At 45.2% G+C, this 281,564-nt stretch overlaps 3 protein-coding genes across 18 annotated transcripts; 2 read left to right on the top strand and 1 right to left on the bottom strand.

Annotated features, from left to right (window-relative positions):
• Nucleotides 1–17,726: 17,726 nt before the first annotated feature.
• Nucleotides 17,727–66,821, top strand: SCAF4 (SR-related CTD associated factor 4). 6 transcript variants are annotated; one of them, XM_035545788.2, is made up of 21 exons: nt 17,727–17,861; nt 29,899–29,982; nt 30,566–30,610; nt 31,968–32,129; nt 34,151–34,286; nt 36,737–36,876; nt 37,445–37,621; nt 37,942–38,042; nt 38,544–38,591; nt 39,741–39,849; nt 40,185–40,352; nt 41,532–41,617; nt 42,241–42,431; nt 44,577–44,677; nt 45,716–45,829; nt 46,534–46,690; nt 48,209–48,363; nt 54,279–54,441; nt 54,575–54,655; nt 54,755–54,943; nt 62,697–66,821. In XM_035545788.2, exons 1-21 carry the CDS (start codon nt 17,832–17,834, stop codon nt 63,536–63,538), a joined length of 3,279 nt encoding a protein of 1,092 aa, XP_035401681.2. In that variant the 5' UTR covers nt 17,727–17,831; the 3' UTR covers nt 63,539–66,821. The 6 variants fall into 6 exon arrangements, with proteins under 6 accessions (XP_035401681.2, XP_035401684.2, XP_035401682.2 ...); XM_035545791.2 differs by lacking the exon at nt 31,968–32,129 and having other exon boundaries at nt 17,730–17,861; XM_035545789.2 differs by lacking the exon at nt 38,544–38,591 and having other exon boundaries at nt 17,731–17,861.
• A 128-nt stretch (nt 66,822–66,949) lies between these two features.
• SOD1 (superoxide dismutase 1) lies at nt 66,950–71,635 on the bottom strand. The gene is made up of 5 exons (XM_035545793.2): nt 71,471–71,635; nt 70,725–70,818; nt 70,154–70,223; nt 68,291–68,405; nt 66,950–67,514 (listed from the first exon to the last, which is right to left on the bottom strand). Exons 1-5 carry the CDS (start codon nt 71,543–71,545, stop codon nt 67,404–67,406), a joined length of 465 nt encoding a protein of 154 aa, XP_035401686.1. The 5' UTR covers nt 71,546–71,635; the 3' UTR covers nt 66,950–67,403.
• A 19,744-nt stretch (nt 71,636–91,379) lies between these two features.
• Nucleotides 91,380–281,328, top strand: TIAM1 (TIAM Rac1 associated GEF 1). Of its 11 annotated transcripts, none has more exons than XM_035545784.2 (29): nt 91,380–91,502; nt 138,024–138,083; nt 178,936–179,114; nt 180,313–180,468; nt 184,180–185,159; nt 199,727–200,174; nt 202,339–202,511; nt 206,484–206,708; nt 208,129–208,314; nt 210,753–210,899; nt 212,824–212,898; nt 213,925–214,095; nt 219,933–220,037; nt 223,795–223,876; nt 228,519–228,605; nt 232,010–232,234; nt 242,852–242,955; nt 251,117–251,221; nt 251,651–251,719; nt 252,051–252,176; nt 254,282–254,390; nt 256,517–256,696; nt 256,825–256,943; nt 258,760–258,868; nt 261,176–261,234; nt 262,200–262,302; nt 263,041–263,128; nt 263,989–264,161; nt 266,091–268,520. In XM_035545784.2, exons 5-29 carry the CDS (start codon nt 184,191–184,193, stop codon nt 266,573–266,575), a joined length of 4,722 nt encoding a protein of 1,573 aa, XP_035401677.1. In that variant the 5' UTR covers nt 91,380–91,502; nt 138,024–138,083; nt 178,936–179,114; nt 180,313–180,468; nt 184,180–184,190; the 3' UTR covers nt 266,576–268,520. The 11 variants fall into 11 exon arrangements, with proteins under 11 accessions (XP_035401677.1, XP_035401671.1, XP_035401669.1 ...); XM_035545778.2 differs by having other exon boundaries at nt 242,849–242,955; nt 251,042–251,221; XM_035545776.2 differs by lacking the exon at nt 180,313–180,468 and having other exon boundaries at nt 242,849–242,955; nt 251,042–251,221.
• The last annotated feature ends 236 nt before the right edge of the window (nt 281,329–281,564 follow it).

The following is a 281,564-nucleotide window of genomic DNA, read 5'->3' as shown; positions in this document are numbered from 1 at the left end:
AGCAAAAGGCCACAATGAGCAGAGGTGAATGGAGGTGAACTTGGAGGAACACGTCTGATTTCAAGTGGAAACACGGTTATACAGCATCAGGGGCTCTACAAGAGCTTTTACGTTGGAACTACGGTACTTGTGGCCTAAAGTACTTTCTAACACGTTTTGACACCTTCTGATTCCCCCTGGTTTTATATCTATGACAAAAGCCTGAAGGAGTTAATCAGTACCTGTTCACCACCCTCCATTTAGTCTACAGGTATTTCAGTCAACAGGTAACCCAGCTGGATGCCAGGCTTGCAGTGCTTAAAAGAAGGACCAACCAGAGTGAACACAAAAAAAGAGAAGAAATACATTTCTTTCTTTGTTACCTTGAAATTCTTTAAGTTTTAATAAGGGCTTTGTGTCACACAGCTTCTTCTGTTCGATGATTCAGGGTTGGTTCAATCCTGAGCATATAATGTGTGCCAGTCTGTCGTTACGGAAGTGTCTGTGAGGTGATTCCTTTGCAGGACCAAGGAAGAAGAGCCGAGGAGAGATCACGCTCTTGGTCACGCATGGAGAACCCTAGTGGCACAGGCAGCAAAAGGGGGTCCTTTCAGTGAATCTGTTCACTGTAAAATGCCTGTAAGGTTAAATTATTTTGTTTAATTTCCCTGCAGTTGTTAGCTTCCAGATAGTCTGCACGCATGCAGATTGTTTAAAAAACAGACACGTAGCGCGCTGGCCACTGTTCTTCTCGCACAGACTCCCACGGGACACGTTAACCATAAGCCTCGCTGCCAGACCCTCCGGCACAGATCTGAGCAAACAGATGGGCCTTACATCGTGCCCTGAAAGTCAGTGGACTTTGGCTCTGCTAGGCCGCTGGGAGAAGTAAATTCCTGAGCTGAGCATGTTTCACAAGGAAAGCAGAGCTTACACTCTCCAGATGTGCAGATTCAGGGTGTGCCGGCGAGAGTGCTCTGGCTGCTCTCAGCTGTCAAGATAGCGCTCGGAAGAGGAGAGGAGGAAATTCCTCGGGCAGCCCCAGTCCCAGCCACACAGCTTCACTGGTCCAAAGGGGTCGTTGCAAATCCACAGCCACAGAATCAGTGCAGGAAGCAATGATTGGAAACAAACATAGCACGCAGACAGTGTTTATTTAATGCGGGACGGTGCTCTTGATAGCGTAGTTCATGCATGATATTCTGGTGCAATTCTTTTCTAAATGATCCAAAGTTTTCCTGCACTACATATATATTCTTTGTTAGCCTTGTTCTTTTGCTCTTCCTTAGGAAAGCCTGGGGACTCTGTACAAAGCCCTCCTTCCAAGGCTCGCTTGCATCCCACTTGCATTTCAGCCCACAGCTGAATCTCCACTGTGCCTTCTGCACACTCAAAAGGGATGTTTGCTCTGTTTATTTTCAGCTTGTTGCTTCTCCCTTACATGATTTGCGGTCCAGAAGTGCTAGCAACAGCCTACTTCATTGTTTCTGCACAAAGATCCTGAACCTACAGACTCTAAGCAGCCTCCCAGCACTGTCAGCTCACCTCCTCGGCCATCTCACTTGCAGAGCCTGCACTAAGCTGGGCATCTAAAAACCATTACTCAGGCCTCCAAAAGTCATGAAACTGTCCTGAACGTAAGTGCTAGCTCTTTACATTCTCCCCTCTTGGTTTGTGGCTTTTTATGTCAGTGTTGTGTAGGACATTTAGTCTAGCTCTGAACATATGTGCTCCTTCAACCATTTGTTTACATTGGTAGTCCATATTCATATGAACACTCCTGTTTAACAAAATCATACTAGTCCTTATCAGGAAGTTTTACAAATTAGGTCCTAAATATGTGTGGGATGATCAAATCCATTTTGACTATAAAAAGTTATTCACTTTTTTTTTTCTTTGCAGAGAATTTCCAGTAAGCATGTCCTTGCAAGTAATTCAATGGAAAAATTGAAGCCAATAAAGCCCTCACATTTTTACAGGTAGACTTTCTAGAGATATTGAGAAGGGAAAAAAAAATAGCTATGGGTTTGTGCATTTATGTGACTGCAGCACCACTCAAAGATGTGTTTGAATATGCCAGGATATCAGGTTGACTATTACAAAACTCAGTAGATTATTCATTTCTGCACCTGTTTCTATAGCAAACACTTTCTCTCTTGAATCAGCACTCGGTTATCCACCTGGCTGATGAACACTATGTATCATGAAAGATTTGGCACGGAAGAGGAATTGCACATGAAAGATTTGGCTTTGGTATCATTCAGACCCTGCCACTCCCTGTTTGCTCTTAACTTGAATGACCAAAAGAGAGAATGTGACTCAGGCCCTGGGTGGATATTTCTGCCTATCAAAAATAACATCTTAGTCTATATAAAGTGTGGCCCATAAATGCATACACAAAGGAAAAAGAAGGAGGAGGAAAGAAAGAAGTTGTTAAATTATCAGAATATCCTGCACTCATGTAACCCCATCTGGAAAACCACATCTGGTTCTGTTCTCCGCAACTCAAGAAGTGGGCAGACCGAAGAAAATTCTGAAAAGAATGATTAAAGACCTAAATAATACGCTTCACAGTGGAAGAACTCAGTCCTTCTAGCCTAGCAGAAGGAGATGATGACTGTTTGTAGTCTCTATTGCTCAGAAGTATGAGTGCACACTCACAAAGCTATAATGAGATCCAGCGGTTAAGAGCTGAATCTAGACAAATTCAAGCTATAAAACAAGGCACACATTTTTAACAGTAAGGGTAATTAACCATCGCAGCAACCCAGTGAGGTGCTATGGCAAATTCTCCTTCTTTGGAATTTTTTAAATCAAAATCAGATGTTTTTTTTTCTTTCTTTTTTTTTTTTTTTAAAAAAAAACTTTCTATTTCAAGCAGGAAGAAGCCTGATGCTGTGTCTCAAACACAAAGGAGGGCTAGAGCATCACAGTAGCCCATCTGGCGTTACGAACCACAATTTGGAATTATTCTTTTGTAATGAACAAGATTCTCTGGGAAGAAGCAGGAGGAAGATTTGCCATTGGAATTAGAAGTTATGTTGTTGGAAGACTGACAGTGAAAAGGTGAAGCAAAGCACTCTTTATAGGCAGAGACACTATCTTTCATTCAATCCACTGATACAGTTTGATCAGCTTTCACTAGCTTGCCTGGAGTTTCTTCCAGCTATATGCATTCACCTAATAAAATATTTTATCTCCTGACAAACCCAGCTTCACTTACCATGGAAAATGATTGAAGGTCTAGTCACAAGATTGTCAGTATGAAATTCAAAGGGAGAGAGAAGCAGATTTACAATGAAGATGAGAAGCAGCTGTAAGACATGGAAAGGACAAAATGGATAAATCTGTGTTTATGCAAAGAATCCAGGGGCATATTTATATACCTACTGATTAGGTACACAGTCAAAAGCCAGAAATTCTTGGTTTCTTCATTGCAACGGTGCTGAGCTCCTGAGCATGCATGGAATTTGGCACAAAAGTTTAGAAAAGGGATAATGGCTAAATTGCTTCATCTTCCTTTCAGTCAGGGATATCCACCTCATTTATGGCAAATGAGCTCTAACCTTTGAAGACCTTGTGCCCCTCTTCTTTCCCTCACGTGCATTTTAGACAGGGAGCTTGGCAAATCATCTGGAACATCTGCTCCCCCTTTCGGTCAAGGAATTGAAATCCCACATATCCTTAGACGCAGTGGTTTCAAACCATCTGGGCATGGCAAAGTGTTAGCTGCATGCACAGCAACGGGATAAATAATTTACAGAAAGACAACTACGTATGGCTACGTATAATATAAAGCACATCCTACTTTTTCGAGGCAGCCCTTTCCCACACCTGCATTATATCGTGCGAAACTCCCAACCCTTCAGAACCAGGAGTATCACAGCTTAAAATTACTGCTGTAGTAAGAGCCATCAGTAACAAGCTTGATTTTGCAGGAATGTTCGATTGCAGGACCAGGGTACCTTGAGCTGCCTTCTGGCCCCTAAAGAGACCTGAGATGGAGCAGGAAAACTGAGTGTTGAGCACCCAGAGTGCTCTAAGCTTGTTTCTGATGCCAATAATCCTGCAAGTCCCTCATAGAAGCAGTTTTACTGTGTCAGACAGTCAAGTGAGCATGAAAACCCAATCGACTGACAGACAGTGAAGATTATGTACCGGGAGGATTATAATGAAATACCTAGTTATTAAGTGCACTGCAGCATTCTGAATCGCTTACAGTTATGGTATAAAATACATGCTCCTTATGTGGAGAGCCTGACTGCTAAAATACAGTAATATAGGATAAAAAAATAAGACAGCTGAAAAGAAATAGGTCTTCTTCTTGAAACAGAGTAAGCAGTTTTATGTGGATCAAAGATGTGCACAAATATGTTAAAAGCATAATATTTAAAATGAGTCCATTGTTATAAAAGTTTATTTCTAGAAGCTACCCTACTGATAGGACAGGATGATATATATATATATATACACACATATATATATTTATATGTACATATATATAAGGATCAGTACTTGAGGGAGTTAAAGGTTTGGGCTCTCAATAGCCAATCAGTTAAGCAACAAGGAGGGATATAAACAAGTTATCCTCTGACTAGAGCAAAGCCTGATTTCACAAAAAATACTCAAAATAAACAAAAATGCATACAAAAAGCATAATGACATGAGCTTCAGATTCTTGGTATTCTAAATAAAATGCTAGCAAATGTCATGCTCATTCAAAGCTTAACGCACGCTTCTTCACCATACATGCAAAATGTATCTCATTTCCAGTTGGTTGGTTTCCAAATAGCATTAATAGCAAAAATACAGAATGGTTTTAAGAATCTTTCCAAATGTCAGAAATAATTACTTCTGAAGTATGCCTCAATCACTACATTCAAGTAAAATATCTAAATAAAAATCTTATTTAGAGCCACATGTATTCAACATTAACATGTTTCCAGATCTGTAAGCTCGTGGCAAGATATTTTTCCTGGAATCCACTACAAAGTTATATTTTTACAACATACCTCATATTTGTAGATAAAGATTAATCACAGGAAAACAGAATAAAGTAACTAATATATCAGAAAACGTTTGCAACGTACATGTCTCACCACACAAAAAGCCCCAGCCATATAATCATTAGGAGAATGATGCACATTTATACATGCGTGCAGGACAAGGATCACACTGACGAAAGCAGTGTAGTTATAGTTATGTTATCAGAAGAGTCTTTGCAAATATACTAAAATTAAAAGACAGAAGTTATCAATCTATTCTGGTTTAACTTTAGGATAACATTTTACATATTACACTTCTATTTATATACCCACTTACATGGTAGGTCAACAGGAAGTATTACAGTGATCTTGTGTAAATAACTCACTTCAGATAACGTACTGCGAATCTCCTTATAGAAACTCCTTAGTTGCACTATAGAGTACAAAGGACACATCTATAAGTACAAGGATGTCAGGAGTGGCCACCTGAAAACAAAGGAGCTACAAGCCAGTGCTCGCTCGAACATACAGGCTAAATGCTTTGAAGGCCTGAGGCAATGCCGGGAATGGCGTGCCGTGGGCCTACAGGGCAGCCAGTATGTCCTGTTCGTGTCAGTACTCAATTTTTACACGCTCCCTACCAAATTACACACCATAACTCATTTCAAGCAGGATCAGAGGCAAGACCCAGGCAAGGAGGAGGAGGCTGGTTGTGGATGGTCACATCACCAGCTTTGGGTGGCATTAATTTCTGCGTGTTGATATCATCCAAAGAAAGGGTCATGCAAATTGCTATTAGTGTTTCATCGCCTAGCAACAGCAGAGCAGAGAAACCAAACTATTGCCAGACTATAGTTACAGCAAGCTCTCACAAGGCAAAATATTGCAAATATATAATGAGTCTGCAGAGTAACAGGACAAAATAGAGTAATACTGCTCTTTTTAACAGGAAATTCAAAACAAAAATTCTGAAAAACCCAAATGTCTTAATTTCCCTGAGATGCAGGAAGGCTTGGGGCTCAGAAATGTTGACCCTCCAGCAGTTTTCCACAGGTCACCCTGGAGTCTTGTCTTCTCTGTTCTTGCTACCTATGCTAACTGCATTAAAGCTGAGAGGGGCCTGCTTCTCTGCTTTACAGTCAGCCCCACTGCTTGCATGGTAGATGCATATCCCTACAAATAGAAACTGCAGGAGAGATGGATGGCTCAAGGAGGAACAAGCTTCATTTCCCAGATCACAATTATTGAATAAACCAGGCCAGTTCCGTACACATCAACCACCCAGGAATATCACTAGACTACCCAGGGCCCACACTGGTCAGCAGCTAGCAGACACCACTTCTCATCAGGACCTATCTGATGGTGCCGGGATGCTACTCACGTATCGGTAGGTCATTCTCAGAAGAGTCTGAATGGCTTGGAGGACAAAATCCTACCTTAAAAAATATTTGAACCTACCCAGGTGGGCGGCACTGGGACATCTGACAAGGGTCCTTCTCCCAGATGTCTGTCTTGCTTCCCACAAGAAACAGTGTGTCTCATGGCCATCTGGTTCCTGTGGACTTTTGTGGGATGCAGTCTTCTAAATACTTTTGTAGCTTCAGGAAACACTTTTGCATTTACTTCTTTTTAAAGAGAGCTTTGAGCCTTCCTTCAAAAGTAGAATTCGCCATCTCTGTAAATAACAAGTGCAGCTGAAGGATATACTGCCTGAAAATTTAATATGCCACCACTCAGGCCTGGGATGGCTACCTCTACGTATCTCCACAAAGTAACCAAAGATTGCTTTACATTCACAGAAGGATTTCAAGAGTAGTCTTGAACTAATCTAGGAGCTTCAGCAACCAACCAAACACCTCTCTAACTAGAACCTTCTGGTTGTCTCAGCAAAGTACATCAGCTGTGTTTCCATCCCAGCCATGGTGGCAGAACACTAGTTGTGCTATACGCACACTGTCAGGAAGTTATACTGACACAAACAATACAGCTTTTCTGCAGAAAAATAAAGGGCTCCCATCTGCAGACCCGACTGATTAGCACCCTGTATGATAACTTCACATGCTCACAATGGGATTTGTGTGTTTAAGTTAAAACAGCCTACATATGTTTTGTGGGAGGCTATGCAATTAGCTGAAAAAATCACCTCACCGGTGGATTGTTATTTTGATAGACTTAATTTCAGTTAATGGGTTCAGCAGCTGTTTTTAGACTCTACCCAGTGAAATGTAAATACATCTCCTAACATATTAAGGAGAGTCAAACACACAGCAGTATGTACTGCAGTTTCCTATTTCCTTGTTTCGCAGTGGAACACGTATAGACCTTTACATCTCTTCATAAATGCCAACCCCTCTGAGACTGTCCAAGTGAGTAATGAATTCACCCTAGAGGAACCATCAATTACATCTTACAGAAGGGTGCAAGGGCCAAGGGGCTGAGCAGTAGCACAAGGACTCTGCAGCATAGCTACAAAAAAGATGCCAGAACTGCCACAGTATCCTACCTCCCCATCTCCGTTACATACAATGCAGACTGCTATATCAGCCATTTCTTTGTAGGACTTGATTTTTTCAGAGTAGCAAGGCAGACCACATACCCATCATATAACTTGTGTGTTCTCCTTTTAAGTAGGGGAAAGAGTCACACGTGCAGAGTAACATTTATTTTGGCAAGGTCTGTTTTGATAATTATGTATATTTGAAATGACTGTATTTCTGTTTTGCCAAAAAGCAGTGAGTTTTGCAAATGAAGTAACAGTTGAGCTGAACAGTTCATGGTTACAGAAGGCAGTGCATAGCACATGCATTTAGTAACAGGTACACTCACACTACCAAGTACTGTTTGAAGCCTTTGACCTAATGGAGCAAAACAGCAAAAGAAGGCTTACAACTCACTACCTAGCACCTACACACATCCAGTCAAAGTACTGAGACCTGATTTCCACAAAAAAATAAATGAAAGCATGAAGTCTGGAAAACAATTGTGCCTCATTCCAACTAAGACCCTGCTTGGGACCATCAGCAAGCCAGCCCACCCACAGTGCTTCTCACAGCCCTTCCTCCTTTGCTCAGCTCATGATCTTTCATCTCCTGCCAGTGGTCAAATATTTGACATTGGCATACAGACGACAGCAGACATTTTCCAACTGCTTTCCTGTCTGTTGATTGCAGTCTTCATACTTCCTAAGGCCCAAGACCCCTTTCCAATGGCTCATGTGCTTAGTGCTTGGATGTGGCTCTTTGAAGCTCATGCTGGGGTTCCACACTGCTTAATTCGGTCTTGAATCGCAAAACTACCATCAGTGCCAGGGGATAAACCATCTTCTGCAATTATCTTTTGCATGTAACATCGGGAATAAACTCGCTGTTAGTGGCCATGGTGCAGTACATATGTAAAATATAGGTAGACAGCTCAGGAGAACCCGTGTTATGAATCTTCTTACATTACATTATATACATTAAATGTTTTCAAGTTGTTAGCGAGTATTTTTCTGACCTAACCTGGATGCATGGGCTGGGGAAGCTTGAAGACAAGTTGGCATTCTCTGTTACTATGCTTACTGCTTTTACACAGAACAAAGCAAAGGGCCTGGAAGTAAATTCTAAAAATAAATCAGCAAAAAAAATGGTAGGGGGAAGAAGGCTGTGGGTAATGGCAGGTGAAACAGACAGAATGTCATGAAGGGCCTGTAAGTATGGCTATTGGTGTGAATTGAAAACATCAGTGAGCCCCTGGAAGACACTGATAAAAGGTTTATTCAAAGAGCTGTGACCCAGCCTCCCCATATCACTACCCTGTAAGACTGCCATAGGCACCAGACCAGGGAATCTACCACACCAAGCAGAGCAGGCCAGATGAACCACTCTGACTCCTGTGCTGATTTAGATGGGCCCCGTGATCCTCACAAAAATACACTGTCAGCCTTGGGAAGCTGCCTAGATAGGTTACAGCCACTTTATATCTTCCCCCTGCTCTGGCCCTTCTCCTACATGCAAATTCAGTGCTCCAACCCTTCAAACTTGGCTACATAGAAGAGCTGCATTGTTTTAACCAGTGTAGTTTAGAGTAATACCCATGATGTTTGATGAAGTTACGCAGGGATAAATAGGTTCATACTGGAATGGCTCATCACAAACAGGTGTGAGAAATCAGTTATAATGGAAAACAGGGCAACTCAGTATCTGCTAATGATATAAATGCCTTAATTTGGGGAGGATGAGCAAGCATAAATACAAAAAATGTTAAAGGGGAAAATCATTCCTTATACCGGGCATTAACATGCTGCACAAAAACTCAGCTAGAAGAGAAGAAAGTGCTAGAAACCATTTTTGGACTGTTTTAAACTCTCTTTAAACAACAGCAAAAAAGCAAATTTTTTGTTTGATGATCGCTTTCTGAATTCAGGGGCAAATCAGATCCTTATTACTGAATAAAGAAATAAGAAGTTTCCATGTGGAGCAACAAGTTCCTGGACTTTGTTCTTGAATCTGCGCTCCTCATGCGCTACAAGATTAAAGTGTTCTTTTATCCTGTGAGTTATCGTTTCCCTAAGATATTTACTGAAAAGAGTGAGCAACAATACTTGTCAACATATTCACCATTCAGGTAGTTCCCAGAGTTATGACCACACACACAGATATACCCTTTAGGCCTTGATCCTTCATTCAGGTCTGCATGTAAACATTTATACTTGGATAAATGTCAACAGCAACTCATATACAAGGTCAGAGATAAGTCCACTCTAACAGTATCAAAATCTGTAAATATGTATATATATATATATATATATATATAAAGATTCATGCTAACTGCATGAAACAAAACAAAATTTAAGTGAAATTTGTTTTAGACTCCTTCACCCCTTCTTCGTGGTATACAAATGCCATCTTCTGGTCACAACGGGGAATGCAAGAGAAGTGGTAAAAAAAAGTTTTGTTTGTTTGTTTTTCTGTCTTGTTTGTCTTTTGTAACGACTTGGAGTAAAGCCTGTAAAGAAAAAGAATTATTTGCTCTACAGTTAGTAGTGGAGAAAGAATAAGCGCACATAGATTTATTGTGAAGAAATTCTATCTAGAAGTTCTTCCTAAAGGTCAGAGCTGTCACATCTGCAAGCATCCTTCCAATGCTCGCAGAGCAGGGAAGGATAAACGCAAAGCTTTGCTTTTACAAAGATCTTAATCAAATGTTATTTGCCTCAGTTGGATGCAGCTGCACCAGTGGCCCAGAAAGTCCTTCTTACCCTGTGTTCCCAACATCAACATGCTGAAGCCTGAAATGCTCGATGTAACAAAAAAAGGATTGTGTCACTGGTATTTCTCGGAAGTATCAAGGAATCAAGTATCAAGTTCACATCCCATTTAGGGCACTTCAGTAGAATTTCAGAGAACCTGGCAGCACTGTGTTGTTAGACTATGGCAACAACACCAAATCCTACTGAAAGTAGGTATTTGAATCAAGCACGTCTCAGCAATGTATCCATGCATCTCCCATTTATACAGAGAGGACTACCTGATGCCACATTTTAGAAACTTAGCCAAGAGTCATTGTCGCTTGCACAGGATTTTTTCTCCCCTCTCAAGTATAATCAGATAAGAAGTGTTTACTAGTATATTGTACAATCTGTTTAGAAGTGATAAAATTGAATGTTACTTATCAAGCATGGCATTGCTAGTCAGTCGAGGGAAGTGATTGTCCCGCTCTACTCTACGCTGGTGCGGCCTCACCTCAAGCACTGTGTGCAGTTCTGGGCACCACAGTACAAGAAGGACATTAAACTGTTGGAGGGTGTCCAGAGGAGGGCGACGAAGATGGTGAAGCGCCTAGAGGGGAAGACGTACGAGGAGCAGCTGAGGTCACTGGGCCTGTTCAGCCTGGAGAAGAGGGGGCTGAGGGGGGACCTCATCGCAGTCTACAGCTTCCTCACGAGGGGGAGTAGAGAGGCAGGTGACCTATTCTCCTTAATCACCAGTGATAGGACCCGAGGCAATGGTGTCAAGCTGAGGCAGGGGAGGTTTAGGCTGGACATCAGGAAGAGGTTCTTCACCGAGAGGGTGGTCGCGTGCTGGAACAGGCTCCCCAGGGAAGTAGTCACTGCACCAAGCCTGTCTGAATTTAAGAAGTGTTTGGACTGTGCACTTAGTCACATGGTCTAAAATTTTGTGTAGACCTGTGTGGTGCCAGGATTTGGACTTGATGATCCTTATGGGTCCCTTCCAACTCGGGATATTCTATGATTCTATGATACATATGCCTCCTTATCTACTTCATGATTACATTCCCATGGTAAACACACTTACTGCTAGACACTTGTCTGCCTTAAAATCCCATCTTCTGAAGTAGCAACTACGTGATGATCTTGGGCTTTGGTAAAATAAATAAAACCAAATTTTCTCAGCAGTATATAACAAAGAAACACCAAAAAAAAAAAAAAGGCAAAATTCCAAAAGATAGAAAGCAAATAATTTTTTAAAAGTCTATTGTTCTTGGTGATTTTTAAGTCTCCCTCATCATACCAAGAAGAAAGGACTGGATGTGGATGTGTTTTTTTGAATGCCTGATATAGATAATATAAAATGAGGTACTTTAACACAGGTTCAACAGAATACAACGCTACACACAAAAATCAGTTCAAAATCCACCACCACTTTTACCCTAGACAATATGGAGATGGAAAAAGAGAAGCTAAGAAGGAACAAAGGGTGCCATTTATTACTGTTTCCGTGTAGGATGTTTGGCACACACTCTTTTGAGACCTGAAGTAAGTATAATGGGGTTTATCATAATCATGAGGGACAAAGCCTCCAACACTTCCGATCCACAGATGCCAGTAGGAGGTTATGCACAGAGTAAAGGAACTGAGTCCCACAACAACATATCACTGAATCCTATAAAGTCCCACTGAAACCTGTGGAAGATGCATCTCAGTGAAATAACGAAGTACAGAACTTAAATAAGGACATCAAGGTTTGATCCAATGTAAAAGTTTTTTTGCTACATACGCATCAGTGCTAGAGAAGCGTATATGCCTAGGTTTTCCTCACACGAAACACAGCAAGCTGAAAGTTGATTTCATAAAGGCAGCATTTTCTGCGTCTGTTAACTGTGTAATGTGATTTTTCTTCTCCTAAATAAACAAGCAAACACACAAAACAAGAAACATAATTCCTATCCAGATAGACAAGAACAGTTTTTTGCTGCTTCTCAACTCACTTGTTGGAGGAGTGGGGAGGAAAAAACCTTCTGAAGTCAAATTTTATTGAATCCAAAATACTTTGTTGTACAACATGTAACAGGGAGGGGCATAAAGAAAGAGGACCACAAAGATGCCAGAGAAATAGGCAGAGGTTGTACTAGTGGTGAACGCTTTCACATTTATAAAATTGTTATTGCTATTGGCTTACACACATTCCTAGAAATTAACTCAAACTAAGAATGTTGATTCTTAAAAAAAAAAAAAAAGGTGGTTTGTGATTCCTAATAAAAGACTTGCTTTCTATTGTACAAGTTTTTGAAAACATTGAATAACTTAATGTGACAACATGAACACATTTGTTACAAACATTTGTTCTTATAAACCCCACATTGTGTCAGACAACCCGTTAAATAATCGCCACATATAGTACATATTCCTGTCTGTTCATTTGCCCTGTACCTTAAATTCCGTATGTTCACATCATGTCTTAAACCATAGCTAAACACTGCAATCTTTGTTTAATGGTTATTAGCTCTCACCAGTCTCTGTTCTCATGTGTCTGTTCTCATGTGTCTACTGGCAAAAGCAAGAAAAGTCTAGATTCCACAGAAAATGCAAATGACAGTTTGTCTTCTACCAGGTTAATGTTCTATCCTATAGACTTTCATGTGCAAAACCTCTATTTACTTAACAAGGAGTTGCACAGAGATCTTGCCAAATGTGCTCCTTATTACTACCTTGGTGTATGGCTTGGAATCTCTGTAAATACTGGGGTAAGATTCAAGATTCCCTGGAGGTGGGGAATTAATGGGCTGTCCCATTTCCACATGGTTATCAAAGGTATGTTGTTAAAGGCGGAGGCTTCCTCTTATCTGCAAAATATTAAAATAAATGGTTACACTAAGCATCGGATACAGACAAGCCACACCCTCAGCAGTTAGATATCCATCAACAGCACTTTTAGATGTTGTCTCATCAATACTTAGAAAACAACTATTAATTATTTTTATACGAAAGTCCACACTAGTAAAATTATGGCAGAGCATAAAAACCTAGATGATCACAACAGACAAAATTACTGAATTTCCACTGTTCTAAACTGGTTCCACAAATAGTACAAAAGTAAGCACTGACCAGAAAGAAGTATTTGCACCAGGCTCAAACCTTGGTCTTCATTAAGAATACAAGAGAAAGTCCCATAGCTAGACTATCTTAAGTGCAATCATCATAGATCCAGCTGTCTACACTACAGGGCTGTCTGCAGAAACACTTTTTTATTGAAAACTAGCTCCACCCAAAGCTTATGCACACAGATCCACCCCACTGAGCAGGCAGGTAAAATGCTGTCTGTGCTATGAAGTTCCCCCAAAGGCACTCAAGCCCAATTCCACTACAGTCTGCCTGTCAGTAATACTTAAGTCTACAAACAGTAAAAAAATGGAAGATCAGCATTGATAAAAGGTTTGACTCCATCATGGAATCACAGTGCCAGCCCTACAAGTCTAATCCTTAGAGAGTACAGATAAATGGCGAGGGAGAGACATACTCTTCCGTCAAAGACCTATCGATTTCAGGGATATATTTTTAGTGTTGCTTGTATTTGGTGCCAACATTTAGAGAATAAGGAAATCCTTCCCCATGATGTGAGGTAGATCCACCCAGAGTGCAAATATCTATAGATCACAGTAAGCTTACGCAGTATTAGTTTAATAAAGACTACAAAACCACAGCAGTATACTGAAGCTATCAAGAAAACCAGTTTTGTCTTTCTATAGAATACAGGACTTCAGGAAATAATAGTCAAAAGCAGCTGCCCCATAAACTAAGTTACACCAACAAATCATGGACATGGACATGGATCATGGACAAAACGCTAAGCAAGCAGTAACTAATCCTTATTGAATGAGTCAGAGAAACACTGATAATCAGACACAGATAAACAAAGAACAGGGAATATGACTGTTTTTTTTTTTTAATGGATGATTTCTGTCAATATTTTTGTCAATAAAGATGCAAAATGCTTATAATAATTTAGCAGAAGGAGCAAAGTTAGGCTTCTGAACGGCTTGAAAGGTCAAGACGACATCAGTACAAGAAAAAAAAAAAGACATCATTATGTAAAACTTCCTAAATGCTCAACTAAGTGAAATTCAGTTACACTTGTACTTAATTTTATGTAGAATGACAAGGACTATAGTGAATTCAAAAACATTTCAGATCAACAGACTTGAATAAAACTACCATCTGATGAAATTTATGCACAAAAGACAAAAAGAATCATTATTACATCAAGTAACCATAATTTGTTCTCAAGCACAATTTCCACACAGTGGAGTGCATACCTATTGCCCTTCAGTCAAAAACCAAAAAGTAAGCAAGCTGAACATAACCGAACTCATGCACCATGACAAATCAAAACTGCTAAAGATAAGATATATGGAATAACAAGGAACAATGATTAAAAATATGTATTATATAAACGATTGTTAGAAATGCTTTATGAGGCAAATTGGATTGCATGATCCTTGAGGCAAAGGCCATCCTTGATATTGTACAAATATACAAAATAATACTAGGCATCGTGCACTGTATATTTGTACAATGCCTAATGTTGTTACAAAACCAGTTTTAAATAATACACCTGCTGTGAGCTCAAGTATCTCCAAGTGTAGAACTGACAAAAGCACAAACAAAGAAAATGTTTTTTATTAAGAAATTACACAATTGCCTCCTTTGTCTCAACAGGTAGTCATAATACAAGCAATGGCAAGTTTTAATTTAAAATTGCTGAGCATATTATCTTGATGAAGCAGATATGCTTTGAACAGCAAAACCATAGCCCAATAAAACCCGACTTAAGGCTAAATCCTGATTCATTAACCTGCTTCACCCTTCCTCAGCCCCAAATCCTAACATTCAGCCCCCAGGGAATCAGAATTTCATTTTCAATGAACAGAAGTTGCCAGGGATAACTCTGCAAGTTCTAAGGATTTCTCTGTACTGAAAGCAGAACCAGGACCTTATTATAGCAAAGATGAACCACAACAGGTTTTAGCTAGGTAGTGGAATGAGCATGGAGCTCAGCACAGCAAAGCAAGCACTAACAGCCAGCCCCATCCAACAGCAAGGCACTGCACCTACCAGTGCTTTTACTAGAGAATTTTGAAACACATTGGGGTATGCCTAGACTATTTCCCCCCACAGATTATAAAATGTAATTACACAAACACAGTACATACAAAAGCAGGTGCTTTTGTGCTTTTTAAGGAAGATTCGTAGAATTATTAAGGTTGGAGAAGACCTCCAAGATCATCTGGTCCAATTCATAATAAAAACGGCCAAATACATACATAGCAATGAGGAAACCAGAATGCATTTAACACTCAGTTTTAGAGGAGTCACTTCTACAACCTGTAGTGATACCTTGTTGCAGGCACATACACAATATTAGAAACCTGAAAGGTTTGAATATGCAAAAGAACTACCAAATTTGATATGAATTTCCAGTACCACTCACAGCCTTTCCTGTCCTGGGAAGACTGTTCTTTCTGTACTCTGCATAAGTTACTGATGTTGCGTTAGGAGAGATACCTTTGCATTACCAAGTATATACAGACGGAATCTAATGCCAGGTACTCAGCGATGGCTGACATTACAGGAACAGCCGTCACCAATTAACATCCAGGTTTCAAATCTGAAAATTATTTGCCAGTTCAGGAAGTTGCATCTCATTAACTCACTATCTATCCCTAGGCCAAGAACCCCAAAGAAGTGATTCTTACTTCTCAAAGAGCTTTTCAACTGCTGTAAGAACTGGAGAGCAACAACGAACTTTTTCAGTCACTCATCACATACTCCAGTTCTACCATTGTTTGTATTTTTCAGGTGGCAGGAGGACCTACCTTGATTTTTGTGAATTTTTGAACAGTGACATGAGCAAGAATAGTAGTAAAAGCTACTTATGAGGCAACGTGCCATGTTGAAACTAGCAAAAAAAGTCTCACACAGCAAAGACACTGACAGTGGAAGGACAGTATTACCTTCCTTTTTTATTCTTCTCCATCTTCTCAGAAAGGACTATGAAAGCTAGGGCTTTCGATATTTTTGATTTCAACCTATGGAAATTAGTGGCATACGAAAGAGCTTTCCGTTTGCTACTAGAGCCTATTTTAAAAATTCCTCTGAATAACAGCTGTATTCAAACTGTGCTTTAGAGGTTTCATACTCTGAGAACAAGAGGTCTCATTCCTGTCAGTTTTCTTAACTTGAATTTTATAATACTTGTTTTTAAAGAGGACTAATTCCAGAACAGCCATATATTGATGGAGGAGGAAAAAGACTCCTAAAAGCAATTTGCATTTTATTAAAAACTCAATTAAATACCAGGCAGAGTCCAATTGCGGAACATTAAATAAAGCTAAATATACTTTCTGTGAGATTTCTGTGACACCCTGCATCCCCACCTTTCCAATTTACTCCCTAGATGACGTATCAGACCGAACAGTTGAATTTACTCCCTAGCTGATGCATCAGACTAAAGAATTAAATAATATTTACACTCTCTAGCTGATGTATCAGAGTGAACTGATAGAACATAGCGTATCACGTGGAACTATACGAATTTCAAATCGCTAACAGTAGTAATGCATTTCTATAGGGAAGTGGTTGAGTCACCATCCCTGGAGGTCTTTAAAAGACGTTTAGATGTAGAGCTTAGTGATATGGTTTAGTGGAGGACTTGTGTTAGGTCAGAGGTTGGACTGGGTGATCTTGGAGGTCTCTTCCAACCTAGATGATTCTGTGATGTTCTGTGAGTTAACAGTGCGCTTAATAAGGGTGCTCTTTAATAGGTGCTGTAGCCATGTGTTGTCCTTGAAACCACATCTGGTAGGATGTATGGTTTTCTCATGAACATTAGCTCCACAGTTGGTGTGAATGTAATCATTGATTAACCCATGCTTTTATTGGTGCAAAACACTTGAGTTTGGGACAGAACTGAGAGGCTGCTCAATGTGTGGGATGACCGGTGTAGCTTCTCCCACCACACAAAACACACCAACAAGCGGCGGTTCCTCAGTTCTTCTAGACAACCTAGAAGACACAATTACGGGAATTTTTTTTTTTTAAAAGGGCAATTTTTTTTCAAGGGTAAGCACGGAAAGAGCCACTTCCCCCCCCCCCCCCCCGCGATGCGGCCCCCCCCCGCTCCCCCGCTCCCCCGCTCCCCCGCGTCCGTCGCTCCCCCGCGTCCGTCGCTCCCCGCCATTTCCCCTCCCCGGGGGCGGGGCGAGGCGCTGACATGGCGGCGCCCGGGGAGCTCCCCCGGCCGCGGGTCACGTGACGCCGCCTCGGCGCGCGCGCTCCCGTCGGTTCCGTCCCCTCCCCTCCCCTCCCCTCCCCTGCCGGCAGGGCCGTGTCGCCATCCCGGCGTGCCGCGCGCGGCGTGGGGGCTCCGCCATCCCGCTGGGAGCCGACGGGCAGCGGACGGGGCCCTGCCCGCCGCACCGGGAGGCGGGAAGGAGGCGGACGGGGAGGGGAGGGGGCAGGAGGAGGAGGAGGAGGAGGAGGAGGGGGGGGGCCGCCCAACGGCCATGCCCGCGCGCAGCCCCTGAGCGGCGCCCGGCCGCCCCTCCCCCGCGCGGACGCCCGCCCGCCCGCAGCAGCCAGCCGCCAACATGGAGGCCGTGAACGCCTTCAACCAGGAGGTGGGAGCCGGGGGGCGGCGGGGGCATGGCGGAGGGGAGGAGGAGGAGGAAGGAGGGAAGGGGGGCACGGCCGCCATCGTTGTCCCCTTCCCCCCCCCTCCGCCTTCCCCTCAGCGCTCGGTTTCCGGCTCTGGGCCGCGCGGGCCCGGCCCGCGGCCTGCGCTGGGGAAGGGCCCGGTAACGCCCGGGCTGCGGCCTGCGGGGGGTGAGGGGAGGTCGGGGCGGAGGTGGAGGCCGGCAGGGTGGGACAGGGAGAGGGGGAAAGCGCCGGGGGGCTCCGCGCCCGCCGCCTGGGCGAGGGGCTGGGGGGCTGCCCCGGCGTGGGGGCAGGCTGGAAAGGCGCTCGGAGCCCTCTTCCCTCACAAACAGAAGGCCCCCGTCGGCCTCCGGTGGCTTTTTGTGATTCTTACTCAGCCAGTCAGGGTTTGGAACGAAATGGACAACGGCTGGCTTTCCGTGTTGTGGAAGGAAACGCTTCAGCCCCTATTTTATAAACTTTTCGGCCTAAACCAATTCCCAGCTAGACCTCGCTTTGCAGATTTGACTCTTGCAGGTCAGGTATGGGCTACAGAACGTGCCTATCTTCCTCGCAAATAACCAGTTCAAACTAAGCCAGGACCTATCCCGGAGCGTTTAGTGCATTTTGAAGGTTGCCGTGCGTGTTTGGTGAACGGAATCGAGAAAAATGGCAGGCTACCCTCATGTGATGAAGTCATGCTGTGTAAAGTTCACTCCCTGCAACTGACTGCTTATCATACACACTCGACCAAAAATCCACTCTTTGTTAAAAAAAAAAAAAACATATATATAACAGTACAAAGTAAAAAATAGATAGCACGTGTGTCCTGTTAACAATTTCTTTCATTTGTGCATGTTACGTGTTGAACCAGTCATACAAAAAAGCATACAAAAAACCTTCCCAAAAACATTGGAGCAGAATGGCACACGTGCTGCATTTTCAGTTTTCATGCAGAGCGCAGAAATATTCTTAGCTGACTAAATATAAACAAATTCTAGCAGATGATTGCTTTTACCTCATTCATTTCAAAATGTTGCTACCTGATAAAACTTAATTGTACAGGTAGTGCTTCGTGTTTCTCATGCGATAAAAACCACTCTTTTTTTGCTGATCTGGGGTTGAAAGCATGTGCGACTTGGAGTTGACATCAGTGTGCCTTGGTATTCTGTGACTAACCACAGTTTTAGAAATAGGAATGTTTTAATTAATGCATCCTCCTTTCAGATGAAGCAAAAGCATAATTATTTTGTTTGATACAATCAGAAATTTATTGTGTAATTTATTGTGTAAGCTGAAAGGTATTGAAACGCTGGATTTTATTTCAATGTCAGTTATGGAGAAGAAAACTACTTGGAAAAACTCCTCTTCTGCAATCATTGGCACGTAGGAGTAGTTCCATAGGACTGCTTGTGCATAAAGTTAGAGTGTTAATAAATTTAATGTTTTTTGTAATTACTGTGCTGTTCTTAGAAGGTGTGTTTATGGTGTTAGCTAAGAACACAAAGTTCTTCAGCTGTCCTTTTGGCTTTACAGAATGTATGCTGCCTGAAACTGCATGCAAAACAATGCAGATTGAAATAAAGTTTGAAACAGCTCAAGCTTTTTTTGAGGAGGGAAAGATTTACGTTAAATACTGCTCCCTTTCTGGGTTTTCTCACTGAAAGCGGAGAAAGGGCAGTTTTACAAAAGTTGTCAACATTTTCACAGGGTGGTGGGGATAGGGCAGGCTGGCGAGTGCTTGAGGACTCATTTTGTCCATAAGACTATCTTAAAATGCATAAATGACGTAAGGACTGCAGAGGTATTAGTCTTTGCTAGTCGAATAGTTATTTTATTGAGAGTAAAACAGCTTCAACAACAAAGATCAGGGCTGTCCCCAAATACCCTGTAGGTCAAGGATTCCTCAACATACTGTCTGACAGTTGTACAATACCATTGTAGAAAGGGACTTGTGGTTTTATAATGGCAACTTCAACTGTAACAGCCGTGCGTTTGGTTCTGGACTTGCCATGTATGCTAGAGGGGAGGCGTTTCCAGCTTTGCTGTCCCTTCTGGTGTGGAGGTGGCAGCTGCCAGCTCTCAGCCAGTCTGTGTGCCAGCGGAGACGTGAGCTACTGCTTCAGGTGGTCATATGATCTTTTGGGATTTTGGGGGCAAGTTTGGTGATTACAGTGATTTCTGAAATGGTGAGAGGTCCAAGCTCAAGTCATGTAAATTAGGCATCCTCTGGGCTATTGTATTGGTATCTTCTTCTCAAAAAAGAGAAAAGCACCAGCAACATTCTTATTAGTGCAAGCTGTACTGTTTGTTTTGCCTGAAGTTCTGTACGAATCGTTCATAGTTTTGGCTGACTCCGGTTTCGCTCAGAAGTTCAGGTTTTGGCCTATGAGTTACAGGCTTCTGACTGTATACGATCATGTTGCAGTGAAGTAACAAGTTTCTGCCTGTTAGCTAATTGTGATAAGTATGTGATCTTAGCTGCCCATCTGAATTGTGAGGTGAAACTTAAATACTGAGCTTTGAGCTTGCATGTTGCGCTTAGCAATTGTGGCAAGCTACAAAAGAACACTCCGAGTCCATTAGTTTGGCTCTGGTGATGGGTGGTAACTTACAGGGGTTGCGCAATTTGATCATGTTTGATTGTGTTGCCCATTCCTTCAAGTCCTGTTCTTTGTACCTCTGTTTTGAATGCAAGTTTACCTGTCGGTGTGCTCTAAAATTCTCATTTTTCTAATGAGCGGGCACATTTTTTGTATTCAGTGAACGTGTTTACGGCTTTACTTTTATCCAGCTGCGCTCTGAGCAGATATTACCAACTGAATAGGTAGGATTTGACGGTTATGTAGTATAGTGTATTTTCCCTGAGGAAATTAGTTCAAATTGTGTCTTGGAAGAAAGAGTTAGAATTCGTGTATTGTTTGATGTATATGGTTTGTTACATTCACAGTGCAGCATAAGTAAATCACAAAAGGTAATTTGATAATGGTACAAAACTTAGATACATCTTTAAGAAAGCAAGTGAATGTTTTCCTAAAACAACAAAAACACATCTGCCACAGTTTGTAAAAGTTTTAATCCTTGTCATGTTTGAATTTAGGGGATATATGTTTCCTTTTCATTACCCTGAAAAAATTGGGGGATAACTTAAAGTTTATAAAAGTTTGAGACCAGAAGTAGAGACTTCTTTACGGTCTTGGTGGAAGTGGGATAAAGTCAAGTCTGCTATTTTGTAATCTTATATTTGTATTGAGTAATGCAGTACATTCATTTAATCATATGTCTCAGGTTGGTAGCAGGTAATCTGTACCACTACAACAGTTGATATCCCCCTAGACCGCAAATGGAATAGATATTTTGTGGGCAGCTTATTTTAAGTTCCAGTTGCAGCTTTCTTCTTTACCATTTATCTTTAGTCAGTGAACCAGTCAGTTGTATTTTTGTTCCGTACAGCTATCTTTCGCTAGTGGTAGACAACCTTTTGTGTATTCTGTTACAATCCCCTTCCCCCCAGTTGTCTTCTTCTTCATTTTGCCCTTGCCAGCAAGCTCCATCTCCCTCTATGGAGAGGGTGGCATTCAAAGGTTTTAACTTTGGTGAGTGAGATGTGGGTAACCTATATTCTCTGTTGCTCCCTGTTCATCCCCTCCCCACCCCAATACCTGTAAACAGAGGTTAGCAGGACGTCCTTTGCAGTGGTTCTTCAGCAATTTACTGAAATTCACGAATCCTGGTTAGATTCCCTCTGATGTATGGCAAAGCAGGAAGAACACAGCTGTCAATATGTGTGGTTGGAGGAAAAACAAAGGTCACAGCCTTCTGTGCATTTTGTGTCGTCCCCCCCCCCCCCCCCCCGTCTCTTTCAGAAAATGGTGAAAGCTGCTACCTGTTGCAGCTGACTAAAATATATCCTATATTCCAGAAGGTGCTACAGAGTGTATTTTTAAGTGAGCGTTGTCTCCCACGTGTCCTGGGAGAGTTACTCAAGCAACCCTTCAAATGATGTTTGGATGGTGTAGAGGACAAGAAGGATAAGAGAGTGCTTCTAGAGTTTTAGGCAGAATTTAGTCCTTCTTTAGTGGGTGACGGAGACTGAAATCATTGCAGAAGTAGTGTGCAGCTCTTTGGGGACAGAAGTTGCTTTGTTGCTTTTATGACTGCATCCCATTAGTTGAAGTATCATCGTCATTCTGGTAGTGAAAGATCTGTGTCTGTTTCTTCTGGACTAAACCGTTTCCAAGAATATGGAAAACTGTGATGTTCTATTGGAAATTCTTGGAAAGAGAAGAAATGAGATGAAAAGTTTTTCAGGAGACATGCCGGACTAGTGAACATAGCACTGACCCGAAGAGGCAGATAAGTTTCAAAAACGTTTGTGTAGAAAATAAAGTTCTTGTCTGTGTGCTTTTCTGCTGTCATCTCCATTTGACTGTGCTTTTTTTTTTTTGTTTATTTTGGTCAAGATTTTTCTCCCCAGTGATTCTGAATTTGTGAATAGTCTTTCTAGGCCGTAGAAATAGCTTAGTGGATCGAGTATTCTTTTGCTGGGGTTCATATCTGATCAAATTTAAATCTCACTTTATTTTCCAAAGAATATAGGCTGGCTGCCGTGAATGTTATGGTGATCTGTGATCTTCTGTGACACCTAATACTTGGTATGCTTCACAGCTGATGGTTAAGAATTTAAAACTTACATTGATCCTCTGAGACATAGCGTAGGAACAGGAGTTTGGTAGACATTGTTATCTTCCTTTTTTAGCAGCTCAAGGAAGAACTGGGTGAGACCTTAGGAGGAAAGGAAGCAATGAGTTTTATAGGGGAAGGAAAATGTGTTTAACTGGTTTTCTTTGGACCCATGTGTATTTTTTTTAAACATCTGACCTCTTAAAGATCTGGTCATGAATGATTTTGTTAACAAAGCACCATTACTGTTATTGTGCTGTCTGTGCTTGGTAGTCATGTCTTCTACCATCCGTTTTTCTCTAAGTACGTGAACAAATAACTATACTATATCTGTATAAGTGACTTGCCATTTGTCTGTCTTGTGTGGTTTCTAAATGCATAAATATATTTCAAAAAATAACAAGTGAATATACAGAGTAATAATATGCAGAGTATGACTGTATCATATGTGTGTGTGAAGCCCGCTTAAAGAAATGTTCTTGGACACGTGAGTCGTGCTAAAATTGTTGAGGGCGTGTTAGACTCCTCTGTTAAAATTGGAGAAGGAAGTTCGAGTGAGAATATTTTAACAATGACCCGAGTGCTTGATATCCACTAAACACTGCATTTTTTCGGTAGGTTATGTCTCCTGCTCCTTTTCTGTGGGTTTTATTTAGTGAGTATATAAAACTGAGCCGTACCTCCATATTTGTAGATAGATCTCTTTATAGTAAAGAGACTTAAGCAGGAGAGCAAAGCCAGAGAAGTCAGCATTACTTAAAAGGTATTTACCTTCCTAATATGTTAGCTGGTGCTTAAAACAGATAAACAGACTTAAGATCAGGCATCAAGCTCAAAACACAACAAAGATTGTAAGCCTGATTTTTTTTTTTTTTCCTTCTGTGCCAATGGGGTAAGTCTCACAGGATGTCACTGTTTCACTTCTTTCCTAGTAGTTTCAGTTTTGGGAAATGTATGAGCTGTTTCTTTTCTCTGGCTATTTGTATTAGGATAGAGTAGGATAGAATGATTCAGTCAGAGGGGACCTACGACAACAGTCTAGTCCAACTGCCTGCCTGCTCCAGGGCTAGCCAAAAGTTAAAGCACGTTACTGAGGGCATTGCCCAAATGCCTCTTGAACACTGACAGGCATGAGGGCATCAGCCACCCCTCTAGGCAGCCTGTGCCAGTGTTTGACCACCCTCACAGTAAAGAAATGTTTTCTCATGTCCAGCCTGAGCTATCCCTGGAGCAGCTTTGTGCTGTTCCTGCGTGCCCTGTCATCGGTGACCAGGAGCAGAGGCCGGCACCTCCCTCTCCACTTTCACTCCTCAGGGAGTCGCAGAGCAGTGAGGTCGCCGCTCAGCCTCCTCTTCTCCAGGCTGGACAACCCCAGTCTCCTCAGCCCCTCCTCACAGGACATGACTGCCAGCCCTTCTACCGGCTTCGTTGCCCTCCTCTGGATGCTTTCAAGGACCTTAACATCCTTTTTATATTGTGGAGCCCAGAATGGCACAGAGTATTCAAGGTAAGGCTGCACCAACACTAAATATAGCGGGAGAATCGCCCCTTTTGACCGGCTGGCTGTGCTGTGTGTAACCCACCCCAAAATGCAATTTGCCCTCCTGGCTGCCAGGGCTCACTGTTGGCTCACACTGAGCCAGCTGTCGACCAGCACCCCCAGGTCCTTTTCTGCTGAGCCTCTCCCCAGCCACTCCTCTCCCAGGCTGTGCCTGTGGCCAGTGCTTCTCCGTCCCAGGTGCAGCTCCTGGCATTTGCCTTTGTCAAGCTTGATGCCGTTGCTGATTGTCCAGTGCTCCAGTCTGTCTAGGTCCTTCTGCAAGGCCTCTCATCCCTCTGGGCGTCTGTTAATCTCTTCTGGCACGCACACATCACAGCCTGATTTTGCCTTTTTTGTAATGAACTCAGTAATAAAGTGAAGCCGATAGTATTCCTGCATTTCATCTTTCTCTTCTTGATAAGATATGCTGTGCCAGACGTGCTGTCTTCTTAGGGTTCTAAGGTAGGGCTGTGGGCAAACTTCCAAGTAGAGCATCTCTCTTATGTTTAAAAAAAACATAGTTTCTCATGCTTCTGTGTAAAATAAACCCTCAAAAAGCATTGATGGTAGAATAGCAGAAATGTATAATTTGGTTTTTGGAAAACTAAAAACTATTTTGAGCAACCTGATCAAATGGGAGGTGTCCCTGCCCACAGCAGAGGGCTTGGAATCAGATGGGTTGGAAGGGACCTTAAAGACCAAACCATCCTGTGATTCTGTAGGTCATCATCCTGTTCCTTCTCCCATTACCTACTTCTACTGCACCTCACCCTACACCTTCGATATGAACCAGAGCAGGTTCTGCAGTTTAAGTTGGAAGGCCCTGTTAGTTTGCTCAGTTCTGCCACGTGTTCTCCAGTACTTCTACATTTTACATTGATCTGGGGGGATGTTTACTAGCTTGCCCTTTAAATAGCATGCAGAACAGGTCATCACCTTTTTACTATCTGCTAAGCTTTAAGGAGTGGCTCTTTTTTTGGTATTTAGTTGCATTTATTATTCCGAAAACTAGGAGGTGATTTTCCTCCCTTTGAGATTCTTGGCTTTAGAGGTATTTTGTCCTATATATCCATACTGTTATGAAAAGTGTGCAGAAATATTCTTGAATGAGTATTTTGTATTGTGGTTTGAGTTTAGTAGGTTCTTTATTACTTCCTTTATTTTTGTAGTACATGGGTTGATACAGAGCAACAAAGAAAAGATCCCTTTAAAAACATGGTTCTTTAAAAAACATGCTGCCACAGCACACAGACTGTCAGTTACAGAGAGGGAGGTTCCAGAAATGTTCACAAATTCTTGAATTGAATTGTATCCTAAGCCAGAGCTTGTGTAAAACAGCCGTGCATTTTTTCATACTACTTTCAAGAGGTAGGATGGTTTTAACTGAAACAGTGAGGTTTTTTAATGATCTTTGATGATGATCTTGATAGCATTTTGTGGCTAAGTCTTTCTGTTAGTTATTCTACCTTGTTTTTCCCTTGTGTGTGAAAAGATCCACACGGATGGCAGGATACAATTCGTCTTAAACTACTGAAATTACCAAAAGTAAACAAAAGTGCAAGTCTTGAATAGTCCTTGGGTTCATTAAAAGAAGGTTTCACTTCATTTCTTCTCCCTTGCTACCTCTTGCCCTGTTGTGCCCCCATCCTTGGCAATGGGATACCCATTTGACTTGATTGCCAGGTGAGCTGTTTGAGGGGCAGTAGCCTCTGCTTGTTCCTTTAAACAGCAGTGTCACTATACAGGGAAGGAAGGCAGGGAGCAACTACGAGCTGTTTCTTTTCCCCAAACATGCGGTTATGGTTGGTAGGAATGCAGTGGCGAGAGCAGCAAGTCATTTCCGAGCAGGTCACAGGCTCTACTATTGGAGGCAGCGTGCTGGAAGTGCTCTTAAAGCTAAGCTTTTGCACCTAGGTTGCTTCTTGAATTGATCATAGTGCGCTTTGAGGAATTAGATATTGCAGTACTCTTGGAAGAAGACTCCTCTGAAAATAGACTTTTTTTTTTTTTTTTGGCATACATTGGTTCTGGGAATGTGTATGAAAAAGGATTTAAGTGTAGCTGAATGGGCATAATACTGAACAATTTCCCTTTCTAACAGTGAAAATTCATAAGGAACTAGTAAGGCTGTTAAATTTTAGGTTTACCCTTCTTTACAACACCGTTTTGACACATGTAACTGTTACAGTGAGAATTAAGTAAAAACCAGGTTTAAAATACTCATTTGGTATTCTAAAATCTTAAGAAAATCCAAAAGGCAAGGAAGTTTTGGTGTGCCATTCAAAAAGCTAGCTGTGTGTGTGAAGAGAGAGCAGAGTATATATACAAATGTGTGTGTATGTATGTGTGTTTACGTATAAGAATATTTTCATCTTAATCTGATAGATGTTTCAGCTGTAGTTCATCCTGGGCTGTACTCTCTGGAAATATCCGCATGTACTGACCTCATTGCTTTTACTGTGTTTTTGTTGCTGTTGCCCAGAGTGCTGTCTGTAACAGCAAATGAACAATTTACAGTCATCTGCTCAGTCCTGTTCTTCCAAAGCTTCTGTTTATTCCTGCCTTATTAGCCTCAGTTCCAGCCTCTCGTGTTCTTTAATTAGTGCCTTCTTGAAGCTACCATGTTGTTTATTGCATCCTCCCTGGCTACTTCACTGCATCTAGCTGGTTCCCTTCTTCCTGCCCTCTAGCAGTTTTGTGCTCCTTGCATTTTTTCCCCCAGTTGTAACATCATTCTTGGGATACCTTTTCAGACACCATTTTTTTTCTTTTTTCCCCTTTTTTTCCGCAACTTGTTTATTGTCATCTGTCCTGCTATGAGCTCTCCCAGTTTCCTGGTTCTCTCCTGTGGTGTTCCTGAAGAAGGAGCGCTGAAGTGCTGCTTTCACACTGGCTTCTTTGTTCTTGGAACACGGGGCTGGCTCCTTTTTCTGCAGGGCTGGTCGCTTCTTGGTGCGTAAGGGAAAGGATATGGAGTGCCGGGTGTTGAAATGTTGGCTCCTTTTTCTCCTGCTCCACCTCATTTTTCAAGCCTTCTGGTGGTCCGTTTGTGGGTGTTGGGTACTTTGTTAATTTTGTTTTTCATTGCATCTTGAAACAGATTTTCCATAGTTTTAATGTAAGCATTGGCTCTGTTCATCACGAGCCTTTGCACTTATTCAATAGAAAAATATAATTCAGAATTGAAATTAAAACTCAGACACCTCTCTCCTTCTGTCTTTTATCAGACAGATTGCATTTGGCCATACTGTGATTTGTCAGCAAGCAGAGATGTTAGCTGAAGTGTGTCTTACAGCTTGACTGGTTTTAAAATGAAATATTCTGGCACTGGAGCTTGCCTTTTATGGAGATTTGTAACGAAAAGCCATGGTTTTGACTTGTTGTTGGTGTTGGAAAGGATATCTGGCTACCACTCTCTTGAAGGACAATTTTTCTTCATTCCTATCTCTTGGAATAGGAATATAATTAAAAGTTTACGTGCATATATTCTTGCTTACTCTTTATGTTTTATTGGTGTAAAGCTTTCTTTTTGAACTGATGAATTAATAAGTTGTCAATCTACTTGCCTTCAAATAATTGGCTGTAATTTTTTTTGCCTTCTGCATAAACATACCTACTTTTTTTTTCCTTAACTGAGACAACAGGTAAATCTGCCTAAGTTGGTCACTTCAAAAATATCTTGAACCTTTAAATTCGTAGAAAAACAAGAGCGATTTATAAATGACTTCTTGCTTTCCATTACACTGTCAAATGAAGATATTTTTATTCTGTACTTTGTTCTGTGGCAGGCAATTTATTACATTTTTGACTAGTATTCAAGGGTTTTAGTTTTTCTTTATTTCATTGTGATAAACAAAATCACGTAATGCAAAACATTTTTCTATGATTTGTGGGGAAAAATTCAAGGTAGAAATGATTGTGTAGGAAATGTTGAAGATCTGTTCCTTGCATTACAAAAAACATGACAATATGAGGATTCTTTCTGCCTTTAGTAAGCCACAGCTTAGATAACGAATCAAGTTCGTGGGAAGAATAGAAAATAATATTTAACGGGGTGAGAGCACCTAACTATGAGGTGTGATTCAGAAGGAGGAGTTAAAAAGTAGTACTGGAACATCCTGGCTTCTATTTCTGCCTGGAAGATGGAAAGAAGATTGGAGAAAACTGTTCTTACACGCCGACGTGGATTGTGCTTCCAGGTCTGCAGACGAGCAGAGTAGAAACAGTCACAGTACGCCATAAAACCATAGTGTAGCATATGGTGTAGTTTCAGCAATCGGCTATTTTTACGATGGGAAATTACAACAGCAGCTTATGGAGTACATGCAGTTCACTGTAGATCCAGAGTAGGTAGGCTAGGCTGGAAATGGAGAAAGGTGCACAGGATTTTGGTGTCATGTGTGTGCAGTGCATGCTTCTGGGTGCCTGACTGTAGGACTGGTATTGAAAAACAGCCCTTCCAAAATCTCCTGTTTCCCTGTTCTCTTAAAAAGCTCTACACGCAGCAAATTAGAGTAGGAGAGTTATGCCACTGAGATGGTGCTGGGGACCTGGGGAGAACACGGTGTTCTCTTTCCTCAGCTCTCTGTGGTACCAGCTGTGACAGTTCTACATCCAGGTTTTAGTTTCTTTCAGTTTCTGAAATGCAAATTTAGTTTTTGCTTCCAGAGTCATGGTTAACACTGGAAGACCAAGTGGTGTTTTTTTTCTCAATGCCAAGATTGAAAACTTTGTGAAACTGTTTTGTAATAAAATTTCCTCATGTGAGATGCAAGTCACACTGATGCCATTTGTGAATGTGAAGTTTGTTTTTTTAGCTTGGAGTCACACTCGGATTTAAAGAGATGGATATCCTACCTGTATCCTATCTGTTTTGAGTATAGAATGTGCTTTCAGTGAATGTAGACTTGAAAAAAAAATAACAACCTGGATTCTGCATTACTAGATTTAAATTCCTTTTTGCACTTAACATTCTTAACAGAACACCACTTGGGGTTCTTAAATTCTGGTAAGATTACAACTTTTTGATATAGTGTACCTGGGCTATGCTTAAAGAAACTAGGATATGATTATTCTGTAAGTCTGGTTCACAGAGTGCCACAAATTACCATCTGTATTAAGACTAGTCGCTTCTGAAAGCTTTGTCCTTGAGGATCTAACTTTTCCACTGGGCAGCATTAGTATGGAGAACAGCGCAGAGGATTCTACGAAACAGTTGGTGCAGTTAACTTTAATAATAATATGGGATGTTCATAGCAAACCAAGTATCTCAGTTAAAGACATTTGCAATGTCTATATATATATAACAGGGTAATTTGAAAACTTAGCAATGATTTGATGCCTTGATGGACAAAAGTTGGCATACTTCTATGCAAATTATTTTAAGATTATAGGATTATGTCAGTCTAGCTATCTGTAAGGATATCCTAACATTTCTATTTTTTAAGGAGATGTTCAGGCTAATTTAAATCAAGATGCAGTTAATTGATTTATATTGCTTCTGTAAAATGGTTCCTATACTATAAGCAGATACCTGGTTTTGGACGTAAGTGGGACTTTGACAGTAGCCTTATCTTGCAAATTGATGAATGTGGGCTACTTCACAAGGAAAACAGCTTTGAACATTGCCTAGAAAGATCTGCTTGGTAGTCTCTTTGTTTCAAAGGCCAGCCAACATTGCAGTGATGTGTAACTTGGAACATCTGTAATCAGTTGTCTGAAATGTTGTCTTTTTGGATAACAGCTTAAACTTCATAATACATTTTTAATATTTGTTTGTGTTTTCTTTTTCTCTTCAGCTCTTTTCATTGATGGAGATGAAACCTCCTATTTCCCGAGCAAAAATGATTCTCATCACAAAAGCTGCCATTAAAGCTATTAAGGTAAGGTACAATAGCCTAAAAATAAAACAATAACAGTAGCAATGTGTTATTATTTTACTTCTAAGCAAACGCATCTCCAGACTTCCCAGTCTTAGCTTCATGGATGTTTTATTCTAGCTGGCATTAAGAAACAAGTGGGTGGTGAACATCATCATCTGGTTTTAGATTAGTAGCATAATGCCAGCTTCATTTTTTTGAATCGTTGCTTTTTAATGCCACCCTTTCTAATGTTATGATTTCTGTGTAATAAAACTTTAAATGTTGCACCATGCAACTGAGTCGTAACATATTAAAACGTATTGAACTTGCTTGTAAAGTAAATCCAGAAAGTTCTCAGTAATACTGGAGAAGCAGTATGTCTTTTGTGTACACGTTGAAACACTTCTGTAGAAAGGATGGCTCTGTGATTTTTTTTTCTCCATTAGCTAAAGAGCTTGATTAATTCTAACATGCTTCTTTCTCAAATGTGACTTCAATATTTTTGTAGTCCTTCCTAAATGATAGTAAGCACAGAGTTAAAATACTTCTAAAACTGTGTCACTGTCAAGTAGTTGATAAATTAATTTATGTATTTATTTTCCAGCTCTACAAACACGTTGTCCAGATTGTAGAGAAGTTTATCAAAAAGGTAATAAAAAAACCTGTCTGCATCTGTTACTACATATTATTAATAATGCTGGTAAATAGCCAAAAAGGGTACTGTTATTCAGGGATTGACAGAAACAATCAGTTTTTTTAGGGTTTTATATATTTTGATATCTCTTTGAGTATATAATCTCCTCATTTGAATTTTCCATATACATTAGGAAGAGGAAGAAAAAAAGTATTGTAAAACTTCTCCAATCAGCAAGTAGGGAGGAAACTACCGATATGGAACTTGAAACTGATTTTCACTGGTGAAGATGATACATATTTTAGGAAATACAATTTTTATACTTGCGTAGGCATGTAAAACAACAGGCTAGAATGTAATGATTCACTAAAAGGAAACTTGCATACTGCCTAACATAAGTTCCTCTGAGTGAACAGGAAAAATACCTTTTCATTTGTGGAAGAGAAGAACTTGAAGTTCTTCTGCAAGATGCATTAAATACCAGAACATAGAGTTGATGGAAGAAGTCCAGTGCATTTGAGTGTAGGGTAGCTTGACAACACAATTGTGACAGTCTGTACAGGAAAGTAGTAGATCTGTTGTTTCAAGCTAAAGGTACTTTAAAAGCAGTGATAGGGAAGGTGAAGGCTGCGTCAAGTTAGGCAGCTGTATTTTACTCTGTCCCAAATGTAAAAGCATTTTTTTTCTTCCTTCTCGATTTCTATCAACAAAAGTAAAGCACTAAAAGGATTCTACCCAAGCACGATACACAAGTCTCTTCTGTATACACGCCCAACTGTAGCTTGTGTTTCTATAAAAATGTTCGTGTCCCCTTTCTCCAACTTAATGAAAATACTACATTGTATAGAAAGTTATTGTTATATAAATTAAAAGGTTTTTTTAGATTAAAATTCTTAAACCTTTTCTTACTTGTCATTTTAGCTCATTAATGATGCACAATACCAACTTCTTTCAATACTGTAAAATAGAGTCTATATCTTTTTGTGGAAATTTGTATATGAACCTGGTATTACAGTTCACTTTTTGTTGTCTTGAATAACTATTACTATTGAATCTATTTAAATACTTATTTTTTAAATACTCATTTTTTTTTTAATATGAAAACCTGCAAAAGAAGAACAGTGTTTTTTGGTGGTGCTGCCATAAACATTAGATCTGTGGTCAGTTTGAAATTCATCATTCTGTTTGTTTTTATACCATCCATGATCTACATAGGCTGAAGCCTCTAGTTTTAGAAACAAATGGTAATGGTGTTGATGTGTTTCTTTTCCCTACCTTAATATACTAAGAGTAGACTCCTTGTAGGGAACTGAGGTGAATGCATGCTGTCTTCTGAGTATCACTGCCTAAAGGACAATTTTTTTGTTTTCAGTGCAAACCAGAATATAAAGTCCCTGGATTGTATGTTATTGACTCTATTGTTCGTCAGTCTCGTCACCAGTTTGGAACGGACAAGGATGTCTTTGGGCCAAGATTCTCTAAAAATATTACTGCCACATTCCAGTATTTGTATCTCTGTCCATCTGAAGACAAGGTACAACTATGATTTCTCAAGTGTTGTTGTGAATTGATAAGCGTTCTTGTGACATTTCCGTTTACACGCAAGCTAATTTGGTGATTCTCTATGTCCTTGTAGTGACTATTTATTATATAAGATGGTAAAACATGACAAGAAAGATTGTCAATTTAACAGTTAAATGGAAGTTCTAAGTTATACCAAAAAATAAATATTTTGCCTACATTCATCACTTTTGCTCTGTGTATGCAGACACATGAACAGTGTGTGAGTGTTTGTGACTATGCCAAAACTTTTCTTCTTGAGGCTTCTTCAGGAAAACTTAGTGTGGAAGGTGGTGTCTCCCACAGAAAGGTGTTGCAGAAGTGCCAGAGTTGTAGCAAGTGAAGGTTCTGCCCCTAGACTTTTTCTAAGAAAATGACTATCTCTATTTCTTCAGTCTTGACAGATCCCGCATTTGAGAATTTAATTGCTTTTCTCCATTGTGAAGACTTATTTAAGGCCTCAGTTTTCTTAGTTTATCCTTAATTTCTTGATGGTCCCAGTTGCTACCAACAGAAGATGGCTGTTATGCGCTCTGTTGGAACACATTCAAAAGGCTTCTGAGATAAGTGCATTTTAGGAGTTGCCAGTTGGTTTGCAGAAAATTGCCTACTCACTGCAACACTAAGAGCAAAATACTTTTTTTCTAAGTGACTTTTTTTTCTAACTTCCTAAGTAAGCTTTTGAAATGTTTTGATACTGTGTTGTATTCTAGGATGGAAACTGAAGACCTTTAGACTGAGTCTGATACTCTGAAACTTAATGCATGAATATCTAGAACCTAAACAAAAAATGACCTGTAGATGCAGAATAACCGTGGCTGATATCAGAACAGAATGATATTTGTATTTTTAACAGCCTTTCTGTAAGATTAGTGTGGGATTGAAATAAGTGTGGGATTTTCAAGTCTTTCAGAGAGATAGAATAGTTGAGGCCAAAAATGCTGCTGTTTCAAAGTTTAACTGTTCTTCAGTCCAAAATCTTGTATAAAAATAGCCATTCCAAGTTTCCGTCTTAATTGATACTATTGTAGAAATATTTTGTTAAATTCTTCAATCATTTAGCTTATGACAGTACCAGTGGATTTGCATGGGTGTATGTAACTGAAACACAGTAAGGCATTTGACTGTTGAAACAAGAACAGAATCAACTCATTCTTGGAAGCTGCATTAGAACTGAGAAGTACTTAAAATGTATATGTGTAAGTCAGATGACTAAGTATATAAAAAGGGTGGGTATGCCAAGATTAAATATAACATTTATTCTGATTTCTGTTTGTATGTTATACCTGAAGCAGCACATCTAGTCAGGTTTTATTGTTTAATGCTAGGCTAAGGAAGGAAAGACTACTTTCCAGCTTGTTCCTTAAGGTTTATTAAGATAAAAAAAGAGCAAGCTTAAAGTAACAGCTGTCAGTCAGAGGTTCTAATTTAATCTTCCTTCAGTGATCAGTTAGAGAATTTTCCACCCGCTTTCCTGATCTTTTGAATACTGATAGAGATGAGTTTTCTGGTGCCAACATAGAATTGGTTGGGTTAGTAGAAAAAGTTTCAAACAGTCTTTGCTAACTTTGAAACTTCTAGTATTTTATGGTCTAATTGCCCCTCTCTCCCTTGGGCTTTTCCAGCTCATCTTCATTTTCTTTCTCATAACATTTGTTGTTTGTTTCACTCCTTTATGACTGTGAAGAAATGGTGGTGGGGCTGATGTGACTTCTTCTACTGTTTATCAAACCTGGATTTTGTGACGGGACAGAACAGCTTTAGAAAAATGGCACAAGGGGATAATAAGTTGGCAGGTTGTATCTTTGCCATATGCAAGGTCTTGCTGACCTGTGTGACAACATAGAGGGTTATTTAAAAGGTATGCCCAATTCTGTTGAACTACTATACTGATCAACCCTTTCTTCTCAACATTAAAAAAAAAAAAAGATGAATTTGGACTTTGTGAATTAGGAAAGCTGTATTTAGCATTGATGTCTGCTTTTGTTTCGACAGAGTAAAATAGTCCGTGTCCTGAACCTTTGGCAGAAAAATGGTGTTTTTAAAATTGAGATCATTCAACCCCTTCTGGATATGGCAGCAGGAACTAGTACTGCTGCTCCAATGACAGAAAATGCTGCTAATAATGAAGGTATGAATGACATTATGGCTTTTTCTACTTGTTTTAGAAAGGCGAATGGTATTAGAAACTCTTGCTTGCACGTTCAAGTGCTACTAGTAGTTTCAACAGGAACGTGTTAATAAATTCAACTTTGCTGTCACAACTATGTGGGCCAGCTGTAGCCCATACTGATACTGTACTTCAGAAGTTATCAGAACGTGAATGATCATTTTTCAAAATAGCTCAAATGAATACTGTGTGAGTGCATATGGATGCACATGTTTTCCATAAAGATGACTTAATGTTCACTCTTAAAATAATCTTTTCTTTAGTCTGAAATATTTTTATGTTGCTTCTTAGTTTTATAATTCTCATGTCCATTTTTTTAATGTTAGAATCTGGATCCATAAAGCATGATGCTCAGTGTAAGAGCTTACACTGAATCATCTTAATGTCTGAAAGCAACAGCTATTAATATCTTTCAGTTTGAGACCCCAAAACATTTTATGCTGGTGTTTCAAATCCAAATTCCTGAACGGTAAATTTAAGACTGATGATAGGCTTTTACACGGACTACTGGTAGAAAACCACTGACCTAAAGAGTAAAGTAATGACTGCCCTCCCACAATATTTTCACTGACCTATTTTATGCCACATAAAAAGCTGGTAGTGAGGTTATTGAATTGTGGAAGAGCAAATGCATACCACAAATCCCTCTTTCTCTGGAGGGTCATCTTTTGGAGTTTCTGTATTTCAGTCTTAGTTTTTGTGACCTCAATATTTGCTGCACTTGTATATGTTGGAATAGGACTGGCAAAAATGTAATAATGTGAATGAGGTGTGGTGACAGACAACAAAATAATGATGCATAGTAGCATAAATAGAATCTTCTCCGGTGGTGTTCAGGAAAATGTATCTATTGATGTATTTTTTAAACATGGTGAGGTAGGGGGGAAATATCTTAGCAACTCAACTCAGATGCAGACTGCTCGCTATGTGGTTTCATTCGGTTATAACAGACAAGTGCACTATTGTTCCGTCTCTGTCTCACTGCTGTTAGCTAACGGATTGGGTGCCTTTTATGTAGATGTTCATCCTGATTTCAGTCAGATTATTCACATACACCAGAGGGGATAATTTGGCCCTGAAATAAACATGCTAATGATTAATAATAAATATATTAATGCATTATATGAAATAGAATCTCTTTCACTTATAATGCTGCAAAATCTGTTTAGCCAAAAAGAGATTTTTTTTCTCCATTGAGCAAGTAAATATCCCTCTGAATATATACAGGAAGTAATTTGGGAGTTAAAGTATATTTTAAATCAATCATGGATCTTTTTTGCAGAATTTTTATGTAACATCTGACTGCTGGGAAAATGTTATTCAACATTTGACTCTGCTTGCTGCTTATCAACACTGCAGTAGTTTAAACTGCAAACAGATGAATGGGTTTAAAGAAGTTGATATTGTGAAGCAAACATTAGCTTAATTTCTCAAAAAAATATATATATTTTTAAACTTTATTCCATTGTACAATTTTATACTATTTCATTAAAATATTTTCACTGAAGAATAGACCTCACAACATGGAGAAATTGCTGGTATTGCTGCTAATTTATGTTGTACTAGCAAAATGTTTGTTAAAAAAACAAAAAACATTGTTACTTAAAGCAAAGAGAATGGAAAAGCTGCATGTGTAGACAAAGCTAATAGCATGCCTTAAAAGGTGGTCTCTTTAGTGGAGTTCAGTGGAAATGAAACTTTTTCTGGAAGAGTTAGTATATGGTGATTTATACAATGGGAGGATTTATCTAGCAGATGCAGGCTTGGCTTATGTCTCTGCAGAAGTGGCATGTGAACAAACCTTGCCAAAGGAAAGAGTTGCTTGGGAAATAATTTTTAGAAACCTTTAATTATTACCAGACTTCCCAGCAAAAGTTCTGCTACTGCTAGAAAATAGTTATCAATATTTCAAAGGAATATGATTAGAAAACTCAATTTTTCTTGAAGTGAATCATTAAATGATTTATTTAAAATACTCCTGGAAAAGGAGTCCAGATTTTTAAACTTTGAAAATGGAACCAATATTTTAAGTGTATTGATTTGTATTGCTTAATGCTGTCTTTAGTAGTTTTGCTCTTAACTTTCCTACAATTGTAAAAATGTAAGCATCGAGCTGTCATCTAAAATACCATGCTGGACTAGCTTTCAGATAGGCTTTTTTTTTTCTTTATTTTCTTTATAAGTGTATTTTTGTAGTGTATCCAACGCAGAGATGTGAGCAGTGAATAGAGCAGTTGAAGGCAAAATGAATATAACATGTAATTGGGGTAGTTCAGATAGGAGCACGGACTTGATTTTTTTGGTTTAAATAAGCTACTGTGGATAGACGGGTGTTTCAAGGAGGTAGATGTATACACTGAGTACAATTTTTGAGTAATGAAGCTTTTTGTTCATTCCTATGGAAATCTTAGGTTCACCGCCCCCTCCAGCAAAGGTTACTTCGGAGCCCCCTCAAGTCACTGCTAATTCAGTACCGACAATGCCACAGTTGCCCAGTTCTGATGCCTTTGCAGCTGTAGCTCAGTTGTTTCAAACAACGCAAGGACAGCAGGTAACGTCTTTATATGTAAGATGAAGGGTGGGGAAATGATGGAAGAAACATTCTTGATTTGAAGCAAAATGAAAAACAAAACAAAACAAAAAAACACTCCCTGAGTCTTAAATGGAAAACTTGTAAGAGCTGAAGTCAGTATTTGAATCTTCCATGGCCTTTCTATCCAGAGATGATTGTATTCAGGAAAAGTCAGTTATGTATTAGTAAAGAATTAGTTCTGAATTGGTACAGTTACAAAGTTTCAAGACTAGGCTGAATACCTAGAATGAAAATTGAATTTTATTGTTTGGTACACTCAATTAAACAGCTTCAGTGTTGGAAGGCCTAAATACTAAAGTCTTGTGATGTGCTGAATTTTGCCACTGATGTAATTTAAAAATGACTTCTGGTCTCGCTGAAAGTTCTCCACCTTCATAGTTCAGTCAGGTTATTGGTTGTATGCATCCTATGCTGTTGGTGTTCATTCTATGCTATAGGCTAATTTGATACAAAATTTATATCCTACAGCTCTAATAGTAATATATACAATCACGTTTATTTAATACTCTATGCTTTTTTTTTGTAGCTTCAGCAAATTCTTCAGACTTTTCAGCAGCCTCAAAAACCCCAGTCACCGGTCATAGATAACACTGTGATGGCTCAGGTTCAAGCTATTACTGCTCAGTTGAAAACTACAGCATCTCAACCACCAGAACAAAAAGCTGCTTTCGCACCACCTGAGCAAAAAACATCCTTTGACAAAGTAAGTTTTCCTTTGTTCCTTGTGTTTAACATCTTCAATTCAACAGGAAGCTTAGTGGATAGTTTAGTGGATAACTGAATGTCTTCCAGATGCTGGGGGGAAACGGTGCAAATTTTTTTGTCTTCAATGTGGAGGTTGCCTTCCTGTTTTTATAGACTTAGCATTTTCTGAAGCTTATTAAAACTGATTTTGAACAGCTTAGTTCATTTCAATATTTTTCCTGCTTCTAACCTTTTCTTTAATTCTAGAGCTGTTAGAATTTTGGTTTCCAGTAGTATAAAATATGGCAAAAATAGTAAGCTCACTGTAATTCCTTTTAGAAGCTGCTAGATCGGTTTGACTACGATGATGAGCCAGAAGCAGTGGAAGATTCAAAGAAAGAAGATTCAGCTCCTTCTCCTTCAGTTTCTCAGCCAGCTTTGTAAGTATTTTTTTTGTCAGAATAAAAGTTAAACCATGTTTGTTATTAAAAAAAAAAAATCTTTTAGGTTACAAAGCTTATTAAAATTTCAAGTTACTTCGGTGGTTAACTGTTACAGTCCAAAGTTAAAATGCTGTTAACTTGTGTTTTTTTTTAAACCTCGGTGATGTAGTGTGGGTTTGGCATGTTGCATTATTGGTTGAGGAGTGTATTTAGTGGAAAAGCTCAGTTTTGCTTTCAAGATGAGTTCTGTATCTTTATTGCACTGCTGAGCGTGTCAGGGCATTGTTAGTAAGCAGCTGGATTGCTTTGCTGGCTGGGGAAAAGATGCTTTAATAAACAAAGTTTGATTCATTAGCTATTAAAAGAAAATTGACTTTGCAGCTTTAAAATCTCGAAGATTAAATACCCATGCAAACTAACTCGGACTCCTCTTTCCCTTTTGCTATGCATTTTGATAAAGTCTTAAATTACATGATCACATACTAGTTTTTTCCACAGGACCTCTCTCTCATTCAGTGCACAGGCTGGATGGTGCTCAATACCTGGGTTAGTCAATGTTTCTTTTTTCCCTGCTTCAGTATGTGGCCCCATGTCTTATTTTCTGCTTATGCCATCCAAACCCTGCTCTGAAAAACAAAATCACTAACTTTGTCATCAGCTTTCTTGGTGTGTTTTATCACTTTAATGTTCCACAAGTATTAATTAGTTAATTAAAATGCCTTGTAAGTAAATTGGTAGTATTTTCCCTGTAATATAGATGGGAACTCTGAAGTACAGAAAGATGTGGTAGGTCAAATATATCCACTGCTTGTATATGCCCAACTAGTGATCAATGGACTAGGCTTTTCAGCTTGTTTATATTCTGTTTGTAGCACTTCTAAGCCTCTGTCCTTATTGTCTTATACTTGCGTAAGATGCTTCTGAAAATTGGACTCCAGAAGTCTCACTTTGGGCAAACAAAATCAGAGGTATCCTCTGAAAATCAGAGGTATTTTCAAATCCGTATGAAAAACTGATTTGTCCAGAATCATGTAAGAATTGTATGGTGCTTGTGTTTTAAAATAGTACAAAGTTTCATTTCACATCACCATTAGATTTCTTTATCTTCCTGAAATCCTGTTTGTTTTCTTACACAAACTGCATCCTTTAAACAGGCTCTATTAACTGCACGGACCTCATTAATTCCCTGAGCACTGTCCATTCTGTGTGTTGAATCAGGAAGTGAATGGTATCACTGTGATCCTTGTGTGATATACATATCCCTTTCTTCTCTGCCCTAAATTTCTCTCAAATGAAAAGGTTTTTTTCCCAGTGAAAGTATGGTCACTGTCTTTTGTCCCACAAGATGAACTGGAGAAGAGGATAGTTAGCCAAAGGTAGACAACCTTCATGAAAAATTTCCATAAACTTACGGCTTTAGCAAGATAATATAAGAAAGGAAGGGGAAGAAAGAGAATTAAATTTTTTTTTGTAGCACTTCTTTATATGTTAAAGGACTGCTCTTAAAATGGAGAAAATATAAGGAAGACATTCTTTTTGTTTTCACTTTCTAGAGAGGAAATGGGATCATAATATATTTTTTCTGTCTAAATTTAAAACAAGAATGTGTAAATGTGCGTACAAGTATGTCAAATAAAGGCAAAAATAAGTCTGTATGTCTGCTGACTTGTCTCACCAAAATATTACTGTTTTTAGTGGATTTCCAGGAGAAGGTATACAACAGCCAGTATTTCCTCAACTCCCAAATATGGATCCTTTTCAGCAGCGAATGATGGGAATGCAACAGGATCCAATGCGCCACCAGGTAACTTCAGGGTTTTTTAGTTTCTCCCTTATCTGTTATGTCTTCTGTGTTTTGTACTTTTCTTTGATGGAGAAGCAAGGAAGTGATGTTTGTTAGTGAAAAGTGAATATGGCTTAGTCCTTCAGCTTTCCCAGTAAAGAGAATTTTGTTGTCTATTCTAGTTAAGCTTTGAAGAATGTGTTTTTTATTCTATACGCATAACCGCCTGACCTACTTCATTTTTCTCAGACTTCTGGGTTTTTATTGTGATTCTGAAGCAGAGAGACAAATTTACTTCTGGAAAACCTAATATATTTTTCCTAACTGAAGGGTTTTGTGTGTTTTGTTCTTGAAAGGTCCCACTTCCTCCTAATGGGCAAATGCCAGGTTTTGGTCTTCTGCCTACCCCACAGTTTCCACCAATGGCTCAGCCTGTGATTCCGCCAGCAGCACCTGTGCAGCAAACTTTTCAGTCTCCTTTCCCAGTACAGAGTGAATCACACATGCAAAAACCACATCAGCAGGTGAGGACCCTTTGAAATAAATACGTTTTTAATTTACAGTGCTCTCTAATACTTGTCTTTATCAAATGTACATAATTTGTTCAGGAGAGGAAATTTCATGATAACTACCTCAAGTGGTGGCTGTGAGGTTTGTTCATCTGAGTGAATGTTGGATAGCCACAGTGCTACGTGATGAGTTAGGTATTTCAGGAATCTAGCAAAAACAGCATATGTATACTGTATGCTTCTTTCAGTATCAGACTCTGGATTGCATTTTTTGTCCACTGAGTTCTTGCTTCCCCTCATCATCCCTTTCCTGTCTGCATCATGCTTAAGGAATATTTTGTTCCGAGAAGTTCTAACAAGGCAATCCCATTCTGGGGAGAAACAGCTTGAAAAAGCTAATTTTAAAGGGTTTGGTGGACTCTGAAATACAGAAAATGAACTCGGAAGTCTGTAAAAGTTCTAAAAATTCAAAGTGTATGTATGTATATGCCTCCGTCCGTCAGAGGATATTGTTGGTATGGTGCCTGCTAAGAAGAAATCAAAGAACAAGTCTCCATATAAGCCTGTATTAAAAAAAAAAAGGTTTCTAAATTTCTTACAGGAATTGAATATATTTACCTCATTTATTCCAAGGAAAATTCTAAAATGAGAAAAAGAAATGATACCAAGCTGTCGTTATGTGGTGACCTGTGATGTCACAGGTTCTATAAATAATTTCTGCTTTCCACTTGTAGTAAAGAGAGAATTCTCAAGATATCTTCCTAATTAGTTTGCTAGTCTTGAAGTGTGTTGAATCAGTAAATTCTAACAAATTGTCTGTTCAGATGTTTCCTGCCAGGGCCTATGAGTTTGGTCACAGAGCAGGATCTGCTGACTGACTTTAATGATATTCTTTGGACATCTGTATGGTGCTGAAATAAAGGAAAATGTGGAGAAACGATTTACAAGTTGAAGATGAGAATTTTGTCCAGATTATTCTTGTGTTTTTCAGTGGTTGTATTAAATTAATTTACTACCAGGCTATCTTCCTGTTGGTGGCTTTGGTAGTGGTGAGGTTTCTGAGGAGAATGGCATTATATTTTAATTTTATATATGTATTTAATATAGTTTTAGTGCTGTTAACATAATTCAGTATAGGCACAAAACAAGATAAAATGCTTGCACCTGTAACACCAGTCAAACTTAATATTTTAGGACATGGAAGTGGAACAGCCACCTATTCAAGAAGGAAAACGACATGTTTCTGACAGCAGAAAGTCAAGATCTAGATCTGCATCAAGGTAAATTAGTGAGATCTCTTTTAGTTTAGTGAGGGTATATGTTATATTGAGTATTGGATTTTAACATAAGGAACTTAGGTGTATCATGTCCAAAGATTTGAAAGGGCATTCTGAGTACTGGGGAGAGCTAGGCTGATTGGAGCTCAGAGAATCTGGTTCTGTGCTGCCAAATCTACTGTGGGGGTGATAATTTCTAACTGTGAGACAGCAGAGAATAGTTTAGAGGTGAGCTAATTCCTCAGACTGTTGCAGGAGTTCATTTTCAGTGCCTTAGGACAGTCTTGTTACTTGTATTTTGTGTTGACTTTGTGGGACCCTCACTCAGCATACTTACTTGCTTTGGGGACCACTTCTCAGAAGTGCCTAGTTCTGCTGTGCAGGTTGGATTCTATTACTGAATGCCAAAACACAAGTTTAGCAAGAAAGTCTCATTTTGATTTAATCTCGGGATTACTTACACAAAATTACTGTTCCATATATGATTCTGTGTATGGACAACACTAGTGAAACTTGGTATTCAAAGCTGTCAAGGGCTTTAGTTGAATTCCTTCCCCTTCTGTAAGGAGTAAAATAATAATAATAAATTAAACAAACAAAAACAGTAAATTGTTGGTTTAAACTAGGTCACCTAAAAGGAGGCGTTCAAGATCGGGCTCACGCTCTCGAAGGTCACGTCATCGTCGATCTCGATCACGGTCCAGAGATAGACGCCGACACTCTCCTAAGTCTCGGTCACAAGAGAGACGTGAACGTGAGAGGGAGAGAGAACGTAGATCAAAAGGCCTTCCACAGATCAAATCAGAAACTGTTAGTGGTAAGTTCGCTTTTTCTGTTTATCATTGATAAATTGCTGTAACTGTGAAAATTCTTGTAGTACCATTTTTCATATGCTCAGCATCTTTGTGATTCATACATCAATTTTTTTGTGTGCATGTTTCCAGTGTTTTCTGTAATGAATTTTAGAGTTCTGTAAAGTTGAAGGCGTTATATTGTAATTACTGTGCCTAATTAAAAGGAAATACTAGCAAGACAAAGTTAGGTATTTTAGAAAAACTGTAAATGTTGAAAAGATACATTACTTAGACTTTTTTTTTTAATGTTGACTAGTCCACTTACCTTTAGTATATGATGTGTGATGAGAATCTCCCAGAAGACAACTCTAAATCTGATGTGTGTTAATTTTTTTTTTTACTTATCAAACTACCATCTTCCCAAAGAACACACCAGAGATAGCCCAGTATATTGTGACAGGGAAAAAAAAATATCAGGTTGTGTAATTTTTAACCATTGTCTGTTCTTGCTCTGGTTCCATTTTTCATAGTACTAGAAATCAGAGTTTAAATAAGCATCACTTCATTGATGGTATATAATTGTAACGTCAAAGAGCAAGAAAGCTAAAATCTGAAAAAAATTTAGCTATGTCTTAGGTACTCTCCCTTCTCTCCCTGGACTGAAGACACTGCGTAGCTTTGTACCATTTGGAATACTTTCTCTGATCTGACCCCTTCTTTCCCTCTCCATCCCTTTTTCTTGCGGTTTGTGCTATTTGATATGATCTCCAAAACTCAGCCAAACAAAATGGAAGTAAAGTGTACTGTGAATTATTTTCTGAACTATTTTAAAGCTGTCAAGAATCAAATCCATCACATTTCTGTTCTTCCTTACACTAATAATAGACAATTGGGCCTTTGGGGATATCTCTAAGTCAGAAGTATTTTAGCTGTAAGGTAGGAAAAGAAAAAGATGAAACACTATGTTTTTCTTTTCTTTCCTTCAAGCCATACAATGTAAAGCAAATTGAGCACAAGAAGCTGAGTGCATGGTTGTGATATTTTCTAATGATTCAGTGTTGCGTATCTCTCCAACCTGAAGGAGATCTTTGACCTTGAAAACATATAGGCTAATGTCACGACTTCTTAAAGAATGTTGGCTTTGCCTGTGTTTGTAGACAATGTAGTAGCTGTCTTCTAAATATTCTTGGGGGCATCAAATCATATCAAATCAATCTTTTTGTATAAAAGGGACAAAAGATACAGAGTTCTAACTAGCCAAAACCTTGTGGTTGGCAATAACAGTAGTTTAAAGAGACTGCAAAGAATTAAAATTTAATTTAAAATATTTAATGGCAGTGGTGTAAGATAGCTTTTACCAACATCTCTCTCAGATTGTCATATAATACCTTTTATGTTAGCGATTTTGTATCAGGTAGTGGGGAAAAATAGGGGAATACTGAATGTTGTGATGGTACTCTTGAGGCAATGTGATACCATGTGCTCATCTGCTTTTTTATTGCCTTCAAGAATGGAGTGAAATAATCGTATTGATTACTTTCTCCCAAAAGAAAAAGTTTGTTTCAGTAATTTTTCACTTAACCATTGAGAGAAATGGCACTGACTAGGTTGCTAAAGATGATAAAAGTTCTGCTACTCACTGTAGTTTGTCACTGCGTTCTGGAGGAAAACTCCACTAGTAGCATGCAGGTCACCATAAACAATCTAATTCTCTTCTTGCTAGTAAGTACCACCCATATTGTGATGCTGGCCCATAGTTTGGATTTCATACTTAGCAGAGTTACCTTGTTGTGAAATATCCATTGCATGCGTAAGGGTATTTCATGGAGCAATCTTGAGAGCAAAGCATACTTTCCTTTTTTGTAATTATTTGCAGAGCTGATGATCATCAGAACTTGTAAGTCATTTTCATAGTAGTTAACTGGACAGCTTCTCAGCATGTGCAGTTCAGGGATTCTGATGCAGTCGCTGTGGTTCACTTTTAACTCAGCTCTGGGCAGGAAAAGAAAGAGGCCTTTGTCAAATACTCCTAAAGATACGTTTTTTGTTGTTGTTCTGTTTCATTTGGCTTTTTCATTTTGTTGTAACTGGCTATTTTAACATGACTATTTTGGCTTATGAAGTGTGTATTTACAAGTGCTCTTACAGGCTGTGTTAACTCTTTGTAGTTTGTAGCACTACGCTTTGGGTAGGACAACTTGACAAAAGGACTACGCAACAGGATGTTGGAAGTCTTTTGGAGGAGTTTGGCCCAATTGAGTCAATAAATGTAAGTATAAACGGTGCAGTGCAAGCTTTGCTTTCAAAAATGGTTTTCAGACTGTTCTAAGCTACCTTTATTTTTGATACATACAGAAGATTCAAGAGCTGTCATTTCCTTTATGATTGTGTTTTCTAATGTGTAGACTCAATTTGTGTGGCGACTTTGAGGGACGAAAAAGAAAAAAGGGCAGTTGCTTTAGTTGCTTGCTCTTTATATAGTGATGCCTCTGGGATGGGATAATTTTCTTAATTACCGCAACTTCATGCAACTTGTGCTTTCTCTAGAGGAAATTGAATGAGAAAGGGTCATTGAAGAGAGAGGTTCCTGTACCTACTGAGTTCCTTGTCTGCTCGATTTTGTGGTTGATCATAGGAATTAATAGGACTTCAAGCTGGTGTTCTTTCTTTTGCTAGTTTCTCTTCTGTCGTTTTAGACATAAGCATAGAAAACCATTATTATATTGCTGTATTAAGGATATTTTATATGTAAATAAAAGCTATGTTCCATTGGCTATGATATTTTATTGAAACAAACTAAAAGATGTGACTAATTTTCTTGCTATTCCCAAATTTTGTTAAAACATCATTGAAGCCTTTTCTCAAATCCATTGCAAAGAATAAGAATTTATTACAAAACTGCAGGTGAAACTGAATGAAGGTGCAGATAGCAATTTGTGCTATTTGGAATAAAGTTGGGGGTATTCTTGTTTCTTCCAACAGATTAACTGATTCCAATGCCGTAGCGCTTCCATATACATGACTATTTAAAATTTTTAAGGATTAAATATGCAGCAGGAACCCATATTTTAACATTTAATAGAGTTAAAAACTTCCTGCATAAGAAGTTGCTTCTAATTTATTAGAATTTTTTATTTTCAGAAGATGCTGGCTATTTTAGCCTCTTAAACTAACATTCTCTTTCATATTTAATAGTCGTCTTTGAAACACTTGCTGGTGTTCTAGCTTACTGTAATGTAACACTTGTGTGTTGCTCATTGCTCTGTTACTGTTAGCAAAAACTCTTTTTTCCTTAAAATACAAACAGATGATACCGCCTAGAGGATGTGCCTATATTGTAATGGTCCACAGACAAGATGCTTATCGTGCCCTACAAAAGTTGAGCCGAGGCAACTTCAAAGTCAATCAGAAATCTATAAAGGTATTTCTTGGAAAATGTCAGGCTGTTCTAAAATTGCTGTAATTACTGGAATCATTTTTCTTATAATCTAGACTTTCTGATATTTCAGATTTTTATGTAGTCTGCATATGATATTCCATAAATGTATGTGAATGAACCCCTTTTTTGATTAAGTATTCTTCTTGTTCTGTCATGTGATTAAAGGAACTTGTATCAGTTTCTGTGAAAGACTGTCAGTGATTGTGTATCTGAACAACAAAAATGGTGTCCTTTTAGTCATTCCAGTGGACCCATAACTATGTTTTTTTGTTGTTGCTGCTTATTTGTCTTACCATCTATAATTAAACACAGTTATAATCCTACAAATAGTGCTAATAATTAAGGAAGAATGCATTCATTAGTGAAATTTTACCTTTTGCAGAACACCATATTAGAGAGTGGCACTGTCTTCTGAAGGGGAATAAAATTTATTACAGTGATGGGGGAACATTTAAAGAAACTGCCTGTATAAATTTTTACAAATTCTGTGCGAGAGACAAGCCAAGACATAAGAGCTAGTTGTGCCTTTAAAAAAAACTTATTTTCAAAGTGTTTTTTCCTGCTGTTTCAATTAGAGTATTCTGTTTGCTTTGTAGCCGTTTTTGGTAATGCTATTTTGTGATAACAGATTATTAAAACCATTAAAATCAAAACATTACTAACCGCATCTATTTTTTTTTCCCAAGATTGCATGGGCTTTGAATAAGGGAATAAAGCCAGATTACAAGCAGTATTGGGATGTAGAATTAGGTGTTACTTACATACCATGGGACAAAGTGAAACCTGAAGATCTTGAAAGTTTCTGTGAAGGAGGAATGTTGGACAATGAAACTCTTAGTCCAGGTAAGGTATTGCTACATCTTTAAATGCTTTTTAAAAATTGTCCTTTTTACTGATACACTGAATTTGATGTGGCTAACTTTTCTGAGTCTGAGGTGCTTGTGAAATTGTTGAAATGGCTACATAGAGCAGGATGTGTGACCAGTAGATTAGAGAGACTTTGTCAGTTAATGACAGTCCTCAACAGGCAGGTGTTGTGCAGCTGGATTATTGGCCTGGGCTAAAATTGCACTTGTATACCAGACAAACTGAGCTGCACTGGGGTTTGCCATTGATAGTAATCAATGTTGCAAGTGCTCACTAGTCTCAGAGCCAGCCTGGTGATCCACTGGTTTGTGTGAGGTATCTCTAGCAGAGGAGCCTGCCTTTGGAGTATTTGTATAGCAGCTGATGATAGCAACTTAATAATTTCCATTAAAAGTGCCTTTTATTTTTCTACTTAGATCAGTTTCAGTTCCATTAGCAAGTTTTGTATTTTTCTTAACCTAACTAGAATTCTTGTTGTTTTGTGTGTAAAGCAGTGAAAATAACAGGCTTCTATTTTGTATTAAGAATGTATTAAGAAAATTACACCTGTTAAAAATCAGCAGCTTCAAATTAATATAGAATTGCTAGCATGCTGGCTGTTGTGATTTCTAAAAGTAATACTAAATGAATGTACTTTATTACTAAATGAATGCAGTACTTAAGAAAATGAAGTTGCTTAAGGTTCCTTGAACTGGTGCTCTAGACTACTGTGTTGGCTTTAACAGTGCAACCATTGTGTGGTGTTCTGTCTCGCTCCCAAAACACCATTTCAGGATTGTGTCATTCTGTCTAACTTGCCCTAATTGGGTGGTTATTACTCTAAATAGTAACATGTCTTCATCATAATACACATAAATAAGAGTGTGTTTTTAAATCTAAGTCTGTCTAACTAATGCCTCTTGTCTGATCCTTTCTTTCTCTTTAGCTGTCTTTTCTCAAGAAGTTCTGACAAACAATAGGGGCCAACTTCTTCTCTAAAATGAGCTTAAAGCTGTTTCATATTTTCCTTTTCCTATTTTGTTGCAGTCGTTCATTGTTGTATTCTCCTTTTCCTTTGTTCAAGACTTGAAAATGCATTTTTTTCAGAAATGAATTCTCAAATCATTAAAAAAAAAAAACAGCTTCATTCTTGCCATAGAATAACGGAATCTGTTGAAAGCTTGTCCCAAAACAGCCTCACTGTTTTTGCTATAGATAACGTCAAAATCTCAGACATGTATAAATGCTCTGAGTGCAAAGAGTTGTTAAATGACTAATGAAAAGAATAAACTTACTTGCCATTTGTCAGTGATTTGTTGTAACTGTGTTCGAAGACATTGGATTTTTTTCTCAGAAATACATGTAAATGTTTCTTGGCTCTGTGTGCTTCTCATTATCTTAAAAAAAATGCTTTGTTTAGCTCATTCTTGTAAACATCACAAAGTATATGGCTTTTACATGGCTTGACTACTTGTCCACTTCTTCTGCACTGATTCATATATAACTTATTTGTAGAGTGGAAGGGGATTCCCAAGAAGTCTGAAAATGAAGTAGCTCAAAATGGAGGTGCAGAAGCTACACATAATGAACCGGTGTCACCTATACCTAAAGCTTTACCTGTTCCAATTCCCGTTCCCATGCCTGCACCAATTACAGTACCTCCTCCACAGGTGAGAGTTGCTTCCAATTTGCTCTGGATATCTGAACAAAAACTTAATTTAGATAATTATTTACTATGGCAATACATAAATTAAATAGAAGGGAGAAAATACGGTGAATAACTAGTTGATCTTGTGTGCATGTTTGTTGTGTTGTTGTCCCCGCTTAAAAGTGCTCTTGTTAGCAGACTGGCTGTGCTGACATCTTATGTAGATAACTTTCCTGCACCATAAATCCAGTATGCACCTGAAATCTACTACTTGACCTTCTTTACCTAGAGGAGCAACACAGTTGAATAGACTCTTCCTTTTTCTGCTAAGTTGCAGTGGCAATGGAAGACTTGAAAAACTTAAGATGATCCAAACCCTAATTTTTTTTGTGCCCAGCAGGAGTAGAGTATCTGGTTTGGTTTCGTTGAAAAAGGATGTAGTTTGCATGTACCAGGACGGCCCTGGGAAATGAATCAGCATGTAGTTAGCAGGAATGATGGACAATTTTCTCCGAAACCTCACTGCTGCTTTAATGTTAATGTGGCAGACCCACATACGCTTCTTACGTTGTTGGTAATATTTATTGTAGGACTGCACTTTAAATACCTGAATTTCAATCTGAATGTTTCAGTCTGAATAAATTATTACAGTAAATTATTTTTATCAATGAGATTAATTGCACCCTCTCATTTTTTATGAATGCGTTAATTATTTTTCTGTGTTTTCCTAATTAGTTTTCCTTACTACTGGTTTAAATAAGCTATAGACCTTCTAAAATAGCATAGCGCTTTCATCTTGGTTCATATTGTGTATACTCTCTTTGAACAACCTTTGGGATTTGCATTTGAAAAATTTCATATTCTGCCTTTGTTGTTATAATGGTTCTTTAGTCAAAATTGATGTTGTATGTTTGTTTGTTAAAACAACGCTGACTGAAATTTTACCATTAGTTTAAGTAGTATGTGACAAAAATTACTCCCTTTAGTGTTTTACAGTCTATTTCTTTTAGCTTTATTTGTAGGTAAAAGTCTTACTAGTTTTATAATAGTTTCTTTCTTGTCACTGTTAAGATAGTAGTATACCTTCTTCCAAGTGGGAAGAAATTTGAATAAATCTATTTTAAATATTGAGAAAAATTATGAATCGCAATATGACAGACACTCAGTAAAGACCAAAAACTCACATTATTTGAAGACACTATTTAACAGTTACTTGATTTGAGAACATAGTAAGTTGAATTCAGTGTTGTTTTGGCACAGAATTCATGAAATGCTCTAAGGCATTTTAAGGAAATGAACATTTGAGTCAAATGTCAAATTTCAGAGAGCTTTAATAGCCATTAGATGTAATTAGCTTTAATTAGAATTAACTGTACCAAATATTAGCAATTTTATCTTCCTTTAAATTCGTGCTGGAAAAGAAAACGAAAGAAAAAATCAACCAGTTTCAGAATATATGAGTGTGGTGATAGTTTGTCTCAGCCTTGCCAACTTCAGTGTTGTTTTTTTTTTTACCATGGCAAAGATACTTGCACCTGTACAAGTTCAGGCCAGGATCAGAGAACTGGTCTTTATCTCTGGTTTATTGTATTTGGCCTTTATCTCTGGTTTTGCTATGAACTTCTTTTTAGGCTGTGTTATACTTGATCAATTCATTTGTCTTCTCTGGGGTGTCATAAAACTAAAAGAGTTTATTAATTTGTAAATAGTTCTTAAAACTTGCAAATTAAGTTCAGCTGTGATGATATTAATGGTACTAGTGGTAAAAGTAATGTGTTCAGGACTGTAAGATGTGGGGAGGCTGTTACAAGAGCTGGGTAGCTGCTGATTCTGTCCAGCCTGGAAATGGGCACCAGTTCAGTGATACCAGGGTACGCGATCTGTCCATCTGCTTCCTTTTCAGCCAGGGAAAACACCCTGTCCACCCCGGTTCCTCTTACCAGATAAGCAGGTTTGGTACATGTGATATGTCAGAACAGGTTTGATGCATTGAATTTTTTTGGGCTGGGATGATCAAGCATAAGGCTGCCTGACAGATACACCCAAACAATTCTGACTGCATCATTCCCATACCTTACTCTCTGTTTTCTCACTTCTTTACCCTCTTTTTGTTATGGTTGTTCCTCTCTTTATTCCAGTCTCCTCACAAGTACAGAACTCTAGCTTAATCAGTTTTTCCACGTTGATCCCAGTTATGCTGCGTCCATAACCAGTTCTGCTATTTATGATACCTTTACCTAAGTAACGTTGTCCTTATGCTGTTCCTGGATATGGTTACTTAGGTGCTATTGGCTTTGCAAGGTCCTTTTCCTATAAGATGCTTCTTTCTGATTGGGAAGTGGGAAGTGTCGTGGTTCACAGAGCACACCGCTAACCACCTGACAAATCCAGCCGTCCCTTATGGCACTGTCTGTAAGCTCTGTGATCTGCCTGCAGCCCTGATGATGTCCCAATGAAACATTAGGATCAGAAGGATCTGCATTATTACTTTCTCTGGCAGAGCCCAAACAGGCCTCCATTGTATGGGCTGCACACACAGGAGCCCTGCTCTGCTCGACGTTGCCTGTGCAGGGTGCAGCTGCCTGTAGCCTGGCCTCCCGTCATAGCCAGTACCACAGGGACCCATTAATCTACCCAGTAGTAAGGTGTTTCAAATGGATAATGTCCCTTTACAAGTGATAGCCCTCATAGGTAAGTCTGGTTCTTTGGCCTGATAGCACGCACAGCATGTTTTCAGCTGCACGGCCCTGGGTTGTTGGCAAGATAGGTGGAATATTGTTGTGTTGTGCCGCTGGAGTGAGCCCTTTTCTTGCCTATAGATTCAGACCTCTCAGCCATTGCTGAATCTGGTCCCACTCTGCAGGTCTTGAGTGATCCACCTCAGTGGTCCACTCTGAGGGTAGGTCTGTGTTTAAGTTGTATTGCAGTGTCCAAGATCAAGTTAGGTCAATCTCTTGGTTGCTGAGAGTCGGTTTCGGTTAATGGCACTTGTGATGTCGGTTGTGTTACATGTTCACTGACAAGCTTATGGGCAACTTGATGTTCCATTTTCCTAGCAAAGCTTGGTGGTGCCATACCAAAACTGCCGTTCTTTCGCAACAAAACATGCTTGAGGCTTTGCTTGGGTTACAAATTCAAAAAAAGTTCAGGGATTTGCTGTGGCTACCTTCCCTCTGTTTACCAGTCCAACCCCAAGTCTGTTTTTTGTTTGTTTGTTTGATGGGACTTCAGCCAGAAACCACGATCTGAGATGTGTGTACCTACTGAATTTCCTGATACATTACCAAACCTCTCATGCTCCTTCACTTAACTGGATATAGTAGTCGTGCATTGATCCAGTATCCATCCTATACTCTTCATATTGAAACCAGCAGGCTCCTTTCCAGCCTTTCCACTGGAGACTCCAGGTGCTCTTAAATATGTATTTACTTGTCTTGGAGCATGGATCTAGACTGTGCTACTTTAGGTCACTGGGCCAACGATACTCCTTCAGTTCTCAATCTGAGAATCACAGAATCATTCAGGTTGGAAAAGACCTCTGAGAACATCTAGTCCAACCTTTCAACTAGCACTGACAAGTCCACCACTAAACCATGCCACTGAGTTCTATGTCTACACATTCCTTGAAGACCTCTAGAGATGGTGACTCAACCACATCCCTGGGCAGCCTATTCCAATGCCACACAACCCTTTCAGGGAAGAAATTTCTCCTATATCCAACTTAAACCACCCCTGGTGTAACTTGAGGTCATTTCCCCTCATCACTTGGTGCCTGGGAGAAGAGCCCGATCTCCACCTTGCTACAACCTCCTTTAAGGTGATTGTAAAGTACAATAAGGTCTCCCCTGAGCCTTCTTTATGCAGTCAGTAGTAGTTCTGTCTGGACACAGGCCAAACCCTAAGACATGTTCATTGAGATGTAGCTGGTGGTTTTCATTACACAGTTACAGAGAAGTCAATTACTCCAGTTTCAGTGTTGCTAATAAAATACCAGTTTCTCCCCAGTGTTTGTCTCCCCATTAATAAAGGGTCTTCTCAGCAGTGTTTCTGTTACTTCATTTTTTCCAGTCCACTAGCTATTGTTGTGAAACTGTTCACCACTTTTGGTTTTGTTATCTGTTAGTATTTATTGGCCATTGGTTCCGTCTCTTTATAAAACAGAGAAACTTTATATTTTAAATTAGATGTTGTGACATTTATGCATGGATTTTTACTGCCCACATTTTTTTTCTTTTTGCTTAAAGGAAAGGTTTTACCTTGTTACTTACAATCATATGTTAGAGGGTTACATTTTGGGGAAAAAAGATAAGTATGCCTTGGTAATTAGGTATGAACATCGTCTAATATGTATCTGAGTCACCCTCCTTTGTTACTTCTATTCTTGTTAGATCACAATATTTTACTATTCATCATCCCTTCTGAAGCCACTGCATACACGTGCTTCATACACCATTTCTCAGCTTTTCACTACTCCAGGACTGCCAACACTTTAGAAGTTCCCCCAGTTTTAGACCTCTTACTTACTTGATACCCCTGCTCAATTGCACGCACTATGTACACACTTGTTTCACGGAACGTTTGTGCAGTCAACAGTTCTGTCTTTATGTCTAACTTCCTTCAAGTTGTTTTTCTTTGCAGGAGTGTCTGCAAACAAAAGGACCTACCGAGACTGTTAGGTTACTGTTTTCAGAGCGCTTTTTCTAAAGCTTTAGCTGGGATTTAATGGAAACAGCTCTAGGATTACTCAAAGTTAATGTTCACCTAGGAAATCTCAGCCACACACGATATTCCTGGATTATGCTCAACTCTTCAAAGTTGGCCTTGCGAGGTCCTAGTCCTCAGAAGATCCCCAGTGCTCCTGTCTGGTTATCTGTGAGGTTTGGCGGCTGTTCGCATAACACTCCCTAAACCACCCGCAGAATCCAACCAACTGTCTCTCATGGTGCCACCTGTAACTTCAGTCAGCTTCTCACATTGTTACCTGACCAGCGGTTTCTCCTGTCACACCCAGTAGTGTCTCAGATCCTGTTAATTTAGTTTAATTTCAGGCCAGGGTTTAATCAGCATGTTGTTATAAACCAAAGATAAATAATGAATTTAAAATTAAAAGATGCAGTTCTATATTAAAGCCTAATAATCAAAGAATTTGAGCCTATTTCTTGTAATTGATTTTGAAATACTAATGGTACAAGCTGTAACATGCCTCAGCTCACTAGCCATTGATAAAGAAGCTGAAACAGAAATCTGAAGTGATATCAGGTGCCTGGCAGCTTTAAACATCTGCAGGTTTAAGGAGAACATTTTGCTTAGTTCATTTCTTTCAGTTCTGAGAATAAGATAGGAAAGACTTTTCCTTCTTTACTGCAGAAATAACAACACAAAAAAAAAAAAGATAGGTCTTGGTGAAGTAGTTCTGAAGGTTTGATGGTCGTGCAGATGAGTCAGTTATGGTCACTTGACTACACAGCTCTCCTTCACTTTAGTAAACAAATTTTAAATGCAAAACATTTTGATTAAGCTTTTTTGTTTTGATTGCTTTGAAACAAACCACTCTAACATACAAACTCAGGTAGAAGAAAAAAGCTTTAAATTGCTTCAGATCGGTAGCTTAGTAGGGCATCATACTGAATGCTAAAATGAATTCCAGCTACTGTGTAAGGTGTATATTTAGATGAATTATCATCATACGTTAATAACAGTTTACCACAAAGAATCATTTTTTCTTCAAGAACAGAGGCAAACGAGATCAATGTTGATACTGTAAGTTGCAAGAATCCTTTGACTGCTAATTAGATCACCTTGTTGTGAAGCGATTTAAGGTAGTTCAAATTGTTTTGTTTTAATGAACTGAACACAGAGGAAAGTAGTCCACATCTGAACAGCAAATAATCCATTCAGCCTTGAGGTAACATGCTTTTTCTCTTCTTTTTTCCTTAGGTTCCACCACATCCATCAGGTCCTCCTGTGGTTGGTGCGCTCCAACCTCCTGCTTTCACAGCGCCTTTAGGAATCCCGCCTCCTGGATTTGCTCCTGGCGTGCCACCGCCACCACCACCTCCATTTTTACGACCTGGTTTTAACCCAATGCATTTACCTCCAGGTACCTATATATGTTTACCTAGTAATAAAGTTCTTTGTTTAACCGCGTAGCAAGTAACAGTATCTGCCATATAAACAACACAACGACATTTTGTTAAAGTGGTGCTCACTGTTAATGTGTACTTTTTTTATAGGCTTCCTTCCTCCTGGACCACCACCACCTATAACTCCCCCAGTATCTGTTCCTCACACTCCAGCAGTAAACATCCCAAACTGTAAGTGTTTAAACCTTGAACAAGCAGCAGTAGAAGGAAGGTATCATGCAAGCAGAGAAGCTGATGTATTTTTTAATATGCCAATGCCTTGTTCCTTAGCTACAGCAGCTGGAGTCAATGAAGACACTACAAAAGATGCATCTGTAGGAAATCCCATCCCAACAGTGGTTTCTGGATCCAGAGGAAATGCTGAAACTAGTGATAGTTCCAAAATATATGGGACTGTTCCGCCTCCCGTAGCACCTACTAATGTACCTGCTCCTGTCACCCAAGCTATTCCGCTTCTTGGTAAGTTCATTTTTGTATATATTCTTCACATTTTGATTTTGCTACTGACTTAGTTTGTGGGAAAGTAAAGCACATTTTTCTATTTTAAAAAATTTTCTGTCCTTCTTTTTGGCCTTTAAATAATTTTTAGAGGCTTGATTTTGCATGGAAGAAGCAGTAAAACTTCTATTATTCAAGATTTGTTTTCTGAAGAAACAAAAAAGCCATAACATTTAAGTTACAAATTCAGGACAGAATGACATGCCGTCTGCTTTAATAAATTGAGGCTTATACCATATAGAAAAGTAATTTACAACAAAACATCTGTATGGCATATGAACTGTGTTTTACACTCAACTATTACATGTATAGAGGTTTCTGTAAATATATCTTACAGAGGAACAGTATTTATTTTAGTGTATTTTTTAATCTATGAAAATACAGTATACTTTTTTTATGTATTGAATAAATTATCTTAATAAAATGGTTTTTAAAAAAGCTATTACTTAGTCCTGCGGTATTACAGGTTCTGAAACCTTTTTACCTATATGCTGCCTTACCAATGCGTCCTTTCATGCGTCAGTGTCAAGAATACACTCAAAAGACGTTTCCTACTGAGGTTTATATTTATGGTATTTCACACCTCTGAAAGAGAGCCCGACAAGCAAATGGAAAACACACTTTTAAGTGTGTTTCTGTCCAGAAATTTTTCATTGTATACTGCAAAACAAAGAAGGATTTGTCTCCCCGAGAGCTGAGCTACGCTATTGGATGTGATGACTCCATTTTTCAGTTCTTGACTAGTGATTTTTGTTTGCTTAATGTTAGAAAAACAAAATCCCTTTTAAAGGGATTTTTTTTAAAACCGAGGTGCCTCTGCTCTGTGAAAATCAGTCTTAAAATCCATCAAAGCAGACATCCAAGACCAGCACCTAATTGTTTTAGAGGATCTTGGATATTTAACAAGTAGAGAAAAGTTTAAAAATAAATAAAAATAATCCTGCAGGGATACCACAGGTTGAGAGAATTTAGTAGCGATAAGGATTATTGGACTATATATCTAAGACATTCTTGTCCTAATGACTGAATGACGTTTTTAGTATTTGTAATACAGTATAAACCAGATTTCTTGGAATTTCATAGTACCTTGTCTTGTATGGCTTAACTTCTTATTCCAAGCTTTTGAAACTTATTAAGTTACTCTGCGGTTTGCTACATGCATTGTTATACACAGAAGAAAAAGATTTTATAAAATGAAGATGGGAGTGAAGTAAATGAAATACTCATGTCAGTTATTCAGACAGTAGCTTTCTTGCAAATTTAAGGAAGCTGAATTTGATAAATCTGAGAATGGAGAATCTGCCTTTGCTTTTATTATTTTGTTTACCAAGTACTTAAAGAGGATAGAGCTGCCCATGGGGTCAGAGTATCTGCTCTCAATGTTCAGTCTCATCAACAAGCAGATAGGAGAATTTTTTCTTTTTATGGGATTGCAAGTCTGTCTTAATGTGTGAGCTGACAATGTAGACTTGAACAGCTAAGAGATCTGTGTGTTTACTCATCAACATAAAATGCATTTACTTAAGTGTCTTATTTCAAGAAGGTACTAAATCAAGGAGTTGGGTAAAATCTTTCCATCCTGACATCTCAGAGTTAAGGGGAACTTTTCACCACGAGGTGTGTGATACAAGAAAACTGGAAAAAACAGATCATAATATTTTATATGATTAAAAGTAAAAGATTATTATCAGTCTTTTTTCTTGCAAGGCTTTCCAGTAAGTTAACACAAATGAAACACTTTTGATGCACTCAACAATTGAGCTTAACTCTGCATGCGAGAGTCCAGATGTGATCTCTCCTTAAACGGGAAGAAAAACATGACAGAGGTGATGTTTACCACCGTACATGCTGATCTAGATTGCAGAGCAGTGTCCCTTGAAGTCTTAACCTCCCCACCACCTGCATTCAGGAGCTGGCCAGGCTGCATCGTCATTCCTTCCTTCTCATTCTGTGTGTCGGGTCTCACTCCTGGGGCAATCAAAGTGTGGGAGGTGGAGTGTGCCAGGGTTTCACCATGGGTGCGGATGGGAGATGCAGTCTACGTCTGCATCCCAGTCCTGGAGCCCAGAAGGACTTGCAGGCCTGATGGTTTAAATGTAGCCTTAGTGCACAGTCTTGTACAGGTCAGAGGTGAATGAACTGGACAAATAAGTGAATAGCTGCGGCATCACCCTCAGTTAGCCATGGGGAAGTATAGGCGAGGGAAATGAAATGCTTCAGCTGAAACAAACTTGTGTTTACAAGTATATGGTTTAGCTATTTGAATATATGACTGATCGTGTGAGTAGTTTCTCACAAAGTCCTCTTAAACTGCTCCTTAATGTGCCCATGATGGGGCTGTGCAAGCTGAGATAACAAGGTGGAAGAAAGATTTGTGTGACAGCATCATGAAGTATGGCATGAGGACTCTGCTTGGGGAAGTAGGGATGAAGGGGCTTGAGTAGTTTAACAAGAAGAATGAAGAAATGTTCTTCGGATATTTGGGCAGGATAGAAGAACTTACTGCAGCAAGCTGAATGCAAGGAATGAAGATTGCTTTGAAGAGACTCTCAAAAAGCCAAATTTAATAACCTTGCTTGAGAATACCTTATGTAATCTGTACAAACGGAGGAGCTCTTTTCTAATTTTTGTAATTTTGAAATTAAGCTTATCTATCTGTTCAGTTTTTATATGGAAGATATGTTACAAAGTAATTCTAAATTGATTATTGTAAGTTTTCATATGCTTTCTTAGTAATGTAAGTTACATTGTTCCACCTCCACTAATTTCATTCGTTCCTCCAATGTAATTCTTTCATCACTTCCAACAAAGGCGTGTTTGTGCTTCAGAGAAGTGATCTTTTGTGGACATTACGTCTGTTTTTTTGTGCTTATTTCTAAAAACCACCTTCAGGTTGTTTTGTTTTAGTTGTATCCTTGGTCATATTCACTGTTGTTACAGCTTCTTGTTCTTAATTTGAACAAGATTATCCAGATTGTAACCGGTTTTGTGAGTGTGTGCTCATGTCATTTTTAAATCTTCTGCTGAGCAGATATTTTAGACTCCTTTTATGTGTACATACTGCAGAAAGTGACAGGCTTTTAAATCATTTTTGATTCGTCAGCTTGTTCTTAGTGTTGAGCAAATGCTGTAATTTGGACCAGTAATAAATCGCTGTTGCAGATGCTGTGTTTCAAATATTCAGATTCTGTGATCTATTATCTTGATTACACACACCACATTGCAGTTTGTAGGTTCTGGTCTAATGCTCTTTATACCAAAATTTCTACAATGATAATTACATATTATCAAAGAATAATATACCATAGTTCTCAATGAGCTTGGTATTCATTTCCTGTTAACGCATGCTGAACTACTTGTCTTTGCTCCCTTGCTGGATTGCTCTTCAGTAGCCATGGTCTTTTTGTAATATCTATTAAATTATAAAAGACAGTGTACAATTTTCTGAGCTCATCTGAGTATTAAACTATTACAAACTGTGTATGGGGAAAAAAAGAAGTAGGAGCTTTTTGTTAATACAGGATATGAACCATGACAAACCTAACACATTTCCAACTTACGATAGCTCGTTTGAAAAGCATAACAAACACTGCACATTTGCTAATTACATATATGTGAATGTTGCTTTCATAATACTGAATGGGAATTCAGAGGTAAGGGAACATGAATTCTCAAGCACCATTCATGGAATTCAGTTTTGCCTTGATAAATCCCTTGACCTGGATCAATTTATGTTGTATAAAGAAGGAATTTTAGAAATCAAATACCAGCAATCAACACTATCCACATGCAAGTTTGACTCTTGCCTCCTTGTTGAAGCATCTTACATGAATAGGAGCAAGTTCCTACTGGCTTCAGTGGTGGGCGTTGACGACGGTGAAAACTGTTGGTACTTACGGCAAGTTATTTAAGCTGTGAGTTGGTATTTAGACTCTTAAAGTTTAGGCTTCCTTACATTCTTGACGTGTTCTGAAGGATTCCTTATGAAACACCAGAAAAAGACAAGACTTAAAACGATGTATTTAATGTTCCTGATAGTATTTAACGTTCTAGTTTAAACATGCAGAATTCCCTACTGGAGAATCCAGTGTGACATGTTGAATGCTGCAGAATGAGAGCATCAATGTCGTTGTGTAAACCTTTCATTTTGTTGTTTTGCTAGATCCCTAGGCTTTTGACTTTGTGTTCTCATATGTACTTCTGTCCCATTTGCAGAAGGAGGTATATTTCAAGTAGGGTTTGTATGTTAGATACAGAAAACACCTCCACTTGCTTTCTTTTAACAACACAACTGAGAAGTAATTGAACAATTATGAGACGCAGTCGTCACTTACTGAGCCGAGTTCAGTTCAAAAACAAAAAAAAAAATCAGGTGCTGCACTTCTGTCTTAACACTGATGATTATCACAAAGGCACCATGGGCTTTGTCCAGCCAGAAGAGAAGATGATCAGAAACGGGATTACAGTGACACGGAAATCTGGCTTTTTACATAGTTTATCAGAACAGTTAAAAGCAGCTACTGGGACCTCTATGGATAGAAGACACTTCTTCAGGACAGCCGTAGCATTTCGGGCTATGCTTTATGAGTAAAGTGAAAGCACGAAACTTGATGCTGTGTGATTGTTCTTACATCTCTGGAAACACTCAGGTGGTTGATGATGGGGTCATTCTAGTGTGAGTTCTTCATGTTAAACTCTTGTCAAGTTCTGAGGATCTTCTGTTATGCATCAATGGTAAAAGTCACAAGTAACAAGAAGTTGTGAAAGCAGTCTGTGTTTTTACACGTTTAAACAGAATTAACATATTAGGTGTAAGGTCCGAGGATTTTATGTCACCAGCAGTAGAAGCCAGGTCTTGTAATAAAAAGCCATGGCTTAGCCAGCTTGTGGAGAATAAGCAGCTGGTGAGAGGTCTGGCTGAAGATCCATATCCATAAGCAAGATGACAAGGTTAACTACAAAAAGGCTTAAATTATGAACAAATTAATAAAATACAGGCTGGGGCAGATAAATTTAATCGCTCATTTGCACAGGTATGAGATGGTCATTAAATCACTTAATTGCTTCTCTAAGAGCTGTGCTATTTCTTTTTAGTTTGACAAACTATTTAAATTTTGCATACTGTTTTTCTCTATATAGAGCAACAAAGAGCTTTAAATATTCCCAGGTGCTGCACATGATCTGTACCGCTCATTTTACTGACCATTTTCAGTAAATTTGGATGTATTTCTGGAAAGCTCTTTTGGAATAAATTTTTAATCAGTGCCTAATTTGTTAGCACGTTAAGGAAACAAGTAGTATTTTCTACGTTGTACTCCAGTCTGAAAATTTGAGAGGGCTTACTCAAAACAAAAAGCGTTCAGCTACCTTAATGATGCAATCCAGATTGAAAGAGAATGACTTTCCAGATACCATTGTGCTGCTTCCGTGCATAATTTTATGTAGAAGTACAGCTGAGAAATTAAATGACTGATAACTTGTTTAATTAAAAAAACTTTTATCACTTGTCTCACATTCGTGCTGTCATAAACCTCACCTACTCTGCTGCTGTAGAGTGAAAACATATGCTTGTCCCCTTCAGCTCATTAGGTCTCAGTTATTCCTTTCTGCCTTATTTTTTAAATTCTCTGGATGAATTTACATAAAAATATCCCCAAACCTCAAAATGCAGCAAAATAAAGTTCCTGGGCGTCACTGGCCGTATGTCTGTCTTGCCAGCTCTGTAGTAGTAAGTCATGGGAGAAGTTTAAGCAAGGTGACTTACAGCCTGATTATGAACACGAGGAGGGAGGGCTGCTCATTTTATAAACAAAAAGGAACCCCCCAGAAAAAAACAAGCTGTTGCTGATGGATCATTTCTTTCAAAGAGTGAGACACATCAAGCCGTGTCTTAAAGTGACTGCTTGGAGGGGAAGGTAAGGTGATACCGTGGACTGGAGGAATATTCACGTCTTTGCTACCTGAGTTTACTGATCACAAAACGTAATTTCCTTTGAGTATGAAGAACACTGAGATAAAAAGGTTTCTGTTAAGAGATGTTCTTAGGGTAAGAAGCAGTGTGGTGACCAGGCAATAGCTCTTCAGAAGGCTCACGCATAGCTGGGATAGAAATGCTAAATAAATTACTTGCAGGAAGAGGGAAGCTGGGATGGCTGGTTGGAACGTGGGGTATCTGCAAAATGGCACGGCCACTCCATTTCACGGAAAGGTTGGACGTGGTGCTTAGGGCCATGGTTTGGTGGGTGACATTGGTAGTGGGGGGATGGTCGGACCAGATGGTCTTGGAGGTCTCTTCCAACCCTAATGATTCTATGATTTCACTCCAAGTGCAGTTTTTGGTGTGACGCTGCCAGGTATTTAATTTCAATATTAACTTACATACCTATTTAACATCGCAGTTTTACCCAAGGGCAGGATTTAAAAACCTTCACGTAACCTGCATCCTTAACTTCATTTTTATTAAGACACGCAAATAAAACAGTGTAGTCTCAACACATTTTAAAAAGGAAAGCAAGATGGAGCAGGAGAGATTTTTGCTCAGTCTGGCAACTGTTACTGACCTCTTTAATTTTGGAGTTTGCTTTAAATATGTATATGTGTATATACATGTATGGTATATATAGCTATGGTTTCTTAGATACACGAAGCTTATTTTCAGGTAAAATGCTAATGAGCAGAAGGGCCCAGGGCTGGTAGATCTGGCGTAAAAACCACAGAGGACATGAGACAACTGTGTTACTTATTTAAACAAAGTTTTGGAGCCACACGAGAGGAGCTGGCATACACAGAGGTGTGAAGTACTCATCTGGAGCTCAGTACTCCTCCGTTTTCAATCGCAGCTCCTCGTGCTGATGTCAGCAGGCTTTGGGCTGAGCTTTCTGAAAGTGGGATGTTTTGGGAGGTCCTGGGTTTCCTCTTCTGAAGACCATGCTAAAGCCAAGACTCCAGTACTCCACGAGTAAGAGTGGAAAATAGTTGGCATTGGATATGTACTACAAAAGATACAAAACTGTATTTAAATTAATAATAATCCAGAAATTACCTCTTGCATTTCCATTTAGTTTTACATTGCAAGTTATATTTTACGAAAACTAAACTTAGTTTGTTTTATGCATTTTCTCTGGAACGGTAAATTGAACTGTGCAATTTCCTGCTCCTTCCGCAGCCCTGACCTGGCCTTAGCTCTGCTTTCATCACTCGCTGTTACCTGCTGCCTCTTCCGCTCCTCGGAAATCTTGTTGATGACACAGTTCACATTTCAAACAGCTTAGATACATACGACTTAGATCGTGTTTGTAACAGAGGAGAAAAGTTTCAAAGATAGCAAAAGCAGATGATGTGCCTGTAATTAGGAAGCGTAACCTGTTGGGAAGGTGTTTGGCCGGCAGTCAACACGAGACGCTGGGCTGGCGGTGAGGAGGAGCTCTGACCTGCAAAGCAGCGATGGCTTCTTCACAAAGGGAGGCCTTAAGGATAAGTGAATAGTTACTATCCATTCCAACAGTAATTATTCATAGCACAAAAGAAATTTCTGTTTAAGACGGCGTGCTCTTTACGGTATGCAAACCAGCACAAGACGCTTTGCCCGCTGCCCTCCCCACACACAATTCTTGTGTTCCTCACTTCTTGAGAATTTCCGAATGTTTTTGAACGGATGAAAGCGCTTTTTTCCCCTGCTCTTCTTCTAACTCGTGCGTCTGTTCCTCTGTTTCAGGCACCCAAGGCGTCGCGCCACCCCCGCCCGCCCCTGTTGTTGGGTTGCAGACTCCATCCACCGGCCTCCTGGGCGCGCGGCCCGGTTTGATACCACTCCAGCGACCGCCAGGGATGCCCCCGCCGCCCCTGCAGCGCTTCCCCCTGATGCCGCCGCGCCACATGCCTCCCCACATGATGCACAGAGGGCCCCCTCCGGGGCCGGGGGGCTTCGGGATGCCTCCTCCTCACGGGATGAAAACCCCCTTCCCGCCGCCGGGCCACTTTGTGAGGCCCGGGGGGATGCCGGGCAGCGGAGGGCCGGGCGGACCTGAGGATAATCGAGACGGGAGGCAGTTCAGGAACGACAGGCAGACGTTCACTCCCAACAGAGACCAGGAGAGGTTCGGAAGGAGATCTTTTGGGAATCGGGTAGAGAACGATCGCGAGCGCTACGGCAACCGCAATGATGACAGAGATCACGAGCGACTCGGTAATCGGGAAAGGAGAGAGTGGGGAAGAAGAAGCCCCGAGCGCGACAGGCATAGAGACTTGGAGGACAGAAATAGGCGGTCCAGTGGACATCGAGACAGAGAGAGAGATTCTAGAGATAGGGAGTCTCGTAGAGACAAGGAAGAGAACCGAGGCAAGGAGAAAGCCGAGATGACAGACAGGGCAGATGGCGACAAAAACCATGAATCTCATGGTGGCAAAATGGAGGACGCAGACATTGTTTCAGAACTTCCTAAAGGAGAGTCTGAACCTTCAGGTGTAAAACCTGACGAAGCGTTAACATCTGAGGCTACCTCATCTGTGGAACAAGCTGAAAAGGATATGGGCTCAGTTGCCGAGGCTCCTCGTTAGAGACTGGAATTTGTCAGTGACATTTGTGGGAGTGTAGAGCTTTAGAGTTGTACAGTCTGCTGTATTATATTTGCTTCTGCTTATATCACAGCCCCTCAGTAGTCGGTGGGGAATTGTAAGCAATTTGATTGCTTCCCTTCTATTTAAAATAGCCACAACATAACACAAAAATACTGAAGATATGATTAAAATATTACCCATTTTTGCTGTAACTTTTTTAAAGTTTTGACTTTAAAAAGTTTACAAATCAGAAGTAGAAGTGCTTTCTATTTTTTTTTAATTTAAGAAAAGGTAATGGTGAAAGCTCCTCAAAACAATAGGGATGTGTTTTTAATAAACTCTATTTTCGTAACAAACTTTAACGTGTGCTATTCTTCCTACACTGCACTGAAGTGGAAAAGGATTGTTCAACATCTTAAAGTTTGAACTGTTGATGCTGTACTGGAGTCTAAATTAGACTTTTGTTTATATTTGTTTAAAGAAATACATCTGTTTGTGTAGCTATTCACAGAAGCAATTTTTAATTGTAATAGTCATCTTGATTTTTAGATTGCTACATTTTAATGCTCTACTTGACCATACTAGGTGAAACTTAGTTTTAAAATGTTAATTGAAGAGGTAACTGTTTAGTGTTTGCAATGCAATCATTTTTTTTATTTTTTTTTATTTTCCTTTTTCCCCCCCTTCAGCTGGTTTTATGGTAAATGTTGCCCTAATTAGCCTTTTTTTAAAAAAAAGTGGACACCTTCAGACATACTTAGTCTACTCTGCTTGTAATGTTATGAAATTATTGTGTGTGCTGGGCTAGGGAGCGCACCAGTTCAGCATCTTTTGTACTGTTTATTCATTGATGCTTTTTGGAAAGTGGGGTGAGAGAAATCAAAGAAAGACACCAAAACACGATATGAAATGCTAACCTATTTTTTTTAAGCGGGGCTGGGAAAAGGTCGGGGATTCGCTCAAGGATTTTAAAATGCTGCCTGTTCGTTCACACAACTCTGGGCTGCTACTGTTGTCTGTGTTAATGATGTCTACCTCCTGTAACCCTGCAAGAGGTAGGTTTAAAATTTTTACTCACCTAGTGTTGTACCTATTGGACTGATGGAAAAAAAGAACGCTTATTCTTGTGTTTGTGTAAGTTTTTACCATCTTCTCGCCATATTACTTAAATAATTTTGTCAGATTTTAAGAGGGCGAATCCTAGTTCTTCGTGGTTGGCCCTTCAGGTGCAAACAGTTTTGAAAGACCGCTACATTATTCTGGGGAGAGCCAGAGCCCTGACAAGCCCACGCTGAATCGCACTCTCCGATCAGCCCCCGCACTGAACCGCGAGGCTCGCGTCGCACCAGGCGTTCAGCTGAAGCTTGTTACGCTCTAGAGGTGTAGTGGAAAAAATTGTATGAATCCTGTGCATATTTAATATTTTTTTTTCTCCTTGATATAGGTGTGTTCTACTTTTAAAGTTGGGTTATTTTTCCCTAAGTGAAGGGCAGCTGCTTTCTTACATCAGTACTTTTTCATAGCTGCTCTGCGGCAGAGGGATTTTTGTTTTTTTTTTTTTCTGGGGGAGGGAGAGGGGAGGGAAAGCAAATGTGGCGTTATGGATTGGGGAGAGGACATATATTTTTATGTTCTTGCAATAGCAGAATAAAGAGAGAAAAAAAAACTGTTTACATACTTGTAGTGAACTCAACTTCCATGTGTTGAAACTTGTGTCCTTAATGTTTGTTTCATGCTGGGCCAGTGGAACTTTTTTCATACACAGCCAGACATTTATGTTTAAGACACTTAGTAAGAACTACCATAATTCTGTAAGGAGGTAGTTTTTTTAAAACAAATACACTTTATTAAAAGATTTTAAGACAAGAATGACAGAGATGGAAGGCTTATCTGTTACAATTCACACAAATGCCACCTCACATTCTCTCCCTTTTTAGGAAGTTGAGAACAGCACCTAGGATGAACCGTAAATGTCCTTTGCAGAATGATTTATTACTGCCTTCGGAAACAGCAGTTGTACAATGAACCAGCTGGGAGGCATCACCTGTATAACTATATCCTACTCCTGTATCAACTGCCCAATTTCTGGCTTTTGGATGAGTCAGCTCAGTGTAAGCATCCTTTCCCAGTAAGAGCATTATGGTGTTAGCATTATAGTGTTAGCAGTTAATACCTTGATTACTGAGCCTATGCCTGCCGGTTACAGGTGTGTTTGTGTTAACCACGTATTGCACCTCCATCCTTCAGTACAGCGCTGACTTCAGCCGTTTAAGCCCACCACGGCAGGCAGCTGAGCACGAAGCTCCCAAAGAAGGGCAGGGAGAGGAGGAGCCGTGGAGCTGCCACGGCTCTCGTTGCACTACAGCTCACCAGGTACCTGTGCTGGGCAGGCGACGTAGCCATCCTCTGAGCTTCTCAAACACAAAGAGGTGCTGGTGGCATTTGCGCACACTCAGAGCGTTCTGGACTCTCTGATGCTTACGCAGCAAGCTGAAAGGTGCATTTACCAGCTTCCTTCTGCTGCAGCTTAAGGGGAGTGCAGGCTAACCCCCGGGAAGAAGTGCAGGTGGGTAGGGGCTGCACTCACAGCCATTTACCACCTGTAACCAATGCAAGATTGAAGTGTTTTTTTTACAGTATTCTTGCTATACGAAAAGCCATTCCAAACCATGCTAACACTGGAATTCGGGCGTCTCTAGAAGCACAACCAACTACTTCCATGAATCTCACTTATGTACAAGATAAAGGAATGTTGATGCAAGTCTTCATTAAAACTAATATTTTTCTATTAAAAGACTTGTCAATCTGTGTCTGAGAGGTGCATACAAGGAAACCTAAAGCTGGCACTACTACACAGTGGTTACACCACTGTGTAGCTTCAGGAATTTGAATACAGAACTTCTGGCTATTCATACCAGAAATACTTCTGGTATTTCTTTTCAGTCAAGACCCATTCCATATTAGATGCTTCCATGGAGGTTGGAGGAGATGCCTTCACCAATGCAGCCAGACTTTTTCCACTGAGGGGAAGCTCTGGCACCTGCCCACAACACTCCAACCCACACACCCTGAGGTCCACACAATGACATCTTTGTGTCAGACCATTTGATGCTTACAGCTCCCCCAGCACTTAAGATATTTGCACGAAGTTGGGTACATAATATGCAATATGCTCTGGGTATCAGGTTACTACTACAGGGTGTGGAGTACTTTTAAAAGAACACACAAGTTCTTTGCTACTCATGTACCAGTTGAGCTGGTCAACAGTTCCAGGGTTGCTACCTCAAAGCATTTTCCTGGATGCTGTTGGTGCCTAGCAAGTACCTACTGATGTTAGTAAGTCCAAGCCTTCCTTCCATGTTTCCAAATCGGCTGGTAGCTTTTTTTTTTAAATAGACTGCAAGACCAAGGTATATTTGCCAGCAAGTTTATTATGCAACTTTGAAACGTACAACATGGCAAACTGTGCCTACTGCTCTTTGGTGAGTAGTCCTGGCAGAGCTCCTGAGGCTCCTCATCTTCCAAACCCCACCGTACACTAGAAGCTTTGTGTTCAGCGTGTGACACTACCACCCATCTCCCATTACACAGAACGGGAGTTGTTGCAGTGAGGATCGTACTTGGAATGGTTACAGCAGGTGCTTTAGCAGGAGACTACAGAGCTTTTCCATCAACATCACTTTAATTGCAATGTACATGATACAAAATTAAGTCAGTCTTTACCAGTTTAACTGATACTCAAGAATGCAGAGTAGTAGTGAGATTAACTGAAATCTTTTGCTTGAACGAGGAAGAGCAAGTACAGCGACCACAATGAAAAACAGCCCATTTCTCACTGCCATCTTAAGCATTTCAGGCACAACACTTAACACTTCGCTATTCCAATGACACCACAAGCTAAACGAGGTCCGGCATTTCCAGTTAGCGTGCTCTCGTTATCTCCCCCTTTACCCAGGTCATCGCTTTTTGCGTGGACCTAGAAGAGAATGGAAGATGCTGGTTAGTTACGCAGTAACATGAATCAAGGTATTTCACCGCACACACAAGCGGTGACAAGCAGCACTGCCAGCTACCAGCAAGGCATTACACAACAGCGAGCACCTGCCCAGTTTGTAACCCTGGATGCCAAACTGGTACTCATGCTGAAAATTTTAAGACCAGACTTGCCCAGAACAATTCATCACCTTCAGCTGAGTTTGTCTGAACTGGAAGTCACCAAAACCCCAGGACTCAAGAAGTTATTACTAATCCAGTGACAAACTTGGACTCGCAACCCAAGTTCACCCTCGCAGCACAAGGCTGACCACTGCTGTGAAGGCGCAGAGCCCAGCGCTGTTACACCCCCCATCTCCTGTGCCTGGTCATCAGACCAAGTCTGTTTGGTGCAGGAGAGGCGCACAAAGCCCCAAGGGGAAGTGACCACTGACGGGCTTTTCAGTGGCAGCATTCGGGCCTCATTGCCAGTTCCTTCCTCAGCTCAGTTTGCTTTAATCGTGCACAACCAGAAGCAAACTGAAACAGAGAAAAATATCCTCAAGAAGGCCAGAAGAAAATTAATATCTCACGGTTACGAAGTGAGAATACATAAAGTATTTTCAGGCAAGGCTCCAAAGAACCCCCCATATTCAAAGTCTTGCACTACAAGTCATACAACACACCAGGAACTGGCCTCCAGCATCAAGAAGTCTCCACTCACTGGCAGTGCTGCCCTGGAGCTCTTTAGAGCACCCAAGTAGGCAGCAAGACACCTACCACCATGGTGCGTCCAATGATGCAGTGTGGTCCAGTCAGAGAGATGACGGAATCTTCTATTTCGACTTCTGCTACTCCTCCTTTAGCAGTCACATTGCCGAGGTCGCCCACGTGCCTACACAGAGACAGAGGAACTCACAGAAACCCTGGTTAAATCGAAAGCCCTAACGGATGGTCGGGGCTATACAATACCCAGGGTTACTACACTCCAGGACTCCACCACCTTATCTTTCGCAGCACACGTTTTCATTTACCACCAGTGAACCTTGATTACTTCCACTACTTTAACTCCTTCAGTTCAAAAGATTTTGACCCACTTTGGGGGAAGAAGTGCTGTTGTTGCCTGGCCAGCTAAGCCAGTAACACAACTTTTACAGCTCACAACCCCTCTGCGCTGATGGAAGGTGACTGCCTGCTCAGAAGGGAGCTCTCAGTTCAGTCTCTAAACCTTTCCTGCACATACAAGGCTGGGTATAAACACTGCTCCTATACGCAACTTCTACTGTATAGCACAACTCAGCTATTCTGCAAGCAGCCGCAGGCTTTAAGCTTAAATAGGATTAGTAAAAGCAGTTTGTCAAGCACTAGGTCAAAGGGGATGCAATAAGTGCTGGCTGAGCTCTAACCAGCACTAGGAATGATTCTGAGACAAACTCAAGTTTGCCTGGTGTTTTTCCATACGGACAGCATTACACTCTTCTACACAGTTCCGATCAGAGCTGGTTCGCTGTATCTTGCTTTAAAAACTAATCCTCGGTCAGCTCAGTTTTCACAGACCTGCTGGTCATTCCAGTGTCTCGTTCCCTGCACATCCACCCCAAATAAAGCATTCACTTGAAGCTGGTGTTCTGCAAGACACTGTGGATCCAGAGCCTCCAACACCAGCTTGTTTCTGACAAACTCTCCGTGCACAGGGCGACCAGCTCAGCTGCATGCTGACTACCGGCTTCTTGGAGAGCAGGGTGCAAATTCCACATTTTTAACACAGCCCTATAAAATGAGGAAATGCTCACATAAGTGAGCAGTTTTCCCTTTAGGGATTTGTTTGATGTAAGCTTTCAGGAAATTTTACTACCACCCGCCCCAACTGCAGACTGACAGTCACGACCTGGTTCTTTTACCTTTGCAGAGAAATCCCCAGCCTAGAGCTGCCTGAGCAGACAGTTACACTAAAAGCAGGGTCTGACAAAACAGGCCCAGCAGAAGCCACAGTGTTCATGCAGCTGTGACCTTTAGCACTGGAGCATTGGCCTGCCTGTGAAGCCCGTAAGCGCATCATCTCATCCTGCTCTCAGCCAGGCAGCTGGCTAGCAGCCAGCCTGCTTGAACTGCTTGCTCCACTATGGATTGATCAATCAGAAGCTGCAAGTACAGCTTGGATGCAAGCGCCTGAAAGCCTGACCAACACCGCAAGTTGGCCACAGCACTTGTCCAGAACTGATGACCCCCCTATACCACACGAAGAGCCTGTGTGCAGCTCAACAGGTGACGGTTTAGGGCCTCTGTTGTCAACAGCCAGCCCCAAAACAGAAGCAGAGCACCACTGACTACATAAGGTATTAACACATGAACTCTCTCCCCTTTTCACTCATATCCTAAGGAACACTCACCAAGAGCCCTTAGTTCTTCTTCTCCCCAGGCCACAATATAACCAAGAATGCACTAGAAACTACATTTCACACACACTGGGAGCTAAGGTCTCTAAAACACTGCCCTACAGTTACTGAACATTGTTAACTGACCTCAGAAGTCCTGCTGGAAGTACTAGTTTTCTCCTAGTACTACCCCAGCATTATTCATGAAGTTGCCTTCCTAGCAAGGAAATGCAGCTAACCTGTAAGAGGTCAGGCCCCTTAAACTCACCTCTCTGCATCAGTTGGTCCACCGTGCTTCTTGCCCTCAGGATTGAAGTGAGCACCTGCACTGGTACATCCTGAAACAAAACGCAGCCAAAGTAGACTTGTTGCAATAACCAGCTTAAATCTGCTGCTCATACAGTGTACCAGGGTAGTACTCCTGTAGCCCAAGGAAGTAAAATCATTAATGAAACAGCTACTCTCCAGCTAGGTCCACCGATCCTTTGGATATAAGGAACTATTACAATGTCAAACATTACTCCAAGTTCACTAAATTAAAATTATTCATTCCAGAGTGTTCTGGGCTTAGATGCAAGTGTTCTCATTTCTTAAGACTAGAATGTCAAAGTATTCAGGTTAATGCTTGATATAGTACATCCTGAACACTAGCCTAAACATGTTTAATGTATTTAATAAGAATCAATTCCTTAGGAAACACCATATTTCTTAAATCAGATTTGCAGTCATGAAACTTAAGCACACTTAATACTAGTTGCTGCTGTAACACTAAAAGAAGCTCTTTAAAGCTGAGCAATCACAGTACAGCTGTAACTCAGAAGCCTGGATGCACATCTTACCATTTGTGTTGTCTCCAAATTCATGGACATGGAACCCATGATCTCCATCAGACAAGCCGCTGATTCTTCCAGTAACTTTTACTGGTCCATTACCCTGTAAGAGAAAGAGTTTATAACTGCTGAAACAACCACAGCAGAAGGCTTCACGTCAGGTGAGGCTTCCTAGACAACCTAAAGCAGTAAAAATGCCGCTGTAAGTTCAGCTACCAACATAAGCAATTACCTTGCTAAACTGAGTCCATAAGCCAGCAAAGGTAGATTTTCTATGAAATGCTGTATTTAGCCACCTAGAACATTCTTATTAGCTATCACCAAGCAAGAGGAACCACAGAACAGCTGAGGTTGGAAGGGACTGCTGGAGGTCACCTGCTCCAGCCCTTGCCCAAGTAAGGCCACCTACAGCTGGCTGCCCACTGCCATGTCCAGGCAGCTTTCGAAGACCCCGAAAGATGAAGGTAATAGATTTATCAGCAGATTACTTCTGAGGCTGCTCATGTCTGTTTACAAGCACGAGCAACTCAAACGCCACTCCTCCTCCACAGACTGGCCCATAGGCAGCCTCACCTTGCTCGGCGGGTCAGTGCCTCGTGCACTAACGGTCACAACGGTCACACCCCGACACACCCCCAAACCCCCAGCGGTGAGGTGAGGAGGGGAGGGCCGGGCCTTGCCGCCCGCCCCTCACCATGACTCAGCACCGCAGCCGCAGCCCAGCAGGGTCGCTCCCGCCCGCCGCCAGCCATAACCTGCTGCTGGAAGTGGATGACGCCCTCCACGGGGCCGTCCCCCTTCATCACGCACACGGCCTTCAGCATCGCCATGTTCCTTCCCGCAGCGGGCGGAGAGCTGCGCCACCTCCCCAACCCCTCAGCGAACGAACGCGGACTGAGGGGACGGCCCCTCCCGCCGACCATATATAGAGTGGGCCGCCGGCACCGCGGCCAATCAGAGTGCGCCCTCCGTTCTCCTCGCGCAGTCATAAGGCTGAGAACCGATCAATCAAGAGGCGGAGGGAGGGAGTTATTGCGCGGGAGCCAATCGGCGGCGCCAGCCCGTGGGCCAATGGGCGGGTGAGCTGCCCCAGACCGCGCGGCTGTAGCTGCGCATTGTGTAATGGCGGCGCCTCGGGCGGGCGGTTGGTGGGGGGCGTGCCTCCGTGAGGTGTTTTCTGCACTTTGTTTATTTTTTTTAACTATATCCTCACCCCCAGAGGCTATCTTGCAACATCACCGCAACTTGAGTTATATCACATCATGAACTCCTGTTTAAAGCATGAATACTGCCCTGAAGTTCCCTCTGAATAGCTCTGTATTTCAAAATAGCCCTCCTGTCCAAAAGATGTTTGGTTCCCTGTACAGAAAACTCAAAAATACAGTCTGAAGCTGGTGCTGCTCAGCTGCTGGCTTTCCTTGGTGTGCTGTAGGCTTTTTAGAGATGCCTTTGCATGTAGAGGATACCCGCAGTGTAACAGGCAGGGTATCCAGTAGACAGCTCTGCTTCAGGTTGAGTCTCTTGGTGTAGCCTTGGATCAGTGCTGGAGAGAGGTGACAAAAAACATTTTTTTTAAAAAGAATTATCATTAAAATATACATTAATCACAGAATCTTCACAAACTTCACTCACACCAACAAAAAGAATTCCCCACATCATTATATCATCATAGACCTGACAAAGGTAGACAACCTACAAGCATCCTGCCCTTTGTCCCTCCACCACACTACTGCACAAATTCTCCACAGTTATTACACTCTGGCAATGTCCAGTCCTTGTTTTGCCCATTACCTCTCCCGATTATCTCAAATTCCTCAAACCCCACATTGGGCACCAGAAAGGACTGTGGTGGTTTAATGCCAATGAACAGCTCAGCAGGCAGAGAAAATATGAAAAAAGGCTTATGGGCTGAGATAAGGATGGGGAGATTGCTCACCAGTTACAGTCACAGGCAAAACAGTATAGGGAGATTAATGTAATTCTTTGCCTACCAAGAACAGACTAGAGCAGTGAGAACTAAAGCAAACTAAAAACACCTTCCCCCCATCCACCCTATTCTACGTCCCCTCTGAGCAGCTCAGGAGAACAGGGAATGGGGGCTGCGGTCAGTCCCTGACGCTTCGTCTCCTCATGGGATGCCGTCCTTCCCGAACTGAGCCTGCGGGGGCTGCCCACAGGCAGCAGCTCTTCAAGAACTGCTCCCACACGGCTCCGTACCACGGGGTCCATCCCCCAGGAGCAAACTGCTCCAGCACAGGTCCCCCACGGGCGGCAGCTCCCCCCAGACCCCCTGCTCCTGCGTGGGCTCCTCTCCACGGGCTGCAGCTCCAGCCCGGGGCCTGCTCCTTGCAGGGGCTCTCCATGGGCCGCAGCCTCCTCCAGGCCACGTCCACCTGCTCCAGCGGGGGCTCCTCCACGGGGGGGCTGCAGCGTGGAGATCTGCTCCGTGTGGGACCCATGGGCTGCAGGGGGACAGCCTGCTCCACCAGGGGCCTCTCCACAGGCCGCAGGGGAACTTCTGCTGCATGCCTGGAGCACCTCCTGCCCTCCTGCTGCACTGACCTTGGGGGCTGCAGGGCTGCTTCTCACTCCTGGCTCTCCCAGCTGCTGTTGCACAGCAGTTTTTTCCCTTTCTTAAATCTGCTGTCACAGAGGTGCAACTAGCATTAGTGAGTTGATGGGCTCAGCTCTGGCCAGTGGCGTGTCCCTTTTGGAGCCCCCCAGCTGCCAAGCCCTTGCCATGTAGATGCAATACTGATGCACCTTAGACTCTAAGGGAAAGTTAACATCAGACTTGAGGAGCATGCACCTTTGCACTTTTTTTCAGAGATCTGCAACCGTTTGAGTGTTTTAGGAATAAAAGATTGCATGTAATGAATTCCCTTGGCAAACCCACGTTGCTTGTTTTCCTGCTGCGTTGCTGATGGAGACATTAAATCAGAAACACAAAAATGTTTTTAAAGTTCCTGTTACTTTAGGAAGTCTGTGTATATGACTGAGAGGTAAAGCACTTATAGCCCAGGTGGTCTTAAGACACCTGGCTGAGAATGCCCTATGGCCAGGAAAGAAGTACAGGGTTTGTTTCACACATTAGGCTTAGCCATGAGTCCTAGAAGCTTAAGAAGTCCTGATGTTCACTATCGTTTGAATGGTGTGTATCACCACTTGAAAAAAAAAAAAAGGCAGAGGAAACAAGAAACACAGAGAGTTTTTGTCTGAGAGAAGAGCATTTGTTTAATCCTGGAAAGAATCCTGGACTGCTTCCTATCTGGGAGGCATCTTGGCACTGCGAGTAGTTCAGCTCCCTGGAGTTTGTTTCTGATGCGCCTGGAGAGCAAAGGCTCTGTAAACTACTGGTGAGCAAACAAATTTGTGTGCATGGCACAACCTGCAGCATCCTGAATGCTGGCTAGATCAAAAGGAAAAATTCCAGTGCCTGCAGGGCAAATTTCATTTGATTTTTTTAATGGTTTGTAAACATGAAAGGATAGTAGTGACTCATTTTCCTTTCATTCACCTCTGGCTTCTTGTATCACTATCTTTTTTGTCAATGTCCTTTCATAAAGATGGACATCTTGAGTGCTGTGCCATAATACTTTTTCTTACTTTTAGGCCAGTCTCCAAATCCACCTATGTTTATATCAGCCAGGTTTATTCCTTCCTTCCTGGAGGTAAATTTTCAAGATCTGCCCTTTTTTATGCCTCTGCATGAAAGTAGCGCAAACAGAGGGCTAAGAACCAGATGTTGCCAGGCCTTGCCAGGCCTCTTAATATGTCAAGTGAATGAGTTCTAAAAAGTTATTTCAGAGATCACATTAGGCAGCAGCAATGGGCAGTTTACCTGTGAAAAAAAGCCTGAACCCTGAGATGCCTGCTGCCTAAGTTAGACGGAAAGCAGCCAACAAAGATGACGTGCTGAGAGACAGCATGGTGAACAGATCAGCAGTGGAAGGCTAAAGGAGAGAGGTAAATTTCAAGGACTTATGTACAAGAGTTTCTACGGCACTTGGAGAAAGAGATCAGTAATCTTATATAGTTCATGGCCTCACCCTTTGGAGTGTTTTCTGTTCCTCTTTTCTTTCACAAGTGCAATAGAAATGCAAAAGTATTGGTTTACAAGTGTATTGTTTCACAAGAGTCTTATAGAAGAAGCTAGGGAAAGGTTTTTGATTTGCTTTCTCCTACATACTTCCTTTTAACCCATTTACCTTCTGAAGTCTCACCAATAGGGAACAGTTTTGTGAAAAACCCACCACAAAGAAGTGGAAACAGGGTGTTTGTTAGCAATTCCTTATTTTAGTGTTTGGAATATCAAACTCAAAGGAGACAGAAAAGAAGAAGTGCAATATGTGATTGCTAACTTTGGTAGTATGAACTGAGGTAAAACAAGTTCTAGCCAACATGAAAAACAGCATGTTGTCTTTTACAACTCTGCCACCTTTGTTTGACATCCCCTTTTGCCCCATAACCTTGTTCTGCTTGTCCTGGCTTGGAAGAAGCCTAGACTTTGGGCCTGGCTGCATCTTTATGGATAAAATGGTGATAAAGGGGGCTGACCTGGAGCCCAGAAGGGTGAAACAAATACAGGGGGACAGACTTAGGGCTGGGCGGACACACGGTTTTCCCTATTCACCCTGTTCTGCAGTTGCTTGCAAAATGCATCTGTTTTAACAAGGGAGTGAAGCACTTTTTAGTGTGGATCAAAAGGTTTGCTTGCAGTGCATAATGGTAGACATACAGGTATCTCTGAAGAGCTAGGTTTCAAGAGAGGAGAGCCTTGGTTGTCTCCTAATGTTCTTGTTTAAAGGACAAATGAATTATCATGTAATGTAGGTTAATAGAAGTCTAATCTACATAGAAGCTCATCAACTTCTGGGCAAAATGTGCGTAGAAACAAAAAATCCCAAACCCTTATGTACTGTAAAAATATGGCGTATCTTGAGCATAAAGCCCCTCCAGCAGATTAACGTGCAATCAGATCAAGATTTTATATGAATTAAAAAATTAGAGACATTTTGAGGGTTGTGATTCCCACAGCAGCCATAATTCTGACACCTTGTTCAAATACATAGTATTTTTACTTGTGATGAGTCTTATGGGAAGATGAAGGATGAAACTAATATTATATTGGTAGATATCATTCCAGATCACCTGAGCTTGTGTGCATAGGTGCTCCCCCATCAAGATCATTGGTCATGAATCTACATTAATGCTGTTTTTATGTTTATTCTCTTTTATTAAGAAAAACAAACAGAAACAACATGAATTTTGATTAATATTCCTTTATAACCCTGAATGTGTGTTTTTGAAGAGGAGACTGCTGGTCTCACCCCAGCACGCAGGAAAGCAGACAGCTGTCTCTTCTCTGCAACCTCAGGCTCAAATGGTGGAGAATCCCCATGGGGTGGGTCCTGGTGCAGGTCTTTGGCTATTCTTAACTCATGCTTCCAGCTCAGCAGCTGAGTAGCCCCTGTCACCCAAAAGTGATGAGCATTGGCTTCTCAGTGCTGTAAAGGACAGGTTGCACAGTGTTTTCATGTGGAGCTTCTCTGTGGAAAGGTGGAAACTGCATTTCCAGTTGGTGTGACCTTGTGCTGTGGCACCAGCGAGGACTTGCAGCGTTTGGGAGTCACCTAATGCACACAGAACACAATATACACATGCTTGTTCAGGCTTACTGAGTAAGGAGAGTGCTGCTGTTCCCTACCTCAGCCCCCTGCACATCCCTTAAGGTGCTCCCCTGCATCTCAAAGAGCACTGGACACCTCTGCTGAGGAACCACGCCAGACCCCGAGCCTTTGCGTTGTCCTGGGGAAAACACCGTGTGTCATTGATGTCTTCCCATTTGATTACATATGGGTAATGACACTTGCCTGCCTCTAAGGGACGCTGGGAGAGGTAATTAACTCAATTAATGTTTGTAGAGCATTTTGAAGTTGACAAGTGCCCTGGAAATTATTAAATGCTATTTCACTAGAAACTTTGTGATGGTGGCTCCCTAGCGAAAAGCCTGCCGTACAATTAAGTGATTGTAGCGCTGATAACCAAAGCATTCATGTAATTAAAGTAGCACCAGCCTGGGAAGCCTTTAAATGGAATGTACAAGATTAAAAATATCATTCACTTTTAACAGCTGAACTGAGCTGATCTGCTGTACTCCCTGACTCTCCATTGCTTTATGAGCAGAGTAACCCTGAAACGTGAGACTCGGAGGAGAGGTTGTGTAAGTGTCGATGAAGACCTTTGTACCCAGCACAGGGCTTGCAGCCACAAGTTTGCAATCGCTGGTGCTATTCAAGATCTGACTGATGATTTTTTATTATTATTATTATTATTTTTTCTTTTCAACATTCACCAAGGGCTGGACGTCAAATATTTTGTGCAGTCGGCTTCCTAACATGCCACTGCTCTGCTGTAACACTTGAAGGTTTTAATTTATATTAGTAAGGCTTTGCTAGTGTTTACCTCCGTTGACCTGAAGTACCAGAAGTGGCCTACAAGCAGATCTGTAGAGCATGGTGTTTGCTCAGAAGGCACTGCACAGCTTTGCCCAATAAAACTGGGTGAAAATGGGGCTCTGGGCTTGTGCCGAGCTCGGCCGGTCCCACAGCAGCCCCCTGCTGACCCTACCCCAGGTGGCTTCTGCCCCATGGCCCTGCTGATGGAGGGCACGGGGCAACTGAGCACTGGGGTTGGCCCGTGCCCTCAGTGACCAGCAGCCATGGGAAGCGTCTGCCCCATGCGCAGCCTGCCATGGTGAGGGCACCTCCCCTCACGGCATGGCCGCCCCCACAGCCTCTGGGCACCCCTGGGGCAGAAGGCTGAGGGCAAGCAAGATGGCGGGCTGCCGCTCAGGTCACCACAGCTAGAATCAGGCCCACAGGGGCTGGTGTGCTGCTCTCAAGGGAACACAGGGCCGTCGGCATGGCCAGCGTGGGGCAGACCAAAGTCCTGCGAGTCTTTCACCCCATTTCTGGCAAATAGCCGTGCCTCCAGGCTTCGCCAGCCCAGCTCCCCGGCCTGATGCCAGGCTCAGCCGTGCCAACCGCAGCAGCCACGGGGATGGAGCCACTCGAGCTCTGGCATCGTGGCCAGCGCTTATCAGGCCTGTGCGTGGTGATGAGGAGAACGGGCACACGTGTGTTGTTGGGCAGTGCTCAGCGCTGGGAGGCTTCTGCCGAGGGACAGAACCAGCCACACCTCATGTTACTGGAGATTAAAGACTTGGTCATGAGTGAGTGAAAATACTACCTTTAAAACTGGTCAAAGACAGAATATTGTCCAGAAAACTCATCTGAAAAAAAGCATATATATGTATATTAATTAGAGACTTTCAAAATGTTTATGCATTCAGGAATGTTATTTTGTCCACTGGAAGAGTCCTGGCACCTAATCAAATGCAACTAAAAGAGGTAGCAGGAAAATATACTTGAAATATCAGGTAGGATAAAAATCAATGAAGTTCAGGGAATGCCTATATCTTTTCATATGTTTTATGTATATATATAGTATAAAAAATGAGCTAATAAGGATTTTAATTACATCATAGAAAAACAAAATCCCAATTTTATACTTTTAGCTAGGATTTTCTCTGTGAATCCTTGTAGTTGTAACTAAATTTTTAATGTCACTTGGTATGCAAGTTGCTTTTTGATTCCAACCCACATAAGCATATGCTAAAGTAGCTTCCCAGGCAGTTTCACGTGGATATACTTTTCAGCTCTTCCTGTCACAAACTGTTTGCACTCTCTCCTCAGTATTTACCACATTTCCATTTTCATAACACAGCAGGTGTCAGTATACCAAAGAATGAGGTGGTTTTTGTTGTTGTTGTTGCTTTTTTTTTTTTTTTTTTTGCTTAACTCAGCTGTGTGGGATAATCCTGGAGATGCAGCCATTTGATTCAGTACAAAAACACAGTGAAAATGCTAATTAATATACAATTAGAAACTACCTAAATGTTTCAGTGGCATAAACTACTATGTTTCTCCAGTAAGAAATCAAGCCTGCCAAAAGTATTTGAATACATCTAGGCAGGTCTCCAAAATAATGAAGATGTGCTTTGATTTGGATCTTTAAAAGCATGATTTATTGTCCCAGGACATGAGGTGATCAAATAAGAAACAGGACTCAGGGAGCATGGGTTCGTACAGCAGTCAGTGAAATGGGGCTCCTGGGTGCTATTTTAATACAAACAACTAATAAGTGGGAATACAGCTACAACATGCATTAGCCAGGTATTACAATACAACTGCCACACTGCTGCATAATTAATATTTATGTGACCACCTTTGCATCCATTAGGGATTTTTTTTCATAGGTCAGCAAACATCTCCAGCCTGCCAAAAGCGCAAAGTACACCACAGGAAAAAGCATGCAGACTTTGCACCCAGCGTGCACACACGGGGCTCATCGTCTCTCTGGGTTAGTATGATCCAGAACGCTTTCATAAAGCGTGCCCAGAGCAGATACGCAAATTCCCATCCGGGACTCAGGCATTATGACTGTTAGTTTTGGTGAACAGAAGAAAAAGTCCCCTTTCTGTTCACTTGTAAGCTGCTAGAGACTTTTAAAAGCCAGCCCGCGTGTCTGTCCCAGGGCCAAGCTTCGTAGCTGTTCTGGAATAGGCTACAGCATCCGCTGAAACGTGTGCCTGCATTGAGCCACGTCCAGCCCTGTCAGCAGGCTCCCCAGCTTGTCGGCGCCGGGGACTCGTAGCGAGCGCGTGGGCCCGGCAGGACGGGCGCTGTACGTTTCCAGAGCTGGAGTCATTTCAGCCTCCTAACGGTCCCTGGCATGTGGCCCACTTCACTCGGCTCCGAAACGCTCAGATACGCCGGTCTGCAGGCAACGCGGAGGAAGAGAAGGCCGCTGCAGCCAGCTGCCGGAGATTAGCACCGCTTCCTAACTGCATGCATAGTTACTGCCTAATCCAGGCCCGTCAGTAAGGTCCAGGCTAATGTGCACACTTTTAATAGCAGGGATTTCCTAGCCTGGATCGTCCTGGCTAAGGAGTAACGCCACGTGCAATTGTGGCAGGAGGTCTGGAGGGTGAAACTTTGCTCGTCAGACTGAACGAGCTGCTCCATGTGGGCAGGAGCAATGCAGCCAGACGTGGCTCCAGACCCCGATCCTCACTACAGATATTTCCTGCAGCTTCAGCCGGAGCCCGTCTGGTGAACACCCAGGCCAGCCAGCTTCCACCAAGTAGTCCTCGTTCTTCTGTTACGGTGTGTGAGTGCCTGCCGTGGTACTGGCTCTAGGCACTTCTGGTGGGAACGCTGTCCTGTAATGATCCACAGCAGGCCAGTCTCTTCAGGACATGGAACGCCATTTCCACAGCACTGGCTCTGGATGTGCACTTTTAATTGTCTTCCATTTCAGAAAGAGGTAGGAGTTACCCTCTGGCAGCTCTGCTTTCTGGCAGAGCCTGACTGACACCCACTGACCAGAGCCAGCAAGTACCTCGAAGCCACCACCAGCCACCAGGAGCCCAAAGCCACGTGCTGCCTGCTTTCATCAACACTCGTCTTCATCCTGCTTTCTGCAGCTGGAGCGACCACCCCCACCGTGGTGGCTCTGCTCCATCATGCTGTGGGAAGGTGAGTTGGAGGCATTTTGTGCACAGCCACGTCAGCTGCACCAGCTACATGCACAATGCCCAGGTGTTTCAGATCAACGTTGCATTCATGATCTTCATCGTGACGATGTGCTGGTGAACACATCAGGCATGCAGGCGTTTCAGGTGATTTATTCTACTTGTGCCTGGCTCTGGGTAGCTGAGACCTGCTGGTGGTGCCTCTGTTATTTTTATTTTTTTTCAGAATACATTCTCCAGATCCTATACATATGGGGATGGTGGAGAAGCCTTTCAGGTCCTGTTGTAAGCTACCACCACAGCCAACGAGAGCTCCCATGTCAGAAGGGTCGCCTCTGAGTACTTTGGTAAGTCACAACCCATATCTTCCCAGATACCATCACAGTATTGGTTTGACTGTGGGTCCCTCAGCTTCTCTCCCTTTCAAGCCACCGCCCTGCTTCTTTGCAGAGCTTTCTTTCAGCTCAGCAACCTCTGCGTGCCAAACTCTGTGCCTGGGATAGCAGGCAGCAACTGAACTGTCCAGGTCAGCCCAGGCAAGGGCTCCTCACCCCTGTCATGCACAAAAATAATGAAATATTTCCCATTTCTGAAAGCATTTCTTTTACTTTTTCAGGGTAAGCATTGGCTCTGATAGGACCAAGGGGAAAAAACACAGCGTGAATGATTGTAACACAGTGTGTGGGGTGTGGAACTGAGCATTGGTGTCTGTTCCGGTGAATTCAGGGCTGCTTAGCGACGGAAGGTGTGTTAGTGTGTGCTGACCGCTGGATGGCATTATTGGTCCAGGTTTCCTGTGACAGACTACCTTCCACAGTTACCATCCACTCCTCCTTTGCTAAAATGCTTGAAAATGTGTAATAAAAAAATAATAATAAAAATAAAATAAACAGGGACATTGGTTACTTTATACAGACACACAACTCCCCCTGCCTTCTCCTGTAAATATTACCATCTTCATCCTTTAGGAAACCCGGAAGCAAGAGGAGAAATTTCAGCTGTGCCTCAAAAACCATCATACTCCTAACAAGCTTTCCTAAAATGCCACTCACCTTCTGCGGCCCAGCTCAGCCCATTTTTAGGCACTCGATTTTCAGCAGCCTTGCATTCAGGCAGGCCCTGCAAAGCTGAGCCAGAGCTGTGCATGTTGCCGGTGTCAGCCCCGGTAAGCGCTTGGCTCTGCAGAGAAAGTCCTTGGTGGGGAACCCCTGCACCTACCTGCCAGGCACTCAAACCTAAGGACGGTGAGACACTGAACCCCAGCTGAGCCAGGCAAGGTTTGAACATAGGTCGGTCCATTTCCGTTAAAACAAAGACCTATAAGAACATTTCAGAAAGACATTCTTTGCTCCATTAAACAAGAACTGTCGTGGTAGAGTCCCTATTGCCCGCACCCCAAGATATCCCTTTACCCAACCAACATGCTTCTCACCTAATCCTCTTTTATATGGATTCCAGCCTGAGACCATCCGGCAAAAGCAGGACCTGGATAAGACCTAGCTGCTTGTTGCGTATGTTTGATAACTTTAAGGTATGTGTGTGAGAGGTCTGAGGAAGCAAACGGAAGAAATGATGTAGGCTCCTCCACTGAACACAAATACATTTGCCCTTTTCTAAGTAAGTTTGTAATTTGGAAATCTTCATGTATCTTTGGCTGTGTGACAACATAAACTGTGAAAAAAAGTCTCCCTTCTTATCTCACAATGTCTGGAGAGGATGGCTGATAGTTTTCTGGAAGAGAGAATTTGTCTCACAAGGGCTGAAAACAACATATTTGAAAAGAGATCAGAAAGCCTTCAAGTTAGTACAAAGGGTTGCTCTAATTCCTGCGGGAACTCAGGGAAGAACTTTATACGGCATCTTATGTCAGACTAATAAAAACAAGGGGGATAAGACTTGCTTGTGGGGAAGAAAACATCCATTACAGAGCATGGAACCAGCCTGTCGTGTTCTCATGGTCTGCCTGGGGAAAAAGAGGATTTAAAACTGAATGGCATGGAGACACTTAGTGAGTTTTGCAATAATCGTGTAATGCCAATGCCTTCAGTACAAACGTCAGGATGCGATGCCTGGCCCTTTGGCGACACGGGGAACATACCAGTCCCGAAAACCAGAATCCGCCTGCATGCACGAGGCAGCAATATCAATGTAGACAACACCTGGCTCCTCCAGCAGCGTTTTGCAATCACACAGGCCACTAAACAATTCGCCATCCTTCAGAAATGAGAGCCAAGACGCTGACAACACAGGGAGCTAATCCCATAACAGGATTTCACAATGAGAGGGTGCAGGGGTAGCACCGCTGCCCACCTCACACCGCAGGGGCTGGATCCCACAAGGAGCCGCCAAGCTTTTGGCCTCCCCCTGTCCCCTCGCTCTGCCAAAGCGTGCAAGAGCAGTGCTTACGGCTTGCTGTAAGCCCTCTGCTTGGCACAGAGCCATTTTGTGTCCTCCACCTCCAGCACACCAGCTATGGGTTGTCCGTGTAGGTGGAAAACAAAGGCCCACCATGGCCAAACCGTTTGCTGGAACTGGAGGGTTGGGTGACTTACTACCCGCATTAGCCGGCAGGGTTGAGTTATGGGAGGACAGCACAAGCACTTGTGTAATAGAAATAATGGGACTAATAAACACAAATTGATAGGCACAAGCGTTCAGCAACACTTAACGCCCTCTGCTGCTCTGTGGGGTGGGATCTAACATCCGCCACAGCAGGCGAGGGCGGGACGGATGGGTATGCTCCCAGCCCAGCCAGTTCTGCACTGCCGAGCTGCCCAAGACTGCACTGGGAAATGGTCTTACATCAAAGCAACCCAGAGGCTTAGGGGCCAAAGAAAAAATCAAAAAAAGCCAGAATTCACAGAAATCAAGTGGTTGTTTAAAGCTGCCCCATCGTGATGTCATCCTGAAGGATGCATCTCCAGAGAGGAACAGAGTCTGATCCTGTGCTGCTCATGGACAGCATATACTTCTGTCTAGATAACTTTGCTACCTTTGTCAAACCAGTAAGCAAAAGTGTCACCTGCTTTTTGCCTTCTGAGTCCTACAGGACTGTCCTGGCCTGTGAGAGTCTTTGCGGGACAGCACTTTCCCACCTAGCTTCTCAGGAAGACGGTAGGTGTGCTAAGCACTTGCTAAGCACAGAAGGACCAGGGAGTAAGTTCATAAACCATGATCCTTTCTCTCCTCCTACCAGCACATGTTCAAAGCTGAGTTAGCAATAGAGATCCAACCCAGCGCTTTCCCACAGTGGCCAAGAGCCTCTTAATTTAGGTGGGACACATATGCAAGGAGTTGTCTCTTCTGTCACCTCCTCCTTCACCTGCCAGTGCATCTTAACCGTACCCCAAATCCCTTTCACAACCATGTCCTTCCAAAGGGACTGTAGGTGCGAACGCCTGGGCCAGCTGCTCAAAGCGTGTGGCAGCTGATCTGCCAAACCACTTGTTAAGCTCTGTCTTAAATTGCAGTAGGTAAAGCCAGGTGCTTGGTTGACCTTGGGAAATACCATGAAAAAAAAACAAAGGGTGATGATACCTGGGATACCTTTGGCACCATGGATATCGGGAGTAAAATGGGCACAGGTTTGCACTGTCTGCTTAAGTCGTTTTTCTTTGAGGAAAGGCAGTGCCCCCAGCAGTGGCTACCTACAGAAGCAATGATGATAAGCACGGCTTAAAAAATTAGATAAACTGATGGAAAGCTCTTTGAGCCACCACCCTGCCCCATCTCCTTTCCCACTCCACCTACATGCATGTGGGAGAGGAGGGTCCGTAGCACCTCTGAGCACTGCTTTTCCTCTCCGTACTGTCATCTCCAAAGGAGCAGGGTGCTGGGAATGCTTCCACTGCTCTCCTCCCTGGGGCAAGGATGGCCTGGGCAGGCCAGCTCTAACCCACTCTTAAGTAAAAGTTTGCTTCTCTCTGGCATTAATATTTTAAATGAATTATCTAATGCTTTCAAAGAGTCTGCAGGCACAATCACCTTTTCATAAAGAGCAGGTAATCAGAAAAGCTTTAATATTTGAGGAAGAGAAGCTCCGGGCTAATGATTTAGACAGGAAAGGCGGGTGGGATTCTCTCCCCATCCTTCCATAAGCAGCCGTGTCTTTCTCAAAGTCTCGAGGTCCTGACACATTACAGGGTGAAGTATGAGTAATTCTCCATAAATATGCTTTTGCTGTAAATTTGCCTGAGAAAGGCATATTGATTCGACGTCACCGGGGACGGAAGAGCAGGCTTGAAGGCTGGGGCGAGGCTTGCTGCAGCCTGCTCACCCCCGTCCCCGCGTTGTTCTGCAGGCTACAGGCACGTTTCCCCAGGTAGCCCTTTCAGGAGATGGGCTGGCAAGCAGTTCCGATGGCCTACGTGTTTGCAGGTGACACCAAGTTGGGTGGGAGCGTTGAGCTGCTGGAGGGAAGGAAAGCTGTGCAGAGGGCTCTGGGTAGGCTGGATCAACAGGCTGCATCCAGTGGTACGGCACTGGGCAGGGGCAGGTGCTGGGTCCTGGCTCACAACAACCCCACGCAGCGGTAGGGGCTCAGGGCGGAGTGACTGGGAAGCTGACCAAGGGAGTGGTGGAGTCCCGACCCCAGGAGGTATTTAAGAGACATGTGGATGTGGTGCTTAGGGACATGGTTTAGTGGTGGACTTGGCAGTGTTAAGGGATGGTTGGACTTGGTGATCTTAAGGGTCTTTTCCAGGCTAAATGATTCAGTGGTTGCGTCCTGCCCGTCTCCTTGTGCCGGGGAGCAAGAGCAAGGTGCCTTAGTCCTCCGCTGCTAGGGCTGCGAGGGGAAACGCAGCCCTGTAGCACAAGCCCAGGCTCACCAAAGTTGTAAATGGCCCATGCTGTCCCTCCTCAGAGGGGCAAGTTTCACACGGGGTAAACTGTGGGATCAGCAGGTTTTGAGTCACCTGAAGCAAGTACTCCTTGAGTTCCTCCTGTGACTCCAGCTGCTGTAGGAGAAATAACTCACCCAGAGGAGAAGAAGGAGTGGTGGAGAGAAGAAAGAGAGGCATGGAGGTTATGAGATGCTACAGTAAAGGAAGAGAGAAACGAGAGCTGTAAGAGAAACGGGGGGATGATGTTTCTTTGCTGCCACCAGCAGATGATGCTGCAGAGCAAGCTATCAGAAGCATGAAGGCTGCGTCTATGAACCCACGTACCTGCGAGCTGAGTAATGCCCCTCCGAAGGTAAAAAGACTTAAAAAATCCATTCTTATTAATCATACAGGCACTTCTTACACATCATCCCTGCAGAATATCAGCGCCTCTCTTGCATTACTCACCCACCAGCACAGCGGGGACGGGGTGCAGCACCCACCTGTAGGCACCAGGCTGATGTTTGCTCCGCTCGGTGCACCCCTGCCTTTGGGGGAAGGAAGGAGGGCATGCGGCCTCTGGCCACCAGAATTAACTCACACAAAAAAACCTGTAGAGACAGAAAGCCAGACTGAAAGCAGGGATACTTTTCTTAAAACAGACACTCAGAGGACCATTCAAAACATCTTCAAAAGGTGAAGCTGGAAGTATAGAACCTAACTGGCTAAAAAGACAACCCAACTATAAAGAATATGCTAACTTTTAAGATATATTACTGCTGTTCCCCTCCTACTGACACCTCAGGCTCCCACAAGCAGTATTTGCCTGCCTCTCCTACCACCTCTACTGCGCGCACTTCACAAGTGCTGACTAAGCTTGTTCTCAGATGGTCCAGCTGATTAACATAATTCAATTAGACCCAGAACAACTGATCTCAATCTGCTCTTCACAGGAAGATTGCTGCTTCTCTTTCAGAAAGGAGGAAGGGCTTGTGCGCCTGAAAGCTGCTGTTTTCAACAGTATCAAGTGAAAATTCCCAACAACCACCCAATACCAAACGAAATGTCCTTTTCCTACAAATACCTGATTTACAGGCTTAGGCTATGCTGCCCCTGTCCCATCCACTGCCCACCTTCATGCCACCCTTGTGATTCCTTTCACGGAGGCAGAAGCCAGCTGTGTGGGGCTGGGTCCAAATCCTGCCGGTTTCGTGAGATGGTCGCAAGGGCAAACGTCCCCTCTGGGATTTAGTCGAGGACAATAAATGGTTTTCTGTCTGTGACCTAAATCAGGGCTGAGGTCAGTTCTCCAGAAGTAAGAGGCTAATGTAATAACACAGGTTTTGCTTAGGTTTACATGTGTGGGTTAAGATAATCCAACAAGAAACAAACATTTTCAGTGATGGTCCTTTTTTTTTCCCCTCATATACGCTTTTCAGTAATGCATTCTTTATCCATAAATTAGCAATGACATTGAAAGAAATCCTTTAATACCATAAAATGACAACAAAACTGGGACTGGGAGCCAGGGCTATTACCTTCCCCATACGTGTACTTACGACATGAGCAATCATACCCCCGGGAAAACTCCGACCTTACCATTAAGCAAAGTACTCTGTGATTTTACATATCGCTTCGCTTGCAACCGGCCGTGAGCACAGATAACAGCATTTTTTCAAAGAGAGGCTAAGGTGGACAATAATTCATGAAAAGCACCTCTGCTTTTACATAATCCTAGAGGTGCTACTATTAGCCTTGCTGCAGACTGAAAATTATTCCTGTAAGCACTGGCTGAAAAAGCAGGGAAGGTGTTATTATAATGCTTGACATACACGAAAGCCTGGATGAGCTTCTTCAAGGGACTATAAGAAGTCCCTTGAAGGGGCCAGCCTGAGTTACTCTTACTTAAAAGCCAGAAAAAACCCTCCATTATTACATTGTCTTTGATGTTTTCAAAGAAAAAGAGAAGGCAACAACCTCTGGGTTGTGATGAATGTTTTTTTTTTTAAAGCTAAAGGCAAAACGAACAGGAAAATAAATAAAAGGACGTTCACCAGTATAGAGCAAGTCCCAATTCAATACGATTTTGACAGCTGGGTTAGGACTTTGGTGGTAAGTGGTCCTTCTGCTAACTGTGTGCAGTAAATAAAATGTCAGCCAACGTGCCTGCAACAGCACATCCTTGAAAGGGTACAGGGAACAAGCTACAACTATTTTTCAGAGAACAATTTCCCTAATATTTTAAACTCCCTTTCCATTTTTTCAACTCAAAATGGCCTCTGCTATCCCTGCCTCTCAGGTACATGAGTATAGTCCTCAGGAATAAGTCTGCGTTTGTGTTTAGAAGAAATACCAAAACAGGCATTACAAAGGGGAAAATGCTTTATTTGCAGATTATTAATTTTACAAATGGACAATGAATGTCTAATATAGAGATGGAATTTTGCTTTCAGTTTTCCTCATCCACACAAAATTTTTGGTGAACAAATATTATTTAATGTTTTCAATCATGGAATTACCATTCTTGCAATACATTATGCTCTGCTGATTGTGAATTGCCAAGTTTTTTGTTTGTTTGGTTGTTTTTTTGTTTGTTTGTTTTCCTGAGTGAGCTACTCCTGGGTGCCCCATGTTCCAGCTGTGCCAAAAACAACTGTTTTTTGCAACTCAGTTCATAAACTCAGACACAATCATCATAGGTGGATGCTTTACTTATGGTAAATTACCTGAAAACAAGGTTTCCTGATGTTGGGCAAATGGCATTTAGCAAGGGGAGTTTTCTGTTCAGTCCCTCACTCTGCTTCCTTTTAAAAAAATTTGGAGGAAACCAAGCTTTCTATGCACACGATTATGGCGAGCCAAAAATAACAACCTTTAAATTAGCAGGGAGTAGGTGGAGGGGTACAACTAGCACACCAGCTTGCCATAACAGTCTGGATGTTTAAATGAAGAGATAGGACTTGACATGCAGAATAACTAGAGCTGTCAGATGACTAATGGGTTTCACTCATTATAGACCCAGGCCCTGGAAAAGTTGCTAATGAAGTGGGATTACTTAAAAACATGCCTCTATTAGCTGGCGTGAGCCCCAGCTCCGCAGGCAGGTCTGCTGAGGAGCCGCTGTCCACCCACACGCACCTGACCGAGGGGTTTTTGGCCTCTGGACCCATCTTTCTGCCCAGTGCTGACAGAAGCATTGGCAGAGCAGGGTGGTGCATGGGGCTGGGAGCTGAGCTCCCTCCTCTGCTAGGAAATATCCTGCCCTTGCTTCACCCTTAGGTCTTCTTCATCATTCTTCTTCATGTATTGCAGAGGGCACACGGGAGAGAGTGGTTATTGGGTGTGAGAGGAGCCTGGAGGCTGCAGGGTGCCCTTCAGGAGCCATAGGCTGAGAAATGGAGGAGGCAGGATGCAGTAGGAGCTGCTGAATGATCGCTTGGTTTATGGCCTTGTGTTTGTCTCAAAGCATGCTGGCAGCTGAGGGATTTCTGCTTTGGACACCTACAAAAGCCAACCATGAGCAGTTTTGCCCCAGTACCAGGGCAAGTGCCTGCACAACCTCCCTGATGTTGAAATTAGCCTTGTTTTGAGCAGGAGATTGGACTAGAGGCTGCTGGTCCCTTTCAGCTTCACTCTCCTGTGAGTTACAGTCCCACTTATGCCACCTGTGCCCCACGCAGTAAGAAATTTCTGCACTGCGCTGCCTACCTCAGCCCTCCAGAAAATGCCTCCACTCACCTCTGCTTTTCTCCCCTCCCCTGACTCATTTTGAGGAAGCTCTCTCTGAATTGCTTTGTTTACCGTGTGGGGTGGCAGCTTTGTATTCTCATCTGTAACGCATGGACAGTTCAGCATGCTGAGCTTAATTTAGTCCTTCTGGCTCTTCTTTGCTGCATCACATGAGGGGGGAGCGTTTGGCTCCTTGTCCTGATTTTGCTCTGTAAGGATGGCTCATTGTCAAAGCGCTCTGCTGCTGGATGGTGTTGGTCAAGCCTAGGAAGTGATGCAGCTTTCCTCAACCACTGCTTGGGCAAAGAGGCCTCTATGCATGGGGGATCTTCTGCTTGGTAGTTCCACTTTGGCTGATGTTTGAAACGATGTTCCTCCCCCACTCTCTCTATTTTTTTTCTTTTTTTTTGTTTTTTCTTTTTTTCCTTTCCCTTTCTCCAGAAGTTTTCCAAAATGGCAAATCAGACTGGAGTTACAAATCAAGTTAACCATGCAACTACAACCCAACTGTGAGACCTTAAAGAATCACAACTCGGCAGGACAGCAGGTCACCAGCAGCTTTAGTTGGCAGGTGATGACTTGCTCCTCTACAAACCAGCATTGCCTGGCTCCACTCAGCCAAGCCAGCAGCTCACATCTAAAGCAGCCCAAGATACCAACGGCCTTCTTTGAGGCATGGGCACATTGCTGACCAATGCTCAACTTGGTGTCCACCAGCACCCCCTGGTCCTTTTCTGCCAAGCTGCTCTCCAGCATGTTCTCGTGGTGCCTAGGGTTGTTCCTCCCCAGCTGCAGGACCTTGAACTTCCCCTTGTTGAACACCATGAGGTTCCTGCCAGCCCCTTACACCAGCCTGTCAAGGTCACTGTGGGTGGCAGCGTGACCCTCTGGTGTATCAGCCCCTCCTCCCTGTTTTGTGTCATCAGCAAACTTGTTGAGGGCACAATCTGCCCCATCATCCTGATCATTAATGAAGATGTTGGACAAGACTGGAACCAGTATTGACCCCTGCGGTATACTATTAGTTGCTGACCTCCAACTAGATTTTGTACCACTGACCACCATCCTCTGGGCTTGGCTGTTCAGCCAGTCTACATTACTCGTCCAGCCCATACTTCATTAGTTGAGTCTATGAGGACCTTAAGGGGGGCAGTGTCAAAGGCCTTACTGAAGTCTGGGTAGACAATATCCACTGCTCTCCCCTCATCTACCAAACCAGGCTTTTCATCCCAGAAGGTTCTCAGGTAGGTCTGGGATGACTTCCCCTTGTGGTCCTAGGTGTGATAGAAAGGCTGTGGTGGCTGGGGCTAGTCTAGCATGGCTCTCGGCTACCTGTGGATTTTGATGTGCAACCTATAGTCTGATGAGGTACTCTTGTTCATAAGTGGACACCTTGAAGATCTGCTTTTAAGTTATGCTATTGTCTGTGAGGTATAAAACCAACCGTGTGCCTGGGATGGCTGCTGCATGTTTGGGTTCTTACAATTGTTCTGAATGGCCGAGTGACTAGCTGAAGTCTCCTAATCCAGGGCTGTAGCACACTACCAAATTTTAGTAAGACTTTGTGCTCAATCATTGGGGGATTTCTTCTAAAAATCAGTGCTGGGGAAGGGCCTGCATTTAATCTTGCTGGTTAAGTGGCTTGACTACAGTGCCCAGTGTGGTAATGCCATTTAATTCCTAACATTAATCAACGTCTTGACAAAGAAAACTGATAGTTTGCGTTTGGATTTTGCAAGCAACATTACAATTAGGGAGATTTTGATTATTCTTTTTAAAGGGAGGGTCAATATTTGGATGTGAAAGCAAATACTTTATTTGACAGAGATGCGAGCGTTGGTGAGGACTGACTTGGATTTCCCCATTGCCACGTTCAAAGCGGGGAGGCGCTTCCACCTCGAAATGCTTTATTACAGGCGTGCTTGGCAAGGTTCGTGGCACATTTCAACACGTGTTTGTTCATGAGGGCACTTAGGACATACTCAGGGGCCTGAGGGCTGAGGCGTGAGGCGCTGACAGGGGCGGCCGCCGCGAGGGCTCCCCTCAGGGCGGGCCGGGCGCGAGCCCCGCAGCGCGGGAAGCTCGAGGCGGCCTCGCACCCCCCGCCCTCAGCCAATCCCACCGCGCGCGCGAACTTCGCCCCCCCCTCCCCTCCGCTCCCCGCGCGCGCCGCGTGTGCCGTTGTGCCACACCATCCCCAGTCCGAACGCCGCGCTGCTGGCCGCCTCCTCCTCCCATTGGCCCGCCGGGCCGCGATTGATCGCCGCCGCGGCCAATGGGAGACCCGTCTCCATGGCGCCCGTCGGCACCGCCCCCCTCGCGGCGCTGGCGGCCGCAACATGGCAGCGGCGCCTCCCGGCGGCGGCTCCGCGCTCTGAGCGCTCCGGGGCCGGGCCGAGGCGGGGCAGCGGCGGCGGCCGTGAGGGGCCCCACGGGCCTGGGAGCCGCCGCCAGCACCGCGACGGCCCCGCCGCTGCCGGCCGTGGCTGTGAGGGGAGCCCGGCGGCGGCGGCCGCCCCGCTTTTGTCCGCCGGGAGCGGGGCCTGGGGGGGGCGTGAGGCGACCCCGGCCCCCTCAGTCCGTCCGTCCGTCCGTCAGCGCCTCTCCGTCTGTCCGGCCGTGCGCAGCTGCCGCCAGGTGAGCCCCGCGGGTGGGTGGGAGAGCCCTGGGGGCTGCTGCCCTTCCAGGCTGCGCAGCGGCACCAGGGAGGTGCGGTGGGGGCTTGGGTCCGCTGTCCTGGTGATGGGAGGGCAGCGGGGACAGCCGGTGTCCCAGGGCAGTGCTGCCCCCAGGGAGGAAAAGCCATTTTCCTAACGGGCAGCTATATGACCTGAAGCGTTTTCATAGAGGCTCTCCCAAATGAGGGCTCCCTGTTATCGGTGTTGTTGCCTTGATGACCAATCAACGCTTTCCAGTACACTACAGGCAATATTTTGGAGGCCTTAAGCAAGTGGGGTGCTCAGCATCAGTTTAGCGGTCAATGACTTTGAGATCTCTCCCTCCTTAAGCTCACGTAGAGCTCACTCTAATTTGCCATAAAAGAAACAAATACTGCCATCTCAAATGGCCCTTCTGGCTTCTCTAGCTGTTCTAGGCTGCAGTAGGTTTCTGTGAGTCCAGCTCGGTGTCTCTCCGGTGGTTCACCTGGCCTTGCTTGGGAGGCGGCGGTGGCTTTCTGTCAGAGGTACGCACGCAGGGTGGTCATTCGGTGGCCAGGAGCATCGGAAGGGACTCGATCAAACGACCAATTAACGCACAGTTTAAAGGACCTCTGCGTGCCACAGGGGGGAACCTGTTTGGTGCTGGAGCTCTCCCTTTCTCCAAGTTCTCGTGCCGTAGTGAGGTGTGTGGTATAAATAGAAATGCTAGGGGTTTTAGCCGCTGAATTCAAAGTTACGGTTTCCACAGCAACCGGCACTCAGGCCATTTACTACGTATGTAATATTTTCCTTTTTTTTTTTTTTTCCTTTTAATCTGGCTTCTTGTGCTGTGTCAAATCCTCCTCCACGAGCATCCAGTGCTCGTTCCTCCTACTCCTCTTCTGAGCATCTCCCTCCACTCCCTTTCACCAATTGCCCTCTTGCTCCGCTGCCAGCTCCAGCCTTCCTCCCGTCTCCTCCAGAACCAGCCGCTGGCGGAGCCGTGCACCGTGTCCCACTCGTCCACCGTGTTCGCTCATCCTCCGAGCCCTCCGTTTGCTTCCAGCTTCCACAAACGCAGGAAGAAGCAGCCGCGCTTTGAACCCCTGGCATATCCTGGAAGCAACCATGTGTGTTTCCATCTCTCCCTTATCTGAAGGGCTGTTGTTGTGACAGTAGGTCCGCACGGCTTTTGAGGCGTGAAGGAAATGCAGCCGGAGAGCTGCGCTGAGGGCTACGGGACGTATTGCCACCTAGGGAGGACCAGGATGCAGCGCTCATGGCTAAAAGTCCCTGTCACGTGAGCGTGAGGAGCTGCTAACGTGTATAGCCAGCAGGTTGATGTATATACGTGGTGGTGTCCGAGCTGCAGTTTCCAGAGCAACTGGAGGTTTGCGTCTACGAAGGCTGTTAACTAAAACATGGAACATCACATCCAATTTTCCTTTCTTAAATCCTGTGGTTTTTAGCTACTGCTAGCAAAGCAGCTGGGCTTACCTATCTGAGAATACGTGTAAAAACCTTCTATGACCAAGCAGATCTTCTTCAGATGTGTGCTTCTGGGATGAGAACAAGAATGGGAAATTTCAGCCCCCAAAGTAATTATCCTTAGGGTTACAGCATAAGGCTTAAAAAAGGGGGGGTAGGGGGAGAGAATGGAAGTGCTTTTTTTTAATCTCATCTGTATTTATAAAAAGCACTAATGGCAAAAGTGCAGTTGGGCAGGAATGAGTAAAAAGGCTGATGCAGGCTGAAACCAAGCGTCAAGTGAAGGGTTACTGTGGCTGGAGAGTCGATCCTAAGAAGAAGGGGACTCGGGATCCCCTGGAGGTGGGAGCAGTTGGGCAGACCGTGGTGCTGGAGACTGTTTAATATACGCATTATCTCTTTGGCTGCTGCTCCGTGTGAAACTGGATCCCTCGTGCAGTTTCACAGATGGTTTTGCTCTGAGCAGTCATGCCAAGGACCTTCAGCGTCAAAACAGGTCACTTTCCCATTGTAACTCGGTTCGAGCCGATGTTACTTTCGAAAAAGTTGATGCATCTGCGTTGTGGGTTTTCTCCTTGCCCTGCGGAGAACGTTGTCAGTAACAGGCATGTCGTTCCCTTATAAACTGCTCGACTGGACAGCCAGATTGGTGTGGGCAACGATGCCGTAAAATGGTTTGTAGGCTACCTGGGAATCTGAGGCAGGAGGCCTTAAGCGTTGGCTTGAGTAAAAAGGAATTGCAAAGAGAACGTCCCAGGGGTCTTCCTTGCTATTTTTGTTAGTAGCCTTCCAGCTCAATATTTTTCTTGATGTGTTTTATATATATACATATAATGTTCCATTGATGTTGCCGCCTGTAATAGCATTGTCAGCAGCCTGTGGTTTTTGCTTAACAAAATGGAGGAATGATTCTTCTCCTGCGAGGAGGTTTTTAAATGAAACTTAAACCCAAACCTTTGTGATCTTTGGTACGCTGCCCAGATTATAGAAGCAACGTGATTGAAGCAGCGGCTGGTAATGGCTTGAAGTAAATTGAAATACCTTGAACTTCTTACCGGGTCTCCTTTACAGAGGTGGGGAGCTCGTTTTCGATGTAATCAGCCCAATCTTTGCGATACTGTGCAGGCTGAGGAAGGGCTTTAGATCGTTTGCCTAGGCGCGGGCTGTTGTCAGTGGCTGCTGCCCCCCACCTCCACGGCTGGCAGCGCTGCCTGCCGGGTGGTAAAGCAGAGAGAGACAGTAACACAGCAGGAGAAGGGCTCGGTTTTCATGGGAATAACCACCTATTTCTTTCCTTGGGTGCTCAGAGACTGCCTGTGTGTGCCGTGCTATCAACTTAATTGGCTGTGTCTTTGTAAATAAAGGTACTGGTGCTGGGGTTCAGCGTTGTGTGGTAAATGCATCCGTCTTGGCGTCAGGGCATCCGGTTTTACCTTTCACCAGCCTGCAATATAAGTACACTTTTTTCTGAACTCCTCCATTAACGTCAGTGGGTAAAGCCAAGTCTGAGCAAGCGAGCATCCGCGAGCTGGAACGAGATGCCCAATCCATTAACCTCAGCCTTGTTTTAGGAACCTCTTCCCTTAGAGGAGTGGGCAGGGAGCGAGGGGCGGAGGGAAGGCGGCGTGCTCGTGAGGATGGACCTGGTGCGTCACCGCAGCTGCTTGGTCTGCCTGGGGACCAGCAGCTTTAGCTCCTGAGCAGTGTCTTCTGTGGTAGGTACTGCAGGGAGCCATCTCACCAGGCTGTGGGGTCGCTCCCACCCTGTGTATCTTCCGCCTGGGAGGTCTCCTGGCAGCTGTGGCCTGGAGAGGAGAGACAGGAGGAGAAAGGCAAGATCAAAGAGGAAAGGCAAAGGGGTTATGTCTGCTGGCAGGTGATGAGGAGAGATGGTCTGGTCCAGAGCGCTGGATGTCACACATACTCACGTGAGCGTAGGTCGTGAAGAATGCAGCAAACTTCTGTATTTTGAATTTTGCAGACCAGGCTGCAATAAAATGCATATTTGGTACTCATTATGTCTTTAAGCAAAAGGGGTGTTTCTTGATTTGTTTTTTAAAACCTTTGGCCATAGTTACCGTCTGCATCGGAGAACTCCGTACTGCTTCATATTATTCAGCATGTCTTCATGTTTAATTGTTTTTCCCTTTCATATGTTCTGTTCCGAAGGTTAGTACAGTTTTCCTCTTCGTGGATAAATAATTTAAACACCTGAACTGATTACGTGCATGCATCCGAGCCCAGAGCAGTCACGACTCTTTTTTGCTTCAGAACGACTGGCTTTTCTGAAGAAGATTCAAAGCGGCTGAAAATAGCTTCATCAGAGAAACATCGAGCAGCACTTTAAAATTATTACTCTCATGCCACGGATGCTGGCAGCGCGCATCTGCCATCCTGTTTGCGCCATTTCGCCGAGCGATCACTGCCTCATTGACAGCTCGCTTGCTCTGGCCAAGCGTGCCCCTTCCTGAAGGGCAGGGCCCTCCTTCCCTTCGCAGAACGGGGGCAAAGACCTGGCTGCAAAGAGGTCTGGGCTGTGCAGTCAGGTTGCCGGTGGCAGGGCTCGTGGAAAGCCCTCACGCTGGTGGGGGCAGATTTGCCCTTCAATGGGGAACGGGGGGCTGCGGCAGCGTTTCCTGCTGTCAGGGGAAAGGCCTTTCTCTTCTCTCTTTGTTCTAAAGTGTATTTTCAGAGAGGAACTGCTCTCCCGCTCTCCCCAGGTAAAACCACACGGGCTCCACAGCCTCCTTGGGAGATCTGCAACCCGAACCAACTACCGAAGGAAAGAAGTCTTTTTCCTGTCTCATCCTGCATCCTCTTCAGTCAGTGCTTTGCTGTTTAATCTCAGCCTGGCTGACGATAGCACTCTTGGATGACTGGAGTTTCCTCTCCTTTTGTTGCTTTTTAAAAAAAAAAAGTATTCTTAGGAACTACCTTTGTAGAGCAACTGCATATCTCTAGGCTAAAGCTAAACCACAGCTGGAAAACATCTCTGATCTCTCACTCAAAACTTCTTATATCTGAAGATTTAAAACCTCATGCCAGAGAGCCGTGGCCTGATAGTTTGTCCACGGCTTCCTGCTTTATCAGCATTACTCTGCAAGAACACGAATACCTTGATCCCCTTTATCTCGTCCCTCTTTACACACAGAGAGAAAACTTGTGATGTTGTTACAGAAATTCTACCTTCATGTTTTGACTTTTTTTCCCCCCCAGCGTTCTTGTACAGTAGCCTGTGTGGCCCCTCTGGATTTGCAATCACATTATCCCCCTGCCTGGCTGTCTGCCCTCCCTGGTAAGTGACGCACCGCCAAGCACCAGGCTTTCAGCAGGTGGGAGCAGTTTCTGCTTGGACCCAGTTGCTGCGTGTCTGTCAGGCCCATCCATTATTGTAGCAGCAACATTTTCCTTGTTTTGGATGATCTCCTGCCTTAGTCCATCACACTTGGTTCCCTTTTTTCTTCTAGAAAGTCGGGTGATCTGCATCTTGCCGCTTGGGTTGCGCCAGCTCCTGCCATCTCTTTGCTTTCTGCTTATCAGCAGCATGTCTCAAAGCCTGCAGAGTACTGCTTACTAGCTGCACACCAAGTTCCTGGAGAGTTTTGGTGCTCTTTGATGTTTTTATTAGTAAGACCTTAATTCGTGCCCTACCTGTGTTTTTTTCCGTGTTGGCATAACTCTCATGATGCCTCCGTTTAGGTGCTTGTTCCTTCATCGTGGACCTGCCCTAGTGTTTGGGTGGGCGTCTCGGTGGCACAATGCCAGAGGCGCTTTCAAAATTGCTACGTGTGTGACAGGTAATCTGGAGAACCTTAGCCAAAAAAACAAACAAGCAAACCCACAGATAGGGCTGTTTTGGTTTATTTTCCCCTTAATACGATGCACCTTTACCGTCATGCTTTTAAGAGGGGACTGGTTTTTGTTCCGGAGGATTTGATGTCTGCTGTGCAACAAGGTGGAGTGCTGTTACGGTGACAGAGCCGCATGACAGCGATACTTGACTTGTTCCAACCCAAGAACAAAATAAAGGTTAAGCATCTTCCCTGCAGAGGCTTGGGTTCCCCGCAGTATTAGCCAAGACCAAGTGAGAGGGAGGGGAGAAAAGGCAGCAAAGCGGTGCAGGAAGTGCACAAAGTGGACGACTAGAGAGGCGTTTTGAGGTGAGGCTGTTGGGTTCGCACCGTGTAACTAACTCAGCTTGAGACGTCCTTGGCTGCAGAAGGCTTGAGCTTAGCTGCAGCTCCACGATAAAGCCAAAGAGCCCTCAAAGAGCCCCGGAGGCTGAGGGGCGCTGGCACCCCCTTGCCCCTGGCCACGGGGTGCTCAGAGGTGCACGGACCCGTGGAGGCAGCGTGGGTCCCAGCTGTGCTTTGCAGAGCTGCTTTGGCAGCACTTTCTACACGGCTCTGACCGGGAAGAAAGGCCGTCTGCATTAAGTCACTTCTTTTGTGAAGCTATTTGTCTTGTTTGTCTTGCAGACAGTAATGGACCTGTGTTTAGAAAAGAGGAAAAAGAATTAAGTCCTGTTAGCAGGGGAGGGGGATGTTGAGGTATAATGTGGTTATGTGGAGTGTAGGGAGAAAAACCTCTGAAGATTCATCACGTGGTGGTGAGAAAACCTGTTGCACTCCTACAGCGGGGGATGACAAATGTGGCTCCTGTTTACTCTGTGCTATCTGTATGGCACGTGTTAAAAATGTGCGTGATAAATGTACGTGCTGCATCTATGAGAAAGGTGAACCTAAATCCTGCTAGGCTCGCTTGTTACTGGCAAAATACGTTTCCTCGCTCGGTCAGCGTTGTCTCCTGGGAAAGTCGGACCAGTCGTATTAATTTAATGGCAAGACTGCTAATGAAGTCAATGGGTTGGGGATTTCACCCCGTGATTCAGAGAAAACTTTGTTTATTCTGTTGCTAGCGGCTGTGCGGTTATAAAAACGTGATTGCTTTGTGCTCTCGCTCTGCAAAAGGGTAATGAATAAGGAAACTTGAGCTGACACAGTTACTTGCCAAAATAATTAAGTGCAGAGCTAAATGAATATAAAAAGACCAGGCAAGTATCTGGAAAAAAATTCTTTTTTTGTTTTTTTGAGGCTTGCTGAGGTGTGAAGCTTCCTCTGTGAAAGTAAGGTGAGCAATTAGTGTTAATTGATTTGGTGCTTAATATCAGTTGGGAAGAACTTGTCGAGGATTAATGTGGGGAAATATATGCAATTTCAGGAGAAATTGATTGTATTTCATCTTTTCTGCGTGTAGCTTTCCCTCCAAGTGCTAATGAAAGTTCAATAACTAATGAACAAAACGTTTCATTAAGCACGCAGTAAGCCTGGAACGGTCACCTAGTGCCTCTTTGGGGTACCCTCTCCTTGGTGGCCCCCTCCTTTGGGGCATGCACTCTTCATTTCTGTTTGTTTGTTTGAAAGGGTATCGGCGAAGATAAGGCTTCTGTGTCCACTCCTGTGTCTCCCTTTGGAGAACATTTGGCGTGGCGAGGCTGTGCTTTGTGTTTTGCCTTTGGTAGCAATTCCTGCTGCCTGCAGTTGTGGCTTCCAGTTGGGAACAAAGCTGTGTTGTGTGTCTAGTGAGTAATAATTGTTGACAGTCGATAATGCTGGGGACCTCTCGTTGTGGGATCGGAGTTACACCAACTGCTTCTGAACTCGTCAGTTATACGTTTGTAATTTTAGCTTCAGGGCTTGCCGTGCTGGAATATTCTCTTTTTCCTCTGGTAATAAACCTAAAAAATACAAATACTGGTGTTAAAGGTCTTTCCCAAATGTGCCAAGCGAGGCGCAGAGCTGAAGTGTTGGCAGCACTTCCTGAAGTCCCATCCTTACCCGTGCCAGCTCTCCGACCTTCCTGGTACCACCTCGTTATTGCATCCCGTGATGCCTTGCTATTCCCCTTCTGCTGCTGGTGGTGGCTTTTGGGGACCAGCGTGGCCAGGATCTAGCCCGGGTGGATCTTTGGTCAGGTGCCCTCTGGCTGCTGCTGTCTGCCTCCAGTGGGACCACAGCTGCAGGACGAGGAGGGTTGAGGTCTAATCGCCAGCAAAGGTTTGCTTGCTGCTGCCCTGAGCTTTGTTGTTTCAGCTCGTTGCTCAACTGGTGGCGTTTTCTTGAAATGCCTGCAACTGCTGGGTAGTAGCTTGTGTTTGGTGTGCGTGCATTGTGAGGGTTGCTGGGGAGAAGCTTTATGTTATTTTATTTTTGCATTACGATGCCTTGAAATTCATTAGAATTCATTAGGGGTTTCTGGTGCCTTGCCATACGAGCAGAAAGGCGCAAGCCTCATGCCAAATACCGTGGCATAAGGGATGTCGTGTCCTTGTGAGCGTGTCACAGGGCGTATGAGACAGCATCCTCCACTACAGCCGTACCCAAGTGCTGATTTCTCCTTTCTTGCTAAATTTCTGATGGTCTGCGCCAGATTTTGTGATGACTGCGTGCATTTCTCTGCAGATAATGTGAGCTGGAAATTTGGCAGCAGCATCGTTACGGATCATACATCCGGCGTGTAGGTTACGTGCGGGGCTTGCCACGGGCCGAGAGAGGCCTGAGGCAGGAGAGAAGCAGATTGTACTTCAGAAGGGGCTTCAGCCGTCTTCCTCGCCCCTACAAGCAGTCGCCCTTCGAAGGGGAAGCGTGGGACAAGTCCCCAGCCGAGGATTTGTAGGTGCTCCGAGCTTGTGGGAAGAAGCTGAGTGTGTGTGTGTGGGGGGAAAAAACACTTGGTAAATGTTTATGAAGTGTTATGGCCTCAGGTGAAGATAAACTGCCTGCTGGTTTACTGGGGAAACTCAATCTCTCTTCTGTTTTTGTTTGCTGCCGGGAGGCAGTAACGCTGCCTCGCGTGTAAGTGTGCCTGGCCCGCGGCAGCTGTGGAAAAGCGGAGGGACTGAAGGACAACAGTCCAGCGAGGGGATGCAGGAAAGCTGCCACCAGAGCCCTCTGGTGAAAAGGGCCCCTGAGCCAGTGCAGTTACCAACACGTGGTGTGTGTGGTAGGTGAGTTTCTTGGAAGTTGTAGCTGTGTAATACACAAATAAGGTCTTCTGAAATGATGAGAGCATCCCCGGCCGTACCTTGGTTTCCATCTTCGTTAAATTAGAAAACGAGCCCTGGTTTTAACAAAGCAGCCCTTGTTAACACAAGGCCATGAATGTGGGTGCCCTTGAAATAAACCAGGAAAAAGCCATGCCTGTTGGGGTATCGCTTTGAAGCTGTACGAGAAGGGATTGTACCTGGTACAGGCAGTCCTCCAGCATTTCCTCCGGGGTTTCTTTTCAAGGGGCCCAGGCTGCAGGTGGCTGTGCTGGCTCCGGGGACGAGGCAGCAGAAGGTGCGATGCACCCTTCAGCCAAACCACGTGGGCAACGTTGCTGCAGTGCTGGCCCTTGCTCATGGTTTGCTTCTGGGTTTGTACCTGTTTTTCTTGCCTGTTTGTCTTCAAAAGTAAAAATACTTGAAAAAAACCCAACTCTGGTCTGGTAAACAGCACTCTAAGTAAGACTCCCTCTTCTCGGTCTGGGAAAAGAGAGCAGTTTGGGGGCTTGTGCATTTGCTTGCCTCGATGGCAGACTGAAAGCCAGCGACTGGCTTAGCTTGGGGATCGTGCATGTTGTCCCCTTCCCTCACCTTTTCTTCCTGTTGGGGCATGGGCTCTGGCCTGAACTCCTGCCTCTCTCATTGATGGGGGGTGAAAGTCTGAGGGAATAGCAAGGAGGCCTCTGCAGAGTGTGAGGAAATGAGGGGAAGCGCTTGTATGTTAGGCCAACAGAGCGTAGATCTACTTGCTGCTTAGGTTTTTTTGTTTTTTTTTTTTTTTAAACTGACTGCCCAGAGATGCTTCCCCCTTCTTTCCCTTTCTGGAAAGGAAGAAAAAAAGAACTGCTCAGAAGAGCCCCCCCAGGGTATGACAGGTAAGCTGTCTGCATTTTTGTGGTGGGGAGAGGTCTTTCCCCAGCCCCACATACCTCTCTGTCTGTTCCCCATCTGATGCGTGGTGCCTCCTGCCGTTATTAGAAAGAACTGAGCTGACAGTCCCAAGAAACCTGTAGCAGGGGGACAGGACTGTGGCTGGGGGCCCAAAATGCTGGAGGGCTTCTCCCATCCCCCCTGGTTCTGCATGAGGCAGGCACGGATCGCTGCTGGAAGGAAAAGCAAGTCCTCAGCAAGTGCTCTTCCTCCTGCCCCGTGCACAAACCCCCTGCGAGGTGAGCTTGTGCCTTCCCTTATTCACTGCTGAGCTGCTGCTGCCGTTCTGGCCCTGGCCCCTCTGGTTCGTTGCTTAATCTGGACTGTTAGACGTGAAGTACGGGCTCGTCTGCGTGATACCTGCTCTCTCCGTGGCTAGGATTGTCCCGTTCAAATGGAGCAGCCCTACAAGTTTAATCACATCTTTGTCAGCACTTTGCCTGTTGCCTCGTTTTGTCCTGAAGTGGGAGCAGGAGAGGCAGCTGAAGAGGTGACTGCACCTTGTTCTTAAAAACAAAGCGCTCAGCTTGGCGCAGCTCTAGAAGCAATTTTTTTCTGCACGGGACCCAAATCTTCTTGAAATGTGGGAGGGAGGGGAAGGGAAAGGGTACTTGGGGGTGCCGTGTTCCCCACCTTGTGCTGGAGGGGTGGGAGGATGTCCTGGGGCATGGGTCTTGCCCGGCTTGTCTGCTCCATCCCGGAGTGGAGGGGAGAAAAAGAGGGTGACACTGGAGCAGTGAGCCAGCAGCAGAAGAGACCGTTTCTCTAGGATGATTTGTGCCCTGCTGGCGTGCTGTGAGGGCCGGCAGCGTTAGCAACAGCCCAGTTTTGCTGCTGGTAGAGAGAGCCCTCAGGCTCCCTGCCAGCTGAAATCCTGAGCAAGGTCCCTGGAGGAGGTGGGGGCACCCCGACGGGAATCGTCGTGTGGCGGGATAGGGACCGGCAGCGCAGGAAATGCCTCGGAGAGCTGCCTGCTGCAGATGCTCAAGGTCTCCCGAGTCAGTGAATGACGAAGCCACGGTCCTCAGGGCAGTAATGCATCCCTCCTCCTGATGGGCAGGAGAGAGGGGAGCTCTCGCGGTGCCTCGGCACGTGCAAAAGGGAGCGAGCAGCAGAAGACTGCAAGTATCTCGGGCTGGGGATCCTGCTCAGGGTGGCTCAGGGCTGTGGTCCGACAAAAGGGGCAGCTCCTCGGCCTTGGGCTCGATGCTCTGGTGTCTGCAGCGTCAGAGGACGCACCAGCGCTGGCCCTAGTAAACGCTGCTCCCTTAGATCTGCCCGGATCCTTGCTGATAGAGGGTGTGCAGCTTCTTGCCTTGTGCCACCTCTGCTCCAGCACCCATATTCGCACACGGGCTGCCACAGGAGGGAGGCACCTGCTTATCCCACTGTCCTCTGGGCCCTCAGAAACCTTGGCTTTTGGGGCTAGAAAGCCTCCTGCTGGGTGTCAGCTCCTCTCTCAACCAGGGAGGGCTCGTTCAGAGTGTTATTTTATTGTTTTTTTTCAGCATCCAGCTGCAAACATGGGGCGTCTGGTGGTGCTGTTGCTGGGTGGGCATCTTCTGGAGGCATCTGTGTTATGCAACCCTATTTATACATGGAGATGATTTTCAGCTGCAGGGATGCTGTCTGCATCTACGGCAGCTGCTGAAAGCACGTCCTGGGGGGACGTGCAAGGGGGGAAGAATGGTGGAAATGTAGATGCAGCATAATGTCTGCAACAGGCAGAAGTCTCCCATTAGGGCTGGGGGCTGTCTTGCTAAAAGCGTGCACGCCCTCTCTCAAGCAGAAGCTGCAAATTATGTTTTGTTCTTTTCAAGGGTTTCTAAGGAAGCAGTAAGAGTCATCAAGCATTTTGAATGTTACCTGGGGATGTCGCCCTGTCCGAAATCAGAATCTGTTTTTTTTTTTCCAGCATTAGCATGTTTGTAATCTGATCCGTGATGCTAAGCATCTCTTTGTGTCACTACATTGTTTTTTTGGTCTCTGCTGTCAGTAGCACTTTGGTGTCGAAACTGCTCCCATTTGAAAGCTGAGCCAAAAATTGCTTTGAGCTGAAACTGCAGGAAGAGAGGACTGGGTTTGCAGTCCGTAGGAGTTAGTGAGAGAAGACTGATGCCTTAATTGTACCAGTTTGGCAAGCGCAAAGCAACAGGAGAAGACTAGGATCGGTAAGACTGAGCTGCGTGGAGGGGATGGGGCAGCAGCTTGTGGCACGGGCAGAAGCCACGTGGATTTGCCGTCTTGTGTTGCTCCTGCAGCGCTCCATTGACTCTCCTGGAGGCCCGGGTGCTGGAGGCTGGTTATATCCCGAGCTGCAGAGGGTCAGCGTACCCCAACGTGGGCACGTGTGTGTTTAGGAGATGCGGAGAACATCTGCGCTTGATTTGTTGTTTGTTTGTTTGCTTTCCCGTAGGCCTACTTGGTCTTTGCGAAAAGGATGAACGTAATCACCAGCGCTTTAGCGTTAGCTTTGAGTGCGTCATTAGCCAGGTTTTCAGGTATGAAGAAGACCTTTGTTTCTGTAGTGGTTCTGGAAATAAGTCAGCTGCTGGGGAGACGAGAAGGTAGCAGGCACCTTCACCCAGCTTGGGTTGGCAACTCGGGCTTTCTCCTCGTGGTGGACAGAAAGAACAAGCTGTTCCAGGGTGATGATCGATCTTCCGTTTTACAGAAAATAGGAAAAAACAATCAAGTTTTCCCCTTCTAATATATATGTGCACTTAGTCTCCCGTTTGTACTACCTAGTTATTTACTGAAACGCAGCCTTACCCTGAGTAATACCTGAGGGTTGTACCACCATGCTTCTACGTGCCACTTTTCCATTTCCCACTCTTCCTCCTCTTGCCATGGTCACAGACCCGCAGTGCGCGCGGGAAGCCGTGGGAGGCTCCGGAGCACGCACGCCGAGCCTGGCAAAGCCTGCTGCCTGTTCCCACTCGTGCGAGGTGCCCACTAGTGCCTCCTCAATAACCGGGGTACGCAGGAGTGTTTATCCCATCAAAGTGCCTGATGCAAATGTGCCATCTTCTCCTGACACATCCTTCCTTCCTTCCTTCCCCCGAGTACTTTGAAGGAGCTCGAGGCGGTGGGTGGAATTACATGCGAAACAACCTTTATCTTCCTGAGAGAAGGTGTCTGAACCTGTTTGTACTTCAGGGGCAGATCCTATGCCTTCTTTTATCCCCGCGAAAGACCAGCTTTTCTGCTTTTTGTTTGCAGGATGCTCTGGGCTTGGTGGTGTCCCAAGCCATGCAAAGCAGGAAGACGCCAGAAATAAATGAAGGGAGAGGGAAGTGTGTGGGCTGTTGGTTTACGTATTTTTTTTTCCTTCCCTCCAGTTGACTCTGGTGAGTAAATAAATCTCTGATCTGTAGCAGAATCTGGCCACTAACTGCTTGCCTGATGAATTTGGATCTACATGAGATTTGAGGGTAACGTGTCGGGGAAGCTCACTCGCTTCTCACCCTCCCATCCCGTGGGCCGGGGGGAGCACCTGGGGGTGCCCCAGGAGCACGGGTGCTCTGGCAAGGCTGTGGGGTGCCCTGACCTGCTGCCTGCCCGTTGCACCGGTTGACACCGCGGAAAGGACACGCTGACACGTCCAGGGCAGGTTTTCTAGGGGTGGGAGGGATGTTTTTTCTGTAAGTAACTGCTAAGCTGTTTGCAGCCTCGTTTTAGCAGGAGGCGCTCTCTTCCCTCCTGATTGTACCCCGTCTGCTAATTGATTTTCTTCCTGCCTGGGTTTCTTGGTGCATGTTCCTTTCCCTCCCAACCTTTAGATCCCCGTTTAAGAAAATGGATACTTTTTCCCATCCTCTCTTGCCAAGTGCTGAAAGCTGAATGCCGCTGGAATTGCCTCTCTTTCTCGAGGCACTGAAGGTGACCGCGTTTCTAAAAGAATTAGGAGGTGCCAGGATCTGCTCTGTCTCCCGGAGCAAGCAGAGCATATTTCTCACACGCACTACCACGTATTTCAGGCCTGGGACGATAGTTGCTGCTGTTTGGACTGGGCGGCCTGCTGAGATGGAAGCTTTGGCTGAGTCCATAGACCCTAATGCTTCAGTGGGGACCCGCTCATCCTGGCCGATACCAGCTCCAAGCTGAAGCCACGTTGTGCAGCGCCCTGAAACGAGCCCTGGCTTTGCGTGAGTGGGCAGGACAGCTGATATCACCAGAGCTCCACCAGCTTGCCCGCAGAACTTAATCTGCCCTTAAATCTCCTCTTTCAAGTGGGATGGATGTAACGGTGTCACTCATCCATGGATGCTTTCCTTCCAAGTTCCTTCCTTAATGCCCGGTGGATTGCTTCCACCCTTCTGAGCTTTTGAAGAGATTGAATCAATTTCTCTTCTTTTGTTAACCTCTGCCAATGTTTCCTGTATTTGAAATGCTGTTTCTCCTAGCTGAGATTAAAATGTTGAATTTCCCGTTGCCATTTAGCTTGAAAACACCCTGCGTTCCAGGGGCTGCAGACGTGCAGCGTTGCCAGAGGAGGCTTGGTGCCCGAGCACCTGTAGGCTCTGTCGTAGAGAAAGCGTTTAAATGCAAAGGGGGGTATTTTTGTGCAACTTCTTAAAGAGTAAGGTTAAAGAAATCTTTAGCAGAATTGAGATGCTGGTAGCCAGCCATCCACCTATGTGAGTAAAGCAGCAGTGATGTCAAAGGAATAATCAGATCCTGGGTTTCTCCCTTTAAGGTCCTCAAGGGTTTGTTTTAGCATTTGGGGCTGGTTTAATCTCTCTTTCTCGTTATCAGAGGCCTGCTGCCGCTTACAGCTCTGTTTGTACTCTGGTTGTAATACCTGCTTCCACTCCAGAAGCCTAAAGTAAACCTGCTGCTGCTTTGGTCAAGTAGCCTCTTCAGTTGTTTTTCGGGAGTTGAATGTAAGCTGGCATACCCTCGGTGGGTGTTTGCATTAACGAGGGCACAGGGCGTTTCAGAGTTTCAAGCAAACTAGCCCCTGTGTCATACTTAACACGCAGAAATATAGGAAAAATAAAAATAAAAACCCCGAGGTATCTAAACATGAGGTTGTGCGGATCACAGGATGCTGCTGCCCCAAGCTTCAGTCTCGTCGCTGGTGGGCCTGGGGAATGACCCTGCCGGGGGCTGCGAGATCACCAGGTGCTGTGTGCCCAGGGGCCTTGTCCAGAGAAGGACGTGAGTTTGTCCTGCCATGTGTTGGCGATGCAACTGGTGGTCACTTCGGTTCTGAAAAGCTGGTTTTGGAAGGAGAGCGTGTTAAAACAGCTAATTAAGTATAAACTTAGGCTTGTCTGTGTGAGGCTAGCCAGCCTAGCTGTAATAGGATTGTTCTGGCTCATTTTAATTGTGCTGATATAACTTCTATGCATGCTTTAATGCGAGGCAGCGTTTAGGAGTGGACTTCTCTCTGAAACCTGCCGTCAGACCAAGCTGCTGCGACATCTGAACGCGTCCTTGGTGCCTGGTGGCCTCGAGACCCGCCGGCAGCAGTGAGCGGTCCGGGTAGGAGCGAACGTCGCTGCTGCTCGCTCTTACAGCCCTCGCTGCTTGTGCCGTGGATCTGAATGTCTCTACGCTGCAGATGGCCCGCGTCAGGAGTAACAATAAAAGTCTTTTAACAAATATTTATGTCGGGAGCTACTCATGCGTACAGTATTTATGTATTTATTTCACTCAGCATTAGGAGCAGAAGAGTTGAACACTCAGATGAGTAGGGGAAACCCTGAACGAAGACTGCTGGTGTGCATTCATCACAGTGGTCTTAAGTAAATGGTATGCGATTGTGGAACCAGTTTATTTTGTTTTCTCCCTGGGACCTCTCCTTCATTCCGGATGTTTCCTTTTAGCAAAGAATTAATAGATCTTACATAGCATCTGAAGAATATTTTTAAGCAGCAGGTTGCTCTTTTCTTTTTTCTTATTGAATTAGTTTGTGCAGAAATAGCAGGGTGCATCTTTGGTGCGTTTTCTTGTTGTTGCTCTGTTTTGCATCTCTCTTGCAGCTTCATGGAATTACTATTTCCCTACCCTCCTAGGGAGCACAAATTCCTTACAGGAGCGATCCAGGTGCTAGGAGAACCCTGACTGCGCTCAGCGTTCATGGTGAGACCTGAACCTCTCCACGCTGCTGAACCTTTGTAGGGCTAGGGAGGAGGTGGTCCTGACTTTCAAATTCCTATGCTATGAGGCAGGAGATCAGCACTTGTTCCTAAATCACGACAGAAAAAAAAAAAAGGCAGAAAAGGCTTCTAGTGTTGTTGCTGGAGAAGCCTCCTGGTTCTGTAACCGGCATCGCCGTGTGATGGACCAGTGTCTCCAACTGAGCTGCAGCTGGAGCGGCCAAAACCTGCCCTTGCTTCTCTTTGCCACGCTTCCTCTTTGGCTGTAACCTCAGCATTAAAAACCCACAGACGACTCCCAGCCACCCCTGTCCCCGGTATCCCCTTCCCCTCTCCGTGCTTCAGGCAGTTTTCCCTGAGGGGCCTGGGGCAGCGGCTTGCTGGATGCTCCGCTCTGCCCCTCGCCTCCCCGCGCGATAACCCTGTCAGCGCTGGAGTCTGAAAGTCTCGCTCGGCGACTTAATCGGTCACCGGGGGAGCACCTGCCTTTCTCTCCTGCTCCTGCTCGGCAGCAGCCCAAAATGTGAGTTTGCACAGGGGTGGGCACAGGGGCTGAGGGGGGGAGGCGGCTGTGCAATGAAGACTGACGCCGGCAGAAGGTGAGTTGTGGGTGTCGGGTCACCAGGAGAAGGTGAGGGCATCCCCAAGTGGAAGGGCGAAGGTGTGGGCTATGGCTCTAGCTGGGGAAAGAGAGGCCAATATATCTGCTGTTCTCTTTCTTCTGTTTGGTTGGTTTTGTTTTTTTTTCTTCCCTTTGGGGTTTACAGCAAGCTTTTGATAAAATGGAGTCACGAACTGGAGGAGGAAAAAAAAAATCAAACCCGCCATCCTCTACCTCTGAACCCTTTACTGTGAAAATATTTGACTTTAATGGCTTGGTTTAAGCCTTGGTTTCTGAATTCCTTTTAAATCACATGTATTGCTGGAACTGGTTTGCAATATTTATAGAGTTTTGCCACTGAATTCGCTGCGTGAGGGAGGGAATTCCTCTCTTTTTGCACTGTGGATGAATTACTGTGAGATTGCTTCTCCTTTTTATGGAAGACGGCTTGCTTCAAAAGGCTAAAAATATAAATTCTCTATCTTATACTTGACGGGAGTGGGTAATACTGCTAAAAAATTAATGGAATGAAATAGCCTGGATGGCGATTTCTCTTCTGATGTGAAGTTTCACGTTCTTTTTTTCCTTCTTAATTGCCTGGTGAGCTTTCTTCTTAGCTATCCATATATCTGTCTAATTTTTCTGTTTTGTTTATGCCCAGTTCCCATGGATTGTGGTGCTCGGAGTTGGGTTAGCGACGTGCTAACCGACGTCCAGTGCTGGCGTCGCTTTCAGCGATCGGACTCGTCCAGTTGCTGACGCATTTAACGCAGCTCTGCGCGTTGGATGCTTGTGCTGATAACCTCAGGCAGTTTGGGGTGCTTCAGCTATGCAGAAACGGAGCTGAAATAAAAAGGGCTTTCTTTTTGTTTTTCCCAGGCAGCAGTGAGGACGGGGCAGAGAGAGATTTTGCTCTGCAACAGCGTTTTATCGCTCTGCAACAGTGTTTATTTCCCATGGGCAAAAGGAAGCCATAGGTACCTTTCACATTGCAAAAAAACATTAATTACTTAACACATTCTTCTCCTTGGCTGAACCCTGTTTTAAAAGCCCGGGTATGGCATTTTTCCGTAGCTTGGATTTGTTTGCGTATGAGATCAGTATTAGATAATTAAAACAAACACGTTTTCCAGCAAAATGCTTTCCCTTAAATAAGTGCTGTCTATAGCAGGGTAAAAATATGTAATTAGTGTCTTTCTTGGGTTCTTTTTCTTCTTTGAAGCGTTTTTGTACGCTGTACCTAATTGGGAATTTCCAATATTATTCTGTGTAATTGTTTTGTGGTCGACGTCTGCTCTGTTTGGGAAGGCTCATTAGAGAGAGAAGTGCTTGATCCCCAGATGAAGAGTGATATTTATGAGGTGTGATGCGCTCTTGATTCGGTCAGGGTGGTTTGCAGAACGTGTTTTTGCTTCTTTGGGTCCTGTTGCTGACAAAAGTGATACTGATGAGGAAATTGCGTTTTTCCTGCCTCCCATACCTGAGCACTTCATGCATGCACTAGAAGTGGTAGGTTGTTTGGGTTTGGGCTTTCTGGTTTTAAAGGCCGCTGGTTCTGCCTTGGTCCCCTTCCTTCTGCAGGACCCGATCCGAAGCTGGGTGCAGGTATTTGGATGGCAGCACTGCTGCTGCATCCAGACCGAGCAGAGAGCTCGGTGGGTCACTGAGCAAATGGGAGCCCACGTGGTTGGGATTACCAGGTTTTAAACAAAACAACAAATGCTCAAACACAGTCTGGGCGGTCTGCATGTCACTTGCTTCCTGCATGTCTCGAAGGCTTGTGCTGCGCCGTGGCAGGTTGCAGGACTGCAAGGCTCGTCCAGGAGCAGCTGCGCTGGTCACCAGTCCCATTGTCAGGTCTGTAGGTTTATGCACCGGGAATGGAAGGTGGGGAGGTGTTTTGCGGGAGTGGGGCCATATTTAGCCTTAGTGGCTGTGACTCTTGGGGTTTTCAAGGATAGAAATGTGTACAGACAAGACCAGCACTGCCGTTGTTGGAGGGGCTTCGTGCTTTTCTCAGTGTCGCAATGGCATTGATACGAGGTACACCTGATGAGGTATGCCCTCAGCTGTTCCCTCTTTTCATGTTTGCCTCCTCATTTTATAGTGTCTCGATGCTGGCACCAATCTGAGCCACCTCAGGAATAAAATCATGTAGCTGAATCCAACTGGAAACAGGGAGCTTCGTTCAGTTTCGCTGTGGTCACCAGGCTCGCTGGAGCCGCATCATATTAGAGATGCAGAGATAAGCTCCTTTGGTTATAGCACTGAAATACCAGCCTGCCGGCCTGCTGAGCTTTGGGCATCTGCTTAACTCTTATACTCAAAATGTATAAATATAGACCCCGCGTAACTATATAAAGCCAAGCGTGTGCCTTGCCCTCTGCAGGACCTAAGCTCTCAGAGGCAGTGGGGAATAGCTTGAAATGAAGTGGAGGAAGTAACTGTGTTCTCATTGTACCTCGTGGGTATGTTACAAAGAAACAAACCACGGGTTTTAAAAACTGACTCTTCCAAAATAGTTGCGTTTTTGGCGCTCAGTTGTGTACCTCTGCCATGTGTGTGTGTCTGTAGGCACTTTGGAAGCGCTAGCCTCTGAACTGTACTTACGGAGCAGCTCCCCATCTGGGGCTGACCCGGGATCCTGCAGAGCTGAAGACACCAATTAAACAGCCTGCGAGACGTGGATCCTTAATTGGGGTTTCTCATCCCCTGTGCGTCAGCGGCAGAAGGGGACGTACCAGTTGGTTGGAGCCGCAAAGACAGCGGGTTCGCGGAGATGGGCGCACGAGGGAGAGAGACCAGACGGAGCAGTTCTTCCTGTTCCTGCTATCCACGTTCCCGATCTTCTCAGAGCCTGCTCTTTCAGCAGCAAACAACCTGTGCTGTTACTTTGCCCGGTGGTTTTGCCTTGGCAAGTGAGGAGCTGAGCCCGAGGAGCTCCTGTGGGGTACCGGGGAGCCTCGCCCTCTTCCCTCTGTGTCAGGGAAAGCCGTGCCTCCTGTTGGCACGGGCACCGTCCCAGCCCTGCTGCCTTCAGCCAGGTGTGAGGGTGCTCGGGGGCAAGAAGGCAGCCCTGAATCTCCCCTGTAGTCCGTGCATCGCTAGGTCTGGCTGTGCAGAATCAGAGGTCTCGTGTATTAACCTTTTCTCCATCGCTTAATTTCAACACGGCCATTACCCTTTCTGCAATCTGCCTGCCTGGCCGGGTACGCTAATGTCTTGGGACACGTCTGTTTGCCAGTCTCTCTGTGTTACTGTTTACTGCCTCTCTCCCCAGCGCAGTGTCAGCCTAAATATCCCTTTGCAATCAGGCAAAGCAGTTGCTCAGGATAAGGGAGGAAGATCCTTCTACTCTTCTTCCAGATTTTAATGCTAACTGCGTCAGTGGGCTGTCAGGGATGGGGAGAGGTTGCCTCTGAAACTGTCATCGTCCCCATCGCTGGTTCAGATGCTGCTTTGCCATCGAAACAAAAAGCAGAAGAGCTTTCCAGAGTTTTTTCCCTTCAGTTAATGAGAAGATGTTCATGGCTGCAGGTTGTGTTGCAGTACCCACAGCGGGGCTGTGCTGGAAACGCAAGGCTGAGTTCGGTGGTTGATTCGGTGGCGTTGATCTGTAGCTTGCTCATCCCTTCTCCCTCCCTGACTTGCAGCCCCTCGAGTGAATTACGCCTTGTGTTCAGCGCGGGACCATCTGTTTCCCTGTATGTTCTCTCTCTTGCTGCATCCTGATTCAAATGGAAAGGTGAGTCTCTGTACACGTGACGAGAAGCGGCTCTCCTGTGCTTCAACCAACCTCTTCTCCAGCAGAGGAGCCAAGTGAGAGAGAAACGCTGGGTTTTTAGCTGTCCTACAAATGTGCCTGTAATGCAAGGGTCACAGGGGTTACTGAGAACAGAGGTACAGAGCTGAGCTCTGGGATTAATTTGGCACCTTAGATGCAAAGCTTTCTTGGGACCGGACCTGAGCAGCTTGTCAAAGACGCTGAAATTTGTACTGTGACCTAAAGGTGCTGCTAGATAACCCCCACCCCCACATCTCCTCCTGATTCACGCAGAGCAGAGAGCTGTTGCCATTGCCTCGTTTTTTCTGCACTGTCTCATTTTACACCGTAAATGATAATTTAATTTCCACATTTACAGACCTTAATTAATTATGGATAAAAATCATTTGTATGAATCTTATAGCTGAAGATGATGGATTAACGGCTCCCTGCAAACGTGAGGCTGCTTGACCAGGAGGGATTCAGCACGAGAGTAGCCATGCCAGCTCTCCAGCTCTGTGCCACGGGGTAGGAAGAGAGGAGGATGGGGATGACGAGGGTTTCTGTCCCCTGGCATCCTGGGAAAGCAGCACTGGGAGTTTAAACTTACCTGGCTGCGTATGGGGCGTGAGATGGAGAGGATGAGGAAAGTGCTGTTGACTGTATGGTGAGGTGTTCAGGGAGCTGGTGCGCTGGAAAGCACTGCAGGTAGGGATGACTTTGCCCAATGGTGGCTTCCTTACCCCAAATCCCCGAGCTGCGTGGTGCAGGGACATCCCAGGCTGCAGAAGCAGGGTCCAGGACATGCGGTGGGGTGGGAGGAGGAGCTGTCACCTTAGGAAGACTTTGCCTGGCCTGAGGCATCTGGAGTTCGAAGCGTTTCTGTCCCATGGGGAATGTTCTCTGCAGCGGTTGTTTTTATTGCATTTGATGAAGCAAGACTGGTTCCAAATTAATGTTGTTCCTTGAGACTTAGAGGCTCGGTCTTCTCATCCCGGTATCTTCAAAACTCCAGCGATCTCGGCAGACATCTCCGACCTAGGCGTGAGGTCGGTTGCTGGCTGCCTGCGGGCATCGATCACTGAACAACTGCAACACCTATTGGGTGCTACTGGAGTAACTCTCTTCCTCCAAGGAGCATTTTGCATTTCGGAGCTCTTTACAGCTCCCTTTTCTCTTTTGTTGATGTTCTGCAGAGACTGGGGGCCCTAAAATTCCTTCTGCCACCCGCCTGCTGGCTCACGAGCAGCAGCGCCCGCGTGGTGCCCGTCCTGCTCTCGTGGCCCACTCTCAGGCCGGGTGGAGAGCCGAGTGCAGGTCTTGTACTCGAGACACTTTGAGGACCAAGAGGGGATTGTTTTCTTTTCCAAGAAGCTATGCTTGCAGAAGTGAGCAGAGAGCCATCCAGCTCCTAGCAGTTTTATTTGGCACCTTCTCCTACTCAGTCGTCTCTAGCTCACTCTGCAGAGCTGGTGGGAATGTTATTTTTTCAATCCTAGCCACCTTCTTGGAGCCACCAGTTTTGTGTTCCTGGCTTGTCACCTCCCCGTGCGCCGTGGGTATTTTATCTCCAGCTAGCGATCCCGCCGGGCCGCGCCGTGCCCCTGGATGCGGAGCGGCGCTAGCGCGGCGTTGCGCAAGGTCTGCCTGTCTGGAGGGCAGATTGCCATAACCTAGCTTCGGTATTTTTTCATGAAACAATACTCAGCTTCAGGGGTCAGCTGGAGGTGATGGTTTCGTGTTGCTTGGAGTGACTGATGAGGCAGTGACAAAGCTGTAAGCCGCGTAGCTTGGGTTAGTATCACCCGGCGCGATAAACAGCTCGCTCGGGCCCAAGAGTAGCAGCAAAGGCAAGCTGGGTTCAGGTTTTAAGTCCTTTATAACAAACCATCAAAAACAGCCTAAACGCAAGTGTTCAAATTGCTCTTGGGGCCCCGGTTTTGTATGATTTCTTCATGCTTGATCGTTTCTTTCCCCAGCTAGCAATCCTACTACAGCAGTTCTTCCACGAGGTTATAAGGCAGAGCCCGAGTGAACCAAGTGCCGAGTCTTTGCAGAGGTGAGCATGGCAGCCGATGCTTTGTGGTGCGCAGGAGGGTCACAGGACTTGCCCTGGCCCTCCTCTGCAAAATACAGCTCACGTTGCTCTTTGAACCATCTCCTTTACTCCTAAAACACTGGCAGCGTGGCCCCGTCTGCTTTTGGTGAAAGCAAAAATTTGCCAAGGTAAGAGGGAGGCACAAGCTGGAGGCCTCTGCTGCTTTTGTGTGCCTTTACACCAGTACTTGCTGGGTTAGGTTGGTCTTAATTTTTTATTTTTTATTTTTAATAAGGCATATCTGCATGAATGTATAGAAAGGATATAGTTACGAAAACAAGATGTGTTCAGCTACTCGAGCATCCACTCTGGCACAGAGCCACAGCCTCCCTTACCGAATTGATCGGGTGCCTTGTGAACCTAATCATAGAGGTCCAATTTACACCGGTAGGTTGTATGTTAAAAAAGGGGGGGGGAGAGGGCAGAAAAAGCAGAACTCTGGCGGTTTCCTGTCTGCGTGTTCCTCCCTAATCCTGTAACTTTTCCAGTTCCTTGACAATTAACGTGGCTGTTCAGTCGTGCTTCTATTTAAATCTGTAGTGTTTTTATGACCGATTGCTACAGGACGAACCCCAAGTTTCTGTAATAATAATACACCGCAGCGGTTGCTAATGAGATGGTGAAAATACCAAAACGAGGAGGACATAATTCTCTGAGATGACAGAGCACAGTAAATGTTGCTCTTTATTTGAGGTGTTTTTCAAAAAAAAAAAAAAGCAAATAGGGAGAAAAATAGACCTGAATTTTGTGCAAGAGCTGGATGGGGTGCAACATTCGCCATCCTCTCCGTGCTGCCCCTTTCCCACCCAGGCTGTCTTGCCAGAAGGACACAGTCCCAGGGCTGTGAGGTCCCCATGAGCTCTGGGAAGAGTGGCAGCCCCTTGGACACGAAAACGCATTACAGGGAGCAGCTGAAATAATTCATCTGGCCCCGTTTCAGTGCCAGGCAGCGAGTGCATGCCAGCTGGGAGCACGTGTCCGCCCCAATGGGGACAGCGAAGGGATGCGGGGGTCCTGCGTGCACCGACCAGGGAGGTGAGAAGGATTGGGGCTGCAGCCCCAAGCGTGCAGGAAACCGGACTTTTGAGTATTTCTGACCTCTGCTTGCTTGCTTGTTTCCAGGCTGGGTTTGAACTGCATTGTGGTGGCTGGTAGCCAGGTAAAGTGGCGGTGCTTGGGCCGGGCGGGAGCGGGAGGCGATGAATTCTGCCACTCAGGGGCTGCAGCCCTACACGGGCTCCCTGAACGGCTGTCGGTACGTAGCCAGGCCACGTTTTTGGGCAAGGTGTTAGGGAGAGCTGTGGCTGAGCCTCGCTTGCTTCCTACGTGCACACCTCCGTCTCAGCTCTGCCTGCGGTAGCCTCACTACTCACTTTGTTGACTTTTGGCCATTTCTAAACTAGCTTCAAAAAGTATCTGGAGCAAAAATGGGTTGCTTAGCAACTCACTCCAGCCTGGGACTGCCGGAGAATGGGTCAGTGATTAACAATTATGTACAATCAAGGTTAAAAATGCAGGGCAGTCTGCAACGCTGCTGCTCTGACGACTGGGATATTTCAGCGTTACGATGCTGGCATTGATGGCAGCGGTAAGCAAATGTGTACTAGTTGTCCTTCTGCCCTCACCAACGGGATGACTCGAGACTTCAGTTGTATGAAATTGGGCTGAAGTCTCTTTTCTTTACCAGCGTATTACAAAGAAGGATTAAACGGCCATCGGCTCAGTAATGTAGGCATGATTTGTATTGCACGTGTAGTTCTTCCCAAGGCTCGGGGCCTTCCCCTGGCCATACAAATTCCCACATGGGTGGAAAGGGATCTGTATGAGAGTGGAAAACGTGGAGCCCAGCCATGGAGCAGAAGTGCGGGGAGGGAAGGTGGCTTTCTGCTTCTGGTCACCGCACTGAATGCTCATGTACCCTTCCTCCAGCCGAGGAAGCAACAAATGGCACACGAGCTTGATGAATATGTTTTGCTGAGCCTTATTTTGGCAACGTGAGCCTTTTCCTAAGTCCTCGGTGGTGCTTTGCTTTCTGGAGGAAGGAATCCTCGGCAGCTTTTTCTTCTTTCACACAGTAAGAAAGGAGGTGGCTCGGCTGTGGTTTCATTTACCCCAATAAATGTCCCAGTGCTTATCAGTTCTGCAGGTACGTGTAGTGAGAATATCAATCACTGAAGCAGCACTCCATCTCTTAGATGTTTTTATAACTCTGGCAATGAAATCAAGCTTGTTTTGCCAAGTCATTTACTTTCATTGTCTAATCAGTTTCTAAGGGTTCTTGCTTATTTGCTTTTTGTTTAATTAACCCTTCTTCTCAGCCTTGTCCCACCCCAGTTGTTATGCCAGGCTTGAGGAATAAAGATCAACTGATAGTGCTTCTTCATCTTGTCCCAGGAAGGGCTGAATCCCGGGAACCTTTACCGAGGGTGATTTCTATTCCTGAGGATTAATCTTCAATCGCTGCCTGAAGCTGAAGAAGTCATGGGCAAGTGGGAGGCCTTTTCCTTCATTCCCTTGACCCTTTTTCCTGTTTTCTCCGAACAGGCTTATTTACTGCCAACTTAAATATCTATATATTTATTCTTAAAAGCCCCTTTTCAGACTAACATTACTCATCAGCTAACTCACCTGCCATCTCTGGTCAAGGAGAAAAATCACCTTAATGTCCCTTTCCACAAGAGTAAGCGGTTGTCTTAATGAATGCTTTCCTGTCCCTTTTAATCGTTAAACACACTTTACCATCATCGGCTCTTTATGGCTTCTCTCTGCCAAGCACAGGGCAAAGTGGTGAAATCCGTACTTGAGATTTTAGCAGACGCTTTTAGGCGGCATTAAGGATCATTAATATGCAGAGCAAAGCCGCACAACAGTCCTCAGTTTGCGAGGGTAGGAAATGGTGTCTGTCATCTCTTGCCGGGGCTGCAGGATAACCAGTAGGTCAGCAGAAAGCAGCTGCTGGGAATGGAGCTGGGCAAGGATTCCTCCTCCTAACCCCGGCTCTCTCCGCAGCGGTGTTGGTCACCGTGCCCCGCTTCGGGGGCTGGTTCTGTTTGGACGTGCTCGCTGAAAGCAGCAGGCTGTTCGTGGGCAAAAGGGAGGGTGGGGAACGTAAGGCAGGGTGAGTTCTGGTAGGCTTGCAGATGAAAGCCGGCTCGACGCATTCCTGCGTTGAAGCTTTATAATCTCATCGTTCCTGCGCCTGCACAGCAGGGGCTGAACCCGCGTGCAGTTATTTACATACAGGGAGCATTAAGCAGCCACCTCTTTAAACCAGATGTGAACATGAAATCTGACAACCGCTGCTGAGTATCGGGCATCTGCGAACGAGGAGAGGAAAAATACAGCAGAAAGAGATGTAATGAAAAACTGTTGCTGCAAGAAGTAGCCGTGACATCGGCGTATTATTTCCCTGTACTGGAGTGAAAACGTGGCCCTGTAAATCTGCGTCCTCTTTCTTGCCTCTTGAATTAACACTAATGCTGGGACTCCTGCGACTGCGTTGCCTGGGCTGTGATGCTGCCGGCCATGTCACCATGGGCATCTTGGGTTCGGCGTCATTCCTGTGGATACCCAGCAGCTCCCCTGGCTATCTGGGTGTTTTAGCTTTGAGATTGGTGAGAGAGCTGAGGCCCATCAGCGGTTTTTCCTTCATTTTTCTGGAGAAAAACATGTAGAGGGGCATCCTTTTTGGAGAAATCTATGCGATCTCTGTCATCTGAAGTGAATGCATGCAGAGATTTCCCTCAAATACTGTTTATTTCTGGTTTCTTTACCTTGGTTGCTTAGTTTCTTGCAAATATGCTGCCTACCCTCTTGTCCTTAATGGCACACATGCATATTTTGATCCAGGCAGATCTAGGTACAGTGGTCTCAGCACGCAGGTCAGACGCAGAGGTGGTGGGTGCAACTGAGAGGGTCCTGCTAGATGGTCAGCTGAAGCCCTGGGTTGCTGGACTCCTATGTGGTGCTGGTGATGGCAAGCCTGAGAAGAGTAGCTTTTGATGATTTTTAGGGTAAGAGGAGACGCTAATTTCTGTGATTTGGGGGGATAAGAAAGTGAGTTGCTATCACAGAACTAAAATGCTGTTTCCTTTCTGCGGCCGTTAGCAAATACTGTCTTTTGCATCTCTCTCTCATCTTTGTAACTCCAGGATTTCTGTGCTCTGAAGGGAGGCAGAGGAAAATGTGGCTGTTGGTAGGCTTAAGAATTGTCTCGTTCTTAAATCCCCACTATTTTTAAGTAGGATTTTAGAAATCGACTGTATTTTAATTTGGTTTGTCAAAGTACAATTACTGCAAATGAGGTAAGAAACGAATTTAAATACAGCAAGTGTAGTGGAGGATCCAATTTTCAGAAATCAGTAGAAATATAATTGGAGTCATTAAGTGCTGACTTCAGTAATTAAGAGTCAGCTTTTGACGTTTCAGGCTTTCGTTGCTAATTGCCCATGGAGAGGATTGGGAAAATACTTTGTTCCCTGCAAAATCAGTGGCTCTCCGGCCTGGGCTTCAGGCGCTGGGTGCCTGCGTTGGGCAGCCTGTCTTGCTATCAGGGTTTGATCTTGGATCGCAGGTCTGATAAAATAATTGCGTCTCTCTCTGGTCTTAAAATGCTCTGAAAGTTTTTCATAAGAGGGATCAGTGGTGGGAGAAGTGCATCCTCGTCATTTCTTGTTCGTGAAACTCTTAAGAAGTCAGATGTTACACATTTTTAACTCCAGCAGTTCAGCCAAGATGCTCAGCACTCTTTTGTTATGATAATGGAAAATCCATAAAAAGCTGAACGTGCTTTTTATGATGATAGTTATCATCATCTAAAGCCAGCCTTATGCTTACTGTCCTATTAAAAATGCTAATTTTCCAGAACAGTGGCACACATAAAGCTTTTTTCTTTCATTCTGCTTTTATTTTTTCCCAGAAACCCGGATAATGCCATAGCTTGGGCCTCCAGCATGGGAAACCGATGTGATAGTTTTCACGCTCTTTCACACCCACAAACAAATCCATCGGTGCCTGAGATCTCTTGCTCCGTCTTTTCGTTTGTAATCGCCTTACGGCCCAGCCGAGGCCAGAACTCAGCTAGGAGGTTGCTTAAAACACGTTCTTAAAACTTGTGTCGCGCTCATACCCTCGCTGTCTGTGGCAGGGCAGGCAGCGAAGGCGCTGCCTCGTCCTCCCCACACTCTGCTCACCGCTGCAGGATTAGGAGAGTAATGAGGATACGCTTTGCTCTGTACATAATTCCTTCCCCCTGTTTTTTTATTCTCCCCCATTTCCTTTTGTTTTAGTTCTTTAGGCGGCCTGTGCTGCTGCCTAATTGGATTACCAACTCACTTGCTGACTGCGGGCCGTACAGAATTGGGAGCGGTCCCCGAGGCTTTGCAGTTTGGGGAGCTGACGGGGGCTGGCAGCCTGCTGAGCTGCTGCGTTCCCGCTGGGACCTCAGCAGAAAATGGCATTTCCGTCAGAACCATCTAATGGCCGCCTAAAGGAGCTGATCCGTGCTCTGGTTTCACCTGGCTTTTGAGCTCGGGGAGGGGAGGGGGAAATGCTTTGTGTGGAAGCGTGCCGTGTGGTGACCGGTCTCCAGCCGGTGCTGGCCATGCTCTGGAGAACGCATCCAAACGTGGAGCCGTGAGTGCAGTTCAGGTGTTTGCACGCGGGAGATGAACAGCCCTTAAAAAGTGTGCTCTGTGTCTTAAGCAAAACACCTCTTTGCAGTTTCCATGGTAAGCCCTCCTTCATAATTGAGTAACAGTCGTAAATGGTTACATAAAACACAAGCCGCATGCCACATCGGAGCTGAAGGCTGCACGCGTCAGCTCTGTTTGCTTGTCCTGCAGGGGAGTGCGCCGGCATCTCGCGGCTCGCAGCGTCGGCCGTGCACATCCTGCTGCCGGAGCCCCAGTCCCCGGGGAGCCTCCTCGTGCTCGTCCCAGAGCCCCTGCAAGACTCCTCTCCCGGTCCCTCTGATAAGGAGAAGGCAGCGAGAGGAACGAAAGGTGTTAGTGGGACTACATGGAGGGAAACTCAGAGCCTCTGCTTTCAAGGTACCTCTGTGCAAGTAGTACTGTCAAACTCTCCGGAGCTGCTGTGTTCACCTAGAAGTTGTTAGAGCTGTGGGAAGTGAGAGAACTTGCCAGGGTGAGTACAAATGCTGTGTCAGACCTTGTTTTTAAAAGTTATTATTTTTTTTAAAGTTGCTGATGTATTTTCAAGGAAAAAAATAACTAACTCTAATTCTGGGAGAGCAACTTCTGTGCTGTGCCGGCTCTTAGACTTCGCCGGTTTAAGTGTGTACTGTTTTTTTTTATTTCTTGTTTCTGTGCCTCCTTAGATATTCAGATCTGAGTCTTGCTTGCTTAAAATCTGTCACACAGCCCCAGCAGCTGTATAAAAACCCTGACTTGGAAAACCCCAGGTGTGATAAAGCCTCAAGGCTTTGAAGCTTGAAGCCCAGCAGCGCTGCATTCCTGCCGGTGGAGCTCCCTGCGGGGAGGGGGTCTCACCCCCTGGGCGAGAGGATGCTCCTCTCTCGTCCCCAGTGCGTGCACCTCCGAGACCCTTATCGCCACCCGTGGGTGTGCTGAAGTGTGCGCGTGCCCTGTGTCCCTGCCTTCACGTGCCCTTTGTGTTGAGCTGGGAGCATAGCCGGGGGCGTCGTGCTGCCTTGGAAAGGCTGCATGCGACAGGTGACTTGCGGGCCCTGCTTCGCTTTTTTCTCCGCTCCCTTCACAGCTCTGATCGGCAGGCAGCGGTCGCGGCTGCTCCCCCAGCCCCGTGCAGCAGTGAGCCCGCGCCGATTGCTGCGCATATGGCGTGTGAAATCACCCGGCACGGCAGCACCATGAGCTCGAGTGGCACGGCAGGCCCAACTCTGAGGTTCCTCCTCTCCTCCAGAGGGAGGGGGCGTGAGGTTTTGGTTCTTTTGCTCCTTTGAGTCGTATGGAGGGGCGAGGCAGGGGTGCAGGGGAGGTGACAACAGAGCTGTCACCTTTGCTTTGCTTTCTCCTCTCCGTGCGGTTCGTCCCCGTCACCAAAGGCCGGACCAGAAGCTCAAGCATTGCGCTCGGATGAAGGATTTTGGGGTTTTACTCAAGGCTGTCACCAGCCTCCCTTTGGGCAAGCAGGAGCCTTGCTGCGCCCGTGCTCTGGTAAGGTGAAGGCTGCTCTTGGTGGCCACCTGGCCCAGGAATGGGGTGCAAGCAAGAGGTTTGCAGCCTTGGGGAACTCCTGGGCCCCCACCCCTCCTCTGCAGGGAGAGGAGGGATGAGCGGCGTTGGCTCCATCCACAGCTCCATCCACCCGTGCCCCTCTCGCTGCTCTCTCGGCCCAGCAGTGGCTGTTGGGGTGGTGGTGGAGCACCAGGGCTGTTTGGGGGCTCTCGGGGGCATGGCTGTGTTGGCTCCTGGCCTGCAAGCGTGGAGGCCTCGCTTGTTTCTGATGCAAGCCGAAGCCCTGCCAAGAAGGCTGCTGTGTGCCTTCCTGTCCTCGGAGGATGCTCCTGGCCCCAGATGTGTCGGGGGGCCTTTCTTCTTTCTTCCCTCTTTCTTTTCTGCTTTTCCCTAGGGTCTTTGTTAACCGCGAAGCCGTTAATGTGGAATGAAGGCATGGAAACTTCATATTGTAGCAATTAATCAGCCCTCCCTAATATTTTCCAGTTGTAGATTGCCAGTGCTAACAGGTACGTGCTGTTGCAGCCGAGCAGCTGATCCTGCCAGCAGCCGATGGCGTGTGGTTGGTTACCGCGTCACGGGGAGCCGGAGCGCGCCCCTGCCCAAGCGGAGCACTGTGATTAGTTTAACAGAGAGTTTCCAGTTAGTAGCTAAACGTATTTTTACTAGATTTACCTTTCCCTCCCATACTTAAGCTAAAACTAGAAGAGAAAAGGTGTGACGTCGTCACGGGACAGCCAGGGTGAGTTTCTAGGCTTTGGCTCAGTCCCTGCAGCGCGTGACAGCTGCTCCGTGAAGTCCTGCTTGATTTCGGTAGGCGCAGGATTATTTAGGCTGTGGGCAATATGCACACAGATCTCCTTGTCAGTAATTTATATTTAGAAAAAAAAAAGGTGAACAGTTGTCCCTTTGACAACGATTTGTTGCAGAGACGTGAGATTTCCAGCCCTCTGGCATCACCACGAACCCAAGGAGGGGGGTTTGAGTGCCAGGTGTTGGTCCAGGCTGTCCCCCCCAGCGTGACTCGTCCAGCGTGGTGTGCACAGAGGGGTGCCGTTCCCTTCTGCCCCGTATGTGCTGGATGTAGCTGGCTGGGGTGTTTGATTAAAATGTTTCGTGGAGGGAGATAAAGGAGAAGCTAAGCGCGTTTCCTACCCTAGATTTAAAGAGTCACTTAAGGGAGCGCACTCGGATGAATAAGGGCAGGGGCGAATTGCAGGCGGCACTTACTGCGCTCATCTGGGGATTTCAGCCCTGTAGTTTGTGGCGTGAAAGCTGTGCTTTTCTTGACGAAACGGCAATAAAAGCCGACAAGCCTAAAGACCCAGATTAATTTAGAAACTCTGCAGCGGGGGAGGTGGGCTGGAAGCAGCAGTGCGGTGACTCAGCCTGACCTCTCCGTAAACTCCTCCAAAAACAGGGGAGCTGCCCGAGCCGTGGTCGGACCGCGGGGTCCCCCGGGACGTGGTGGGTCTGTGCCGGGCTGCGGCGGCGCTCCTCAAGTAGCGGTGCCAGGATCCATCCCGAAAGCGCCGAGCAGCGCGCGGGTGCCGTTTTGCAACGCGTAGCAACGCTTTTGTGCAACCTGGAGAAGTTGGCTGGCGCTTGTACGCGCTCTGTGACGCGGATCGGTGGCTATTATAAAGGATTTAATTATCCCAATGACCCACGGGAACAGCAGGAACAGGCCTGTTCACGTCGAGCCACCGTAGCGTGCGTGGTTATTTCGTTTCCCTGTGTCCTCCTCCCTCCTCTCCAGCAGAAAGCTACAAAGTGAAAGACGATCCCTGTATTCCTCGTTCCCAGGCTGGTGTATGTGATGGTTCCTGTGATCTTTGTTTATATAGATCTAAGGTAGATTAAAGCTCCCTTTACAATTACAGTGCCTGTCGGGAGGCTGGGTAAGCCTGTGTGCATCTCCCCGAAAACGCTTCAGACCTCCTGGTACCTTCCAGCCTTCCCCAACCTTACATTTGTGCAGCTGTTGGCTTTGTATAGCCACGAAGGCCCCTGCTCGAGGAGAATTTTAACCATTTACACGGTCTGTTAAAGCTGCAGGCAGATTCCCTCCGAACATTCATCAACCCGTACTCCCTTCAGTGGCAAATCCTCTTTTGAGAAGGTGTTTGGTTTCTTAGCAGCATTTGTGCATACCTTTTTTTCTTTATGATCTTTAGGCGTCAGTGGCATTCATGCTCCATTTTTCAAAACAGAGTTACTCAGAAGCACTCTCCTCTGTAGCATTACATAAAATGAGCAAGACTGTTTCTTACCTTGCTGCACGTGTGTGCCCACATGCATGGTGTGGACCTTACAGGGTTTGAGTAGCATTTCTGGAGCACTGCGGAAACTCAGGAGCGCCTCGCTTCTGTGCTTTGCCTCCACGTACTGCAGGTGACCCTGCTGGAGTTTGCACTGCAGAATACGCTGTGGATATGTGGAATTAGCAGCTGTATGTGCCTATATAGGAAGATCCCTCCTATAAAGCAGTCCCATTTGAGGGGGTCATTGGGAGGTGGCTGGAAGAGCACAAAATCTCGTGTGTGTTGCTGCGTTTGATAAGGATTTGAAGACAGCTGCAGTTTGAGCCCTGAATAGATGGGCTAGTTCCTTATCTTTTCTTACCATGGCTTTCCATCCAGTGAGAGTTAATTTGCCATTTCCTGAGCGAAGGAACAAAAGGTTGACTGCTGTTACAGCCCCGGGCAGCATGGAAGCTCTGTGAGTTCAGTCGAAACGGGGAGGACTTGCTGTCTGGTTTGGTGTGCTGTCCCGACCCGTTCCTTGGAGCCCCGCTTGGAAAGCTTGAGCTGGGGCCGTGTCACCATAGAGGCAGGGACAACCCTTGCGGGGAGCCCCTACGTGACGCACGTATGTGTATGTGAGGGATCTGCAGCCCGCAGGTGAGTGAGTCAGCCCTAACTTTATCTGAAAGCTGCTTTCATGAAGGCAGGGGGTAGAGGATGCACAGAAGGACGAACCGGTGTCTTGGACGTTGCCTGGCCGGTGGTTACTCCAGCGAAGAGGGTTGTGACCCATGCTGACCAGAGGCTCGTGAAGCGTGTCACAGGACTGCAGTGTGGGTTTCTGCCCCGCTGAATGTCAGTGACCCGTGTCAGAGGGTTTTGGTCTCGGTCCTTCTGCGCCCAGCATCACTCCCAGAAGCAGGGCACAGAGTACAGATGTTGGAGTCTGGTGCCTTGATGGGTGTCATTTAGCTCGCGGTCTCTGCGACGCTTACATCTCTCATCAGTTGGAACCTTTTTATTTCAGAAATCAAAATGGAGGAGGAGAACGTGCTAATTTAGTTTTAATGCCAGGTTTTACCGGGAGATATCTGTTACCAGTGAAGTGCACTTAAGTTCTGAATAAATCTTGGGAGGCACATTTCATTTGACTGTATGGCCTAAGTAAGATTATTATATAAGCCTCTTCTCAACAGTATAAAGCCTAATTAAATATTCTCTCTTCTCAGTTGTAAGGGAGATGATATTTTAATTACAGTAGCTTTCTTCTGACACGCAAAGCACTCTTCTATCAAGAAGAGTATGGCAGCTTCCTAAATTTGATATGCATGCTTTCCTATAATCTCGGTTGAGTTCAGCGCAAAGCCGACCAGCAGATATGGCACTAAAATATAAATTATACAACCTTTTCCTGTTTGTGTCATCCAAAGCTGGTGTGTTTTAACATTAGCGTGCAAGTTTCCATTCTTCATTGTTAGTGAAGAAAATGGAAAATATTTTATGACCCCCTCCTCCCTTTGTCCTTGCTTTACCATCTTTGCCATCTGTTAACCTTCAAAAGATTATTTCTAGAGCTAAAAGCTTAGAATTTGGATAGAAAAACTGTTGTGGGCTTTTATAACATGCGTAAGACTATCCAGATGTGTAACAGGTCGATGTGAACTGAGGCTCTGGTAATTTTGAAAATGAGAAGATGACCACGATACAGCTCCTAGAAAACTGATCAATGGGTTATTTGTGGTTTTCTAAACATCTGGAATTATTTCCAGATTTTGCAGGAGATTTAGTGTGCAATTGAGGGCAAATTGCTTCATTTCTGTCTGCCTCATTTACTCCCCTGTGTAAAGACAAATAAAACCGATGGGAGATAGTTGTACGAACAAATGTTTATTGTTCAGTAGTGGTATGGCCTGCATAAGGTACCGCTTAGGTGTAGTTAATCCTGCCTTGGGGCAGCAGGATGCCTTGTACAACCTTCTGAGATTTCTTTCAAGCCTGTGATCTGGGCTCTGTTGGCTCAAAACAACCAGGCGTGTTTCATGGAGGAGCTCAGCTGAGCCTTGATGGGAGCCCTAACCGTGTTTCTGTGTAGTGCGGCATTTCACTTGGCTTCTCACGTTACCCCCGGTTAGTCATGCCTCATCTTAATTTTTCCTCCCCTCCTGAATTGCAAACCAGATTCTGCTTGGCGGATGGTGCGCATCATTACAAGAATTTGCCCTAGCAACCAGATAGATTTCCAAAAATAACTTGCCCATCGTTGCAGAGCATCTCTGAACCTCAGGACGTTAGGCTGCGGTCTCTCCGAGTGGTTGAAGGCTGTCGTTTTGTTTCCAACGGTTGGAGAAAAATAAACCATACCGTGAGTAGACTTGACTTTGTGTGCAGAGTAATGCTATTTGAGACACGAGAAAAATTCCTGCAATGTTTACATGCTGAAGAAAAATGCCTTTGAAGCCAAAATATTTCTTCTGTGTATCCATGTGTATGATTTTATTTACAGCTCGTTATCTGAATAGGCATCTGCTCGCTGAGCACCTGGTCTTGAAAGAGGTCTAGTGCCCATGTCGGCCATGCCATGTTTGAAGTTATCTGCCTAAGGGTCTGCTCGTGGACCTCTAGTCCCAGGTACGTGGAGGAGTGGGACAGCCGGTTAAGGAGGTCATTCCTTTCTCGCTATGTGGGTGTATAAGTTTCTGCTGCTATTTCTGTTTGTTTGTTGTTTTGCTAGTCCGGGAAATATTTAAGCTACTTCTGGAGCATGACCATTTTCTTTTCCCTGTCTCTCCAATTTACAAATGGTCCAGATCCAGTGTTTGGGATATCGCTGCGTCTCCCTGGCACTGCAGGAGGATGAGGGTTTATAGAGATGTGTTCAGTTGCTGCCTTCTGTTGTGGCGATGCCGATTGCTGTGGTTAGTTTGTCATTTGCTTTTGGAGGGCGTTCTGCAGTCTGATATCTTGTTGTATTCCCCTTCCCTGCTTATCGGCTTCAGTTCTCCATTTTCTTTCCTCTAGCAATCTCCTTACTATCCGTTACACTTCATGTATTTTTTAAGTCCCACTCCTTCAGCTGTTTTTCCTTTTAATCTTAATGCAAACTCAAAATGAGGAATTCTAAACAACTTGGCAACAGCCCTGTGTTTTTTTGCATAACTTTTAATTGCAGTTGTATTGAAAACATAAATTCTCTCTTGTAAAACGTGATTATACCAAAAACGTTCTCACCGTGCTTGGATTTAAAACTGGGTTTGCGTCAGAGAGAGAGCGAAGGGATGAGCATTGCCTTGGCTGTGGTCAGGGTATTGCTGGGAGGTGGGAGCCCTGGTTCATGTTCCTGCTCTGCCTGCCCACCCGGTGGACCTGGTCCTCTCAGGTGGATAACTATTGGGTTGATGGGGCTCTTGGGATTTCTCTTCTCCTTTGAAAAGAAAGTTGCATCCCTCATCTGAAAGACTTCCCATTTAAAAAAAATTTTGTAACTCTCGTTTTCTGGTATCAGTTTTGACAGTCACCTCCTTCTGCTGACGGATAGTTTGCCTGTAGATGTGGAGGGGCACAGCGATTCAAACCTGCAGGTGCAGCTCAATCTGTTAGCCAAAAAAATCAATTAATTTGAGTTTTACAGGAGAACCCGTTGCAATGCTCACTTCAGAGAGAAGAAAAAGCAATCCTAGAATCATTTACGTTGGAAAAGCCCTCTAAGATCATGTAGTCCAACCTTTAACTAGAACTGCCAAGTCCACCACTAAACCATGTCACTAAGCTCTATAGCTGCATGTTTTTTGAAGACCTCCAGGGATGGTGACTCAGCCACTTCCCTGGGCAGCTTGTTCCAATGCCTCACAACCCTTTCAGTGAAGAAGATTTTCCAAATCACCAACCTAAACTTCTCCTGGCACAATTTAAGGCCATTTCGTCTTATCTTACCACTTGGTGCCTGGGAGAAGAGACCGATCCCCACCTCGCTACAGGCTCCTTTAAAGTAACTGTATAGCACGATAAGGTCTCCTCTGAGCCTTTTTTTCTCCAGACTAAACAACCCCAGTTCCCTCAGCTGCTCCCCACAGGACTTGTGTTCCAGACCCTTCACCAGCTTCGTAGCCCTTCCCTGGACATGCTCCAGGGCCTCAATGTCCTTCTTGTAGTGAGGGGCCCAAAACTGAGCACAGCACTCGAGGTGTGACCTCACCAGAGCCGAGTACAGCAGGACATTCACTTCCATAGTCCTGCTGGCCTCGCTATATCTGATACAAGCCAGGATGAATCACGAAATATACTGTGCCAAAATGCTGGGCATGAGGCTCTGTCTGCGCTCACAGATCACATTTAGTCTGCAAATTGCCCCCGTCACTGTCTCTGGGGAGCAGCAATGTTTTGGATGGGGAGGGTTTCTCCTGCTTGGGCCTGCTTCTCTGCTCAGGGAAATGGTTCACAAAGTAACGGGGCTGCTCAAACAGCTTAGCCCTCATCTTGAATGAGATGAACAGGTGTGTTCAATGAAGAAATGAAATATAGGCAAGATGTGCTGGATACCAGCTTCTGTTTAGTGTCATATGAGCCAGTATTGTACTAAATCCATTTTTGACAATGCTGATACCTTTACTCAATGGTAGACTTTGCCAAGGAGGCAGCTTGTTCTCTGGGCACTTTGCTGAGAGGCCTCCTTGGCTTTATCTGATACGAATTGTGAATGTGAATTCCGTGGTGTGAAGGGAGATCAGTGAGGAGCTACATTAAAGGCTTGGGCCAAAGCCCGATGAAGTCAGTGGAAAATTCTTAAGCTGTTGTTGGTGGGCTCTGTATTGTGTCCAGAAAGGTTTAATTTGATTTATGTTGACTACTGTAAATAGCTTCTAGATGATACAAAGAATATTGAGTCTTCTGCTCATTTTTCTCTTAAATGCAAGAGGTCTGGGTCAGAGCAGTGTTTGCTGGTAGGAACTGAGCTGGGGAGACAGATGTGTAGTACTTGAGGACTTGGCTTCTGATTTGATCAAGCTGTACCACACAAGCTTTTCTGACTCTTGTCTTTGCAAAAGTGAAGTGTTCCTTAAATACCAGACGCTTGTTTGTCTAGGTTTATTCCTTCATAATTCAGCTGTGACCTCTTTAAAAAAACATAAAATAAAATTCAGAAGTGAATGAAAACAGTGGTAGGTAATTCAGTATAAATATGTGATGACATGCAAGATGTAGGTTCTCAGGGGCCAGAAGTTACGTAGATTGTTAGTATAGAAAATAGAGAACTGCAAAATTCAAGGGGGTTGCCAGACATTGATTTGCTCGTGTGGATGTGGGAGAGAAGGGACAGTCAGATATAATATTTACTCTGAATTGCAGAGAGAGGGCCTTTCATTATCTACATTCTCTAGAGTATTCTATATTCTCCAGCATATTCCTGCCATATGTGTTTAGTTTCCAGAAGTTTATATACATTATCTGCTTTTCGTTCCAAACAATATAACATTTATTACTAGTTTCATGAGTTGTTGTTTCAGGGGGGAAAAAATCTGTACAAGGCTGCCTGTAACTTTGATTTCTGCTCTGGCACCATACCACACGCAATATATACCATCTGCGCTAGAGAGGATGATAAAAAATCTGCCTATCAACCAAGTCACTGAGGAGTTGTCTCAGAGTCATTCACAGCGATGCGGATCGTTTTGAGGAGGGTTACTAATGCTGTGCTGTTGGTGGGTGAGACGGCTTTTATCTGCTAACCCTTCCCCACGCCGTAGCAAGGGATCCCTGGAAAAAGCTCGTGTTTTCAAACCGGATGTGCGCGTCCCTGCTTGCACCTTGCTAATGCCATCGGCAGCCCTGGTGCTGCTCCAGGGTCCCATCCCTCATCTCCTCTGCTGGAAAGATCCCGGTGCTCCCTGCTGCTCCACAGGTGGTGCTGGGGCCAGGATTCGGCCCTGGGGAGTTTACAGAGCCAAGGCCAGGCTGTCCCGTGGAGCTGCGCCATCCCCGTCCTCCGGGATGGGTCCTGGGCGAGGAAGGTGGCGAAGCAGGCAGGGAGAGCAGCGGCACCCGAGCCATTAGACTGCAGGAACGGGGGCAAGGAGAAGAAGAACGGGCACCCATGACCCACGTGCACACAATGCGAAACTGTCCGAAAGGTGCTGGGTAAAGCTGGGGCCTGGGGAGGCAGAGATGGGCATCTTCTTCACTGGAGAGTTTCTAGGGTCCCTTCGCAGCTCCTTTTCCGAGACCTTTTCCGAGACAGGGGAGAGCACGCCAAGAACACAACGGCGAGGAAGTGTTCTGGGACATGGCAGAAGGAAGCTTCTTGATAATAATTTATTCTGCGTACAGTCTGTGTGCTTGCAGCCTTACGAACGATGGATAAAAAGGCCGGACATAATTATAAATAAATCGAAGATCGCTGCAGTGCTGTAACATTGTTTTCTGTGCTTACCTTCTCTTTTTTGAATTACTCATGCTTGATTGTTACAGTTGATTGCAATTGTGAGAGCTAATTTTAGTGCATAAATTTTGTGAGGGAAGCCTGCCAACTGTGTAATGGAAGACAACAACTACCCAGAATTCGATAAAGGGTTTATTTCTCTTGCTTCCTCCAACCAAATGTTAGCAACTGTTTCATGGGCTCAGACATACACATATATGCACACACACATATATGTACATGCACACACGCATTATATGTATGGACAGTGTTTGCATTTCTTCTCAGAGAAGAAAATTCAGCCAACCCCCTGTGAAAACAGAGCAGCAGTTGAGAGGACTGCGATGAGTTTTTAAGAATGAGCTGAATTTAATGCTGATCAGAAAGTGGTCGTTGCCTTAGGTATAGTACAAATACCAAAACCAATTGAGTTCGGTGTTAAACTTTGCATGATGGAAAAGAGGGCAAACAGTGTTCTAACCTTGAGAAAAAAATCCAATATGTTTAGTTTATGAAGTTAAAGATAACCATATGGGTATATAGATCTGGGCCCTTAGAAAATGTCACGGCAGTTTTCCTAGCAGCCTAGTCCAATTTCCATGAAGTTCAATGTCAGGACTTGCAGGAGAGTAGATGTAGTTGCCACAAGATAAGCATCAGAAGTTTATTCCTAAGCGAATTTTTAAGTCAGAAATGAATTTTCTTCCTGTATCCTGTTTGCATATATCGTGGATTCAAGGTGTAGTAATTCTTGGGGCTGTTTTCCAGGGCCTTTTCTCTTCTTCCACATGCATTTGGCCTAAAAGGAGGAAGAAATGTTAAGGGGTCAAGAGGGTGTGAAAAGTGGGTTGGTGGGGTTTTTTGGGCACGATTTTTCTGTGGGTTGAAAAACGTTACTTTAAAAAAAAAAAAGGCAAGCTCATCTAAGAGATTAATTTTGGTTACTTAAAGTAAGCTCATTTGTAAGGTAAGGTGCCAAACCTAACGGGAACTCATCATCTTTCTCCAACAGGTTTTTGGTGTCTCCTCTCGCTCATTTTTCATACTGTCATTCCAGTTGTGATTGTTTGAAAACAATTTATATTTTCAAGCTCACATTGTACAAACATTTATCTTGGTCATCCTCCTGGAGTTATCCACAGATGTTAAGCTTTGGCAAAGCCAGGGCCAAGAATGACAGGTGGAGGATCCATGTTCTTGAATCAACTCTCTTTTTGTCTTGGTTTTCGGGATTTTTAGTTCAACTCTGTGCCATATGGGGTTTACTTAAGGAGGTAGCTTGTCCCTGTAAAAGCGTCTTTAAAAGGGATAGAACAGTTTAAATATGTTCAAGAGAATTAATTAAAATGTCTTTCAATTGAAGGGGAACGAGAGTGGTGGTTTTTTTCCCTTCAAAATAAAGCTCCAGCCCTGTGAAACATTTTGCATCAATTACAAAAGGAACTTGAGTACATTTTTCTAAAACGAGGAATGAGCAAACTGCATCTGCTAGGTGTGGGAGTGACATTTCAAAATCCCACTGACGGTTGCATTATCAAACTAAACATCATCGCGCCCATCCTGGTGCTAACTGAATGACTCCCCGCTTTCTAGAGGTGAAATTGTCCCTTTGGAAAACGCCGGCGGAGAGCCTGAAATAGGACAGAGCCCGCAATTCTCTGCCACAGGAAATTTTGATTTCTGCAGGAAACTTCAGAGCTCCTCGTCCTTACCAGCCTCTCAGCCGCTGTGAAGAAGGGCTCCTGGATCTAGTTTAGGCAGCGTATTTGCATAACTCAACCCTCCTTGCCTCACCAAAACAGACTGAAGAAAGGGAGAAGTAAGAAATATTTTCTGAATTACAGGGAATTTCACTGTTGGTTTATACTTAAAGGTTTTTCAGGTGATAAAATAATAATAGTCGACAATGTTCCTCGGTCTTAAGCAGTCATAATTACCTGCTTATTTACATCACGCTTTTCATTGGTAGATCACTTGGTGTGTTGCAAAGGAAGACCTTTGAAGTCATATCTGTTTTAACGGGAGTAAATTGTGATTTCTTTGAGAGGTGAAACGTCATAGCAAAGGTCACGCTGTGAAGCTGCAGCAGAGCCGGGAAGAAGAAGGTTTCTGCTGTTTGCTGTCAAATGAACAATGCTATTTCCAATTTTAGCCTTCTATTATTTTGCTTCCAGAAAGACTGCAGGATCATAGAGTAGTGTGGGTTAGAAGAGCTCTCTGATCCCACCTTCCTCTCAGAAAGCATTTATATATACGGTTTGTGTGTGTGTAAACATTGATCTGGTGCAGGAGCATCGTGCATATTGCCGCCTTGTTTCATATGGTTGCCCACGTTGTGAAAAGATTTATTTGTCGCGTTGGTCTGGCAGTGACGTACTCAGTCCTGGGTGAACTGGGACCTCGCTGCCTTATCACAAAGAGCAATGACATGAACGGGAAGAAGGTGTCCTTGAGAAAGTGATGGACAGGGTGAGTCTGAAGGAAGAGAAAGTCTGGGTGGGCACATAGAAAATAATTTTGGCAACATAATAGGCAATGGCTGGAGCCATGGACAGGACCAGGAGACAAAAGAGCAGTAATGAAAGAGAACTGGTAATGCCAGAGAAGATGATCTGAAGGGAAAACTAGAAATGCAAGCAGAGAAGAGGCTGCTGTCTTTGATACATTTGACACACAGACCCGCAGAAGCTCGAGGGCAGAACAGCAGCGATCACCTGCACCGGCGGCTCCTTGTCCGGGAGTCCTTGGGAATCCGCGAGCTCGTTTGCGAGGAGATCTGCAAAAGGTAGCCGTGAAAGCAAGCTCATGTTGCTACAAGCGTAGGCGTGCTTGTGTAGCCAGGAGGCGTTTCTGCCAGGGCTGCTCTAGCACTGGAGAAGTGCTTGTGGAGCAGGAATTGGAGGCGAAGCCCCCGGTCTCATCTGGTCTGCACGGCAGCAGTCACCGTGGCACGCTACACCGTGTTGTGCTTCCTCCAGGGGCCTGGCTTCAGTTCAAGTCATGGCAAATCTCCTCAGGTGCTGGGGGAAGCAAAGCCGGTGCCTTCGGGAGAGGCCGTGCCTGGCTCCTCCTCAGAAAAAAAATCATGTCCTCTGAATTCAGGCGTAAGCTGTGTTTTAAGGAAAAACAGCGGGCATACACGCAACGGCTGTTACTCAGCCCTCCTCTCCAAGGTCCTACTAATTATTAGTGTGTTTTTCCCCTCCTGAGGCTCTCGTGTTCCTAAACTTCACAGTGTTTAAACCCCACAGTGCATTTGCTAGCTGAGGATAACCGGCGAGGAGGGTGCTGGTTGGTGTGGCAGGAGCAGCGCTGCTCAGAGAAGACAGGCGGTGCTTGTGGGCTGGTGGACATGTGCCAGGTCATGGGAGGAGGGAGAGGACGAGGGTGATGAAGGGATGTCGGAAACAGCAGGGTTGGGGGGCAAGGAAAGGCCCCCGGGGGTCGGGCTGCGGCGGGGTGAAGGGGGCAGGGGAACAGCAAGAGAAGCTGACACAAGGGCGGGTGGAAAATGCAGCTCAGCAGTGTGGGCTGGGGTTATCCGTAGGCACCCTGCAACCATTTCTTTTATTATTTCTGGTAGGGCAACGCTGGTAGCGAAACAGGGCTTGGTTAGTTGGAATGCCTCGCTGCGGGGGGACACGCTGCGTTCACAGGGCAAGGTGAGATATTCCCCACGGGTGTGCTGAAGCCAAACCTGCAATCTGCGTTAGAGGCTTATGGGGAAAAACACAAGAAGAAACTGTTTTGGACAGTGTTGGTGGTGCTGAGGGATCGTGGCTCGGGCTCATTGCAGCACGCTCCCTGTTTGGACTTGCTTTTCAGAAAAAAAATAAATTACTTGCTGGAAAGTTTGTGCGTGTGTGTGTGTGTGTGTGTGCTCCAATCCTGGGCTGCTGCTGAAGGGGACACTATTATCCTACATTTTCTTTTGATGGGCCCTGCGTTCCTGCTGCCTCTCTGATGTCAGCACCAGTGCTCCGTGCCACATGTCTGAAGAGGAAGCTGGCATCATCGGGTGTGTTTTCAGGCACCAATGTGACCAGCATGTGGCTGCAGCTCTCCTGGGTTTAGTGTCATGGTCAGTATTCAGTGCAGAATAAAACACTTTACAAAGCCCACTTGTCTCAGTCCATCCTTTCTTCTCTGTGCGTGTGCCTCAGGAAGGACTTTTTCACTGAGCAGGTGACCAGGCGATGGCACAGGTTGCTCAGAGAGGTGGTGGAGTCTCCCTCCTTGGGGATCTTCAAAACCCAGCTGGACGTGGTCCTGGGCATCCTGCTGTAGGTGTCCCTGCTTGGGCAGGGGCTGGACCAGGGGACCTCCAGAGGTCCCTGCCAGCCTCAGCCAGGCTGCGATTCTGTGGTAGTGCTCCTCAAGTACAGCTGCTTCAAGGCAAGTCCAAAGCATCCGCAGGTGTAACTTCTACAGTAATAGCGGAAATAGTGGAAGAGGGCAGATTTCTAGAGAGAGCTGCTTGCTCCATGGGCTGTCCCTGGGCTGCAGCGTCAGAAGTGCTGAGGGCTGCGCGTTGAGAAAGCGGGGCTGATGTTCTCACGGAGGTAGAGCCGCCTCGCCGGCAAATGCTGCATAGCCAGGGTTTAGACTTGCCAATAGTGACTAAACTATGAGTTGTCAAGAATGTGTTGGAGGCGTAACATGAGGAAAAAATGGGATGAGGTAAGAGACAGCTCTTGCGCAATAGCACAGGAGGGGTACCACAGCAGAAGAGGGAGGATTTTCCTAGCAGGTGAATGGCAAGGCAGCATTAAAGCAGGGTTTTGGTGTTAGACGTAGGAGATGATCCAAGAAATGTGAACTCGTATGGTGGAGGATAAGCCTGTAGGAACAGTGCGCTTGGAATAAATGAAACAGAAACGTTTTCTCTCAATTTCTTATGGAACAGGTGGATGTTTCGTTGAGGTATGGAGAGAGCTATGTGGTGACTCAGCTTGCTGACAAAAGCAATGAGTTTGCGTAAATAGTGTCAGCCACAGCAAAGCCACGGTCAGCTGGTGATGTCCCTAAGTTAAGAAGGTCCGTGTGGGGTGGGGGGATCAGAGTAAGAGGCAGGAGAGGCAGGGCAGGATGATTCCCCCTGCCAGCAGCGTGCTGGGCTGCTGTGCTTGTACCCTAGCACCCCACCTCCAAGTTTTGGGGCAAGCCACTGAAACATAGGAGTGCTTTTTTCCATCTCAGTACATTTCTCAGCACATTTCTTCCTTCATCCTCATTTTCACAGAATCACTAAGGTTGGAAAAGACCTCCAAGATCTTCTGGTCCAACCATCCCCCTACCACCAATGTCACCCACTAAGCCATGTCCCTAAGCACCACGTCCAACCTTTCCTTGAACATCCCCAGGGACGGTGACGCCACCACCTCCCTGGGCAAACCCATTCCAGTGCCTGACTGCCTTTTCTGAGAAGAAATGTCTCCTCATTTCCAGCCTGAACCTCCCCTGGCGCAACCTGAGGCCATTCCCTCGAGTCCTATCGCTAGTTACCTGTGAGAAGAGGCCGACCCCCAGCTCCCCACAATTTTCCTTCAGGTAGCTGTAGAGAGCAATAAGGTCTCCCCTGAGCCTCCTCTTCTCCAGACCAAACAACCCCAGCTCCCTCAGCCGCTCCTCACAGGACTTGTGCTCCAGGCCCCTCACCAGGTTGGTAGCCCTGTTTTTGTCCCTTTGCTGTCTCTGTGCTTGGAAGCTCCCGTTCTGGCTGCTGTGCTCTAGGCCAGCTCTTTGCCCTTTGGCTCATTGGGCTCCTGCTGCCACCGCTTGTGGAGTGCCCCCGGTCCTTAGAGGTGTGACAGGGTCCTCCTGCCCTGCCACCTTGGAATGGGGGTCAAGGGGCCCCTTGGTTGCACGAGTTGTCTTTTTGATAGCATCGCTTAGAGAAGGGATGCTAGGGAAATAGCATAACCAGCTCTTTCCACGGCATGCCATAGGGGTGGCTATTAAAAACCGAGCTAGGGAGCTTGACAGTGTAGTGCAGGCTACGTGACGGTTGCTTTTCTTTCGAGATTTGCAGCAAGATAGGAGAAGCATTTGGATGTGACCTGTCTATAGCCCGAGATAATTTCTGCACTGGCAAACACGCAAAGAGATAAAGCAATGGGGAGCTCAGGGCTAAATCTCCTCTGTACAAATGCTAGGAGCATATGTAATAGGATTGTTGAATTGGAGTTACATGTCTGCAAGGATAAGTATGGTATGGTGATACTGCACTGTCACGGCCATTCTTAAATCAGAACAAGGGCTGGGGATTTACAGGGGTTGTTGGAGATCCGTAGGTTTCACTGCAGACTTCTAGAATAGCAAAAGAAAAGAAAAGGCTTTTGTAGATGAGACAAAATGGGTCCCTGAGAAGGCTGGAGCCCTGACTGGGGGGAATCCCGGCTGGAGAAGACAGGAATGCCCTGACCTTAATGTAGTGAGGTACCACAGGTTATTTGTACACGAAATACACAGGTAAGAAAACTGCTTATAGATCTTCTGGCAGAGCTGTGGTTAATTTACACGCCAAAACACGTCATGTCTCAGTTTTTGAGAAGCCCGGGGTCTGCTTGGTCTGGTTCGTGGCCCACCTGTCTGCTGCTTGTGCTCCTCAGCCCCTAAGGAAGGAAGCACCGAGGGACGAGGTGGCGGGGCAGGTGTCTGGGCAGCGAGACCAGGCCGAGGAGCGAGCAGAGGAGTTGTGGCGGCTCTGGAGGAAGAGGGGAAGTGTTTATGCTGGAAGTATTTCTTTTTTGAAAACCTGGCTCTGCTGAGAGAGCAGACCTCGGGGCGGCTGTAAGGGAGCTCCCCAGCAGAGCGCAGAGCCCTGCCCCGGGCCCACCCCACGGATTCCTCTGCCCTCACCTCTCCTTCTCCTCCTCCCCCCCACCGAAATGTCGACCAGCGTGGTTGCAGAAGGGTGGTGAAGGAGCTGGCACCGGCCACCAGGCGATTCCAGCCTCTGCTCCGGCCTCGACGCCTTCGGCTGCGGGCAGCCCCGTGACCGCCCGCCCACTTTATTTTCAGCTCGGTCCAGGGGATCGCTGCGTCTTCTTGCTTTTTGTGGTTGTGGTTGCTAAGCCTGACCGCAGGCTGATCGCTCCCTGGTGTTCTTGGCTTTTATTTTTGTTTACTTTATTGGTTGAAAATTGTCTTTTCGTGTGCATTTTTTTTCCATTTTTCACTCCGTGCCGGCGCTGGTGTGAACGAACAAGAGGACGCCGCGCTTCAGCCGCAGCTTACCGGCGCCTTCCCTTAACCGCAGCGTGGCGAGGGGAAGCTCGTTTCTTCCAGCGGCGGGGCCACGCAGCTCAAACTTGGGCCTGGGCCCCAAATCTGCCTCCGGGGGGCAAGCTGGCCTACCGCCAGGAGGCCGGTGGGGGCCGCGTGTCTTCTTGGGGTGGCTTTGGCTGCCTCCTCAGCAGGTCTGAGCCCATAGGGATCAGCTCTGGCCTGAGCAGGTTCCCCTTTGAGAGCAGTGGCACGAGGGGTTTGCTCTCAGCAGCTCCCTCTGCTCCTTTTTGCCGCGTAGCTGTTTGGCCACAGCCAGGCTGTTGTTAACCAGCGAGAGGCCGCTCACGTTGAGTTAGGAACACGTGAAGCAGCAGCGGGGCTTTAATTAGGCGGCTATTCAGCAAGCAGGTGCTTCCTTTCTGGGTTTAAGTTACCAAATTCATCAGGGCATTGCGACTTGGTGCATTTTAAATTCCCTGCTCCTGAAGAACAAAGTCATTTTCTCAGCTCTGGAGGCTGACATCTGCTTGCAGAGATTAACCGTGTTCCTATAGCAGCGGGCACACATTTCCTTGGTGGAGGGGGATGCAGTGGAGAGAGCATTAAACCCTGGTGCAGGTTGGCTCACTCGGATGGAAATTGCTCTGCAGGTGGGGAGGGAGGTGTATTTATTTGAGGGATGCCTGGTGGTGTTACAGCACCTAGGGGGTTGGGTTCGAAAGGAGCGATCACAGCCGGCCTCAGCCGGGTGATAGCTCGGGACGCCATCAGTCAGCTCACACCTCCACTCACAAACAGCACACGGTGATGACAACTGCTGGGGATGGGCGACCCCTTACTGCTTTGGCTGGACAAGTGTTATAAAGCCTTATTTTTAAGATGCGTTTTCGTTTGCTACTTGAAACCTATGTCAGTGCTTCCCGCTTATTGCTTTTTGAGAGCCCGTCTAAACTACGTTTGGCCCCCTAGTTTAATTTTGCTGACAATGTGCCATCTAGAGCCAAGCTTTTTATAAAACTCGAGATCGATGGAAATGGTGCAATTAATTAAACCGGAGTCCGGTGGAAAGAGCTGCTTTTAAATAAGTAAACGTTCCCTGCAGGATTTGCAACCGCAGCCGTGAGCGCCCGGAGTGAACTGACTGGGAACAAAAGTGGAACCGACTTAATTGGGTTTCGTGGCTCCGGCAAAACACAAACAGCAGCAAACAGTGAGAAGCAATTTAGACTTGAATTATTTCCCCCCCCCCCCCGCATTAATAGGTCGCGATGATGTTAGTCATAAAAATCTGGCTAGCTCTTTGGCTGCCAAACTTTGGCAGAGGCCTGTTGCAGGTAATGAGGGTCAGGCGGATTAACGCCAGCTGTGCAGCTGGCTGGCTGGCTCTTTGAAGCTGACCTCTTAATCTATCTTTTCCATTCCAGGAGCTACACGGGACGACAAATGGTTCCCAACCTTCCTCCTTACTTCTGTGACGCCCCCATGTGAGTAACAACCCTAGTGGTTTTTGTTGTTATTTTTTTTAATAGTCTTAGTTGTGCATCCATTTGCAGCTGCTACTCCCCCCCACACTGTGCTTGTGTTCCCTTTCCTTTCTCAGTCCCAGGGCGATGCCCCATAGCCTGCAGAAGAGAGCAGAAGGAATTAAAATGTGAAGACTTCTTTGTAATATGTAATGTAATGCATAGTGAAATGTTTATGTGAAAAATCGTGCCAGCAGCTGCATCTTTTATCAAAGAATGTATATTTGGAAATGTTTATGGGAACATGACAGCACTAAATCTGGGTAGCTGGTCACTAATCTTTGCAAAGATACAAAGCTGATTAAAAAATAATAATAAAACTCCCCTGAGGCAGCCTGTAAGTTGCAATATATATGTAAGACCCAGGCTGTTAAAGGTTCCTATCCTGCCCGTATTCACTTCCACACTTCCTCCATGTGGTCACTCCAAATTGCTGCCAGCTGGCCTATTTGTCATGTGTGTTTGTTTGTACTGCTTCTAATTTTTGACCTTTCAAAGAGACAGACAAAATCTGTGGCTTATGCAAATCTTTGAGTTTACAGCCAGCCCAGCCTACTAGCGGGAAGGAAAAATACAGTGAGTTTAAGCCACAGAAGGGAACAGATTCAGTTCTCAAGTGCATCTTTATTGACCATGGACCCTAGCGTGTGCCTAAATGGGTTGGAGCCTTGTCTGTTGTGTCTGAGGTTTTCTTACCTCTGAATCGCCTTCTACCCTTATTGCAGAGAGCACAAGGGGTTCCTTCTGGTGTATTTTCAGCTTGACAAACGTGCCCTGTTTTGCTTGTTCCAGGGTAAGTTTTTTCAAGTAAGTCGTTTTGTAGCGTGGCACATTTATAAAGACAAAACCAGAACAAACGGGGGAAAAAAAGATGTAAAAAATGTCAGCATTGTAGAGAAAGAAGAATGAAACTAGGAGACTGATGTATCATGAAACCGAATGTCCCAGTGTGTGGATGCATAGCAGGACTGTCGGTCTGTTAACAGAAAACAATGGTGAAATCGGGTGGTATTTCCAGTTTCCTTGGAGTGAAAAGTGCGTACAGTTTATGGTGGATAATGAAATGTTTTTTATGTGGAATATGTTAATTCTGCCAGTGCAGAAATCCCACGGGGGCCAACATCGCTTCGGGAGACTTTGGCTTCACGCGACACCTCAAGGACAATCAGGAATTTGCTACGGGCTGTAGGGGGAGGTCTGCCGCCTCTGCTGACCCTCCATCTGCTCTCCTGGGGCTCGTTCGGCTGCCCCGTGAGTCAGTCTGACTGCCAAAAGGTTGAGGACGAGCCTGGTGAAATTAAAGCCGAACAATGTGGATTTTTTGCTGAGTTCTCAGGCAGAGCTGTCTTACCTTGTCAGAGGCCTGGAGCTGGCACCCAGGTTGGTGAGGGAGAGCGCTGCAGGGCTGACGTAGGGTGCATGGGATGGGGAAGGGTTGATTCAAATGGCATGAAACTACAGCCACAGCTGTAGTAGCACCTGAGTACACCAATTTTGACTGAAGCCCAGCCTGGTGACACTGCGTTTAATAAAGGTGCAGCAGAGATCTTGCTGCCCTTTACTTAAGGGAAGCTCTGTGGTACGAATATGGCTAGTGCACATGCTTATTTTAATTAACGAAGTTTGTTGGATGTGATGAGTTGAAAGGTGCTGGCATGGATATGGCCACCTACATTTCCTTGGGCCTGTTTCTTTACTATCTCCCAGGGCCTCTGACTGCCCGTCTGCACCAGAGAACTAGTCAGCAGCAATCTCAGCAGCTTTCTGTGCCTGTTCAAGTAACAGTAAGTCACCATTCGCTCCTAGGTACCAAAATCTGTAAGTGTGGTGATCAGCTTTCCGCAAGCACTGGAGCTTTGGAGGCTTTGACATAGAAGGAAGAAGTTCTTTTGCAGCCTGGTGCTTCCCACCATGATCTGAAATCGTCTCTTCTTGCCAGTGCATTGGGACAATTTATGCCAGTGCTGGGAAGGCAGCCACTTTCCACCTCCCTTGTACTCTGCTGAAAGCTGACTGAAGTTTAAGAAATATTTTGCAAAGTTCCCTGCTCGTTGGTCTCTGCCCCTCTGAGCGTGCTGCAGAGATCTGCGTTAGGCTTGAGCACAGCCTTGCACCTGAGGGTAACCAGAGCTTCCATTATGGTGTTTGCTGGCTACAGAGACAGATTGAGACCCTTTAGCTTAAAATCTGTTGGGGAGGAGTTAACCCGTCAAAATTTCCTGAAAAGATGTAGAAGCCTGGTGGATTTACTAGTTTTGGTGCTCTGCATTGTCTGTCAGTGTTATTTTTGATGTGGCAAGAAGGTATCTTGGAACCTGTTGAGCTCTCTCATGGCCTCGGGAAACCATGGCATTAGGATTCTTCACTCCAAAGTCCAGCGATCGATTGACATCCCTGATTAACACGTGCCTACCAGCTATGGGGTTGTGCTTTTTTGCTATGGATGTGAGAGCTTCTTCAGTTGTGTCCTGAAGGATGGTGCCCCAGGAGACACCTGCCCTATGTGGAGAGCGGGGCAGAAGTGAAGAAGAGAACTGTTCCTGGAGTGGCTCTGGGTCACTTGCGCTGTGAGATCACCTCATGGGAAGGCTGCAGGAGACCTTTGGCCTTCCATGGCTTTTATTCTGCTTTTGCAGGGGTCTCTCCAGAGCTTCCATTCATCCGTGGTTGACGCAGGAGGCTCCCCTTGGCTGCAGCCGATGGATGTGCTGTGAGGCCCACCTGTGTCACCCAATTCACTTGGCCTGACCTCGGTTCACCTCCAGATAAGCTCAGCCGAATTTTGCTGGGCCGCAAAATGTGGAATGTGATCACTGAAGTCGGAAGGGTTCCCTTATCTGCTGAGTGCGGCTGTAGTGGGAGAAGTAGGCCCGGGCTATAAAAGTAATTTCTTCAAGTGCAGCATTCCTGATATACTTAAGCTTACGATATCTGATCATTGTTTTTGTGCAAGTAATGCAACTGATTAAATCAAGCTACCTTACTGCTCTGCAATGGATTTCTCTGTCCTCCCTGCCATTGCTTCATCTATTGCCAGTGTAATGCATACCCGCTGCTATTTATACCATGCAGCTATTCCACGTGGAATTATGTGGATATTAATCACGTTTTTATGGGAGGGGGAATAGGAATAGAACAGGGGGGAAATACCTTTGGTCACACAGACTTTTGCAGAGGGGCATCTGTCCTGAATCATTGGCATCTCCTAGAGCTCCTTACGCCTGGTGCACTTAGAGCAGGCAGCACTGCAGTCGGGCTTCCGACCACTGTATTTAGTCACAAACCAGGCTTTAATGTTCAAGTAACAGGCAAATACTGAAAAAAACTCGTAACAAATAAAAAGAACAGGCAGGACTTTAAAAGGGAAAAAAAGTTCAGATGTGGAAAATTAATCAGCAGTTCTGAGATGATCATGATTGTCAGAGGACAAGGTTTGAGACAGTGTAAGAGAGCAGGTCTCTGCCCTTGAGCTTGCTTAAGTAGTTAATCTGTAGCTGAACTCATAGTCTTAGAGGATATTATGTATCCCTGAGCACTTAAAAACATATATTTGCGCAAGTAGAAAGTAGCTGGCAAGTGGCAGTGGGGTTGGTGGCTGCAGGCTCAGGTCAGCTCTTAGGTGCAGGTCTTCCAAAGGTGAGTGTCTAACATCACATGTATGTATCGTCTCTGCGAGTTGCCACTGATTTGGGATAGCTCAGTGGGCTTGCAGGAGCAAGGACATTGTTTGAGAACCACAGTTGATACACTTCGCCTGCTTTGTCTGTAACATGCTGTGGCCTTCTTCCAAACACTTTTCGGAACAAGATTTGGAGACACTTAATTTTCTGTTAAATTTACTCGTATCAAGAGAAAGTGAAAAACTTCAGACCATGGTTCAGAGAAGACACTTCCAGTTGCTTCATGCTTTCCTCCTTTTTCTTCTGCATCTCTTTTCCTTGTCTGCTAACCACAAAAAAAGAGCCAACACTTAAACAGCGTTTCCTGGTCATGCTTCTCAGTTTCTTGTTTTCTTAACAGGGGGAGTCTGAACAATTTCCTGTAATTCTGAAGCATTTCAAAGCAAAATGCAGCAGTGGCATTTCCAAATGCTACCCTATCTCAGCATGCCTCTGCTGTGCGTTGCTCTTGGCCTCCATGCTATGTGCAGAAGTCCTCCAGACTTGTTCTGTTGTGTGTCTGTCGCTGTCATCGGCATGGTTTGACTGGATCAAATCCTTCCACAAGCTGCGAGGAAGCTTCATGGCAGCATAGCAGGGTGGACCCAACACTAATGAAAGGCTGATCTCCTCTTGACATGGAGTTTTGCCCCCTCTGCCAGACGTGGTCCTGAGCATTCGATTTATAATTGTTTGGCAGCGTTGGGGTTGGCGAGTCACAGAGTCACTCAGGTGGGAAGGGATGTGGGGGGTCTCCGGTCCAGCCCCCTGCCCAAAGCAGGGCCAGCTGTGGGATCAGACCGGGGTGCTCGGGGCTTTCTCCAGGTGGATCTTGGAAACCTCTGAGCCTGGAGCCTGCACAACCTCTGTGGGCAACATGATCCAGCTTCACTTTTCGCCTCAAGCATCTTCATGGCGAGGATCTGCATATACTCAGAGAAAGCTGGCGGTGATTCAGTTTATGACCACTGTAACACCGTGTACCCGAACGTAGCACGGGCACCATTAATATGGGTACAGCACTCGGCAGCAGCCGTGGACAGAGACAAGGTATGCCTTGAAGGTAAAGGTTTACTTATTTTGAGGAGTTCAGCAATGGCAAGCAAATAGGTGTTAATATATGAGATACTGTGTCATTGCAATGAACAAGGTGAGTATAAAAAGGAAAAGTATAAATATAGCAAATACTTTCTGATAAAATTGTGTTTGTCTTTCAGTTAAATGGCTTGATACGGGCCTGTAAAAGGGGAAGAAGACCCCTCAAGTAGCTAGAACAAGTTAGCTGGCAAAGCAGAGAAAGTGAAGGCACTCAGACATAAAGCAGGCAGATCTCCTCAAACCTCGGAGGTGTCTTGGGGGAGGCAGGTCCTGTTGTGCTGGCCAGCTTTCGTATTTATAACCTTGAGTCATCCTCTGCAAGCCAGCGGTGCTAACCCTCTAGGCAGAGGCTGAAGACAAGATCTCTGCTCGCTTTGGAGGGCTTTGGATCAGGCTGGATGTGAGGGCTGCTAGCACCGGGCTCCCTGAGAGAAAGGGATTAGCCAAACTGTAATTCCTGTGTGGTGCCCTGGTATGGTAAGGCTCAGACCAGGCTGGGGCTTCTTTACGTTGCAAGGACATTGACGGGGGGGTTGTTTACCATCTGCTATAAGGATTTGAAGAAAAAAAAATAAAGAAGAATCAAATCGGAGCTTGTTTTCTAAAAATGAGAGCACGCACAGTCAAGCAGCATCTTTTATTTTTATGCAGCTTGTCTGAAATAGCTGCAGTTCTGCCTACTTTCTTAACGTGCATCCGGCAGAAAGCAAAGGCAGCTGCTTCCATTTCTGTGCCATTTGTGCCGTTTTCTGTACGGAGGGTCTCGGGAGTGCTTCGCAGGGAGGAGCAGGCGATGAGAAGCCGTGCCTTTGGCCTGCATCTGCAGCACGGGCAAAGCCGGGGCCGTGGGGCAGGGCCGGGAGCTGTCAGAGCTGGCCCCCTTGCCAGAGCCCGCTTTGGGCTGCGTGGGCAGCTGTGGAAGGGCATCCTCAATTTCAGAGTCCTGTGGGGAGTTCGGAGGAGCAAAGTGCCCTCGGTCACCTCTGGGTCTTGTGCCAGCGGAGTTAGCGGAAGCGTGCAGCCAACGCACTCGGTTGGCCTCCTGGCTGCGTCTGGAAAGGGGATCTAGGAAAGGGGAAGTCTCGCAGAGCCGTTTCCTTCGGGCCCGTTGCGGGTGGCATGACTTCCACCCCACCCCTCCGTCCCTGCCCCCCCGTCCCAACACGCGACGGCCCTCGGGGGCTCCTGTGCGGGGTGAGGCGGCGTTGGAGGGAGTTTGTCCCTGCGGCTGGGGCAGGGAGGACGGGGGAAGGATGCAGCAGCTCTGGGGAGCAGTAGGGTGAGCTCTCCCCAAAGGCAGCGGCATCGGTTATAACCCTGCCTCCGCTCACGGACTGTGGCCGTGAGCAAACCACTTGCTCTCCGCTTGGCCGCGTGGAAGACGGGGATAATGCTTGCCTCACAGGGGTATTGTGAAAGTTAATTTGCTAATTATTTATAAAGCACATTGGAGTGCTACTTCAGTTCTACACAGTGTTATGATAACATCTAATTAGTAATTCCTTACGATGCTTCATTTTCTTTCTGCTATAAATATTGGCCTAATGCAGGGACAACTCTGCCTGTGCTAGTCATCCTGGTGACTCAGATGGAACAAGCAAGCTGGGCTGAATAAACAGGATTTGGTTGGTAAATGGTTTCTCCCTTTTTTATTTTGTTCCCCTTGTATGCCATCGTACCCGTAACAATGACATTGTTGGGGTTAGGCCTTTGCAGCGCAATGTCCCGGTGCCTGCAGGACAGGTGGGGGTCGGCCCCGCACCTTCCATCTCACCAGGGCACGGAGGCGTGCAGCCAGTGATGCCTTGTGGTGCTTGTTTTTCTCTCTGTGCAGTTCAGATGCAGGCGTATGGCTCGTGCCGTGCGGCAAAGCCAGTGTGCTGAAGCACCTGGGCGCTAGGGAATTGGCAACAGGCAGAAGAAAGCGGACATCTGCCTGAATGACTCCGAACCTTCCTGTTGGGTGACTTGCTGCAAGATCTGTTCCCATCAGCAGGTTGCTCTTTGGGGACAGGTCATGTCTTTATAGAAATGTCAGCCTTCGGCAACCTGCTTGCGTCTCCTGGGCTTTCTTGTCCTTCCCTGGCCTCTTGGCTCTGTCCCTTTTCTTGCGTTCGCCTCCCGGGAGCCTAGATGAAAGCCAGGCAGGGTTTTGGGGTGCAGAGAGAGTGGCGGGGGCTAATTTGCTGGGAAGCTGGCGATGGGGCTGTGCTCTGCGAGGGGAGCGCAGGGTGGGATGAAGCTGTGGCAGCACGTGGCTGGGCATGAGGCAGGAGAAGGGTGGGAGAAGGGGAGGGAGGAGCTTTCCCCTCTAGCTGGCAGCAGGCTGGCTGGCGGCTGGGTCGGCTCATCTGTCCTGGGAATGCGGAGCTGCCCCTCCTGTGGACCCCAGGAAGGTGTCCAGAGACCTCGGGCTGAAAACTGCTGCAGTGGGGAGATCTCTGCTATTGCTTTCAGTGGGGTCCGGACCACGATGTGGGATGCCAATGTGCAATTTTTTTCTCTCTTTCCCTCTGAGCTTGTCTTTCTGTCTTCCCTTATGTGTGTTTGCATCCCATACTGCGCTGTTTTATTTCACGTTGTAGTAGCATCTTGTCTTTACTTTGGTCTGGGCTGTTACGAAATCTCATATGGCAGTGTGCTGATTTTTTTCTTCTGAAAATCAGTAAAGATCAGAGACCTTTGCTGTATGTCATGCGTTGCTGGGTTTCCCTGTCTCTGAGTGGATTAGGGCTCTTTTGAAGGTATGAGTATCCCGTATGTTTAGTACTTCAGTGTTGTGAATCCAAAAGCTCGTGATTCCTATTTTTAGTGTTGAAGAATTTTGACAACTAATGTAAACCTACGATATCCATCACCTGACAGCATCACCACCAGCGTACAGCTTGTCACTCACTGTGAGCTGATTTTTTCCAGCAAATTAAAACCATTGGCAGCGACGTGGTAGAAGCGTGTCAGAATGTAGCAAGAAAATGACAGCAGCCACTGCATAGTTTCTTTCAGAGAAATGAGAGGAGGTGTTTGGATTACACTTCGTGAATAAAATGTTCCTCCTTGATCCCTCTCGTCAAAAAAGGAAGCGGTCCCCATTTCGGTAAGCTCTTGTGGGTTGGTGTGCCACGTGGCAGTGCCCAGCCCTGAGCAAGCACTGCTGCATGGCTCGTGCACCCTGTGAGCCCCACTGGTGCGGGGGGCTGCAGGAGCTCATAGCAGCCTCAGGGTACGTGTGTGCACACACCCTCGTGTGTATGTCCAGAACAACTTCACAACTGTGGATGTTTTCGAGGCTGAATGACCAGGAGCAGGACTCTTTTATAGATGTTAATCCTGTATATATAGAGGTATGTGTATTGTCTGCATGCAGCTGGATGATGCTGGTAAAGATTGGAGCTACATTTCATCGCAGAATGGATTGGATTGTAAGAGACCTTAAAGATCATCTAATTTGAACCCCCTGCCATGGGCAGGGACACCTCCCACCAGAGCAGGTTGCCCAAAGCCCCATCCAGCCTGGCCTTGAGCACCTCCAGGGATGGGGCATCCACAGCTTCTCTGGGCAGCCTGGGCCAGGGCCTCACCACCCCCTGAGTAAGTAACTTCTTCCTTAAAGCTAACCTAAGTCTACCCTCTTTTGGTTTAAAACCATTAACCTTGTCCTATCACTGCACTCCCTAACAAAGAGTCCCTCCCCAGTGTTCCTGCAGGCCCCTTTAGGTACTGGCAGGCCGCTGTAAGGTCTCCCTGGAGCCTTCTCTTCTGAACAACCCCAACTCCCTCAGCCTGTCTTCACAGGAGGGGTGCTCCAGCCCCTTGATCATCCTCATGGCCCTCCTCTGGACTCGTTCTAACAGGTCCATGTTCTTCTCGTGCTGGGGCCCCAGAGCTGAAGGCAGGGCTCCAGGTGGGGTCTTACGAGAGCAGAGCAGAGGGGGAGAATCACCTCCCTCGCCCTGCTGGCCACTCTGCTTTTGATGCAGCCCAGGGTACAGTTGGCTTTCTGGGCTGCAAGCACACATTGCTGGCTCATGTCGAGCTTCTCATCAACCAACACCCCCAGGGCCTTTTCCTCAGAGATGCTCTCAATCCATTCTCTGCTCAGCCTGTATTTCTTCTTGGGAGTGCCCTGACCCAGGTGCAAGACCTTGCACTTGGCCTCTTTTTTGAGATTTTGAGGTTTGTGAGGTTTGCATGGGCCCACCTCTCAAGCCTGCCCAGGTCCCTCTGGCTGGCATCCCTTCCCTTCAGTGTGTCAACTGCAAGGTCCTTCCTTTAACAAAGAAGTTAAACACCACCAGTCCCAATACCGACCCCTGAGGAACACCGGTCGTCACTGATCTACACTTGGACATTGAGTATTGACCGCAGCTCTTTGAGTGTGACCATCCAGCCAATTCCTTACCCATCCATCGAATCTGTATCTTTCCATTTTAGAGACAAAGATATCGTGCAGCATACCTTTGCATGTGAAGTGACGTGCTGAGTGTTGACAAGTGATTTCTCCGAGCACAGTCTTTAAGAGTCAGTGAGGACTGTAAGCAGCGAGTGGCACAATGAAATACAAATCTTAAATTTTCACTTTTAGTTGCTCCAGCAGTGGTAGTGCGCGCCTGTTGCTGTTGGTTGCAGTTTTGCAGGCAAGTGTGCTGGCTAATTGCCAGCACCCACTCCCTGTAGCTCGTTAGAAACCTTTCAGCTACCCTTGCCATGTAACAACTGGGATCAGCTTTCCCGTGGGGGGGTATATATGCTGACCTCTCCAAAAGAAAAGGAAAAAAAACAAACAAAAAGCTGTAGTTCATTAGCTTACTTTCGTAGAGGCTGAAGGGGAACTGTTTGTGGCTGAACAATACCTGCCTTTCATGACTCCCTTCCTAATCCCAAATAGAAACATGAGGCTGAGAAACTTGTTCTGATAAAGGGGAGTATGGATGCATTCAATCTAGTATAATGTTTCATGGTGTTAAAATTCTTTAATTGGCAGCATTAAATATCACTTTGAAGGGGTGGAAGTGATTCTGGTGGTAGTATCATGGTTTTCCATCAGTGCCTTCTTGTGAGTTTCTGCATCACAGACATCCAGTTCCAAAGCTGAGGCTTAAAAAAATAATGAGGTCTCTGTTGACTTTCCTTCTAACTTTATTATTGAATAAAAGATGGCTCAAGCCAAACTGTGACCTCACCTGTTCAATGGCAACCTTTTGCTTTAGCAGTAGTCTTGGTCACAGCTCCTTCTGGATGCGTGAGGCCGCACAGGTACAAGTGTGGGTGTTACTTCCAGGACAGGGGGTTTACCAGGGTGAAAGTCTCAGTGCATAGTTTGGCCAAAATCATGTGTTATCCACGGGGATATGCAAGAGCCAGCTTGAACTCTGAAGCCAGGGTTGTGTTTATAGGGCTGTAGTTTACAGTGTTTTGTGAAAAAGGAATATAATATCACAGTAAAGCAAGTCGGAGTGCCTCGCTTGTGTTACCAGATTGGTCTGTGGCTATGGGACGTTTGGAGTACCACCGAAACTGGAACTGACCATCAGTGTCTTGGTGTTCATGTTGGGCCTGTTGTCATTCCTGGCCAGATGATAATTGCCTGCTGGGCCCTGGGTTGTGTCCTGGAACATGCTTGACCAGAAGATTGCCAAAAGCAGGTGATAATCATGGCAGCCAGGACCAGAATGCTGTCCTCTGTGGTTTCTCCCATTAGAAACTCCAGCATTGCCATTAAGGACTTGAAAAAAAAAGACCTGCAAGGCTCCAGTTGTCTGCAGGATGGAGACAGGGCTCTTCTGTAGACAGCGTGATTCTCCAAGGCCATCTGTTTGCGCAGGTGGAAAGTACGGCAGATACAATCATGAATTTTTGAAGCACCTTGGCTTTGTAAAGTAACCCGTAGTTAAAGAGATAAGGTCTGCGTAGCCCTGATGCTCTTCATATCTCAACTTACTGCTGTGCTCAGAGTGAGTCACCGTGCTGAAGTTACTCCCAACCACTTCTCTGCGCGAAGTGATAATCCATTGTTAAAATGATATTAACTCATGTGTGCTAATTAACAGGTGTGCCAGGGTGTGAGAAGCCAGGGATGTTAATTAGGGCTGATGAAGACACCTTTACGCATGATTCGGCCTTGGCTTGTGTCTGACGGGAGCCCATCTGTCCTCCTTCCACACCTGAGGAGGTGCTGTCCTTTGGTGACTTCCTCCAGCTGGCGTGGACCTTGCCGTGGTGGGGAGATCTTTCTCCTCCAGGCTCAGCAGAGAGGTGTCCTCCTCCCAGCTAGGTGTCTAGGAGAACCTGAGGACTCCCCATAAGAATTTTTTTTGATGATGATGGAATAAAAAGTGTTTTTTTCCATTCATGTCATCTTCATTTGGCTAAGGAAGGGAGGATGAGTGTAGGCATCCCTCATGCAGCTGCATGTCCTCTTCCACATAGCTGGTGGCCACTTCTTCCCTCTCATTCTGCTGGAGGTGACAGCCCCTCCGGTCGCCTTGCATGGCCGTCTCCAGCCCAAAATCTGCTCACTTGCCTCGAAACAGGTTTTGGTAGGTTCTTGCTAATCACAGGAGAGCACCACGGTTTATACAAGCTGGCGTGCGTGTCTGGGAGGGAGCCCACATCAAACGGCGTGTATCAAAACGCCTCAGCGTAGCGGGGCTGGCAGCGGGGCCGCGCCTGGAACCGACAGGCCGCCACGGGGTGTTCGTAGGCAGGTGGCTGCTCCCCGTCCTGCCCTCCGCCCCTGCCACCTCACGGGCCAGCCTCTTGTTCCTCAGCCCGGTGTTGGAGGAGGGTCATCCCTCCTTTTTATGCCGGGTGGTGTTGGGGAGGTGAAGGTGCTGCTCTTCGGTCCTTCTGCTGCACCGATTTAAAACTGACTGATGGGTCGTGTTGTGCCCTCGCTTGCCTCAGGCTTTCTGAACTTCCTGCTAGAGGGGGAGGCAGATACATCCAGACAGTGTCTTGGTGGGAGCCCCTGGCCAGCCAAGGCCTCGCTCTGGTTAACCAGGAACCGGCAGGAGAAGGTGTCACAAACTGCTGTGGCAAAGTGCAGACCCATTTCAGGCTTGCGGCAAAAGGGTGTGCCTCGCTCAGACCTCCTAAGCTGAAAAACACTTCAGACAATCGCTTTCAATCTGTCGTCGTAAGCATATATGCTTCTTCTCCAGGACCCACGAGTAATTGCTTTGTATCTAAGGCAGCCTGTGTGTATGCATGCGTGTGTGAACGCACACACCGGTTCCGCCTAGTCGCGAAGCCATTTTGGTGCTGTGGTGACTAAGCGCAGATGGCATGGGAGCTGCGAGCGCGGGTTTGCCTTTTGGGCTGCTCGAATGCGTTGAGGAGGGTGAGTGTGCCCCGGTGAACCTGGAGGCAGGTGGGAGCAGCCCCTGTCGCCTCCTGAATCACTCCCGACTTGCCAAACCTGCTCGCTCGCTCGCTCGATCGGCGTTTGCCGCTTGCCCTCGCTGAACGCTCCCGGAGGAGTCAGCCCGTTCCCCGGGTCTTCCTGCGGTTTCCTTCTCCTGGCTGGCGCACAGATGTTTGGCTTCGCTCACTCCGTGCTCAAATGAGCTGGAAGGCTGAGGATTGGCCTTCCCATTACTTTCTTTTCCGAACATGTGTCCAGTCCCATCCCTCCGTCAGCCCCTGCCTGTTGCCGAGGTGGAGGGCCCTGCTGTGTAGCGGGAATGCCTGCAGCCACGGGGGGACCTGGTGGTTTCGAAGCGTGGGCAGACGCATCGGAAAGATCTGACGCTGCAAGTATTTAGATGAGGAGTTAAACAAAACCTGCTGCTAGAAGTGGACTAAAACTGGCTGTTGCACGAGCAAACTCGGCTTGCGTGCCTATTTCTGATAATGGGGTGTGTAAGAATGATCGCGCCGAATCAACTCACTTGTCCAACCACCTTGTCCCTGCTGGCCCAGAAAAGTCTTCTCTCTCCCATCTTGTCCTCCAGCATCCATAGCACCCAAGCATGAGGAGCCCCAGAGCTTTGCTCCAGCTGTGTATTCATTGCACTTTCACAGGTGTGCATGTAGACCTGTGGAAGAGCTGGGGTCCTGCATGCATCTTGTGTCATCTTTCTTCTTTTCATAATGACTTTGTCCTTTTCCCAAGTTGCGGTTATGGCTGGGTTGCAGAGGACAGAACTGCAAAAAGATGGTTATCACTTAACGCTCTGTATTTTTGAAGTATCAGGCAGAGCTAAAAATGTTAATTTGTTGTTTAGTTCGGTGATTTCTGTTTGGAAAAAAACAATTACTGTGTTGTCTACCTCATTCCAAGAATAGTTTGATACCTGTTTTTCTTCTCCCTTATAATTGGGTGCAGAGTCAAAATAGGGGAAGTTGGTGGATAAACACAGCTGTTTAAGGGCTTGTATTTGTGTTTCTTATTTATAACAACCATCACAAAATCCTGGTTTTGAGGGCTGTGCTGCTCAAGTCAGAATTCAGAGACAGGCAGAAGCAGTGAATTAAGAAAGACCTGATCCATGTGCAGTTTTTAAATCTCTTTAGGTCCTGATTCAGCAAGCACTTTTGCACCGGCGGACAGCTTAACGTGAGACAGTTTGGTATGCCTGTGCTCTTAGGGGGTCACAGTCCGGATAAATACCCGGGGGGAGATCTTTCAGGACCCAAGAGCATCGAGGACAATGACAAAAGGTGCAGAGGAGGTCAGAAGTTTTTATTTTGTGTCTCACTGGAGAGTTGTTCCCTGAAAACGCGATTAAAGCCTGAGTGCAGCGCAGTTTAGCGAGGTGACGAAGGGGACCACATGGCTGTTTCCCATGTAGCTGACGTGCGAGGCTGGGTATTTTAATTACGGGCTGCCCTTGCCCAGCATCAGAGTTAAAGTCACCCCGGAGGGGTGTCCTGGGGAAGGCAGATTTTGGGACCGGCGGGCTGAGTGGCAGCAGGTCCCAGCAGCCGGAGCCAGCGCTTGCCGGGGGAGCGCCGGGAAGGATTAACCAGGAGAGGGAGGGAGGGAGGGAGGGAAGGAGGGAGGGAAGGGAAGAGGAGGGAGGGGTGGCAAAACCCCAAACCTTCGAACACACCCAATTGACCCATCTCATCTTCACATGAAACTTAGCGCGTTACACCCACTGCAAACCAGAAGGGGAATGAAACGCTGACGCTTCCTCCTTTCTGTTACCGGCAGCGAGGGCTTGTGAAATACGGCAGGCAAAAATGTTTGTGCTCCTGATGATGAACGGTAAGCCGCTTTGCAAACAGCCTTAACTTCTGCTTGCGTTTTGTGTGACGGGCTAGGGGAAGGAGAGCAGTTAAGCTCAGGCTGTAAAACGTGCTTGTGGGATGCCCTGTTGTTGCGGTGTCCAAAATGCAGCATGTCTGGGAACCTCCGTGAGGCTTTCCTCTCCCAGCTTGCGTCTTTTCCCAGCGTGGCTGGAGGTGTTTCTGTTTCTAAGTCACGTTTAATAAGTTCGTCAAGGCTTGTTTCCTTTGCGGGGTTTGTGCAGCTCGCAGGTACAAAAGCACTCCGCTTTTGTTGCAGACACGGAGAGCAAAAACTGATTGAATGGGAGCCGGGTGTGTAGTCGCTAAATTCCCTCAGAGAGAAAATGTAGGATCGTGTTACTTATTAAAGATGCTTACCTTCTCCAGCTGTCTGGCTTTATTTTCCGTAATTACAGGTTGCCGTGCTCTTTAATTGTTTGAAATGAGCCCTGCGAAAGGTTTCAACTTGAATTGAGCTCTGTGAGGTGTTTCTGTGAGGCACTGAAAGCTGAAACATTTGGAAGGGCGATGCTGCAGCGCCTTCAGATAGGGGTGAAAAGGCTCGGGTCGGTCGGAGGGGTCCCTCACTGCTCTGAGATCTGATAGCACTGCAGGAGCAGGGGCTGCGGGAAGCTTTCCCGTATCGAGTTGCTCCCGTTTTCCAGTTCCTTTTGTGATCGCTCGCCAATTTATTTTCTATACCAGTCGCTATCTTTAAATCTCAACTGCTTAATTCTTGGGTTGGTGACAGGAAACGCGAGCACCGAGCCCAGCCCTGCAATTCCTGGGACTGGGAGAATTAGCACGAGTAGCCAGCCGGGCAGCACTGCCTCTCAAGCAGCCTCTTGCCGTGGTTTCCAGCGGGCTGCTCCTCACCCGCTGCCTCCAGCGCTGCCGTCGAGACCCTCGATGCCACTCCTGCGTCCTGCCGGACACGGGCTTGCTTTCAGCTGAGCAGGGCTCAGACCTGATTCAGAGCTGCCCCGCAACTTACCAGCGATGAGTAATTTCCCTGCGCAGAGGCATCCGTTTTTGGAGGAACGAAGTCACGCTGTAGCTGTTTTAAATGTTAGAGCTGTAATTGTTTCGTTTAATACGCCAGAAGCCCATTGTCAAGGCAGCTATTAATTCCTCTGACAGCGTTCTGGTGTTGCAGGGGTGATTTAAATGTTCGCCTGGGATTGGTGTTACGGAGCCAAAGGAGCAGGTTTTGTGGGTGTCGGTGGGTTGCTTGTTTTTCCCCAGCCCTTTCAGAGGTAGAAGCAGTCTGTGCATTGTGAGAAATGTGTGGAAAATTGCGGTGTTAATCACGGCAAATGGTGCTAAGGGATCGAATGCAGAAGTGTGGCGTGCCTGCTAAACCTTCCTAGGGGATCTTGCTCTTGAAGGGGTGCCCGTCTGTTTTCAAGAGGGTTCCAACTTGTTTCGAGGCAGGAACACTTCATTTTTCCAGAATGTGTGCTGGGAATAAATCTGCCAAACCACAAATTTGCATCATTCAAGCATTTGCTTTAGCTTTATGCTTTTGCTCTGGGAAGTCAGCGGTGGGATTCCTGCCGGCTCCGGTGGCGTGGGGCAGGCATTGCTTTTGCACCCCTGCAGCCCGCGGGGGTGCAGGAGTGGGAGCAAGCCTAGTAGGCATCGGTCTTCCGAGCAGACACGCTTATCTTTCAATGAAGCTACACATTACGGCTCCAGTCACACATAATGGCTGTCTGAAGGTGAACCCCGAGGAAAATCTGTGTAGTTTCCTGCAGAGGCAGTGACCTGGACCGGCCCGGCGCAGGGTCTGGTGAATGCCTGGGCTGGCACAAGCCAGAAGCTGGGGCAGGAGCGTGGGCAGGGGGGAAAGGGGAGCTCCCCACCTGGGGCAACAGGTTGGCACGGGTGTAAAGTGCTGCCTCAGCACGCGTGCTGAGACCCCGTGGCAGCAGAGAGCCCTTTACTGCTGCCCCCAGCTCTGGCTTTGCTGAGTTAGTCAGTGCTGCTCTCTTGCCATGCTGCGAGGATTAAGAGTGGAAAAAAAAATAAGGGTCTCTGGCGGGAAAGGGGGGAGATATAAATAAAATACCAGATAGAATTAGAATACCAGATCCATAACAATATTAAAAAAAAAAGCAAAATCAAACGCAAAAGAAATCTTGTCATCAAATCTTTGAAAGAATTTAGCAAGAAAGAGGGTGGCTTGCTGCTGATGTCTTTCTCAGTATTATTCTGCCGAACTGGAGACTATGTGGTGTGTTCCAGGGAGTTTTATGGAACGGTAATCCAGTGCTGGATGAGAGGAATACATTATTTATAGATCAGAGTGTTTTAGCATCCTAGTGTGGGGTTGTTTAAGGAGGTCAGGATGCAGAGCACTGGCAATGGGATTAGCCCAGCTGTGCTGCAAACAGTGCAGAAGGAGAGGGAAGAGGGAAGTTTTCACGTAAATACTTATGTTTTTATTGTACCTCACATGGCATAGGTCGTGTAGGATTTAAGGGTTTCTGGAACCAAAATGTAGTTTGTCTCCTTACTGGCTGCAGCATCTCAGGTCTTAACTGAGTTGTAAACAAACACGAGCATCCTTTTCCCCTCGCTCAGCAGGCCGGCTCTCCGCTGCTTGTTTGCTTTCGCTGCGGGATGGTGTCAAAAGACTGGGGGAGCAGAGAGGTTGTGTGATAATATCAAGCCCCGCTTCCTTCCAGGGGGAAGCAGTTGTTGTATTTCTCCGCACGCAGCCTCTGCACAGGCGCTGGAAGCACAGCCCCGCCAGCCAGCACAGCAGCAAGAGACCGTCAGGCACGCGGGATTATAGCATCATTGCTTCTTCAGGCGCCCAGTTATGCTTCTGGTAAGACTCACAGCATGGTGCTGTCAGGTAACCCAACAAATCCTTGCAAGACCAAGCAAGCAAACCATCCCAGCACTGAGCAGTGCTCTGCTACGATGCCTGTACCCGCGCTTGCGTAGCCCCACTGCAGTCCTGCGAAGGCTCCCTGCATGCTGGGTCCTTGCCGTGGCTCACACAGCCCGCTCAGGAGGTTGAAGGGGCTCACTGCTGCCCAGCAAACAACGATTTCCCTTCTCCCTCTGTATCTTTGATTATCTTGCCAGTGGCAAGGGCTGAGCTGGAGGTTGATGGTTAGCTCGCCGGAGACCAGCGGTGTCTTAACTGCTGCATTTTCTAATATTGTCTAGAGCCGGTCTTGATTATGGGGTAATTAAGAGCTCAAACTCAGTGTCGTTAATAGAGTTTAACAAATTGCCAAGCATTAGCTGAGCTGCAGTGACTGTGAGGGCTGTTAGTGTTGCAGTGACTGTGCCGTATAGTGCAACTTTACTGGGAGAGGGTCAGGTAAATGGCGTTAGCTGGCGTTGCCTTAGGTGTAACTGATTCCAGCTAACGAGCAGCAGCTCCGTAAGCTCAAGTGGCTGGCTTGGGTCTGACCACGAGTCATCCTGCATACGGAAACGCTGCTGTCATGGCACCAGGGCTTGCAGACCGAAGCATTTTGGGAGCAGTTTGGGTCAGAAGCTCAGGCGTGGGGATTACCTGTGGCCATAGGAAGGCTCACGTGTTGTGTAAAAGCCCTGGTAGGTGTGCTCCTCTGCGCTGGTGGTAGTAAATATTGTGTCTTCTGCAGCTGCTGGTGCTGAGCCTCCTGCTCCACACAGCTCGAGCTTCCTGTGCGTGCATAGGGAAATCCTCCTTTACATAGCGCTTGTGCCATGGGGGGCAGCTGCCCTGGGGCGGAGGGTGACCCTCCGAAGATAAGGCTCTTTGAAGCAGGCAGGGGTGAATAATAACCGCGGGGGGGTGAGTCAGGGGAGCCGCCAGACCGAGCCTGCAGCAGTCTGTGGGAAGCCGGGAGGAGGTGCTGGGAAGCCCATAAAGCAGGAGAGGTGGGGAGGGGGAAGGAAAGCTCCCAGGTTTGGAGTTAACGTGTGCCCTCGCTGTGTTTGGAGGATGCGTGGGGGCTGCTGGCACCGATCTCTCCTTCTGTACATGTTGCCCTGTGGCTGCTGAAGGTGCTCCAAGGGCTTTCGGTGACCAAGGGCTTCACTGCTCCTGTTAGAAACTCTTGTGGCAAGCTGAGAATCTGACTTTGGGATATTCACAGGGAAGCAAACGGCGCCATGTGCTCCTGGAACTGAGGATCTCCAGTCCTCAAGTCAGAGGAGAAATACATAAGCCTTCTGCTGCCTAGTTCCCAGCTGAAAATTGCTTTGTTAATTTGCATTCACCTGGGCAGGGAAGGTATATTAAGAGTGTGCTCCAGGCCCCGAGACGTTTAAATGGAGAGACAAAGGCTGCCTGTTGCGCAAGGCTGCCCAGAAGGGAGCACGGGAGGTTGCGGGGTGTGCAACCCGGGGCTGTGCCTGGCCACCAAGGCGGGACGGGGTCCCCAGTCCTGGTCAGGGCAGGAGGGCTTTCTGTACACCTGGGTGTGCAGAGAAGGGGGATTTCGTAGTTACTGCAAATACAAACTGAATTGGTTGATGGGCACGTTTCTTGCATGGTAACTGACGTGCCTAGCTGGAAAAAGCTAAAATAATTTCCATATTTTGCATGGGGTTATGCTAGATGTTGCCCAAACCCCTGAACCCAGTGTGTTGGATGACACTAACCACTTGAGTTAGTTGGGAGTTTTCTCTCCTCTCCTCTCCTCTCCTCTCCTCAGGTTATCTTTTTTTGTTATCAGGTGCTTAACCTACAAAATCTGTTTTCTCCTCTCTCCCAACTCCCAACTTGAGATCTGTGAACACGACCAATCGATCTGAGATTAGAAAACCACATCTGTATACAGAACGGTGCTTGGCACGTGTTGCCCGTGGCAGGCAGGGAGGAGGAGACCTTTTGCTATTAGACCTGGAAGACCCCAGATGACGGTTGCTGAAATCATTCGCCAGGCATCCGATGACTGTCACCGCCAGTGGTTTGTAACACATGCTTGCTTTAAAAATGACTAATGTGCTTTTTTTTTTTTTTTTTTTTTTTGTAACTGTAACAAAGGATCCTCTTTTCTCCCTTCTGTGCAACTGCAACAGTGAAAATGATCCTTTTCACCTTTTCTTTTTCCTGAAGTGGGAGGCAAATTGGGTTTTTCTTGATTTTTATTGCATCCCAGAGTAGAGTTAGTGAGGTGCTGCTGTAAGAGATGTGAGCATAGGCAGCAGGCACCAGAAATGCACGTAGCCTTGGATCCAAGGCAAAATGCAGAAGTCAGTGCAGTTGGAAGTTTCAGGACTAAACTTCTGATTAAAAAAAAAGCCAGTGGGAATCATTTTCCTTTCAGCTTTTATCTTTTCAAAGCAAATTAATCGTAATGCTTTAGTAACATCTGGGTGATTTCTTGGTAATCTTTTTCTGGGCAGCAGTACTTTGTTTTGTGTTTTGTTATGGAATGAGAAATCACTGTAATTTACTAGCCTGTTTTTTTTTTTTTTAATTTGGGGAGTCACAATATTTGATATGTTCCTTCAAGCTGTCATTCCTGGAGGCACAGGAATGAATGCATGACATTTCAGCTTTTGTTTACCGCTTAAAACAGGTTTTTACGCTTGACATGGTTACCTGCGCATATCTTAAAGTTTGCAAGTTTTGTTTTTAAGGGAAATTAAAAGATTTTTTTTGAGCAGGAGGTAGATGCAGTCAGTTGTTTTGACAGCTTACCTGGACTTGGTAAGTGTGTATAGATACCCAGAGCCACACAAAGACTTTGGACCTGTCCCCAGTTTCCCTGGGAGCCCCCGTCCTTCCTCGCGGTGCTTTTGGACAAGTGAAAAGTAAGAAGTGAAGGCTTTTTGGGAGCATGGCTGTCGGGTGACAGCCCGATGGGGAGCCAGCAGGAGCTGGAGGAAGCAGGTAGGAGGAAGGCGCCGTGCCCCGAGTCGCACAGCTGGACCCGGGGACGTGTGAACTCCGGGATCGAGTATCGTGTGTCCTTGTGTGCTGGTAAAGCAGCTGGGAATGTCAATTTTAGTCCACTTTGGAGCTGTCAGGGGAACTGCAGGATCAGTACAGCAGGGTAAGAGGTAAATTCTCAGGACGTAGTTTAGTGTCTCAGACAATAAACATTTCGAGAGAACGTGTCTCTTGTGCGTGTAAAACACAGATATAACAACCTGAAAAATGTATAGGAAGCGTGTCAGTGGAGTATGCTGTTTTTGCATAATTCAGCAATGTAAGACACTGGAGAAATGCATCTTGTGAAGGTAAACAGTGAAGTGCTTTAACAAATGTCTGCGTGCTGCTGAGGACAAATGTGCAGGGACAAGAAAGGTGGAAGTCTGAAGGCTAATAGGAGGGGCCCAGTTGAATCCCAGCTCCTGGGCAGTCAGTGGTCAGGCAGACAAAATTGCAAATAAATATATTAGGAGAAAACAAAACAAAACCCACAACATTCTCTATACTAAAATTAGCAGAGATGGCATGATAATAAAAGCCTGAGTATGTTGTAGTATGTGGTGGACGTAGAGTAGCAGAGCTCTGAAGTTGCTCTCCAAGGGTGGCATCCTGGTCCTCAGAGACTGCCTTTCCTGCTGGAGGTGCCAGTGGAGGCTGTTGTTAGCTCAGGGTTTGGGGCTGGTTTCCATCTGTGGTGTCGTTTGGGGGGGTAGAGCGTTGTGCCCGTGAGACAAGCACATAACGCTAATTTACACTTATTAAGGGAGGTCATGTAAATAAACCTTAAGGTTTCTGCGCTGCATTCAAGGCTTTGCTGGCTTCCTTTCCCTCCTCTTCCCAAACAAACAAAAAACAAACAAACAAACAAAAACCTTTAAAATTGGTTTCAGTGTTGCTTTTTGAAAAGGTGAAACAGTGCTTCTTCTAGGGGGGAGCACAGTCTGGTGGCTGGAGTAGGAGGTTGGTTCCTGCCGTTGATGACTTGCCCAAAGTTCAGTTTTTCAGTCGACTTGCCTCAGTTCCTCTTTGTAAAGGAAGGTTGCTCCTCACACCCAGTTTTTGAGGTTTAAGGAAGGCTTACAACATTTTTCTGATATTTATTGAATATGCTATGCACGTTTCGAGTGCATTTTACCCTAAATTGTTTTAGCCTGGAGCCGTCTTCTGGAATAGCAACAAGAAGCCCAAGGACTTGCCTTTGGAGTCAGTTTTGGGTGCAGCTGACCTCATTTCCAAGCGGTAGCCCTGCCTTCCAGCCTCTCTAAAGACACGCATCCTTGCGCTGGGCTGGGGCCCTAGGCTGAGCTCCAGGGCTTGCTGGGTTTGGGGAGCTGCATACTGCTTGCCACCAGAGCCTGCTCCAACTTTACTCGTTCCTACCACGCTTAGCGTGAGCCCACAGGCTGATCATCCTGTTTTTAATACAGTTCCCCAGCCAGTGTTGCCTGAGATTGCTGGATACCCCGCATCCAGCCGGGATTTCCTCTGCGCAGCATGCTCAGGAGAAGCACAGCTGGCCATCCGTAGTTTGCCTGTAATTTGGACAAGACTACAGGCAAGCTGCAGATAGCCAGCTTTGTAAGAGTCTTGAACCTGCTCATCAGAGGGAACATCTAACTTTAAATGCACCGAGACCTGCCAGCTGCAGAGAGCTATTTCTGTGCAGGAATCCCTTTAATGTTTAATGCACTTTTTGCTAATTGAGCCCTAAAATGAGTCATTTAAGGGAGGAGCATCAGATTTTTGAAACCTCTGCCCACCTGTTGCTTCAACTCACTTCTCTGTAGCATGCTTCGGTCCCAAATTATTCAGAGAGGAGTAAAACAAAGCCAAGAGAAGATGGGTTTTGGTACTGGGTTATGCTGATGAGAAGGAATTAAGGATTTCCAACAGATATTTAGAGTTCTACTTTGACTGAGTACACTGAAAAACTACCTATTTGAATATGTGAAGGTAAAAGCTTTTAGAACATTTTATTCCTCTCAGAGCTACTGATTCATTCTGTAAATGACCAAATTTCTCACCTTGCTGCAATCTGCAGAGAGGCATTCATCATGTCTTGGTGTTGCTCAGAATCTGGTACAGAAGGCAGAGACAGCAACTTTGTGCCTTCTTGATGATGCTGGCTTTGCTTTACCCTCTTCATGTCAGAAGGTACCGAAACTTGTTGCCGTGATTATATTAGGAAAACTCTCAGGAGGCCTCAGAAATGAATGAATTTGTGCAGAGGCTGTTGCAACCCTTCCGTAGCATTTGCTTGCCCACTTTCTCAGATCCCCACCAAAACCCAGCTCCTGGAGCCGAGCGAGGCTCCCGGCCGGGGTTCTCAAGAGGCAGAGATTTGGGATTATCGGCAAATGAAATTAATTTCTTATGGCTAAAGCTGGACCAAATTTCACGTTCGGAGTCTCCGCTAGTGCAACTGACAGAGCACTAAGAGGGTTATCTTCTTCCGACCTCCTTTTTTTAAGCCCAGCAGATGAATGGCGGAGGCCAGCGATTCATACTCCGCCATGCCTGACCTACAATTTATTGCAATATTACCTCCAAGTAATTGAGCGGGTCCTGCAAGTCTGTATAGCAGGCTAATTCTGGGCAGCTCTTAAGGAGCTGCATATGATTCCGTTCAATTAGTTTTAGAGAGGCCTTTTACACGAGGTAAAATGATGGTGTGGTTTTTTGATGCCCTGCTGAAATCAGGCAGTGTTGAGCACCGTCTCCTATCTAACTAGGTATTTGTCATCACAGCTTCATCTGCTTGAGCACCTCACTTATATAAACGGGTTTATTCTCACTTTATTTCAGTGATACGGGAAAGCGTGTTCTCCATCTGTAAAAGGAGATTTGAGACGCAGGGAGATTTAAGATACTTGCCGGTGAATCCGTGGAATTAGAGAGGAGAGCCCTAATCTAGTACCTGAGCTGCAAGATGCGGCCTCCTCTTAAGCTTCACAACTAAATTAACGAATAAACCTGTCAGCCTGGATGCTGCCCTCTGAAATTCGTAGCGCACAATGGAAGGGAATCCTCTGGAATTTAAAGATTTAGGAAAAAAGGCTCTGCAGCTTTAAAGGCACGTGCACTCCTTTGAGAAACATCCCCCACGCAGCTGATCTGGCTGTTCCCCTAAGATCTTTCCGAACACGAGTAAAGAAGCAACAGTCAAAGCGTAAGGAAAACAACAGGAGCATGATTGTGCCCGACATAAGTACTGCAGGTTATTTCATCAGGCTAATGACAGAAAATGGCTCTGCCTGATGGGACAGCACTGCATAGCGTTGTCAAATTTGCTCAGCAGCGCAGAGCATGTTCTGAAGTGCTACCTGTTAGCATTAGCTGATCAGCGTATATCCTGAATTTGAGGACTCAGGGTTTCTGATTGTTTCTGGCTCAGTGTGATTATCTCAACAGCCACACTCGAAAGCCATTATTTTATTTGCATTATGACACTGTAATAACGCTAAAAGGATTAAATGTAAATGTATGGGAAGAGCTTGATCCCTTGCAGTGTGAGGCATACAAATCGCGTGCCTGGGCTGGGCTGGGTTATCAGGATTTTATACAGAAATTGGGTGTTTTTTCCACCAAGTGACCATTTATGCTTCCAGTTCGCCACAGACCGGTGCAGATAGCCTTTTTCTTTGGGCTGTTGTCAGAGCTGTGCATGCACGTTTGGCTGTGCAGTGGGAGTTGGACAGCCAGCTCCTCAAGGCGTGATCCTGGGGGATGCCTGGAGAGCTGACTCCCCCTGGAGATACCTGGAGGTCCGTGGGCTCCCCAGGTGAGAATTTCCCTGCTGATGGTGAGGTTTTCTCTGCCTCATTCAGCATGGTCAGCTTTGGTGGCACCATGTAGATACAAGCGCACCCAGGGAGGCAACGTCGCTGTTAAGTCTGTACAAAATCTCAGTAAAATGAGTTTCTTCATTTTATTGCCAAAAAGGTGGCATGGCAACCAGAGTTAGGTTTCTTCCCACCTCTAAATCTCCCACTAGCTGAGGAGAGTTTGGGGCACGCACAAGGGATTCAGCAGTGGCCGTGCTTAACACTTACGTGGGGCGCTCGGTCCTGAAAGTGCAGAAGAAAAGGTAGCTGAGGGTGTTGTCTTCTGCAGCAGCAAATTGAGCCGGGCACTGACTCACCGACTGCCCGCAGCCGTCCGAACTGCTCCTCCATGGGAAGTTACCGCCCCTGCAGCAGTGGTGACGAAATATTTCGTAAAGCAGCGTCGGCAGCGCTCAGCCCGTGCACCTGAGCTAAAACCAGAGCAGCGCACCGGGGTGTGCCCGTGGAGATCCCTTCAGCCGCCACACCCTAAGCAGCCTTCCCTTGATATTTATCATCCCTTGCTACAGGTGGAAAGAATGAGGCAAAGCCATGAAGCAGCAAAATGTAAGGGTGAGGAGAAAGGAGAAAACACTGCGTTATCAAAAATTTGTGTTAGGAAACTTAGTATTTTCGAACTTTGCTTGAACAACGTGGTGAAGTTCCTGCAGATGTTCCTGTTCACTTCTGATGGAACCAAGGGTGCAGAGTAATCCACAAAGATCCATAAAGCTCTACCAGGTTTTTCTTCCGAGTGCTGTTATTCTTTTAATTAAAAATGCAGTAAATTTAAGTGCCTTTTTTTTCAGTAAGGGAGTGCTGAAAATATTCTAAATGCAACACTTTGTTAGTCCGTTGCGAAACCATTTTAATTTAAAACCAACAAATATTTCAGCAGGGTTTCCATAACGATTATTAGTTTTTAATTATTTGTCATTTTCCCTTATTAAAAATGGAATTATTAGTCTCCTAATTCTAAATCTAATTCTATTTACTGCCTTGGCATCTTAAAATTGCTTCCTGGCTTCTTTCATGAAAAGCACTGTAATCTCCTCAGAAAAAATGGGGTAGTTATTGCATCAGTGTTTCTCCATCTGTATGGATTTGGAGATATTGGTAGAATTTGAGGTCTTGCTTAAGGGCAGTCTAACTAACAAAAATGTAATGCATTTAAGCCTGATAGTGAAGCGTCAAGTTAGTTCATGTGACATCAATCACAACTTCATGGCCAGTCAAGTTCGGGATGTCATATTTGGTATCACGTCAGCTAAATTAAAATCTATGGTTAGCTGCCATGATATTGAATGTGATTTATCCTGATTTATCCTTCTCCATATGCAAATTCAAGCCCCTTCCAGCGCTCACATCCTGTACTTTCATGCAGTGGCTTTCAACATCTCTCTGTTAGCACATCCCTAAAGGCGATCCAGCAGAGGTGTGAATCCCTGGAAAGAAGTCGGTAGGCAGCGAGCCGTGGACGTGCCTTCCTAGACCCCTCCTGCAGATTCCCGTCTGCGGAGGGGACCCCAGCTCAGCACCCACTGGACAAGCTGCTGGGGTGTCTGAGCCTGTGGGCTTGAGAGATCACTCCCTGGCCATCAGCCAGGCTGGCTGTTTCTTGCCCCCATTGTCACACGGACACCTCCAGGTAGTGTGAGAATGGTCTGTGGCACGTGCATCCTCTCTGTAGGAATTTACCAACACGTTACACTTGGCACATCAGAGGTACCAGCAAAATGAAGAACACTGTGCTTTTCTTGTTGTGTGTTAGTACCGTGAACTGCATTTCACGTTGTTCCGTTTAGTTATTTAGTGCTTGCTCTTGTCCAGCTGCATTAGAAAATATGTACAACTGGGACATCTCGTTTGTCTGTTCGCACTGTGTTGCGTTCTCCTCTTGAATATTCTCCTCAAACTCCATTAATGAATTAACTGGGCAATATCACACACTTACAGCAAACAAAAAGATTATTTTCCGTTTCGTTTTGATGGATAGCATCTTAAATAGTGTATGCCACAAGAAAATGTCTAAGTAGCATTCTTACGGGATCAACAATTCGTAATTCAATTTAGTACAAAGTGACCGGCTGACAGGTTAAACTGAGAGCTCTCCTCTTGTCCCCATTAATCTTCATCTGAAAGTTCGCTAAAAAACTAGCACAGGGATGGCTTCATTGCTGCTCTGTGGGCTAGCAATCCTTGCTTTGCATTGATCCCTGCTTCAAGCTGCTCACGTGAGTTATGGGTTAACTCTGTCTGGAATTCTGCATGATTTTTTAATCTCGTTTCTTTTTAATAAAGTTGCTTGTCAGGGTGATAGCTGAAAAAAACCACCTCGATGTGGCGTTACAGAACAATGCTTAAATTCAGCCATGTAAGTATTCCTATAAAAACATCCCTTGAGTCTAGTGGGAGCCGACTTGCATTACACCAGCGCTGAGCTTTTTTTCAGGTCTCATTTTATGGCATTTAAATACCTTCCTTGCGAGTGGACAGCGGATTTCTGTGGGGAAAAGAACGTGGATTGTGGAAAGCTTGCACAAACAAATGGCGCTTGGCAAGCGGGATGCTGCTGTGTTTTCCCTCCTTGTTGAAAGTTCCAGTAAGAAGGTCTCTGGCTGATACAGAAATATCCCAGAACAGGGGCTTTGTCAGAAGGAACTGGAATTCGAAGCAGGGCCCTCCCTTTTCCTTTTGAAGCACCATCCCGCCTGTGTTTGCATTTTCTGCATTTTTCACGTTGTATTGACAGGGAAACGTCAGGATATGTTTGCTGAAAACAAAGGGTTTCAGGCTGGATGAATAAGGTCTTTTGCTCTATTGTTCCCCAAACTGGTTATGGGCCTTTTTTAAGCCTGTTAGGTTGGGCTTTAAGAAAAAAAAAAAAAAAAAAAAAAACAGGCACAAAACCCAAACAATACTGTAAAACCAAAAGCGCCAGAGCAGGTGTTGCTCACTTGTCGAGACAAGTAGACAACTCATTTCCTTTTCATAACGTGGTTGGAAGTCGGGTTTTAAGGAGGAAGATCAAAATAGATCTGCCGAACATAAATTTAAGAGATTGGGCTGTGTTCTTCTATCTCTTGAGTAAATGCGGCGTTGTAGGGACAGAGCATTAGTGAGCTACTATTGTGCATATAAATCCCCTCGCAGAGCCTTCCTAGAGTTTTTCCAGCATTGTTGCTCATTAGTGAGGTTAATTACAGTCCCTCTGGTTTCTCCTCCCGTGCCGATATTCCCAATCCCATTAGCTGCCTTCCCTAACGTTCTGGGTTTTGTTGTAGTTTAATCCCGAGGCAAAAAGCCGGCCCTCACGTTCAGCACCAGGCTTTATGAGTGGCTCCGGGAGATGCTCCTGGGTTACCCGGCAGACGGTTGGCATCGCTTTCCTTCCTCCTGCCCATGGTTAGGGCATCTTTGGTGGTCTGGGAGCCCCACAGTAGCAGCCTCACAGAGTCATCTAGGTTGGAAGAGACCTCCAAGATCACCTAGTCCAACCTCTGACCTAACACTAACAAGTCCTCCACTAAACCATATCACTAAGCTCTAAATCTAAACGTCTCTTAAAGACCTCCAGGGATGGTGACTCAACCACTTCCCTGGGCAGCCCATTCCAATGCCTATCAACCACTTCAGTAAAGAAGTTCGGAGCCACCAGGAGCCCGGCACAAGCGGAGGCTCCCGAGCAGGAGGCGTTGCTGCCAGTGGAGATGTGAAGAAGCCGTGACCACGTTTGGCCAGAGTTTCCTGCACCTCCCCTGTAAACAAACCACTTCACGCTTTTATATTTTTTTTCTTTCTTTCAACTACACATTCAAATTTCACCAGGGCATTTTTCCTAGCCAGTATGGGAGCCTCTGCCTAACGTGTTGGTGGGGCCGGGGGAAGCTGTTTGCCTTTAAAAGTTCAAGGTGCTCATTGTGTAAAATGTTTTGCAAGTTATGTTGCGATGGGAAAAGTACATGCAGGGCAGACTCTGCAAGCCGGAGCGGAAAGGTGCCCTGCAAAAGTGATTATACATTCCTTTTCATGTTTTTTTAAGAGGCAGGGAATATGTTGAGGCGTGTACGAACCTGTGCGAAAAGTGATAATCGAGCGCCTTCCTCCTTTCCCACAGCTGGGTGTAGATAAGACACACCAAACTTAATGTCTGCTTTCTTTTGTTCGTAACCCTTTCCCATTAGGGCTGCTGCATATTCTGGAGCTGGAGACGCGAGGAAGGCGGTCCCGCCCGGCCGTCCCTCTGGCTCTGCTGGCAGCGGGTCAGCGACGGGTGCCCCATCGCGTGCGGCGCAGCGTCCCCGCCGTGCCCGCAGGGCTTGCCACGGGGCTCGCCTCTCCGGGCACCCGCGGGAGGGCCAAACAAAGAGCCCGATGGAAATTTTTGGTTGGAAAAACGCCCGGGAATCAACTTGTGCCTTTGAAATGGAAAGCACCAGGGGAAAGAAAAAAAAGGGAGATGTGGTTTTGGGGGACAGAGGCAGGAATCCTCCTCGGGCAGCTCAGCTGAACCGGGCTGCCATGGGTCCCAGCCAGTGACAAAGGTGGCCCTGTCCCCCTCCACAGCCCCCTTCCCTTCCCGCGGGATGGGGTCTGTGCCACGAGCCCCTTTCCTCCCCCTTTTCCCTCCACCCAGCGAAATCGATAGGACTTTGCAGCGTGAAGCCGAGCTGGTGGCGAGCGCCGCGGTGCTGGAAATTGGCCTCCCAGCGCTGTTCCAGCTGTCGCCGTCGTGGTTTATTTGTTTCGTTTCAGGAGCGTTGCAGGCAGGTCTGGTTTGAATTATGGCTCCCTTGTGATCCGCTGTGCCGAGAAGTGGTCAGGCTAAATGCTGTCCCGTACATTAATCGGTGCAGTGGGATTTTGGGTGCTGCTCGGAGGAGCGTCGCTCTTGCTTTTAACGTTAAGTTGTTCTTCAAATGTTATTGTCTTTGAAAGGGATTGGCTGCATATCCATAATTATTAATCTCGTAATTAAACATGAAATGAGCCCTGAAAGGTGGTGAATCTGGTTTGAAACAGCGCAAACAAAGGAAGCCCGTCAGCGTTCCCTATCTTTTATAGATACAAACCTCCAGAACAGACGAACCAAGAGAAATCCCACAGAAATGTCGCAGTTAACGGGCTTGCTGTTTGCGATGCTATATAAGATTACAGAAACACTGGTAGCTGGTTGCAGCCTTGCAAATGTCACAAGCAGGACAGCAAGGCAGTTACCTGAGTGTATGAGACAGGCTAAAAGAAAGGTGTTTTTTTTCTCCAGTCTGTGCTGTCTTCGTCGGGCTCTTGGAAATTTAGCACAATGAGTGCTTCTTGTGGGGGGATGAGGGAGTCTGCCTTCGTTTTGGAAACTCTGCCCGAGTGTAGCTGCTGTGGGGATTTGGGGTGTTTGATGTAGTTCAATATAAACATTTTGCTAACATACATTTTATAGGTACATATGTTAACAAGGGTGTTATCAGCGTGTTTGCTGCACGTGTCCTTCCCAGCACAGCGCCTTCCTCAGCTGGGCAGCACGTCGAGCTTTTCCTGGGGCTGCGGAGCCGCTGCCTTCGTGTCCTCCTCCTCCTCCTCGCTGGGGCCATCAGGTCTCCAGGGCCACAGAGCACAGAAGGGCAGGAGTAGGAGGAGGAGGAGAAGAAGGAGGAGAAAAAAGAGCCTTCCCTGCAGGCAAGCCCCATGGGGCAGCCCTTGGCAGAGGGGCGAGCAGGGCTGGCTTAGAGGCTCTTGCACAGCCTGAAAAAAGGGTGCTAAAAATGACTGTTGAGGAAATGATTTTTAGAAAAGACAGGGAAATAATATGTTGTTTCTCTGAGTTTGTTTTTTTTTTTAAACCTGTTTTTTCACTCTTTGGTCTTTTTGCCTCTTCCTTTTTGGTGTGAGTTGTGTGCATGAGGCAAAGAAGAATTTCCAGTTGCAATTCAGCAAGTGAAGAAGCTGGGCTGATCTTTTGTGTTTATGTCTCTTTAAACCCCCCTGCTACTTTGGGGGCCCACTGAATGAATTTTACACCAATTGCTCAGGGCTCTCGGGCCAGGCCCTGGGTGAGGCGTTCAGGGGAGCTGCCGTGTCTGCAGGCAGAGGTGCCGGGTTGCTCATGTGGCGGCTTGCTCCGCGTGAGGCTGATATGCATAAGCTCAACAGCTTCCTTTTGAAGAAAAAGACGGTGTCAGCAGAGTGCAGGGAGACACTTTTTTCCCTGACAGAAGACCTGAGGTTTCTGCCCACCCTCGGCGCAGGCAGAAGCTGGCACCCTCGCGGGCTGGAAGTAATCCCGTGTAGTGTCTGTCTCAGAAAGGAGAGCTTGGTGTTGCAACAGCTGGGTGCTGCTTCAGCGCACCAGCGAGGGAAGAAGAAGTACTTTCCTCTCTCTGCAAGCCAAAAGCACCAACATTGATTTAAGAAAGAAAAGAAAGGCGTCGCATCGATAAGTACAGATACGTGTTAACAGCCCTCTGCTGCCATGGGGCACCCGCGTGGCATCGCTGTAGTGGTACAAAGCCTTCTTCTGCGGATGGCACTTAAAAGCATCCCCACGATGCTTCACCAGCAAGCCAGCACTTTGGCTGGAGTAGCTTATTATCACTTTGTTTTTCTCTTGGAAAAAAAATAGGTTACCATAAGCCGTGTCACAATTTTGCACATATAACTGTATTGCAGTGGGCTCTGCAGGCATAATCAGAGGTCATGCTCTATCAAATTTGTGACTGACGTATCTCTGCTGGCAAATATTTGTAGCTTAAATCAGTCTTGAATCTTGAGACCATCCTTAGATTCCTGCACTGCACAGAGCTGTCTTCCCTCCCTTATTATCCGGGAGATAACTTTTTGACAGAGGTGTTAGATGAGTTGGGTTGGTTGAAAACCGTGAAGGATGAAGTGCAAAACATTGGCTTTTTTTTTTCTTCCTCCTCCTCTTTTCATTTAGGTGTGTTGGCTCTGAAAAGGGGTGATAAAAAACAAACAAACAAAAAGAACCAACAAATAAACAAGTGCAGGAGGGAATTTTATTGGGAGTATTTTCATTTCACTGCTGCGTGACTTGATGGGATGTGCAGCCCATCAACGCTGTGTGACGAGGTGAGCGTTAACGATGGGAAGACTGTCTGATGGCAAAACTTCCAGAGGTCACCAGAGCACCTGTAGGGCAGGCTCTCTACTGGCGAGCTGAAAACTTCAACAGTAAAGACCTCTGAACCAGCACAAAGAGGACTGTCATTCAGAAAGAGAGGCTGCACTGCAAAATGAAGGAGTCTTTGTTTAGCTCAGTCGTAAAGGTGCCCTTTGCTTCTTTGTTTCAGCCTGTCAAAAATAGCGTAGGGGGTTTCCTTTTAAAATTCCCTTTAAGAATGGCAGTAGTCTTTGTGGTGTGTCTGCTTGCTACGGAAAGTAAGTTACCCCTTCTGCCATAGGTCTGTAGGATTGACGTGGTGATACAGTGAGGCTGTGGCTGGTGATGGAGTAGAAGGCACGGGAGAGTCACCGTTCCTGGTGGCTTGGGCAGAGAAGGGAGGAAACTCAGCTAGCAAGAGGCCTGAAATTCAGGCTCCACGATACTATATTTAACACCCGTTTCACTAAAACTCACTTTGTCCGGTAACACAGTGGGATCTTTCTCCACGGTGCTGCTTTTCGCGTTACGGAGGCTCCAGCACCTGTGTGGGTCCCTTGTGCACACCTGTAAAAACAGTGCTGGGAAGTCAGGGGAAAAGAGCGGTCGCTCCTGCAGTTTCGAAGTCTCTTCCTTTGTCAACCAGATGCCATTTATGTGAATTCAGGAGCTGTTGCGAGCTCAGGTGGGCTGAATAATTCACTTGTAACTTGGGCATAGGTGAATATGATCAGCACGCTCACAAATACACGATGTGTGCATTTACCGCCGGTTTTGTTTTCATATGGGCTGGGAATGATGCCACAGAAAATATCGGTAGCTTTCTCAGCTACTAAAATCATCTACCACTCTTTAAATTTAAAGAGGAAGCTAGTTATTTTCTTTTAGGACTATTTTGGGCTGCATACCAACGTGAAGCACTGAAATGAGGGAATGACACTTAGTGCTGCTGAAAATATAAAGTGCTGTGCAGATTTACGGTGTCTTCGTTTGATGGTGTGGCTGATATTTCACCAGCCTGGCGTTTCTGAAGAGGTACAGCTATTGTTTCAGTAAATGTTTGCATTTCTAATATGGATTTTAGAATTCCTTTAAAAAAAAAAGAAATCCCCATGTATGTATGCTATAATATTTTAGCACTGTATAATGTTTCGTTTAGGTGACTATACCCCACACTGTAACAGCTACAGGTAAGAAAAATGTTCTTTTTACGAATACTAAGGTAGAATATCTTATTAGCGACCTTCTCTTGTAAGAAAGCATTGAACCAGAGCTGACAGTAAGCAATTTTCCACCGATGCTCTGCTTGGACTTCAGGCAGGCAGGCAGGCTCTGTAGCACTCTCTCTAATAGCAATACCTGGTGACTTTCCAGTAATGTTTCACCTCGGGCTAGGCGATCAATTTTTCTTTTTTTTTTGGTGAATGGTTTATTCACTGAAATGTGGTTTGTGGATGTGGGACAGCTGAGAAACTCTGGAAGCAGTTACAACCTGCGGAGGGCCGTGTTCAGCCCGTGCTGCGTGGCTGGAGCTCGCAGACGGAGTCAGGCAGGCTCGTGGCTGGGTCCGGGGCTCTCAGCCATCACTACAGCCACTTAAACTCACTGAGTGTTTTCAACCAAAAGCTTAATTTTACAGACGGATCAATAAACCAAAGAAAGAGTGGCTTCCCCACCCTCACCCCTGCATGAATGCACATGCAGATACACGTGTACGTCCATGCACCCACACGCTGCTTTTCGTCCTGTAGCCGAGAGGATGTCGCTCCTCCAGGACAGGGGAGGCCCAGATGAGAGTGCTGTCTGGAGAGCCTTCAGTCTTCGTTTTCCTCCTCTCCTGTGGGAGGCACCTTCACATAAGGCTGTCTTGGGGAATGCCATTATAGGGTGCTCCTGGGACAGTTGTCAACAGTTTGTCTTGTAATTAGCCACTTAGGCTTTTCATATAGCATTTAAACAGGGAGGCAGTAAGAGAAAGTGAGAGCCCGATGCTGGAAAAGTCTCACAAAGGGTTTGGAACACGTCTTCTAGCTCCTTCTCCGGCGGTATTTTTTGAATTGTTTTCACAAGAAGAAGAAAACCAAAGCTTTTTCTGGACGTCTGCTCTCTAAGATGTCAGGAGCTCAAAGGTACAAACCCCACAGCTGGCCGGTCTGCAGTGCTGGCTTTACACTGATTACAGGTAGTTTGTATGTGCCAGCAGCAACATTTTTCCTGTACGCACAGTAGTTTGCAAAGCTAGAGGAGAACCTGAACAACAACTGTGCCTCTTGCTACGAATACATCTATTTGAGTTGATGAATTTTTTAAGTTACCTTTTTCTGCCTGTAAATACAGACCATGTCTTTCTGCAGCCATTTTGTTTTGCTACATGAGACAACCCTGTTTCACCTCTCAGAATGAAGCTCCAGGCTTCATTGCATCTGCCTTGCTTTTCTTGAAGGTACTCTGCTACGTGTTAGCCTTTGCCATGGATGATGAGGATTGCACACGTTATTCTGGATGAGGTCAGTGGCTTCTGTGGCAGCATTCACTCTTGTCTCTTCTGGGAAAACCTGGCTCGTGCATCTTTTGATTACATTTGCTGTTTTATCACTATTTTATCACATCAGTGTCTTCTGTGATCAATATGAGACAAAAGGTCTCTTCTATATTGTGACTTTTTTGCTTTGTGTCAATAGCACAAGTCAGTAGCACATTTTTTCTTCGCATGCCGTCATTGGAAGCATTAAAAAACCTCATCCCTTGAGTCAGATAATTCTCCTTACAGCTCAACCTCTTTGCAAAGTTTCTTGTGCATATCGTAATTCCTATGTTAGTCTTTGTCATCCGCAGCTTAGCTAATCATTTCCCAGAAAGATACCTTCTGCCCTTCCCTCTGCTGGAAAATGGGTTATCCTGTTGGAGAAGGAGATCAGATGAGCATGCTGCAATGTGTGTGACGTTTTACTCAGTTTCCCTTTCCTAGCCGTGCTGTTCCCTCTCTCAGGTGTGTTCTCCAGCCTTGCACGCGATGGAGGCCAGGAGGCAGGTACGTCACTCCTCGGATCACTCGTTCTCCAGTGATCCTGATCCGCAGGTTTTAATACAAAAATAGTTGTACACACACCTGCGGTTTCTTGTACCACTTCTGTCATAGTTTTGGGATGCAGATTAAAAACTCGTGCTGACTGGCAGATTTTAAACCCTTTGAATCGTGCTCCTCGGATACCTCAGATGTGGTATTTGCGCGGCTTTGCTCCCCCATGCCCTTACTGAAAATTAAGGCAAAGCATTCGTTTTCATTTGAGCCCAGGCTCAGAGCTGGCTGGTTTCAGTTTCTAGCACAAAGCTGCCTTACCCTGGCTCGTGGCAGCCTGGGCTTTTCCTCCCAGAAACACTCGCTGCCAGTCCTGTCCCCGTGCCCCGCTCCCCGCTCTCGCCCCGTGAGCTCCGTACGCGTCCCGGGGGTTGCAGCTCCCCTTAGGCTTAGCCCCCTCTGACTTAGGGGAACAGCACCCGGCGTGTGGCCTTCGGTGCTGGGCGTACCTTCCTCAGGGGAAGGGCTGGGAGCTCGGGAGCGGTGTCAAGGTGTGACAGACGAGCTGTAGCCAAAACCGGTAGGCCCAGATAGACGTAGCGCGGTGCGAACGCCTTTCGGTGACGGCGCTTGAGCGATCAGGTTCTGTCAGGACGTGCAAGATAAAATCTGCGTGCTTAATTTAACTTTGACAGTGGCGAGCTGGTACAGACCGGCCGAGCTTTGCATGAATGTTTTTTGTATGCACGCTGGCAAAATGGTGAGGGTTTGTCCTATGGTAATGCCAGGCTGAGAAACCTGCTCTGGTGTGGCTGGTATCATCGCATCAGGCAGGAAGAGCAGCCGTGTGGTTACAGGCGTGCTCGCCTCTCCTTCCAGGCTCTGAATAAACAGTATTGCAGTCACGAGTGCCAGGTTTTGCAGAGCACGGCCGCCTCCTTACCTGGGGCCCCTTTTTGTTTCCCCCGTCCCCTCCTGCAGCCCCAGCTCAGCGGCAGCTCCCGGTGCTGGCTGGTAGCAGCTGCCCACAGCCAGGCGGTTCTCCAGTTTTCGGCTTGAGCAAACTCTTGTCCCGCTGTCACCTCCACCTTGCCCTGTCCCACCAGAGCGTGGCATCTTCATGGCATCTCTTGCCAGGCACAAACTCTGTCCTGCTGTGGCAGCACTGCAGCCCCTAGCCTCTCCTTCCTAGCCCAGCGTGCTGGCACCAGCAAATGATTTCAGCGACGGCTGAATCTCGCTGGATACCCATTTAAAAGTAGGACCCTACTGGTACCAGAACTTCTGCAAGGCATCATCTTAAAAGGACATCGTCCTCTTTAAATCTTCTCCCTACTGTACTCCCCACGTGGCCTCATCGCAGAAGCTGTTGTGACTTTCACATCTTTTCTGCTAATTATACAACTTGCAGTGCTGCTGTACCTCGGTGAGGTACCTCATTCTTCATCAGAGCGAACGCAGCCAAAACGTGAGAGCTGCTCTGCCTGAGTTTAATTTGCTGTGTGTTTTTCCTTAGACCTCTGGAATCCCTCCCTGGTACTTACGCTGGGGTATCTATAATTAGATACTTGTGTCGTATCTCAGGCACCATCTTAATGATCTGTGTGAGGTCTTTGGCATTGCTTGAAAATCACATTACTTACCTATGTGCTTCAACGAGGATACACGCTAAACGCTTCCTCTCCAATCCCGCCCCCTCCAATTATTGGCCTTAATTTTTTTTTTCCACAACATTTTTCTCCTTCACATCCTGCCTGCCGTGGCTCCCTGCTCATTCAAGCCAAGGGTTTCAGTTTTTATTGCTCGAGACCATCGCTCTGGGTGGTTCTTCTGTGCTTGCAGTGTCCGTCCAACGTGTCCTGCTTCTGTTCCCTCCTCCTCTGTCCTTCAGCTGCCTCGCTGCTAGCAGCACCGTCGCTCCCGGTTTTTGGTTACGCAGTGAGTGCACTGCTCTGTCTGCTTGGTGCTTTGTCTTCTTTTCTGAACATCTTTTCTTGTTACTTCTAAATACATTTTTTCCATGCATTTGGCACGTCCCATCCTCATTGTGCATCAGCAGTTCTCGGTTCATTTGGCACAGGCAGAAAGTGCTTCTCAATCAAAGTGTAATAACAATAATGTATTACCTTAAGGTAAACAAGCAGGCCACACCTTATTTTCATTTCAGCTGTATTTGGGGAATTCTTTTCCTTTTTTAAGTAACGCCTAAATGCACGCGTGGTCCTTCCAGCTCCTGTTCTCCTTCTCGCCCTCCATGAAGGCCAAGTGGGCTCCTGCTTTCCTGCAACTCCCCTGTGGCTGCAAAACCCCTCCGCTTCCCAGGGCGCAGCCTGCAAGCTGCTGTTGGTCTGCCCCACAGGCTCCAGGGAGTTGCCCTCTTGGCTTCCCGGAGATTTGCTTATGTCTGATGATCTGAAATTAGAATCCTTTCCCTGCTTTGCCCTTTTCTTTAAACGTGTAAATCCTTGCAGATTTCCCGTAGGGAAGAAAAGGGGGATTTTCCCACCATTAAAAATAAAAGGGAAGGGAAGGAGAAAGACTTGAAACACAGAAGATGCTTGTAAAAGTGATTAGAAAACAAACAAGCCCTCAGTCGTGTCAATTATTCACATCCCCTAGTATAAATATAGAAACACTGAACAGGGGGCTTTCCCCTGGGCTGTCTGGCTATCTGCTGGTATCTTCCATTAATGTATTATCAAGGTGATTTGTCAGTGCCATGTGTCTGCTTTTGTCTTCTTTAGCTGTGGTTTGGGGACATTTGACTGTCACTTACACAGAGATGGTGGGTCTCCCGATGGACCTTCCTCCCTCTCTCTCTCTTTGCTTTTGTTTCCCATCCTTAGAAATTCTCATAGGTGTGGTGCTACAGCTGGAAGAACAAGGCTTCCCACATCTTTTCTTTACGAATTCTGCACAAAAGGAATGTGGGTTTATTTTTCTTTCTCCTCCTCTCCATCTGGAGCGATTACCCAGCATTGTTCTCCTAACCATGACAGACACAAAGGTTGCATGTTAGTCAGGTGGTTGTGAAGAGTTTTTGCAGTTCCAGTGCTGCTGGCTGGTTCTAGCAGACGTGTGGGCATCTGTCCCCAGCCTCATCTGGATGGTCATCATCATTGGACTCCAGTTGCAGGAGCTCTCTTTGACAGGTAGTTCAAGCAGTGGTTGGTTTAAAATTCATATTTCTCACAAACAGAAGGTTTCTATGACATTTTCTATAAGGAAAACACAAAGAGGATCTTATTTGTCTTTTTACCGGTTTAAAAGTAAACCAGCTTCTGAAATCCACTAGAGTTGGGCCCTGAGCTCAGTGCCATCCTTCCTTCCTTCCTTCCTTCCTTCCTTCCTTCCTTCCTTCCTTCCTTCCTTCCTTCTTGCCTTCCTGCCTTCCTGCCATCCATCCATCCATCCATCCATCCATCCGTCTCTGGTGGGTGGCTGTATTTTGCTTTGTTTTCTGTGAGCAGCCCAGAAATATGGGATGGGGAGAAGCCAGAGCTGTCAGGGCAGCAGGTCCCTGGGGCATGCTAGAGCATTTACCTGCTTCTCAGGGTAGATGCTACCATTGATTTTGGCAGGATTTCATATTAACAAGAGGTAATAAAGGCAAACAAAATGTGGCCTCCAGTTACAAATAAAGGGCCTGATTCTCCACTCCAGACAGGATTGAACACTGGACTTACAATGGCGTGGAACTAGGATAGTGGGTGGGGAATACAGCCCAGAGCCACTGATTAATATTAAATATTCTCTGTACGAAATGATGGGACATTCCTGTCTATGTATGTACATCCTGGTGTTTTATTATAGAGTTACTGAGGGCTTCACAAAGCTGGATGAAGATTTGTGTAATGACCAACTGATCTCACATCTGCAGTTGCATTTTGAATCTGACAGAAAAGATGCATCATAAAATCAAAAAGCAAAGATGGAACTGAAAGAGAGCTGTCATTCTTCTAGCCAGCTTTTTGTGTTTGCTGGACAAGGAGATGTACTTGCATGCTAATATTTCCTTGCTGGACAGGAAGGGTTCTACTGTGAAAAAGAGGCTTTTAGAAAACTACAGCTTCCATATTTTTCATCTATTAATGCTCATGTCAAGTGTCTGCAGGCAAAAAGAAAGCGTGTGCGCTGTATTTTTTATTAATCTCTTGGCATTGCAAACTCATCCCAACATGTGAAAGTCAAACCTCTCTTTGCCATACCTAGAATCGCAGGTAGCAGAAGTGATGAATAACTAGGTGCTCCTTTAATATATTCTGCTTCCTTACGATGCGTTCATTTAATCCAGTCATAGTGGTTTGCTGCAAGCTTCCTCAGTTTGGATTGACTTAAGCTGCTGTGTGCTGAGCCCTGTGGGAACTCCTTGGCCTGATTTTTCAAGGCACTGTTTTGTGGCTATGAAATAAATACAGCTGTGCTACTTCCAGACCTTCAAAGAACAAGAGGAGTTGCACTGACATATGTAGGCACTGGCGTACATGCACCATAAATGTGTATGTATGTGTGTTCGTGCGTGCATGCTTGCAGGAACCAGCTCTAAGGCTGAATATTTTGTCTTGAGCATAGCAGTTTGAAAATGTTTCTTTGATATTTCTTTTTTAGTGAGGTGGGCTGTTCCATGTGTGAATGTTTACAGCCGTTCATCAGCCCTGAGAACAGTGGCTGGCAAGTTACTGGCGGTCTGAACATGCAGTCGGCTCCTGCCTCTTCAGGTCAGGCTCCACTAGTACAGCAAGTGTCCAGCGACACCTGGAGCAAATGCATCCTGCGTGGGCACGGGCTCTGTGCCAGGAAGCAACCAGAGCAAGCCCCTCTGTTCCCTTCACTGCCCTCTTTCCTCCTGATGGAAGAGCACGAACATCCCCTTTTGCCACAAGGACTTTCCTCTGATCATTGCCCTGTTGGAGGGAAGTCCTCGTCTGAGACTTTGGCACTGAAGGGCGTCCAAAGTTTCTGCTGTGGCACAACTGGGGCTGTTGGGGTGAACTGGGATGTGTGGCAGTGAGGTGCATTTTAATGGCAGACAAGGAGAAGTAGGAAAAACTGATGTTCTCCTTGAAAAGTGCAGCTTGATTTCATTTGGGAAATTCTCTCCAAGCTGTAAAAGTTAATAGGAACAAACCTTTTCAGAAATGAGTCCGTGGGTAATGATAAATCCTTTTCTTCTGGAGGAACCATGTGTGCAGGAGTACTCATCTGTTCGTGGCAAAGGATGTTGCCAGGCCTTCAGATGTACTAGAGCTGAGTGAGAATTTGGATAATCCAGCTTCCAGTTGTAAACATCCACTTTGGATCTTTTCACCTTTTTAGCAAATGAGTTGTTTCGTTTAAACTTTGGTGTACCGGGGGAGTACAGAGAACAATGTATATTGGAGGAGTTTGGGCAGTGTGTGGGGCGGGTGACATTGCGGTTGCTTTCTCTCAGAAGTGACCAGAGTTAGCTTCGGCCTGGAGCAGATCTTTCTGACTGGATTACAAACTCCTCAAAAACCACTTCACGATGGAAAGCCTGATAATGCTCGGCCGCATCTGTTTTTTTCTACTTTTGGACAAGTTTTCCGTGGCCGGAGCAGACATCTGAAGAAAAGATTATCACAATTCCTATTCCTCCGGAGGTGAGGAATGCACTTCGCAGGGTTATCCATCACGCGGTAGGTGCAGGTGGAAAGCCTCTTGCCTGCAGGACCTTGTTTGTCAGCAAGATTCCAGTCTTGTAAACTATTGGCAGCTGGCATGGTAATGAGTCCATTTCAATATAAATGAGCTTCATTTTATTAATTTCTGCCAGCTCCTGAGCAATTCATGAACTGCTTTTCAGATCTCAACCAACAGCTTGGGGGGAGAGGGGGAGGTGGGGAACAGAGAGAGGAACATGAAGGAGGAAAAAGAAAATGAGAAGGTTTTTAATTTAGAAAGGAGCCGGTGACTCTCATTTCTTTTGAGCACCCAGCCAAGTGGGGATCACGGTTTCCCCACCAAACAGCTCTAACAACGTGACAGGCATTAGTAATCTCGTCCACGGCTTTTTGTCCCCTGAGACTTCTGGAAGTATTTTTAACTCTTAAAACCGGGCTTGCGGTGTTTTGTTGCCGTTTCGCTGCTGTTGCTGGGCTGTGGAGGGGCAGCGGTGTGCCTCGAGCACCCCATGCTCAGGTGGGCCTGTGGCCCGCGGTGTCTCCCAGGACTAGGCCTCGTGTAGCCGCTTGCCAGGCTGCTTCCCAGTGGTGCCAAAAATAAAAATGCTGGGATTTGGCACCCATGCGAGTGTGTGTAGCTTGTGACTTGTCTGAGGCCTCGGTGGGCACCGACTTGCCTCTTGTAGCCGCGCTTTCGGGAGCGCATTTAACCCCACGAGCCTTTCACCGTGCACAAAAACGCATGTCAATGCTCTGCCGTACGCCTCTGATTCGTCCTTGAAAAATGTTAATTAAATCACTGCTCGGATTACTACCCTTTTCATAAATTAAACTGTCTGCACAGAGACATTTCGTCTGAGGTCTCTCAGTTTCGGGCCCCCCCCCTCCCCGGCCGGCTTGCTTCCTCTTTGCTGCGAGCAGTCAAACCCGTGTCTGTGGAGGGTGCCTTTTTGAGTGGCTTTTTTTGGACTCCTGCCCCAGCAGCAGACACAGGTGTGTGCTCTGACCTGACCTTTTCTGCTCCTGCATGAGACAGACTGTCCCCAGCAGGGGCACATTAATTTCTGTAGGGATTTTTATTGCAGAAAGTGGCGGGAAGGGGAGCTCCGTGCCTTCCGCAGCCTGGGCTCAAGGCATTTGATTGGGCTTTTCGGTCATTCTGCTCCCCTCAGATTGTGTAATTCAAATTTAAAAACAGCATTTGCATGCTGTATCGAACAGTGTTTCTTAGGTAAGTGATGATAACAGGACTTGGCAGAATATGTCCTCCTTTATAGCTGTTCCTGCTAACCCTTTGTCTGATTCTGTTTTTTTCTCCCCTCTTTCTCCCCAGGTTTTTGGCATATAGTCATAGACTCTGACGAGAGAGTAATGGAGGCGCTGAGTGGCAGGTGCTGACAGCTTCTGCAATCCCAGTAACTGTTCATTTTGGTATCATTTGCAATTCTATACCTCTAAATGCCACAGTTCTCTTGGGGAAGGTTGCGCTGGATACCAGTATTGCCTTGGAAGGTACATGTGTGTCCGTATATTTTCTTGAGGAGTTTGCTGTGTTTGTATAATGGTTCGTGGGAGGGGGAAAAATTGGATAAGCTGCATGTGGTTTATGGTTACACCCATTTAGCAATACAAAGGCATTTGAATTGCTATCAAGCAGCTACTGATGACATCCCTTCCTCCCTCTCTCTTCTCTCCTCCTCTTATTTGAATTGCCTGCAGGGCCTTTTTGGAGTCCATCCCGTGCTTTAACATATGTGAGAGTGGCTTACAAAAAAAAGAAATGGCTGGTTAAAAGGTTCTTATTTGAAAACAATTAAATATACTGCTGGAGTTTCTGAGAAACTCGGAGGCTTGCTGTGGAATTTCAGTCTTCCTCTTCCCCTTTTGAAAAAAGCACATTTTAATTACAATAAAATGTGTATATTCGCACTTGGTTATTAGCCTTGTACATTTTTCTATGCGGTTCTTGTGACTTCAGTAAAAATCTTTGTTGTTGGCTGGCAGATTTGCGCAAAAGTTTATTTCTGTAGAATCATTGCTCACTGTGGATTTAATCATTGTTCTGGTTCTCACAGCCTTCAAGCTCCGCTCCAGGAGAAAAATACAGATTTGTCACCAGGGCCTCCCACTAGAATCTAAATTTAAATTTGCAATCTGTTGTCTTGCGAGGTGCTTCAAATTTGGTTGAAAGTTAATATATGTCACATTTTCTTCTGGAATCTAAAGGCCTAACTTTTTAGATGTTTGAGAGTTACTACCTTGGGGTTATTTGAAATTAATATCTTGGGTTTGTGATTGCCTTAAGAAATACTTAATATCAGGGGGAAGGGAAGAGAAAGGAAAAATTGGAGTTTTCAAAGAAAATGGGATTCTTAGATGGGACCATCATCAGTGGTCATCTAGAACATGATCGTCTTAATCCGTAACCATTTTGTATGACTCATCCAGCAAAAACTCAGCAGTTCAGCTAAAGTTCAACCTGTCTATTTAGAGTAGTAGTTGATATAGGGAGCATTGTTTTGTCCAAAGCTTTGCTGCAGGATTTGTGTTCTCCCTGCTGATATCCTAATGTTGATAGCACAGTTAAGTCTTTGTTTTCCAAAAAAAAAATAATCGTTACTGTCTATTGATGTGTAAGCTGGCTAAAAAGTGACTTGCCTGGCCCCGTGAAGATTTCCATGACTTTGACTTTCTTCCTGCTCTGAACTAGGAAGGAGCAGATCTTCTGGGAGAGGGAGCCATTTCCCAGAGCAGCTGATAGCTTGATGGTCAGAGGCTGCCTCTTGAGGATGTGGAGGAACAAGTTGCAACCCCTCATTTGCTTGACTTGGGTTGCAGATACGAATCTTGATCTTCCACGTTTTTGGTAAGCAACTGAGTCACTGAGCTGGTGCCTCTTCCAGGAGACGCGCCTGCCTCCCTGCTTCGGTTTTCAGATTTCTCCCTCTTGGAGCAGAGAAGCCTTTCATCAAAACCGGTCTATTCCCACGAAAAGTTTGGGTTTTGATGAATCAACATTTTCTGCTGAAAAATTTCCAACTGGTTCTGCTTGTGATACATGGTCTGTACACACTAATCTCTACTGGCTTTGGAGAATAATTCAGAACAGATTTCTGACACGTCGCAATCCTTGGCCATGCTTGACAGACTTGTTTAAAGCATCAAGACATGTCATACTTGATTTATGTGGTATCCTGTAGGTACCTTGATAGGTCTTTAATGGTCACCTTTGGGTTCAGGTGGGTGAGCTAACAGGGGAGCCTTTGTCCTATCAGCGTTCGCATGCAACTCCCATTAACATTACTCATTTTCTTAATTTGATACAGATTTTTTTCATTGAGTGTGCTAAATTCAGTTAAGCTGTAGACGGGCAGCATCTGGCAGTTGGAGCTGGAGCAGTTGGAGACATTTCTGCCCCAGGGTGTCTGCTGCTGCCCCTGGGAGGGGAAGGCTGGGGCTCCCCTCCCCTGCCCAGCGCCTGCTCCTGCTAGCTGAGGACGCTGTGTCTGCTTCAGGTCTGCCTTCCCACGTCTGCGTGCGCTGAACGAGCATCTTGCTGCTGTCAGGAATGGGGAAATGCTGCTCCCTGCCTCTCTCTGTCCCCTCTTCCCTAGCCCCCATGTCACCCTCCAGCCACGCTGCTCCATCCTCACCGTGTCCCAAGGCAGGCTTTCTTGTGCTGGCACTTGCACCTGTGAATTCCACTCGATCCCAGCAAAACAAACTAAAAAAGAGCTTTTTTTTTTTTCTTTTTTTTTCTTAGTTTATTTTCTGCTGTTTTAGTGAACTTGGCTGCATGATCCAATAAATGCCTGAATTGGATCGGGATGACTGGTGGAAATGCGCAGTGGGAAATGTGGCGGGGTGGCTCGAATGGGGGCAAGAAGGGAGGAGGGGGGTCCCTCCCACGGGGAACTGTTTGTCCCAGGCACCCTTGGCTCGACCCGTTGGCACTTACGGGTATGTGCACACCTGCAGTGTATTGTGTATTGCTGGGCAAGTCGGTGGGATCGCAGTAAGGCCTCCGAAATTGTCCTCCCTGGGTGCAGCAGCGAGCTCTGGGCTAATCACCCGGATAGATAGCCGTCTGCGGGATTTGCAAAGGCATCCTCACCTGAAGCGCCAATACACCGAATTAAAAAGGGACAGCTATTTACTTTGAAGTCTGACACTTCTCTCACTGGTATCTAGCAGATACTTCTCATTGTGTGAAACTGCTCAGTAAACATTCCTGCAGCCGTCTGCGGAGGAGAGACTTCCCTCCTTCCAGGAAAGTCTTTTCTCACTGGGGACACAGCCCGAGCTGCTGTTCCTTTCCTTCACAAGGAGGCTTTGGTGCTGCTGCTTTTTGGTTTGGTTAAATTTTGCCCCCTCTGCATGGATGCTACGCCGAGGTGGTGGCACAGTGCTGCCTTCTGTAGCCCCGGCTTTTCATCAGCAAGTGTGCCGGGCTGTGCGGTGCGCTAGGGATACTCCCCGCCCTTCTGCAGCTCTGTCTCTGGAGGTAAAGAGCCACTCTTTAATCTTTTGTGGTTTCGAGAGAACTTTTAAAAGTGCTGTTTCTCCTTAAATAGATACTGAAGTGATGGTTGCATGGCTGGAGACAGGGGGGAAATGACTGCATGCTCTGATGTGCTTTGCAGCCGGTGGAAAGCCTGTCAAAAGAAAGTACGGTTAGCAAGAATTTTGGAATCAAAGCAGCTAAAAGCATTACCCCAAGAGGGTTTATTTTGCAAGAGGGGGAGTGTTGAGGTCTGGCATTAGACATCTGTGTGGAAGACAAAATGCAGTTTTTGTGCTTGAAAGTGTTTTAGAAGTAAAAGCTAGCTGACGTTTGTTTTTCTGTCCAGTCCATATCAAAGAACTGAAGCTTTTAAGGAATAATAAACCCTACCCAGGGATTTATAATGCTGTCATTTTTTTTTAGATTAAAACCTGCCCTCTGTTCAGCACATTTATTTTTCTAAACAATTCATGATAACCACGTCTCATGACAGTCAATGGGAGTTCAGCCATTAATTTCAGTAGACATAGGGTATTTCCTGGTATAGTTTACTTGGCACGTGAGTGTATTTACTTTAGATACAGAAATGTCCAGATATTGCTGGAGGTGCCTGTTGCTCTAGCATTGAGCAGCTTTTTAGCCTCAGACATGACCTACTTAGCTGGGCAGAAGAGTTGAGTGGTGTTGTCCTCTGACTGTTTTCAGAAATGTTACTGTAGAAGTTCAGTTCCACCATATGTGTCCAGAGCAGCCTACGGCACAACTGCTGTGCCTACGTTTAACGCGGTCGATTCATCGCTTTCTGTGTAATTTATGTAGGGCTAATTCAGTTCTGTGCAGTAGTGATCTTGTATATTTAGATAGCGAGGGAGAATACGCCATCACGTTCATTCTCTGAGCATCTGGCTCAATACCCATTGGCGCGTCCTGTTAAAGGAGAAGAAACTGAAATTGAAGACTCCAGATTACTGTCAGGAAGGCGTTCTTTTTTCAACCAAGACTAATAGAAATATCTCAAAATGAGGGAGCTTTGTCCTAGATTTTCTCTTAAAGATTAATGGACTATTTGTCTAGATATAATTGTCTTGTGTGTAATTCAGGATCTCTCCTGTTTAATTTTGAACAGCCACGTACTTTAACATTTACCTTTCTTGCTCTTCTTCTTGCTCTTTGGCCAGAAAGAGTCAATACTACTCAAAAAAATATTTCTGACATTTGTTGAGTGAGATCACAGATCTCAAAGTGTTTTCCAAGGTTGAATCCAGATCCTGACTCCCAGCTGCTAGACGGGAAACCCGTTTCGCAGAGGGACACGCACAACTTAATAATGCAGGAGGCTGGTTACAGAGATGGGGACAGAAATCCAGTCCCTATGTTCCGGCTCAGTTTTCTCTTCACGAGATCAAAGCGCTTAGATCTAGCTATCTGCTTGAGAGTGAGTAGGAAGGAAAGGTTATTTTTGTGTAGTCTGAGTCACTCATGCTAATGTATTTTTCATAATACAGCTTTCTTGTGTGGGGCTCTCTGTACCTGATTAATGTTGCACTGTTTTTTGTTCCAGAAATCAAACCTATTATTACCTTGCTACCGAACAGTTGAATTTGTACTTTGCTATTTGGTACTTCAGCTCGTGGTTCCTAGCAAAAAAAAGTGAAATCTCAGATAAAGACATACGAACCATCTACTTTTTGGCATCTCGGTACATGCAGATAACCACGACTGTTTATCTGCATGTTGATTTTTTGAATTTGTAGCATTGGCTAGAATTGTGGAGGGTTAGCTGATATCAATAATCAAGTGAGTGTGTGCAAAGCTGAGTTTGGTAGTGTACTTTCTGGTAAACCTGCTCTAGTTCAGACCAGTCTTCAAGGTTTAGTCTTTCCCTCTTCTGTACTCCTTGTTCACCCCAGCGTAGCAATGGTCTGCCTTTTCTCTGTGTACTGATTTATCTGATTTGTATCTGTAAGTTTGCTGGTATGGTTGCTAGCTCCCTTAGTTAATTCTGTTGAATTAGTTACCACCGTTAAAGCAAGCCTTGCTTACTGTAACGGTCCCCGATCTTTCTCCTTGCAGACTGTGAAGCCATGGGAAACGCGGAAAGCCAAAACGTAGAGCACGCCTTCTACGGAGACAAGCACGCCAGCCTGGGCCGCAAGCACACCTCGCGCTCGCTCCGCCTCTCCAACAAAGCTTCTCGCCGGACCCGGCACGCTTCTTCTGGAAAAATCATCCACAGGAACTCCGAAGTGAGCACCCGCTCCAGCAGCACCCCCAGCATCCCCCAGTCGCTGGCGGAGAACGGTCTGGAGCCCTTCGCCCAGGAGGCCAACCTCGAGGACTTTGGGAGCCCCATCTGGGTGGACCGCGTGGACATGGGCCTGCGGCCCGTCTCCTACCACACCGACTCCTCCGTTACGCCCAGCGTGGACAGCAGCACCGTCCTCACCGCGGCCTCCGTCCAGAGCATGCCCGACTCGGAGGAGAGCCGGCTCTACGGGGAGGAGCCGCCCTTCCTGGCCGAGAGCGATGGGAGGCCGCACCGCTACGCGGCCAATGGGACGGGCTTCATGGAGACGGCCAGCTTCAAGAAGAAGCGCTCCAAATCGGCCGACATCTGGCGCGAGGACAGCCTGGAGTTTTCGCTTTCTGACCTCAGCCAGGAGCATTTGACGAGCAACGAGGAAATCCTGGGCCTGGCCGAAGAGAAGGACGGTGAGGCGGCCCGGGGGACGGAGGCTGGTGGCAGCCCCCAGCAGCTGGTCACCTGCCAGCGTGCCAACTCCATGAGCGACCTGTACTCCCCCAAAACCCCAAGTGCTGCCATAAACGGAGGCCCGCGCAATGCCTTCGGAGGGTACTGCCGGAATTTGGTGTCCGACATCCCGGATATCGGCGGCCATAAGATGGCGTCGGGCGCTGCCGAAGATGCGCCCTCCTACAGCAATTACAACACGCTGCCCTGCAGGAAGTCCCACTGCCTTTCCGAAGGGGCCACCAACCCGCAGATCAGCCATAGTAACAGCATGCAAGGCAGGAGGGCGAAAACTACTCAGGTAAGGCTCTTCTGTTCTCTGTGATGTGGAAGCGTGCGGCATTTGCTAAGCTGTTTCTGTAGGTAAAGGCTCTTCCAGGCACTGTTTTCATCCAACACCCCCTTTCCAGGAAGGGGCAACGGAGGGGACTGTGTCCAGGAGGGAGCTGAACCAGTTGCAGGAGGTGGCTTGATCACGTCAGCGCTCCGTTCCTTCTCTGCAGCTCTGCATGGGCCTTTTGCACTCTGTGCAGTCTCTGGAGAAGATAAATCTGCATTTGCCACTAAAGATTTTCCTGTGTGTTTTACAGCGCTGACGGTGCCTTTTTTTTTTCAGAGTAGCTGCCAAAACCGATCACACTACTTGTGGAGCTCACACGTGTTGTTTCTCCTCTCTGTGCCCTCCCTACCCTGTCTCCCCCCGCTTCGTGCACGCATGCACGCACTCAGCTCTCAGGGGTGGAAGCGAAGGAGAAACCTGTGAGCATTTCTCCCCCCTTCCACCGTAAACGCTCACTGAGCTGAAATTTCACTCCTCTCATTACCCGGTGTTCTCATCTGTGCAAAGCATCACCCAGAAACATTGCTGTCCCCTTGGAGGAGGCTGCCGGTCCTGCAAGCTGCTGTGCTTACCTGCTGTAGACTGAAAAATGAGGGGGGGTGTATGGAGAAGATGCTGCTTCTCCTAGGCAGGGAGGACGTCACAGCCTTCATCCATTAACAGGCAGCACAGAGCCAAGCTGAGCTCCTCTATCTGCTGCACCTCCTGCCCTCCAAATACCATTCCTCTGACCTTTAACTCTGACGGCTGCTGTGAGGTCTGTATTGTGTTTTGCCCTGCTTTTCTTGGCTGTGCTCTGCCTGGTCGAGTTACACAGCGCTGCCTGGTGCTGCACACAGCAATTCTGCTTACACCAAGTGGCAGACTGCTCTTAGAGGGGCTGGGAAAAAAGGTTGCAAATCCCATCCACCTGTACAAGTCACGTGGAGCAGCCGCTTTGCAGGAATATTGCACTCGTTTTGAGTGCGTTTGGCTTGCTAGCTGAGCCTCCTCGGAGCAGCGGTCCGGCTGCCTCATGGCAGAGGCTGGCTGTGGCATTTTTCACGTCAACTATTTTCTAGCTGCGGGCATCTGCTCAGAAACACGGCTGGGGGGCACCGACGGGTCAGAGCTGTGCACTGGATCGCACGCTTCGCTGGCTTCCCCGGATTTTATGGCACGTTCTCGTACAGATGCCGCGCGGTGTACGCACCGTGACCCAGAAAAGGAAAAAGCAGCACGTTGCATCGAGGTCGGAGGCCGGCAGGCTTGCGTCCCGCCGCCGGGCTGAGCTTTTGGCAGGACACCAGCGCCAGAGATGCAGGGAGTCAGGCGGGCGCAAGTGGAGGTGCGGAGGGCTGCGGGAGGGCGAGGGGAGCCCCCCAGCAGCTGGAGGGGGGACGTCGGCTGGCAGCGACTTGTGAGAGCTGCTGGGAAGGGGCTGCTGAGTGACTTACCGGCTGCGCTTGATCTGCGGAGATAGGCTGCTTCTAAATATAAAGACGACATGCCGAAACAGATGCTGCAGCGTCCCACAACAGCAGCTTTGTACTTCCAAATCAGCTCTTTATTTTTTGGAGGTATTTTTAACAGCGTGAGCGCAGAAGCCCTTTGGTGCTCCATCAAGGCAGCGCAGGATAAAAAGCAGGAGGAGAACAACAACAAAAGGAAGATGTTGTTTGGAAGTCCTGAATGTAACAGCTTTCAGGAAGATTGCTGGGTGCAACTGCTGCCTCCAGCCCTCTTTCAAGTGTGTTTGAGAAAAAGAGCAGTGTCGCTTGTGTATAGTGAAACATTTATTTTTCTTCTTGGTGTCTTTCCTGCCATTAAGAAGATTCCTCTGAGGCATTTAGTGAAAGTCTGGAATTTGCATGCCGTTTTGTGAGGTCTCAGCTGTACCCAGGGAAATCACTTTGTGGGCTGGTTTCTCTAGGTGCAGCTCCTGAGCCCGGAGATGGTGGCTGTAAGGAGTCTCGGCACTGGTCATTACCACAAATAAAATCAACAAAATTAAAGCTTTGGAAAGGTCCAAATTCCTTCCAAGTCTTTAATCCTAGCAGCATACAGTAAGTATAAGATACTTGTCAGCGGTGAAGTCATGTTAGCCCAAACCTGCCTTTAGCGAGCACAGGGAAATGACTGTTATTACATGTTTGATAGACAGAGTGAAAAGGAAGTCCAAATTTGCACACAAAATCAAAGGACGAGTTCCTTGGTGACCCTGATTAAGTGGCTTTTTGGATAGGGTGAGAGGAGGGAAGCCACCAACCTGTCCTTGTACCAGGTCCCCAGTCCAAAAACATCCACTCATCTTTACGTGACACCACTGGTGTGAAGAGGGTGAAGGCTCCCCTAGCGTGCAGGTGGAAAGCTGAGGCATAGATCCGATGGCCTGACTGTGCCAGCTGGTACTTGGGCACAGCTTGGGGAATTTTGCCTCTCTCTGTCCTTCCTGGTCTTCCAACGCTTCCTCAATGGGCTTCACGCTTTTGATGCCCCCTTTGAGCATTGCCCCAGAACCTGCCATATGCGTCCTCGTGCTGTAAAACATTTTGTGCTATAAAAACAATTCAGTGGACTGAGGCAAAACTTTCACATTATTTCCAGCATTTTGAACTGCCTCCCGCCACCCCACACCCCACAAAATAATAGGTATGTTTCTAGGGCCAGAAGGGCACACACAAAGGTGACCCAGGGCCAAATGCAATATGTTGTAGACAGTCAGTTCTTCATCTTGGCCTCCAGGCTAGTGACCTGTCATTGCTCCTGTGTTATTTAAAAGTGCGGAGGTAGCTCCCTTGTTCAAAGTCACTTAATTGAGCCTCGTAGCCAGGTTGGTGGTTTATGGCCTGGTCACTGTTGCCCAACCTCACAAGAATTTAGGTTTGTAATTGCCAGTGGTTTTTTTTTTTCCCAGTTTTTGGAAAGTCATAGGTGGGATAATTGCATGATTTTTCAGTCTAACCTGCCCTGGTGCTAGAAGTGCTAGAAGGTCCTGATGGCAACTTGTAGGTACCTTTTGGGAGGTGCCAACGAGGTCCAATGAGAGCAGAAGACACCGAGCACAGGGTGAGTTTGATACCACAGCAATGTGTGATTCCTGAATCCATCCAATGTTACGTACCCGTTCAGCTCTATGTACATCATCGTATTTTCTCTAACAGCTAAATGTTGTGTAACAGTTACCAGTAGCTTCTAAATCTTGTGGAGTGCTGACCAGTGCTGCTGGAAGGCAAACCCTTGACTGCATCACAGAAAGGCGGTGCTGTAGTCAGAGCTGTACGTATGTTGGTATAATGCCTTATCCATCAGTTCTTTACAAGTACATGGTTTACATTAAAGGAGGGAAAAAAAAAAAGAAAAAAGAAAATTTCTTCCTTCCAAATTTAAACCTTAAATTGAGCTGTGGGAGTCACTTTCCACTAATTGAGAAGGAAAGCCTTATAATGCTGGAGAGACGATTATATTCAATGTGCACGAGCGATTAATATTCACAGAGTGGCTTTGGGGCACCCACGCAGTTCTGTTTTTCGTAACATTTTAACATTCAGGGTTCAGATCTGCTGAAGCGAGACTTCCCGTAGAGCTCTGCTGGGATCCTGCTTGGCTTTTGGAGCTGATGTGATGTAGGTGGAAACAGCTTAATTGGCTGACATTTTCACCCGTTTTTGCTTGAAGGGAGACAAACTCCTGTTGGATACGGCTTGTTCTGGCTGTGGGTTGTGAGATCCCCGGGATCCTACAGTCTGCTTGTTGGGATCCAGATTTTTTGTGAAATGGCTCTGTTGTGTCCTGCTTGCAGCTAAACATCTGCCTGCTGGAGACTCCCTCCTCCTTCCGGAGGATGTTCAGAGAGAAATGTAACCTCATGCTCCCCTCCTGTTAAGAGCCCCAATTAAAGTCTTGTTAGGGGAATTAGGGGAAAGGAAACCTTGAGATAAGGTTTGGTGCCACTTCCAAGCCCATCGTGCCACCTACTTATTCCACATTCCCCTCTGTGGACAATTTCTGACTGCTCTTTTCTCTTGACCGTTGAACGGGGGTATCCAGCCTTACATAAGGCATAACATTCTTTCAACATCTCAAACTTTGCTATGAGTACAGCCAGGTGAAGGCATCTTTTGGTGGCAGTTGCCACCAAAGCCTGAGACCTCCATGGTCTTTCAGCACTGGTATTTGCTTTGCAGTTGACCTGTTAGGAGAAGACCTTAGTAGGTCCGAAGCTACAGGTGGACTGTCTTTTCTGGGGGGAGTGACGGTGTTTTACAAGCTGCCTTTAGAGCATAGTGTGTCTTCTGTGTGCACTAAAATCCAAACAAACCTGATGGCCAAAGCATTTCTGCTTGCTGGACCACTTTATGCCCAAGAAGGCTGGCCTTTGTCCTCTCTGGTGGCTTGTTCCTCACTGAGCTTTAGAGCCCAGCCTGTGCTCTCCTATGCAAAGCTCAGCTGCAACACAGACACAGACACAGATTTCTAGGTTGGAAGAGACCTCAAGATCATCGAGTCCAACCTCCGACCTAACACTAAGTACTCCACTAAACCATATTGCTAAGCTCTACATCTAAACGTCTTTTAAAGACCTCCAGGGATGGTGACTCCACCACCTCCCTGGGCAGCCCGTTCCAATGCTTAATAACCCTTTCGGTAAAGAAGTTCTTCCTAACATCCAACCTAAAACTCCCCTGGCGCAACTTTCGCCCATTCCCCCTCGTCCTGTCACCAGGCACGTGGGAGAACAGACCAACCCCCACCTCGCTACAGCCTCCTTTAAGGTACCTGTAGAGAGCGATAAGGTCGCCCCTGAGCCTCCTCTTCTCCAGGCTGAACAAGCCCAGCTCCCTCAGCCGCTCCTCCTAAGACTTGTTCTCCAGACCCCTCACCAGCCTCATCGCCCTTCTCTGGACTCTCTCGAGCACCTCAACGTCCTTCCTGTAGCGAGGGGCCCAAAACTGAACACAGTACAATGCTGAACATCAGCAGTACCACGGTGCAGTCCAGGTTTTTCACATAACATTTGAGAAGGACCAGCAAGATGTTCGTCAACTCTGCAGGGAAAGCAAATGTTCTTTACCGTGTCTTTGGTCCAGCATTTGTTGTGAGCTGGAGACGGGGAGAGGGAACAAACTTCCTTTCTGACTTGGAAACTGCGAGCTTTTCAGTGCCAGCCCGATTATGTCCTTGGTGCACTAAATCCCGCCCTTTAAAGATTTTCATTTTTATTACTATTTTTAGGCGTCAGTAGGTAACCTGGAGGAACTTGGGATATCAAGCCTTAAAAAAAAAAATCTGTATAAAAAGTTTTGCAGAATATGCAGGGGATGAAAACAAGGCTTTTGTGGGAATTAGATTAGGACATAGACAGAAGCCAATCTAAAAATAATTCAGGGTATCTTTCCAGTTGATTTTTTTTTTTTTTTTACCATCTCAGGGAATTTTATAACAGATTATAGTGTTTCTTTGCATTCTGCAGGATGGCTAAACTCCAGAGAGCTGATACTTTTCTGTGTAAGTTGTGTGAAACTTCTTCACAAATGGTTTTGTGGCATGGAGGGTGTAGCCTCAAAATGTAAAAGGACCACACTGGGTCAAGCTCTGTCCAGCCCTATATCTCGTTCCCCAAACACCAAGTGCTCAGAAAGGGAAAGAAAGAAACTGGGAGAGTACAGAGTGAACTTTCCTTGAGGGCATTCTTCCTGATCCCAGAAAATTAGCAATTTGAGGCTTCCTGAGTGAGGAATGCATCCAAGACTGTCAGATTGACCTGTCCCCCATGACTTCTCTTTTTTGAAATCATTTTCTGCTTTTGGCTTCCCCCGCATCCTGTTCGCTCTCTACATAACATTAGTGACCTTACAGCCTCCTGTTATAGCCCTCCTTGGTCATCACTTTTCCAAACAGAGTATCTCCAGCAGCTCTGCTCCAATTAAAGTAATTCTGTACGTTTCAGTCTGGAGTTTGGAAAAGACAGCTATTTTCAATGTAAATATGATTCTTAATCAGATTGACCCAAATAATTTAATCTTAGTCATTTGACTCCAGATGGAGTCAAAGACAGACAGTCAGGCTGTGGTAAAGTCATGTATCATTAAATTATAATTAACAACACGCCGTTTAATAAGTGCCTAAAAGTAAGATGTTACTGTTTCTCTGTTGCAGCCTGCGTCTTGCTGTTTCCAGCCGCTGTTTGTGCGGTCCCGTAGTGCTTTCCAGGCTGAGGTTGTGGAAATGAGGTCTCAAATACAGCCTGAGCACCCCTCCAAATCCCAAAAAGCCAGAGGTCCTCGAGTCGGATGGTCTGGATCAGGTGATTTAGGGGCTGAATCCCACCAGAGAGCACCAGGCAGCCAGTAACTGTGCCGAGCCCCCTGATGAACAGCCAGCATCCCCGTTCTCAGCTGCCAGCCACAGGGCACCAGCTCGAGGGAAGGGGTGCGATTAGGGCTGGAGGGGAAGGGGGTATCCCCTGCTTCTGGAGGCAGCTCAAGTTCATGCCAGCACAGACAGCTTGTGATCCACATTGCTGGTCCGGCTGATCCCAGTGTGGGGCACGCGGCAGCCCGTGCTGGAGTCCTCAGTGCCTCTGAATGACCAGAGCCATTTGGCTCCACCAAATGGGCCCTTTATAGCCTGGCTAACTGGAAGCGCCTTCAGCTTGAGCGTGGAGGAAAGCTTGAATAGAAGGCTTCGGAGCTGCCCTGCCATTCCCAGATGGATGACATTAGAGCAGGTATTGCCTGTTCAGGAGATTTTAAAGCAAACAGCAGGCACTCCCTTCGGAGCACGCAACTCTGCCCCGGTATTGTCAAGGAAAGGAGCATGTGAAAATGAGTGTTACGGTCTCTGTTGGCAAATATTTTGATACTCTTTCGAAGATCTTAATTTGTTTTTCTTTCTTGGCTCTTGGTCTGGAGCCAATGGAAAGCAAATTAGCAGTCCTGATATCTGATCCAGCTCCATTCAGTCGTCTTTTTTAAACAGTGGGAATTTGTCATTTAAACATTTGAAGTGCTTGTACCACTGGCTGTAATTGTACTCTCTGTAAAACTATATATTCTGCATGTTTTTAGTTTCGAGTACTTTCCACTCGAAAATCACAGACAGGTTGTCCCAGCTGCCTGTTTGCTGGGCTGTGCTTACTTAGATGGATGCAATTTGCAGCAGTGATCCTTTCCAGTGAAGTGCTGCATTGAAACGTTTCTTTTCAGAGTGCTCCAGCATGCGATCCTGTGACTGGTTGTCATCCCAGGTGGCAGACGTTTCCCTGCTCTCTTCAGTTACTTGGCTGTTCAGGTGAACACCTCCTGGATGATAGGCTTTGATTTCAAGTTGCTGTTCTAGCAGCTTCCCCTCTTTCCCACTTCTCCCCCCTCTGCTGCATTTCTCAGAGAGAACTGCCTCTTCTTGGCACCGAGTGAACAAAAAGTAACCTAACCCTGTATTTTACTTCGAGGATTTTGGCTAGGCATGTGGCCATTTATTTAACTTGAGCACGGTTAGGCTGCTTGCATTAGTTTACGGTTAGTGCAATTCCTCCAGAAACTTTCTTCATCTGGGTGGTCCACTGGGATGAAAGCAAGGTAAGTTTTGGGGGGTCCTCAGCATAGCATTTGGGAACAGAGGGATTAAGCACTGAGATGAACTGTGAGACTTCCTCCCACTGCGGGGTGATGGAAGGCAGGCTTCCACCCCAAACCTGCGCAGGTGTCAGGAGCTGCACTGCAAGGTTTTGCGTGCAGGGACCACACTGCAAGAGGCTTTGCTGTACTATGGCTTGATTCTCATTCATGGTATTAACTACTTTATAATAGTCAGTGCTAAAGCCAGGCAAAAGCTGTTTTGCTCAGGTCCCGTGGTAGTGCTTCGTGCCGTTTCCTGCTAAGGGGTCTGCTGTCCTTTAACTGCGCATTATCTCACAGGCTTGGATTTCTCTCATGTTATTAAAAAGTAAAATGAAAACATCCTCCCCATTCCCTGTCCCCAGTACTTTAGCTTCTAGGGATGTAAAACTCCCCCTGCAGTTACGGGCAGGTTGCAGACTGATGCCACAGTGTTGTCCTGAGTCGGTGAAGAGCTCTGCAGAGTACCTCGGAGAGAAGGGTAAAGTTGTTCCATGTCAACTGGAAAATACCTGGGAGGTCAGTGAACCAAAAATGTTCTCAGCCCCCGTGTTGGAGGCACCAAGCTAATGCAATAGCTTAACGTGGAGCCACGGAGCCACGTGTAATACTGAGGTGATGGCCATGTATCAGTCAGAGCTGCCTGCAAAGGAAATGGGGTTGACAGACGCTTGATAGATTGGATGCACACCCTTCCTATATCTGAGTATCTGCTGGGTGCCTGGCACCCAGTACCATGTCTGTCTTTCCAAGGAAGACTGTCTTTCTCTTTTGTTCGTTACTGCATTAGCAGTCATTATAATCCATCAGATTTACAGTGAATTAGTGGACACGATACAGTGAGTTTGTAGCAGCCTGCAGAATGGTGTTCCTCCAGACAGAACAAGCTTTGGAGTTGCTTCTGTGTTTCTCCATGGCAGCTTTAAAACCATCTCTCCCTCTCAGCTTTCAATGAAATTTGATTTCTCTCTGCTTCGTGTAATGTTTTGACTCTTTTCAAGACAGATAAGTCTTCTCGTGTATTTATTACCAGGTGTTCAAGTAAGTCTGGGGAAAGAAATTCATTTTGATTTGGAACAAATTGTACTGTAGCTGAACACCTTAACCAACAAATGATGGTAGAGTTAGCACTGAAAAGAAAGGAAAGGCAGTATCAGGACAATCTTCTTCTCTATAGGAGCTTCAAAGAGACACCAGGCACATAAAAGCATGCAAACCATCAGGTTGCTTACCCATTCTATTTTAAATGCATTCGGTGGTGCTTGCATAACCAGCAACCAGACAGGTTATGTGCAATTTCAGGATGCTGCTGAATGTCAACACCTCATTGCTCTGTTGCTAAACAGGACGGGGAACAGACAATTTTTGTCCTCTTGGGGGGAGCCCCTTCCAAGAAAATCAGTCGCCTTTTACTAACCAGTACCTTCAATCTAATGGGTAATTTAGAAGGAATTGTTATCCACATCAGGAACTCTTTATATTAATGTTGCAAGAGTCTTCCCACTAAATCAGTCCAATGTGCCTAAAGTGTCCGTGGATCTGCTGCCAGTTAAGCAGGAGAAAGTGATTCACAAAACCATTTTAATAGTGTATGTCACAGTGCTGTTGGTGGGAAGCTTGGTAAGTGCCTAGCTACTGTAAGCACTCTCTGCATGTGTCGAGTCGTCAACCAGAGAGCTGGGCAAGGCTTATCCCACCCAGGGCTCTCTTGCTAGCTGAGGCCACTACCAGATGTCTTCGAAGAGGGTACAAAGACTCTTGGAACCTGCCCCAAAACTTTTCTCCCAGTCCCTGCTTGCTGAAAGTAGATATTTTTTTTTCCCTAAATCAAAGTGGTTTTTTTTTTTAAATATCTTCTAAATCTAGCAAGATTTTTTTAACAAATGTGACCATAATGGACAAGCAGAGGTACTCATTGCATGGGTGTGCAGGAGGTAGAGAGGTAGAGCACCAACTACATTAGCTTAGTGTAGCTTATGTTACAGTTTTCTTCCCCAGTAGCTTGCTTTGCACGAAACCCAGTGTGAGAAAAAAACAGATAAGCATTGCTAATATTTTCACTGATGTTTTACCCAATTGATTTATCAGTTAAATTGTTCTCTGCATTTGATGGGGCTGTGATATTTACACTTCATTAGGCTCGAATGCTATTAGGGCTGTTTTGGCCGTTCTGGCACGTAGCCTTTTTGCTGGACCTCGTTGCACTGTTAGTAACAATGACAGCATTCAGTCTGTCTCTGGTTCTTAATTCTGTGGTGTATCTCCTGGCGTAGGGCATCCACCTTTTCCTTCTCTTCCCTCAGTTACTGTCTGCTGAAGCTCTTTTCTTAGGCTTGGGACATTTACATGCAATATGAGAGCACTGTCTGTGAGAAATGGTACCACTGCTCCATCATCTTCACCCGCTGCAGGGTTGCAGGATCCCGGTGGAAGCTGTTTTAGTGCTTACTGCCTCCCCGTTGAGGCACTTGCACAGGGCAGCACAGTCACTAGATCCTGTTTAGTTCCCTTCTTCAGCCAGGGGTCTTTATGCTACTTTCTCCCCGCTTCCCATAGAGCCATCTTATATCAAAGGGACAAAGCCCCTGTTTATTCAGTTTATCGTCTTCGTGGACTGAGACCTGTTCTGTATGCAGAATCCCAGGAGCTGCTGTTCCCACGACTTCCCAGATCTCTCTGTCTCGGAGGAAATACACTTTCTGTTCTTTGCTGCATGTTTTCTACTTCGTGTGACCAATTTAATGATTTCCACCTCCCCCTTGCTTTGCCCTCTTGCCCTCCCAGGCCCGAAGCTAGGTAAACAGCAGTGGGAAGGCTAAGCGGGACAGCACAGATTTTAGTTCCACTCTTGCATTTGGTTCGTGTGATAGTCTCTCTGGGCAAAAGTATTCCTCTGTGTGGAAACAGCTGTTTGCCAGGCTGAAAATATGAAACACAAGGTCTCTGCTGAGGTGCAAAATGTCGGATCCGGTGTCCTGAATCTTACATGGAGTTGAATAATACGTATTTTTTTTAACTAGTGAAATGAAACGGAGCCCCTCGATGATAGCTATTATAAGTCCAGGGTAATTTGCTGGTGATTTGTTATATTCTGTGTATAATGTCCGAAACTCCAGGCTTCATAAATGTGCATTCTGCCATCTTCGTCTGTCTCCCAGCCCCTGTAATGTGCCTGGCGCACGCCAGTCTGCATCCTGCCGGGGCATAGCGGAGGGCCTGGGCAGGAGCCAGGGAGGTGAGCAATGAAGGCTGAGCCGTGGCTGTAGCTGTCAGCCTTGGGAAGCTTTACCTGGGAACTCCTTCTGTCTAGGAGTGAAATGCCTCTTTCGTTAGCAAGCCTCTGTGGCACATCCCATCACGGACCTGGAACAGTAATAAGTCTTCCTCAGAGGAGACGTGGACATCGCCCGCGGGGCTCCTTGAGACGCTGAGCAGGAAGCGTGAGTAATTTTTAAATAGGTCTCGTCGAGGTTACACAACGCTCGCTTTGCGTCTGGGCAGTAGCCCGGTGGCCATGTCAGGAGGTACGGAAGGCTGAACCCCAAAGCTTGGGGCCTGTACCCACATCAGTCTCGTAGGCAGGGCATCGTGCCGCTGACGGTGCCAGCTGGATGCTCAACTTCAGGCATCCTCGTTGGAAAGTTTGGGGGAATAATCGTGTGCCCCCAGTGAGGTGTTAGTCAAACCCGCTAAGGTTTATTGCTAGTCTGGGGAGTGTGATCCATTTAGCCTCAGCACGTTTCTGCAGCAGCACAATACTGAACCTCTGTACTTTCTGCTGAACTCCTAATTGAATGCCCTTCAGTGTGCAGATTACAGCACTGTGAGACGGCCACAGCAGATGCAAACTGCTCCTTGAGAGCTTTTCATAGCCTCTGATGAGAACTAGCTGACATTACAGCAGGAACTCAGAAGTCAAAGACCTGTGTAATGAATGCTCTTAACCCTACTAACCCGTAGACCAATCATCTCATACAGCAGACTTCCTAAAGTGCTAATCTCAGTGAATGCTGCATTTCATAATTCATGAGCACGAACAATATTAGCAGGCTGTAAGTTTTGAACCATTCTGCTGACCTCTGTGTAGCCAGACCCTCCTCCCACCAAAGGGCTTGAATCAGATGGCTAGAAATCTTTGATAACAGGATATTTCAGAGGGGAAAGGGGAGTGCAGCAAGCACAGGAAGATTAGGGGCAGGACTGCAGCATTAGGCTGAAAATATCTTTCGACACATCCAACATATTGCTTTCATTATGATAACAATCATAAAGCTTTTTGCAATATGTGGTAAAATTTAAGCTTATGAGCATATATAACATTCACTCTGAGTTTTCCATCCTCACATTTTTTCTACAAATAATAGGCTGTTATGCCCTTGCATCAGTTACTGATGATAGTTCCCATTTACGGACAGGGAAACTGAGGCGATGAACGCTGTGTCTCATCAAGGTTACACAAGAAGGCTGTGTCATGCTGGGCTCAAGGAATCTTGAGAGCCTGCATTGCAGATCTCTGCTTAAACACCTCTGGGTACACTTCTGCTTTGGAAAAAATTAACTGTATCTGCTAAAGATCATCAACAAAGTTTTGTGCGTGCATTGGTGAGCAGTATTACAAGTCCTATCTCCTCTAAGTTGGTGGTGTTGGTGGTCTGTTTTAGTGCCTCATTATTTCTTTAAACCAAGTAATGTTAGTTAAAGCATGAGATATGCTTCCTAAAAGTTACATTGGATGAAATTTTGGAATCAGCTCTGTACTTTTTCTACCAAACGGATACAATAATTACGAGACAGATTGTATATTTATTAAGTCATTTACCTAAAATAAAAATCTCAAAAACCTCAAATAATGTTTGTTGCCACAGTTACATACCGTTCCCTGCAGCATGCAAACTTGTTTGTGCTATATGAGTGACACACATTTTCCCTTTCAAAAAATATCAGAGAAAAAGGTTCCAGAAAATAAATGCAAAAGCCAGTCATTTTATCTGACTAACTATTCCAGTAAGTATGGGGCATCTGGATCAGTTCTTTGGCGCTCTGTTGTTACACCAATGTAGCTGTGCTGGCAGAGGGGACATTGCTCGAGGTGTATGGGTATAGAGCACCCGTGCCAGTCCTGGCTCCTCACCTCCGGGGTCTCATAAGGAGTGCTGTCATCGGAAGTTGCACCATCCAGCTTTTTGCGATGGGGTGCAAAAATTCACTCGTGGCAGTGTTTTGTAAACTTTGGTTTCTGAGCAGCACCCGTTTCCCTCTCCAAATATCCCTTGTTTGCAGTGCTGCAAGAAATGGGAAGATAATTGGCTTCCAAAAAGCAAGTGTAGTGGAACAGCAGGAAAAAATGCCTGTTTGTGAAAACTGCTCTGTACGGGCAGATGACTGCGCTTACGGGAAGCCCTGCTCAACTCATTCACATGCAGTGGGAGTAGAGGAATATTGGCCTGTCCAGAACAGCTTGTCTATCTCTATGTGTTGCATTAAATAACCAGATTGACTAGGATAACTGTGCTCATTGAGTGGGGAAGGAAGTGGTTATTCTTCCAGCTGGACTCCAGGTCTCCCTGGAGAGGTAGTGTTTATAAAGAACTAGCCCATCCGTTACAAATTAATGCCGTATAAGTTAGTCAAATTCAGAAACACGCCTCCCCTCTCCCTGAAGTTTCCTCATCCAGCTCTTGCTCCACAGGAGAAAGATTTCAGAGTTTGGTGGAGGATTTCTTGGTTTCTGCAGAGCTGCTCTTGGATCTGTAGAAGACTTCTGCTCAAGTCAACACCTAGAAGTTTGTTTTCTCTCAAGTTAAATAATGCAATCTGCCACCTCTTTGCAGTCTCCCTATTTTGTTTTGTTTTGTTTTTAACTTGTAAATTGAGCACTAGCCTCTTTTGTAGGAGTGGTAGAGGCTGAAATTCCTGTTGTTTTGGCTGTTTCTCACTTCTTTGCGTTTTCTTCCCTGGGTCCCTCTTCTCCCGAATATCAACCACAGGATATTTGTCTCCACCTACAGGTCTTGGCCTTTATTTGTCCTCCTTCAAAAGCTGCCATAAATGCCATTGGGTGCTGAGATGGTAGTAGTTAGGCCGCTGTTCTCAGTCTGGGCTGCTTGTCCCTGGCTACTGAACTGTTACAAGGTCCCTTAAAGTCCCCTTTTGGGCAAAAGCCGTGTTGCATCGGGCAAGCTAAGCCACCTGTGCACAGCCTTTCAAAACCCAAATTCAGTTGTGTCATTTCCTTTGTTGCTTAAGACAATCAGATTTTTGTTTCTTCTGTCTTTCAACTGCAAGTTTGTGGGGACCAGGAGCTGTCTTCTGTTGCGGTATTTTTGCAGGGTCTATCACAACAGGATTATTGCTCATCGTCAGGATTTGGGATGCAGAAATAAAACAGAAATAATTTCAGATGTGTTAACTTCTTAGGAGAAAAAAAAAGTACCTTTGTAATTATATAATTTGGAAATGACAGTCTTAGGATGTCCAAAATGTATCTTCAGCTGTAGGTGTGACTGTACAATATCAATGTTTTCTTTTCAAAATGCGTAGGTTGACTGCTGCTTTTCTCGACACTGCCAGTTTCTGCTACCATATGTTCTCCTTTTGCAAAACCTTTAGCACTGCTATCTTAGCCTAATGTAAACAAATGACGCTGCGTGTTGTATTCGAAAATGCTAAGGCCGAAGAGGCGCTACCTGCAATCGCGCTTGTGTGTTTGGTCTTTCTTAAACTGTGCTCGAAGTTCTGCCGACCTTAACTTCTCTTCCAGTTGTTGGTCTTGAGAAGAAAGATGTGAGGCACTTCCAGTGCCAGACAAACTAGGGGTGTGATGAAGTGTGGTGTGACCTGTGAATTTCGGGTTCTGTTTGTGTCTCCACAAGGCCGAGCTTGGCCGGGTGGCACGCTCTTCATCTCATGCTGTGTCTCTCTTACAACCAGGACGTGAACGCAGGTGAGGGGAGCGAGTTCACCGACAGCGGGATCGAGGGAGCAGCCACCGATACCGACCTCCTGTCCAGGCGCTCCAATGCCACCAACTCCAGCTACTCGCCGACGGCCAGCCGGGCCTTCATCGGCAGCGACAGCGGGAGCAGCTCGACGGGCGACGGGCTTCGCCAGGGGGTGTACGAGAACTTCCGACGGGAGCTGGAGATGAGCACCACCAACAGTGAAAACCTGGAGGAGGCCGGCTCTGCCCTCAGCGACGAGCAGAGCAGCGGCACCCTCAGCTCCCCGGGGCAGTCCGACATCCTCCTGACAGCTGCCCAGGGCACGGTACGGAAAGCCGGCGCTCTGGCAGTGAAAAACTTTCTGGTGCACAAAAAGAATAAGAAAGTGGAGTCGGCCACGCGCAGGAAGTGGAAGCACTACTGGGTTTCCCTGAAAGGTACAGAGCAAACGAGCGAGTGTTTACTCAGACGGGTGTCCGCGTTGTCCTGTGGGATGGGTATTACAGCAGTGGAAGAAATCAATAGCCTAGGCTCCTAAAAAAAGCCATCGTGAGCTTCAGTATAATTAGTAGCAGGAAAGGAGGAAATAGTCCTGATTTTTCAGAGGAGTGTTTTATTTGATAGCTGTTGACATGCTTGCATTATGGCATGCGTGTAGTCAAAGACACGTGACAGTGCTGCACTGAAATGGAGTTCATGCCTGGGGGTCCTGTTGTTATCGTCTGGGATGGCTTCTCTGATGGCTTGTTGACGAACTGAACACCTGCGTGCAGTGCAGCCAGCACGTAGGTGTTAATGCAGGTTTCTGGCGATGACAGGAGCTGCTGGCACACGTGCACGCAGGGGCTCTGTCACCGTGTGTGTTCCTGTTGTGCTCAGCGCCGTTGGTGCCTTGTTCTCTGATGCCTCTATGTGCTTGAAGAATACAAGCACTCAGTGAGTTACAACACATCGGGAGTGTGCTCAGGAGGCTGTGGTTTGGTTGCCAAGGCTGGCTTGTGACTTTGGAGACTTTGGCTACGGCTCTGTCACTCATCTGCTATGTAGCAGTGGCCAGCCGCTCCAGCCCTTGGCACCCAGCCTCCCTGCGGGCCTCCTTGGCTTCCCAGGACACAAAGCCTTTTCCCTCTGAATTTTTGCAGCCTCTAATCGATCTTTATGTAGCTGCCTCTGCAACAAAATGGGAAGCAAAGCTTGCAGTATTGGGCCTGGCCTGGCTCTCATCTGCTGCGACAGACCTCCTCCGCCATTTGAGGGAGGCAGAGCAGCAGGCCATGTCTATGGGTGGGATTACCCGAGAAGCTTTGGTTAAAGTCCTGTCATTCACGCAGAGCATTTGTGGTGCTATTTTAAACCCAGCAAAAACGGTATGCGCCAACTCTTCATGCAGTGGTTGGAGAAACTGGGGAAACAAAAGGGGAGAGGCTGAGGTTGGAAGGCAGGGGGAAGCCCTGTTCTCCTGGGAGTGGGCCCCATGGCAGGAAGGTCTTGCTGTGAGGGGCAGGCACACAAAGGGACATCTGGGAGGAGAAAGGGGAAGGATGAGCAGAGAGGCGAGGTTATTTTAAAGTGCTTTGACTCGGGTTGAGTGTTTGCTCCTTAGATTGCTGTGCCTTAATGATGTTAGTATTTAAATACAGCTTTGAAGTCAACAGCTGCTATTGTTTGTCTGCAAATAGTTTTCTGAGAGGCTGGGTAACAGGGCATCACTTAGCACCAAGAGGGCTGCTTCCAGTGGCAGAGAAACAATGTGCCAGTTTCAGTTTTAAACAATTGTAGATTACGTTGGGAGGTTGGAGGGAGAGGAGACCCTACGGTTGCAGATTTGCTATACGTTTTTTAATTTTTTTTTTTTTGCAGGGAATTGTAAAGATTATTCTGTAAAACCAGCAGGTTCTTTGCTGTCCTTGACTAAAATGCGTTTTTCGTTTTTATTTTTGTCCGTGTCGCTGTGAGTCAGAGCTGAAACGTTACAGTACAATAAGGATTTTTTTTTGTGTGTGTGTACGTCAGTCTTTCAGTGAGCACAGCTCATTCCAGTCCATTTTTCTTCCAGTTATTCATCTGCATACAGTAATTAAGCAGCCCGAGTTTTGCCTTCGAGGGACTGCGGTAAGCAGCAGCTGCAGGAGGCTGAGGCAGGGCGCTGAGGCTTGCCAGGGGCCATGGCTGCTCAGCAGGGCCAGCAGGGCCACCTCACAGCCTGCATCTTCTTTTCGGTCCCCTCACGGGACAGGGTGGCTGTGGACGACCCCCCTAGAGGGATTTTTAACCACGTTTCTCATCCAGGGCTGTATATGACTGCCTGTGACCTTCCCGGCTAACACCTACCACTGTTTTAGCAGTCATGGGGCAAACAAAATGGCTCCGCTGGGATTCAGGTGGATCCACCGTGAGGCTGGTGGTGTGTGGGGCCAGCTGGGCCGCTGCTGGTGCACTCTGCTGCGGGGCTGACAGCCTGAACAGGCCCTGACAAATCCTCTCTCACCCCCGTGACAGTTTGACGGATGGTTTATAGTCCCAAGTTTTAGCACTGAATAGATGCAGGGTGACTGTTGCATTTCAATGTGCTGCTTACTAATATCTGTTTGTCTCTTTTAGGATGCACGTTGTTTTTTTATGAGACCGATGGCAGATCTGGCATTGACCACAACAGCATCCCAAAGCACGCCGTCTGGGTGGAAAACAGCATAGTGCAAGCAGTACCTGAACACCCCAAGAAGGACTTTGTTTTCTGTCTCAGCAATTCCCTCGGGGATGCTTTCCTTTTTCAGGTTGGTTCGGGTTGCGGGTTTTGCAAAGTTATATTCTTTTTCTCACTCTCCTTCATCGCACAGACCAGGGAGGACATCTTAACTCTGACTCAAATCAGTAGAAAAATCCTGCTGACTCCAGTAGGTCTGGGATTTTCCTCTGGCAGTGCAAGAGGAAGGACACGATAGATTCTGTAAAGGCCGGACAAAAGACCCAACACCACATGTGAATGAATCACTGTCAGAGCTGCTCTTTTTATTGCCTGACAGGACCCTGTTTGTATAGATGATTGGTGCAAAGTAAGAATTAAGAAAAAATCTTACATCCCTCTAAAAATTGGGAATTTTGCATTGTTTGGCAACGTGGTTATAGACCACACACAGTCCAGGCCAGTTACCATCTAGGGGACAGAATAGTGCCTTAACTGCTGTAACATTTCTGTGTCTTGAAAGAGACATATGTTGAAGATGGGACCTTGAAGAGAGGCTCAAGGGGTTTACATGACCAAGAGGCATTTTGAGCGTGAGGGGGTGTTTGAAACTCCAGATGTGTTTTTCATTCCTGATGGCTGTGCAGGGTCCAGTTGTTCCCTCTTCATGCAGACATCAGTCAGCATTGTGCTGTTGTTTGACAGTACGCTGAATGTTGGGAATGTTGGTTTTATGTTTTGTTTTTAAATCAGAAAATAGAAATGTCTGACTTTCATTGAATAAATATGCAGAACTCAATATCAAAGACCAAGCATTAACTGATGTATTTCACTAAAAATAATTTTCTTTTTGGTAACTACAGCTTTATTGAGTGATTTTTAGGGGGGGCATTTCACTTCCTTATTGCAAGTTGTCACTAGTCAAGGTGTAATGCTCTCATTTGTAATTGCCAGCCTATGCTGAGATGGTGCCATTTCCTCCTCTTTGGATTTAGTTTTCTTAACTGGGGGAATTCCTTATTTATTTATCTCCATTACCAGTGACAGTGTATGTAGAATTTCTTGCCTTCTTAAACTAGAATTTCCCTGTTGTAGGCTATGCCCTCCCATCATCACCCCACAGTATCCCAGACCAAATCTTTAAAATTACTTGATAGGTCCTCTCAGCTGTCTTAAACAAGAGGCTAGATTCTCAAACTAGTGTAAAATAAAAATCCTTGCAGACTCAGGAGGTGATGCTAGCTTACTTATCGAAGAGAATGACTATCTGATTGCACACTGATTTTTTTTTAATTATTTTTTTATTTTGTGGACTGTCTTCTTTGCTGCCTCAGTTTGATTCTTCCTTACCTAAGAGTAGAATACTGCATTGTCCCTTTTTACTTCCTGCCTTTCTTGGAGAGGGTAAATGTATTTTGCCATCTTGAGAGCTTCACCTAGGAAGTAAGCATGGTGTTTGTGGTCTCAGTATGTATTTGAAATACCATCAAACACCACCTCCTCCTGGTCTACTAATACAAGTTGTAATTTTTTTTCCTTGCTGTTTTCCAAGAAAATAACAAGTTAATTCTCATAAAATTAATGCCAGTAGATGCAAAATAGTGAAAATGTCACATTCAGTGCCTTTCTTTTGTGGCAACATACAGCCTTCTTACTCATTAAAATCCCTGTGTCACTATGTCATGGGTAGATTTTTACATAATTTTGTGGGAAAGAGCAAAAATGAACCTTTTCAAATGAAAAGCAATAATATAGATTGCCTTGTGGAATTTTTTTCTTGATGAGTCTGCTCTGTCATGAAACCCATGCAACTCTAATGCCGCAGAAGCAGAAGAAAAAGAAGGGATGAATTTGGGGAGATCAGCCATAGTGGTGGAAATAAAGTGTGAGCGACAGTGCTGTAGGGCTTGCTCTGCTGTGCGCAGAGCAGCCCACGCATGCGTGGCTGTTCAGCAGTGTTACCTAACTACTAATGTCATACATGTGCATCCCCACATAACAGTGCTGTAGTAGTGGTTTTGTTGAAAAGACACCACAGACTTGAACAAAACTATTTCGGTTCTGTGCAGACTGTATAGTTAGGGAAAAAAATAAGGTTACTTTATGATGCGTACAGATATTGGACATCTTGTAACAAGCCTTCCCACTGCATTGCACCTAGAGACATCACATACCTCCTACACTATTATTCCTTGCTCAGTCAGTTCTTATCATGCCTACACAAATCCATTACTTGCAGATGTCACATGTATTTTCCAGGAGCTCGAGCAACTTGTGACACCACATACTTACGTATCAGATGTTTGCAGCTTGTTTATGTGGTCTGTTCCGTTGAGAAGCAGAGTGATTCCCCTTGCCTACTCATCTACCAGAAGGGTCTTCAGCTCCTAAAATCCTTTCCAGATTCTTCTTTTTCCCTCCCCCAAGGAAGCCCAGATGAAAACTGAATCTAATGGTATACAGATAGTATTTGAAAATAAAATAAAAATATGACCTCTTGCTATTATGATTTTGCCAGGAGCTAACAAAACATACCATCTCATTGCAACTCCAGTAGTACCCTCTCCTCTAGGAGGGGCTAAGTTTCACCATCTGACTGTAGGCAAAGTATATCCCATTCTGCAAATATTTCTCTAATTTCAGCAGAAACTCCTCGGCAAGGAGGGCTCAATATGTCTTCAGCATTGGCGGTAAGGCATTGTAAGCCTCCATCTATAAATGAGGGCCTGTTGGTAGTACTACCTGGGCAGGAAGCCTGCCCAATTTAGTCAACGTTCTTTGTACGGTGCCAACAGAAGACATGAAAAACAGGAGTAGAAGAGCAGACGTTTTGGTGTAGACCCTGTCTTCTGCTTAGGACTCCTAATCTGAGTGAGGGAAGGTACTGTTCTTCTCGGACAGGTGTGCTTCACGTACTTTGTCCCACAGAAGTCTGGGGAACGTCGTCCCGATTTCTGGTCTGGACATAAGTGATTTCCAGAGTTGTGCTTCTGTGGGAATCTCTCCTTGGCTTCAGGAAAGCACAGCCTTTGCTGTTAATTGTGACTGCAAGGAGAGCAGTGAGGATGACCTTCTTCATCTATGCTAGCAACTGGAGGAGTCATACTGTGCTGCCTATTTATAGAGCAGGTATCATCAGAAAGTTTAATTAGAACAAGGTGGTTTGGCACCTTGCTACTTTTTCAGCTATGAGCCAAATACTGGTATGATTACTGCTAAAAGCTGACTCTCAGAGCAAGTCTGCTGCAACCCTGAGTTGGCTGTAAATTTTGTTTTACAATGTGCTGTAAAAAGGACTGAGGTTTATTAAGAAGGCTGAGAAGATTTATGTTTTATTTTGAAAGTCTGGAAAAGGAATGCTTTGAAGTATTTTTCTTTCTGTGTCAAAAGCCTCTAATCAGAATATTGCTCTTCCAGAAAAATGTAATGGTGTCCCATGCCCCAGCCTAATAGCTCCCCTTTCCCCAAACTATCGTACACAAGCTTGGGAAGAGACAGTGCCAGTGCCATTAACATTATGATGAGCTTGACTTTAATAGTAATAGGGTCATCTTCAGAGAGCTTTGGGATCTTCAGAAGGGGAAAGCTTCTCTGTCTGCATCATAATAAAATCAGTAATAGATATCATGGTCAGGTCTTACGCCATTAATTTATTATTAACCATTGCATGCCAAATAAGCTCTCCATACTGTGAAGAGCACATAGACTGCTGCATTTTCTGCTTTAAGGAACTGAGAGTTTAGAAAATGCCATTAAATGATGAGCTACAAGTTCCGGCAACACTGCGTAGAACAAGGAAGGTAATTCCTAAGAACTTGCTGGAGAACACTGTACAGCTGCAAAATGCAGATGTAGGTGTAATTCTGTGTGCTGAAGGCCTGGTGCTACGCTAAAAACGGCCTGTTTAAGAATGAGGGTCTTTTATTACTTCTCTCGTAAGTGGATTTAAGGCTTTGATTCTTAAGATCAAAGGGAAAGGGAACTCCTTGGAATTGTGTTTGTTAATCTCCAATCAGTTGTAAAGAGGATCTTGACTTCTTTTCCCTGCTTCCCTTCTCTTCAGACCTCTAGCCAGACGGAACTCGAGAACTGGATCACTGCGATCCATTCAGCCTGTGCAACTGCAGTGGCAAGGCAGCATCACAAAGAGGACACCGTCAAGCTCCTGAAAACTGAGATAAAGAAGCTGGAGCAGAAGATCGATATGGATGAGAAGATGAAGAAAATGGGTGAAATGCAGCTGTCCTCAGTAACGGACTCCAAGAAGAAGAAGACCATACTGGATCAAGTAATCTTGCTTGCCTATATGAAACGGCCCCCTAGCAAATGTTTAGGGCCTTCTTCAGATTAGCAGCACATCTGTCTGCTCACACTCTGCCCTATGTGTGTGCTGGCAGAGCTCCCCTGAGTAGACAGGACGTGTGTGGGCAGGATAGTGGTGCCAGCTGCCCTAGCCGCACCATTTCTCCAAACAACGTGTGCTAAGGTACAGCACAGGAAACAAACAGCAAAACAAGAGATTTGGCCAGCCGCACAGAGGTTGAGTGAGGGCTTTGGGGAGTGAAGAGGCTACCACACATCAGGATGTTGTTGGGAAGAACTGATCGTAGACCAGCAAATGCTGCAGTTGGCATTATCTTCAGCATGAAAGGGGCCGGTTCTTCCACGGGCAGATGGGAAGAAGAAGCCATCCCTGGTTTCTGCTTGTTGTGAGGGTCTGCGCTGGCCTCATGGCTGCAGCGCTCGCTGCCCCGTGGGACCGGTCTCTCTGACTTCAAGTGGACAGCGTAGTTGTGTTTGAGAAGCAGAGAGCCTAGAGCAGATGTCTCTCCCACTGTTGCAGCGGCACCTTATTTTAGGAAACTAACATATGGTGCCTGCTTCATTAGTTTGTAGCTCTTTTACCACGGCTGCCAAATGTGCCTGTAATGCAAACTATAGGGAGCGACCAGGGCCCTAACGGAGTAAGCTAAAGAGATTTTGTACTGCCTAGAAGCCTGTGAGAGAGGGGGGAGATGCGTGCCACCATTCACAGGGCTCCACTCAAAAGCTGTCAGTCACAGCGAGAGGGCAAAGCAGTCTCTCGTTTTACATAACTTGAGTTTTTCTAAACACTTTGAAACTGTTTCCTATCAGCAATTTGAATTATTTAAATAAGTCCTCACATAGACTGATTACAGTGCTCTTCCACTGATAAGATTAATTATTCCCAGTGTACTACACTTTTTCAAGTATAGCCAGCTCTGTTGATGCTTACAGCAATGCTGCTGCTGCAGCTGCTGGTTTGGGGTGCTCTATTTGTGGAATTGGGTGTTTTTGGGTCTTTTTGTTTCTCAGCTGCCATTGATGCATGAAAGAAGCCTGTTAAGGGACTGCTGAGAAGAGAATTATGGAATACAAGGAAAATTAAAAATGGAATTTCAGTCCTATTAATTAGCGTTGTATCAAAGGGGCAGTTGTCCTAGGAGAAGATGTTTGCCTTGAACATAAAAAATTGTTTTACATCTAATGAAAACTTTAAAAAATATTCTTATCCTTTTGGGAGTTGGGAGGGTAGGGGAGAGTGAGAAAGAAGGTGAATCAAAGTGTCTTTAATTTGAAAATGAAGATATAATGATGGGAACAGTAGACTTTTTTCAAGATATTTACCACTCTGTTCTTGTTCTCTCCACTTCTCCTGCATCTCACTCAATCTTTGCTGTATGCAGATTTTCGTTTGGGAACAAAATCTTGAACAGTTCCAGATGGATCTATTTCGGTACCGCTGTTACTTGGCTAGTCTCCAAGGAGGGGAGCTCCCAAACCCTAAAAGACTGCTTGCTTTTGCCAGCCGTCCGACTAAAGTTGCAATGGGCCGTCTTGGAATCTTTTCAGTCTCTTCATTCCACGCGCTGGTAAGTTTGAACAGAGGCCAGGGGTCATCTTTGCCAACCTGCAGATCGCTTCACGTGCCCGACACAAAGATGGAGGTGACAAACAGCAGTCTGTGCCTGTGGGGTGTGCCCTTACCTTAGCATGCAGAATGTTCCACTGCCTGAAAGGCAAATGTGTCCTGGGTACGAACTAACAGGCAGGTACTTGCAAGCCATGGCCTTATGAAAGTGGAAGAACCGTGTTTCTCCTAAATGTATGATTTTGATTTCCACCTCTGCAATATAAACATGCTTTCTAGAAACAGGTCTTCCTGTCACAGGAGCGGGCTCATCTCTAATGTTCACATACGTGGGCTTGATCCAAAATCCCTGTGAGGTCAATGGGAATCTTTCTGAGGCTCTCAGCATGTATTGGCTTAGCTTGTCTTGAGCATGGCTTGCTTTCTACCATGTGGATGAAGCTACTGACCAATTAGTTTAATATCCTGTCTCCAGTGATCAGCACCTGATGCTCCACAAGGGAGGGGAAATGTTCTTCTCCATTATTTATGGTATGGCAAATAATGTTTAAAATGGTTGTTTAAATCATGTAACAACCCAGCTTTGAAAAATACAGGGAAGTGTATTGCAAAGCGGTGAGTTTTTAATGAATTTAAATTATGTTCCTGTAGTTTCGGCTTGGGCTCCTGGAGCTTCACAGAAATAGCTGAGCTCCACTGTTGTCTTGTAGATGTCAGCTGTACCCTTCAATTGAATCCAGAGCTGTAATTCAGTCAGGGGCGTTTTATTCTTTTATATATGAAAAGATTAGCGTCATCATCTTGATAATTGCTAGTGGATTTATGTATTTTTTTTTAAGTGGCGGGCTGTAATTTACATTTGTGCTTGTTTTTTTGCATCTAGCAAAGCACTGAGTGTTAGCCTGAAAAACAGTCTGCCTCTTCATGCTGGTGTCTCTTGAGAGCCAAGCGAGAAAAAATGTTTTGAATGTGTCGTGTTGGAAAAGACACGTGCTTTCTTTACTTGAAGCAAACTCCCGTGTCCCCCTTTGCCCTCGATAGCGCGGATTTGGTGCAGCGAAGTCTCAGGCTCCAGCTGGATGCTGCATGCTGATAGCACGGCATCCCTAGCTCGCCTGAAGATATTCTTGATTGCATTAGCCAGAGGATGTGCTCAGTCTTCCTGGTGCCTCCGTACAACGTCCCTGGTACAGCTAAGAAACCTCTCACGAGGCCAGGCTGGGGAAATCGGGAAACTTGCAGTTGTGTTTAAGTTCTCCTTTTCCTTGATTTCTCAGCGTTCCTGAACAAGACTCACCATTGCTCATACAGTGACAGTTCCCTGGATACACGGGCCAGCCTTCTGTTATTCCCAACTTTACAGGGGTTTTTGTATCTTCTGTACCCAAACAACCAGTTCCTCAGCTCCTTAGCTTGGGGCATCACTCAGAGGTTTGGCTGTTCCAGCTGGGGTTGCCAAATGACAGTCGCATTTCGGTAGTTTCGGGTGTGGGAATTGAGTACAAAGGCGTTCCAGGAAGCGCACGGCCAAGTCTGCAGGGTGGGTCTGTCTGTCTGTCTGTCTAGCTTCGCCTTTTGCTCCCGTTCATACCTGCCATCTCTCTTAACACTCCCTTTTTCACAAGAGAGGAGCTCGCTGTCCTGATTCCACCTCTGGATAGGAAATCTGTTTCAACTTTGGCCTAAACACTTCACCTCTGACTAATGTTGCAGTAATTTCTACCAGAGCTTCCTTATTTGGGAAACAGCTCCCCAAATATTTGGTCTCAGTAAAGGCAAATAGCTTTCCCCTCTGGAAGGGTTGCCACAGGCCAGTTTTCAAGCACCCAAGCAGTTAACACTGCTCTAATCGAAAGGGTCATTTCAGCTCCCTTTTCTTCTTGTGTTTTGCCCACTCTTCCCAAAGTTGTGTATCAGTAAGGAAATGTAGGTTTTAAATACCCTGAGCTATTTGCAGACCTTTATCTGGCCTTGTAAAAGTTGTGAGTCAGTTCCAGGATGCCCAGAGTGCTTTCACAGGAAAGAGCAAGGAGAAAGACCAGACTTTTTGGAAGTAGCAGATAAGTTTTGAAATCCCAGGTTCTGTATGTCCAGCTTTGAAACCTCATTATAAAATAAAGTTAAAAAAAAAAACACCTTCGCTGGTGCTGAGGCTTTTCTCTGTGCTGAGTAGGTTGCTTTGAAATATCTCATATTAAATGCCAAGAAACATGCGGTGCTGTCCCTTTTAATTTTTAATTCTTGATGTTGGAAGAAAAGAGTTATGTTGCAGTGAGAAGGAGGCAGCCTGGCAGCATCAAGATTGTCCCTGTTGTGCGTTGCTGCATTATTGCTACAGCATTTGCCTTTGTTTTAAGGATATTGCAATGTTAGCTTATGTAAGCGGTGGTGCTGTGGGATGCTGCAACCTTTGATTTGCAAACCATGTGGCATTGACAGGTGGCGGCTCGCACCGGGGAGTCTGGAGTGAGGAGACGGACGCAGGCCATGTCCAGATCTGCCAGTAAGCGGAGAAGCAGGTTTTCTTCTCTCTGGGGGCTGGATACTACCTCGAAGAAAAAGCAAGGGAGGCCAAGCATCAATCAGGTAAGCGTGTGGAAGTTTTGAGGTGTTAGTTTCAAGGCTGACTTGTTAGCATGCAGAATGTAGCTCGTGCAGAGTCACTTACATCAAGCACACACACATCCAACCTTCAGCTTGCTTGCTTAATCTTCCACGGTGTGTAGTCGTCACATTCCACATCCTCTTCAAAAATCAGTGACTGTAATTACAGATAAGTATACAGCAGCTCCTGTTCAAATGAGCTTTGGATTTATACCTTTTTTTGCTGACTGGGTTGCGTTACTACTGTTGCATTTTTGTTGCTTCAGCTTTTGCTGTTCTCTTAAACTCAGGAGTAACAAGGCAACAGTATAACCCAGATAGCTTTGGAAGAAAAAGAAAGTGGAGACTTGTTTGTTTCTTTAAATCAAAAATATGAGTTTGTAGAATATTTTAAGTGTAGCTGAGTTTGGAAAAAACTTTCTAAAATAACAAAAAGCTTTGTATTTAGTAGGGACAGTTGCTGTTTTGCTTTGAATTTTTAAAAAGCTAAAGGTGAAACCTTTCCACCCAGTCACTCCCCAGATATTTCTCTAGAAAATGTGTTTCAGTGTGGTAGTAAGGTACTTCCCTGTTATTCTTTCCAAGCATCTCTAATTACAGCTTTCAGTTTTTGAGAGCCATACCTCATCTAATTGCAAGAAATGTTGCCTTTTCTTTGTCTTCTTTCACTTTTTGAGGGGGGGAACGCTCAGGACCTGTTTTGTTCTGTGCCCTGTGATTAGTCCTTCCTTCTTTTAAAGCACCAGTGGGTGTTTGTTTTGTTTAGCAGAGATTAATGCTGTAAAATTGTTGAGCTTGTTTTTAGTGAGACATTAAAAGTTGAACTAATATCTAATGCCTGAGCAAAAGCTGTGGGTTTCGCTGGGAAGTACCAGATGCCTCTGTGAGCACATTCTCAATTCTTCGCGCTGCTGCTGTGGCTCTTGCTCTGTACTTATTTTCCCCACATCAAGAACAATCCCTTGTCCTGAGCTAGGATCTTGCCTGTGCTGTGTCTTCACCCTGTATTTTGAACTCACTTTTTTTCTCTTGCAGCAGGGATAAATGCATTCATGCTTCCTGTCCCTGCCCCCATCCCCAGCCCCCTATCTCCTCCATTACTCCCAGGCATGAAAAGGGATTTTGTTCCAGGTTAAAGAAAAGTCGTGCTGGAGAGAGTCAAAGAAAAAGTGAAGTTTTGAGAAAGTATTGGAATGTCTGAATATAATATCTGCATGCTTTTCCCCTGCGCTTACGTAGTAGTATGCAATTATTCCCAAAGCTGAGGCAGTAAACTGTAAATTCTTTAAGTGAGGTGACCTGTTTCTGCTTCATTTTGGGTACAGTATAGTTCACAGTCAAAACCAGCAACTTGATCATAAACCTGGGGTGACGTAGAGCTGTAAAATTTAACTTTTGAGTTTTAAGCTTAAGCTTCTGCTGTAGCAAAAACCTTGTTTTTCTCCCCTACGCTCAGCTGCAGCTAATTTAGAGCTGTGCACAGGGCAAGCTGGGTTTTGCAGGTGTGCCTTGTTGGGTGCCTGTCTGGTACAGTCCCGTGCAGTCCCCCACCCTGTTACAGATGGGGAAACTGAACACAAAAGGAGATAAAATCTGCCCAGCTCTGCATAGTAAGCCAGTGACAGACCACTGAGCACAATCGGCATCTCATCTTTCAGTGTGGTGCCCAGCAACCAGCTTACACTGCACTCCCCATCCTTTTTAACAAGCTGGTATTTTGCTCTTTTCCTGTGTTTTTGAGATGAATGCTTACATTTTTCAGTTTGATTTCCATGCTAGGTATTAGATACATTGTTCACCCTGAACCCCTATGATGCAGCGGTTCAATCAGGTCAGGCCTTAGTCTGTCCTGCAGATGGTGCAGAGGTTTGCTCATGTTTTAAAACAGAGTTGCTCTGTTCCTCAGGTGTTTGGTGAAGGAGTTGATTCAGTAAAGAAATCCCTCGAAGGAATCTTTGACGACACGGTCCCAGATGGCAAGGTGAATGCAGCAGCATTGGTTTTGGGATGCAAGAGGGAACGTGGAGCCACTGGGAGGGGGGGGGAGAGGAGGGGAAAGGAGTGGAGAAGAGAGGAGAGGAGAGGAAAGGAGAAGAGGAGAGGGGATCCTCTGTGTGTTGTAGGGCAGTCTGAGCTGATTGCCCATGGTCAAGCGTTTACTGCACTTGGCATCATGAGCACAGAGAGAGGTGCCAGGCCCAGAGGAGTGTTAGTGTTGCACACCAGGGAGGTGCCTTCCCACAGGAAGACCAGACTCCACTGGTTCTGGGAAGTAGCTTATTATGGTGACCATATGGGATTTTCATAATTTAGGGTTATTGCAACGATGAAGCACAGTTTTCTGTTTTGTTTTCATGTGCTCCTGAGAGCTTCTGCATTTGTAGAAACAATTACAACTGCTTTCTCTTTCCCCAGAAAACAGCATTAAGACAGTGCTAAGGGGCACATTCTTCATCTAGTGAATATGGATTTAGCTGCGTGAGCCCACTTGAAGCAAATAGCAGTTCTGCAGCTTCATCACTTCGTGGAGATTTATAGCTCATAGTATAATATGGATATAGAAAAGACAGGAAAATCAAAATAAATGCTAAGATTTTCTACTTTGCCATTGCTGGGTATAGGAAATGCAGCTCCTACATCAGTTTTGTTGGCCTTGGATTGGTTTACTGGGAGATAAAGTGCAAAGTTTTAATTTTAAACCTCTTTTTATCATTATTATTTTTTGTTGCATTCCTAGCATTCCCAATAGCCATAGGGTGAAATCCCAGGATACACACATTGCACCAGCTTAGCTGTGTGGGTGGCACGGGAAGGCAGACTTTATACTGCTCAGGTAAAACTGCAAAGTTTTCCAGTCCAGACAAGCCTTCAATCTAGGTTTATGAATAAAATGTCTTCACTGTTGAAGGGCTTTTTTATACACCATATAATGTTCCTTACACTTGTAACTGATGAAGAAGGAGATCTTACTTGGCTCTTAGAGTCATAATGGATTTTGTCTGTTTAGAGGGAAAAAGAAGTGGCGCTGAGCAGTGTCCATCAGCACAATCCCGACTGTGATATTTGGGTTCACGAGTATTTTACGCCGTCCTGGTTCTGCCTGCCGAACAACCAGCCTGCTCTGACAGTCATCCGCCCTGGGGACACCACTCGAGATGTGCTGGAAATGATTTGCAAGGTAAAGGCCGGCAGCGTGCCCTGGAGCAGGGCAAAATGCCTACAACACTGAGCACTTTGAGTTGAGTCCTTTTGGTTAAACTTTACAGTGAATTTCTCCTGTGCTTGAGTATGTTAGATGAAAAACGTGAATTACACTGAATTTTTCAGTAAAATCACGCTAGCACCACATAGGACAAACACAGTTGGAGTTAAACTTGTCGTGGGTGTGAGGAGAGGAAGGCGGGTTGATTTTTGCCTTTTCCACTCCGGGCACTGTGCGTGAGTCTCTGAAGTGCCTTCACACCCTGCCCCACTGGTGCTGCTGCCTCTCACCCACCCACCCACCCGCTCTCCCTTTACCAGAAGCCAAGCTGTGCACGGGACCCTTCTCCTTTCTCTCTCTGCCCCCAGCGTCCCAGCCCCTGTCCCCCATCCCGTTTCCTTTTGCTGGAGTCATGCAGTTGCCCCATGCTCTCTCGACCATCCCGGTGCCCCCAACTCCACCAAACCCCCCCATAACCTCTTCCCTCCACCACCAGACAAGCGGGCTGATCTCTTCCAGGTCACCCTGTTTCCAGGTGCTGTTCTTCCTTCCTTCCCCGCGCTGCTTCCTCCCTCTGGTTGGCGTGAGGGAGGAAGGCACAGAGAACCAGCGGTGCCAGGAGTGGGAGAAGGTGCCGGTGTTTGCTGTCTGCATTGCGGAGGCAGACTGGCCTCGTGTAGGTGGTGGGAGGGAAGAGAGAAGAAAGCTTTTATCTGCAGAAAAAACACCTGGATTTCTTTGCGAGATGAAATATCAGACATTTGGCCATTAAAAACAGTTATGTCTCAGCAGAGAAGTTTAAAGCTTTGACAAATTAAATACAAGCTTTCAGTTCTGGCATCCGCATAATGCATGTTTTCCACTAACCAGCTGACTGCAAACTAGATCCAACTCGTGTCACGTGCTGCTCTGAAAAGTGAGTCCTCTTTTGTACAACAACAACAGCAAAAGAAAAGAAAACATTTATTGCTGTTAGGCGCTTAACTTCGGGGACTTCTAGAACATGTTGCATGTGCTTCCAAAGAGAGGGAAGGTGAGAGAAAGGCGTTTGTTTGGAATAATTATACAGTGTGCTTATCTCTCTGCCAGGTGCACTATTAAAGGCTGCTGCAGCTTGTGAAAGCTCTTCATTGTATTCAGGAAAAGATGACATTTTTGGAGAGACATAATAGGGAAGCTGGATGACACATTATTAGTAATGATTTATTTTTAGGGCTTATATTTTCCTTTGGGTAAGAGTGATTAACTCAGTGGGCCACATCCTTAGCTGGAGTAACTTGGTGTAGCTCCATCGGTTTCGGTATCAACCTGCGGAGGATCTAGTCTCTCACTGTGTTTTCGATCGTAGTGGGTGGTGGTGTGTAGGGAGATTGGGAGGTGGGTGAGTGTTTGTTTTTTTAAACAGCTATTATCTGTTTCTTTCCTTTTCTGTAAGAGTTTTCAGTCTGGAAAACACTGATGGATGCCTTCTTTTCTATCACTTTTAATAATCAATCTCTTTCTTCTGTCTCTTGCATTCAGCTCATTTTCCCCCCTTTAATATCTGATCCACATCATTTCACATCAGTTTGCCATCTGCCATCTGAGAACCAGTCAAGTTCTGGTATAGTAAACATTTCAAGATCTACATTTCATATAAACCTCTTCATGTTTGTAGATGTGGTTAAATCTATCTGTGCTATTAAACTGAGCTTGATTATTCTGTTGGAGAACATTAAGTGCACTCAAGTCATTGTAGAAAATGTGTTCTTATACTAACATTGCTGCTTGTTATTATACAGCGAGTTAGGTTTTGGAGGCTGCTTTATGACACTTTTATGATTCAAGATTGGTGGGAGGAGAGTCTAAAGCATATTTTAAAGTGGTTTCTCGAATATTTCTCCTAAGATTTAACTAATAGCCTCTCTTGGAAGGCAAAAAAGTCAGTATAGATACATTAAATTGTTTCCATTGGATAATAGCTATAGGTGTGATCGTGTGTGTACATATTACTAAAATTTGCATAACATTATGTCTTAAAATTGAGTAGAAACACGTACAGTACATATGGATGTAGGCAGAAGCAGTATGGAGAGAATAACACCAAAAATCGAGCATAGCAGACCACGTGGCATTTAGTCTTTTGCCTGAACTGTATAAAAAGTGAGAAGCAAAAGAGCTTCTGTTTTCCCACTGTTACTGAAATAGACGGCGTGAGGGGCAAGAAGCAGATTTCCCCATGCTCTTTGGATCTGTGCTAAAAGTCTCCAGGCAGCGACTTAAGCCTGATGCTCTGTGGGCTTGCTTTGATTTTGAGCTGATGTGTTCCAGCAGAAAAGGCTCGGGCCACACAGGTGCAAAGCCGGAGTAACACGATGGGCTCACCAGCATGTTTCCGCGATGCTGTAACTTCAGTGCTAACTCCGTCTCCCACGCCGAGCTGAAAAAATACGCCCTTTCTTGTATGTCCCTGTCCTGAGACAGGAGTCATGCAGCGGGATGAATCCAGCTGCCTTGGACATGTCTGAGGTCAGGCTGAATGGTCCTCCGGAGGTGCCTCTCCCCAGTTTAACTGGAGGGGAGCTGAAATGGATGAAGTGTTCAGGCTATGTGCCGACCCGCTACGCCACCCGGAGCCTGTTGAATTGTTTCACACCCCAGCCTGTAAATTGTTCCTCAAGAGCACATCGGTTAAGCTGTCAGGTTAGGCTTTAAATTGGGTTAGTTGCTTAATTTAGTCCAGACATAGCCAGAGTTATTAGGAGAGAAATAAATAAACCAAGCAGCTTATTTGTACTGCTAAAAGGTGTTTTGGGTGGTCTTGAAAGGATATGAATATCGCTAAAGCTGCACTGTTTCTGCTCCCACCTTCCTGCATATGGATGCAGCTAGACCAGCAACAGAAAAAAAAAAAGAAGAAGAAAAAAAGTAGATTAAAAGTATGGCTTTTAGGGCAGACTGGCTGTTTCCTCTTCAAGAGGACCTTTTCCTTTCACTTCAGTAGACAATTGTGCCTCTATTTGAAAATTACTAGTGTCAAATTTCGCTACAGACAAGGCCTTGCTGCAGCTATGCAATTTTTAATTAACTAAATGTTCTGGCTCATGTGCTGCAGCATCACAGCTTTAACGGTGATGACTGCCATTTCCTGGCATGGATGGGGCTGCATTGCAGTGGATGCAGTGCAGTGGATGCAGCGGTATCCACCATGGCCGATGGTGTTTCTTGGAAGAAATGAGTGGCTCAAAAGCTATGTGAGATTTATCCAGTGGCCTCTTTCGGCAGTGCCCTGCTCTGGATAGCTCAGAGCTTCCATGCAGCATCCGTCATCTTGTGTTTAGCTCCCTCCTACTCTCCAAAATGTCCTGCACAATTTTCTCCCGAGCAAGTCTCCCTGCAGGACCGACGGGTGTGAGATCAGAGGCGTCAGCACCCGTCCCTGTGCCTGATGCAGTGCCGGTATCAAAGCCAGCAGGAGCCCTTTCAAGGACCTCTGGGAAGGGTAGATCAAGCCACCCGCCTGCGGGGACGGCTCCTCTGTTAAGATGGTATCAGGGCAGGGGCTGAACAGCGCGGGGCAAGCAGACGTGAGCACAACCTGCCCCACCAGTGCAGCTGAGGCAGCTCCCAGCCTGCGGCGTCTTGCGCCCGAGCGCCTCGAGGCCCCGAGCTGGATCCACCGATGTCCCTCTACAACAGGTTGTGATCTCTGCTGGCCTTCTGACTAGCCCTCGGGCACACCGAGAAGCGTCTCTTTGGATGTCCTCTGCAATGGCAAGGTGTTCAGAGGTCTGCTTGGAAGCAACAAAAACACACAGCTGTGGATGGGGGCTCTCGCTGAACCCTGGGCTATGTTAAATTACACATAATTACACAGCGTAAATCTGGCTGACCTGGCACTTGCTGGGTGGCTCTCACTTGGCCATACCTGAAGCTGTATGAAATGCTGAAGACATAAGAGATCTTCAGCACAGGAGACCACAGGAAGATTCAATTCAGTGGCAGAAGCAGGCTGTTAGGTTGCCCGGTTAATTTTTCTGCTAGTATGGGTTTTCCACATATCATTTTTTTCCCCACTAATGGCTTTAAGTGGCTGAAGTGTTTCAGAGGCTTTCGGTGAGACTCACCGCAAGCTTCTTTCTCCAGTCTTCAGATGTGCTATCTGTGTTTTTATGTCTCCTCCCTGTTTTTGTTTAATTATTGTGCACGACGCTCTTCAGTTTGTGTCTAGGGATCGTAAATTAATCTGACCTATTCTGAACCTGAATCTAGGACTCTATTGTATCGTTTCTGAACAATTACAACCAATCCTGCTTCCCAGGAATTTCTGGGGTGTTCATATATATGTGCATGTAAGAGACAAAACTAGGAAAAATGGTCAGTAAACAATGAGCAGAGCTGGCGAGATGTTTATCAAAAAAGAAAAAGGAGGGAGACGGTGAGGCTCTCCCACATTCAGTTCCTTTATTTTGGCTTTTGATAGATTTCGGATTCCTTATTTAATTAACTAGGCATTTGTCCATATTACAGGGTTTATCCCATTTTAGGTACTCAATTTCATGTAAGGATAATTCGGTTTTTGAATCGGTCATACTGGAATGCAGCAATACGTAGAGTGCAGCAATAGATCTGTCTTTTATTTTTGCATTGGTAGCTATTTTTTATTCATTGCCTAATCCAGATTTTCAAAAATGCTCGCTGTTCTCCGAATACTTGCTGAAGAGTTTGCTCGGTCAGGGTGTGATCTTCTCTGCAGGTCACTCGGTGTGCATTACTCATCATCCGTACTGTGTCATCAGTCAGCTGAGTCTCAGTGTATCATCAGCTTGGCTTGAACCGGATAAGTGAGCCTTTAAAAAACACGAGGACAACACATAACAGATAGGAAACGATGACATTCGTGCACGAATTTTCAGATGAGCTGTTGTTTTTAGTACAGCCTTGGAGATTTTGGTAATTTGCTAATACAAGATGAAAAGGCAGATGTATAAAGGCATATAATAATAACGGGAGTTCAAAAGTGACGGTGAGGTGAATTTCCCTGCTGTATTTGTGAATCACTTCTGGATTTTTCATTAGCTTTAGTCAACAGTTTACGAACTTTGAAAGTAACTTCTGAATGACGTTCTTTGTGTTTATCACCATTCTCAATGTGTTTTGATTACACACTGCATTAACCTCTGCTTAAATTGAGCTTATTAATTGTGCTGAGAAAAGGTCGTTAACATCTCCCAGACCAAATGCCATATCCTCAGCTAATTATAACTAATTCATTAAAATGGTGTGACCTGTTTCCACTGGGAGGTAATCCAGTACACAACTCTCGGCTTCTTTTAGCCTTTTAAAGCCAGCCTATCCTGGGTTGTTTTGAATTTAAAGGATGTACAGATTTTTTATATAACCTTGCTTGAAATTAGCTAAACCATATATACTTGCTAAATTATGAAGATGCTAAAAAACAAACAGAAAAAAGTTTCCTTTTAAACACACCGTGTGTACAAAGGTCTGCTCCAAGTATTCTGCTTTAATAGTGTTTGCTTATTCCTGCAATAGCCTGAGATGGAGCAGAATTGTGAAATAAGCAGAAGTGAAGAGGCTGCTTAGAGTAGTAGCACTGCCCTTGACGTCCTGATCAGGTTAAATGAGCACTCGCTTTTGGGGGAGGGGAGAAGGTTTGGATTCTTGTTCAAGTTAGGAGATCATGGTCCTGTTACGACAGATGGTGCTGGAGCACCTCCACCTTTTTCTCTCTGTGAATGTCATTCTATTTTCTAAGTATAGATAATTTGAGCCACTGCTCTTCTCTTACAAAGCCTCTTCTCCATTTCTTACAGACTCACCAGCTGGATCACTCTGCTCACTACCTGCGTCTTAAATTCCTGATTGAAAACCAGATTCAGTTTTATGTACCAAAGCCAGAAGAGGATATCTACGAATTGGTAATGCTACCTCCCGAGCAAAATTAGATGACACTGTGTAGGACACTATTAATTAGTGTTTGTCTGGTGTTTGTAATAAGCAGTTATGCTTTTTAACTTGCAATTACAGTGCTATGACGGCCATAGCAAATTGGCCTGTGGTAAAGTAATCTCTCCAAACATTTCATCTAGTGGAGAGAGTTGTGTTTTGCTTATGTGTGTGCATGCATGGGTCTGTGTGGAAGGGAGAGAAGGAACAGCCATTGGTAATGGGCAAAGGTTATTGTATCCTACATTTAAGCTTAATATCTCTCAAGATATATGCCTTTTTCTCTTGTTCTTATTTTCCTTGTTTATTCTCAAGACATACTGTTGAGGCCTGAATACTACTTCTTCAGATCACTTTGATTTTTAAGGGAGGGAGGAAACACAAAAGTTTTTTTTTTCTTTTTTTTTTTTTCTGAATGGGAAGGTAAATGTTGAACTTAAAAACTCTGGAGTTATGTGTGAGAATATACATTCCTAATTGCTTCATTGGGATGTTTTCATATCATGAATCTCAAAAGCAGACTTAAAAGGAATTTTGAAATCAGAGATGAAAAAAAAAAGACCAAACAGAATTAGTGTCGTGCTTTAACTCTATGATTTTACACATGCATGCTCTAAAGCTTTTTAAAGTCCTTTTTATTGGTGGTTGTTTTATTTTATGAAAAGTAAAACTTTGCCAGTTATGGATGCTTTTGTTCATTTACTAAAGAACTTCTGGGGTTTGCCATTATCACTGTTAAAAAAGTGTTACTGAGAAAGTACTAAAACTGGGAAGTGAAACATAGCTGGGAGCGATGATTAAAACTCAGAGAAGACAGATTGTGGCTTTCATTGCCTGGAAGGGCTTTGGGGAGTTGCCTTATGCTGATGGGATATAGGATTGACATGGTCATCACTTGTTGTTTATTCTGAAAAAATGAAATTACAGCAAAACTCCACAGTCTGTAGGACTACTCACATGCTGAAAGGTTATAGCATAGGCAGGATCATACCTAATGCAGTATCATTAAATCAATAGGCATTTGTATGTGTGCTTGTATGCGCATGTATGCTTGTTTCATGAGAAAATCTGAGTTACTTTTATTCAAGTATTAAATGAAATTATTCTCTTGCAGTATGATGAAACTAATGACCCTATTTTTGTGGTCTCCTGAAAAGCTCTTTATAATAGTATTGCTGTAATAATACCTTGCTAGAGCTATCTTCCACCTACTAAAATGCTTTTACAATACATTACTGCAGAAAAGGTAAACATCATTTCTTCTGATGGTATTCCTTTTTCTTGCAGAATATAGAAGATGTATTTAAATAAGAAATGGGTATTAAATGTCCATATTCCATTCCTCTCTAAAACATTACTGGTGATGCTTTGTGTTCTGACGTAGTCTTTCAAAAATTCATGAGCTTGGTTTATTATGTGTTAAAAATGTTACTAAGGGCTCGGAGACGGATATTTAGCATTAGGTGCTGCACCAGGCAGTTATATTTTTAAGTGCCTTTTATTGTAAACTAAGCGTTGGAATGTTTTGACTGAAGCTTGACGTGCCAGACTTGGGTTCCTGCGTTGGGCAGGATTTAGTTGTTGCTTTCAGATGAAAGCAGGAGACTGGAGACCTCTGGAAGTCTCACCGGTGGAGGCATTGGGGCTACTGTGAAAAGTAGTCCTGGGAAAGGCTGCTGAGACAAGACCAAAAATGTAGAGGAAAAAAGAGCAAGCAGGTGACAAGCTCGAGAAAATTCAGGTAATGATAGATCCCCCAAAGCTGCTTTAAGAAACACTACGGGGAACAGAGGGATTGAAGTGGATCAAGGGGGCAGCTGTCGTCAGGAGGCAATCCTGAGCACCAGTGCCTAGCAACCCGCCCCGGATGCTCCTGGTACTGCTATTAAACCCCTCCGAGCAGAGCCCCCCCGAACCTGCGGTGCCAGCAGCATGAGCATCCACAGCCCAAATGCGCTGCCTGCCTTTGGAGTTGGGATGGTAGGTCCATGGGGCACAGAAATGTTGGTGTCAGCTCAGTGCTGCTGCCTGTCGTGGCTGTGGTCTGGGCAGCTCCACAGCAGCCTGTGGGTCCCAGATATTTGCCTCCCTTTCCATGGAGATTCTTCTCGCGATGTAGGCAGCGAGCAGTTCCTGTATCCCTGTGCCCTGGATCCCTCATCAGCCGTCCTTGTTTCAGGTCTTGCGTGCTCATCCAGGTAGCTTTCTCGTTGAAATAACTGCAGGGTTCAGACAGTTTTTGTTCTGAAAACACTGCAGTTTTCAGTCCTTTTTTTTTTCTTTCTACTTTTAAAAAAATCTTTACTGAAATCTGGCTGAGATTATGTGAATGTCATTTGACTCATTTTCAAGTGTTGAATAATATGTTTCCATATTTGAAAACCACATTTTAAAAGCAATGCTAGCATGGCATCCTCATTGAATTTTACAATTTATCTTGCTATATAAAACCATTTAAGTGGGTATACAACTGTTCTGTAGCGCATAATATTTGCATCAGACAGATGTATAAGTGTTGGTAGAAGCAGGAGATAAAATTATATATTTATTAAAGGAACCGTTTACTAATGAGTAACTTTTCTTTTTTAAAGAAGTGGATTAAATGCTTCGGTCCAAACACTAATATACAGTTTTAAAATGTTAACTTAATTATTGGGAATTGCTTTTTTACACAGTCACACCAGCATTTTAAACAAAATGTTTACCTGTGGACTCTCATTCACCTGTGGGTATGATTTTTTCCAAAGATGAAAGGATGGTTTGTGAGTGAAGTCCTGGCCTCTGCTATGGAAAAAAAAATAGCTTCAAACCTGTGCTGAGACTGAGGTTTTCAGAATGGCTTTGAGAAAGTCAGGGCTGACTCCCAGAGATGTCAGTTTGGAGTCTCCAAATGTCTGGAAAAATGGGATTTCCCCGTCTGAGACGGTGTGACAGGCCCCAGTACCAGCTCGTTTGTTAGGAGTTGAGAGGTAGGACTGCGATACAACAGTAAGTAAGACAAGGCACAAGAACCTAAGTGATTTAAAAGCATAATTCCTCTTACCTTACTCTGTGCTCTCTGAGGGAGGGGGACAGAGTGCAGAGGTGCAGCTGAGGGCTTGTTTGGCTTGCGAATTGCAAGCGTGTGCTTAGGCTTCTGGGTTGCCACCCGGAGGTGTGAATTTGTGCTGGTCTCCCAGGAAGGATGCTAATGACAACTTCAAAGACGTGGGCGCTTTTCTCAGCACAAATAAACATAAACATGGTAAAGGTGAAATTTCATGCTGAAAAAAAGAACTGCATATAAAGTCTGATCGTCTTGTAGCAATTAAGGAACGTATTTAAGAAGCAAAATCCCTACCTGTGACTTTAATACTATAAAATAATTCAATTCCTGCAATGTCTTACTCTAAATAATATAAATACTTAATGATAAAAGATGACTTCCCACTAAATACAAGAGTAGGCATACAAGCTCTTTTTCTTGTGCACTCAAAATTGTATTGAGAGAGTGGAATGGATGTGTCCTTTCTTTTTTGTTGGCTTCCTCCTTTTTAACTATGTTCTTAACCATACAGCGTAGTGACACTGCTCATACGTTTCATGCACGTGGAGAAAAATTGTCTGATAGGTAATGCTCACGGTCTATTTCTCCATCCTGTAATTAAGAAAGAAGGCTGTTCAAAATTATTACAGTTAATGTGTCCTCCCACAGTAAAGTATTTTTATGTATTTTTTTTTTCTATTCAGCTTTACAAAGAAATAGAAATCTGTCAGAAAATTACGCAGCACATTCAAATAGAGAAGTCTGATGCATCCTCTGATATTTATGGTAAGTATCTCTCCTCAATTTGTTTTTATCTTCCTACCAAGTCAATTCTAGTGTAAGTAACTGCTTGCTATTGATGGCTATACCTGAAAGGCCCATTGAACAAAATAAGGAAAGCACATCCGATTCCTGTGCCATGCACAGAAAGCTCGCTCCCCTGCCCTGAAGCAGGATGCTTTTATTTGTAATGCACTGAGCACTGTTTTTCCCGGTGTTCAGGCTGTGGGATATGCAGCTCTTTGATGAGAGCTACAGTGGCAGAAAGGACAAATGTTTTCTTGTTTTTCTAGTCTCTCAAAGCACCACGTACCACAACCAGAGGTTGTGGGACTGAGTGCTGGCAGCACATGGCATCCTTTGCTGGTTGTCACATCCCACGTGAATGTCCGCCTTGCAGTGCTCGCGGGGGCCCTGCAGCAGAGCTGGGGTTTGGCAGAGGGCTGCTGATGCAGCTTGGGGCTGCCAGTGGGGTCTCCCCCTCCTCACCCCATCCTCTCCCAGTCCCCCCGGGGCAGCACCAGGCGCGATGGCAGCGACGCAGCCAGGAGCATCGCTGCAGGTGGGAGGCTTCGCGAGGTCTGCAGCTGGGCAGCTGTTGCAGGAGAAGCTCCTTGTCCCCTTTCCCTGCCTGCTGCAGGTCTGTAAGGTGGGTCCCTATCCTGCCCTGCTGTTCCTGAGGCTGGGGGAGCCTGGTCCCAAGCACACCCAGTTCTCAAGGAGCCCCCGTGGACTCCTAGAACCAGAATCTGACACATCTTACAGATCTGCGTGTAAAATGGGGGAACTCCTCCCTGTGTAATTTCAGCAAAATTCCCAATCTTTACGTGGGGGTGGTTGTATTATCTTTTGAATATTTGAAGCTGTAAACCTCCAGCCTGGTGAGGTTGCCCTTTGGTCTAGCAATTACAGTTCTGTAGTGTTTTTTAACATTATTTGTGCAACCCACCCTGCGGGAAGCCAATCTGCATCTTTTTACTGTTTATCTAAATATTCTGTTTTAATGACTAGAATAATTCTGAATTCCCGAACTGCTTATTATACAGCTGCAGGCCATTCGAATATAGAGCACTGCTACAAAGCAGTAGTACTGACTGTGGGTTGAGTACTGAAGGCCTGAGAAAGAAATCTGAACTAGCACAGCAATGGCCCTAGGTTCAATAATTATGCTTTGGCTGAAAGGACTGCAAGAATTAGGGGTATTGTGGCATTTCCTGTTTCTTTCTTTCTCTTTTTTTTTTTTTTTTAAGTGGTGGGAAAGACAACGAAATGCACTGTCATGTCCTGTGAAAGGGGATCAGCTGCGTGATACATGGGATGTATCTGTTCAGTGGCTCTGACCCTGCAGAGGGCGAATGCTAAATGCGCCAAAAAAGCTGACTTTGCTCTCATTGAAAGAAAATGGCAGAACTTGTTTTGACTTTAAACAATAGCAGAATTTCTGTAGTCTGTATGTGCCTCAGTAACCGTACCATGTGGTCGTACAGTGACAAGTGTGTACTGAAATACTCCCCTGCAGGGGAATAGAGGAGAGGTGACAGAGCTGTGTTGACCCTCTCTCGGTGCTGGGGTTCATTCTGAAATTCTTTCCAGTCCTGTATGTTAAGTACATTTACGCCCTCTTAGTCTCTTTATGGAATGAGTGTTGCCAATGCATACTTTTACAATCCAGAGAGCAAGCCCATACACGAGCTATGGCAGCATGAAGATCAGAGCTGTGTAGTTTCCACATAGATTCTTTTTTAACGGGATTGTTCAAGGGCTCTTGCTACTGGTTTTGTTTTGAAAGTTGTCTAAATCAATAACATGGCTGCAGAGTCTCCAAGTATCTCGCCTAAGTCTTCCTACGAGCAGGATTGCTTTTGAAGTTGGTTCTTAGGCAGCTGGGCAGCACAAGAAGCTCACTCAGCCCCTCACGAGCACTTGAACAAGTGCTGGGAACAGCGTCAGGAGCCAGTACCACAGCTGAACATCCAGGGCGCTACGGGATTTTTCATTCTTACAATTGCTTTTCTTCTTGTCTGCAGCTTCATTCAACCCTTCTCATACTTCTTGCACATTTAAAAAACATATGTCCAAATCCCCTGTGCCTTGATTCCTCCAGAAGAACTGGAAAAGTCTTCATGAAATGAAGAAAAATGAATAAAATTATGAAAATCATTAGTGACCTTGCCTGCTGCTATTGCTAGTATTCCAGTTATAGCAATGATAATGTTTGTAAATCACCGTGAATTTTCAGGATCCTTCACAAGCAGCCATTAATTAATCCTGACAATATTTCTGTGATACGAGACGCTCTCGAGGTATCTGGCCAGTGTGTTGGACCTCGCCTTCATCACGTCAGCTGGTTTCTGTTGCTGTGCTGCCTGGGCACACACATACATGCCTCTTTCACTGGTACCTGCCTCTTTGCACAAGGCTGTGTGGGCAGAAATCAGGGAGCATCCCCAGCGAGAGCCCACTGCTTCCAGCCCCTGTATGTATTGGGAACATCTCTCTGTTGGTGCTTTTGGGAGTAACTGTCTGTCCTGGGGGGCTGAGGTCGTTCTGTGGAGGCCGGTTTGTTGTGGCATTGCGTTGGTTTTATGTGGCCCTGTGCACTCTTAGATGCTGACTTTTGTTCTCCTGTCATCAAAACTTTGCGGTGAAGAAAAGGCCCTGTCTGGGTCACCACCCCTCTCTCCACACCTGCGTTTCAGGGTCCATGCACAGTTTGATGATAATCTTTCTGGCAGCGATGCCAGCTTATGCAACCGCTGTCACTTCCACCCACTCCTGCCCTTCCTCTCACAAAGTGCTTGTACACGTGTTTGTGTGAGCACCTGGGGAATTCATCCAGACAAAAACTGTACGTTTGACATATATGTGTCCATATACAAACTAGACATACATATATATGCAAATATGCATCTACGCAAACATAGGTGCTTATATATACACACTTGACTGAGGTGTTTCTCATCCAGATGAACTCCCTGTCTCCTTACACCCATTCTACTAGTAATTATTGCTCTGGATTTTATTTTTTGACTGAAAGTTGAATGACAGATTGGAGGAGGAAGCTGTCTTCTGGAAAAAAAAAAAAAAAAAAAAAAAAAGCTTGGGAAAGGTTGGGTGTCCTCTCAAGGTTAGCCACAACAAGAACTTGAGAAGCAGCTCAGCCTTGTTTTAACTGTGTGGTAGTTGGAGCGAAGGCAGTACAGCAAAACAGCATTTCAGCTGCAAAAGGGTGATTGCTTTAATAACTGCTAATTTGTGCTGACTCAAACCGAAGTCTTGGGCACGCTCCACTGGGCCTGTGGTGAAGGTTTTCCAGGTAGGCTTCATGGCGATGACAATCAATAGCTACTATTTGTTTTACATCTGCTCTTTTGTTTAATCAAGAGTTTCTCCCTCTGCCAAATCTGGTGTGTTGAGTGAGCTTCACAAATTTCCTTTTATTCAGGCTGAGGAGCTTGCATATGGGTTCCAAGTAGCTCAGTAAGCCATGAAGGGCCATATGCTCCTAGCTTCTAGGCTGCCACATTCTTCCCCCTCCTTTTTTTTTTTTTTTTAATGATATATGGAAAAAATAACTTCTCATCCATAACCATCGACTTGAAGGGAGTCCTAAAGTCAGAATAGGCTCCCAGCACATCTGCTTCCTCTTGGCTGGTGGCTGATTCCATGTCAAACAAGTATCTTCCCCCCCCAGAGGTTTGTAAATGTTTTTCTAGTTGGAAAAAGACAGAGCAAATGGTTTCTTACACCCATTTAGGGAGTAATGAAGTTTCAGAAAGGCAAATGTTCTTCTTTAGATAACTCTCAACAGTAAATAAGCAAAGCCTATTTAACTAAACACATTGTATTTACTTTACACATTGTTATCTTGCACAATGTCAAACACAAATGGCAAGAAAATCACCTAAACCAAATGTAACAGCACCATTTGCACTGTTAAAATTAAGGCTGTGTCAGTACTTGCATTGTAAGGTTGTTCTGGGGCTCTCTAACGCCACTATAAAACGTGGGCTGAGCTGAGACTTGGCAAGTAACAGGTCGTGCCAGGAGCCACTGAGAAAAGAAAGAGGCAGAGGGGAAGGCAGCATTTTTACAAACTCGTCCATCCCAGGAAATTCAAAAAGTCGAAGCTGACATTTTGCTGTAGCAGGCACCGGTATGCATCGTATGAGTTAAGGATGGCATGTCAGCCATAGCTCTCAGTTTCCTGGCTTTTGTTGGTTTGGGTCACAAACCACAGCTCTGTACAGCCTTTGTCTGCAAACAGCAAACTTCTCGTAGTGACCTATTGTGGCAAGAGAATTCGAAGTGTGTTCCAACATTTTGCAGCTGTGGTATACTCAAATAAAACTGTAAATATTATGTGCAAACTCAGAAATTCAATTCGGTTTTTTCTTACAGCCACTTTCGCTTTTAGCTTTCTATTTGTAAAGGTTTAAGGAAAGGGAGAAGGGAGGAATTACTGACCACTTTGTCAGGAACAGTGCTCGCTACAGGCACGGCACAGCCTTAACTGTAGTGCATGCAGTTGTTAGGCTGTTAGTTAAGCCTGTTAGTTAGTTAAGGCTGTTTGTTAGTGTTAGGCTGTTAGTTAGCTAAGCTGTAATTGGTTGGTGCTTTCTAACCATGTCACTGGGTATCTCCCTAGGTTTCTCTCTGTCCTCCGTGGAAGAAGAAGGGATTCGTCGGCTGTATGTGAATGGTGTCAAAGAGACAGGCCTAGCTTTCAAGAAAGGTAAAAGACATTTTCAAATTGCATTTGGTATTGTTTGTTTAATCCTGGTGTACACCGTGAGCTTATTGGGGTGGAAGTTTTATAAATGCACCAAAACAGGATCCCAGTCCAGAAAAGATCATGCTTTTTCGGCAAGAACCTGAGGTAATGAACATATGGTTGTTCTGCTCTTGGAATCAACTGTGCTCTATAGTCACACTCTTTTAATTTTGAGTTGCTTTGTGTGTAGGAGAGTCAGCACCTCCCTTGCAGCCAGAAAGAAAAGCCAGGGCCCTCTCAAGTCAGTCACTGCAAGATAAACGGGTATGGTAGAAGCTCTCAGGTTACCCTCTGTGGCTGGGATTACTGCCTCTAGTTTTGCTCCCAGCATTTTCAGAAAGCATCACAGCACTTGCGCCAGAAACCAGCAGAGAAAACTCAGCTGCCAGGCGAGTCGTAGTGCAGAGAGGGGTACGGTTCTGCCATGCCTTACCCTAACTAAAGTCAACCCTGGCAATACCATGCCCATACTGCTTTTCCCACTCATCGCCCTCCCTCGTGTGCCAGCACTGCTGCTCCTGCAGCCACAGGAGGGGCTGGGCGGGGAGCTGGGCAGCTGAAATATAACCAAATTTTAAAGAGTAATATGGGGAACAAGAAGAGCAGGAAGACGCTCACCTCATCATTGCCCATTAGTGTATGCAGAGTCCTCAAAAGCACCTTCAGAGTTTTCTTTGGGAGTTGGTAGGTGGTAGTGCAGAGCTTACTCAAGAGCTTGCTGTTGTTGAAAGCGATGGGGCCTGTTGTCCCCCAGACAGCTCCAGCCCTCTGCCTGGTGCTGCCTCTGGCTGAACCAATTCAGCTACTGTCATACTGGAGAACTGCCATGACTTTTTCTGACCCGCTAGCAAATGGAGTTGGCTTGCACTGCAGCGAAGCCAGTGGCACAAGTGGCACAGGGGAGGGACAGGGCTGCACAGACAGAAGCTGGGAAGGGCTGGGGGGAGTAGTTTTGGCCACAGGGAGCCTGGAGTTTCTCTCAGCTGTAGCTTCTGACCCTACCTGAAGAAAAACACCTGGGGGGCTCTGGAGGCTGCCGCGTTTCAATAGTTTGCAAAGATCATTTTTCTCTGTCCTGTCCCTCCTCACCCCACCTCAGCCCCACACGGGGGTGAACAGGATAGGGATTCTGCCAAAAGCCCTGAACAAGACTTGGGTTGAGCTATCTGCCAGCCTGCACCAGAGAAATTAAGTTCTCTGTGCTTCCTGTGGGGAACAAAGGGAGTATTAGGGTGAAGATGCAGGGTTCAGCAGGTCTTATTTTGCTTTCAGGAGATGTTTGAATGAAAATCTAAATGAATGCGTGAACACACACTGCCTCCTGTGGGGCTGACATGCTAAAACACACTTTCAGTAATACATTACTCTTCATAACTGATACAAAAAGCCACTTCTGTAATAACAGTATTTGGCAGGATATTATGACAAGATACGCATAGTTAGCAGAGAGGAAAACTCTCTCTCTTCCTCGCATTATTTACATTTATGTTTGCATTTGACTGCATTTCCTGCAGTAAATTAACTAGAAGAGTTACAGTATTTCCTTTTCAACCTTTTTTTTTTTAATGAAAAACTCTGAAATTTTATTTTCTCCTAATTATTTTTATGATTTATGATGTTATCTTTTTCTGTTGGTTTGCGTTAGCTAGGCCATTGCTGGATTTGTACTGATGCCTGATTGTACTGAGGTATATATGATGTTTCATCCCAAATGATTAAGAAGAGGGATTACAAAGAGCAAACGAAGCCCCAGATAAGATGTTTATGGTTACAAGCATATTAATGTGCTGCTATTATGACATGGCATCACTAAGTAGAATAAATGAAATCATGCGAAATGCTTGACTTGCTTTGTTTTGTCCTCATTTCGAATATGATTTTATGGTCCATTTACTTCATAGCTATTCTATTTATTTCATTTTATTCTTTCTGAATCTGCACTCCACACTACAGTTTCTGGGCACAGTTACATGCATTTAAAAGAGATCTCAATTTTCCTAAAGAGGACTGGAGCTGTTTAGCCTTCGTGTTTCTTTCTCAAATGAGGATAGGTGATCTGTCCTGGAGAATGCAGCTGAGCTCCTCTTGCAGCTCAGGCTCATCGAGTCGGGCCTCTCATCATGGCTTAAGGGTGCCAAGAGTCATCCTTTGCCCTGGTCTCCCAGCCAGAGCACTGCACAGCAAGTCACCTACAAGAGCAGGTCACCTAGGGTAGGTTGCCTGCAAGGAGCAGCTCTTCTGGCCCTGTAAATTCCAGCTTTCCACCATGTAAATGCCAGGATGGTGACCAGGATGCCACAGCGGTCCCTCTGGTGGCTGTTGCACAGCATGATTTTCCATCCTCTCTCTCAGGGAGATGCCTGTAGGGGCCTGCCAGCATACCCTCAGCAATGAGTGCAGCCCCAGCGACTGACCTGTAGGCTGAGTGACACTGGAATTTATTCGGGTTTAAAGCCTGGTCCAGCTCGCCGTTGTTATTTGGAGAGCAGGCCGAGGGGAAGGTCAGGTCTCCTGCGGACCCTGGAGGGCTGCTCGTTGTCTGTCGCATTGCTGCATCGCCCGGAGGCGAGCGGGAGTCAGCTGCTTCCTCTGCGGATCCCCTTTTCCCTTGGGCACTGGGGCTATAAATAGCTCCTGAAATTGGATTGGAAAAGACCATGACTAACTTACCAAGTGCTAAAATTTGCCTTTTGAAGATCTATGTGCTGGGATGTAATTCGGACAGGGCCAGAGAGGAGGTTGTCTGAAGTCCTACACCGGTTAAGTGGGAAATGTTCTCCCTCCTCCTAAGTGTATCAGTAGGTGACCACTTCAGATAAAAGCATGCATATGGGAAATTAAAAGCAAGAATCAACCCAGTCCAGCAACACAGCTGACATAGTGATCCTGGGGGATTAGCTGCGCTGCTCATTGGGAGCCTCTGCTTCCCAAAGCGGAGGTGCAGACCCAGCTCACAATGCTTCATGTGGCTCCGTCTTTCCCCTGTCCTGTGTGCAGAGCCTGAGAAGTCTGGCTCTGTCCTTAAGCATACATTTATTTATGAGGAATACGTTTTGTACGATGGCTTGCTACACAGCAGCTGTCCCCTTGCAGAGTGATGTGAAGAAGGACAGGGTATGTGCTTGCTGGTTCCTCGTGAGGGACTTCCTGGGCACCTCACTCTTATGGTTACTGGAGTACCAGCCTGACAGCAGATCTCGCAGAAGTCCATCAAATTTCAATATAATTTGCAGTCATAAATGTTTACTTTATGTCTAGACATAACACTGTCTGGCACCTTATAAATACCCAGCTGAGCTCCTTGATGTCTGTGGGTAACAGAAACATTGCTGTGCAAGTCTTACCTGTTCCTTTCTGCATTGCAGGCCTGAAAGCTGGCGACGAAATTGTGGAGATTAACAAAAAAGCTGCTGAAGATCTGGACTCAGCTTTGCTGAAAGATGTCCTTGTTCAGCCTTCACTGTGTCTTACTGTACGTACCTATCCTGAAATAGAGGAAGGGCAGAAATTAACGCAGCCACCACCACGTCGCTTGGAAAACCCATCTGACTTGAGTGACAGCACGCTGGCATTTGCCGGAAGCAACCAAGGTATTGGGTTCAATGTAGAAATTATGAGGAGGAGAATTCACACTTAGAGTATGCTGGTGTAGTCCCATTGATCTGTAACTTCTGTGATGAAAGTAAGAAGGATTACAGTCTGAATGCACTGCGTGGATGATAAATGAGACCTCTGGAAGCTGTAAGGTATAGCTACAGTAGCAAAGAAGGATTAATGTGTACATGGTTAGGCTGTGAAATATGTCATCACCGAATGTGTGTCACATTCTCTAGCTGTGCCTCCAGCAAGTCACAGACCTGATTGCTCACTTACTTCTGGGCTGCACAAAGAGGTACCTTTAACTCCTGATTTGCCCACAGGATATATGTTCGGCAGGGAAGAAAGAAGGGATGAGCATTCACCCTCTCTGGGATCAGCCAGGAGCCCCATGTGTTTGATGAGACACATAAATAACTCACAGGGACAGTTCAAAACCCCTCAAGCTAGAGGCTGACATTACAGCCAAACGTACCTAACTGGCCCCACAGCACACTGAGGTGGAAAAAGCCATTCCTGCCCTCCACGCTGGGTTGTTCAGAGAACTGAACTGCAGAAAATTAAACTCTAGAAGAGGTGAATTGTTTGCTACTAGTTTAGCTTCCCAATCCAGATGAGGATAAGCACCAGTGCTGGGGTAAGAGAAATGGCTGTGGGAGAGCAGGAGCACCACTTTAGCCTCTAGCCATTATGTCTCTAAGACAGCAGTGGTGGGAAGTGCACTGGGATAGCAGGAAAGCTCCTGCACCATGTCTCCTCATACTTTCCTGTTTGAAAAGAGAAGAGGATATTGTACATTCCTGTTTCCTTTATTTTTATTTTTATTTTTGGAATAACTTAAAATTCAGGAAAAGTGAATAGAATGGCCCAAAAGAAGCAGTTTCTAGATAAACAAAACTCTTCAGAGTTGAGGTAAATTTTTTCTTCCAGTCAAAAAGTAAATGTTTTCTGAATATGTCAAAATACTTGCTATTTTCCCCAGAGTAAAGGTTTCATAAATGTCGATATAATTGTTCTGACATCTGTGAAATGGTTTTGGCTTGGGCATTTGGAATAAAAACTGGAGCAGGAGGGGCTGTTGATGCACTTCACCAGGGTTCAAGCCCACCTTTTCCCAGGACATGTCTGTCTGGTTGTTGTGGTCACCCAGTGTAGGGACTCCTTTGGTGGATGTGGGTGCACACTTGAGCTAACCCAGCAGCTGTGTGAGTACGTGAGCATGATACTGAGCAGGGACAAACAAGCCACAGCGAAAGATTGTTTGCTTGGACTCAGGACCAAGCTGACTCATCTCTGCCTGCGAAGGGTCAGGTGGGTACAGCCTGCCTCTCAACATTTCTCGATCCTGCTCTGTTTTGCTGAAAGTATTTACGGAAAGTGATCTAGCAAAAACGTCCTTGTTCTGGTAACAGGAACACATAGAGGGGAAGGAGAAAAATGGACCCCAAGTCTGACTTTTGGGAGTGTGATAGATCCATAGCACGTGGAGTAGCACAAACAAGAAGGCTTAAAATCAGCTTTTTGCAAATACCTCTGACGATACTGATAAAAGCAGCCTCATGTAAGATGTGAAATAAACTCCCCAAAGCAGTTAAAATTAAACATTTATGAAGGACATTCTTCCTTTTTAATTTTCATTGAACTTTTCCAAGTTAGGCTTCTGTGCTGAAAAATCTACTATTAAGCTCATGTTGTAAACATTGATAGCTGGCCACAAGATGTCCCCATTTCCTATGTAACACCAGTTCATCATGGACCCCATCCTTCTGTCTTTGCCTGCGCTTTTCCCGTAAAACCCCTGCAGAGTACTCTTTCCCCTTGGAGTGTCTGCCCTAGGTGCAAAAAATTGGGATCTGAGACTTCCATATTTATGCAACGTGGTGATTTCAAAGCCAGAGCAGTCACACTTTGTAACACAGGGCCTCTAGGGCTGGTCTCAATAAGCAGCTTCCCTGCCTCTGTCAGTGCTCTACATCATTATTTTGAATATTTAGGTCACGGAGGGGTCCTTTTCTTTGCTGAGAGTCAGTGCATGCTTTGCCAACTGCATCTGCAGAACCTGCAGAACCTTTTCATATTGTCCAGTAACAGCGCTGTGTGGGTACCATGTGAAGTGAAGACAGGACGTGGCTGATGAACACACCTCAGCAAAATGAGCCCACCTGCCTCTCCCGCTTTGTAGGTACTGCTTCCTTCGTGCTGCACTCAGTTCAAGCATGATCTGTGATCTTCTGGAATCTTTTCCCAAGCCAGGTTTCTGTATTTAACTCAGTGGTGTGGAAGGTCTGCTTGTTTTTCCATGTCCTGCAGAGAGCCTGTGAACTGCCTGCTGCACCAGCGTACCTGCATCTTCAGTAGCTCCCAGGATTGGGGCTCAACTTCAGGGCTTCCTTCTCTGCTCAGGTTTCTCTTGGCACAGCCGTCCACTACTTGTGGTGTGCTGCAGCCAGTTCCTTTGGTTTTTCATTCACGTGACAGGCGGAAAGAAGCTAGAGCTGTCCTGACATTTACTTTCTTTCAAAGTGCAGCAAATAAGGTGGCAATTGCCTTCATCACTCCTCAAAGGGGTAGGAATGCTTGCTTAACCAAACGAAGCAGCGAAATAGCTCATCAGCAAATGTGCAGGTGTTTATGGCAGCTTCTGAAAGTGCCTGTAATTGCCATATGAAATATGCCTCTGAAGAACGACATTAAGACAGTGTTTAAAGCTAAACAACGCCAGTGCTCTAATTTGGAATCACTTACCCCGAGGTGGGAGTGAAAGCAACAATCTGTATCCAGCTTTGCGATTTGGAGGCAGGTGTTTTGATCTTCTCCATCAATTTCTCTCTACTTAGATTTTAATAGAACACAATGTTGTACTGAAGCCTTTGTTCTTCTGGCTCTGTGCTTTTTCAGTTTTTCTTTTACCCCAAACTGGATCCATGTGAAATTTTAAAAAGGGGCACATGCTTTGATTTGGGGGGCCATAACCGCATCAAAGGTTTTTGGTCTCCGCTCTGCAGCTCCTTGTAGAGAGCAGTCAAGTGTGAAATACCCACTGACCCATTTGTATCCTTGTTGATTACTGGCAGTTCGGCTGGCTAGGCAAATCAGCTCAGTTGTTTCTATTCTATGTCTTATTTATAGCACGCAGATTTTTTCTTCAGTTCTGAGCTGCTACAGCCTCTGTTTCAGCAGGGGAGTGAAGCATTACTGGGCCAGAATGCCAGCAGGTATAAATCACCTATAGACCCATCCATTTTCCAGAAACTCATGGTCTGGTTGACCGATCTCGCTGATGTCCTGTCATCTCCTTCACTATTGCAATTCTTCATATCCCGTGAAGTCAGCAAAGGGCAGAGCTTTTGTGTGAGGCATACCATATTGCATCTTTTCAACAGAAAATACTGTCACATTTTTTTTAGTTGTTTTTAAGGAAGCTTTGGTCATGCCTTGTTACTCCGTGGGAGGTCTTCCATGAGCAAAGCCTGCACCGTGTTTCGGGGAGCTGACCTCCATGAAGTGCCTGCCAGTGTGGTTGTTAAATACGGTGTGACTTACAGCTGCTTCATTTTCTACAACTACCTTGTATACGGAGAGGTTTGGGCTACAGCCTGAAAATCAGCTCTGTGGCAGCTGTTACTTCTTTGTGTTATTTCTTAACAGGCTGTTCTTGAGATGACCTTGGATTTTAGGTCTCTAATTGATGTAAAAAATACCATCTTGGATATGATGTATACTTTCCCCTAGGAATTTGCTCCGTGTCAGGCTTGCAGAGCCACGAGTTTTCTTCCTTTCATCTATTAATATTTTTCCTGGCTTTCAATCTTCTCTCCTAACGCAGCCTGCATAAATCCAGTTGAGGAGGAATAGCTCTGATTCTGTCTGGAGCCCCGCAACCTGTTTTCCTTACTGCCTGAAGGGCTCAGTGAGAGCTCTGTCCCCTTCCCGTGAGGAGTGCTTCGTCTCCACAGTCTGCTCCACTCAGTCCAGGGAATGAGAGGTTGAAAGCTGGAAACACAGGGTCACATCTCCCTAAGATCAGTTAAGCATAAAGGAGATATTTTGCTATTAGAGGGGCTTCGAGATCTGGGAAAGGGAGGGGGGGGAGTATTACCCGTATTTGTTTGTGGTCTCCCCACTATTAACTACCTTTTTCACTCTGGGGTAGAGTTTCTGAGGGTTAGGCCTTGTATAGTTCAGTATTTTGGAGACCTCTAGTGTGAGGGATAACTCTGCAGGGATAATCAACAGCCAAATAAATCATTGTGCTGAATGTAGCTGATAAAAAAAGAAAGCATCTCCCTGTTTTGAATGAGTATATTAATCTTCTAGATGTGAAGCAGCTCGATGTTTTTAAGGAGTCTATTATTTTGTTGTTCAAAAAGAAGGAGAACTAGAGGCTAAAGTTAACACGTGCTGTGAAGAATATGGCATAAACATGAAACAAACTTGCATTGCACTCTAAGAATTGCTGTTGTTTCTCATTCCATCCTGGTCCTGTCACAGTTACCCTTAGGCTAAGTAATTTGGATTTCAGAACAAGCTGAGACTAACAGTAACCTTAATTTCTTCTGGGTTATTTTCCTGAGGCGGCAACTAATTTTGTATCTTTTGTAGCATGTTCAAAAAATAATGTTATCATTCAGTACTTGATAACAATTCCAGCAGCATTTACTGCAGCAGCAATTGAGGCTGTGGCATATAATTAAGCAGAGATGTGCGGAACTGTTGTCACAAGATGAGCTTTTTAAAAGCAAAAGCTAATGGAAGTTGCCTCAGCCAGAATTGTATTTGGAGGGCTAATTCCTGGCTTTTCTGAAGTTTACCTGAGCTGCTGTTGAAATAAGTGGTGTGGCTGTTAGCATATTAGTTTTTGGATTGCAGCTTTGGGTTTCGGAGTCTTCCCATGTTAGCTGCAGTAAGCATGCCTGCCAGCAGGGTTTGTAATCTTAATATTCTTGCTGTGTTGCCACTCCCTCTGCTGGCTTCGTGAACTAGAGACTGAAACTCGGTAAGTGTGGAGGGAATGGCTGCGTTCTGTAATTGCAATGCCCCTGGTTCCCAGGGTCCCTGAGCACATGCCTCGTTTTTCTGCCTGTGAATATTCCTGTTTATTCGAAACAGGCAACAAAGCATGGTGCAAGTATTTATTTGACCAGGTTCCTGAACTGAGGAGGGAGAAAAGTGACTGATGCAGGGAAAGTTTCATTGAATCTGCATTTTCCCTAAAAAGAGTGATTGAATTGAGTAACATTCAGCATAGATTTTTCTACGTTTGAGCAATTTATTATCTAATTGAAATGGAAAGGGAAGCAATAGAGTTCTGGCAGAAAGATAGGAGACTTACAGGTCTTGTTTCTGTAGCTTTCCAGAAAAGGCAAATTTTTCCAGTTGTTCCTGTAGCGTTCTTTGGTCACTCAGTTGACTATCACTGGGGTAGCTGTAACACAGCTTTATGAATCTTTGCAGAGGTTATCAACTCTATGGGATTTCCCAGTGGGACAGAACACCCCAATGTAAAAAATAATGTTTCCTTCTTTATGTTTCAGCCTTTCAAAGCTAACCATAATTCTTCTAAAAAGTCAGACATGAGCCCTGTGAAAGCACTTTGGCCACTGAAACCTCCACAGCACTTCTTGCAGGAGCACAGATGCCCGAGCCTCTTGGCTGGGACTCAGAGTGGGTAGTCGTGTTCTGCCTAATCCGTATTTCACCTGCCATCTCAGCTTGGATGGGGTCACCCCTTATTTCCTGCCGAAAGGAAATAAGGAATCACTGTATTTTTTCCTGCAGTACCGCTGAGTTTCATCGGTGAAAGGAGTACAGAGGAGAACAATGCACCTTTTGCAGGGAGCGGTCGCAGGCGGGCAGGGAAGGACATGGGGCCGAGCTCTCCAGCCCCTGACACTTGCTGGCTGACTGCAGAGGTGACAGGTCTCTGCCTCCGTCTCTCTGGGTCACAGGCACTGCCCCACAGACTTGCCTTTCGTGGCAGTACTGGCTGAGATCCCACAGTGGCTGTGCACGGGTCTGCAGCCTGTTCTGCTGGCTCTCCCGCATCCCCTCCGCCACCTGATTTGCTGGAGGACATCTTCGTCAGGGGACATAGGCCCCTCAGTTTGGTTAACTCCAGAAATACGATCTAGAAACGTCCCATTCAGTGCTGTCTTGATGCTGGTTAAGGCAGCAGGTTTATCACAAGCTTAATTTCAGCAGTCCTCATCAGGGCTCAAGGCTCTCCTCCCGTAGGAAAGGCCTGTGTGGCCCTGTGATGAACTAGGTTAGGGAAGCCAGCAAAAAGAAAGAAATGAATAAATGGTTATTCCCATTCATCTTATTGTCTGGCTGCACAGACAGCTGTGTCAGCATAACTTGGGTGCAAGGGGACAAGAGAAGAGAAGAATAAATAGGGCATGGCCAAGCTGGAAGAAATGCTTATGAAGCCATACCCTTGCTCACTAGGTGACTCCCTTTTTGACTTCAAAGTTCCCCTTTGTTTAAAGCAGGTACCTTGTGCTTTGAGCATGCATGGTACTGGTTTATGCTGAGATACTCTGCACCCCAGCTTTACCCCAACCTGAACATGGAAGTGGGATCCCTTTGTGGCACAGTCCCAGTGGGGGACCCAGTACAGGGCTGGGCTAGAGCCAGCGCTGCCCTCCTGGCTGACCACCCAGCATTAGCTGCTTCCCCGTTGCCTTCCCGCTGCCTTACCCAGGAGACATACAAGGTGTTGTGTAGGGAGCTGAGATGTGTAAAGCACCCTGCTTGAGAGATAGAGGCACCCTAGAAGTTACAAGCCAAAGCTTTCAGCCATCTCAGCCTGTTGTTGCTTCTGGCCCGCAGAACATAACATGCTGGCAGATGGCTGGCCTTGCTAACGCCTCCCTGTTGCTTCCACTGAAGGACTAAATTCAGTATTGCCCGTTCTACATATGCAGAAATAAAGCATCGAGATACAAAAATCATGAACATGGAGGGTTTTCTGCTTTGTATTCTGCTTCTTGTGTTAGTAGGATAAACGCTTCTGAGCTTTGCACCACAGCTGAGAAAGCTTGGCTAGGAATATTTCCATTGCACTAAAAAAAATAATCATCTGGCACCAAGAACCCGGTTTTAAGAGCAGTACCAAATATTGTGGAATTCTCATTAAAATCTCAGGCGATAGCAACCCTGTACATGGGAAGCAGCAGCCATGGAAAATTGTAGCCAACTGTTGGTGTGGTACTTAAGCTTTACGTGATTCTCCAGGCATTTAAGCCCCAGCACCTTTGCTCTGGTGATATAAGACTTCCTTTTATTTTGTTAGTTCAAGCCATAAGTTGAAGTTATTTAATGGGCATGAGTCATAATGTCACGGATATTACACTGCCAAGGCAACCTGGGTGCTCCTGTGACCTCCATCTGTGCTTGTGGCCACATGGATTTGACCCCCTTTTCCTGCTGCTGCTTTTTGGGTTTCCCTTTCCAATTCCTTAATGTCAAGTGAAGCCCACAAGTTATTGTCCCTAACAAATGGTAGCTGTTGGGCAGCAGTCAGGTGCTACGGAAGGAAATGAGCACATTCTCCTCAGACCTCCTCGCAGAGCTAAATAAAGATTTGCAGGGCAAAAATAAAACGATGTAATGAACCTGACAGAAATGGGACAGTAACTGGAAGATATTAAAAGGCTGTTGCGGGAACGTGCAGCATTATTGAACTGATTGCCTGTGTTTTAACAACCAGCAGATAAAACTGCTAAAGTTGACATCGGCTTTGGCAGCTTAAGACGTTAGAAATACCCTAAACACATGCACTGTGTGACTGCTCATTAAGACATAAGTGAAAGATTGCTGTCTACTGGGTAGAAGTGTTTATACTGCAGGAAACAGATTAAGTGGTGTTTTAATATACAGGAAAAGAAAAAGTGATAGCTTAAAAGCAAAACCCCAACCCCCCTAACAAACATTATTTGCCTTGGCTTGGGGATGAGAAACAGCTGTAGGATGTATTTCATACAACTTGTAATGGAAAATTAATTGCAGTGAGCACAGACTGCCCAAACGAAATTATGACACATAGCACATTTTACTCTTGTTTTTTAATGGATAGATAGCATAAGGGATTTAAGAATTTTTTTACACATTAGTAGAGACACCAAAAAAATTACAGTCCAAGTTCATAAAAGTATGGGCAAGGCTCAGAAAACTTAACTTCTTACAGACAAAACACTTCTTTGAATAGATTTTGTTTTGCCAAACATTCCCTACATGCACATCTTTTTGAAAGGTAAGCCTTATCTTTTCAGAAGAGAGTCATGTCTTCGGAAAGCTCAATTATGAACTGCCTTTTATGTTGTTTTCATTCTATTTGATGTCCAATTTAGATCCATTCCAGTATGCAGAATATTTTCTGAATTTATATCTGAATTTCTGCATTCCAATTTTTCTGAATTTTCAGACCCATTAAAGTGGAAATCTTGTACAATCATGCTTTTATATGTATATATATAATATATATATATAATTTTTTTTTTGTAATGGTGGTTGGAAGCTTGCAAAAACTAAAGAACCCGGACCTGGATCACTGCCCTCAGACTAGATGTAGAGAACCCTATCTAGGACATGTTCTTGAGCCAATGTTATGTGTTAACATAAAAACTATGAAAGAAGATCAGTGGCTTCTCAATTGTGGCAAAGAGGCAGCAGAATTAATCTCCTTATTCTATTAGGAAACATATTTCTTAAAGAGTATTGTTTCTATTTCATGAAACATATTTCAGACCAGTACAAATATAAACAAACATACTAGACATAGTTAATGAGTTTCTTTTTTAAATCTTTACAGCAGCTTGCCATTTTAGCCGAATAAATAGACCATCCATGCTCTTCTAGCCGTTTTGGCCAAATCACACCATGTTTAACTGCAATTTATCAGTGTAACAGATGTGTGTTATCGTCACTGTGGCCTTTTTACTTCCAGCATTGCTATTTAGCCAAATGCTCCTTACAGACAAATTTACATGACTTACCTAAATTGAAATGTCTAGTTGAAAATAGCAAGGAACGTGAGAGTCAGCATGGGACTAACACAGAAATGGTGCTGCATCTGATGTGCTAAATTACTGTTATTCCTTGTAAAAAGTTCATGTTTCAACCTAGGACTGAATTAGAGAGGATAGCTGTAGGACCAGTGGGCTCTGTCAACAAGATAGTGTGCTATTGGGATGCTTCTGTTTATAAGGCTAGCAAAACAAAACAAGTTTGCAAAAAAATCTGTTCTGTTACAGAAAAGAGTCAGTTTTCCACCAAAATGTTTAAATGTTACATGCTGGCAACAACCTCTCCAGAAAAAAAAAAAAAAAAAAGCTAATATAGGCTGTTCAGTCCTGGTTTCTAAAAAGGCAGGGATTTTCTGTGTTGCTGTATCCATTGAATTTTGATTATGTTTTTCTGCATTATGTGAAGAATAAACAGAATGGCATAAAAAGTATAATCCCTGGTGGAACATTCACTGTCTTTTTTGTGTGGCAGGATGCAGGCAGGGAGGGCTACCCAGAAAACACCCTTCCCAATCCACCCCAGGAGTGACACTGCTGTAAAAACTTTTCCTTATGGGACTGGGGGGAGGAGGGAGGAAAGTTGAAAGGAATTAGCATCTGGACTCAGCTTCTGGAAAGTCTCTATGCTGGCTTGAAGCTCAACCCAGGCATGCAGGAGTTTCCTAGCAGAGTTCATTTCATCAGTGTTCATTATAATGTGTGATAGTTAGAAGTTGGGTGTATGTGAAGTCTGCTTTCTGTGGAGGCTGGAAGGCTGGTTAAGGGGTAGTAATACTGCTTCTTATAGTTATTTAAGTCAAAGAATGAGATCCTGGAAAAAAAAAAAAAAGTTACTTGCACACAGAGCTCTGAGGTTGGGATTAGTTCTGTTCGTTCCTTTGCCTCTTGCAGGTAATCCATCATTTACTTACAAAAAGTTGCAAAGCAGTTATTATATGTGTCAAGACCGTAGTCTCCAGAAGAGTGTTAAGGCACAGGTGTAGTTCTTGCAGTTCTTGCCACGTACTGATGAAAATAAAATTCAGTTTTCAGTTAATGTGACAGACATCTAACAACTTCTAAAGCAGGTTTTGTTTCCTAAAAAATCAGCATTGAAACTCAGTAGCAGGTGTATTAGGCCAAAACTGCACTCAACTTAAAATCATTACGTTCAGCTTGCTCAGAGGAAGGGCTGACCAAGGCTTTCTCCTTGGCACTGCCCACTCATTTACCTACTGGAATTTCCATTTAAAACCAGTCGAGTATAAAGGCAGGCAATTCCTTGCCAGCAAGGAACTTAAAAATAAATGCAAGAATTTCAGCATGGCATTTTAGCCTTATCTCTGAATCAGCTTTTGTAATTTCCAACTAAATAGTGTTGTCTGGCCATAACCTGTTTATTTTTACACGTGTAGTTAAACGTGGTCCCTGTTGCAAAACAAGGCAGTCCTACCAGGTCATTGAGTGCTTCTGGCATATGTTCAGCATGTACTTGCATGCAGGATGGGGCCTGGCCATCCATGGGAACTCAATACTTGCTGCCCACAGCTTTTTGAAATTTTGGAAATTACGGGTGGCTTTTCACACACATCTCAATTTCAGCAGGGCACTCGCTTTGTGGTGACCCAGACAGCTCCGTCGAGACGGCTGCAGAGGAGGCAGAAGCGCAAGACTTGGAATCATCTGATGAGGCCGATAAGATGAGCAAGGTGAGAAATTTTCACATGCCAAGGAGTGAAAGCACACCAAGCTCACAGCTGATGTGCTGACTTCCCAGCTGCACCTGAGTAGAACATCTTTCCTGGGAAAATGTGAATCTTACTTTTAAGGTGTTTACAGATGATACTGAATATAACACGTTACATCTTTGATTATGGCACATCACCATCTCTTGAGCAGGACTTGTACCCTTCTACTGAGGATGGTTTGTATCTTCACTATCTTGTGACAATATTCCCACATATTTTCTAAATGGGATGGTTTATCATCTTCTTCTCCAGAGCAGGTCAGCTGAACCAGAAAATCAAATGGATTATTATGATTTCTTACTCTTTCTTGATTTCTAGGCATGGGAGGAATGTAAGTTAAACAGTATTTCCTTAAATCAATAGCATAGTGCATATGCTAGTTTTTAAATGCAGACTAATTATAGCCAATCTACCTTAAATTGAAGCAAAACTATCCAATTATAGCTAAGAGGTTGTGCAAATGGATTGTTAATTGCTATCTATTAAGGGGTGGGTTTCACAGCAGTTAGTAGTTTGCTCTAGGCTGGTGTTGGGGAGTTATCTCCAATGGTATCTGTGATGATTAGTGGCTTTTGAGGCAGAATCAAGTGAGATTATTTTAAAGGCAATGATTGTTTTTATGTATTTCATGCATAAGTGATGGTGAGATTTTCCAGCTAATTTTCCACAGAAATCCTGATCTAATGAGTATGAGATCTCACTCAGTTTTTGTTCACGTGCAGGTGTGGTTTTTCTTAGTGTTTCCTTGTTTTAGCTAAAATATGTTATAGTGAGTCCTGAATTGGTCCCTGTACTCTTCTGCTTACTCATTGTAGGAAAAGGAAGAGACCCTGGCCTCTTGTTTCCTGACCTCTGATGTCATGCTAGCCTGTAGTTTTGTCTCTGATAGCCGGGGAGTGGAAGTCAGATAACAGAGAACATTCCTGTGCATGAAACATATGCAGGGGTTGCATGTGGAGAAAGGGTTTATTCTTATGTTTTGCTTCCAGGCTTTACTGCAGAACTTTTTCTTGTAAGTACAGAGAATTTCTTCTCGAGTAAGTGGAAGTGTTTGTTGATACTTCTCTATTTTTAACTGTAAGGGTGTGGGATTTTCATGTGCGCTGAAAAGACTCTCTCCTGTTAAGCACTGAGGCTGGGGAAGAGCACCGAGCATAACACATAGCTACTTGGGGAATAAATGTTCATGCTGTGTTTTCTGTAGCTTTCTATTTCTGAACTGTGACAGGCTGGGGGGCTCCATATTGCATCTTGCCTCCTGGATCTTCAGAGCTGTAATTGCCTAAAGTGAGACCTAAGGATTACATGATTAGCCTTGCGGCTCAGCAGATTTAGTTAAACTGAGAAATGTGCATTAGCAGCTCTAATACTTAATATTCATGCAATGGAAGAGTAAGTCCAAACTCTAACGAGTCTTACCTTCCAGTGAGAGAAAATCTGTCTTTCTGTAAATAAAAATGTTTGTGTGTGTTTTATTTTAAAACTCAGAAGGGTATTTTCTGTTGTTTATGTGATATAGATAGGAGTGAGGCATTTTACTTCCCATGTAGAAGTACTCTGTACTACATGGGCTTTCTTTCTGATTTTTCTTGAACTAAAGCTATAGAAATCCCCAAATTATTTTGCTAAGCCTGTTGAGAAATCCAGTAAATAGTAGAGGGCAATGGTAGAGAGCACTATTACTGCTTCGAATACTAATTTTTAAATACAGCAACAATAGAGAAAAACAAATGAACAACAACAAAAAAAGGACACCTAACTGAAAAGAGCTAAAAGCATGGAAGGGTTTTCCTAATCCTTTTGCTTTGTGTGTGCCTGGGAAAGCCAATCTGCGTGGGGAGTGAGGAGTCTGCAATGCATTTTCCTCCATGAAAAATCACCACCTGGCCGGTACCATGAGGACAACGACAAAGGTGTTTTCCAGTTCATGCATTGCTGCACCTTTCCATGCTCGTAGGATTATGGAGCAGATTAAGCTGATGTCCTCAGCGCTGTTTTACGCGGGTTATTTTTGTACACGGGAAGTGAAACGCTGCCTTCAAGTCACCGGAAGGGGCATGCTCCTCGTATCACCATTTCCACCACAACTTCCAGTCTTCCTCAAATGCTGAAGAGGACTTACTGATTGTTTCAGACGTTTATTTACTGTCCATCTTGGCAAAAGCTGAGCAGGAGCACTCTTACCCATTCACCTCTGGGCAGCAGAGGAAATCCAGTAGAGCTACGCTGGAGCCTCCTAGCTAGATGCCAAGTTCCCCATCTTTCAGTGCAGATGCAGCATTAGCAGCTGAAGATCAGAAAATAGCGTTTGGGTTGTGCAATAGCATGATTCAGAGACAGGGCTTAATCCTGCAAAGATCATCATTCCGTGGCAGTCTGCTGATGTCCGCAGCGCGCTGCTGAGGAGGAGAGCTCCCAGCTCCTCCAAGGAAATTTCCTAGCTCGCCAGCCAGCAAAGTGATTCTAGATGAGAGTTAATAATTGATGGGAAAAGGAGAGGAACGTAGCGCTGCGGCTGTCCTTCATGCGTTCTTGTAGCATACGCTGGGTAGGCTTGTTGTGAAGGTAAGCTATGTGAAATCCTACCAAAAGCTGGACTTGGATCCCTGCTGCCTTCTACCTGTAACTTTGTCATGTTGGTGATGCGTAGCTGGGTAATACAGGAGGTACTTCAGTGTGGCTCATCTCCTCCTCCTCCTCCCTTCCAGCTGTCTCTTTCCCTTCCCCCCAGCTCAGCATGTGTGCCTGTGGGTGTGTGTTTGCTTAGTAGTGGTGCATTTGTTTCATAATCTGCAGAAGCCTCCAAGCTGTTGATGGTAGTGATGGATTTGGAGGGTATGCCAGTAGCTTTGAGGATTCCCCCCTTTTCTGAAAATCATATCTTCTGTGTATCCTAAAGACCTGATAACACAGAAATTACTTCTCCTTCGATATCCTCAAAGGAACCATTATAATAATAAGCAAAAATAAGATTACTTTAGAGTGGTTTAAAATTGTAGAATCCAATTTCTAAGGTGGGTTGAGACATTTGCAGTGCAGTGGCATAGGACAGCTGTTTTTCTCTGAACTTTCTTCCTGTCTAATTTCACGATGCCTTTCCTGAATCGACCAGCACTCTTATGTGTGGTGTCTCTTGGGTTGAAATCTTCATAAACGCTAGCAAGCATGTATGCTTTCTGGGTGCAACTTTTTTGTTCCTTTAGGCGCTGCAACCGGTGGTGGCCTGAATTGTAAACCCAGTGCTTCTTGTCTGGGATGGGCTCCTCACTTTTCCTCTCTCTCCATTTCATGTGGGAGCCAGGACTGAATAGAAGAGAGCTGGGAGAGAATAATGGGGGAGAGGAAAGTGTGCTCTCTGCCACCTCTTCAGTCTTCTTTTCATCTAGCACGTGAATTCAAGTTTTAGGCTTTTTATGATACCTAGATGATATCAGTCACCAGTTCATGAGAATATTGGGAACTTCTCATAGCAGAGTAACTTCTTAAACAGTTACTTGCCTCTGTGGTGACCTGTTTTGGCCTTTAAAATGTTTTAGAATAAATTGAAGTTTAAAGGAGGTATGCTGAAAAGTGAGCATATGTGTAAGTGCTTAATGCTGCAGGTTGCTAAAAGCTGAGATGCATGCTGTGTTACATCACAAGATGAGTCCTTGTGGATATATATTTTTTTCCTATAATGGTCCTTTAATAGGCATGCTTTTAAAAATCAAAAACCAAATACCACCTGTGATCAGTTACAATACTGCAGGACACTCATTTCTTCCTGCTTTTAATTTGAGCCATCTGCATCTTGAAAGTAAAGCTAATTACCCCTGCAGCACTCCTACTTCGGGGAGCATGCTGTAATGGTCTGTGTGAGTGTACACACTCATACCATTTAGAGGTATTCTTTTTGAAGAAAATAGGTCGTCTTCTCTGTGCAATGTTATTGAAGACCAGAATTAAGCCTCAAAGACCTTCAGTGTGCTGCAATAGATGTGAAAGAATTAAAATGGGGGATTTGAGGGGTCGGTTTTCCAATAGCGTAACTGGCTTTTTAAAGTTCTTTTAATTCTCTGCCTCTGTCCCTTCAGATGTTTAATATTCTTAGGCAGCGCAGTTCGGAGCCAATCGGCTCATGCTCAGCCACAGGCAAGAGACATTTATATTCCAGGGCTGCCTTCGCCTCCCCTTTGCTGCATTTCAGCCTTTCTGCTGAAGTTTCCCTCTATGTGATTCTATGAAAAGCAGCGTTAAATCTTCAGCTGCAGCTCCTGGCCGGCTTTTAATTCCAGCTGATGTGGTGAGTGAACGAGGCCCACGGCAAATGACACATGAGGAGAGGCTCTGCCTGGATAAATATGGTCGCTGCCCTTTCTCGTTAAAACGCGGCTGTCTTCTGTGCCGCGTCTCAAGTAAGCGGCGCAGGAGATCTCCCTGGAGTGGGAAGGCATTTCAGACCAGCCGAATATGTGGAGAGCTGGGATTGTTCTCGTAGCCGAGTCTGGAAAAGCGGAGTGAGGGCTCCCACAATATATACTGCCTGCCTTCCCGGCGATGTCAGCTCCGTGGCGAGTTAACCGTAAAGTCAAGAACGAAGGCGCTGTGAGATCCGGCGACTCATTGTACCGCATGCTGTACTTGGTGAGCAGAGCTGCCGCGCGACGTGACTGGGCAAAGTAATTAGCAGCTAAAGGAGTTTTCATGCTGTTTTAATTTTAGGGCTGTGGATTCGAGGCTGAGCTGTGATGCACGTACTCTGTAGAGGCTTTTTGTTATTGTGCAATGTCATTAGCAGCCCTGCCAGTGCATGAAAAGATGCAGTTTGCCTGAGTTTTGTTTGGGAGGTCAATAGCTTCGAGTCTGCTGCCTGTTGTGGAGCAGAGGTGTTGCATGCAGTTCAGGAGGGTATTCTGTCTGGTGCCCAGGCACCTGTATATGTTTGTAAGGGGAATGCAAAAGGAAATCGGAGTCCGCTCTCACAGCTATAGGGCTGGCAGCCAAAACTGTTGTCTGTGAGCATTGTTAACACAATTAATTGGTGACTTTAAGGACCTGCTTCTCCTGCATGGGAAGGGTGTGAGCTTAGCTCCTCTGCTGAACCCCCTGCAGAGGAGGGGTTAATGTACCGGCAAGGTAAACTTTGCCTTACAGCCCAGTCGTGCAAGGACGCTGGCTCATTTTAAGGTTGCTGGATGGGACTGCTGGCAGAATCGTGCCTAAGGTGTGAGGCTGTAATTCGGGAGGAATCCCAGTTCGGTAGTGGCTGGCAAGCAGAGCTGGTGCTGGGAGATAAAAGGGATCTGCTTCTGTTCCAGGCCTTCCCTGTCCTATCCACTTTCTTGGGAAAATGGGGACGGAGGTGCTTTTGTTCATACTGTCTGGGAGTTTTAAGCAAGCAGCTCTGTTCTGAACCTCACTGGGTGTGATACACACCTGCTTCCCATCTAGCAATTGATTTTTAAGTAAATATGAGGTAGAAAGGATCATGTTTGGGCATGAAACAGTTTGTTCAATGAACAAGCAAGCGAGCAGGTTTGTAAATATGCTTGAGCCTTTACATTTTTCATCCATCTGGAGAGCACGGGATGAATGATGCTTGGGAAATACACAAAGATGCGAGGCATGGGAGTGGCAAGGCAGAAGCCAGAGCTGGAGCTGGCTGTGGGAGAGGCCAGCAAGCATTTTGTGGAGTGTGCACATGTGGAGATAAGGCATTTAAAAGTCCTCTGGACTTCCTTTTTGGCCTATGGGTGTAACTATTCTCTCTAGGGCAGAGTCAGTGTCTGTATGACAGTTATCCAATTTTCAGCCACTTGTTAGTGTTCGGCTGATGTTTCATGGTGTAAGTGGATGTGCACTCTCTCTTTCTGGGTGACCCATCTTTCCTGGCGGCTTACTGCAAAAGCGTGGTGAGCTGTCTGCAGGGTATCAAGCACAAACTGCTTCAAGCACTTTATTTATTTTTGGAGTTTGATTCCATACCATGTTTTTTACATCGTAACTATTTTTAGTTGTACACTTGGCTCTTAAAATGAAGTGCCACTGGGTAAGACTTCCTCATGTATTTTTTCAAGAGGTACTCTTAACAAAGCTAAATGTTTCTGAGGAAAATCCTGCCTATTGTGGGTCTCTGCAGGCTTACATTAACAACTGTTAACTGTCAGTTCTTTGTCCCTTTCCAGCAGAGCAGGTAGCTCAGGCAGGCTTTTTCGGTTGCACTGAAGCCAGGCGTTAACCTACTGTGCATTTTGGATTTGGAGCTGTTGAGATCAAGATGACACATGTTGAAATCTAATGCAAACCGAACCTAAAGGTTTGGGTATGCTTTGTACTTAAGTGTCCAGCAAGCATAGGTGGAACCTCTATAAGAAATAAAAGGAGTTACTTTGACTAATAAATCCAACGACACGTTCCATTACCAGAGTTGAATTAGTTAAAAATGGACTGGTGCAACTCACTTTTTTTTTTTAACCACACTTTTCCTTTCTGCTTGACGCAAGCTTAAATCTAAGATACTGAAGATGAATACTTTTCTTTTGGGAAACTGTGTCCAGGAGGCATTTCTGTGTAGACAGCTACAATTAGTTCATTGTTTACAGTTGTGTCCTGGAGAAAATTATCCTTTGCATAACAAGACACCTTGTGGTGGTAAATTTTTGTGAGCATTTACAGCCATAAGATACCTTTAGGGAAAGGAACTGTATTATGGAGGGAAATCCCTTACTTGCCACAAAAATGGTTAATGTTCCTTTTAGGCTTGATGGCTGTGTAGCCTGGTAGGTGAACTTAGATGAAAACAGACTTGTGTGAGCAGGCTGTGCAGCTTAACAAATGTGGAGCCTTTTTGGCACCTGGTCATCAGAAGATGTGGAGTGGTTCAGGCTCCTGATGCTGTTGTTGCTACTGCCTGGTGGGAGTCATCTCCCAGGGGACAGGGCTCTGTCTCCAAACTGTAAGGTGATGGTATGCTTGTTTCTTCTCCTTTTTTTTTTTTTTTTTTCTTCTTCTTCCCAACTTGTCCCCATTTCTGCCCTCTCTGCCCCCTGTATCCTCTGAACAGGATAATTTGAGGTAAGTTCAGGAAGTTTCAGTGTGGACTGGAGGGATGTAGAGGCATTGCTGGAAGTCTGTAAATCTGGATTAAGATACTGTGGCAGGATTAAACACAGAAGGTTAGAGAGGTGTGATCAAGTAAAGCAGCTCCTTTCCCTCCCATGCCCTCATCAGGTCTCGGGGAGGGAAGGAGATAGGGCACGCTGCAGTGGTAGCAACCCTAGAAGGCTGGGGCTGTCGTCATTGACACCGGAGACTGTACCTGCTCCAAACTTTTCAGTGAAATGAAAGATGCGAGTAGGAGATCTAACAAGAGGAGGTGAAGAGAGGATAATTCTCTTTAATGTTTAATCATCTGACTCTATATAAAGAAACCAGCTAGATGTAGCAGCTCTGGGGAAAAAAAAAGAAAAAAGAAAATGACTTGTGGGGAGGAATTTCACCCTGCAAGGTGTGTTTCCAGATCAGAACAAAAATACAGCTACTTTCCCAAAGAGCTTGCATTTCAAGCCTTAGGCTTTGGTTACCCTGATGGCTCTGCTTTCCCTAAAAACAGCTGAAAGGGTTTCTATCTCTGCATTGTCTCCTTGGCTCTACTGACACAGCCTGTCAGGACAATTCACAGGCCTGCTGCAAACTAGATTAGGGAACTGGCAGAGGGCTGGAGGGTTTTGTTTGCACAATCATTTTTAGTTCTCAATTCTTGGGCCCGTTTGTTTGTTTCAATCGCAAGTGCTGGACAAGCCTATTAAAGTTCATGCTTATCTGAAACTGGGGATGTTACTGAACAGCACTTCAGTTAACTTGGATTGTGCATTTTTTTTCTCTTATCCTGGGTCACTGAAAGATAAAGTAGACAGATGTATGAAGTGTCTACGCTTCTGGACTTTGGTGACTATTAAAAAGCCTCCAAGCTGCAACTGTGTAACTGCAAAGGCTTCTCAACTCTGTTGTTCCTCTAGCTCTTGGCTAAGATATTACCTCTAGCCTTTCCTCTTTCTTCTTTTTAAAGAGTACAGAACAGGTTGCTGCTTTCTGTCGCAGTCTTCATGAAATGAACCCTTCTGATTCAAGTGCTCATCCTCAGGAATTCACAGGACCCCAGCTGGCCACCATGAGACAACTCACAGATGCGGATAAGCTGCGAAAGGTTATCTGTGAACTTCTTGAAACAGAGCGCACCTATGTCAAAGTAAGGGATCTCAATGTGTCGGTTCAGTCTGCTAATGTTTCTTCTGGAAAACTTTGTTAGTCTCTTCTCTGCTTCAAATCCTATTTTGTGCATGTATCTCGTCAGTTTACCTCCAATTCTATAATCTGCCACTAGAATAATAACTTAAACAGATCTCTGAAGTAAGTAGGCATTCAGAATTCATTCAGTCATTTTGAAATAACTTTGTTTGATATGCAGAAGAACAACTTTCCATGTGATCCATGATTTTGCGGGTAACTATGTAGATGTTTCCTTTTACACTGTTGTAAATTCTGTTAAATTTGACTCTTGTTTTATGTGTGTGGAGGAAACATCCATAGGCTTGTAAAACTGTGGTCTTAGCCACTTCGATAAATATTCAGAAGCAGTTCAAGAAACCAACATGGGAATCTTTTTCTGAATTTTCAGGACTTAAACTGTCTGATGGAGAGATATCTGAAGCCTCTACAAAAAGAAACGTTCCTCACACCTGATGAGGTATGTTAACTGTTCCTTTACCTTTTTGCTAGATCACTTACATGCACACACCACTCCGCTTCTCTAGACTTGACTTGCTAGTCCCAGTGAGGTCTACAGAGAAATTCAGAATTCAATTTCTCCTAAAACAGCTGATAGACCAGCGCCTTTATGCCGTGCTTTTATTTTAACACATTATACAATAATGGATAGTTAGTGTTTTTCATCCCTGACATCACACATTATGCACCTGGACTGAGAATTAATGAAGTTCTAGAAAACATGATTTAGCTGCAAAGTGATCTTAACAGTGATACTTTGAGCATGTTGCTTTCTTTTTTTCTCTTATTAGCTGGATGTTCTCTTTGGGAATCTGACTGAAATGGTAGCATTCCAGGTAGAATTCCTGAAAACTCTTGAAGATGGAGTAAGGCTGGTTCCAGACCTGGAAAAGCTTGAGAAAGTTGAGCAATTTAAGGTAATCATTATTTACGTTCAGAGTAGACTTACATTTTGATGTTGTACATAATGATGAATTATCCCAGAAACTGTCCTCTGACACGCTTCATTATATTTGTCTTGTCCACTGTCAGTCTGCCTGTGAAAACTTACATCTATACACTTGAGACTAATTGTGAGCTAATACTGGGAGTGTTTGAAGAACATCCCACTGTGATTGATTGTACTTCATGTTACATTTAACTGTATGGAGCACTAGGAATATGTCACACCATGTGCTTTGAGATGCTATTCTTGCCCTTCTGTGAGATTTCTTGTCTTGAGCTGTAAGGAGAATCTAGAAATGGAATATTACATAAAATCTCTGTTCTGAGAAGCCTAATGTAGTAGTTCAGAAACCCATTAGGGCTATGGTTCAGAACATAAATTGAGTTCTGCGTCTAGTTTTTTTGTGCATAACAGAACTATACAGCAAGTACTTCTGAGTATCAGCACCTGTGTGTGAAAGGTAGAAGTGTAAACTAAAGGCATATATACTTCATTAAAAATATATATGTGTATTTTTTCTCCTATATATGTATTTATTTTTTTTCAATTCAGCTTTTAAATACTTAAAGGGGGCTTATACAAAAGATGGAGAGCAACTTTTTGCTCAGTCAGATAATGACAGGACAAGGGGGAATGGTTTTAAACTAAAAGAGGGGAGGAGGAAATTCTTCACTCAGAGGGTGGTGAGACACTGGAACTGGTTGCCCAGAGAAGCTGTGGATGCTCCATCCCTGGGAGGTGTTCAAGGTCAGGTTGGACGAGGTCCTGGGCAGCCTGATCAAGTGCGTGGCATCTCTACCAATGGCAGGGGGGTTGGAATTGATGATCTTTAAGGTCCCTTTCAACCCAAGCCATTCTATGACGTTTATTTTCCATATATGTATATATATATGTATGTATGTATGAAATTGTGGAAGTAGAAATTGTTTTATGTCTTCTGTAGTTATGTACTGAATTTATGGCAAGTAGCTAATATAGTGCTTAGTCTTTGGGGAATTTTACCCATGCTTTGACAACTCACCTTGGCAGAGGACAGGATGTCTTGATGAATAATAATAATTCCATTGGGATTGCTCTTCAGCTAACGTATAGCCCTGGAAGAACTACCGAAAGAAGTTTGTGTGTGTGCATGCAATTTTTGCTGTCAGGTGTTCATTTAAAATCAGCATCAATCCTGAATGCTGCTGTCCTAACTAGAACACCACTTTTGTTTTGTAGGACACATGCCCTTAATGGGGAATGCAAATACATTTTTTAGTGGTAGAAGCCTCTGTAATTACTGCTTGGACCTTTGAGAGAGAAATTGGGAAGAATCCTCCTTATGGAGAGAACTCTGTGTTCTGAGTACTGCTTCTTCTATCTCTTTACAAAAATGCGTATCAACTTAATTTTCACTTCTGTCCTATGAGCATAATCTGAAAGCAGCATGCAAGACAGGACTTTGGGGCTTGGTTTCAGTTCTGTAGTTTTTTCTTCAGCCGACTGTAGGCAAGCTGCCTGTATGTTGTCACATTCCCTTCCATCCCACTCTGTCTTATTCCTGAGAGGGTAGTGGAGCCAAAGGCAGTCGTCTGAGGGAAGGATTGTGTTTGGTCCATAACACAAACTCTTTTTCAGCAGGGGCCTTGCTGTGTTTGTGCAGAGGGATGCTAGTCTTGCTTGCGGTTCCTCAATGTCTGATCCGCTGCAAAGTCGGATACATCCAGTCCTTCCTATGGTCTATGGCCATTATTTAAACAGAAGGTTTTAAGCTCAGGCATTTAAACACAGTTGTGGAGCTGTGAACCTATCTCCCTGTTAGTTGATGTGTCTCCAGATCAGCCTGACTGGGAACACAGATAATTATGTTAACGATGTAGCCTGTATCAAGGCTGGACTCAGGCACCAAGGCTGGTCCTGTTTTCTGCTAGATAGTGTGAAAATACTCTAAAAATGCAGTGTCTGTCATCTGAAAGGTAAATGGAAATGCTCCATCCTACCCATGCTTCTCTCCTATTCCCCTATGCTTCTACCCCATTATACAGGTCAGAGGAAAAACCCATTCTATGCTTTTTTTCCTTTCTTTTTTAATCCTAGAAAGTGTTATTTTCCTTGGGTGGATCCTTCCTCTACTACGCTGACCGTTTCAAGCTGTACAGTGCCTTCTGCGCCAGCCACACAAAAGTCCCCAAAGTTCTGGTGAAAGGTAAGAGCGGTGTGCTGGTCAGACCAGAGAGATGTGGCAGCAGCATGTTGGTTTGGGCTGTCTTGGGCTGCTGTGGTGATGATGAAATGTGTCTACTGTGCACCAGAGACCACGTGGAGAGATTTGTGATGGAGGGGTGGGGGCACGAGTGCAGGAGTCCTTGCAGTGGTGGGGAAGTAAGTCTGTCTGGCCTGACAGGCTCACAGGGTGCTCCATGCCATGGATGTTCGTAGACCACCACTGATGTAATGATACCCGAGCACCTCGTTACAAGAGGTGGTTAACTTTGAATGCAGTTTTTCCTCTCCTATTTATTCTCCCCCAACACATCCAGTTTCTCTTCAGTCATGTGGGGGATGAAAAGTCTTCATAAACAGGCAATGTGGCCTGCGCTAATTGATCACTGTATTTTAGAACCAGAAGTGGTGATGACCTCTGGTTCCTCTTAGGGTATGTGCAGTGAATCCATGCTTGTCATAATCCCATTGAAGCTCCAGCAAATGTGGTTGAATGCTGACAGCTGCTAGGAAAAGACGAGCTTGGGAGACTGTTATATGGAAGCTGTCTAAATGTTTTAACTTTGCTGTGCTCTCTTTCCCCTCTCTTCCTCTTCTTGCCTTCAATCCATTTTGCCTGAGAAATTTACACGTACAAATTCCTAGCAGAGCTTGGCTTGCTGAGTTGGAGAGGAATGAACTGTGGTTTGGCATATAAAGTGCTCACCGGCCCCCTTGCCTCGGAGTGATGGTTTTTGTCCTATAAAACTGTTAATCTCTTAGAGCTAGCTAGCAATGCTTCATGCAATTCATTTCTGGCTGAGATGTTACATAAACAGATGGTTCCATTTGTAGGAGCTCTGCCGTTAAGGGAGGAGATATCCAGACATCTGGATGTCTGTCAATACAAAGGTTTTTGTGGGTTGTTGGTTGGGTTGTTCATTTTTTGCAGTGCAGTTTTTTTCATATCTTCTTGTAAACTTTCATTTACTATGCTGCAAAGAATAGTTGGCGGCTCTGTGGAATACATGAATTAATGATATGTTGCTATCATATTCATTCTTTCTTTTGGCATCTGTTTCACCTTGATGTTAAGGGCATAAACTAGGTAGTTCTGGTGATTTGTTTTTTTTTGTACATTCCTGACCATTTTTATAAATGAAAAATGGTTGAGCTTGAATTATAACACAAACAGAACTTCATATTTGATTCCAGAGATATAAATCTCTTTAAAAGCCTGGGAGTGTATTTTAAGTGTAATTTAGTGTCCTCAGCTGAGGTACAGGTGACTTTTCGATTTGAAATTGAAGTTGCCTTATTAAAGTGGGTGACTACCTGAGGGACGAAGCAAAAAACAAACAAAAAAGAAAACCACCCAACCTCAACAGGGAATGTGGCTCCAATTAAATAAGTTGTGGGGAATTATTTCTGCACTGAATAACTTGTATGTCTAAAACTGCCACCTTATCCGTGCTCCCCTCCCTGTACAAATTTATGTTCTAGTAGAAGGAGCAACAGGGGAAATAGTATTTATAGAAATTCAGTAGCAGTAAGGTAAAAAAGATGATAGCAATCAGGTACCCAGTCTGCCTGCGCTCTCAAAATAAGATGTATAAATTTACTGCCTCCTGCCTCCTTACTAGCTCTTGATTTATTTATTGTTGTTGTTTAGTATTGCATTTTAATGTTTAATGATATTAAAAAAAAAAAACAAACCACAAAAATCAGACTTGCCAATATTATGGGCATACCTGTCAGACTAGACTCATGATTACTGTGACTTCTTACAAATATCCGATTGAGCCTTTTCTTTAAGGAAGCAGGTGATTGAAAGAATTTATGCTTCTATAAAATAGTTGCAGGGCCAGAAATACCATGGATAGTGAAATCAAGCTGTGTATTTTGGTACAGTGTGTAGGTGCTTGATATTAAATCCTAAATAGAATCTCTGTGGTGAAGTGTCAGTAGCACAAAACCTGAAGTGCATAAATCCAGTAATGTGGATCTGATAAATCTACAGTTCCTTGCAAAATGTCTATGGATAAATGAGTTTAAAGCTGGAACAATCACTTTATTGGGGCAGCTGTTGTTATTTCCACTTTACCCAGTAGCTTCATGTTAATCTTCTAGCCAAGACGGACACTGCTTTCAAGGCATTTTTGGATGCTCAGAACCCCAGACGGCAGCACTCCTCCACGCTAGAGTCTTACCTCATCAAACCCATCCAGCGGATACTGAAATACCCTCTCCTGCTGAAGGAGCTCTTTGCTCTGACGGATGTAGACAGTGAAGAACATTATCACCTTGATGGTAAGGACCTAAATTACATTCCTCTTCTGTTTAAACTTCCCTGTTTAAATTCTAAGCCCTTCTCCTACCCTTCCTCTCAGAGGTTTAAAAATACCTTTTTTCTTTTCTTCGTTTTCTCTCTCTTCTAGTGGCCATAAAAACAATGAACAAAGTTGCCAGCCACATTAATGAAATGCAGAAAATCCATGAAGAATATGGGGCGGTGTTTGACCAACTCATAGCAGAACAAACGGGGGAAAAAAAGGAGGTAACATGATCAAATTTAGAAGACATAGGCTGATATTCTGTATCATGAATGTTAAATATTATCAAATACTTACCTTTCCTGTTGTGTCATTTCAGTAGGTCCTGGTGCAAACAGGTAAATTCCAATCCAATTCAAAAACTGCTTCTCCATGTATAGTTCAGTGAGTAGGACCAATGTAAAGAAGTGGGTTAGTTCTCTTTAAAGGTTGTGCTTTGGCCAAAATCCCAGCCCAACATGTAGTTTACTTTTTTGTCTGTCTTGGCTCTCCTCATTGCACACAAACAATCTCACCCTACCAATCTGAGTAGTCTGATGTGCTGAGGCAAATCTGTACTTAAGTCTTTAATCACTTTAAAGATATCAAAGTGTGGGATCTAGTGTGTGAGAAACTACTGTTCCTCTTTTAGGAACTGTTAGTAGGCTTGATATATGACAGAGCCCTGGGCTTTGGTCTAGAACTCACAGAGCGCGTACTGAAACGTGTGAAGGTTGAATGTGGCTCAGCCTTTGGAGACCATCTCAGAAACCTGTGGAAGATGTCTTGAAGATTCAGACTGAGCCCTGGACTTCTCATTTACTGATTAAAATGTAGGCTTGCAGTCCATCAGTGCAGTGAAGGAGAGTGGTGGCAGTAATGGGCAAGGTCAGGGGAGACTTGAGAAAGATGGGGAGATGTGCTGAAGAGCTGATATGAGCAGCGATATGGGTGAATGCTGGAGAGACATGACCATATGAAGTAATGGTAGTGGGGTTTTGCCAACAATTGGGATGAAGATCAAGCCTAAGAATCACTGGGTAAATACAGGACACAGAGGGGACTGGGACTGAGTCTTGGGGAAGTTTTGGGGGTGTGTCTTGGGCACCATCTTCTTTGGGCAGAAGCAGATGGAGGGTAGAGGGCAGAGATCAGGTGCCTTTGCCAAACCTTTGCTGATGCTGGCAAGAAGGATTGGAGAAAGCATGTCAGGACTTCTGTTGGGAGAGCATTTGTGGCTTGGAGTTCATTTGGGAGAGGAGACAACAAATATATCTTAGTGTTTGCTCTTGTTATCAGGGAGAGTTCAGATTGTTCTGCTGGTGCTCTCTGTGGTATCCTTTTGCAAAAGGCAGACTTCATGGAGAGAAGTGGGGGAGAAATTGTGTAAGATGGCATCTAGACTGGGGATAGCCCTTGACTTGTGACTTTGGGAGATCAGAAGTCAACATGAAAGATCTGGTTGCTGCAGTGACATTAGGATGCATCTCCCAACAGTCATTCTGAACTCGTTTATTAGTCCATTACCAGCAATATGTCTTCCTCAGGTGAAACTTTGGGGAAAATCAAGAACCATGGCAACTGCTGGGGTGGGGGAAGCTGCTGTGACTGCTTCACCTGGTACTGTCTTTGAACTATACCCCAAATTGTGTGTGTGTGATGGGGTTATGCTTAAATGTTGAACAAAATAGCAAGAAACCTGTAAAGGAGAAGATGGACAAAGGAGCAGAAAAACATAAGGAAAACATCCAATGTGGCTTTTCTGCTCCTTTGTGGTTTTTTTTTTTGCAAGCCCTGACTTCCTATAAAATTGTGAGAGCTAGGCTCTCAGTCTGTGTTCTCCCAATCTATGCCCACCAATTAAAGATTTACATGCATCTAATGCCAACTGTCAGAGTCTGTTTGCACATACATGCAGTCATCTGGTTGAGTATCTTATTCCAAAAATTTACTTGTGTTGTTTGTTTATTTAAGAATCAAATCCAGGAAAGTTTTCTTGAACTGAAGAAAACTTTGAACTGAAACACATTCTGTCTTTGTGCATGTGTTTGTGATTGGCAGGTTGCAGACCTTTCTATGGGGGACTTGCTCTTGCATAATACCGTGATATGGCTTAATCCTCCTGCTTCACTAGGGAAATGGAAGAAGGAACCTGAGCTGGCAGCATTTGGTTTGTATCCTAGTAATTTCATTTCAGATGTTTAAAAGAGTGTATAATGTGCCTTAGCAGATATTTGTTGAAGGTAGTTGAGCGTTGCCTTCTGCAAGGTTGGCTGGAACTTAAAACTGTATTTGTCCCTTTGTAATAGTCAAATTCTGTTCTGTGTTGATCTAAATCTGGTGAATAATCTGGAGATGACTGCTATAATAGTGAAAGAGTTTCTTAAACTCGTATCCAAGGCTATAAATTGAGAGCTATGCAGAAAGGTATTTGTATCTGAGAAGATACATTTCAGTAGTCTGATGTATGCCATCTAACTGCTTCACATCCTGTTGGACAAGGTTGGGGCTTGAAGAGGCTCTGCCTTTTCTCTCCATGCTTTTTGCCAAAAAGAACCTGAGCATCTAAATTTTAGTGGTCTTAAAGCGAAGCCAGGACTCCCAGAGAGTCTTCACAGAATCACAGAATCGTCTAGGTTGGAAGAGACCTCCAAGATCATCTAGTCCAACCTCTGTCCTAACACTAACTCCATAACCTCCACTAAACCATATCACTAAGGGCTACATGTAAATGTCTTTTAAAGACCTCCAGGGATGGCGACTCAACCACTTCCCTGGGCAGCCCATTCCAATGCCTAACAACCCTTTCAGTAAAGAAGTTCTTCCTAATATCCAACCTAAACCTCCTCGGCGCAACTTTAGCCCATTCCCCCTCGTCCTGTCACCAGGCACGTGGGAGAATAGACCAACCCCACCTCTCTATAGCCTCCTTTAAGGTACCTGTAGAGAGCGATGAGGTCTCCCCTGAGCCTCCTCTTCTCCAGGCTGAACAACCCCAGCTCCCTCAGCTGCTCCTCGTAAGACTTGTTCTCCAGACCCCTCACCAGCTTCGTTGCACTTGTCTGGACTCTCTTGAGCACCTCGATGTCCTTCTTGTAGCGAGGGGCCCAAAACTGAACACAGTACTCAAGGTGCGGCCTCACCAGAGCCGAGTACAGGGGGACAATCACTTCCCTAGACCTGCTGGCCACGCTGCTTCTTATACAAGCCAGGATGCTGTTGGCCTTCTTGGCCACCTGAGCACACTGCTGGCTCATATTCAGCTGCCTATCAACCAGTATTCCCAGGTCCTTCTTGGCCAGGCAGCTTTCCAACCACTCATCTCCCAGCCTGTAGCTCTGCTTGGGGTTGTTGCGCCCCAGGTGCAGGACCCGGCACTTGGCCTTGTTGAACTTCATACAGTTGACCTCAGCCCATGAGTGTTGGAGTGATCTGTCTTCCTCCAAGAACTGTATCTTGGGTGGCCAAAAGAGAAATTGAAACTGCTATTGGCATAGATTTCAAGGTCTTTCCACTGTATCAAACCATGGTTCTTTGGAAAGGTACAGGGGCACTTATGTTGGCAAATCATGCATTTGTTACTTTGAGCGAAGTTAAGTAGTGTGTGCTATGTTTTCTTTATTTGTTCCTAAACTTCTTCACACAATGAGCTTTTATGTTGCTATTTTCAGCAAGCTATGCTGGTTAGAAGGCAAGTGACTTTTGATTTATACCAAACAGCTTATGAATGAAGAATCTTTCAGTTTTGCTCTGAAGAACACACAAATATTGACTGCTTTGCTGTAAGCTGGGAAACTGCCCAGTTATGCCTTGAAGCTGAGGAGCCTCACAAAAGATGCTAGGAATGTGCAGCAACTTTTAAGTACTCCAAACAGCTTTACACTAGTTTCATAAAATTAAGTCCAAAATTAAGTGTTCATGCAATTCAATCCTAAAACAAGGGGCATGTTTGACCATTCTCAAAAGAGAACACGAGGAAAACCAGAGTCTTGAAAGACAAATTCAGACTCCATGTGGATGTTACCTGATAATAGAGAATCAAATTGCACCTCTGTCTACAAGTGTTGTTCACTTCTTAATTCAGTATAGACCACTCGTCCCCACCTGGGAGTGGTTCAGATTTCAAATTCTGCCTATGTGTGGTCTCACCTGATGACTGGCAGCATGTAGTTGGATGCTGCTCATTTGTCTGAGGTGGACTTCTGTTTAATTATCTTTTAATAGAACTGTTGGATTTTGAACAGTTGTTCAAATAACTGGCAACTCTTAGGTTACTTCAAGTCATTTGAAACTTGTGTTTGCATGCTAAAAGCTGTTGAGTTTAGGGTTTTTTTTGGCAGGATTACTCCTGCCTTCCCTCCCTGACTCAGCTGAGGGCTGTCTGAGGAGTTGAAAGGTCTGTGAGCTTGGGCGTGTAGGAGACCCATTCCCAACCTTATTGACTACATGGCTTTTGTTTTTTAACTTTCTTCTCCAGTGTTCAAAACAGCTGTGGTCCTTGTGTATAAGGATGGTTCCAAACAGAAGAAGAAACTTGTAAGTTGCATGAACTATTTCTGTGATGCTGTGTACGTTTGTAGTTCTAAGATCAAGATTGACTTTCCGTAAAGCTGTGGTGTGAGGGTGTGCTTTTTCATATGTGATCCTTGTCCTCTGCCACACAACTGAGGATTTGGGTAATTCTGAGTGGCCTACTGTTCAGTGCTTTGCAAGTGTTCGTTTAGTTCATCCTTTGCTCTCTGCTGGGTTATTCATGTTGCCTGTGACATCCATTGTATGCTGCGGAGTGGACTTCCATGAAACAAGGTACCACCTTGAGCATGTCTCTTGTATTTGGCTCTTTGATCAGTGCATATGAATCAAACATGAGAGACGTCTGACTTTCTTAGTGAAGCACAATGTCTTTGCCTCAGTTCTGGCTATTAGTTTCTTCAAGTATAGCGTGCAACTAAGCAAGTGCTGGCTGCTCTCAGCTGAGCTAGATATGCCTACACTATGTATCAGTGGATCCTACTGGAATCTACAATTAGAAGTTAAAGCTAAGCTTGACAGTGAACATATGACTTGCTACAACAGGGAACACAGTTTATAGTATTACAGGAAACACTTTGATTCCCACATATGGCATAAACCAAAAGCGTTATTTGAAATACTCGTCTTCTAAGGTTAACTGGACATAAAATAAGCTTGGAGTGACCAAAGCAAAACAAATGCATGTTCATAAGTATGTGTGCAGTTGGAGGTGAGAATGCAGAATTAGTTGCAAAAAAAGTTTGAGTGCATTGATAAGAGTTGATCGGACTAATGGTTGCTTTTGTCTGGAATTTAGCAAGATCTTCGTAGACAGGCATTTCAGTGCTGCTGGTTACTAAGAAGCTGTAGTGAGAAAAGAATTGCAACAGGTCTCTAGCTGGACACTTTTAGTGCAAAGCAATGGAGACCTTGGTGTCTGAATATCCTAACGTATCTCATTTCTTAAGGGTATTTTGAAATTCTTCCAGGGAGGATCACATAGAGCTTCAATTTATGAAGACTGGGATCCGTTCCGCTTTCGTCACATGATACCTTTGGAAGCACTGCAGGTTCGAGCATTGGCAAGTGCAGGTAATGTTCCAGCTGCATGAACTTGGCAGTCTTTTTAATGTTTGTTTTGGGGATGTTCACTGATCAGTGTTCGTCCTTAGTACGTGTGTATGCAGCTTTGGGGACCTGAGAAAGGAATCTAATTGCCCTGGAGAGAAAAGAAGGGGGCAGAAGCTCAAATTCTGTATCTCTGCCTTGTCAGTACTTTTTTGAAGGCAGTCAAGGTCCTGGAAAAACAGGACAAAGTTATTGCCAACTCTGGTTTGTTTTGTTCCTCTTTTAGAGTCTTGAAGGAAATCTTGCAACTGTGAGAAAATAGGGCTAGTGAATTCTTTTTCTTGTGGTAGATGGCTTCATGTGAAAGTTATTGTTTAAAACTGAGATTTTTTAACATATGCTCCTGTTCTTCCACATAAGTGAAAGTGGAAGGAACATAGGATGTAGCTGTCTGTAAAAGTTACGCCTGTAAAATGTGGAAATACTATATGAAATATCCAAAGAACTGTTTTTTTCCCCCATATTTTATAGGACTGGGTGACTGAATACAAAGTTCTACTAGATTTTGGCCAGTTCATGTCTGTTGTTTCATTGGCCACTTTCCCACTGCTGCCTTTCATCCATAAATTAATATTATTTTCAGTGTATAATTTGTTGTCTCAGACAGTCTTAAACCATTTTTTAGGGTGATGGAATAAGTATTGTAACTGAGGTTTATGATGGGAACCTGATGTATGAAATGCTATTTACTTTTCGTTGCAGATGCAGAGACCAATTCTGTATGTGAGATTGTCCATGTTAAATCTGAGTCTGAAGGCAGGCCAGAAAGAACGTTTCACCTTTGCTGTAGGTAAGTGCGTTTCCAAATTTTCCAATGGCAGCTGCATCTCTGCATCCCAGCTTGCCTTTGTCATTTGTTTAAGGCAGTCTGGGAACAGCTGGTGGGGAAGTGAGCAGAGGGCGTTAGAACCTCATTTCTGGCAGGCAGAGTTTCATAAAGTCTATTAAGATAAAGGCACAGATCTATCAGCCTTGCACTTGTATGGGAATGTCCTTATTACAACTTTCCTTATTATGCTAGGTAGATGTTTGTGTGTCTTGTTTAGCTGACCTTCCATGCCAACAAGTTCCAACCCCTGTTCCTGGGGCATTACCCTTTTCTTAAATGAATTTTGTCTGTCTTTGTCATGGTGGTTGCCCTGACGTGTTTTAGGCTTGAAATCAGAAGTTGGTACACAAGGTTTCCAGGGTCCAGTGGAGCTGATATCAAGCCAATTCCCACTACTAGGTAGTAAAGATTTGCAGGACTACTTCTTGGTGTGTGATTATGGGAGACAAACTGAGATTGAATTAGTCACTATAGGTCAATTTGATGTTTATCAGAGAAAGCAAAGTTTGTGGTTAGTATTGGAGGGAAAAGGAAGGCTCGAGGAGTGAATGGCTAAATGTTTTGTTAACATACAGAATATTTATTTCCTTGGATGTCTGTTGCAATTACTACACTAATAGCTTTATATACTTTAGTATAGTTAGCTTTGCCTTGAAAATACTGGTTTAAATTGAGTCTTCTCTGGGGAAATGTACGCCAGTCAGTCTTCAGTTTTAAATTACAGTACTGATTATTATTTCACTTTAAAGCTTTAAGCATTTTGAGCTTTAAGCAGTTTGCAAGAGGTAACTCTGCCTCTTGTATTTTCACCTGTTTTTCAGTTCACCAGAACACAGGAAGGACTTTCTGAAGGCAGTGCATTCGATTCTGCGGGATAAACACAGAAGACAGCTTCTTAAAACCGAAAGTTTGCCCTCATCCCAGCAATATGTTCCTTTTGGTGGAAAAAGATTGTGTGCTCTAAAAGGTGCAAGGCCAGCCATGAACAGGGCAGGTACTGTAGGGCTACAGACTTTCAAGATCCCAGTAACCCCAGCACCATGGTAGGACGTGGTGTTATCTGATACTTGTGTACTAGGATTGGCATTCTCTCCTGTGTATGTAAAAACTGCTGTTTTTCCATGCTTCACCTCCTCGAGAGCCTTAAATTGCCTCTGTTTACCTTGCTTTGCACTCAAGGTTCAGCTTCAGAGAAGTCCTTCTGGCATGGGAGGAAGAAACAGGATTTCTGTCAATACCAATTGGCTGTGCACTTTAATCTGGAAATGGGTTTCAGCTGAACAAAACAGAAGCCCGCTGCATATTTCTTAAACAAAAGCATGTACAGAGTTTTCAAGCTAACCCTAGCACTTTTAGCTAAAATTCACTTGGGGGAGCTGATTTTTCTTGTGCGTGATATGGTTTGGAGAGACAGCTTTGTATGTCCTCCGTTTTTAGCCTTTTCAGCTCTATTGCTAAAGGGCACGTACTTCTCACTCTTTGAGAGGCATGCACTTGATGCTATTATTTTTGTAATGGTCTGTCCTAAACCACGGATTTTCCTTTTTGGTTGACTTCAGGCAAAAGCAATGAGAAAATCCCAGGGAAAAGCAGGTTTCACTTTCAGAACACTAGATGATGGAGGGAAGAAACACTTGCTTCCAACTGAAAAATACTCAGCACTGCTGCATGTTTTGTTCTGGTCTGTTTTTTTTTTTTTTTCTGCTCATTAGATCCAGCAATGTAGACAACCAGGCTTTCTGTTCCTCTTCTGTAATAGGCTGGCCAGACCAATAACATTTGCAGCACAGCTTCTAACTTGAGGTGATGCTAGCCATCAGCCTCAGAGGCACTTAAAATAGTAAGAAAGAATATTCAGAGGAGGACCAAAATGCATCTGTTTTACCACAGTGCTTCTTCAATCAGCCTGTGGGGTTGATGTGTAGATGCCAAAACTTATTTTAGTTTGGCTTGGCAGTGCATTTGCATGATGAATTCTGCTGCAATTAACTATAGGGAAAAGTCTGGAGATTTTAAGACTTGCAACTGTTGAACTTGGTGCATGTTTTGAGGGTCAGGGATATTAAAATGTAACCCTCTCCCCTCAAGCTGCTAGAGTTCAATGAATAAAAACTGCAAGTGCTAAGGCGCTGTTTAGTGGAGGGAGACAAACTATAACCTTGGAGTTCACCTGCTTGTGATGGAGCTACCTGTGTGCGCAAATAAAGTGCTGGAATGCCTGCAGGTCCTTTGGCTGTAGGATTCATCCCCTGCTTTGTCTCATAAGCCTCTTATGAAAATGTTCCAACACAGAAGATGTGAATTTGCTAATTGGGCCAGTTGCAAAAGCTAGCAGACTAGCTGATGCTGCGTAAGGAACTTCTGAAAGGTTTCTTTGTTTTTCTTGTTTTTTCCTCCCTAGTAAGGTGAAAGTGTGGAAGGGAGTAGCAGAACCTGGATAGGAAACTTCCCCATAAATAAAGCAACAACGCCAGCACCTTCAGTACCGAGGTAGCTACTTGGAAACCTGTAATGTTGCTCTTAGCCAAGACAAAGCAATTTCCCATATCGACGTTTAAGGCTAGTTGAGTTTTGCTGTGTACTGACAGCAGGGAGCTGCTCCTGAGAAGCTGAGCTGAACAGATGCACTTTGTGCTGGCTGGCTGCCTACCGCTTAGGAGGAACAGTAATTGTGGGCCATTATCCCAGCTGTGGATCTGAGTAGCAGAAACTCCTTTTTCAGCTGGAGAGAGACCTGTGCCGAGGAGCTGAGTGAAGTATGACTTGCCTGCAGGGAGGATGCTGAATGACTAGGTCATTCTTGGGAGTCTGCCTGGTTTGCGCCTAGCGGTGTTAAATAAAGGGCCCTTGGAAGACTAACTTTTTAAAGGGAGTTGTACCGTGTGTAAAAAGCCTCTGGGGTTTTATCTTTGTGTGTGCACAGTGTCAGCCCCAAGCAAGTCTCTTGGGAGGAGGAGGCGGCGGCTGGCCCGAAACAGGTTTACCATTGACTCAGATGCCGTCTTCACGAGCAGCCCTGAAAAAGAGCCCCAGCAGCCCACGCACAGTGGGGACACTGACCGCTGGGTAGAGGAACAGTTTGACCTTGCTCAGTATGAGGAGCAGGAGGACATCAAGGAAACGGACATCCTCAGCGATGACGATGAGTACTGCGAGGCCGTGAGAGGTGCCGTGGCCGACCGAGAGCTCCGGGAGCGGCTGCAGGCAGCCTCCATCACGAGCAGCCAGCCGTGCCAGGGAGACCACGCGCGCCCGGCCATGGACACGCACGCCTCCAGGATGACCCAGCTGAAGAAGCAAGCGGCCTTGACCGGCATCAACGGCGACGTGGAGGGCCACGGCGAGGAGGTCATCTGGGTTAGGCGTGAAGACTTTGTTCCCAGCAGGAAACTGAACACGGAGCTCTAAACTGGTCCCCTTCCCTGCCTGGATGCGTAGGTCTCCCTGTCCTGCCCGCCCCCGGCACACCGCCAAGAGCCGATCCCCGTAGATTGCACACTTGCACACACCATTTCGGCAGCTGAATTGGTCCAAAGCCATGTGGCCACACTCTAGGCAACTGTAAAACGCTCAAAACTTGGAACGGAGTAAGCTTAAGGTCCTGTCTTACGTTACCAAGGGCTTTCACACTCTTATTTATTCTAACATAATCAGGGGCTGAAATTAAGTGTGGGGAGAACATCACTGGAAAACAAATTACTCTGGATGTCTTAACCTACGTGCAGCAAACTAGCTTATACAATAGCACAACAAAGAAAGGGTTTTATAACCGTAAAGCATCAACCGTAGGCTCATCTCCTTAATGAGGAAACTGCCTTTTTAACGTGTACAGTTGCAGTATTCTTACTACTTTTCCCTCTTTAAATGTAAGAGAATATACATGTATTTTAGGGATGTGTGAGGAAAGGTTTGGGATTTATGTTGTGTTAAGTCCTCTTGGTCTGTGGCTGGTCTAATTTAATGTCAATGTTGGAAGCTCTAGTTTTGCATAATGTTATAAAGATGCCAAACTCTCTTAAGAGACCCGAATTTAACACTTGAAGAAATATTTTTTTGTATTTTACCTGAGATGCAGGGGCACAAAGGGATAATAATTTTACAGTGTTAGCTTAGCTCCACGTCTAGGATACGAGGCTAGCTTTTTGCAGAGGGTTAGGAAAGGTGGTTTTTATATTAAAATATGAACTGGAAACTCTTATTTAGGTATAACTTTCTTCAGGAAAAGGATTACTGTATATGTTTGAGACTGGAGTTTAGTTAGATAATAAAAAGAATAAAATGGCATGACCGAATTGTAGTGGAGCAAACCGATCTATGGTGTAACCTTGCTGGAGCTAGTGCAGCAACATCATGGATTCGTTTGGTCTGCTTTCTCTGACAGTTTGGGCATAGGGGACAGGGAATTCATGGCCAAAAAACTGACCTCATCCACTCTCCTGCTGTGGGTGAAACTAGTGTATTTTCATTCCTTTATAAAAGCTTTTCCACTGCAATAGAATATGAGTGAGTTCTAAACAAGCAAACCTCTTTAGCATTTTAAATCTTTTATTTAAGCATTTAAAACAGGGTAAAACGTGACTAAAAAGGTTTTTAAGTAACTTCCAAATACAAAACACAAAATAGCACTTTTTTTTTAAGATTTATATAGCTTTTCCCATTTCAGTTTCACCTATGGAAAAAAAAAGATTATATGAAGTTTTCTTTTTTTGGTATCTATTGATGTTTGACACATTAGTAGGTACTTTGAAAACCTGAAATTTTATAATAGCTTTAGGATTATATTTTATAAAATCCACTCTGACTATATTTTAAAACATAATGAAAATTATTCCCCCCGAAATCCATCACTGTCTTTGTGTCCCAGCTAGCATTCCTGCCTTGCCCCCCACCCACTTCTGGTTTCTGGTGCACTATACTTGTTCTTACGATAGCTTTCTCTCTCTAACTCTTTGCTATCTTCTCATTTCTTTTCGTAAAAGCTTTAGAAAGGTTTCTATACCTTTTGTATTATCACGCCATTGTTTTATATCATCTACCTGTCAGTTGTGTCCCAGCATACTAGAAAAGCAGAGGTTTTAGCTGTCCTGTGCTGTACCCAGCGGAATACAGTCAGTTCTGGAATACTGGAAGGCTGGTACTGGAAAGGTACCGTTGTTCTTGTACATAATGTCATGACATGTCTATGTCAAAGGTTCTTATATATTTCTTTTATAAGCTGAAAGAAGGTCTATTTTTATGTTTTTAGTTCTATGAATGGAACGTTGTAAATGCCTGTCAGAAATAAAATACTGGAGGAAAAAAAAAGTGGTATGTGTACATGTGTGCTCCGAGACAGAGGTCCTTCTCAGTGAAGGCAAGCAGGAAGCATGTCTTAGGACAGATGAAGCTGTCAGGATCACTCTCCTTGCTTTAGCAGCCTCCAGGAGAGTCTCTACTGTTCAGGTTTCCAGCCGTGGTGCTGTGCGCTCTAGGTCCTGTGTGGGTGTCCCCTTGAAACAGGCTCATCTGGTTGCAGCTTTCAGCAGAGCCCTCAGCTCTGCTTTTTGTGTAGTCTGTAACAAAAAAATTCCTTTAGTGGGAGCACTGACTTTTAAAATAATGTATTCGAGTCTAACTATCAATGCATTTCCTAAAATGTGTGAAACTTCATCATCTAACGAAACGAGTGAAAAGCATGTTAATGCTTGTTTGTGAGTTTACCTGAGAACAAATGTGAACAAGTATGAACTTCTATTTTAAAAGCCATAACCTCTCTCTTAATGTGTGATGTGTTTGGCTGTGTTCACGTGTTCATTTTCTCCATGGCTTAGTTTTTACTGGCTACTGCAGTATTTCCAGCAACTGACTACAGCTTTCAGACTGGATACAAAGAGCTCGTTCCACTGCAATAACATCACGCCTTGCATCAAAAATTAGTATTATGTGGCTAATTTATCTCGTATCAAGCCTTACACAGAGGGTTTGATAGGTGGAAAGTGTAAAGCTTCAGTGTAGCTCTTGTATTCCCACCTGCCAGCCTCTATAGCTTAGGAAAGACGTGAGGTCTGAACTGTGCGGGCTTAATGTGGGTGGGTAGGGCTCAGCTCATGTCTTACAGACATGAGAGTTGCCATTTTCTTTACTATATCCACAATCAGTTATGCCTGTTTCTTTTTCTGTGATGCTCACAAGAAACGTAAGTAGGCATTTAAAAAAAAAAAAAAAAAAGAGGAGTGGGTAGGAGAGGAAGTAGCAAATCCCAGAAGAATTCTCTTGATACTGGAAGAGTTCTCCAGTCTAGCCGTGGCCACTTGTTTGACCAAAGCTGGTCCCTTTGGGGCCCTGAATTGTACTCCAAGTGTAAGGATCCCACCATGGGTAAGAGACTGCTGTCTTCTGCAGGCTGGCAGGAGCTTCTCTGGCCCACGGGTGAGACCCTGACTCCCACCTTTAGGGGAGCTAAGACTCCAGCTCAGTCCTTAGGGGAATGAAGTCTCCTTGCATACAGGCAGTTTGGTTGTGTGTGTAGCTTCTGGCAGATTGTCCCTAAAAGGTGGGCTGGTGGGGAGCAGGGAACTGTTTTATTAGAAAACAGGGGTTTATTGCCCGTGCTGCTAGAAGAGCCTTGCAGGGCCCCAGTCATCAGTGGGCAAAGCACAGGCATCCCTTAGCACTGAGGTTTGGGAAGTGCTGCTTAACTCTCTTAACTCTCTTTCACCAGTTTGTTGTCTTCTCTAGGCCTCCTCAAAGACATGCTTTGCTTGCACCAGCTTCAGAACAGCACAGGGAATATCTTGTTTCTGAGGTGGTTGTCTCTGCAGCTAACACATTGAGGATGTGACCCTGCTGCCTGTGTGCTGCTAGCTGAAATGCGGCCAGATAATCGTGGGGACAGCAGTGCTGCCTCCCCCACAGCTCCTGTTCCCACTCCTGATGTCGTAAGCTTCTTTGCAGCTTGCTTTCCTTTCCCTTTAATTTTATTCTTAACAATTGCTGAGAAACTGTTGAACAGTAGAGTTCTCCTTTTTAATCTTTTCAATTACAAGAGCTGCCCTGCACATTGACTGAAGACTGTCAGCGTGTCAGTGCTGCTGAACAAATCTAGTCCAGAATTTTGGAAGCCTCCTGAGGCCCGTCATTGTTGGGGAGGTAAGGAGAGGAAAGAAACTCTGTGAAAGATTGCTTCTTCTATTTCTCTTTTCCTTTGGCCACATCCTGTTAGTAATACATATCACCCCTGTGTCATACATGGTCACGAGCTTGAGTAGCTTTTTGCAGTAAACAAAATCTTACAGTAGCCCTAGGGCCTGGGTAAGTTGCTCCCATTTTAAGCCTGACAAATGAAGGCAGGTAGAGGAGTACGCACAAGGTCACGTAGCAAGCCCGTGGTACCAGTGAAACGGTTGCAGAAGGTTGTTCATCCATCAGGCTGGGTGATGTTTCCTTTTCATTAATGTAAGGAAGTAATCAGAAGTAGTAAGGGATCATGTCTTGTGGCAGAGTAACAAAGATGAAGAAAGTCATACTGACTGCGAAGGGAGCTTGGGATTGTTTATCCATTGCGTACATCCAGGAATACACTAATACTGCGGTATCTGGCTGGCTTTCTCCTTTCAATTCTCTGTTCACAGTCAATTTAGTAACAGGAAAGGGATGATATATTTTCCATGTGACCTTACAAAACAAATCCATGGCTTTTGCAGCTGTTCACCTCCATGAACGGGTGTTACAGGTGATGCTGACTGTACATAACCTTAGGGGAATATGAATATGCCCCTGCTCCTGAAACGAGAGCAGGCTGCCCATAGCACTAGTGCAGGCTCCCTCCTTGGGCTTTTTCAAGAACTGCGTGGCGAAAGCCTTGACAGCCTTGTCTGATCCCAGAGCTGGCCCTGCTTTGGGCAGGAGGCTGGACTGGGAACCTTGCTGAGGGCTCTTCCCACCTCCTCTGTCTTATGCACCCCTCCTCAGCCCGTCACACAGAAAAAGTTGCTTTTTTTTCCCTCCCCCAATGTGAGGAACAAATGGCAAAATGTATCTATCACTGGCACAGGCTGCCCAGAGAAGCTGTGGATGCCCCCTCCCTGGAGGTGTTCAAGGCCAGGCTGGATGGGGCTTTGGGCAACCTGCTCTGGTGGGAGGTGTCCCTGCCCATGGCAGGGGGTTGGAACTGGATCGTCTTTAAAGTCCCTTCCTACCCAAACCATTCTGTGATCTAGAATTTTGTATCAAAAGATGAAAATACTGTGATGAAACTTAGCGGACAAATTCTTAGGAGATAAAGCTTGGTGACAGTCTTCCATTGTAAATGCCAGGCATACAGATTTACTTTGGGGGTGAGCCAAGTCACGAGGCCGTAAGTCACCTTGTCCTGGTCCTCTCACCCCCAGTGAGACCTGCTTGGTGCAGATATAGATGCATTTCCTGTGATGTCCCAAGTGTATCAAACACAGTAGATGGTGGCAGTGGCTGACTGCCATTAATCCTTGTGACCTTGCTGCAAAAACATCACTGGACTTCTATCTAAACTACGTTTGGGTACACAAAATAATGTTTTCTGCTGTCCTGTCTTCTCCCAGTTGAAACAGAATACTTGAAATGAGAAATTCTCCCCTTAACACCCTGGTTTAGCACAAAGGTACTACTGCCACTTCCGAGAGCCTGGTAGGCATTTAAGGCCAGCATCCTAGCCAAAATGCAGCTACGTTGAAGGAGGGACCTCTTGGAAAAGGTTGCAAGGGACAGTGGAAGGTAGGGTATGCCACAGTGCTCCCGTGCAGACGTGCCCCATGTCCTGCCTCAGAAAGCACCCACAGACTATGTCAAGGGAAGAACAGAGCACACATTCGTGATGCTTCCCCACTGCACTACAGCTTCCATGCATTTTCAAGGTCTTTCTGAATGGGATGTCTTCAAAATGGGTGGATTAAGTTGCCTAAACACAGGCAGATGGTGCTGTTTCATGGTGTAGTACCTTGAGGCACCTGAGAAGATCATAGCATCCTGCAGATCCCAAGGTCAACTCTGCTGCCCACATCCAGTCTTCCGGTGCTTCCTCAGAGGTGCAAGACACCTGCCTGTGTGTGGGGCCAGGAGGAGGCAGGACCTTCAGGTGAGTGATGCTGTCCTGGAGGGGCAGCCAGAATACGGCAGGGAGTCCTGGAGATGGCACGAGGCAGCTGAACCCCACCCTCCAGGTTTAGTAGATCTTTGATGACTTCTGCTCCAGAAGGCTGTCCAGTGTGCCCTTGATGCCAGAGAAACTTTTTGTGTTCAGACATCCTTTGGCAAGGAGTCTCAGAGGTCTGTTACCCACTCAGGTGCTGCCAACTATTGCTTGTTCTGAATTTTGATCCCACTAGAGTTTCATTCGACTCCCGCTAACATTTTTCATTGGAGGAAACTCTGTCAGTCTCTACTGATTTTCTTCACACCATCCATAATTTTATAAAACATTTTTCAGAGTGCCCTGTTTCCCTTGGGGGTAACAGTAAAACGGCATGGAAAAGAAATTACATCAAAATGGCCTATGGTATATGCAGCAGTTCCTATACCTGTCGCATCTCCTTCAGCAAGTTAATGTTTGTTACTTAATGTAGCATTATTTTTGGCTTGTGATTCTGCCAGACTAATCCAAAACTTTTGGGAAGTCAGTGAAATAGCAGGATCACAAGCCAGTGCATCAAGCAGAAAGCACATAACGAGACGAGCACGCACCAAGCAGTGACAAGCAGCTTGCGCACACCAGCTCGCTGTGCACCTCGCTGCACCAGAGCTGAAATCCTTCCCACTGCTTTGGCATAAAACCACAGAGCTACCACGAGCCAGCAGCCGGCGTGAAACAGAGGAAGCAAGAGGGAAACTTCCTCCTGTGGTTTTCTCCTGCAATTGTGTGCATGGTTCGGAGAGGCAAATACATTTCTGAGCTCTAGGACAGGCTCCGGTAGCGTGTGCTAGAGAGGTGTGTCGGAGCCCCGTGTCACAGCTGTGCAATTAGCTGATGACCCATGTGAAATCACATGCTGTTACAACAGCCAGATAACCTGCTCTCGGGGAAAAAATGGTTGAGATGAAATAGGTATCCCGAGGAAAGAAGAGATAATTAGAAATAGCATGCTGGAAAAAAAAAAAAAAAAAAAAAGAGAGAGCAAGAGGGCCAGAAATTAATTACTGTTGCAGGAACCGGATCAAAGCCAGGAACGGAGAGTCACAAGGCTGCAGAGACACGTGAACTGGATGTTAAGTGGTGCTGCCCTGCCTCGGGAAGGAGAGCGGGCTCCAGGCCCAAGTGCACGAAACGGGGCAAGGGAAGAGCCCAGCGCTCCTCCATGATGAAGGGTCACCGTGTCTGCGTTTTGTGGCCTGAACCTCGCTTTAAAAAAGGGGCAGCTTCTTCTTTTTAAAGTCTTCTTCACCCATTTCTTGCCATTGCCATGCTCTCCTCCAACATCCCCCCCTCAGCCTGGAGCCAGGACCCATCTGAGATCCTTGCCCTCCAGGTAGAGCAGCAGCGCTCTGGAGCAAGGAGCTCCGGAGCAAGGAGCAGAGGCAGAAGAGGTGTTTCTGCAGAGGCTGCGGTGGCAGAAGCCCACCGGGTCCTTCCCCAGGGCTCACCCCCGGGGATGCTCCGCTGCCGGCGGTCCCCGGCTCCTTTCGCTCCCCGGCCAGCGGAGGTCGCTCCTCCCCTGCAGATGCGCTGTGTTTCGCTCCCTCATCCTAATCTCAAACTGGCTTTAAAAGCCGGGGGGATGACTGCTTTAATTAAGCAAACAAGCAGGAAAAAGATAAAAAAAATAAAAAACTAAGCACACGTGCTCTGTCGGTAGTCGAGCACTGTACCCTGTGCTCTGCATTACACAAGGCACTTATGCACGGATACGGGGCAGCCGCCGGCTTTGCGCAGGGCGTTGGGTGGTCTTTACGTCATTCGGTTGGAGAAAGTAATTTGCAGGGATAGATTCGGATTCGCTTCTTCTCAGTGGAGATTAAACCCCCTTAATTAACTCCTCAAGGGATATTAGAGAGGTTCGTATCTCTGTAGTCGTCCAAGCACTAATTGCAGCGGGACTGATCCTCCCGAGCAGTGGGCATCATCCCTGATTAACGAGGGCAGACTCTCCCTAAAGGCTGCCCAGTGTTCCGTATTGACTCCCCATAGGGACTGAAGGAGCTCATCAGGGATTTGGGAAGGAGGGAAGGGACAGGATAGCATCTCCTAGCAGGCGAATGTGTTGAAGGTGGCCAGCTGCTCAGCGCGGTGATGGTGCCTGTATCAGTGGGCTGCAGATGCAAGTCTTGCATAAAGGAGAAACTGATTCTGTACCTGCACTTCTTGCAAGTAGCCTGCACTCACCCTGTTGCTTTTGCAGGGTCAGCAGGACATTGTGGTAGCCAGCAGCCACCCACCATTTACAGATTTGCACAGTCTCTCTGGCATGGTGGCTGTGCATTGGCTGGGTGGGCCAACACAAGAACCTAGCGTCACTGAAGTTTCCTTTGAGTACTGCTGCAACGTCTTTAAAAATGGCAAGTGAAGAGCATTCAAGAGTTCTTCATGTCACTACAGAGAGTTCTGGAAATCAAACGTGCTGTTGGAGAAGACAGAGGGATATGGAGGCATGCTTAACATTGGCATCAGTGGAAATGTAGTTCAGAAGAATCTACTTCATCGTCTCCCCCAGGCTCCTAATACAGCATAAAGAGCCCTTTAGATCATAGAAGAAGCAGCTAGAAGAAGCCAGAAGACTCAACTACAGGAAGAGCATCAGCTTTCTTCAAGGTCACTGCAATAACAGGCTATTAGTTGAATTATGCACTGGAATAATAGTTCAAGAAAAAGGAGATAAAGGCAGCAAATAACCTTAACTTAAAAATGATAAGAAAATCCAGCCCTATGCCCCCTCAAAACATCACAAAGTGTGAGAAAATGAGGTGGCTGGTAATGAAGTGATTTGTAAGTGACCCTTCTTTCCCTGCCTTCCCTTTAAAAAGTAAAGAGGGAGCTGTTGTTAAAAGTAAAATAAACCAGAGTGTGCTGGGATTAAATCTGCGCTCTGAAAGCAGTGGTGAGGTCTGGGGAGGACATTTTACTTTAGGGTATTGAGGCTGGATAGCCTGAACCTGCAGAGCATGTCCCTGCTCCACGGCGAGGGCTGTGGGGCACCCCAGTGTTTTGCAGAGCAGCTCAGAACACCCCATGCAGAGCCAAGCTGCTCTGGGCTGGCAAGGGGCTCCCCACTCCCAGGGATTTTAATTTCTGTGATCGCCATGCCCAGCTCTCACAACCATGTTTTAGCCCTCTGTTAAGCTCAGGTCTGCAGCACAGGGGGAGTTCTCTGCTGGCTCTGACACTGAAAACCCACATGGATGCTGTTGCTCTCACCTGGACAGTTCTAGGAATGGGCTATAAAGAAATCATGCACACTGTAAAATGCTGACTGATGACTCTGCACTGACCAATAAGCATTAAAATACACAGCACTAATAGGCAGAGGGTGTGCTTGGCATGAATCAAAGGAATTAATGCTTTGCAAAGCTATTAATTGTCCCAAGTACTTTGTCAGTCCACAAAGATGTCCCATCCCTGAAATGACTGATATTGGGGAATGAGGAAGACTCTTACAGGATGATAAAACCTTGATCCCAAAAACACAGAAGTTTAGAGCAGTACCATAACATGGACAAGTAATCTCACAGCTATGTGTAAAAGCTGCAGCACTGGTGTGCAACACTGATCTCCAGCCAGAGAACAGATGTGCTTGTGGCAAGCAAAGTGTACTGAATAAGCTTTCAGACCCACTCTGGTCCTGAAAGCATTTAAGGAGAAGAAAGGATGAAGGCTGCTTCCAAAATGTAACTGCCTATGATGCTTCTACAACTGGGAAAGGTCTTCTCTCCAGTTGTAGCTGACAGCCATATCAGTGGACCTGTAACATCTGGTTTTGATGGAGCATTTTCTTCCCACAGCTCCTACATCGCTTGCAGGTTGTTTTGTGAACATCCTTGAGACGCTGTATGCAGTATGTGCTTCTGAAACCTACCGATGTTAGCCATGTGAAGGGACAATGTCACTTTGCTAACTAATTTAAATTCATCTGAATTTGAGCCTTAAGGGACTGTTAATACAGCACGGTGTAAGCATGAGACAGAAATGCTGACAAACCAGTCCTGCACCCACGTAAACATCTCTCATGCTCAGGTGCTGCCTGGGAAAAAACCATTACAGCCCTTTCCCTTGGAGCAGCAGTGGGGTTGAAGGCGACAAGGACGCTTTACATTAGCTCTTCTGGCTGCTGCTATTAAAGCTGTGTTTATACTGTGAGTGCTCACACTTGGCTATTGCCATTCCCACATGGCACCAGGGTGACGCAGTCGGTGGGAATGCTGTAGCCTCCTGCTCTGTGAAAATGCCATCGTGGTGTGAGCTGGAAAAAGGCATCACAGGTTGGCAGGCTCAGTGTACCCCTGACAGCCCCGATTTAAAAAGAAGTACATCAAAATCAAAGCACAATGAGAGCTGAGTTGTGCTCAGGCCTACCAGTGGCTAGGGGAAGTTCCTCCCACCATAACTCCTTCATGGAGAGCAAACATAAATTTATCCCATCAAGCGAGAAGGCGATCGCCTCTGTGGGGGCTGTTTTGGAGGCTGGGATACGTAAGTCTCTGTAATGCAGAGAGAAAGCAGGCTTATTTCCAACCTTTAAGGAGAAGACAGAACACAACATGCACTATATTCAGTGTAACACTGCATTTCGAACAAACACACATTGTCTACGGTGTGGTAGGGGGTGCCAGCTTTTTGTCTATCTTGGTGCTTATGGAAATGCATAATTTCTGGCAATATGTGTTTGCCCTTCCTGATCCCAGTTGTCTCTCTCTCCCTGCTTGCAGAGACACGTTAGTGGGCATGTAGGAAGTGGGTATGGCCCAGCTGTGTTCCGGAACAGATGCAGCTCAGTCTAAGGTGACGCAAAATATTACGACATTTAGAGGGAGCCTTGTTGTGCCTGTGGATAAAATGGTCATGAGTCATGTTTGTTTCCTAAAACTGTCTGTTAAAGAGGTGCAGCTATACCTACCTGATGGTAAGCCCTGCACCCCTTGAAAATTGCTCTCTTCTACTAGTGGAGGCAGTTCCACACCAGTTCTCCTGGTGGCATGGTGGTTCTCTGGGTTACCAAAGGTAGGGGAACAAAGGAGAATAAGTCATGTTATCACAGCACAGCTGATGTACAAGCCTTTGATTGCTGAGCACAAAGCCCTGTGACTTATGGCACATGATATCACAATTCAGTGTGGTTTGTTGTGTCATGTTAGTGGGTTTCAGCAGTTTCCTCTGGCTGTTTTCGTGGTGCTCTGGCATCACACTGAGTGTTTAGTTAGGAAGATGAGTCTTGCAGCTTTCATTTATGGGAGTTTCAGGAGAGCTGTTGGTGACTGCTGGCTGCTGTGTGTGACAATAGGTTGCATAGTCAAATGTCAGGCATTCATCTTTAAAAAGTCTACCTTCAAATAATAAACAAGTAGTAAAAATACCTCCTTATTTTTCTTCTTTCCTTTTCCTTTTTTTTTTTCCTCTGGACTCTGATTCATCTTTGACTTCGAAAATAAGTAAGAAAATATCCTAGACTGCCCTAATAGACTACACACAAAAATCGGCTTGGAGGACTGGTTAATCAGGGGCTGAGGACAGTATAAAAGCCTTGTTTCACTTACAAGCTGGCACAGTAGACCAGGCAAGAAGCAGGTACAGACCAGAGCCGTCAGTGCACATTTGCAATAGCGTTAGCTGGCTCCGGGGTGTGCTTTCCAAGCGAAGGTCCCAGTCATCCCCACTTATCCTGCCACAGTTCGTGTCGCAGAGGGATTTTGCTGACACTCACCTGACGTCCTTTTGGGCTGAGTGAAACTGGAGGATCTGCTCCAGGAGCACACCTCATGCACTCTGAACTCTAACGAGGACGTCAGGGTCTGCACCGACGACCCGGCCAGGCAGCTCTTGAGGCCTGGGGGACTTGCCAGAGCTGTGTGCACTAATAGAGGCTCTTGAAACACTAGGAGGTCATGCAGCACTCTGAAGTGCCTCTTCAGCAACAGAGAGGCCAAATATGTCTTCAGGCTTGCTGCAAGCCTCCAGCATTATAGAGGAGGAGGGATGGGAAGGGTGCCCTGCCCCTGAGGGTGGACCATGCCCTCTCTCAGCTCTGCTGCTCCCCTGGGCCTCGGTGGTGGTCCCTGGGTACCCGCATCACCCCGGGGCTGAGGCTCAGCAGCATGTCCTGCTCAGGGCCTTGTGGCTGGAGCCTCTTCTACACCATGGGTCATCATGCCTGCTGCTTCAGTTTGGTGATGTGGCCAGGGTTTGTTGCTGTTAGTCCCAGCTGGGATAGGCTGATCCTGTGAGTAACGCTTGCACCGTTGTCCTGGTTTGCCCTCACCCCTCCCTGCCTGCTTTCCAGATCGATCTCTCCCTACCACACAAGGTCTAGGGCCTCCCCACTAGCCCTAGCTCATCTCCCTGATGTTTAGAGGCCACGTTAGCCCTCTTGGGGAAACGTTTTGGTTGTGCTTTGAACAATTCTGCTTCCCCATAACAGTGTTTGGGAGCGGGCCCGGAGAGATGTGGGCAAAGGCAATGTGCTTGCCTAGAAGATTTCCTGATCAAGTGCTGCCAGGGAGTGAGAGAAAAGGGTGAGAAGACAAACCTGACAGGCCATCTGGTGCTCTTTAGTCATCTGCTGACATTTGCCACCCTGCAAAGGAATGTGGGTCCTGATGCGGCCCACCCCTGCACACCCAGGGCTGCTGCCCCGCTCTGCGATGCAGGCAGGGACATGGGTGCCAGCCGACCCTGTGCTGAGGGGATGGAGGGCTCTGCATACAGCTGCCAAAATCTGGTCCTTGTTGCTCTGGTCACGACAACAAGCTGTGCAGGGCAGTGTTTGCAGCATTGCCTGCAGCCCTTCCCATGGCAGCCCCCAGTAGGAGGGCTGGAGGCACTATCCACCTAGCACCACCTGCCATAGGGCTGGTGGGACTGGTGCTGTGTGGCCTGAGTAACCACAGGTAATTGGGGATGGACTCTTGATTGGGATCTGGGTCTTAGCCACAGTGGAGTTTGGGAAGCCCTGGAAAGTGCAGGGTCAGGTGATTTTTTTTGCTGGTACCTGCTAGTCACAGAGTCCAAAATTAGGAAGATTGGAGGAAGGCTATGTAGACATGTAGTATCATGACACCCCCGAAGGGTTAGCCACTGACTGGTGGGTGTAGGGAAGCCATGAGTCGTCAGAGGGCAGTAGCTATCCTCCTGACTGCAAGTATGGGCTCCCAAAATACTAACTGGCAGTGACAATGTTGCAGCAAAATCCTGTGCCCCTCCACACTTGGCATGCCACCATTCATGTCCCAAGGATAACGTGGGGCCAAACACCTCTGCCCAGGACCTCTGGCTGACGAGGTGCAGCACAAGGACCCAGAGAACTTCATTGCTCCACCTTCCCCTCTCAACCACCAAAACACCCACAAAGGCTGGTGATGGGCTGTCTAGTGGGCTGTCCTGGTGTGTCTGCCTCACCCACATGAGTAAGCCTGCAGTGTCCCCCAAGGGGACGTGCATAGGGATGATGGCCAAAACTGGAGCTGCAAGGTGGTTCAGGGACCAGGCGCTGTGGCACCACTCATCAGCCAGCAATTTCCCTTCCCCCTGCCCCCACTTCATGTATATATATTGAGAAACTGAGTGTCCCTTGTCAACCCCAAACTCTGCTTTACTTCACTTGGTCCCTTCCACAAGTTGCCGTCTGTTCTCATCCTAGGTGTGGCCTATAGAAAGCAAGACTGCACTATGTTGCTGTGATAATGCTAATCTACTTAGAAGAGATTAGAAGAGAAGAAACTTTCTTTGATACAATTTGTAGTGTCTCTCTATCACTCTGGTACCCTTTTGTGACACTGCAGTTGGGACTGCCACCATCTTGCTGACTTCATGGTGGCCATCAGATGAAAGCCATCATCTGAATAATTTTCTAGTAGACAGGAAAAAACGTGTATTCTTTGTTTTGTTTTGTTTGATTGATTGGTTTTTGTTTGTTTGTTTTTACTTCAGGGTTGATCAAACACTGGAAGCAGTTGCCCAGAGAGGTTGCAGACTCTCCATCCTTAGAGATATTCAAAACTCATCTGGACATAGTCCTGGACAACCTGCTGTGTGTGACCCTGCTTGAGAAGGGGTTGGACTGGGGAGTCTCCAGAGATTCCATCCCACCTTGACCATTCTCCTGTAATTTGATGATTCTGTATTTCTTCTCCCAGTACAACATATTAATAACAGCTCAACGTGGTGTTGCCCTCTTTCGGTTCTGTTCTACCAGGCCATAAGTATTTACACATTTTTATATTATGTTCTAACATTTTATTTGCTGCAAAACAAGAGATGTTTCTGAGTCTAGAATGGAAATATTTGTATTGAAATCTTAACTTATTTTTATGTTTAGGAAGAATGAACAATTTGTGTACAGCAGATTTAATATACTGGGCGAATAAGTGGAAAAACAACAGAGGAACAATACACAATTAAGACTTTCTTTTTAAGAGATGTCTGCGCAGATGCTATCTAAAATATTATGACAGTACATTTGGCAGGTTGGCTTTGAACCTGAAATGCTTTCAAACAATGTTTTAATAAGGTTTTGCAGCTGATTTCAGTGAGCATAGCTTAGGAAACACATCAAAACTTCAGAGACTGAGTATCGAAGCATTTTAGATAATATCAAAAAAGTTTAAAATTGGAGATAGAAAATCCCTAGCCAGTTACCTACCTCATTCAGCTAGGTAAAACAGGATGGCTTCCCCTGAGCATTTGTGAGTATGTTGGACAGAACATTTCCTGAAGGCAATAATTCAGTTTCCAGAGATTTAGGTTTCTCGCCGTGCCTGTGTGTAACTGCAACATCTGTCTCACACTGGGAAAGCGTCTCATTAACCAAATAGGTATCACATAATTTGTTAGTGCTGATAACTTCTGTACTACCTCTGAAGTTCAGAGAACAGACTGTCCTAGCTGATACAACAGGTGAGGTCTATGGGAACATTGAGGTGATCACTTGAAAAAAGTCATAGCAAATATGCTTAGGGGACAGCAGCCATCTAAGAAATAAGAAAACCTTGTTTGAAAAATTAAAACTATAATGAATGTAAGGATTACAGCACGTGTCCAGCAGGAATTCAGCATTGCAGAGCCTGAACACTCCTGTCTCGGTCCAGCAAAAAAGCCCCTAAGCACGTACTTAAACACAGTGTTATTGATCTTGCAAGAGTCACTCACCAGCTTAAAGGTAAGCATATGCATGAGTACATTAGGAATTCAGCTCACTGCCATGATTCATAAGCGACTCTAAAACAATGCACGACAAAAGCAGAG

The sequence above is a fragment of the Cygnus atratus genome, chromosome 1 (genome assembly GCF_013377495.2).
Source record: "Cygnus atratus isolate AKBS03 ecotype Queensland, Australia chromosome 1, CAtr_DNAZoo_HiC_assembly, whole genome shotgun sequence".
NCBI classification, from domain to species: Eukaryota; Metazoa; Chordata; class Aves; order Anseriformes; family Anatidae; genus Cygnus; species Cygnus atratus.
This window is presented reverse-complemented; position numbering and strand designations above follow the sequence as displayed.

Coding starts and splice junctions, on each gene's coding strand:
- SOD1 (XM_035545793.2), bottom strand. CDS start 71,545: ATGGCGATGCTGAAGGCCGTGTGCGTGATGAAGGGGGACGGCCCCGTG. Junction 70,819..71,470: donor TCATCCACTTCCAGCAGCAG/GTTATGGCTGGC, acceptor TTTCTCTTACAG/GGTAATGGACCAGTAAAAGT. Junction 68,406..70,153: donor GGACCAACTGATGCAGAGAG/GTGAGTTTAAGG, acceptor GTCTCTGTGTAG/GCACGTGGGCGACCTCGGCA.
- SCAF4 (XM_050715973.1), top strand. CDS start 17,832: ATGGAGGCCGTGAACGCCTTCAACCAGGAG. Junction 41,618..42,240: donor AGATCTAGATCTGCATCAAG/GTAAATTAGTGA, acceptor GGTTTAAACTAG/GTCACCTAAAAGGAGGCGTT. Junction 44,678..45,715: donor GCCCAATTGAGTCAATAAAT/GTAAGTATAAAC, acceptor AAATACAAACAG/ATGATACCGCCTAGAGGATG.
- TIAM1 (XM_050715933.1), top strand. CDS start 152,066: ATGTTTGTGCTCCTGATGATGAACG. Junction 152,091..184,179: donor TGTGCTCCTGATGATGAACG/GTAAGCCGCTTT, acceptor TTCTCCTTGCAG/ACTGTGAAGCCATGGGAAAC. Junction 232,235..242,851: donor ATTTGCCGGAAGCAACCAAG/GTATTGGGTTCA, acceptor CAATTTCAGCAG/GGCACTCGCTTTGTGGTGAC.